Source organism: Aspergillus eucalypticola (genome assembly GCF_003184535.1).
Source record: "Aspergillus eucalypticola CBS 122712 chromosome Unknown BO83scaffold_4, whole genome shotgun sequence".
NCBI classification, from domain to species: domain Eukaryota; kingdom Fungi; phylum Ascomycota; class Eurotiomycetes; order Eurotiales; family Aspergillaceae; genus Aspergillus; species Aspergillus eucalypticola.
Window position 1 is genome coordinate 1,308,132 of NW_020290278.1, and position 238,804 is coordinate 1,546,935.

General features: G+C 50.4%; 82 protein-coding genes and 1 non-coding gene across 83 annotated transcripts; 44 read left to right on the top strand and 39 right to left on the bottom strand.

The window, feature by feature from the left end:
- Positions 1-3,029: 3,029 nt before the first annotated feature.
- Positions 3,030-7,350, top strand: ssdA (mRNA-binding translational repressor SSD1; the record flags this gene model as incomplete). Its single annotated transcript, XM_025533118.1, has 4 exons — positions 3,030-3,126; positions 3,199-6,176; positions 6,236-7,242; positions 7,311-7,350. 4 exons carry the CDS (start codon positions 3,030-3,032, stop codon positions 7,348-7,350), a joined length of 4,122 nt encoding a protein of 1,373 aa, XP_025391843.1.
- A 1,446-nt stretch (positions 7,351-8,796) lies between these two features.
- On the bottom strand, positions 8,797-10,292 carry BO83DRAFT_396188 (putative ubiquitin conjugating enzyme E2; the record flags this gene model as incomplete). Its single annotated transcript, XM_025533119.1, has 3 exons — positions 8,797-9,816; positions 9,877-10,206; positions 10,290-10,292. The coding sequence occupies 3 exons, from the start codon at positions 10,290-10,292 to the stop codon at positions 8,797-8,799; spliced, it is 1,353 nt and encodes a 450-aa protein (XP_025391844.1).
- A 1,982-nt stretch (positions 10,293-12,274) lies between these two features.
- On the bottom strand, positions 12,275-13,170 carry BO83DRAFT_375620 (putative GPI anchored protein). The gene is made up of 2 exons (XM_025530503.1): positions 13,031-13,170; positions 12,275-12,967 (listed from the first exon to the last, which is right to left on the bottom strand). Exons 1-2 carry the CDS (start codon positions 13,094-13,096, stop codon positions 12,638-12,640), a joined length of 396 nt encoding a protein of 131 aa, XP_025391845.1. The 5' UTR covers positions 13,097-13,170; the 3' UTR covers positions 12,275-12,637.
- Positions 13,171-17,907: 4,737 nt separating this feature from the next.
- On the bottom strand, positions 17,908-18,493 carry BO83DRAFT_424035 (membrane magnesium transporter family protein; the record flags this gene model as incomplete). Its single annotated transcript, XM_025535136.1, has 3 exons — positions 17,908-17,970; positions 18,083-18,338; positions 18,438-18,493. 3 exons carry the CDS (start codon positions 18,491-18,493, stop codon positions 17,908-17,910), a joined length of 375 nt encoding a protein of 124 aa, XP_025391846.1.
- A 494-nt stretch (positions 18,494-18,987) lies between these two features.
- Positions 18,988-20,163, bottom strand: BO83DRAFT_434771 (translation elongation factor 1 subunit beta). The gene is made up of 4 exons (XM_025535833.1): positions 20,106-20,163; positions 19,987-20,026; positions 19,362-19,729; positions 18,988-19,306 (listed from the first exon to the last, which is right to left on the bottom strand). The coding sequence occupies exons 1-4, from the start codon at positions 20,143-20,145 to the stop codon at positions 19,077-19,079; spliced, it is 678 nt and encodes a 225-aa protein (XP_025391847.1). The 5' UTR covers positions 20,146-20,163; the 3' UTR covers positions 18,988-19,076.
- A 325-nt stretch (positions 20,164-20,488) lies between these two features.
- Positions 20,489-22,989, top strand: hsp78 (chaperone ATPase HSP78). The gene has a single exon (XM_025530504.1). It carries the CDS (start codon positions 20,546-20,548, stop codon positions 22,940-22,942), a length of 2,397 nt encoding a protein of 798 aa, XP_025391848.1. The 5' UTR covers positions 20,489-20,545; the 3' UTR covers positions 22,943-22,989.
- A 271-nt stretch (positions 22,990-23,260) lies between these two features.
- BO83DRAFT_405907 (MutS family protein MSH5) lies at positions 23,261-26,920 on the top strand (the record flags this gene model as incomplete). Its single annotated transcript, XM_025533850.1, has 16 exons — positions 23,261-23,609; positions 23,662-23,754; positions 23,812-24,187; positions 24,240-24,639; positions 24,690-24,794; positions 24,923-25,277; positions 25,328-25,424; positions 25,473-25,562; positions 25,612-25,801; positions 25,854-25,888; positions 25,941-26,022; positions 26,079-26,190; positions 26,241-26,442; positions 26,503-26,541; positions 26,598-26,736; positions 26,810-26,920. 16 exons carry the CDS (start codon positions 23,261-23,263, stop codon positions 26,918-26,920), a joined length of 2,775 nt encoding a protein of 924 aa, XP_025391849.1.
- A 194-nt stretch (positions 26,921-27,114) lies between these two features.
- On the bottom strand, positions 27,115-29,292 carry BO83DRAFT_375626 (something about silencing 10 family protein). Its single transcript, XM_025530505.1, has 2 exons — positions 29,073-29,292; positions 27,115-29,015 (listed from the first exon to the last, which is right to left on the bottom strand). The coding sequence occupies exons 1-2, from the start codon at positions 29,254-29,256 to the stop codon at positions 27,241-27,243; spliced, it is 1,959 nt and encodes a 652-aa protein (XP_025391850.1). The 5' UTR covers positions 29,257-29,292; the 3' UTR covers positions 27,115-27,240.
- A 188-nt stretch (positions 29,293-29,480) lies between these two features.
- Positions 29,481-30,948, top strand: ksrA (3-dehydrosphinganine reductase). The gene is made up of 3 exons (XM_025529109.1): positions 29,481-29,742; positions 29,805-29,936; positions 29,993-30,948. The coding sequence occupies exons 1-3, from the start codon at positions 29,602-29,604 to the stop codon at positions 30,821-30,823; spliced, it is 1,104 nt and encodes a 367-aa protein (XP_025391851.1). The 5' UTR covers positions 29,481-29,601; the 3' UTR covers positions 30,824-30,948.
- Positions 30,949-31,314: 366 nt separating this feature from the next.
- BO83DRAFT_414657 (sterol desaturase family protein) lies at positions 31,315-32,801 on the top strand. The gene is made up of 2 exons (XM_025534583.1): positions 31,315-31,943; positions 32,030-32,801. The coding sequence occupies exons 1-2, from the start codon at positions 31,464-31,466 to the stop codon at positions 32,594-32,596; spliced, it is 1,047 nt and encodes a 348-aa protein (XP_025391852.1). The 5' UTR covers positions 31,315-31,463; the 3' UTR covers positions 32,597-32,801.
- A 725-nt stretch (positions 32,802-33,526) lies between these two features.
- Positions 33,527-34,526, bottom strand: BO83DRAFT_396195 (60S ribosomal protein eL6; the record flags this gene model as incomplete). The annotated part of the gene is made up of 3 exons (XM_025533120.1): positions 33,527-33,679; positions 33,787-34,122; positions 34,407-34,526. The coding sequence occupies 3 exons, from the start codon at positions 34,524-34,526 to the stop codon at positions 33,527-33,529; spliced, it is 609 nt and encodes a 202-aa protein (XP_025391853.1).
- Positions 34,527-34,863: 337 nt separating this feature from the next.
- BO83DRAFT_354660 (uncharacterized protein) lies at positions 34,864-36,652 on the top strand. The gene is made up of 3 exons (XM_025529110.1): positions 34,864-35,089; positions 35,184-35,749; positions 35,892-36,652. The coding sequence occupies exons 1-3, from the start codon at positions 35,039-35,041 to the stop codon at positions 36,442-36,444; spliced, it is 1,170 nt and encodes a 389-aa protein (XP_025391854.1). The 5' UTR covers positions 34,864-35,038; the 3' UTR covers positions 36,445-36,652.
- A 946-nt stretch (positions 36,653-37,598) lies between these two features.
- cch1 (calcium channel protein CCH1) lies at positions 37,599-44,075 on the top strand (the record flags this gene model as incomplete). The annotated part of the gene is made up of 4 exons (XM_025527270.1): positions 37,599-39,221; positions 39,277-41,619; positions 41,673-42,336; positions 42,391-44,075. The coding sequence occupies 4 exons, from the start codon at positions 37,599-37,601 to the stop codon at positions 44,073-44,075; spliced, it is 6,315 nt and encodes a 2,104-aa protein (XP_025391855.1).
- A 694-nt stretch (positions 44,076-44,769) lies between these two features.
- Positions 44,770-46,462, top strand: BO83DRAFT_385819 (uncharacterized protein; the record flags this gene model as incomplete). Its single annotated transcript, XM_025532640.1, has 2 exons — positions 44,770-44,863; positions 45,645-46,462. The coding sequence occupies 2 exons, from the start codon at positions 44,770-44,772 to the stop codon at positions 46,460-46,462; spliced, it is 912 nt and encodes a 303-aa protein (XP_025391856.1).
- A 939-nt stretch (positions 46,463-47,401) lies between these two features.
- On the bottom strand, positions 47,402-49,516 carry clrD (histone-lysine N-methyltransferase Clr4; the record flags this gene model as incomplete). The annotated part of the gene is made up of 3 exons (XM_025535137.1): positions 47,402-47,856; positions 47,931-49,119; positions 49,469-49,516. The coding sequence occupies 3 exons, from the start codon at positions 49,514-49,516 to the stop codon at positions 47,402-47,404; spliced, it is 1,692 nt and encodes a 563-aa protein (XP_025391857.1).
- Positions 49,517-50,830: 1,314 nt separating this feature from the next.
- On the bottom strand, positions 50,831-55,074 carry kin1 (putative serine/threonine protein kinase Kin1). The gene is made up of 3 exons (XM_025529111.1): positions 53,972-55,074; positions 53,284-53,911; positions 50,831-53,229 (listed from the first exon to the last, which is right to left on the bottom strand). The coding sequence occupies exons 1-3, from the start codon at positions 54,620-54,622 to the stop codon at positions 51,284-51,286; spliced, it is 3,225 nt and encodes a 1,074-aa protein (XP_025391858.1). The 5' UTR covers positions 54,623-55,074; the 3' UTR covers positions 50,831-51,283.
- Positions 55,075-56,829: 1,755 nt separating this feature from the next.
- Positions 56,830-59,298, top strand: BO83DRAFT_177532 (putative G-patch domain protein). The gene is made up of 3 exons (XM_025526445.1): positions 56,830-56,897; positions 56,966-57,202; positions 57,261-59,298. Exons 2-3 carry the CDS (start codon positions 56,997-56,999, stop codon positions 59,269-59,271), a joined length of 2,217 nt encoding a protein of 738 aa, XP_025391859.1. The 5' UTR covers positions 56,830-56,897; positions 56,966-56,996; the 3' UTR covers positions 59,272-59,298.
- A 326-nt stretch (positions 59,299-59,624) lies between these two features.
- Positions 59,625-60,312, bottom strand: BO83DRAFT_375635 (uncharacterized protein; the record flags this gene model as incomplete). Its single annotated transcript, XM_025530506.1, has 1 exon — positions 59,625-60,312. A coding segment is annotated over exon 1 (161 nt), but the record flags the coding sequence as incomplete, so codon positions are not given.
- A 161-nt stretch (positions 60,313-60,473) lies between these two features.
- On the top strand, positions 60,474-61,600 carry BO83DRAFT_424048 (ubiquitin domain protein; the record flags this gene model as incomplete). Its single annotated transcript, XM_025535138.1, has 3 exons — positions 60,474-60,593; positions 60,643-61,386; positions 61,466-61,600. 3 exons carry the CDS (start codon positions 60,474-60,476, stop codon positions 61,598-61,600), a joined length of 999 nt encoding a protein of 332 aa, XP_025391861.1.
- Positions 61,601-62,582: 982 nt separating this feature from the next.
- BO83DRAFT_t75 lies at positions 62,583-62,653 on the bottom strand. Its single transcript has one exon. It is a non-coding gene; the product is annotated as a tRNA-Gly (tRNA).
- Positions 62,654-62,905: 252 nt separating this feature from the next.
- On the bottom strand, positions 62,906-68,454 carry BO83DRAFT_414665 (ATP-binding cassette transporter). Its single transcript, XM_025534584.1, has 11 exons — positions 67,187-68,454; positions 67,071-67,122; positions 67,003-67,019; positions 66,374-66,944; positions 66,238-66,321; positions 66,131-66,190; positions 65,840-66,029; positions 64,350-65,783; positions 63,899-64,302; positions 63,224-63,849; positions 62,906-63,165 (listed from the first exon to the last, which is right to left on the bottom strand). The coding sequence occupies exons 1-11, from the start codon at positions 68,067-68,069 to the stop codon at positions 62,942-62,944; spliced, it is 4,545 nt and encodes a 1,514-aa protein (XP_025391862.1). The 5' UTR covers positions 68,070-68,454; the 3' UTR covers positions 62,906-62,941.
- A 1,013-nt stretch (positions 68,455-69,467) lies between these two features.
- Positions 69,468-70,180, bottom strand: BO83DRAFT_424050 (uncharacterized protein; the record flags this gene model as incomplete). Its single annotated transcript, XM_025535139.1, has 3 exons — positions 69,468-69,549; positions 69,670-69,813; positions 70,176-70,180. The coding sequence occupies 3 exons, from the start codon at positions 70,178-70,180 to the stop codon at positions 69,468-69,470; spliced, it is 231 nt and encodes a 76-aa protein (XP_025391863.1).
- Positions 70,181-70,393: 213 nt separating this feature from the next.
- BO83DRAFT_405918 (ribosomal RNA processing 1 family protein) lies at positions 70,394-71,789 on the top strand. The gene is made up of 3 exons (XM_025533851.1): positions 70,394-70,596; positions 70,673-70,780; positions 70,844-71,789. The coding sequence occupies exons 1-3, from the start codon at positions 70,548-70,550 to the stop codon at positions 71,653-71,655; spliced, it is 969 nt and encodes a 322-aa protein (XP_025391864.1). The 5' UTR covers positions 70,394-70,547; the 3' UTR covers positions 71,656-71,789.
- Positions 71,790-72,032: 243 nt separating this feature from the next.
- Positions 72,033-73,842, bottom strand: BO83DRAFT_375640 (putative sphingosine kinase (SphK)). The gene is made up of 2 exons (XM_025530507.1): positions 73,514-73,842; positions 72,033-73,433 (listed from the first exon to the last, which is right to left on the bottom strand). Exons 1-2 carry the CDS (start codon positions 73,659-73,661, stop codon positions 72,064-72,066), a joined length of 1,518 nt encoding a protein of 505 aa, XP_025391865.1. The 5' UTR covers positions 73,662-73,842; the 3' UTR covers positions 72,033-72,063.
- Positions 73,843-74,252: 410 nt separating this feature from the next.
- On the bottom strand, positions 74,253-78,081 carry BO83DRAFT_375641 (coatomer subunit beta). Its single transcript, XM_025530508.1, has 6 exons — positions 77,979-78,081; positions 77,549-77,912; positions 77,062-77,482; positions 76,621-77,010; positions 74,960-76,568; positions 74,253-74,883 (listed from the first exon to the last, which is right to left on the bottom strand). The coding sequence occupies exons 2-6, from the start codon at positions 77,851-77,853 to the stop codon at positions 74,741-74,743; spliced, it is 2,868 nt and encodes a 955-aa protein (XP_025391866.1). The 5' UTR covers positions 77,854-77,912; positions 77,979-78,081; the 3' UTR covers positions 74,253-74,740.
- Positions 78,082-78,221: 140 nt separating this feature from the next.
- BO83DRAFT_375642 (mago nashi family protein) lies at positions 78,222-79,467 on the top strand. The gene is made up of 7 exons (XM_025530509.1): positions 78,222-78,316; positions 78,371-78,408; positions 78,464-78,559; positions 78,620-78,683; positions 78,746-78,833; positions 78,894-79,019; positions 79,080-79,467. The coding sequence occupies exons 1-7, from the start codon at positions 78,279-78,281 to the stop codon at positions 79,092-79,094; spliced, it is 465 nt and encodes a 154-aa protein (XP_025391867.1). The 5' UTR covers positions 78,222-78,278; the 3' UTR covers positions 79,095-79,467.
- A 505-nt stretch (positions 79,468-79,972) lies between these two features.
- BO83DRAFT_177653 (vesicle-mediated transport protein Vid24) lies at positions 79,973-81,465 on the top strand. The gene is made up of 4 exons (XM_025526446.1): positions 79,973-80,502; positions 80,560-80,710; positions 80,766-81,123; positions 81,183-81,465. Exons 1-4 carry the CDS (start codon positions 80,062-80,064, stop codon positions 81,247-81,249), a joined length of 1,017 nt encoding a protein of 338 aa, XP_025391868.1. The 5' UTR covers positions 79,973-80,061; the 3' UTR covers positions 81,250-81,465.
- A 1,176-nt stretch (positions 81,466-82,641) lies between these two features.
- On the bottom strand, positions 82,642-86,804 carry sskB (putative MAP kinase kinase kinase SskB; the record flags this gene model as incomplete). The annotated part of the gene is made up of 2 exons (XM_025532641.1): positions 82,642-84,940; positions 84,994-86,804. The coding sequence occupies 2 exons, from the start codon at positions 86,802-86,804 to the stop codon at positions 82,642-82,644; spliced, it is 4,110 nt and encodes a 1,369-aa protein (XP_025391869.1).
- Positions 86,805-89,357: 2,553 nt separating this feature from the next.
- Positions 89,358-89,778, top strand: BO83DRAFT_177686 (uncharacterized protein). The gene has a single exon (XM_025526447.1). It carries the CDS (start codon positions 89,399-89,401, stop codon positions 89,648-89,650), a length of 252 nt encoding a protein of 83 aa, XP_025391870.1. The 5' UTR covers positions 89,358-89,398; the 3' UTR covers positions 89,651-89,778.
- A 486-nt stretch (positions 89,779-90,264) lies between these two features.
- Positions 90,265-92,386, top strand: BO83DRAFT_177689 (ammonium permease MEP2). Its single transcript, XM_025526448.1, has 6 exons — positions 90,265-90,599; positions 90,664-90,728; positions 90,784-91,038; positions 91,098-91,772; positions 91,852-92,083; positions 92,143-92,386. The coding sequence occupies exons 1-6, from the start codon at positions 90,513-90,515 to the stop codon at positions 92,266-92,268; spliced, it is 1,440 nt and encodes a 479-aa protein (XP_025391871.1). The 5' UTR covers positions 90,265-90,512; the 3' UTR covers positions 92,269-92,386.
- A 582-nt stretch (positions 92,387-92,968) lies between these two features.
- BO83DRAFT_375647 (tubulin beta chain) lies at positions 92,969-95,566 on the bottom strand. Its single transcript, XM_025530510.1, has 9 exons — positions 95,272-95,566; positions 95,117-95,140; positions 95,004-95,029; positions 94,855-94,896; positions 94,725-94,779; positions 94,203-94,658; positions 93,798-94,132; positions 93,386-93,745; positions 92,969-93,331 (listed from the first exon to the last, which is right to left on the bottom strand). The coding sequence occupies exons 1-9, from the start codon at positions 95,281-95,283 to the stop codon at positions 93,298-93,300; spliced, it is 1,344 nt and encodes a 447-aa protein (XP_025391872.1). The 5' UTR covers positions 95,284-95,566; the 3' UTR covers positions 92,969-93,297.
- A 414-nt stretch (positions 95,567-95,980) lies between these two features.
- Positions 95,981-97,725, bottom strand: BO83DRAFT_385833 (U2 snRNP complex subunit CUS2; the record flags this gene model as incomplete). Its single annotated transcript, XM_025532642.1, has 6 exons — positions 95,981-96,193; positions 96,271-96,426; positions 96,484-96,592; positions 96,658-97,058; positions 97,154-97,249; positions 97,540-97,725. 6 exons carry the CDS (start codon positions 97,723-97,725, stop codon positions 95,981-95,983), a joined length of 1,161 nt encoding a protein of 386 aa, XP_025391873.1.
- A 494-nt stretch (positions 97,726-98,219) lies between these two features.
- BO83DRAFT_434794 (uncharacterized protein) lies at positions 98,220-100,413 on the bottom strand. Its single transcript, XM_025535834.1, has 4 exons — positions 100,317-100,413; positions 99,793-100,243; positions 99,137-99,723; positions 98,220-99,076 (listed from the first exon to the last, which is right to left on the bottom strand). The coding sequence occupies exons 2-4, from the start codon at positions 100,099-100,101 to the stop codon at positions 98,677-98,679; spliced, it is 1,296 nt and encodes a 431-aa protein (XP_025391874.1). The 5' UTR covers positions 100,102-100,243; positions 100,317-100,413; the 3' UTR covers positions 98,220-98,676.
- Positions 100,414-102,179: 1,766 nt separating this feature from the next.
- Positions 102,180-102,865, bottom strand: BO83DRAFT_424061 (uncharacterized protein; the record flags this gene model as incomplete). The annotated part of the gene is made up of 4 exons (XM_025535140.1): positions 102,180-102,248; positions 102,302-102,456; positions 102,510-102,567; positions 102,635-102,865. The coding sequence occupies 4 exons, from the start codon at positions 102,863-102,865 to the stop codon at positions 102,180-102,182; spliced, it is 513 nt and encodes a 170-aa protein (XP_025391875.1).
- A 630-nt stretch (positions 102,866-103,495) lies between these two features.
- On the bottom strand, positions 103,496-105,259 carry BO83DRAFT_457841 (uncharacterized protein; the record flags this gene model as incomplete). Its single annotated transcript, XM_025537116.1, has 4 exons — positions 103,496-103,633; positions 103,703-104,465; positions 104,496-104,749; positions 104,858-105,259. The coding sequence occupies 4 exons, from the start codon at positions 105,257-105,259 to the stop codon at positions 103,496-103,498; spliced, it is 1,557 nt and encodes a 518-aa protein (XP_025391876.1).
- Positions 105,260-109,792: 4,533 nt separating this feature from the next.
- On the top strand, positions 109,793-111,294 carry BO83DRAFT_405929 (uncharacterized protein; the record flags this gene model as incomplete). Its single annotated transcript, XM_025533852.1, has 3 exons — positions 109,793-110,430; positions 110,468-110,856; positions 111,256-111,294. The coding sequence occupies exons 1-3, from the start codon at positions 109,920-109,922 to the stop codon at positions 111,292-111,294; spliced, it is 939 nt and encodes a 312-aa protein (XP_025391877.1). The 5' UTR covers positions 109,793-109,919.
- Positions 111,295-113,518: 2,224 nt separating this feature from the next.
- Positions 113,519-114,505, bottom strand: BO83DRAFT_177885 (uncharacterized protein). The gene is made up of 2 exons (XM_025526450.1): positions 114,080-114,505; positions 113,519-113,955 (listed from the first exon to the last, which is right to left on the bottom strand). Exons 1-2 carry the CDS (start codon positions 114,379-114,381, stop codon positions 113,760-113,762), a joined length of 498 nt encoding a protein of 165 aa, XP_025391878.1. The 5' UTR covers positions 114,382-114,505; the 3' UTR covers positions 113,519-113,759.
- On the top strand, positions 114,506-119,145 carry pmcA (putative P-type calcium ATPase). The gene is made up of 2 exons (XM_025526449.1): positions 114,506-117,650; positions 117,704-119,145. The coding sequence occupies exons 1-2, from the start codon at positions 114,630-114,632 to the stop codon at positions 118,982-118,984; spliced, it is 4,302 nt and encodes a 1,433-aa protein (XP_025391879.1). The 5' UTR covers positions 114,506-114,629; the 3' UTR covers positions 118,985-119,145.
- Positions 119,146-119,750: 605 nt separating this feature from the next.
- On the top strand, positions 119,751-121,256 carry BO83DRAFT_305768 (glycine decarboxylase subunit T; the record flags this gene model as incomplete). Its single annotated transcript, XM_025527274.1, has 2 exons — positions 119,751-120,148; positions 120,206-121,256. The coding sequence occupies 2 exons, from the start codon at positions 119,751-119,753 to the stop codon at positions 121,254-121,256; spliced, it is 1,449 nt and encodes a 482-aa protein (XP_025391880.1).
- Positions 121,257-121,843: 587 nt separating this feature from the next.
- On the bottom strand, positions 121,844-124,613 carry BO83DRAFT_434796 (glycoside hydrolase family 92 protein; the record flags this gene model as incomplete). The annotated part of the gene is made up of 7 exons (XM_025535835.1): positions 121,844-122,486; positions 122,547-122,647; positions 122,710-123,158; positions 123,205-123,344; positions 123,395-123,717; positions 123,770-124,413; positions 124,481-124,613. 7 exons carry the CDS (start codon positions 124,611-124,613, stop codon positions 121,844-121,846), a joined length of 2,433 nt encoding a protein of 810 aa, XP_025391881.1.
- Positions 124,614-125,657: 1,044 nt separating this feature from the next.
- Positions 125,658-126,747, top strand: BO83DRAFT_424067 (PaaI family thioesterase; the record flags this gene model as incomplete). The annotated part of the gene is made up of 3 exons (XM_025535141.1): positions 125,658-125,820; positions 125,936-126,660; positions 126,715-126,747. 3 exons carry the CDS (start codon positions 125,658-125,660, stop codon positions 126,745-126,747), a joined length of 921 nt encoding a protein of 306 aa, XP_025391882.1.
- A 498-nt stretch (positions 126,748-127,245) lies between these two features.
- Positions 127,246-128,862, top strand: BO83DRAFT_434798 (MBL fold metallo-hydrolase). Its single transcript, XM_025535836.1, has 5 exons — positions 127,246-127,425; positions 127,484-127,514; positions 127,593-127,723; positions 127,788-128,061; positions 128,124-128,862. Exons 1-5 carry the CDS (start codon positions 127,250-127,252, stop codon positions 128,544-128,546), a joined length of 1,035 nt encoding a protein of 344 aa, XP_025391883.1. The 5' UTR covers positions 127,246-127,249; the 3' UTR covers positions 128,547-128,862.
- Positions 128,863-129,071: 209 nt separating this feature from the next.
- BO83DRAFT_375656 (uncharacterized protein) lies at positions 129,072-130,182 on the top strand. The gene has a single exon (XM_025530511.1). The coding sequence runs from the start codon at positions 129,367-129,369 to the stop codon at positions 129,721-129,723; it is 357 nt and encodes a 118-aa protein (XP_025391884.1). The 5' UTR covers positions 129,072-129,366; the 3' UTR covers positions 129,724-130,182.
- A 510-nt stretch (positions 130,183-130,692) lies between these two features.
- BO83DRAFT_305380 (H(+)-transporting V1 sector ATPase subunit C) lies at positions 130,693-132,109 on the top strand (the record flags this gene model as incomplete). The annotated part of the gene is made up of 5 exons (XM_025527260.1): positions 130,693-130,993; positions 131,059-131,153; positions 131,205-131,296; positions 131,376-131,868; positions 131,924-132,109. 5 exons carry the CDS (start codon positions 130,693-130,695, stop codon positions 132,107-132,109), a joined length of 1,167 nt encoding a protein of 388 aa, XP_025391885.1.
- A 43-nt stretch (positions 132,110-132,152) lies between these two features.
- On the bottom strand, positions 132,153-133,115 carry BO83DRAFT_354711 (adenylyl-sulfate kinase). The gene is made up of 2 exons (XM_025529112.1): positions 133,016-133,115; positions 132,153-132,952 (listed from the first exon to the last, which is right to left on the bottom strand). Exons 1-2 carry the CDS (start codon positions 133,021-133,023, stop codon positions 132,325-132,327), a joined length of 636 nt encoding a protein of 211 aa, XP_025391886.1. The 5' UTR covers positions 133,024-133,115; the 3' UTR covers positions 132,153-132,324.
- Positions 133,116-133,408: 293 nt separating this feature from the next.
- BO83DRAFT_385843 (putative succinyl-CoA synthetase subunit alpha) lies at positions 133,409-135,938 on the bottom strand (the record flags this gene model as incomplete). The annotated part of the gene is made up of 9 exons (XM_025532643.1): positions 133,409-133,495; positions 133,576-133,957; positions 134,006-134,610; positions 134,658-134,865; positions 134,918-135,300; positions 135,358-135,501; positions 135,550-135,663; positions 135,713-135,720; positions 135,770-135,938. 9 exons carry the CDS (start codon positions 135,936-135,938, stop codon positions 133,409-133,411), a joined length of 2,100 nt encoding a protein of 699 aa, XP_025391887.1.
- A 1,379-nt stretch (positions 135,939-137,317) lies between these two features.
- BO83DRAFT_375660 (uncharacterized protein) lies at positions 137,318-138,627 on the top strand. The gene has a single exon (XM_025530512.1). It carries the CDS (start codon positions 137,628-137,630, stop codon positions 138,276-138,278), a length of 651 nt encoding a protein of 216 aa, XP_025391888.1. The 5' UTR covers positions 137,318-137,627; the 3' UTR covers positions 138,279-138,627.
- Positions 138,628-139,029: 402 nt separating this feature from the next.
- BO83DRAFT_375661 (SUMO family protein SMT3) lies at positions 139,030-139,755 on the bottom strand. The gene is made up of 3 exons (XM_025530513.1): positions 139,634-139,755; positions 139,311-139,558; positions 139,030-139,154 (listed from the first exon to the last, which is right to left on the bottom strand). The coding sequence occupies exons 2-3, from the start codon at positions 139,518-139,520 to the stop codon at positions 139,098-139,100; spliced, it is 267 nt and encodes an 88-aa protein (XP_025391889.1). The 5' UTR covers positions 139,521-139,558; positions 139,634-139,755; the 3' UTR covers positions 139,030-139,097.
- A 352-nt stretch (positions 139,756-140,107) lies between these two features.
- Positions 140,108-140,587, top strand: BO83DRAFT_375663 (uncharacterized protein). The gene has a single exon (XM_025530514.1). It carries the CDS (start codon positions 140,262-140,264, stop codon positions 140,451-140,453), a length of 192 nt encoding a protein of 63 aa, XP_025391890.1. The 5' UTR covers positions 140,108-140,261; the 3' UTR covers positions 140,454-140,587.
- A 411-nt stretch (positions 140,588-140,998) lies between these two features.
- BO83DRAFT_331749 (nucleoporin Nup84/Nup107 family protein) lies at positions 140,999-144,676 on the top strand. Its single transcript, XM_025528275.1, has 6 exons — positions 140,999-141,145; positions 141,212-141,428; positions 141,478-143,535; positions 143,589-143,919; positions 143,973-144,097; positions 144,155-144,676. The coding sequence occupies exons 1-6, from the start codon at positions 141,086-141,088 to the stop codon at positions 144,493-144,495; spliced, it is 3,132 nt and encodes a 1,043-aa protein (XP_025391891.1). The 5' UTR covers positions 140,999-141,085; the 3' UTR covers positions 144,496-144,676.
- A 1,738-nt stretch (positions 144,677-146,414) lies between these two features.
- BO83DRAFT_396224 (cytochrome P450) lies at positions 146,415-148,195 on the bottom strand (the record flags this gene model as incomplete). The annotated part of the gene is made up of 5 exons (XM_025533121.1): positions 146,415-146,836; positions 146,911-147,507; positions 147,573-147,641; positions 147,707-147,914; positions 147,971-148,195. The coding sequence occupies 5 exons, from the start codon at positions 148,193-148,195 to the stop codon at positions 146,415-146,417; spliced, it is 1,521 nt and encodes a 506-aa protein (XP_025391892.1).
- A 772-nt stretch (positions 148,196-148,967) lies between these two features.
- BO83DRAFT_434805 (Zn(II)2Cys6 transcription factor) lies at positions 148,968-151,029 on the top strand (the record flags this gene model as incomplete). The annotated part of the gene is made up of 2 exons (XM_025535837.1): positions 148,968-149,443; positions 149,552-151,029. The coding sequence occupies exons 1-2, from the start codon at positions 149,425-149,427 to the stop codon at positions 151,027-151,029; spliced, it is 1,497 nt and encodes a 498-aa protein (XP_025391893.1). The 5' UTR covers positions 148,968-149,424.
- Positions 151,030-151,751: 722 nt separating this feature from the next.
- On the bottom strand, positions 151,752-153,990 carry BO83DRAFT_178089 (putative neutral amino acid permease). Its single transcript, XM_025526451.1, has 6 exons — positions 153,940-153,990; positions 153,369-153,859; positions 153,139-153,281; positions 152,959-153,085; positions 151,985-152,908; positions 151,752-151,925 (listed from the first exon to the last, which is right to left on the bottom strand). The coding sequence occupies exons 2-6, from the start codon at positions 153,576-153,578 to the stop codon at positions 151,845-151,847; spliced, it is 1,485 nt and encodes a 494-aa protein (XP_025391894.1). The 5' UTR covers positions 153,579-153,859; positions 153,940-153,990; the 3' UTR covers positions 151,752-151,844.
- A 2,383-nt stretch (positions 153,991-156,373) lies between these two features.
- Positions 156,374-160,020, bottom strand: BO83DRAFT_331757 (RNA-binding ribosome biosynthesis protein MAK21). Its single transcript, XM_025528276.1, has 4 exons — positions 159,144-160,020; positions 157,982-159,093; positions 157,389-157,932; positions 156,374-157,336 (listed from the first exon to the last, which is right to left on the bottom strand). Exons 1-4 carry the CDS (start codon positions 159,954-159,956, stop codon positions 156,449-156,451), a joined length of 3,357 nt encoding a protein of 1,118 aa, XP_025391895.1. The 5' UTR covers positions 159,957-160,020; the 3' UTR covers positions 156,374-156,448.
- A 77-nt stretch (positions 160,021-160,097) lies between these two features.
- On the top strand, positions 160,098-162,537 carry BO83DRAFT_434808 (putative proline--tRNA ligase AIM10). Its single transcript, XM_025535838.1, has 7 exons — positions 160,098-160,331; positions 160,384-160,462; positions 160,515-160,558; positions 160,607-160,697; positions 160,757-160,836; positions 160,887-161,016; positions 161,064-162,537. Exons 1-7 carry the CDS (start codon positions 160,230-160,232, stop codon positions 162,440-162,442), a joined length of 1,905 nt encoding a protein of 634 aa, XP_025391896.1. The 5' UTR covers positions 160,098-160,229; the 3' UTR covers positions 162,443-162,537.
- Positions 162,538-162,606: 69 nt separating this feature from the next.
- BO83DRAFT_375671 (nucleotide triphosphate diphosphatase NUDT15) lies at positions 162,607-163,949 on the top strand. The gene is made up of 3 exons (XM_025530515.1): positions 162,607-162,929; positions 163,051-163,256; positions 163,418-163,949. The coding sequence occupies exons 1-3, from the start codon at positions 162,830-162,832 to the stop codon at positions 163,724-163,726; spliced, it is 615 nt and encodes a 204-aa protein (XP_025391897.1). The 5' UTR covers positions 162,607-162,829; the 3' UTR covers positions 163,727-163,949.
- Positions 163,950-164,704: 755 nt separating this feature from the next.
- BO83DRAFT_424082 (uncharacterized protein) lies at positions 164,705-165,120 on the top strand (the record flags this gene model as incomplete). The annotated part of the gene is made up of 2 exons (XM_025535142.1): positions 164,705-164,978; positions 165,062-165,120. 2 exons carry the CDS (start codon positions 164,705-164,707, stop codon positions 165,118-165,120), a joined length of 333 nt encoding a protein of 110 aa, XP_025391898.1.
- Positions 165,121-165,752: 632 nt separating this feature from the next.
- On the top strand, positions 165,753-166,939 carry BO83DRAFT_375672 (prefoldin subunit 5). The gene is made up of 4 exons (XM_025530516.1): positions 165,753-165,900; positions 165,954-166,240; positions 166,371-166,488; positions 166,565-166,939. Exons 1-4 carry the CDS (start codon positions 165,849-165,851, stop codon positions 166,630-166,632), a joined length of 525 nt encoding a protein of 174 aa, XP_025391899.1. The 5' UTR covers positions 165,753-165,848; the 3' UTR covers positions 166,633-166,939.
- Positions 166,940-167,058: 119 nt separating this feature from the next.
- BO83DRAFT_457903 (uncharacterized protein) lies at positions 167,059-169,780 on the bottom strand (the record flags this gene model as incomplete). Its single annotated transcript, XM_025537117.1, has 8 exons — positions 167,059-168,052; positions 168,111-168,694; positions 168,760-168,984; positions 169,029-169,158; positions 169,210-169,252; positions 169,303-169,614; positions 169,688-169,710; positions 169,758-169,780. 8 exons carry the CDS (start codon positions 169,778-169,780, stop codon positions 167,059-167,061), a joined length of 2,334 nt encoding a protein of 777 aa, XP_025391900.1.
- A 907-nt stretch (positions 169,781-170,687) lies between these two features.
- Positions 170,688-173,321, top strand: BO83DRAFT_405941 (origin recognition complex subunit 1). The gene is made up of 3 exons (XM_025533853.1): positions 170,688-171,550; positions 171,603-171,739; positions 171,789-173,321. The coding sequence occupies exons 1-3, from the start codon at positions 170,753-170,755 to the stop codon at positions 173,266-173,268; spliced, it is 2,415 nt and encodes an 804-aa protein (XP_025391901.1). The 5' UTR covers positions 170,688-170,752; the 3' UTR covers positions 173,269-173,321.
- A 177-nt stretch (positions 173,322-173,498) lies between these two features.
- On the bottom strand, positions 173,499-175,256 carry BO83DRAFT_375674 (WD40 repeat domain-containing protein). Its single transcript, XM_025530517.1, has one exon. It carries the CDS (start codon positions 175,057-175,059, stop codon positions 173,698-173,700), a length of 1,362 nt encoding a protein of 453 aa, XP_025391902.1. The 5' UTR covers positions 175,060-175,256; the 3' UTR covers positions 173,499-173,697.
- Positions 175,257-175,424: 168 nt separating this feature from the next.
- BO83DRAFT_178292 (ankyrin repeat domain-containing protein) lies at positions 175,425-176,616 on the top strand. The gene is made up of 5 exons (XM_025526452.1): positions 175,425-175,499; positions 175,553-175,578; positions 175,673-175,992; positions 176,056-176,385; positions 176,457-176,616. The coding sequence occupies exons 3-5, from the start codon at positions 175,894-175,896 to the stop codon at positions 176,505-176,507; spliced, it is 480 nt and encodes a 159-aa protein (XP_025391903.1). The 5' UTR covers positions 175,425-175,499; positions 175,553-175,578; positions 175,673-175,893; the 3' UTR covers positions 176,508-176,616.
- Positions 176,617-176,647: 31 nt separating this feature from the next.
- BO83DRAFT_178297 (M protein repeat protein) lies at positions 176,648-179,570 on the bottom strand. Its single transcript, XM_025526453.1, has 3 exons — positions 179,304-179,570; positions 177,759-179,242; positions 176,648-177,703 (listed from the first exon to the last, which is right to left on the bottom strand). The coding sequence occupies exons 1-3, from the start codon at positions 179,476-179,478 to the stop codon at positions 176,768-176,770; spliced, it is 2,595 nt and encodes an 864-aa protein (XP_025391904.1). The 5' UTR covers positions 179,479-179,570; the 3' UTR covers positions 176,648-176,767.
- Positions 179,571-179,894: 324 nt separating this feature from the next.
- Positions 179,895-181,747, top strand: BO83DRAFT_375676 (H(+)-transporting V1 sector ATPase subunit H). Its single transcript, XM_025530518.1, has 3 exons — positions 179,895-180,319; positions 180,394-180,913; positions 180,971-181,747. Exons 1-3 carry the CDS (start codon positions 180,016-180,018, stop codon positions 181,581-181,583), a joined length of 1,437 nt encoding a protein of 478 aa, XP_025391905.1. The 5' UTR covers positions 179,895-180,015; the 3' UTR covers positions 181,584-181,747.
- A 142-nt stretch (positions 181,748-181,889) lies between these two features.
- Positions 181,890-184,234, top strand: BO83DRAFT_434815 (Zn(II)2Cys6 transcription factor). The gene is made up of 3 exons (XM_025535839.1): positions 181,890-182,499; positions 182,568-183,878; positions 183,935-184,234. The coding sequence occupies exons 1-3, from the start codon at positions 182,304-182,306 to the stop codon at positions 183,964-183,966; spliced, it is 1,539 nt and encodes a 512-aa protein (XP_025391906.1). The 5' UTR covers positions 181,890-182,303; the 3' UTR covers positions 183,967-184,234.
- A 2,651-nt stretch (positions 184,235-186,885) lies between these two features.
- BO83DRAFT_375678 (uncharacterized protein) lies at positions 186,886-190,982 on the top strand. Its single transcript, XM_025530519.1, has 4 exons — positions 186,886-187,944; positions 188,133-189,045; positions 189,101-190,641; positions 190,695-190,982. The coding sequence occupies exons 1-4, from the start codon at positions 187,382-187,384 to the stop codon at positions 190,774-190,776; spliced, it is 3,099 nt and encodes a 1,032-aa protein (XP_025391907.1). The 5' UTR covers positions 186,886-187,381; the 3' UTR covers positions 190,777-190,982.
- Positions 190,983-191,509: 527 nt separating this feature from the next.
- Positions 191,510-192,519, top strand: BO83DRAFT_457927 (Apq12 family protein; the record flags this gene model as incomplete). The annotated part of the gene is made up of 2 exons (XM_025537118.1): positions 191,510-191,525; positions 191,648-192,519. 2 exons carry the CDS (start codon positions 191,510-191,512, stop codon positions 192,160-192,162), a joined length of 531 nt encoding a protein of 176 aa, XP_025391908.1. The 3' UTR covers positions 192,163-192,519.
- A 457-nt stretch (positions 192,520-192,976) lies between these two features.
- BO83DRAFT_178376 (putative signal sequence-binding GTPase GPN3) lies at positions 192,977-194,212 on the bottom strand. The gene has a single exon (XM_025526454.1). The coding sequence runs from the start codon at positions 194,080-194,082 to the stop codon at positions 193,204-193,206; it is 879 nt and encodes a 292-aa protein (XP_025391909.1). The 5' UTR covers positions 194,083-194,212; the 3' UTR covers positions 192,977-193,203.
- A 494-nt stretch (positions 194,213-194,706) lies between these two features.
- On the top strand, positions 194,707-196,701 carry BO83DRAFT_375680 (S-adenosylmethionine synthetase). The gene is made up of 4 exons (XM_025530520.1): positions 194,707-194,870; positions 194,935-194,992; positions 195,127-195,154; positions 195,226-196,701. Exons 1-4 carry the CDS (start codon positions 194,794-194,796, stop codon positions 196,224-196,226), a joined length of 1,164 nt encoding a protein of 387 aa, XP_025391910.1. The 5' UTR covers positions 194,707-194,793; the 3' UTR covers positions 196,227-196,701.
- A 416-nt stretch (positions 196,702-197,117) lies between these two features.
- Positions 197,118-200,424, top strand: BO83DRAFT_405949 (uncharacterized protein). The gene is made up of 3 exons (XM_025533854.1): positions 197,118-197,483; positions 197,550-198,263; positions 198,321-200,424. Exons 1-3 carry the CDS (start codon positions 197,259-197,261, stop codon positions 200,322-200,324), a joined length of 2,943 nt encoding a protein of 980 aa, XP_025391911.1. The 5' UTR covers positions 197,118-197,258; the 3' UTR covers positions 200,325-200,424.
- A 1,316-nt stretch (positions 200,425-201,740) lies between these two features.
- On the bottom strand, positions 201,741-203,042 carry BO83DRAFT_375684 (uncharacterized protein). The gene has a single exon (XM_025530521.1). The coding sequence runs from the start codon at positions 202,659-202,661 to the stop codon at positions 202,062-202,064; it is 600 nt and encodes a 199-aa protein (XP_025391912.1). The 5' UTR covers positions 202,662-203,042; the 3' UTR covers positions 201,741-202,061.
- A 1,619-nt stretch (positions 203,043-204,661) lies between these two features.
- On the top strand, positions 204,662-205,385 carry BO83DRAFT_385867 (uncharacterized protein; the record flags this gene model as incomplete). Its single annotated transcript, XM_025532644.1, has 2 exons — positions 204,662-204,750; positions 204,938-205,385. The coding sequence occupies 2 exons, from the start codon at positions 204,662-204,664 to the stop codon at positions 205,383-205,385; spliced, it is 537 nt and encodes a 178-aa protein (XP_025391913.1).
- Positions 205,386-207,248: 1,863 nt separating this feature from the next.
- Positions 207,249-207,969, top strand: BO83DRAFT_375685 (uncharacterized protein). The gene has a single exon (XM_025530522.1). The coding sequence runs from the start codon at positions 207,548-207,550 to the stop codon at positions 207,812-207,814; it is 267 nt and encodes an 88-aa protein (XP_025391914.1). The 5' UTR covers positions 207,249-207,547; the 3' UTR covers positions 207,815-207,969.
- A 4,749-nt stretch (positions 207,970-212,718) lies between these two features.
- BO83DRAFT_375687 (uncharacterized protein) lies at positions 212,719-213,162 on the bottom strand. The gene has a single exon (XM_025530523.1). The coding sequence runs from the start codon at positions 213,086-213,088 to the stop codon at positions 212,933-212,935; it is 156 nt and encodes a 51-aa protein (XP_025391915.1). The 5' UTR covers positions 213,089-213,162; the 3' UTR covers positions 212,719-212,932.
- A 1,151-nt stretch (positions 213,163-214,313) lies between these two features.
- BO83DRAFT_178564 (putative nuclear localization protein) lies at positions 214,314-217,368 on the top strand. Its single transcript, XM_025526455.1, has 3 exons — positions 214,314-214,621; positions 214,909-215,043; positions 215,259-217,368. Exons 1-3 carry the CDS (start codon positions 214,519-214,521, stop codon positions 217,178-217,180), a joined length of 2,160 nt encoding a protein of 719 aa, XP_025391916.1. The 5' UTR covers positions 214,314-214,518; the 3' UTR covers positions 217,181-217,368.
- Positions 217,369-217,850: 482 nt separating this feature from the next.
- On the bottom strand, positions 217,851-219,441 carry BO83DRAFT_414703 (phosphoglycerate mutase family protein; the record flags this gene model as incomplete). Its single annotated transcript, XM_025534585.1, has 5 exons — positions 219,197-219,441; positions 218,908-219,123; positions 218,174-218,832; positions 218,017-218,044; positions 217,851-217,931 (listed from the first exon to the last, which is right to left on the bottom strand). The coding sequence occupies exons 1-5, from the start codon at positions 219,332-219,334 to the stop codon at positions 217,851-217,853; spliced, it is 1,122 nt and encodes a 373-aa protein (XP_025391917.1). The 5' UTR covers positions 219,335-219,441.
- A 502-nt stretch (positions 219,442-219,943) lies between these two features.
- BO83DRAFT_178683 (homeobox domain-containing protein) lies at positions 219,944-222,561 on the bottom strand. Its single transcript, XM_025526456.1, has 2 exons — positions 221,931-222,561; positions 219,944-221,874 (listed from the first exon to the last, which is right to left on the bottom strand). Exons 1-2 carry the CDS (start codon positions 222,258-222,260, stop codon positions 220,087-220,089), a joined length of 2,118 nt encoding a protein of 705 aa, XP_025391918.1. The 5' UTR covers positions 222,261-222,561; the 3' UTR covers positions 219,944-220,086.
- A 2,893-nt stretch (positions 222,562-225,454) lies between these two features.
- BO83DRAFT_178727 (uncharacterized protein) lies at positions 225,455-226,326 on the bottom strand. The gene is made up of 2 exons (XM_025526457.1): positions 225,653-226,326; positions 225,455-225,586 (listed from the first exon to the last, which is right to left on the bottom strand). Exon 1 carries the CDS (start codon positions 226,090-226,092, stop codon positions 225,673-225,675), a length of 420 nt encoding a protein of 139 aa, XP_025391919.1. The 5' UTR covers positions 226,093-226,326; the 3' UTR covers positions 225,455-225,586; positions 225,653-225,672.
- Positions 226,327-229,427: 3,101 nt separating this feature from the next.
- BO83DRAFT_424100 (uncharacterized protein) lies at positions 229,428-229,863 on the top strand (the record flags this gene model as incomplete). Its single annotated transcript, XM_025535143.1, has 2 exons — positions 229,428-229,704; positions 229,799-229,863. The coding sequence occupies 2 exons, from the start codon at positions 229,428-229,430 to the stop codon at positions 229,861-229,863; spliced, it is 342 nt and encodes a 113-aa protein (XP_025391920.1).
- A 2,182-nt stretch (positions 229,864-232,045) lies between these two features.
- On the bottom strand, positions 232,046-233,593 carry BO83DRAFT_375695 (HAD family hydrolase). Its single transcript, XM_025530524.1, has 4 exons — positions 233,265-233,593; positions 233,177-233,198; positions 233,005-233,114; positions 232,046-232,856 (listed from the first exon to the last, which is right to left on the bottom strand). The coding sequence occupies exons 1-4, from the start codon at positions 233,362-233,364 to the stop codon at positions 232,375-232,377; spliced, it is 714 nt and encodes a 237-aa protein (XP_025391921.1). The 5' UTR covers positions 233,365-233,593; the 3' UTR covers positions 232,046-232,374.
- Positions 233,594-233,752: 159 nt separating this feature from the next.
- On the top strand, positions 233,753-235,612 carry BO83DRAFT_331799 (putative GTP binding protein). The gene is made up of 3 exons (XM_025528277.1): positions 233,753-233,818; positions 233,871-233,965; positions 234,026-235,612. Exons 1-3 carry the CDS (start codon positions 233,806-233,808, stop codon positions 235,535-235,537), a joined length of 1,620 nt encoding a protein of 539 aa, XP_025391922.1. The 5' UTR covers positions 233,753-233,805; the 3' UTR covers positions 235,538-235,612.
- A 479-nt stretch (positions 235,613-236,091) lies between these two features.
- On the top strand, positions 236,092-237,501 carry cbfA (putative CBF/NF-Y family transcription factor). Its single transcript, XM_025535840.1, has 3 exons — positions 236,092-236,489; positions 236,617-236,750; positions 236,833-237,501. Exons 1-3 carry the CDS (start codon positions 236,289-236,291, stop codon positions 237,407-237,409), a joined length of 912 nt encoding a protein of 303 aa, XP_025391923.1. The 5' UTR covers positions 236,092-236,288; the 3' UTR covers positions 237,410-237,501.
- Positions 237,502-237,665: 164 nt separating this feature from the next.
- Positions 237,666-238,804, bottom strand: BO83DRAFT_178785 (uncharacterized protein). Its single transcript, XM_025526458.1, has one exon. It carries the CDS (start codon positions 238,759-238,761, stop codon positions 237,922-237,924), a length of 840 nt encoding a protein of 279 aa, XP_025391924.1. The 5' UTR covers positions 238,762-238,804; the 3' UTR covers positions 237,666-237,921.

Genomic DNA, 238,804 nt, shown 5'->3' on the forward strand with positions numbered 1-238,804 from the left:
CCTGGAGGCCGGTCAGCCCTCTTCTTTTGCATCATCATCATCGTCATCATTTTCATGATCACCCAACACTCATTGCCTACAGGACAGGCTTGGACAAGAGTATCTGAGACATCGCTTGGCTCTTCTTCTCATTTTCCATTCACTGACCGACATGTCAGTTCTCCTTAAACTTGGCTCTCAACACCTCCGTATTAATATGTCTCTCACACTCCAATAGCATTTCACCCACCTCGGCCAACCCTTTGATACACGGTCTCGACAAGAGCCCCGCCAAAAGCCGGCCGTGGATCCAATAGCGGGCCATTATTGGACCGGTCGCATCATCAAGGAGGGTATCGATACCATTTGCATACGTATCATACCCTGCACCAACAGAGCCACTTTGTATCTGTCTACTACTGCTATCTCCAGCACTGTACGGAGTAGGAACCAACTCTCTCAGGATTTATTGCCACCAGTGCCAGCTTCCTGCATATAGTAGATGTTGTGCACTTGCTTTCCCGATCGACTATGGACTTTTTGGAGCCACGACATACTTAGAATAGCATGCAGGTCGCCATCGAACGCCAATAGGCAGGCCAGGTGGGTATCGCATAGCAGAAAGTTTCCATACAGCGATCGTACACTAAGATAGTAAGTTGGTAGTAAGTACTCCAGTTACTTAGTCGAGAAGCTCCACGGCGTCTTACCGCCTTCTACCCTTCTCCGGAGTTGATCTTCCAGCCAGCCGTTGACCACGCAGTTCGTCATTGACAATGCCGAAAGATTGAGGGGTGATCTTCATATGGTAAAGACCTCATGACATATTCAGGTCAGTTGCTTCTTCCGTACGTCTGGAGACCAAGCGTCGGATTGATAAATGCGAAACAAAGCCTATTGAAAAGGTCTTGCAGTCGGACTGCCAGGCTTGGGAGCCAAGCTGCAATGAAATTCCCCCGAGCCAGACCCTGTTGGTCTCCAAGTATGGTAACTTTGGTTTAGTGACAAGTTTAATGCACCATTCCCTCGGATTGCTTTTTGCCTTGAAGCTCCCCTGGGGCGGAAAGTGTGTCATTCATAGGCGATGTTGAATGATCAAGTCAGCTTTGGGTATTACCATGTACTTGTAGTGATGCAATAGCAGGGAGGATAATTTTCCAAGCGGCATTCATTCTAGTCGGTCTGGAAATTATGTGCGGTTTTTTTCCCTGATGTTCTTCTGCTTCTCTCCCCACATCTCTAGTTAGTAGTTTACTACTAGGTAGGTTGCTGCTATATTATTGTTGTACTTGGCTTCGTATTGGCTGAATGTCCATTTTGCTTTGGGCCTATTAATTGTGAGTGTTATATTAGGTATTGTTTTTTATTTTACTTTTCTGGGACTGAGTAAGTATTATTACCCTGCTACAAGCTACTGAGTTACTACTGGATGCTTGCTGCACTGCTGCTGCTGCTGCTCACCACTCTCACTGCTGCTGCTGCTACTAATAGTAGACTAACTCAACTTCTGTCTCTTGTCTCTCTCTCTCTCTCTCTCTCTCCCTCCACTCCCTCTTCCTCTTTACCTTCACCTCATCCTCTTTCTTCTCTCTTCCTTCCCCTCCCCTCTTCCCTTATCTCTTCTTCTTTCTTCACCATCCCTCTCCTTTGGAATTAATCTTTCTCTCCCCCCTCCCTCTTTCCTCTCGTCGCTCCTGATCATTCCTTCAGGTCGACGATCACGCCTCCTTGTCTCAATCACTTGGCTTATCTGTCATTCTCTCTCTGTCAGATATCGCTTTGCCTGGTGTGTCCTTTTTGGAACTACCACGTTCAAGAGAATCGTATCAGTAATTCTCTGGTGGGAGAAACTATTATTGTGTTCTCCTCTCTGTTTTTTTCAGAATTAAGCGCCAACTCAATAAGCCTTTTTTTTTACTATTCAGGACTGAGTTGCCCCCCCTTTTCTGCTACTGAGGAGACTCCGTTCTCTTCCGTACCATCAAAATCCCACTTTGGCCAAAAAAAGCCCACCCCATCGTTGGAAAATTTGCAAATAAAGTCGATCCAAAAAAAATTGTTCTGTCTATACCTGTCGAGAAATTCTACCCAGAAAAAAAATTGCAGAAGGGAATCGAAAAAAAGGTCCCTCCTTTTGACTTGAAGCTTGGGGATTCTCCGCTGGTGGTCGCTTGACGAATGGCAGTTGGGGACGACCGACAGCTCCCATCCGCTTAGTACTCGGTGCTTGCCCCCTCCCTCTTCCCTCCTAAACCTCAGCTTCCCCCCCCCCGATTCGTCGAGCTTCATCCTCTCTTTCGGTCTCTGCTGTCTCACGGAGACTGTCGCCAGTTCCTCCCTCCGGTGTCCATTCATCGCAATTTTGCTTTCTGTTTGAATATATTGCTTTGGCTTCCTTGACTTTGGGGTCCCTCATCCCCATTTTTGTGAGACTACCTTCGGTCACCGCTGTCTTTCGCCATATAAACGGGTATTTTCCCTCTCCCGTGCCAAAGAAATCCGACAAAGATTATCTTCAGATCCCTTCCTGAGCTGGACGATCGTTTATTTTTGAAGAAAAGAGGTAAGAGCAATTGAAGATACACACCTTCCCATTCCCAATCTTCGTGGTTTCCTGATCCTGGTACTCTCCCTAATGCCTCCCCGCCATTTGCCTCGCGTCCTTCCATTTTGTACCTTGGTTGATGTCACTTTGTTGTATGGGGTAAATCGCAGCTTCCCTTGCCCACAACATTCCCCTCCCGCTCTTCTTCCCGTAGCCACCCCCACGATGTCTTGAACCCCCCTCTTATTTTCTCCTCTTGTTCTCGACCCCTCGCTGCTTACTTTTTGTCCGTTTCACCCTTACTGACCTATCGTTCTCCTTCAGTATACTGCAAGTTCACCTCTCGTTGTTTCGGACTGCCTCCGATCGGCCTCCCTAAATCGCAACCCACGACGAGTGTGACTTCCGTCATTTCCAACATTCTCTAATCACCCCCGAAGCGGACCTTTTTGATCCCATACACTTGCCCGTATACCTAATACCCGTCGATCTTACGTCTGAAAAGATGGATCAGCAGGGTCAATCCGGGGTTCCCGGCCCCGCGGGGCGCAAGCTCCATATCGCCCACAGAAGAAGTCCGTCTGAATTGACCCCTCTCATGAGTAAGTGACTGCCAGCCCCGTTCTCGTGTAACATAGTTTTGGTGAATTATGTACTGACGATGGTGGATACAGTGGAGCAACTCGCTATTCAGCAACAGATTGAGCTTCTTCAACAGCAACAGCAGCAAATTGCAGCTACACATCAACAGTACGTCAATATGGGTCTGTTACAACCGCAACAGCTAGGCCAGGTTTCTGCATTCTCGCCTTCTCTTCAGGGTGGCGCTTCCATGGGAGGCGTCTCCCCTCAGTTGAATGCATTCCAATTCCCACAACTCGCTCAACAGCAGCTTGGCGTGCCGATGAACACCTCAACCCAACACTCGCACCGGCGCAATCAGTCTGCCCTGCCCGGTCTCGGCATGGGTCCCCCTCCCGCCCCGTCCTCAGGAGCTTCGGGCTATACCGACTACAGCCAGCAGCAACAGGGTCACCAACCCAAGAATGAGAACGGAGGCCATGGGCGCGGACGAGGTGGTCCTCCCGGTGGTGGCCACCAGCGCCGTCACTCGCTTGCGCTTCCTGAAGCCAAAAAGGCCGCTGAATTGGCCCAGCAGAAGCGGACGGCCTCCGGCTTCCAGTTTCCCGCACCCAGCACCCCTGGCGACTCTGATACCACCCCGGGCGCTGACGATAAATCCACTCCCACCTCGCAGACCCCACAAGGCTTGGGCCTTCACCGAGCCGGTAACATTCGGGCGGGTGGTCATGGTCGCAGTCAATCCATGGCTGTTGGTGGAAACCGTGGTTCTTTGTCTGGTCGCGGTGCTGGCGGCTTCCAATTCCCTCAAGCTAGCGACGGCGAGAATCAACGTCGTGGCAGCCAGCCCGGTCACGCACGGTCTTCGTCCAGGAACTTTGATGGTAACTGGCGGCAGCCCAACAATCAAGCTCAGGGCCAGGACCAGCCCAAGAGCTTCGGCCAACAGAGCGGGGGTTTCCAGCCTGGCCACCGTGCCCGTGCTTCAATGAACCAGTCCATTGGCTCCATTGGATCTTTCCAGTACCCGCAACAGCCCCAGCTCATTCAGTTGCCCCAAGGTCAGGTGGTCATGGCCCCACCACAGATGTTCGGCGGTGGTCAGCAACTTAACCCTCTGCAGCTTGCGCAGCTTCAGGCCCTGCAGCAGAATGGACAGCTGAACGGCCAAGGTCTTGGTCTTCAGGCTAGTCAACATGCCCCGCCACAGCTGTCTGCCCAGCAGCAGCAGCAACAACAGCAGCAGCAGCAGCGCAAGACCCTTTTCACTCCTTACTTGCCCCAGGCAAACCTGCCTGCGCTGCTGAGCAATGGCCAATTGGTCGCCGGTATCCTTCGCGTGAACAAGAAGAACCGTTCCGATGCCTACGTAACCACTCCAGACCTGGACGCAGATATCTTCATTTGTGGTAGCAAAGACCGTAACCGTGCCCTTGAGGGTGACTTTGTTGCCGTTGAACTGCTGGATGTGGACGAAGTTTGGTCGCAGAAGAAAGAAAAGGAGGAGAAGAAGAAGCGCAAAGACATCACCGAGGCTCGTGCCGGCAGCAGTGCTGGGGGTGACAAGCTGTCTCGGTCTGACTCTGGCGCCAACGGGGACCGTCAGGAGGTTGGACCGGATGGTAGCATCCGTCGCCGTGGCAGTCTCCGCCAGCGGCCCACCCAGAAGAAGAACGACGATGTCGAAGTCGAAGGTCAGAGCCTTCTCTTGGTTGAAGAAGACGAAATCAGTGACGAGCAGAAGCCACTGTATGCGGGCCACATCGTGGCTGTTATCGAGCGCATTGCGGGGCAGATGTTCTCGGGAACACTTGGTCTCCTCCGTCCCAGTAGCCAGGCGACGAAGGAGAAGCAGGAGGCCGAGCGGCTGGCCAGAGATGGTGGCCACGGTCGTCAGCAGCAGGAACGCCAGCAGGACAAGCCTAAGATCGTGTGGTTCAAGCCTACTGATAAGCGTGTTCCCTTGATTGCTATCCCAACAGAGCAGGCTCCTCGGGATTTCGTTGAGAAGCACCAAGAGTACGCCAACCGCATCTTCGTTGCATGCATTAAGCGGTGGCCGATCACTTCCCTGCATCCCTTTGGTACTCTAGTCGAGCAGCTTGGAGAGATGGGCGATCTGAAGGTGGAGACTGAAGCTCTTCTTCGGGACAACAACTTCGGTTCTGATGAGTTCTCTGATGCCGTGCTCAAGAGTATTGGATGGGATGACTGGTCTGTTTCCAATGAGAACGACGCTGTCCTAGCCACTCGTCGCGATTTCCGTCAGGAAACTACTTTCACCGTCAACCCTAGCGGTACCAAGGAACTTGACAATGCCTTCCATATCAAGCCTCTCGCCGATGGAAAGGTGGAAGTTGGTGTTCACGTTACAGACATTGCTCACTTTGTCAAAGCCAACTCCCTGGTTGACCGCGAGGCCAAGAAGCGGGGAACTGCTGTCTATCTCATGAACCGCCTCGTGAACATGCTACCCACTCGTGTCTCCAATGAGCTTTGCGCTTTGCTGCCCGGCGAAGACCGCTTCACGGTTAGCGTTGTGTTCAAAGCTAACCCCGAGACCGGTGCTATCGACGATGATGTCTGGATCGGCAAGGCGATCATCAAGAGCTCTGGTCGACTCAGCTATGATGAGGTCGATGCCGCGATCCAGGGCACGTCTGCTCTCGCTGTCCCTGGCATCACTGCCGACACTCTCAGAGCATTGTACGCTGTCACGTCAAAATTCAGGGAGGCAAGGCTCGGTAACCGGGTCTCTCGTATTCCTCCTCTTCGTCTGCTGTATCAGCTGGATGACGAAAATGTGCCCGTTGAGCACAACATCTTCCACTCTTCCCCTGTCCGGGAACTTGTGGAAGAGCTTAGCTACAAGGCCAACTTCCTTGTGGCACGCAAGTTGGTCACTGCTTTGCCCGACAAGGCCTTCCTGCGTCGCCAGATGTCGCCAAATGCTCGCCGTCTCCACCTCTTTGTTGAGCGAATGAACAGGCTCGGCTATGGTCTGGATTCGACCAGCAGTGGAACTTTGCAGAGCAGTCTCTGCCAAGTCCAAGATGATGACTTGCGTAAGGTGAGTTTCGTGGTCATATTAGAAAGAGCTATTGTCCGGTCTACTAACAATGATTGCAGGGTATGGAGACTATTCTGCACAAGGCTATGCAACGTGCGAAGTACTATGTGGCCAGCAGTGTGCAGGATGATCAGCGTCAACATTACACTCTGAACCTGCCCGTGTACACACATTTCACCAATCCTTTCCGCCGCTACGCAGATATCGTCGTTCATCGCCAGCTGGAAGCCGTCCTGTCTGATGGTGCGATTGAATTCTCTGATGACTTGGAGTCATTGACCAAGACTGCCGACCTCTGCAACAACAAGAAGGATTCCGCTCACAATGCTCAAGAACAGAGCGTTCACATCGAAGCATGCAGAAGCATGGACAAGGAGCGACAGGAAGTCGGTGGTGACCTCATCAGCGAGGGTATTGTGATCTGTGTATACGAGTCCGCCTTCGACGTTCTAATCCCAGAGTATGGCTTCGAAAAGAGGGTCCACTGTGATCAACTGCCCTTGAAGAAGGCTGAGTATCGCAAGGACACGCGTGTGCTGGAACTCTACTGGGAGAAGGGCGTGCCGTCCTCGGCTTATGTCCCTGAGGATGAGCGGCCGAAGCCTGCGAACTCCCGTGCGGCTCAAGCTGCAGCTGCAGCACGTGAAGCAGAAGCTGCCAGAGAACGTGCCCGGGAGCGCGAAGAAGCTATGCGGAGACAGACGGATACCGGCACCATGTCCCATGATGATGTCAATGCTCTGTTCGACGACGATGACGACGATGTTTCTGAAGTCACCGAGATGGCTGCGGGCGTGTCATTGAATTCGTCCGCTGACCGTTCAACCCAGAGCATGCCGCCTTCGCCCACTCGCAATGGTCATCTCCAGCAGGCGCCTCACCGCACGCGTTCTGACCCGAAGATCGCAACCCTCGGTGGCGATGCTCCTGAAGCTAAGCTGACAAACAAAGAGAAATACCTGCGGCTGTTCAAGCTCAGGGAAGAAGACGGAGAATACATCCAGGATGTCACCGAGATGACCCGTGTCCCTATCATCCTGAAGACTGACTTGAGCAAGAGTCCCCCGTAAGTGCTGTCTTCGTTTTTGTTGCGATTCATGATGGTTCGTGCTGAAAGCTAACGTGTGCCTGCAGATGCCTCACTATTCGTTCTGTCAACCCCTACGCATTGTAGATGGGCCAGAAATATTCACTTCTCCGGATGTGTTCTATACGTTTGCGAAACAGATTTTGGTCTTTGCTTGGTGGACCATCAGGGTGGTTGTGTGATGGTGTGACCCCGCGGCTCGATTCTATCAGCGTCGCCTGAACTGGTTTACCCTTGCATAGCCGCCAACCTCTCATTCCTCTGCAGTATTATGCTTTAATCGACTTAGCGTGTTGTCATTTTTATCTTATAATTGCTGGAGGCCTTACAAGCCAAACGGTGGATCTCTTGTTCCGAGTTGATTTCAAATTAGTCCCGCGATATGGCCTCATGGAGGAAGAGCTCCAGATAACCAATTGTTGAGTATACCGGTCTTCTAGCAAGGCTTTCGGATTTAGGCACGAGCCATTTGGGGGGCGGAGAAGACGAGGAGACCCGGGAGTGGAATGAGACGAGGTGTGGCTTTATCGATTGCACTGAGGGGAAGTCGGATGCGAGGGCTGCCTCGGAAAATTTGTCTATTCATCCTAGATATTTGCATAGCTCATTATTACTAAGTTGTTCGATGATTTTTGGCACAGGCCAGTAGGTGTTACAATGTAATCCAACTAAACATGTGATCACCATACACATTGCCCTTAGCATCATAGTTGATCCACATAGCTAGTGTCGCTCCTATTGATAGGGTGCCTAACGCGGAGCGTGCCACTAAGTCCTATCGGCCTCTAATAGTGAACAATAGCATACGAAGTAGCAACCGTGTGCCACGGAGATCCATGAGCTGACCGAATCCTTATATACTTACATGAGTAGAGATCAGGATGACCATTGGAGTACCACAGGATTATTGTTCAGCAAGCATACTACCAGGTACTACCCAAAACATAACTCATAAAATTTTAGTCGTGAAGGTTGATAACAAGATCTTCTGTTCTATTCAATTTCCTATTTTTTTTTCTCATGAGCTATCCAGTCATGCCTAGTATCTTAGCAGGTGAAAAATCGAATGAAAGAAAGGAAAGTAGCAACGTTTTTGTATTGTACTGATCCATCCAATGCATGATCGTTGGTCTTTGTGTATGGAGTATGAACACGCTATGTAAGGTTATGCCTATGCCAATGGCTATGGAAGCAGGAAAGAAGCAAGTGTACGGTACACGCCGTGGGGATATGCAAAACGGGGACAGGCTATGCCTGGTAATGGAGTAATCAATGTGATATAGAAGGAGGTATCCATTTCCTTTGTCGGGGTTTATTTTTTTTTTGTTGCACGTGATGACGCTGAAGGCTGTCTTGGAAGAAGTTCATTCACAATGTAATGCATGTAGTATTTGTGTTCATAAGTGGTTGCGGCTATGTTCGATTGGGTATTAAGAGCGATAGTGATGTAAGTGGTATGGTAGCAGAAGGGATAGAATGAGGGTATTGAGAAGATACAGGCGTGGGTATAAGTAGTAGTGGTTATTAGTATGCCTAGAGTCTGCGAATGCCGATGCGCGGTTTGGCTTTTTTGCCGTTCGAGGATGAGACTTTTCGTGACCCCGTGATTGGTTTTGATAGGCGCGAGCCGGAGGAGACGGATCTCGATGCCGAGGGGGCAAGAATCGTGAGGGGATAGTTTGGATTAGACATCCGGATTGCGGGGTCGGTATCTTTTAGACCGGCTAAGGCTCGGGGATTTTCCTTGCCGTCGCCGCTGGCTCGTCGGATGAAGCCTAGCTCGGCAGGGTCGGGATCGTCTTCGAAGATCTGGACATCTTCGCGTATCCGACCTGATGAGTTGATGCCTTTGTCGAGTACGGACAGCTTCGGGGACTTTCTCTGTGGAGAGTGGCCGCGCTCCGGGAGATCGCTAGGATGATTTGCTGCAATGTTCTTCTCGGATGCGGACATACCGCCTGTTGTTGTGTCTTCTGTGTCCATGGAGAAGGGGTCGTCTACGTCCATTGGCACGGTTAGGACGGAAAGGGGACGTTTCCCGAAAGCGTTCTTGCGGATGCTAGGTGGTGCGAGTCGGACTGGAGAAGGAGATAGGGAAGGGTCGTTCTCTTTGCTGGCGTTGGTAGATGTTTCTGATTCACTGTCGGAGACGGTTGTATCAAGGGTGAGGGTGTCGTGAGGTTCTTCTGGTTCTTGTGCTTCTCGTTCAATTGGTGTGCTAGGTTGATGAGATAGCGCCCGTGAGCTCGAGCTCTCTGCGGCACTCCTCCGAGTTGTTCGCTTTTTCATAGTGACTGAGGCGATTCTGGCACCCTTTCGTGGTCGTAGCGAGCGGGACAATTCTTGCTCTTCTGGGATGACTGTGTCGGCGTCTTCACCTCTCGTTCTCGCCTCGGATACAGCTGAAGCCAAGTCTGATGGAACTGGGGCGTGGATGGAGGTCATGAGTTTCGCTTGGCGGGCGAACGCATCGTAATTCTCTTGGAGAAGTGCGCCGGCTGCGGAGTTCAGTGCGGAGTCTGGGTTGGGATATATGAGGAGGCAGGAGATTGTCTAAGAATCATGTCAGATGAGGATCGGGAATTGTCGACGGTATATGATAAGGATACATACGATCAAAACATCCTTCAGAGTCAAATTGGGCTTCCAGTCCCGCTTCAGTGTATCCACACAGACCGCACCCGTCGATTCCTCAACATTTGGATGCCATATCCTTGTCCTGAATGTGGCCTTTGGTGGACTCTTAGGGTAGTCCTCTGGCATCTTCAGATGCAATCGCCATAGACCCTGCGAGTATGGTGTACCCTGTGGCCCGGCCAGGAGGGTGGTGAGCTGTGTCAAGTCGTCCCCGGCGGAGGCATCGTCGGAGGGAAAGAGATAGTTGGGAGGGAGTTCTTCGTGCAACGCTGCATGGTCCGCTGCGAGACGTCGTAGAGATGATACCTGAAGGGAAAGCACGAGGATGTCAGAAGATCGTCGCTCAACGGAGGAAAGGTTGATTGGCATTGGACAGCAAGGTAACTTACCATACTGGCTAGTTGACGTCGACCTCAAATTTGAGGCCGAAGGTATTGCGTTGCTAGCAGAGGCTAGGTTCGTGTGGGATCAATGGTTGAGCCGTGGTCTGTTCGTCCAGCTGCCCCTGTCGATCTAGGCGAGTGACACAGACGAGAATCCCTTTGTGGACCGTGAGAGCCGGGCAAGGCGAGAGTTGATTCGCAGCGAGGTGGATGATGATGGCTCGGTCCCGATCCGTTGCCCCCGACGGCCGCTTGTTGTTCTTTGTTTTGATGAGGTGAAGCGCTGTTCACTAGTCCACATCGGGTAAGGAAACAGCACGCGTGGATCAGTCACGTGTATTCGCGTCTGAACTGCGCGTTTTAGGAAATGTAATGAGCTGCTTACGGCATGACACCCCATAAGTTACTTAGGAGTTAACTATAGTTAACTAACTACTTTACTACCTGGAGCATCGAGAAAGAGCAGCAAATTCGAGCAGCGTGTTTAGCAGATGGAAACTGCCACTGTAGCCTATCTGTTGGGTGAAGGCAACGGACGGATCTGGCCCAACAAGGTAACAGACAAAAGGAAGAGCGCAGGATCGGTTTTCATCCCAAAGCTAGGGGCAAAAAAGCTAGCTACTCTTGTTGGAGCCGTGCCAAACGTACGATCTAGTCCTGTTCACTGTTGATCCTCTTTAGAGCGAACCAAGACTATCATGGCTAGGTAGCTGCACCTGAATGAAACAAAGGAAAAAGGGAGGCGGCCAAGTCGGGATCGAACCCGGCCTACTGGGCAAAAAAGGTAGCTTTCCTTTATTGAGTACCGTGGCCTTGCCAACTAGTCCATCCGGCCTTTGGCAGTGTTATGGTAACTAAGTATTGCCTTGGCGCAACTAAGCTCGTGCTAAAGGTCGAGGGTCTTTAGAACGCGGTGGTCCTTCTTTGACAATATGTCGCATGAGCTTCAATATGCTTTTACGAGACATAGTCCTAATGATAAAGACTTTTAAAGGATCTCTATTTTCAAGTCTGTTTCCGACGTATGGATTGTCCCCACGTGAATCCTCTACTCATGGCATCCTTCGCACCATCCGGGGGCATTTGTATGTATGGACAAGTCTCGAGATAGTTACTCGCAACGTATCTAGAGCTTTACCACTACAGCTTTGCATATATCCAGATCTTATGCCCACCCACTAGTAGAACAATGTTCACTCCTCAGTACATTGCGATAGTAGCTCGGTGTCCTTGGGCATACTAGACAAGCAAGCAGCACCTTGCTATCTTTAGCAGACATCCATAATCTGACTCCGCGTTGAGTGAAAGTAAAATGAAGAGACACCACTTGCAGATTGAGATCATCCTCAGGAACCTTCGCATTCGTTCTGTAATACATGGTCGGGCAATGGACCAGTAACAGAAACAACAATCACACCAGTATCAGACAATCAACGGAACGCACACAGCAGGTGAAAGTAGACTACTGCTATTTTGATGGCATGGATAATAAGGCAGCAAGGAACTGGTGGCATGCGGTAGCCTGAGTGGCGTAAATCTATACCTTGCGATATTGGTAGTCTTTAAGACGTCTGAGAGTTCACCTCGTGAGGTAATGTTGGTCTGTTATAGCAGACTAGAGGTCGCTGGAGTCAAACATCAGTCAGGACAAGAAGTGACTATAGAATGAATGCTTGGCGGGTGCAGAATAGTACGACAAAGCACGTGAGAGTCAACTACAACTTGGAAACGCGGCCGTTTAAGAGCCTCTATAACGGTTGGTTTCGAAACTACAATTTTGATTAGTCTCTTTCAGGGTGGCGCAAGACTTGTATGAGATCTGGGGTTGTGGATAGGCTCAAGCCCATGCCATGAACGGTAGGTCCCACAACTGACTTGGGATGGAATCAAAGTTAAGGTCTCTAGTCAGTTGCTTTTAACCCCTTCGAATTAAGCTCTCACTACTCCAGTCTTACAAATGGTTGGATCTAAAATGAAAGGGGCGGTCTCGGCATTCCAGAAAATCCCTGTGTAATGTGTGTATTTACCATGTCCTCATTAAACGATTAAAAATTACTAGAGAAATGAAATCTTATGTGCGCCGCAGTTATGAATCTCTGGTGAACACGCGGTGAACCTTTGAAAAGAAGATCCAAAGAAATAAAAGCCTTCCCAGCAATGTTACATATGTCAGAAGAAAGAAAACCGCAGAACATCCATCCCCTTTGATTTCATAGCGCCTGTCCCTTGCGGCTTAGAATGGATGGAAGGTTCGATCGCCATGGGTATCTGCTGTACCCCACCAGAGTGGAGTGTGTGTGACGGTCGAGACTCGACTCCCTCTAAAGGCAAAGAAGACCACTTGCGCTCTTCATCTACAGAAAAGCGGCAAGGGCAGCACCAGCCACGACGGAAAGACCGACGGGGCCAGCGGTGGCGAGAGGAACACCAGCGCCGGAAGAGGTGCTGGAGCTGGAGCTGGAGCCGCTCTTGGAGGAAGAGTCGCTGGTGGAGGTGGAAGAGTCGGAGCTGGAGGTCTTGGTGGAGGTCTTGGTGGAAGTAGAAGCAGAGGCGCTGGCCGACTTCAGGAAGGAAGAGGGAACACCGCTAGATCCAATAAGAGCGCTGGAAGCACCAGCGGGCAGAGAGCCCTGAGTCGGAATGACAGGGGAAGAGGTGACAGCAGCGGAGGGCTGACCCTGGGGCTGTGGTTGTATGTTAGCAATCGCTCAAGCATAAGATTAGTATATGACTAGGGAGCTTCTTACCACAGCGACGGAGGACTGAGCAGCGGCGAGAGCCGAGAAAGCGACGAGGAGGATGGAAGAACGCATCTTGCTAGCGAGTGATATCGAGATCTGGGTGCTCGGGTTGTAGATTGAAGTGGATCGTGCGAAGGGTGATCGATAGACTAGCGAGTGTCTTTGAAGTGAAGAGGCGAAGCGAAAGTTGTTGAGGTTCGTGGAACGACCGTGGGGGATACTTTATATCACTTGAGTAAGAAGGGAAAGGGACGCAGTGGTTGACAGGCGCAGGGGCATCCTTTAAATAGAGTAAAGCAGGGGGAGTGGAAAGAGGGAATTCGAGCCCCAAAAAAGAATAATAAATTAGGAATTAAAAAAAAGGAAATGAAATGAGACCAAAAGCAATTGCAGCACACAACAGGTGCCATTCATCCCTCAGCAATCTCCATCAGCCCTGTCTGCACACCTTTCACAACCTCCTCGTCTACACTCTACACTCCTAGTGGCAATGGAGGGAAAAGGGACCCACCGGGCGAAGGGCAGCATCAGCAGCTCGGTCCGCGTCTCGCATTTTCTGGATGAGTCTGAGTCGCTGCCCGTGGCTGAGAGGGCGGGACGAGCCAGCATCGAGCGTGCAGGACGATGCTGGAAAGACCAATGCCAAGGCGTACTGGAGAGTAAACAATCATCAGATGGCGCAACTCAAGTGCCCCAAGACGGGCCACTAGTCCAGTTAGTCAGCATTCTGAATGGCCTCCTCTGCAAGAGGGTTGCGTATACCTCTGCTCTGTTTTGCTATTTTTGGGGAGGCCATCGGAACACAGCGTCAGCTGCCGTGATCCACTCCTGCTGCGGGCGCCCCGCCCAATGATGGTCGTGTCCTATAGATCTACACGCCTGGAGCCACCGCGGTTGGTTCGAATAATGTGAATGCAACCTGGGTTCAAATCTCGCCCTTGACCGAAGTGGGAATGGAAGCAATTAATGATGGGGTGGGAGAATAAGCAAAGAAAATTTGAAAAGCCCAGTCTCTCAATCTGTTTGTTGTTGTTGTTGTTGTTGTTGTTGTCTCTCTTGTTACATCTGTTTTGAGTTTGATTGGATCACTGATCAAATTACTATTAAGGGATATCTCCTGGGCATGATACTCATTTAAACCTTGTTTTTTGAAGGTTTCAAGCCTAGACTTAAGGGAGCAAGTGGTACAAAATATCTAGTCAACTAAAACGTCAATCAGAACTACAGAGAAAAATAGACGTTGGACAGTCAGAGCACCACTGAAGGGGCGGGCCTTCACCCTTCCCACTAAATCTTAAGATTACCGGAGTCACCCATCCTTAGGGCCGCTGTGGTATGCGCACCACCGGCCCGCATGGACCAGCCAAATTGGCAAATTGCAGAAGTAAAAAAGGCAAAAGAGATTATTCAAGTCCTAACGTACGAAGCATGCCTGCCACCGCATGAATGCCTTGTCCTATCTTGTCTTGTCTTTCCCAGCCACGCATTCAAAGCTTGTCATACGAGGCAGTACATCCGACCAGTCTAGCCTTTCATAGCCGTCAGGCACGCCACTCCCAAGAAGAACAACAACTGACGGGTTCGACCGACAGACAAGCTGGTGATATGGAAGATACTGTAGCAACGGCAATGCTTAACAGATAGCAAGCCTCATTTACTGCCACATCCTGCTTGTCCACGTAACAAACCACCTAAAGACGCATCATCCATCCATCCCAGCCCTCACAATCGATACCTGACGTAAGATCATGACGAGCCCTTCGGCACCACCGCACAATAGAACGTGATTCGGCCCCTGCATGGCTCACAAGAACTTCTACGCACCTTTCATTCTCGGTCTTCTTCCGAAGTAGAGCCGATCCGGGAAAATAATTAACATCAACCATAAATAAGAGAAGGACAGAACTAGTTAGTAAATAGTAGAGTTGACCTGCAAGATGCCAAGAGCACACTTGCTGTCTGGTCTTGTTCCTACATGAGCAAAGCGTACGTATGCAACCGATGCGAGGTGTGCATGGACTTGGGAAGTGTCGATCAATCCTTTTCTTTATTAATTTATTTTCTTTCTTCTTTTGCTTTTCTTCTCTCATACTAACTTTTTCCCCGGCCCTCCTCCATTTAAGACATGGCAATAGGCCAGACCAGTCTACCGTAAGGTACAGCGGTATCAGGGGTCTCAAATATCCGGCCTCCAAGAGGGTCGGATACGGACATTTTACTTAATTACCACCCGCGTGATGCAAGGGAAATACAGTAGGGCCTCTCACACGTACTCCATACCTATCAACTAGGCAGTAATGAACACACTGAATTCATACTTGACTGAACTCTACCTCCCTCCCTCTTCCAGGGATGAACATGACGCATGGCAGGGCACAAGGGTTAAAAGATGGAAAACATCCCCGTAGTATCTAGGCGAGGCTAAGAATTCTCTCTAACCCTGCCAATGCTCAACCGCCCCTCTCTCCATCCCGCCCTTGTCTCAATCTCAACCCTCGGACGCCATCTCCATTTTCCCCCGTTAATTCGGTCGAGATTGAGACCCTCCACTCCAATTGGTGGGGGCGCCACCCAATTTGAGCATTGAATAAATACTGCTACTAATTTATAATGAGAAATCAATCAATAAGTAGTAGATGGCGCCAGCCTTTGAACTGAGATGTCCTTTCGGTGAAAACTCACATACACGTTACATAACAGGGTCCATGGTCCGGAGTTTTATTTTCTTTGTGGTCGCTAAAATTGCCTGTTTTTACCCCCGTGAAGACAGGGGGAAGGAAGAAACAAAAGAAAAAAGACCTATCGTTCTCGGGGTTACGGGGTAAGGCTGGTAGCGGTGGTTGGGTTACGTTGCTTTTCCTCATTATTGACTATTATTGCCCACCAATTCCCCCGTCTTCTTTAGACTAACTAGACCTAGATTGAGCACAGTAAAATGCTACGGAAGTACTTAGAAAAGGACTTGTCATCCTCATACTTGCACCTATAGATACCTACCACTAATAGAACTTCGTATTCATACCCACTTGGAGCATCCATCATCTCCATGCCCGTTATTATTTCCATGTCCATTGGATAATGCCTCACTAATCACTATTGGATATTGACCGTACCTAAACAAATTGAATCGCTTCAGAGGACCACTTACGTTTACCCTCCATGTCACCGTGATATGTCTTACATTCAAACCAGTCAGAAGGCCTAACCTGTGTGCCGTTGTGTTGTCCGTGTCTTGCTTTAGACATGCGCTTGTTTCTCTTCCTTCCCAACTAATCAACCCATCAACTTACCCCACCATCTCCTTCCTCGTTTACGAACTGCTAATTCAAGTAAATTCCCCCTATTGGACATGTTCTTGACCTCCCGTCTTGGACGACTCAGTTAGCTGATATAAGCCGAGACGGGCTGAGGGTTTGCGGCACAGCACCTTAAATAGAACCGAATGGAAAGTCCAAAATTGAGAACTGGGATGTGTCAGGCAAGAGGGGTTCGAATTGCCTCAACCACTTTCCGGATTTATCATGATGAGCATACCACTGCGATGGATGATCAACCACACTATAAAATGCATGTGGAATATCATTCGCTCACTAACAATTCAATGATCTACTGAATCTTGCGTGGCCTGTCTCTTGTCACCTGCAGGACTAACCCGGATGGACAAACTAAGAAAGTGAAGGCCGATGACACCTGCCACGAGTTTGAAGACAACTTCCTGCTTTCACTCAATACCTGCTGTGTCCGATTATCCCAGACTGCACAACTAACCACTTACCCTACCAGCAAGCAACGTTAACATAGCATCATCTGTCAACTGTGTCTACACCGAGCACCCTCCCCCATTGTCCGGCCGCGTCATCCCGCGCAAACTCCTATTGAAATGGGAAGGGGGGGAACCTAAAGTCTACAATATCCAACTCCGGACATAATTTCCCGAACCCATCATTGAAAACGCTCAATAGATGACGATGTTGGTGACAATATCAATGAGTGGACGCGTCCTCTCGTACACGACTACTTCACACACACACTTTTACTTACATGCCACTATCCCGTGCCGTGCAGCGCAGCGCAAGCTCATTCAAGAATGAATGCATTCATGATTGGCACTCCATCCATCACACCCACTCACTTCTGTTGGGCTCCGGGGCTAGACCGAAGCATTCGCCGGCCGGTCAAACATTCCAATTAACATGACGGATAATGGCCCGCGGAAACTTGGGGCGCGAAGAACGTTAACAATCTTACGGAAGAATTCTCCATGGCAGGGTTGGATATGTTGGATGTCAGTGATGGATGCGATGGTGGTATACGCGTTGCAGGTGGGTATTGGGCGTTGTGTGGGCGGTTCCGGACTATCCCACTTTCTTGTCCATGGCGTATATCTGCAGGTAGGTAGGACTGTAGAGGTTGAGGCATTTGTAGTCACAGTCAAGTCTGGTGTGTGAGTGGTAGGCATTGTGTAGGCATACACCTACCCCACTAAGTCTCTGTTCAAGTCAGCATCTTATCTGCTCCCACTACTTTCCGACGCTGCTCTACGACAATTCGATTCAATCAAACCATTGATGCTTCAGTGACTATACCACGCTCGCCCTTTTTACCATCCTGATATACCCCATCCATACCAGTAGATCACCAAACCGAACAAGCACACGGCTTGATATCAAGTCCTTCGAACCCACCAACACCCAATGCATTACAAACAAACCAAGACAAACCATCATAAGCAACCATATCAATCAAATATCTTTTCATACGAAATCCCATCAATCAGTCAAGCGTACATATATGATACAAACCAAATGATACCCAACACCACACCACACCGATCCCAGCCCATCCCATCCTAATACCTCACAAAACCAATCAATCCCCTCAACTCATTCCTTATCAGGAACAGGAACCTCCCCCTTCATCCAATCCGCAAACTCCTTTCTCTTCGCCTAGAAACCCCCACACATCAGCATAAGTCCCATATCCCAGACACGCCTCCAATATCCCCAATCCTCTACATCTGCAAGAAGGGAAGGGAAGGGAAGGGAGGAATAAACTCACCCTAACATCCCAAAACCCATACCGTTCCTCCAACCTCCGATACGGATTCCTCCCACCACCCTCGCGCTCAATCTGACCCGCCCATTCACTCCAACTAATCGGCTTGAGCTTTTCTGCGCCGAGGACAAGCCCCGCCGAGACGAGGACTAGTGATGCGAGGGCTTCGATGACGATGTCGAGTGGGAGGGCGGTGCCGCCGCTTGCTGTGCTTGCGGTGTTGCTGTACAGGATGGTGTGTTCGTGGGCGGAGTAGCCTCTATAGTATTTATATATGGGTGTCTTATTAGTTCGGGGTTTCCTTATTGAGTGCGCTGTGAAGTGGAGGGATCAATCTAGGTAGGTGTGTTCAACGTACGCATGGGCGAGCAGGACGAGGCCGAAGAGTGTGATAATGCGGGAGATGAATCCCATCTTTGTTTTCTTTCTTGTTGTAACAATTATTTTGAGATGATTCAGAAAGTAATGGATATTAGGAAAGGTACTGATTTCAGAGTGGTGGACGGGGACTGTGGTCGAGATTGGCTCGCTCGTGAGCTTTGGAGTCCCGGACGGTCTATCAGTAGTAGCAGCTTACCTAGTTGGTGGTTAGTTAGCTAGCTGTATGTAGTAATCTGCGCAACTGATTTCTACGGTAGACCAATGGAACCTCTTCTGCACTTGGCAAAGAATTTCAGGTCCGGATTGACCGGCCACTCCCCCGCCAAAGGCCCGACCAGGTTTTGATTGAATTGGGCAGCATTTCATTTGTTCAGTTCATCCCACTTGGTGTGGTTTCTACTTTTAGGAGGGGTAAAGCTACTAAGCTACGATTTTATCGGCTACATCTGCACCAGTAGTGTATTAATTGGGTATTTTTGATTTTTGGTATTCGTTATGCCGAGGGGTGTCCCCAGTCGGCTTGGGTTATTCAAGTTCATGACAGTATATTTCCGTGGGATAGCATAAGAAAATCCATCATCACGCCATTTATCTTCATCATTAAACAACGTTCCGCTTACAGCTTCTGCATGGCAGCAACATCGGTGGACTGGACGTGGTCCTCGTCCTCCTCGATCTGAGCCTGGAGCTCGTCGAGGGAGACCTTCTCGTCCTCAACGACAAGGTTGATCTGGAGCTTCTTGATACCGAAACCAACGGTAACGAACTTGGAGGCACCCCAGACGAGACCGTCGATCTCGATGGCACGGACGTTGGCCTCCATCTCCTCAAGGTTGGTCTCATCATCTGTGACTGGTTAGAATCATACACAATTAATGCGATATATGGAGATGAAACATACCCCAGGGCTTAACCTCGAGAGTCACGAGGGACTTAGCAACGGGCTTGGGCTTGGCCTCCTTCTTCTTGCGGTACTCAGCAAGGCGAGCCTCACGCTCCTTGACGACCTCAGGGTCCTCCTCCTCCTCATCGGAGCCGAAGAGGTCCATGTCGTCGTCGTCATTGGCAGCCTTGGGGTTGGTGGGCAGCTCAGTGGACTCAGGGCCGTAGGCAGTGTAGGGCTTGGAGGCATCGCCGGGGAGGGTGGCGTGCTCAGCCTCGAAAGAGGCGATGTTCTTGTACCAGCGAGCAGCGTGGGGGTACTTCTCGGCGTCAGGGGCACCGGAGAAGGCCTTGAAGGTCACGACATCGGCCTGGGAGGGAGCATCGCTATATTCCAGTTAGCTTTATGCCACCATCATCGCTAGTGAAGGTATCCATGAATGACGGGAAACAGAAAGCAAAGAAGAATTTTTCCAAGTAATCAGAAGCGCGATTTCTCGCATTGTGTTTAATCTTGCAGCGGGGTCTTAAGCCGCCTCATAAACACGGACCAATTTCTTTTCATCATGCAAACAAGGAAGAATCTTTCAAACGGCACCAATGCAAAAGGGGAGGGGGGAAGGATCCCTAAAGGTGTGCCTTACCCAACAATGTAGCTCCTGGTAGCCAGGTAGTTGTTGGCAACTGAGGGGTACCATTAGTTACTGCTGAGAGCAGATAGGAAAGGGAAATGATGAAAAAGAAAGGGAAAGTGTGAACATACGGGTGAGGCCGGCTTCGGAGGCAAGATCAGTGAAACCCATTGTGAATGTGTGTTTGGGGGATGTGTGTGGTGAGTAGAAGGAAAGGAGAAGAAAAGGAGGAATAAATAGGAGGGGAAAGGTGTTCTGAAGTATTTTTTCAGCGGAGGGTCCGAGTAGTGAAATTTTTCGGCGGCACCAACTGAGCCCCTCATTCCGGCCGGTCATGTGACCCCACGGTGACGGAGCTAGCTGGCCCTTTTGGGGGAGCTTCCGCCACTCATCGTTCGCCGTGCGGTGGAGCCTTCGAGAAGCCTCGCGACGCCTGTGAGGCAATCGGCTGGCCGCCTGTCCCGGCGAGGTATATAGGTCTCCCCAGCTATATCGGGAGCTGGTTTGAAGATCTGCAGTGTTGTACCTTTTGCTTTCACACCCAGCTGTGCACACGGTCGGCTGTTTGATCATGTCGTCAAGGTTACAACTCGCTCGGGGTCGACTTCTCCGACCATTATCCCTACCGTCATCGAACCGCCTTCTTCAACCTTCTCAGGCATTGCGTCTACTTGCGCCCACCCGGATCACGAATGTCGCCCGGCTCCCGTCCGTCTTGCCTGTTCGCACTTATGCCAATGGTCGCCCTCATCCTCCCGGAGGTACCCATCGCATGAACCTTGGTGGTGAACCAGAAAAGTCGGCCTTGGAACAATTCGGTGTCGACCTCACAGCCAGGGCTAAGGCAGGCAAATTGGACCCGGTCATTGGACGTGATGCCGAAATCCATCGCACCATTCAGGTTCTCTCCAGACGAACGAAAAACAACCCCGTTCTGATCGGAGCTGCGGGTACCGGAAAGACTGCCGTCTTGGAGGGTTTGGCACAGAGAATTGTTCAAGGAGACGTTCCCGAGAGCATTAAGGACAAACGTGTTATTGCTCTGGATCTGGGGTCTCTCATTGCTGGTGCTAAATTCAGAGGTGACTTCGAAGAACGGTTGAAATCTGTCCTTAAGGAGGTCGAGGATGCGCAAGGGGGTGTGATCCTCTTCATTGACGAGCTTCATACCTTGCTTGGCTTAGGAAAGGCCGAAGGCAGTATCGACGCCAGCAACCTTCTGAAACCGGCATTGTCTCGCGGTGAGCTACAGTGCTGTGGTGCTACGACTTTGAACGAATACAGATTGATTGAGAAGGACGTGGCTTTGGCTAGACGATTCCAGCCTATACAGGTCGGGGAGCCCTCGGTTGCCGCTACCATATCCATCTTGCGTGGTATCAAGAACAAGTATGAAGTGCACCATGGTGTTCGAATCACGGATGGTGCTTTGGTGGCGGCAGCAACTTACAGCAATCGATACATCACCGACCGATTCCTTCCCGACAAGGCTATCGATCTGGTCGACGAAGCGGCGTCCGCCTTGCGACTACAGCAGGAGTCAAAGCCCGATGTGATCAGAGAGCTTGATCGCGATATCACTACCATCCAAATCGAGCTGGAGTCACTTCGCAAGGAGACCGATGTCAGTAGCCGCGAAAGAAGAGACAAACTACAGGAAGATCTGAAGGTTAAACAAGAAGAAGCGAGAAAATTGACCGAGGTATGGGAGAAGGAGAAATCGGAAATCGAAGAGCTCAAGCGTGCCAAAGAGGAGCTGGAGCGTGCTCGCTTCGAGTTGGAGAAAGCCCAAAGAGAAGGAGACTTTGCTAAGGCGGGTGAACTGAGATATGCCACCATTCCTACTCTCGAAGCCAAACTTCCCAAAGAGGGTGAAGAGCAAGCCACAAAGGCCCAGACTAGTCTCATCCACGACTCCGTCACCGCTGATGATATTGGAAACGTGGTCTCTCGGACTACTGGCATCCCTGTCAACAAGCTAATGGCCGGTGAGGTGGAGAAGCTCATCAAAATGGAAGACACTCTACGTAAATCCGTTCGTGGGCAGGATGAGGCTCTTTCTGCAGTTGCAAACGCTGTGCGCATGCAAAGAGCTGGCCTTAGTGGCGAAAACAGGCCCCTCGCCTCGTTCATGTTCCTCGGTCCTACGGGTGTTGGCAAGACAGAGCTATGCAAGAAGATGGCTGAGTTCTTGTTCTCCACGGAGACGGCTGTTGTTCGGTTCGATATGAGCGAATTCCAAGAAAAACACACTATTAGTCGTTTGATCGGCTCTCCAGCCGGCTACGTTGGCTACGATGACGCCGGTCAACTCACAGAGGCTGTGAGGAGGAAGCCATACGCGGTTCTGCTATTCGATGAGTTCGAGAAGGCGCATCGCGACATCTCTGCCTTGCTCTTGCAAGTCCTTGATGAAGGGTTTCTCACGGATTCTCAGGGCCACAAGGTTGACTTCAGGAATACTCTCATTGTTCTGACATCGAACCTCGGTGCCGACATTCTTGTAGGCGCCGATCCTTTGCACCCCTACAAGGAAGGTGGTGATAACGAGCTTGCGCCTGAAACCAAAAAGTCGGTTATGGATGTTGTACAATCGGCCTATCCGCCGGAGTTTCTCAACCGTATTGACGAATTCATCATTTTCAAGAGGCTGTCCCGCGACGCTCTGAGGGATATTGTTGATATCAGAGTGAAGGAGCTGCAATCACGTCTCGACGACCGCCGAATGATTTTGAAGGTTGATGACGAGATCAAAGACTGGCTTTGCGAAAAGGGATACGATCCTAAATACGGAGCCCGGCCCCTCAACCGCTTAATCGCCAAAGAAATTGGTAACGAGCTGGCTGATAAGATCATTCGCGGCGAAGTCACGTCCGGGCAAACTGCTCGTGTCACGTTCAATGCCGACAAGAGTGGACTTGCAGTAGCAGCAGAAGCTCCGGTGACAACAGAAACTGAAAGTTCTTAAGATTTTATTGCCCTTTTTGCTTCTTTCTATCTTTGGGTATTCGGCGCTATTATCCTGGAAAAGGTGTTAAGATGATGACCTTGTATGACTTGATCTCTACTCTTGCTCATGTATCATAGCATAATCAGTGTATCATAAGTGACGACTAAATTGTACATATTTGCTATAGAATTTCCATTCCGTTATTTTCTTCGGTGTCGTAAATTTTCGGGGCTGTCACTTGATCTGGTAAAGTAATGCCGCTTTGAAGGCGTGTTCTTCATAGAATGAACCTCCTAGCAGACACTTTCTCAATCTGAAAGCAACCACCCATGCATTATGGAGCCACGAACGAAAAGAAAACGTACGACACGTCCCCGACATGTCGACTCTTTGAATCCCTTGTCCAATCATGACGACTTTCCAAGACCGAGGACTTCAGGCAACTTGCCTCCCACTTCACAAGAGACACTAAGAGCAAGAGCACTTCCCTCTAACAATGCTGAGCAGTTTCAATCTGGCAGTGCCATGCTTGATTACTCCATCGATGACGAACTTGAACAAGTTGTAGTGGCAGTGGATATGAGAGATTCAGGGACTGTCGGGTGTTCCTATTATTCTGCGCTGGAAGAGAAAGTATACCTCCTAGGCGATCTACGCCATTCCAGTAAGGATATAATCGATAGCTGTTTGTCTATTCCTTCCCCGTTCTTGTACTTCAGCGGCTAACGAGTTCGAAGTGGTTCTCCAGACGAAGCCTACGGTACTCTTGATATCTCCCCGTGTGGATCCAAACAACCTCCAAGAAAGACCGTGGGATAAACAGATTAGCGGTTAGCGGAGCATAGTTTTGCTGTTTTATTAGAATTAGACATATCTGATATTTGCAGATGTACACTCCTATGTTCCCTACGAACTTGACGTCCGTCCATCGCAAGAATTCAACTATTCCAATGCAAAGAACAAACTGATTGCTTTAGAGATATCTTCAAGACATGAGAATCGCATCAAGTTCTTCGTGCCACACAGTGGGTTAGTTGACGGTGAACAACTAGATACTGAGAATCTGGACCTCACATTGCAGGAAGGCAAGCTTCTGCATGTGTCCGGCTCCATCGATATGGAAAATACAGTGACGATTGGATGTGCTGGTGCCATACTCGCTTATCTACAAAGACGTCGAGCTTCCATGTCGATGTTCAACGAGAGAGCCTCTGGAATCTTTAGAGTATCATCCGTGGAAATGTTCACTTTAAGCGGAACTATGTAAGTCTTCATCCTCTCTGAAACAGCGAGGCATTCGTTTACAGCGAAGTAGGTTTGTCAACGGCAGAACCTTACTTTCGCTCCAGATTATGGAATCTGAGACTCATCCCAGCATGGTGAATCAGGGCCCAGGAAGAAAGTCAACGTCATCAAAGGAAGGGCTTTCAGTTTATGGTCTCTTCCAGCGCTTTGCATCTACACCACAAGGAAGAAATAAATTAAAGCAGATGTTCCTCCGACCGAGCGTGGAACTTGACGTTATCAATGAGCGACATTCCTTTATCAGTGTGTATCAGAGGGCGGACAATTTTAATCCATTGGAGAAGATGGTCAAGAGCTTGAAGCACATTAAGAACCTCCAATATGCGATGATCAACCTTCGAAAGGGCATCAGTACCGGAAGCGGAAAGATTATGGGGTTCAAGGCGACTGTGTGGGCTACTTTACTGGCCGTATGTCATGACATTCTCATTGTGGGGATGCCTGGCTAATCTGGCATAAGTTTGCTTTTTATGGAATTGACATCCACGACGCTTTACGAGAGACTTCAGATGGTGCTAATCTGGCTCTCCATAACAAGGTCCTCATCGGATTCGCTCACTCGAAAGTCGACTAACCATATTGCAGGCGCTACGTGCTTTCGAAGCAGCTCAATTGTACAAAGTCGGAAGAATGATACAAGAAATAGTATGCACAATACTTCTCATCGAAATCAACCACTTCTGACCATATCAGGTCGACATTGATAGCTCTGAGGAACAGGGCAGAACCGTCGTGAAACCTGGAATAGACAGGGAGCTGGATCGCATAAAGGACAGGTATGACGGTATGAACAGCCTCTTGAAGCAGGTTGCGGTAGAGATAGCGACGACCATTCCCGAGAGTTACGACATAGATGTCAATGTCATTTACTTCCCGCAACTCGGTTTCAACATTGCGATTCCACTCAATGAGGCGGGAGACGCCGCTTACAGGGGCGTTGAAGATGATAGGGAACTCATGTTCTTCACAGAGAACAGAGCTTATTTTAAGGACTTCAGGATGAGGGAGATGGATGAGAAATTAGGTGACATCTATGGCATAATCTGTGGTTTGTCTTTCGATGCGCTATTGTGGCCAATGCAGCTGACGACTTGATAGAGAAGGAGATCGAGATAGTTTATGATCTCGCGCAAAGGGTACTTCAATATGAGACGGTGCTTTTGGAAGCATCAGATATATGTGGGCAAATAGACAGGTAAAAGATAGATGCCGACGATTGATGAAAGTATCTTACCGGTGACAGTCTTCTTGCAATGGCTCAAGCGGCTAGCTTTTACAGGTTGGTGCGCCCTAAGATGGTGGAAGGAGATGTTATCAACATCAGAGGCGGCAGGTAAGACAACTGGCGCCTTGGCGTGCCCAGAGGGCTAACACAATAGTAGACACATCCTACAGGAGCTTACGGTCTCGTCTTATGTGCCCAATGATACCTTTTTGTTTGGTAGAAGGACACGGGGAGAGCCGTTGGGGCCTCTTCACTTAACACCCAACCCACACGAAAGTGACTATGGACCAAGCATGCTACTACTTACAGGGCCGAATTATTCTGGGAAGAGCGTATACATGAAGCAGGTGAGCTCCTTCCATAGCATTAATTAATGCTAGCTAATGAGGTACTATGCAGGTAGCTCTCGTTGTCTATCTAGCGCAGGTGGGAAGGTATGTAACGCCTGGTTCGAATAATCCAAGGCTATTATACTCAACGGTATAGCTTTGTGCCAGCTGAAAGTGCAGAGCTTGGGATTGTCGACAAAATCCTGGTCAAATCAAACACTCAAGATAGCGTCTCCCAGGTAAGCTTGTGAGTCGACTATTATACTAGGAAATCTAACCTGTGTCACTTTACCAGATACAAAGTACCTTCATGAACGATCTGCAGCAGCTATCCTTTGACCTGAAGCAGGTGACCGGCCGTAGTCTGCTGTTGATAGATGAATTCGGCAAAGGCACCAATGAGAATGGTTCGTATATCTGCATCCCCGAATAACCAGCTAAAATTTGACACTCTTAGACGGCATCGGACTGGCATGTGGAGTCCTCGAACATTTACTGAACCGCGAAGATGCTCCCAAAGTCATAGCTGCAACACACTTCCATGAGATTCTCGCGAACGGTTATCTCAAACCTAGGCCGCAGTTACAACTCGGCCACATGGAGGTCCGTGTGCATGAAGAACCCGGTGAGGCTGAAGACCAGATCACCTATCTCTATAAGTATAGCGCCAACCCTCGCACGACGATCATAAGCAGGAGACACTAAGACGCATGGCATAGTTTCCGCTTAGGACGAAGCGATCAAAGCTTTGGGACAATGTGCGTTCTGGAAGAATCAAGGATCCAGGTTTATGCTCTAACTGGGCACGATACAGATGCGCCGCGATGAGTGGTATCAGCCAGACAATTGTCGATCGAGCAGACGAAATTGCCTCACTATCCGCTCGTGGTGAAAATCTGATTGCCGCTTGCGCTGTCCTTTCGGCTCAAGAAACACAGGCTCTAGAAGATGCAGTAGGATATACTTGTCTATCTATTCCTGGTCCCCCGGTTGAGAAACGACAGGGCTAACTGGTTTTGCTTCCAGGACAAATTAGCGAGGGAGTTCTTGTCGTTGAATCTGTCTGCGCCTTGTGATGTTGAGTTGATGAGAGATAGGCTGGAGAAATTATTCGAGGGATCTGGTGCGGGTTCTTGACTGCCAACCGATTAGTATATATTTATCTTCACCCGGATGGATAACGGTCCACCCCAGCAACTACTTACTGCCAGTTACAGTACTATCCGATGCCTTTATGGCCTTCTGTAATTCAATATTTTATGCTACGGCCAGTCTACTTTACTAGTGGAAGCTGACTCCAGCAATATCATCCAACAGTCAGACAAAGGTTTGTATCATCGGGAAGAAAATTATCTATATACACACAAAGACCCATTTTCGCACACATTGAACGCCCGTAATGTATGTCTCCAATTGTGCTACCGCAGTACCAAGAAACAGAACCAGAAGAACTAGAATCAGAGCTTAACACTCTTAACAACGTTCTTCTTGATACCCGTAAGTTCACCACCATATCCACCACGACCTTCACCACCCTTGTATACCTGACGAATACTGCCGAGCTTCTTCTTCTTCTCCTCGAATCTCTTTCTCTTCTTGACACGAGGGTTGCGAGAGTCCTTGCTGCGCTTGGGCGCAAGACCCTTGTTCTTCTCAATCTGGTAGGTGATGGCACGCTTGCCATCGGGTCCGACTTCTTCCTGGATCTCAACGTGGCCGCCTTCACGAGCCGCAGCGGCATAGGCCTCGGCGCGCGCCTTCTTGTCGTCCTTGCGCTGCTTGCCACGAGCCGCGACCATGTCGTAGTAGTCGTCATCGTCGGACCCTTCGTCGCCACGGAGCTGTTTGGCGACCCGGTGGTCTTCCTCGTCACTGTCGCCGCCTAGCTGCTCGGAGTCCTTCAGCTTCTGTTTACCACGTCTCTCGGCTTCGGCGTTCAGGCGGGCTTGGCGGTCCCTTAGACGCTCACGGTAAGGTAGATCTGCATCACCACCTGCGTCACGGCCGGCTGCGTTACGCTTGTTGGCTTTCTGGGCGAGTTGGGATGTGTAGAACCGGAGAGAGCGCTTCTGCTTGGCCTTCTCTTCGGCTTCCTTGGCTGTGAGGGCGTCTTCGTCACCGAAGTCGGAGTCGTCGGCTTCCTTGGTCGACTTGGTCTTATGGGCAGCGCGTTTCTTGCTCGATCCGGAAACGAGCTTCGACAGGTCGGCGAGGTTGGCTTCGGTCTGTCGGAGTCGCTCTGCTCGTCGTGCCTCTGCCTCGGCTTGTGCTGCTTCGGCGGCGCGCTGTGCCTTGGATACCTTCTCTGCCTTCTTCTTGTTCTTCTTGGAAGTCTGCTCCTCGCCCTTCTTGCTCTTTTGCTTGGGCGTGGGTGCGTCGGCCATAATTTCATCAACTTCGGAGTCGTCCTCGGCTTCGGATGCCTCCGGCTCGGGTTCACTGAGGTTCTTGACAGTCTCCCAGAGTTTTCTGAACTTGACTAGGGAACCCATTATGGGGTGGGCACGTAGCTGAGCAGGCGATAGTGGAGCAGGCTTGCCGGAGTTGTCGGTGGAAGAGGTCAGGAGCATAAAATACATGCCGATCGTACCAAGGTAAGCGGACAGAGCGCGGAACTTGACGACGGTAACCGGTGCGGATTCCGGAGCATTTTCGGAGTCATCGTTGGCATTGAAGCTTTGGGCGGCCTTGGCGAGGGCCTGATGCGTGGACTGGAGGTCGGCGAAGTCTTTCGCTAGGGGCTCGAACTCGGGATATCTGGACTTGAGTATCTTCAATTTCTCCTCTTCGCTCATATCTTCCGTAATCTCCAGTTGCGGGAGAACCTCTGTCACCTCACCGCCATCCTCTGCATCCTTCTGGTCCTTGCCGGATTCGACCCATTCAGATTCGTCGAAGCCGAAGTCTTCCTCATTGATGGCCTGCAGATGCTTCTGCTGAAGTCGCTTAGCTTCCTCCTCCTCTTCAAGAGCGTCTGCTTCCGTTTCGATCTGATCCGCACTGTAAAGATCTTTCTTGGAAGAGCCCCAAGCGGCGATACCTTCTTCGTCGTCTTCAGATCCCGGACTGCCGCCGCGCTTCGACTTGAATTTAGACTGAACACCATCCATGTCGTCCTCATCGTAGTCATCACCTTCGTCAAAGTCTTCCTCATCATCAATATCTAGATCATCCTCGTCGTCCTCGTCATCGTATCCCATGATTTCTTCGTCCGATGCCTGGAGAAGCTCCTCTAGAAGCGTATCCCGTTAGTTAAACATACCCACAGCATGCGCTTTGTGCAACCAACCTTCCTCAGCCACCCTCCGACGTCTCTTTGCTTCCGGCGCCTCTTCCAGCAGGATCTGGTCGCGACCGGTCTGGAACTCATCCTCCGAATCATCGAATCGCTCCTCAATATGGAATTTGGACGGGCCATGCTTGTCCGCCTTGGGGGCCGCAGGGCGACCGCCAGCCTTTCTCTTTTTACCCATGATAAAATGTGTATGAGGGAGTGAGAAGTAGAATTGCTAGTACGGACCAGATCCTCCGCAGCGAATCGATAAACTTTCGCAATAAAAATTTGGGAGGGACACTCTCACCGCCCGGCAGACACTAGTCTCCAATTGGGTGTTTGCACCGTTTGGTGGGCCCATGTTCCGCGGAGGATCGCGCCTTCCTATCTGGAACTGTTCCTATCATCTTACCCACAAAGCAACAAGAATACCGCTTCCTTCTCTCATCATCGGCCATTGTCCCAGAACAGGAAGCATCGAACAGTCCCAGACATCTGTTTTTTCTCTCCTCTCCCCCAAAGTCTTTTCTCTTTCTCCTTTCCTATGCATCCTCTGATACCCACCATCTTTTACGACTCTTCCCCGACGACGCTGGGAATTTATACCATTCTTTGCGGACTATTCCTATACTCTGCTAGCAAAATGTTCGGATTCGGTCGTAACCAGTTCGTCGTTCAGGGCAGGGTATGTTTTCATTGTTCCTCTAATTTCTTGCCCGTGGCATAGTCGGTTAACCTCTTCTTTAGACCGTTGTTATCACGGGAGGTTCGGAGGGGATGGGCAAGGCCGTGGCTTGCCAGCTTGCAGAGAAGGGTGCCAATGTTGTGCTCGTCGCACGCACGGAGTCGAAGCTCCAGGATGCCGTTGAAACTGTCAAGGTAAGTTGACGTTTGGTCTCAGGGTGAACCTCAGCTAATTTATAATGTTCTTAAAGGGTGCCGCGGCTGAAGCCGAGCGTCAGAGATTCCACTACATCTGTGCAGACCTGACCAATGCTGCCGAGTGTGACCGTGTCATGGCCGAAGTCACCGAATGGAACCACGGACAATCCCCCGATATCGTATGGTGCTGTGCGGGATACTGCAGTCCCGGCTTCTTTGCAGAGACCCCGGTTCAGACATTGAGGGATCAAATGGATACGGTGTACTGGACAGCTGCCAACACTGCTCATGCCATCTTGAGACGGTGGCTTGTACCCATTACTCCCAGCCAGCAGATGCCGCTACCTCCTAGACACCTCATCTTCACATGCTCTACCCTCGCATTTGTGCCCATTGCTGGTTATGCCCCTTACTCGCCTGCCAAAGCTGCGATTCGCTCCTTGTCTGATACTCTCAGCCAAGAAATTGAGATGTACAACGGTTCTCGCGCCGACAAGTGCCGCTCGGAGGCTCCAGCTACGGACGTCAAGATCCATACCGTCTTCCCCATGGGGATTCTCAGCCCTGGATTCGACAACGAACAAAAGCTCAAGCCGGATTTGACCAAGAAGCTGGAGGCTGCTGATAAGCCACAGACACCTAGAGAAGTTGCAAACATTGCTATCAAGGCCCTGGAGAGGGGTGAGTACATGATCACCACGATGTTCGTTGGCGATGTCATGAAGGGATCAGCGCTCGGAGGCAGCCAGCGGAACTCCTTCATTAAGGATACGTTCACTGGCTGGCTCAGCAACTTGTTGTTCTTGCATGTGAGCCCCGATCTCAGGAGGCAGGCCTGGAGCTGGGGTGAGAAGCACGGCGTCCCTGGTCGCCGGAGAGAGTAATCGATGGGGGTCTTGCTATGCTTTGTGTGTCGTGGTTTGGTGTATGCGTTAGATACCCTGAGCGTGCCTCTTTATCCTTATGACCATTATTATGTTCGCCTGGAGTATCATGTACTGAAAAATCCCGATTGATCATTAATTTCAACATCATCATTGTTCCACTGTCTTTAGGTTCTAGTTTGACGGCCAGGCTCCATAGGCTGTACTGTAATCTCGGATCTCGGAGCAGGGATTGGAACGTCTGTAGAACGGAGAGGCGTAGACCAATGGGGATACACTTGCAACGAACGAAGCCTTTGAAGCTAAGTACTGGTAGGTCTGGAACCTCCAACGGATGCTTGGATGGGTCCTTTGTCCGCCGCCGAAAATAGCCGCAGAGTTGACAAAGCGAGGCGCCATTTTAGGGCTAGTGGGTCGTGACGTCGGGCGGCTGCTGCAGGCACTTTGCTCTTCCATTGTTCCTGCGGCTGTCTTTCACTTCGATAACCACAAAACTTTCTTCTACTTTGCGCCTTTGTCCCTAGTCCCACTATATAAGATGCGCCTGCGAAAGCATGCAAGGGGATGCTAGATACTGTGATCCTACCGCCAGATCGTTATTCTTCAGAACCCTCAATAGCTCCCAATCGCCGTCGACACCATGAATCGGGTCTTGGCTCTCCCAGCTCTGTTCTTCTGTCTCTTCACCTACACCCCCTCCTACACCACCTTTAATTTGATCTTCTTTTATATGACATGGACAACTCTCATCCTGTCGCATTCCCCATTCAAGGTTGAACTGTTCGGCTCCATAGGCGTGCGACTGCTGTTCTATATCCTCCCCTCGGCGCTGCTCTTTCTATTCGATGCGCTTGTCCCCTCAGCCGCCGTGCTGCTCAAGGCGCATGGTGAACAGGGCCTCCCGACTGGAAGCAAGAGACGAGGGGTCCGAACTCGAGAGCTCAAAGTCTTAGGATGGTCGTTCCTCAACATTTTCATAAGCATCGCCGTGCAAGCTACCATCGAAACTCTTCGCATTGGGTATTTCAATACGCGCAGTGCTCTCAAAGTATCCTTCTCGATCCCGATCATACCTTGGAACATTGCCTTCCACCTCGCCTGTGTCCTACTACTCCGAGAGGTAAGTTCTGTCTCGAAATGTTTACACTCCCAGTGTTGGCGATCAGCCGCAACGACACTCACTAATCACGCGCGCGCAACTCCCAGATCCTCGCATACACCATCCACCGCTTCATCCTCCATAACGACAAGTACCGCATCACGCGCTACATCTCCTCCCTCCACCAAACCTGGTACCACTCGCTTCACGCGCCCTACCCTTCCACCGCCCATTACGACCACCCTATTCCCTACCTCTTCGGTAATGCTGTCCCCACATTACTCCCCGCCGTCTTCCTCCGCCTCCACATGATCACCTACGCCATATACTTGAGCATCGTCTCGCTGGAAGAGACTTTAGCTTACTCGGGGTACTCCGCCATGCCGATGGACTTCTTCCTCCTGGGCGGCATCGCTCGTCGAGTCGAGAAGCATCTGTTGAATCGCGCGGCCGGGAACTTCGGTCCGTGGGGTATTGCGGATTGGTTTTGTCAGACTACGATTAGCGAAGAGGAGGGTGAGGAACTGATCGCGGAGACCGAGGACGAGGGTGATGAGCCTACGCCTGTTCTTAGGGGGAAGGAAATGTTTGAGGCCAAGGTGCAGGAGGCTTTGGATTCGCATGCTAAGAAGACGCAGAGAAAGCATAAGAAGAAGTTGAGGCAGTTGTTGTGAGGCAGTGTGGGGAGATATATATTTTGTTGTTAAGTATATCTTTGGTGTGTGAGGTTGGTTGGTTCGTTGTTATGTGCTCACGGATCTTGTATTTTATGATGTGATGCTATTTCTGATGTTATGTGCGCAATATGGGTTATATTGTCTGGCAGGGAGTTTGGTTCGACTTGGCTGGGATTGGTCTGGTGTTTCATAGAAGAGTCGCTATCTATCATAGTATTTTTTATGAATGTTATCGTTATCAGTGTGAATGTGAATGTGCATGTGGGGCTGGGGCTGGGGTTGCATTCGGAATCCCGGCAATGTCCAGTTGCCAATAGATAAGTTCACACAAAGTATACTACCTAGTAATATCATACCGTCATGCATCATAGATATGAATGATCTACTACAACTTGATCTACCCCGGAAGAATAGTAGTGGATCGTCGATATAATAAAATGCCCAATTCTTTTGATATTTTTCCGCCCGAACCTGATATTGAAAGAAATTGGAATAGTCGTAGTGAACAGAGTGTAGTAACATAAAATTGAACAGCTGGAAATGGTATTCTTCTTTTTTTCTTTTCATTTCGGCTCAAAGTTATCGACTGCAAGAAGGGGGGGTTGTGCAAACGGCCAGAATTGCTGGAGGAAGACAGTTCAGTTTTTGGGGGGGAGATCAAGTATGAAATAACAACCGGTTTTTCCTTTCCTTTTTTAACCTCGGCATTAAAAAAAACCGCAATCCTAAGCAAACATGAGGCTCGAATCGAGTTACATATACTTCATGAGCTGTTTCCTCCTGCGACCCCCCCTTTTCCTTTTGCAAGTGCCGGTTGTGGAGTTCGACCAGTTGCTTGCAAAAGATTGAAAAGGGGGTTTCTAGCCGCCGCCCCTCGCAGGACTCCTCCACAATAACTACCGAACCCGCGGCCGCCGCGTCACACATCTACCACTTCATCTCGTGGGGCTTGTCGCCGTTGCGGAGGCTGAAGGTGCTGGCCAGGTAGCTTCCGAGGAAAGCCTCCTTCTTGACGGAGGCGAGGATGGACTGGTCAACGGCCTTCTGGTCGCTAGCGCGAGCGCTGGCAACAACCTTCTTCTGTTGATTGAGAAAAATCGCTATATCAGTATTCATCCGGCCACTTCCGTATAGGTTGGACTCCTCTCGGAGGAAGAGCCAAACCACGGGTGTGTATGTGCACATACCTGGGGCTTCTCTCCCTGCTTGAAGAAAGCCTCCTCGGTCTTCTTCTCGGCCTTCTTCTCCTTGGTGAAGTAGTCGGCAGCGGAGACCTTCTCGAGGGTCTGGGCGTCAACACCGCTGATGTCGATACGGGTGCTGGTGGCGATCACGTAACGAGCGTTGACACGGCGGAGGGGGACACCGTTGATCTTGAAGGGACCGGTGACGAGGAGAACACCCTGCTCGAGGTGCTTGAGGAGAACGACACGCTTTCCACGGAAGCGGCCGGCGAGGAGGATCAGAACGGTACCGGGCTGGAGGCTCTCGCGGACCTTAGCGGGACGGATAGCCTTGCGGACCTATATGTATATAAAAAAACCATGTCAGAATGCCTGTTCCAATTCCTTTTTGCCTATTCCGAATTCCGGGGCCCCGATTTCTCCAAGATGCGATTCCCTTATCAACTCATGCGGTATAGAACACTGGCCCTGAATCTTTGACTTTTCCTCCAAACCTTCCGCTTTTATATAAAGGAAGTTCAATCTTTCCCAATGACCAGCGCAAACCCGTCGCATTTGTTCATAACGAAACCGCATCTTCTTCCATCTCATTTTCTGGCTCTTGCACAGGGTGTGGTACTGACTTTCTTGGGCTGCGACTCGTCATCAACGGGGTACCATTTCTGGGCCTTCTGGGCCGGGTGAGGGACGGTCCTCTGGCCCTTTCCAAACTGCTTCGTCTGGCCAACAGTAGAGTCCGACATATTGGCTGCTGGGGACGAAGGTGGTCTGAAAAGAATGTAGGGGGAGGGTGGTGGTTGTCGACGGCGGGTGGTTGTTGGAGTTGATGTGTGACTTGCTACTTGCGCCCCAGGACGGGAAAGTGTGAGTTTGTGTGGACGCGAGCCCTAGCCGAAAGGCGCTAGTGCCGATTCGGCGCCCCTTTGATAGCGATAGCCCGATAACCGCTGCTTTTGTGGCCTCAGGCAGAATACGTGTCTTTTCTGCCGTCCGCCTTTCCGGTCACCCGTAGATACCAATTCCGCAGAAACCCAAGCTTCCTCCAATCTTCATCACGTTACCTGCCGACTTGTTTGCGGATGACGAACTGACGTACATTACTGCTTCAGCAGCTTCTTCCGTCAATCCACAACCTACATTCTCTTTGCCGCATCATTGGTGTGCGCTCATCATCAAAGTTCTAGCTCAGAGAATCTGTGTATATTTTCAACAGTCTTTTTTTGCTACCTTCCTTTAGCCTACACCATATTTCACCATGTCTATAGCTCCGATCATTACCTTCAAAGCGGGTATCTGTGACCTCGAGGTTAGTTTGAATACGAAGCTTCCTCCCTCACGCCACTATTTCATTGCATCTCCATCAACATGTTGCTTACTGAAACTGCTTTATTTTTTTATAGACGTCCGGTGAAACCTCCGTCGTCAAGCCAAAGCCCACCCCCGGTTACATCTATCTCTACTCCGAAGATGAGCTGGTACACTTTTGCTGGCGCCCCAGATCTGCTCCCCACACGGAACCCGAGCTCGACCTGGTAATGGTTCCCTCGGATGGTTGCTTCGTACCTTATAAGCCTGTCGACTCTACAGCACCTACCAATGGTCGTATCTACGTCTTGAAGTTCTCCTCCAGCTCCCAACGGTACCTCTTCTGGCTACAATCCAAGTCTCAGCATGAGGACGGAAACCCGAGCTGGTTCAGCCAAAGAGATCTTAAGCTAGGAGAGATTGTCAACGGGCTGCTCCAGGGCGAAGATGTGGATGTAGAACATGAGATCGCCAACCTTCCCCGAGGCGGTCCCTCGGGCGGCGATGACGACGAGACTATGGAGGATGTCGAAGGCGTGGACCATGACCCGAACCACAACCACGGAGGGAACAGTGGAGGAGCAGGTCCGGATGCGACTGGCGGTGATGTTCGGGCGGAAGGCCAAGGATCGAGGGAGGGTGGTGCCGATGGTGGAAGAGCGTAGGTACATATCTCGACAGTTTTATTTGTCTCTAGTCTTGAACTTTACTAGCCGAGATATTCAATATGCTCGGATATTTTAGTCACGATTATAGGCCTTCCCCTTCATGAATCCAAGCTAACTAGCATTCTTGGCTCACAGGGCCGCCGCTGACTCGGATCCTTCATCTGTCGTGCAGAGCTTCCTGCAGTCGCTGCATGGAGGCTCGCGGCAATCCCAAGACCCGGAGAGACCTTTCACTACTCTGCAAGATCTACTTACAACCTCGACTACATTGCCCTTCTTGGAATCTGCGGACGAACAAATGGTTGACAATCTCCTGAGCTTCCTGCCGCCGTCGCTGCTTCTCCTAGCGCAGGACAATGACCTCGAGGAAGCCGCGGCAGCTGATCAGGACCCGGACATCGCTCAAGCCGCCCTGGGATCCCTCGAACTGACGCAAAAGAAGGAGATTCTGCGCAAAGTTCTACACTCACCTCAATTTGCGCAGAGTCTAGCAAGCTTGACGATGGCGATCAGGGATGGTGGATTACCGAGCATCAGCGAGGCTCTAAAAATTCCGGTTGCAAATGGAGGATTTATGCGTAGAGGAGGGGTTCCATTGGGTGGTGGTGATGCTGTTGAGGCATTCCTCCAAGGCGTTCGGGATCATGTTAAGGATTCGGCTGAAGGAAACCGTATGGACACCGATTGATTGGGTTCGAAATAGCAGTGATTATGTTATGTTGACAGGGTTCTTCTTATTTTCCTTATCTTTTTTTCTTTACTATTATTATCTTCAGCCAGCCATTCTGTAACTATCCACTGATGTTTTAGAAATCCATTAGCGGCCTTGCATGGATGTCTCATCCCCTCCTAAGCAGAGAGAGACTTGTCATGGGTTATTTTTGGCATGAGGTGGGTGGGGTAAGAAGGGCACTGGTCGGTAGGCAGCATGATAATACTGGTAATATCAATACCGTTAATAATAATGTGTTTGGTGTGGCGTATTGGCGGACTCCGCCCGTTAATTTCAAACTGAATCAAGAATAAAAATAAAGTAAAAGAAGAAGTACGTAGGGCAAAAAAAGTTTCCGACTTGATGATCTCTTCCTCCACCGAGGGAAAAGAGGTGGAACAGATATCAATGGAATTGCCGTATCGGGAGTGGACATCAAGCGATCCATCCTTATCCTGTCAGGGACCGAACAAAGCAAGTCAAGTCAATGTCAGTCATCCGTACTTAGATTATTACTTAAATGCATCATGGGGGGGGGGAGGCGCATATTTCCCCTCCCGGGCGCAGCAGGGGGGAAAATTCCCAAGTCAAGCCCCGTTCCAAGCCAGAGCCCATCCATATCCACCCTCAATAATTGGCCGTGTGTCGAACGAACTCGACCCGGACCATTCATAAGGCTCAGACGTTTAGCAATCACTGGGCCAGAGAACCTGGCTAATGGGCCATACAGAGGCCGCCGCTGCCGAATCCGCCCCAGTTTTGGCCGCTTTGGCGCCGTCCAGCCAAAGCTCCGCTGCGCATACCGAGCAATAATAACCATCACTGTGATCTGGAAGTCGACACGTTTGGGTTCCTGTCCCCATCATGCCCGCTGCTTCTTGACGGCTGCCTGGCTTGATTGGATCCTTGCCCACGTTTCCGCACGGGGTGCCACCGCTAACTTAACCAAAGTTCGTCAGCCCTTTCGTACTACTTTAACTTACTTGGGGAGTCTGTCCCATATTTTCCCCGGCGTGCTTTTACTTGGCCTTGGTCGTCAACGCTCCCCAGGGCCCTTCTGACCTTCTTTCTCTTCTTCCTGAACAGCCTGCGATGTCTGCCTTCGGTTAGCACTCTGACGACTGCCCACCATGGCTTCAAGTAGCCATGACCGCGGCCCCGACGACGATAATTTCCACATCGATCACTCAATCCCCTTGCAGGATCTCTCATCGCCAGACCATGAACGTGGAGGTCCAGCTGGTGTTGCGACAAGGCTGGGCCGATCTTTGACCGGTAGGGGCCGGACAGGGAGAAACTATGAGCGCATAGCGGTGGATTCACCCGTTGAAACGGCCAATGCGGCGGGCAATGCGCGCCCGCATCCTCACATTTCCCATGAAGAAGATGAAGACGCAATCGAAGATCCGGGGGCATTTGCTCAAGCGACTTCGTTCGGCCTCAATTTTGACCCCTCGTCCAGTACCTCTCTTGCCCCGACGCATAGTCGAGCGCCTTCCAGTGTTGACTTAGATACCGTGCCGCTCGACGGAGCCGAACACTGTCTCACCCACATCGACACCTACAACGACACCTACAACGACACCGCACGATTGACGGAGACACAAAACGTCCAGCCCATAAGCGGAGCATCCGGCTCAGACAATGGACACCAGAATGATCAGGGCGGTACAAATTCGGTTCAATTCCCTGCTACCAGCCATTCGGGGTCACGATTGGGTGACGAACTACACAATCTGGAGGGTGGTTTCGTGGGGAGATCCCGCGGCGGAAGCAATGCAGCGGACAGGTCGCGATCGCTGTCTCCCTCGGCTTCCGGATCTGCCTTGATGCGGGCCAGTTCCATGATGAAGTCGATGTCCCAGCGTATTGTCAACCTTAGTAACGAACCTGAAGTGGTGGAACAATCGATCCTCAGGGAGGAATCGCATAAGAATGCGCGAATGGAAGAGCCCCCGGCACTGCCCTCTTTGCCAGACTATGCGCATGATGCGCCGTCTACCAGTTCATTGAACAGTTCAGCTCCTGGAGAGAAATTGCCATCAAACAATAAGGCATGGCGCGGCATTAGCAACCCTCTGAGAGGGAAATCGCTGGGTATTCTAGGCCCAGATAATGCCCTGCGGATGTGGTTGTGTGATATACTCGTCCATCCGTTCACGGAACCCTTTATTTTGATTGTGATTGTGGTCCAAACAATTTTGCTGACCATTGAATCTGCACGCTCTGTCTGGAGTTATCCCCGGGCTGTCCGTTGGGGAGCAAATCCCATGGATTATCCTTACTTCGCCATCTTCATTATCTATACGCTCGAGATTATCGCTAAAATCCTCGTGTCAGGATTGATCATCAACCCTGCCGAATACAGCACTCTAGACCGGTCGATGGGGTTCAGGAAAGCAGTTGTCGAGAAAGGGAAGAACTTGATCATACCACAGCGGCAGTTCTCAGTGCGGAAGTCTGCCATGTCAGAACAGCCCCAGGCTTCCATTATACGCACTTTCACGGGCGGATTGAATCAATTGGAGAATCAATTGGCCGATGACCCCCTCCAGAAGAGTCGCGTGCGACTGGCCCACCGTGCCTTCCTGCGGCACTCGTTCAATCGGCTTGATTTCGTCGCCTTAGTATCGTACTGGGTGTCATTCTTCCTCTCGATCTATGGAGTCGAGACTCGCCAGCAGCTCTATGTGTTCAGCATGCTGAGCTGTCTTCGAATTCTTCGTCTCCTGAATCTGACCAATGGTACTTCTGTAAGTTCTCTGTTGAATACACTTAGCCTCGTCGTTTACTGACATTCGAGACAAGGTTATCCTGCGCAGTCTCAAAAAAGCGGCACCATTGCTTGCGCACGTAGCGTTCCTTATCGGCTTCTTCTGGCTTCTGTTTGCTATCGTCGGCATCCAAAGCTTCAAATCAAGCTTTCGGAGAACCTGTGTCTGGCTTGGCGTTGACGGTGAAAGCGATTATGCACAGAATGATCCAAACGGCTCCTTACAGTTTTGTGGAGGCTACGTCAATTCGACCACTGGACTACAAATGCCTTGGCTTCAGAAGGATAATACTTTCGGTTCGTCTTCTCCCAAAGGCTACATCTGTCCTGCAGGCTCTATTTGTCTTGAAGGAGACAACCCCTACAATGGGACAGTGAGTTTTGACAATATCGTGAATTCGCTGGAGCTTGTGTTTGTAATCATGAGCTCGAACACGTTCACCGACCTACTCTACTATACTGCCGACAGCGATTATCTTGCGTCTTCTCTTTTCTTTATATGCGGGCTTCTCATATTGAGTTTGTGGATGGTCAATTTGCTGGTTGCAGTGATCACCCACGCTTTTCAGGTTATCCGAGAAGAAAGCCAGCGCAGTGCCTTTGCCGTTAAAAAGATAGACACGACTGAAAGAGAGGATTTGGCCTCTCGGAAGGTCAGTGCGATCAAGCGTCTCTATGACAAGACCGAGTGGCTCTGGGTTTGCATTATCATTTTTGATCTTGTCGTCCAGGCTATGAGGAGTGCTTCGATGAGCGATAATCGGGCCCAATTCATTGACACCACAGAACTTGTTATAACTTTTGTCTTCCTTTTCGAAATCATCCTAAGATTTGCCTCGGATTGGCGCACGTTCCACAAAAAAACGCGGAATTGGGTCGATCTGGGCCTTGTCGTAATAACGTGCATCATTCAGATTCCAGCAATCAAGCGTGAACGAGCGTACGATGTCCTTACACTCTTCCAAATTCTTCGAGTATATCGTGTTGTGCTCGCCTTCAAGGTGACCAGGGATCTCATTATGGTCGTCTTCCGCAATGCAGTTGGTCTGCTGAACTTGATCTTCTTTGTCTTTTTAATTACGTTCCTTGCTTCCATCTTCGCAACTCAGCTCTTTCGTGGGCAGATTCCAGAGGAAGACGCAGATGGTGATACCATAATCATCACCTTTTCCGACATCTACAACTCTTTTCTCGGGATGTACCAAATCTTGTCGAGCGAGAATTGGACGGATATCTTGTATAACGCTACCACGTACACAGTGTCATACAACACAGCTTGGATCTCTGCGGCTTTCTTGATAATATGGTTCATCCTGGCCAACTTCATTGTCTTGAACATGTTCATTGCAGTCATCCAGGAAAGCTTCGATGTCTCGGAGGATGAGAAACGGCTTCAGCAGGTCAAAGCGTTCTTGCAGCAGAAACAAGTCAACATGGCCTCGCAGGGAAACTTGTCTCTTTCCAAGATTTTCAAGCTCGGTAAGGACTCGAGCCGGTATAATGATCCTCTTGATCACGGCCCAGCGGCACTGGAGATGTTGCTCAAGGATGCTGTCGTCCAAGAGTTCCTTGATGAGGATGAACCACCTGAGAATCGGCCGGGCGACAACGTTCCATTAGAACAGTCGGCCACAGCCGAGACAGCTCAGCCAGGATTTTTCTCGCGCACGTGGACGAAGTTCACCACTTCAATTATGCGTCGAGAGCCAAACCCTTTCTATTCCAAGCTGGATATCCCGCGAACATTCGACGAGCTAGACCCGAGGACGATGGCCAAGGAATTTGTTTCGGCAGCTGAGCAGAGGAAAAGGGCTCAACGAGAGTATCTCATGCGACATCCAAATTACAACAAGTCACTATTTATCTTTGCGCCAAACCATCCCGTCCGGAAGCTATGCCAGCGTATCGTGGGACCGGGGCGTGGAGTTCAACGAGTGGAGGGTGTAGATCCTTACAAGCCTGTCTGGTATGCATTTTCCGCCTTTATTTACGCGGCAATTGTCGCAATGGTGTTGCTGGCCTGCATAACCACACCGATCTACCAGAAGAATCACTTTACGACGAACAGGGATTGGTTCACCTACACTGACATGGGCTTCGCGGTCTTGTTCACCATAGAAGCTATCATCAAGGTTATAGCGGACGGGTTTTTCTGGACGCCTAATGCGTACTTTCGCGGCTCCTGGGGCTTTCTTGATGGAGTAGTTTTGATCACGCTCTGGATCAGCGTCGGTGGATCCCTGTTCGAAGATTGGGGCGTCACCCGAGCGATTGGAGCGTTTAAGGCGCTTAGGGCGTTGAGACTCTTGAATGTTAGTGATAGCGCTAAGAATACTTTCCATTCAGTGATCATTGTTGGAGGATGGAAGGTCATCGCTGTAAGTTCCGCACCTTATGAGGCCCCAGAGGCAAAATCTGATGCGCTTGACAGGCCGCAGCTGTTTCGATGAGCTTTTTGATCCCCTTCGCTATCTATGGAGTGAATCTTTTCGCCGGACGAATGGTGTCATGCAATGATGGCGACATTTCAGGAAGCCTGGATCAGTGCATTGGTGAGTACAAGAACGCGCCTTTCAATTGGGATGTTCTCTCTCCGCGAGTGGCCGACAATTCCTACTACGACTTTGACAACTTTGGCGATTCCCTTTTCATTCTGTTCCAAATTGTCTCTCAAGAAGGCTGGATCGACGTGCAGGACAGTGCTATGAGCATTACTGGTGTGGATACGCAGCCGCAGGACTATGTTGCGCCGGAGAATGGGCTCTTCTTCATCATCTTCAACCTGCTTGGTGCCGTCTTCGTCCTGACGCTGTTCGTATCTGTGTTCATGCGGAACTACACAGAAGAGACTGGTGTAGCGTATCTTACTGCTGAACAGCGATCATGGTTGGAATTGAGGAAGTTGCTCCGGCAAATCTCCCCTTCGAAGCGCTCCTTTGACAATAAGAGCCGACAATGGAAGATGTGGAGTTACCGAGTCGCCGTTAAGAAACATGGCCCATGGGCAAGATGTGTGACTTTCATCCTTACACTCCACCTGTTGTTGCTGGTCTTGGAATACTATCCCGAGCCGGAGGTATGGGATCAAACCCGAGGTGAGTTGCTCTTCCTATGGCTTTCAGACGAGTTATTCCGCTAATATGGTACAGAGATCATATTCTTTGTTTTCAACTTCGTCTACATTGCCAATGTTCTGATCCGGATGCTTGGCTTGGGTTGGCATCGGTTTAGCCGGAGTTCATGGGATGTGTATTCGTTGCTCTCTGTTTCCGGAACGTTCATCACGACGATCTTGAGATTCGTCTCGTCGAGCCAGGTGATCAACGAACTGAACAAGCTCTTCTTGGTCTCGATCACGCTTCTAATTATTCCCCGAAACAACCAGCTTGACCAGCTGTTCAAAACTGCAGCGGCGAGTCTGACGTCGATCGGAAACCTCATCGCCACGTGGTTTGTCCTTTTCCTGGTATTCGCGATCGCCATGAACCAAGCCTTTGGTCTCACGAAGTTTGGTTCACAGGAGACCGACAACCTCAACTTCCGCGATGTTCCCAAGGCGCTGGTGCTGCTCTTCCGGATGAGTTGTGGAGAAGGCTGGAACGAAATCATGGAAGACTATGCCACGATGAGTCCTCCGACGTGCACCTACGATGGTAACTTTTTCTTAGACGACTGTGGCAGTGCGCCGTGGGCTCGGACACTTTTTATTGCTTGGAACATTATTAGCATGTACCTCTTCGTATCCTTGTTCACTTCCTTGATCTTTGAGAGCTTTTCCTACGTGTACCAGAAGAGCAGTGGACTCTATGCGATCAGTCGTGAGGATATCCGCCGATTCAAGCATGCATGGGCTACATATGACCCGGACGGGACCGGGTATATCACCAAAGAACAGTTTCCGCGACTGCTGGGAGAGCTCTCGGGGGTGTTTTCGATGCGAATCTACGATGGCGAATTTACTATCGGCCAAATCATGGAAGAGTGCCGGGTTGACAAGCGCGACTCGTTGCTTGCGCATCGGAGAGTGGTCGACGGGCTGGACTTGGACAAGATGGCCAGAATCCTTCGACAGATCCCAACGGACGTAGTGCGCAACCGCCGACAACGGCTGAACGCGTTCTATGAGGAGGTACTTGTGTCGGCAGACCCAGTGCGCGGCATCTCGTTCCACTCCTGTCTCATGATCCTGGCCCATTACAACGTGATCAGCGACAGCAAGAGTCTGCGACTGGAAGAGTTCCTGCGCAGACGGGCGCGACTGCAGCGTGTCGAGGAAACCATCCGTCGGCAGACAGTGATCGGCTTCTTCGACACACTGTATTGGTCTCGCGAGTTCCGGCGTCGGGTTGAGCATAAGAAGTCGGCCCGGATGAGTGGTGTTCCTCAGTTCTCGGTGCCGGAGATCTTTATTGATGACGGATCTCACGACGAACCGGCGGCGACCGAGGGGCTACGAGAACAAGCACGCGACGCGCTGACCGGAGAGGAATCGTCGCAGCAGCCGATGCTGTCCCCAACGTCCCCGACCGGGCGAGCCACACGGTACCAGCTGCCACCCATCGATACCAGTCCGCTGGGTCGGATCTCTGTCTTGAACTCCCCGGCGACGGAATGGTCCAGCATCAGCCCATCGCTGTCGCCTCTGCGGGAGCGGGCTGGCACGACGTCGTCGTACGGCAGTGGGGGAGATGTGCACGATGAGCAGACCAGCCCGGCGCATTCGCGACAGAACAGCGCGATGAACGTGAACGATGTGATGCAGTCGCTGGGCGAGTCGGTATGGGGCGAGAGTATCCGACGCAGCTTCACACAGCGACGGCGATCGGGGGAGTGAGGGAATAGATGGAGTTGGTTGATATATTAGCGATGTTGCCACGATTTGGTTTTTTTCTAATTAAAGATGTGAACATGGGGATGATTTTCAAATTCTCACCCTTGGTTTTGTTTCTTGGTTGATTCTCTTCACGTATATTTGGTCTACTCCTGTTTTTTTTTTTTTTTTTTGGCGTGTCTTGCTTTCATCCCTTTCCTCATACTTACTTGCCGAGCCGTTCTCGATGTTACGATGCATCCATCATCTGCTGTCAGTTTGTTTTGTTTTTGGGTGATTCATTTGCCGGTTTGTGTGATCCGTCAGTGAGTGAAGAGAGGGGGAAAGAGAGAGAGAGAGAGAGAGAGAGAGAGAGAGAGTTGTTGATCGCTACGAGACTAGATGTTTTGCATAGCGGGGGCGTGTGGGCGAAAACCACTGCGTTGCTTGGTTCCGAGCGCAGGTCAGTTTATCCATGCGTTTCACATAATGTGTATGTGTATGTGTACTTTTTTTTTTTCCTTCTTTCTTTTCCTAGCTAGAAAGTACAAAGAGAGACTGAGGAATAGATAGAAGAAGAAGATGATGATGATGATTGATTGGTTAATATTCAGCAATGAACTTGGCTTTCCAGGATGCTTGGCATTACCGGATTGGGCAACGATGAAGGTTGGGTTTTTGAAATCCGGATGTAGGGAGAGAGCAGGCACGAACACGTATGTATAAGGATGAAAGACAAGGAAGGAGAAAAAACAGAGAACGTCCGCAGGCGGAAAAGAAGGGGAGTTGGGAAAAAAGCCAAAGCAGGAGAGGTCCGTCGGAAGGGATAAGAAAGATAGTTTAGATGGCCGGATGCAGCAACGAGGGGGGCGAGGAAAAAGGAAAGCGTCACTGCGTTCGGCGACTTCCTGAGTCGCCCTCGTTCAATCATCTTTATCCCCAGTCCACAAGTCTACTTTTTACACTTAATTCCATTTCCCTTTTTCTCCTTCCTTACCTGCCGCTTTTGTATGATTTGGATGCAAATGGGGCCCCCCTACTAACTGACCTCTGTCTGGGCTGTAATTATAAGAAGGTTTAACTACTCCTGCTGTTGCTAAGCTCTAGTTACTTCTGGCTGTTTCTTGTTCAGTTCCTGATACTACAATGAGGCGTGACTGACTCCTCCTTCCTCTGACGTTATTGTCGTCATTCAACTGTTCAGTTACTTACTTACTTACCAACCAACTAATATTTGCTTTTGATCATTAATTGTACCTGACCTGATCCTAATTTGTCTCCCCACATCATTTTCTGGGAAGTTTCTCTTTTGCCTGCTTTGCTTTGCTTTAGTTTGGTGAGGCGAAACCCGACAGACCACCTGACTCGATCTAATTTTCCCTCCGAATCGCTCTCTGTTTTTATTGAGTTCAATCAATCAACATCCAATCTCATCCCATACCTTATTGGATTTTATCTGTCAATCTTAATTACTTTATTATTCATATTGTCGGTCAGCCCGCACCCACCTGACATCATCTCATCTTATTTTATTCATCTTACTTTATTATTATTATTATTATCATTCTCTCTTTTCTCTTTTCTCTCCCCCAGAGAACATCCTCATTCTCATTTCCACCTATTTATCTACTTATCCTCATCTATCCTCACAACCAAACCAAAAATGCGCCCTAACCAACCCACCCCCTCCACCTCCACACTTCTTTCCCTTCTTCATCATCATCCTCATCCGACCGCAACAACAAAATGTCCACCTCAACACACGCAACATCAACAATAATCCCACCCCATCCACACCCCCGACTACCTCCAACGCCATTAATGCCAATCCCAGCAGCGGCGGTGGTGGTCCATCCTCCCCATCCCTCTCCGTCACTCTCTCCATCCCATCCACCACCCCAACTCCACTCAGCTCCACAACAGCCAGTCCCACCTCCTCGCCCACTTCCTCTCCCATTCCCCGCCGCCGTCGCTTCAACAATAACCACTACTACAACAACGCTATCGGCAGCCTCAACACCACCTCCCTCTCTGACTACAACTATGGCCAAGATTACTACTTTGGCAGAAGTAGTAATAATCGCAGCCGCAGCCAAAGTCCCTTCCGGTACTACCACCACCACCACCGCCCCTCATCCATGTCGATGATGCTGCTACGGCGACGGCCCTCGAAGGTCGATTTGGCCCTCTCGGAGGAGCGATCCCGTGCGGATGAGGATAAGATTGAGCGGCTGGGATTGGATTTGATGGAGCCGAGACCCGTGGATCCGTTATTGGGGGTGGGGTTCGCGTTGGATAGTATGGATGATAGTGTTTTTGGGGCGGTCGATGGGGGCGTGTGGGAGAGGAGTGCTTCCCAGCCGAGGTTTGTGATGGGTGGGATTTTTGAGGTTATGGAGGGGAGGGGGTGATTATGATCCCTCGGATTATTTTATGGATTGTTTTATTGGGCGATGCGAGATGGTATTGGGGTTTGGGATGGATGGAGTAATTAGGGTTGTTTGTTTTTGCTTGGATTTGAGCGGGTTTACTTGATTTTTTTGGATTGAATTGGAATTGGCGGATACCTTGTGAGTTGTGATTTGTGAATTGTGATATTTATTTGGTTTGGTTGGAGTGGAGTGCAGTGGAGTTTACTTTGGATTATTTTTGTTTAGAGGGTTTGCTGCGTGTTTGATTGCTACTTTACTTTATTTCTCTATCTTCTGATAATGATTCTCAGAATCTGATTATCTGAATATTATCCTGCTATGGACATATCATTCAGCACAATTCAACTGCATATCTTGCAGATTAGCATACATAATGAACATTTCATTATTCCTTCAATTTGCTTGCTTGTTTCAGTCCACCTATCTTCTGCATCTCAGCATGAGATAGAACATAACAGAATGCTGAAAATACAGTATACAGTATCCACTTGTTACTTCTCTGAATGCCACCAGTGTGTACACACACAAAACTCCGTAATTTTCGAATAGAAAGAAAGTGAAGGGGAAAAGAAAGATGTAATTGAGACCACCGGGGTATCTGATATCAAGACGAGGAAATTCACATGTAAAAGTTTGAACAAAAACAATGGAGTATGTTGAACCCTTCCCCAGAGAATAATATGCAATGCGAGGCAAGAACGCAAGATGCCCAACAACAAACACCATGGGATAGGAAATGGATAATGGCATGTTCACCTGATCTCAACAATAAAAGCAGGCACAATGCAATCAATATGGCTGATCATCGACTCAACGCGCACTCCCATGCGATGCATATGATATCATATCATGATACGAAATCGACAAGAGGGCTGAAAGATTGCAGAATGAATAAAAGAAAGTAGAAGAAGGAAAGAATCACCCCCTCTTCGCCTTCCTCTGATTCGGCCAAAGCTGACCACGACAATTACTCTCCCCACAAAGACAAGGCACAGCATTCGGATCAACCTTCCTAACCTTCTCCCAGCCGGGATTATAGTCAAACGTCAATTCCGTCATGGGTGGTACATCTCTAAGCGCAAAGAAAGCCAAATCGTATAGGTAATCGTCGGCGTGGTTGCGGGTCACGGGAATTAGACGACAATTCGGGTTGCACGAGTGATTTATGAAACGTGTTGGGTTGCCGAATCTGTGTCCGTCGATTACGTATTTGCTGTCTTCGCCGGTGGCGAGGAAGTCGAGACTGAATAGATATGAGGGGCCTTTTTGAGATGTCGCGTCTTCGCGGATGTCGGCTACTTCTTTGGTGATTACTTCCCCTAGGTAGCAGTCGATGAATTGGCCTGCGCGGATGGGGTCGGGGGAGCGGAGGCCTTTTTTTTTCCTTCTTCGTTAGTATATATATAGAGGATTTGTGTAAGGACTATAAGCTGGGAATGGACCATACCGAACCCTCGGTTGCCGGTCCAGAAAATCTCCAGTCGGACTGTCCGGCCATTCTGCACTACTCGATTCCAGCAGCGTTCATCACATCCACATCTCGAACTACATTCGTAGATCATGACTTTTCGTTTCAGGAACTCCGGCGTGAGAACCAACAATCGCCCATCATCGTCAGCCCGCTTGTACGGCACCATTGGGTCATTCGTCTCCTCTTCCTTGCTGAGACAGAGACATCTTGCTGGATCGCAGAATCCGTCACAGCTGCATCCCGCAAGGAACTCCTCTGGGACAGGTGTGACCCCTTGTCGTAGCTTATACGTATTCACAAACTCAAAGTTGGCTGCGAACTGCGCTAGCTGGTGCTGGTCCCCGGATGCAAAGGTTACTTTAGGGCCTCGGATCTTCGCGAGTTTCTGCTGCAGGGTTTGGTGCAGCTGGGCGTTGATATCCGGTTTAGATGTGAGCAGTGGGCCAGGGGCGCCGATAGTGAATGGAATGGCTGCTCGATCCACTTTCCGGGCCACGGGGTATGCACCCTTCAAGGCGCGTTTCTCGTACGCGTCAGTTGGGTAAAAGTCCTCGGAGAGGCCGATAGGAGATGGGACCGAGATCACGTCGGCTGAGTCGATTTCCTGTTGCTGGCGCCGAGAAGGCGTAGGGATTACTACGCTGAGAGAGATGGGGCCGGGACTAGGGGTTTGGAAGGAGAGGGTCCGGCGGGTGCTTAAGAGGGAACTCTGCTTTCTGTCTTCATCCCCGTCTTGGCTATGGTGGGGTTCTTGTTTGGTGGCTGCGAGGGTGATGGGCGAAGATGAACGAGTAGATGTTGCATTAGACTTGATCTGCAGGGGTCTGTTTTCCTTGCCAGCAGGGGAAACGGTGTTAGGGTTAAAGGAAGAGGATCGAGCGGCTGGCACTCGGCGGTGACTTTGGACAGGTTTGACGTCCTCATCTTCATCGTCATCCTCGATCTCGATAGAGATGGCGTGCTGATTGGCCCGATTAGTCGGTTGTGGTTGGGAAAAACACCGTGGTTGTGACTGCGGCCCGCGGGGCAGGAAGGATGCCAGTAGTTCATCTACATCTTCAGATTTTCGTTTCGAGGGAACTGAGGATGCAGGGCGGTGGGTGAGAGTAGAAGGGGACTTGGGAATGTTGTTCTGAAGAGGTAGTGCTGACGATGGCACATGATTCTGGATGTATCAAGTCAGCTGATCCTCTCATGAACTATAGCAGGAGTGGTGCAGTGAATGAGTGAAGCGAAATTGTTAAGGTCACAAGAACATGTCTCAACTTTCAAAAATAACAGAAAAGAAATCAATTATTAGACTGTCAGATATTATTATTTTGGAGAGATTGAGAAAGAAAGGAAAATAAAGTAATGCTGTGCCTTGGTATATGTATTCACAACAAGAAACATTCATGCATGCAGTATAGCCGCTAGCTCACAAACTAGATAGACAACTAGCCGCACGAACAACACCAAATAACACGACACCAACCAAACATGAGAGAGCGGAAATGCGTAAAAGAGCAGCTCACCTCATTCCTCTCTTCAGAGTCCGAGTCAAGCGTAAGATCGATAACCATGGTGGAAGAGTTAACAGGCGCTCAGAAAGGCAGTAAATTCATGGGTATAGAACTATCACAAGAAAGACACGCTGATAGGAGACATGGGACTGGTAGCTGCTGAAGATGATCTTTAGACTAAAATCAAGTCTTGGAGTTCGGAGTGAATTAGGTAAAACTAGTCTATTTTAGGAAATACAGGTCAGGTGATTCATAAATTGATTAGTTTAAATGAGCTTATACAAGTATAACACTACAAGCTTAAATCAAATTCAAATGACAAATTTTTCTTAAGAAATCATTATCAAGATAAATAAAAAGGGACATCTAAATCATACATTATCCTAAACTTCTGCTGCTATGCTAATTCGTGAGATCAGAAAACCACTTGCTAAAGAAATTGGGCAATTCTAATCTGGCCAATAAGGGTGAGTATTGAGAGAGTAACCATAAAAGGGCGCGCCAACCGTCTTATCTTTGCATAGTTCCGCCCAGCCAAAACAACAAATGCAGGCAAAAAAGCATCAGGACAGCACATACCACAAAATTCGAAAATAAGTAATAAAAACATATTAACATATAGAATAATATATCCCAAATCATCTCTGATAAATTACTCCTAAATAAACACCCTTTAAATGACAGTAGAGCGATTCAACCTGACTTTATTTGATGCTTTTTGTGCCAGAGGCATTATTTCTTGGCATGTCATCCGCCTTATGACTAATCATGTTGAAACATGGTTCAAGGTTAGTTATAGACAATTGGCACTTATGTCCTCTTCAGACTTGAGAACTGTGTAAACTTACCTGGACTTCAGGTTAAGGTATATTGATCTGGTCTTGAATGTACCCTGCTATGCAATAATGCTTAGATACTGCACAACACCCTATACTTCGCCTCTTGGCGTCCTTTCGGTCCCTAGACTAACCAAGCTAAACCCTACGGCATCACGCTGAAGGGGCCAACTGGCTACTGGCAGGTGCATAATCTGGCTTCCGCTTTCTGATCGATATATTCCCTAGATGAGATGAGCTTTGGGGTATGAACTTAGTGGGTCTGTAAGATTGTATTCAGTCGATCAAGGCTAGTATATACTAGTGGTGTATTGTTTAAAATCGACAGTTAAACAAACTATGTACAGATGAGTATGAAACAAGGCTTGTCAAGACAGTAGATGTTGTTTGCAGTGCTTAGAAGGTTCTTACTCTTGGCTAGCATCTGCTACTATAGCGTGTCACGGAATTGGTACGAGAACTCTAGAACACTATTACAAGCAGCCTAATCTACATCAGGCAAGGTCTCAGTTCTCAGGTCTCTACTCTGTAGGAGTTGCTTTGTAGTTGTAGGTAAACGCTGACACAGGTAAATGGTCAACGAACCAGAGTATTATGACTGCCATCAAATCTACCTATATCATAACCTTCAATGTGACTGAAACAGGGCCGACATTCCTACGCATGGTAACGCTCCATAGTCCTGCAGAGAGACAGAACTCTAACATAGGAAAACAGCCCAGAAATTATACAACAGGTCAAGGGTTCAAAGACTCGGGGGGGAGAAAACTGACGGAAATCCATGATGCATCCTGCTCGGTTCTAATGTACACCACGACAAACCGCTACCGGGGACGATGAGCCAGCTCAAGGATTATGCAGACCGAAAGTTAACATAAGGAAAAGGAACAAAAGAAACACGTGATGCTCATGCAAATGCTCATGGTTCAGGCCATTTGGCCCGAGTAAAATAATATGCAATCTGCGTGCAGGCGCCCCATTCACAATACTCTCAGAGTCTTAAAGCGTCCAGGATTTTCTTGGCCATTTCCCGGTATTGCCACATACCGCCTGCAACCTTCTTAAACTGGATACCATGCAGCGAGAACAGCGGCACCTTGACAATCAGAATTTCGAACCGGAGGACCAGGTTCTCGCCTGTATCACTCTGCACCCGGGTTGTAGTCTCTCCCATGACACGTTCGCCCACCACCACGCTGTCACGATGGTCCCGAGAGCCATCATCTTCGTCGGGGCCTTCAGAGTCGGTCACGAAACTTTGATCCGGTGGAGCACGAGTCCGACGCTGGCCCCGAGGCGTGTAGTGTCGCGATTCGTCTCGCTCATCATGGTTCAAAAAGCCCCCGAAGCTGATGCGGCGGCGATGGCCCGAAACATGTCCCTGACGGTCTGGGCTGGGGGGTCCGACATCTACTACTTTGTCCAGGTCGATGCTCGGTGCGTGGCGGCAGCTGAAGCCGCCTTTGATCTCAACGAATTCCACGGAGAGCTGTTTCAAGACCCGGATGATATCAGCCCGAATGACTGGCAGAGGTTTGCTGCTGGTTGTTGAAACACTGAAAAGTCCCTTCAGATACACCGGCTTGGAGAGGTCCTCTCCTTCGTTGGCACTTTCTAATGCCGTACCGGCGCCCGAAATGTCCGCGTCGGTCTCCTCAGGAACGTTGGCCTCGCGCGTTGCTTCCCGTCTTGCCCTCCGAGCCTGGATACTCTCACGTCGGGCATGACCCAGTGACATTGTCCGGGCTGTGTGTGTACGGGTCAACTTGGCCTCCTTTCCGGGCGTGGTTTCTTTCTGCACGTTCGCGTAGTCGGAGCCGCTAGTGGGAGGTGGCTGGGCTGCCGCATCCGCTTCGTGTCTGCGAGAACGGCGAGCTCGGTAGTCTGCCGAGTTCACACTTGCAGATCTCTCCAAAAACTTGTTAGACCGCGAGGCCGGCTCGGCGGGTCCTGGAGCCTTAAGGAGATCCTGGTGCTGTGGTTGACTACCAGCCGTGTGAACGGCTGTCGGAGACGGGTCCGCGCGTCGGGTTCTCTTAACGCTAAACCCTCTGGAAAGAGGCGAAGCCGAGTCGGCAGGGGGCTGGACATTAAAGGACGGCGTATGTGGGCTTCCAAGTCTGCCGCGTTCCGGGTCGCGACTGCGCTCCTTGGTCCTTCGCGTACTGAATCGCCTTAGAATACCTGCTGCCGTGCTCTCCTTCTTCACCGGAGTCTCCGGCTGCGACGCAGGAGGCGCAGGAGAGTGCCCTGCTTGCGGGGCCAGATGGAGGTTCTTGATACCATCATTGAGATCATCGTCACCATGGGTCCTTGCCCTAGGACGAGACCTTCTCCCGGTATCTTTCTCTCCAGGAACGTGGTATTGGTTGGTGTGAGCGGCCTCTGGCGCAGGAAGGTCTGGCATCTGGAGCATCGAGTCCCCGCTAGCGTGCGGAACACCCAGCGCACCAGGGTTAACTTCGACCCGCTCTCTGTCAAGCTTCTCCTTTACGAGGTAGTAGACCGACAAAAGGGGACTATAGGCATTAACCGGGTCGTTGCCTAATTGAACAGCTTCGGCGGAGGGAGCGGACAGTGTGTCTCTGCTGGCCGAGTTTCGTCGCTTGTAGAAGTCGAACACACCGCGCTTCTTCTCGGTATGGCTGGGAGGAGGTTGGTCACGAGCCATGGCCCTTACAGCATGCTGATACTCCTCCGACTCGATAATTTTGGTGAGTTGTGTTGTAATGTATTCCGCGGATCCAAAATCAAATCCGGTCATTTTCTCGACCACCTCCGGATCCAAGGGGAGCTGTATCGGCTCACGGTATGGGAGGTAGTTGTCGGGTGCCCCATTGAAGCCTTTGTTCATCCATGGGTGATTCATTATCTCTGACAAACTGGCACGCTGCTTGGGATCGGTTACCAACATGCGCGATATTATATGGCGACATTCTACAATGAAGTATTAGCATTTCGTAGGCGAAGATGGCAAAGAGGTCAGCTAACCTGTTGTGAGCCCGGGCGGGTACTCGAACACACCCTGCTTGATCTTGGCATGAAGTTTGGGCATGCTCTGATCGTCAAAAGGCACTTTGCCACAGACCAGAACATAGAGTACAATTCCGAAACTCCATACATCCACCTCCGGTCCGGTATATTGTCTAGCCTGTAGTAATTCCGGGGCTGCGAAGTAGAGACTGCCACAGAATGTCTTGAGAAGGCTCCTCGGGGAGAAAAGATTGCTCAGGCCAAAGTCGATGATTTTGATGTCGCCAGTCTTGCTGATCAGGATGTTCTCGATCTTCAGGTCTCGATGCACGATACTATTGCGGTGGCAATAATCCAATGCGCTGGCGATTTGACGGGCGAACTTCCGAGCCTGCTTCTCTTTCAACTTGCCGTGGGAGATGATGTAGTCCAACATCTGGCCCCCATTGACGAGCTCGAACAACATATACCAATGGTAATTGGTTCGCACCACATCTCGCATACCACAAATGTACGGGTGATTGACGAGGCTGACAATGGCTGCTTCGCGGGCGGTGCGGATCTCTTTGGAGCGATCAGCTCTTTCGGCCTCGCGCGAGCTGCGGTGTTCCTCCGTAGATTGCCGGGGGACGATCTTAACAGCCACCTGTATGGAATCAGTGAATGAACGGAAAGAATCCGAAGGACGACTGGATGAATCACTTACCTGCTCGCCAGTATCCATGTTCTTTCCGACTTTGACCTTGCCCATACTGCCTGCTCCCAGTGTTTTACCCAAAGCCCATTGACCCGACGGGGTTGTGATCATCGTGCGACGCTTTGTTTGTACGGAGTTGGTCGGGTGCAGGTGGGCGCCGGCAGCAGCCTGCGAATGTCCCGCAACACCCTCCGCCATGACGGGCCCCGCGGTAGCCATGTCGATGCTATCCCGTTGATGACCGTGTGCCGACAAATTCCGGTGCTGTTTGTGTGAAGGTTGTTCCGAGCGGTAGGAGGTGGAGGGGCGCTCCTGTGAACGCTCCCTGGAGGAGTCCCGACGGAACGGAACGGGTTGGGCACCCCTGGAGGCTTCAAAATCGCGACGGGCTATGTTGTCGAAGACGGCTTGATTCGAGGGAGGGCGACGATCATAGGACTGAGATTTGGAGTAGGAATGGGAATAGCGATTCTGCGAGTGATGATGATGATGATGGTGATGCTGCGGAGATGGCTGGGAGGCAGTCGCGGGACGGACCGCGACACTTCGGGTTCGGTGAGGGAGATCAGACGAGGGAGGACGATGGGAAGAGGAGCGAGAAGAGATGGACTGGCTTCGGACGACGGAGGGTGACGCAGTGGGAGGAGCAGCAGTGGACATCACGATGGGCACGAAATTGACGAGGAGTTCCGAGCCAACCACGATTCAGCGCGCTTCATCCACCCTAAGATCGCTTGGTGATCGAGGGGAGGGTTTCGCGTGAGGGCGGGATGCAGCCCAAAGGGAGGCCAGAAGACCGGTCGGGGAGCAAGTGGGAGCGAGTGGGGGAGATGGCGTTGGCTGACGGAGCAACTTTGAGGGAAGCGACAGCCTGCGTGGGTACGTCCAATCTCCAGCGAAACGGCTTGACACACTCCTCCCCCATGTATTTTCGGAAGGTCTAGAAATTAGGGGGGGGTGAGATGTGGGTTGCTGTGAGGAGAGGAGGAGTAGTAGTAGTAGTAGTAGTAGTAGTAGTAGTAGTAGTAGTAGTAGTAGTAGAAGGGACGGGGCACCACTACTAGCGGAGCTGATGGGGGGAGGGAAATAGGAGAAAGGAGTGAATAGATACCACCCACAATAGAGTGAGTAAGTAATAAGAAAAAAAAAAAAAAAAAAAAGAGTGAAAGGGGCGGGGGGAAGGAAAATAAGGAAATGGATAAATGGACAAGGGGAGTTTGCGAAATGCAAGAAAGAGACAAGACAAGAGAAATGTGGGAACGGACTGGGTGTAGTACTACTAGTACTACTACTACTTAGTACTGAGTACTGAGTGTTTGTTGGATTGACGCTGGGATTGCGGCTGGCAGCTGCGGAGAAAGCCAGAAACCAGACCAGACCAGGACCGGACAAGCCCAGCCAGGAATCAGCCAGGAATAGCAGTTCCCGGAAGACACACTAGAAAAGAGGGGATATCCCGAATAATGTCTCTGATCTCCGCTGCACTCTGCTAGGCCAAGAATGTGTGAAGGGAAATGAAGGGTCTTGCTTGGCTTGCTTATTTATTTAAAAATAAAAATGCAGGACGTACTTCTTCTTCAGGTTGAAGAGTGAATGGAGGATTGGAGAGTAGAGTAGATGATTAAAGAGAGAGAATGGGAAAGAGGAGTAGAAGGAGGAGGAGGAGGAGGAGGAGGGTGAGAGTCCGTCCGTGAGAGTCAAGAGCGGGAGGGTGAGGAAATGATGCCCATGCGACCTTCTCTCGTATTTTGCTTGCTGCTGCATGGATTCTGGCGGAATCACCAGGGCGATTGCATCGAGTTACGCAGGGGAAATGGAAACTGCAATTTCCATCCACTCATCTTCAGCTGAAAAACAAAAATATTTATCGTTACCTTACTTCTTGTCCTGTTCCTCTTACTTACTCTTTCTTTCCCTTCATTTTCTCTATCGACGGGGATTCCATTCCTGTCTGCTTCTTTCCCCCTTCTCCTCCCGGTAGAAATTAGAGAGCTGCATGCACGTTCTCAATCCGAGATTACTATATTACTATATTGAATCACATAGGTGGTTGCCTCCCAGGCAATAGTCTGGTTCCATAGTCCTTTCCCCTCTCCATCAATCTCACCTCACCCCTACAGGTCGGATCATGAACCCTGACAACTGCTTCTCCTCCGACCGCCGGTGGAACGAGACCATTTGATACGTCGGACTTTCGGTGTTTTGGGCACGGATGGGCATGATCACCTGGCCGAGGGACTCATCATCATCACCATCATTTCTGGGTCCTGACAATTTCAACCTGCTGGACGGTCCAAATTAAGTTGGTCGGATGAGTCCAGATTAATCTGCCAAGCACGTTCGGTCGCAGAAGTGGACATCATATGCCCTCGTTCTGTTTTCGGATGCTGATGTTGGATCTGTCATCCGCCCCCGTGGCCCATCACTCTCAGTCTCGCGGTTAATCCGAGAACAGCCAGACTTAGTAGTAACTTACTTAGACGGTACGTAGTAGTACCCCCCCCCCGTAGCACTAACAATATATATTGTTGGGGTCTCTTCAAATACTACTATCAATTAATTGTCCAACTGAACAAGACCAACACACGTAGCCTGAAATAATATCATCTCCCCCAGATCTGTTGACACATCTCATGATCCACAACAATGAAGGAAGAGAGTGTGATACACATAAACATTTAATCCGGCCAGGTGCTTAAAGGTACTTAGTACTTTTGAGGTACTGCTGCAGTTACTGTTTCCAGCCACATAGAAATGTGGCGGTGCACGCGCCTTTTCCATGTCCGCCTTGTCACATGTCTTCCGCCCGCGGCCTCTTGTCATGCACCGTTCATCATCATCAGTGTCTGCTTGTTTCCGCTTCCTTCCAGGTCACCGTTCTAGTGCTCTTCCATTCGTTCACTCACCAGGTGGATAACCAAATATACAAGTAGTGGTAAGACCACTTCATCCACGTAGGGATCTACAATACAGACACTGATGATATGTCGACGTCAGAAACAGCCATGCTGCACCCTTGAGCTGCACCTTCATCATGGCCAGTAAAAGGAGCCGCGCCGCCTTCGAGGCAGACTTGCAGGCGCGCCAGTCTCCTTACGCGTTATACGGAACCCCATTGCCCCCATTGGACGATAGCGTGCGAGACGACGGATCATATGCGCCCATCTGGAAGCAGGAGGTAACCGATGACCGGGGAAGGAAACGCCTACATGGTGCCTTCACCGGTGGATTCAGTGCCGGGTGAGCTCACGATCCATGTATATCGTTGGACAGCACACTAAAGGTGGCCCATCTTCAGGTACTTCAACACCGTCGGGTCGAAGGAAGGATGGACTCCAGCAACCTTTGTGTCTTCGCGCCAGAACCGCGCCAAGGATGTTCGACAGCAGCGACCAGAAGATTTTATGGATGAGGAGGATGTTCGGGAAGCGGAAGAGTCCAAGAGACTGCAAACCGCCGATGAGTACTCCGGATTTGGTTCTACAGATGCCGAATTGGCGCGCCGGGGAGGGTTGATGGACCTCCTGAAAACGAGCGGAGAAACAATGGGGGTGAAACTCTTGAAGAGGATGGGATGGCGAGAAGGCCAGGGAATTGGGCCCAAGGTGCGGCGTAGAGCTGACCTCGGGGACGGTATGTTGCAACGTGATGGAGGAGCCGAACAAACATACCTCTTCGCGCCCGAAAACCCGCCAATGGTTGCTTTCATCCATAAGACCGATCATAAGGGCCTTGGATTCGAAGGAGAGGCCCGCCTAGACGCTCGGCAAACCAAAGCGAACGAGTCTGACGACGAGGATAATGATTCGTTCTTCGGAAAGCGGCTAATGGCTCCGGGGAAGCCGAAGCAGCCCAAGGCGAAAGAACCACGACGCGGGGCGTTTGGCGTCGGTGTGCTGAATGATACTGGCTCGGATGATGAGGATCCTTATTCCTTAGGCCCACAGATATCTTACAACCGAGTGATCGGAGGGGACAAGAAGAAGAAAAAGAAAGCAAAACCTGCCGAGGATGCGAGACTACTCTCCAGTTCGTCAAACCCGCTTGTTGGCAGCAAACCTGTATATATACCGAAAAGGGTCATTGCCGCCAAGGGCGCCGCCGGTTTCCGAAAGTGTTCTGATGGCCGTTTGCCTCTGGAAGGATTCTTGCTCGCAAATGGCATTTCAAGCCTCTCAATATCCTCGCAAGAGAAGAAGTATGCGCCACCGGAGATCCCCAAGGATTGGAAATCCAGCAAAGCACCGACACAGGAAAGGGATGTCTCAAACTACGTTTCTACGGCGGAGGCAGCTAAAGCTTCGTCAATGGATCCTACTGCAAGAGCCGCGCTCTTGGGAGAAGCACAACTTCCCGGAAAGTCCATATTCGATTGGATGACTCCTGAGGCTCGGGAAAGGATCGTGAAGCTTACGGGAAAGACCGATCTGCCGCCGGCTCTTGGTGAAAAGGCCCCTAAAGGCTACGAGCTCTCAGAGGCGGAGAAGCGCAAGGATCTGTGGGATCTCGTACCCAAATTGGATAAGCAGGTAGCCGTTCAGGCACTCACACGAGCAGCCAGTGGTTGGATGCCGTATGCAGAAGATCTAAGCAAACGGGACCGCTATCGAACATTTCTCCAAGTACGAGCTGGACTCCGTGACAGCCTTCCGGACCGGGTCCCCGGATCAACTACAGATGAATGGGCAGCGGAACTACACGAATTTGCGCGAGCGGCGGAGGTCTTTAAGCCCATGTCTGGACTCATGGCATCGCGATTCACCTCTGCCAGTTCTGGACCCAAAGAGTCATCCGACAAGTCTGACGGGTCTCCTTCGGCGGAGCCTCTGCTTAGCAAGCCCGCAGCCAAACCAGAGGACCCTGCAGTGGAGGCAGCGAAAATTGGCATGTTTGGCCCAATGACTCGAAGTAGCATCTCTTTCTACCCGACGCGTCTCTTGTGCAAGCGATTCAATGTTCGGCCCCCCGAGCATGTCCAAATGGATCCTGGTGCGCCATCGGGACGCGCTGAAGCCCCCGTCTCCGGGAGCCGGTTCCAATCGGCAGGTTACCAGACCGCTTCCGGGCCGAAAGAGTTAGTTTCGCGGGATGTTATGAACCAACTCATGCTTGAGGCTGGCGGTGGATCTCTGGCAGCTGCAGACGCGGCCTCGCCGACGTCATTAGGGCCAGCGGGAAGTCGGGCACCGGTGGTGGTCGAGCCAGAGCGAAACGAAGCATTAGAAGCGGAGCGGCCGGGCGAGGCGGTATTCAAGGCGATCTTTGGCAGCGATGATGAAGACGAAGATGAGGATGAGGAAATGAGCTGATTGATATATTTGGGGGGGGGGGGGGGGATCCTGGACCTGTACAGCTAGATAGACACCCAGTGTTCGTATTTCCTGCAGGCAAAGCCAATATTGACTTTGAAACGTAATGATCGTCTGGGGATATTTGCAAAGTCCCACTCCTTCCACGTACCCGACCGCTTAAAGTTTTCTTTGGTTGATTAAAAAAAAAAAAAGAAAAAGAAAAAGAAAAAGGAGATCCACCTGACTGACAATGGATGCATAAAAAAAGAAAAAATAAATATGCAGTAGATTCTCAATCAGAGTAGAAAAATTGTTTATTTCTTTTTTCTTTTGCTTCTATTTTCTATCCAATTTCTTTCCCTGTGGAGGACTGGAACTGTGACATCCGATACAAGTGAAGCCGGAAGAGAAAGCCGCCTTTGCAACTTCCCTCCCCCCCAAACTTCTTCCTCTCCAACTCTCCAACTCGCAAAAGAACGGTCTGGACAAGACCTGCACAGGGTGACACCGCAGGAAACGTTGCGGAGCGAGTGATCGGTTGGCAATATCAACTAGGCTCCGCGCTTAAAGTTCTCTACCGTTTGCTTAACACGAAGAAGAGCACGACGAACCCTCCAGTCAACCTTGGGTTGATCCCCTCACGTCGGTGCGCCGTCATCGTCATATCCTCCTCTTCTTCCCCCGCTGGTTGGTTCCTTTTATTTACCTCAGCACTGGTCGATCAGCAGTACTTTACTATTGCTTTTCTCTCCTCAATCATTGTCACCGTATTTCTCTCTCTCTCTGTCTCTTTTACACACTCTCTTTCTCTTTCTTCCACTCTGTGCCTCTGCATCGTGGCTGGTCAGGCCATTGCGCTGCAGCTCTCCGCTTCGCCGCCACCACTCAGCAACTGGGTTTCCACCGCTTCGGGTCATACGACCGATTGCGATAACTGGATGCGAGGATCCTCCATTTATGATAGGAACGGCTCATTAGAACTAGGCTGGTCTAATAAGCTCTTCCCCCGCCGGCATCGTGAACCACATCTTCTAACCCCCCCCCCCCCCTCCACACCCCTCCTCATCTGGTCATCTCCAACTGCGTTCCTGCAGTGACTTTCCCTGACCACTGACCCCCGTCGGTTCTGGCGACTGGTTGTCTTTGGCTGATGGAGCTTGAGCTTGTTTCTTCAACATGGTGAGTCTTGGAAGTACCCTCCTGTTCTCCTTGATTTCTCCATGTCGGCACCCTATACATTTTCCCGATGCGGAGTCGTATGCCAACCCGTCCTGTTATCCGTCATCACAAAAGTCCTCTCTATACAGCCAACCCTCTCCGCTCTCTTCCACCTAGTCCTTGTACATGACATTCCGGGTTTCAAATTCTCACTATCTTTGAAAATCATAGGGTTGTTGCTTTTCTATATCGCGCGACAATAGCCGTCCTTCCTATGCAGCGCAGGTAGTTACCGAAGAGCGCCGTCCCGAAGACTCTCATCCCCAAGCTGCCGCAACAAGCAATGCGCTCACTTCCGGCAACTCATCTACAAGGGCGCGCGGATCCCGAATCAGGGCAGAACACTTCCCGCTGAACCAGCATTACAATGCGCCTATCCGTCGTCACGTCTGGTATAGCAAACGGCGCCTATGGACCCGCACACAACTGGACCAGGAGCGCACCGAGTTCTTCGAAACCAGGGTCACGGGTCGTTCAGAGATCTGGGCGGCTTTGTCTGCGGCCATATCTTTAATGCGCGCCGGTGATCTCGCAACAGCGCAGAGTTTCATTGATGCAGCCGGCATCACCGTCCCCACCGGTGATCTCTGCCAAGGCTGTTACGACGAGCAAGGTGTACTCTACCGGCTACCACAGTGCATTGTGAGCGACCCAGAGAATATCGTGCGATCCGACGAGGAGCCCGATGACTTCGATACGGATGACGGCAAGCTATCTTCAGACGAAGCCTCCGGGGATGAATTAATAGCCGATGACATCGAACGTCGTCGGGACGAAAAGGGCAAGACTAGCGAGCGTGATCTTATCCGCATTCGTGCGCGATTGAGCGATAGAGGCGGTCCCGACATCGTCCTGTCAGTGGTGAAGACCATGAACGTCGGCTTGATAGCCCGTAAAGTGCAACAAGAGGCAGGGGTACGTCAGCTGCAATTCAATCCCAGATCCCTCACAAATCGGAATTGAACATGAAGTACTAACACCAGCGATTGTATAGATTCCGCGCACTCACCGTGTGAGACTCGTCTACCTAGGCAGAATGCTCAAGGAACATGTGCCTCTAGTCGACCAGGGATGGAATTCCGCCCACGTTATCAGCGCCCTCGTTGTCCCACGACAATCGGTGTCCTGACAGTTTCGTGGCTGCGATAGCTCACATGCAACCTCACAGCCTGCCTGCATGAACAACCTGCAGAGACCGATCCACCTAATGCACAGTTTGATTTACGGTCTGATATTGCACAAAGTAACAACACAACACGGCGCCATACAACACACCTCACCTCACCTCACCTCGTCCGTCCGTCCGTCCGGCCGACTAACTTTTCACTTAATGATAATAATACACCGATACCCCAACCTAACCACCGACTTATCGCACGACAGCATTGCCATCGAATTGGCATACCTAACTTTTTCTCCCCACCCAAACCTAACCTTCCCACTCCTCATTCCCAGATGCAAAGGCATCATCACTTCAATCATGTCTGTTTTCACGTCCATATCCTATTTGTTTGGTTCCGCACAATACCCCAATTAGTGTTCGTTTGATTGATCGATTACATGGCTTTTTCCTCCTTTATGATGGAATGTTCCTTCTTGTCTAGTACTTACTTATTACCTTAATTAAGAATTACATAGTTCCTCACACTTAACAATACCTCCTAAAAAAAACCACTAGTTACCCAGTAATGATAGTAAATTTGTCCTCCCATCTGTACATGGTTCCTACCCTGCAGTAAGTAGTACTGTTATTCTAATATTTCTTTATCTCGGATAATGAGCCCTCCTAATACCATCCATCAATCGGTGTATCAACTACAAATCACGATCCGTTTAGTACTTAGCACTTCATTAGCTTGTTTAGTTGGGAACCATTGCCAATGCTTTAGCGGGTTGTATATATAACCGTGCTGAGCCATCTCCCCACTAAAGGATGGATTCGATGCCCCACGCAAACTAGCAGCAAGCTCAACGAGATGAGGATGCTATATATGTGTATTGTCAATGGAAAGAAAGAGGCCCAAAAGAAAGAAAGAAATAAGAAAAAGAAAAATGAATCTAAGCAACGAAGCAGAGGAAAGCGAATAAAAGCAAAAAGAAATAAATGTCTGTGCATCATCCGTGAATCGAACACGGGCCTCATCGATGGCAACGATGAATTCTACCACTAGACCAATGATGCTTGAGCTGCGGACCATTGCGTTATCTGATTCGCTACTTGTTTTATTTCCCTTTATTAGCCTCTATCAAGGACAGACTTGATGATATGCAGAATTGTTCATTCATGATGAGTTAGCACATACGTACAAGCAATGTAACTCGGTATGACTGCCAATTATTGAACAATTGTGTTTTATATTTCATGAAAAGCATAAAATATGCTGAGACAAATAGTCAGCAAAAATGCTGACAATAAAACCTAACTGTAATATCCCGCGACATGAAGATCGTGCTTATCCCTTCTAGAACCCTAGAACAATTTTCCGTTTTCGGCTTCTCTCCCCTTGGGCGTCTGTCCGGATCGTCTCTTGAACACGCGGCAGACCACCCTTGCGCCCTGTACTACGCCTCTAACTAGACTAGTGGGGTTGTAGTGCTTGACCCGGAACATGTAGTACAAGGCGACTGTACCCATGATGTTGAACCCCACGTATGCCCATCCTATTCCAAAGTTCCGCCAGCGCTGGCTGTAGTCTTTAGATTCGTTAGCAGACGTGAAAGGTAAAGGGCAAATGGGAATACATGAACGTACAGATTTCACTTGTTGCAAGGTATTGATCGGCATTCCGCAGCTGACAGTATTGACATCCTTGAGTCGCTGCTGGGTTAGATAGTGTCCCCGCAGCAGTTTGCAAGTACTGAGCCATGTACTGGCCACAGGTCTGACCAGAGGGAGGATTGAATACGCTCATCTCCTCGCTGGAACATTGAATCGACCGTCCGTGTAACCCAGTTGCCGTGATACCCGCAATCAGGTAGGTCAGTGGAGAGACCCGGTACATGAAGATCCAAAATCCTGGCAGTGCTTGGGGTGACTGCATAACACCATTGAACGTCAGAGCCATGATAAACATGAGCGTGGCGATGGAACCTCCTGTTTCGGCATCAGGCAGCGCGGAAATTACCAAAGCGGCAAACGTCGAGGTGAACATGTAGAATTGTACGACGAAGAGTAACATGAGCCCTTGTCTGTGAGATGCCTGATTGGCTCCGTAGATTGGATAGTAGTAGCACGCATAGGCAATGACTCCGGCGAGAACTTGGTAGGGTATCTCGACCAGAACGTTGGCGACAAGGAATGCTGCCCATGAATACGCTTTGGAGGGTCTTTCTCGCACCTCGTAGAGTGACCGCTGAACCACAAATTTTGGCATTATCCTGAAACCTCATTAGCCTGTTATCGAAAGAAGTAGTACGAAGTACTTACTGCTGCACCAGAGTTGAGAAAATCGAAGTGAGCATAAAGGCGCTGAATAGGACATCCTGGAACCCTTGCATGTTGTTATCGGGTTTGAAGAATGTGAAACCGATGAACAAGGAGGCAGCAGTAGCCAGAATAAGCTTGGACCATACGTAGGAAGGTTCACGCCAATACTGCTGGAAGACACGATGGGTTACGTGCCACAGCTGATTGGGGAACGGCATGGCGTATTCTCCTTTCTGCGCATCGTCATTGCCAGTTTCAGGGGCAGAGGCTCTCTCTTGGTGAATCCGATCAATTTCTTTCTGAATATCATTGGCCTGTTGGCTATCGTTCCAAACAGCTGGCCAGTCCTTGGTAGCTCTGCCAGAGGCACCGGCACCTATAATCTCCAACATATACTCGGCGGGCTTTTCATCATCAGCATAAGGCATCACACGGTCATTAGAGCACTTACATTTTCTGACGGTCCACATGGCCTTGCACCATTTGACTCAAAATATGTCAGTAAGGTTTGTGACTGCTCTCCTATATCTCCAAAGTAAACCGTCCGCCCTCCTTTTGCCAAGAAGAGGAGGCGATCGAACTGCTGAAACAATAGCGCACTGGGCTGGTGAATAGTGGAGAGCACTGCTTGGCCATGATTTGCGAGCTTCCTGAGGAAAGCACAAATAGCCCAAGAGCTTTGTGAGTCCAGCCCACTAGTTGGCTCATCAAGAAAGATCAGAAGCGCGGGCTTAGCGGCAAGCTCCACACCAATTGTCAGTAGTTTCCTCTGCTCCACGTTTAGACCTTCACCAGGTGTTCCGACAATAGCACTAGCAAAGTCCTGCATATTAAGCATTTCAATAACCTCTTCAACGTGTTTATACTTCTCTTTCTTGGAAACTGACTTAGGTTGGCGCAGAAGTGCGCTGAAGCGCAGAGCTTCTCTGACAGTTGTTGTAGAAAGATGCAGATCCTGCTGTTGTACATATCCCGTCTTCCTTTGGAAGCTACTGTCAAGTGGCTTTCCGTCCACGAGCATGTCGCCTGTAACAACGCCTATCGAAACACGTTTTGCCAGGACATCAAGCAAGGTAGTCTTCCCGGCGCCTGACACCCCCATCAAAGCTGTGAGCGTTCCAGGCCTGACCCATCCAGAGACATTGTCCAGAAGACGTCGCTGGCCTCCCTTGACGGGAATATCATAGCAAACATTTCTCCACGTAAATATACTATGCTGTTCGGGAAGAGCAGATGCATCCTTCTCTGATTCGGCGGATCTGTGGGCCACGGCAACACTACCAGCCCCGGCATCTCCCTGGGGCTTTTTGTCGAGGCCGCGCATGTGGGGAGGGACATGGCCTCGCCGGAATACAAGAAACTCAGCTTTAGACGAGGTTGCCGAGTTGAGCTCTGTTGCGATCAAGTATACCACAGTGAAAAAGATCCAGAACCCTATGAGGATCCCGAGATTTCTCCACTCATGTGCATACGTATAGTTGTACTGAGTTTCGATGTAAGCATCTCCAGAGACGGTCCTTTCACCCGCAACACTGCCACGAATGGAGCAGATAAAAGAGTCACCAGTCAGCGTCGGATATGATGGTATGAACTGTGAGCATGTGAAGCGTCGGCCGTGGAACTCGTTGGCAATTAGAGCCTCGAAGGTATAGAAAACTGGGTTGATCCATCGAATCCAACTGAACCATGGAATAGAGGACATTTGAGGTGTAGGTATTACAAACCCGGTGTAGATGACGATGGCCAATACGATGACGCCAGCCATAGCCATTGCTTGTGCAAGTGTCTTCGTTGAGGCTGCAAGGGTCCGGAAGATGCCAGACATCGCAAGTGTACTTAGGAAAGTAAACAGGAAGAATATAAAGAACTGGGATGGTTCGTAACGCTATCGTCATAGTCAATATTGTGCCCACGTCCACCCGAGTCATTGTATGTACTTACCAAGCCAGCTAGGAAGTAAAAGATGATGTTGAACACCACAGCAGAGACGAATTTGACGGGTATATCGGACACAATGCCACCAAATGCTTCAGCAAAAGGATGGACAAAAGCGTATGATGCTTGTTTTTCAATGATAGGCCGTTGGTCGTAAAGCGAGTTTATCTCTGTTATGCTGATGAGAGCGTTCATCCTAAGATGCAGTCAGCTAGCATATTCTCCAATTCATCCTCTGGTTGTACGGTAGCCGCTGTCTGGGAGAAGAACTTATTCATGTCATTCTGGGTAACATACAGCACAGCGAAGAAAAGAGCAGCTCCTTTGCTTTGAAAGCCCACAGTGGCATTCGGTGTTCTGGATGTTTTAGCTTAAGTTCGAGCCGCAGAGAATGAAAGCCTTACCCAAAATACATTGAGCCGATGATAAGAGACATTGCAATTCTTCCAATGACGTTTGTCAGTGTGGAAGGCTTATCATTCCAGATCCTATAAGGGTCAGCAGTTCCTTCACAGACAAACGAAATGTAGCAGCAATTACCTTTGATACGCCCTAATAGTACAAAGCTTTACCTGCATGGGAATCGAAATAATATAGGGACTCTTTGACCAAACATGTCGCGCTTGTTTCAGGCGCTTCATTTCACCAAACTCTTGCTCATGCTTTCCACCTAACGGAAACTCCTTCATGTGCTGTTCGATTTCCTGCTGAAGCCTGGCATACTGAGGGCTGTTCTTCCAGTACTTTTCGAAATCATCTTGTGTCCGAGGAACCTTGTTCTCCATTCCTTCACGTGCTTGACGCTCCTGGGGGTTGGTGACTGATGTTAAAAAATCACCCGTTGTCTGACGCGGCGGGCAAAGCCACCCCATGTTTTCGAAATATTCCTTTGCCTCGTCGCATGGCCCGAAGTATATCTCGCGACCCTCATACAGAACGATTGCCTTGTCAAACACATCGTATATTGCTTGGGATGCTTGATATATCGCGACTGCATGGCAGGTACCGGCTAAGTTTGCTGAAACCCGTAGAGCCTTGACGAATTCCAGAGCACTTGCAGAGTCGAGGCCTCTAGTACTATTATCCCATGCCCCGACAGGTGCCCCGGAGACTATGAAGCATGTCAACTGAACCGCTAGCTATACTCTTGAAGTGGCATGGTGACTCACGCGCCATCTCAGCAATACTGCAGACAGGTTAGGTCAATTCGAGAAGACAGATCCAGGATAAAGCATACCTAACTCGCTTTCGTTCGCCTCCTGATACACCCCTGATATAGTCATCGCCAACTGGAGGTAGCATTAGGTATATAATGAACATTCAGCGGCTTGGCATTCGACAATAGAGACGCACCCTTTGTGTTATACGTATGTGACAGGCCAAAGATAGTCAGCGCGACCTGGGTAACGTATTTAGCATACTGCTGTCGAGTAACGCCTTGCACTCGGTTCTCGGGCGCTCTCGCAGCGGCGGCAAATTCCAACGTTTGACCGACAGTGAGATGCGGGAAATGCTTATCCACCTCCTGATTGTAAAGCACCTCGCCCTTAAATTCTTTGTGCATCTTCTCCATGGAGATACCATTGAACTGGACTTCAGAGCTTTTGCGGAGCTTTAGGCCATGAAGTTCCCCACATAAAGACTTCAAGAAAGTTGAACAGCCACTCCCAGGGCGTCCCAGAACAATCAAAAGCTCACCACTTCTAAGTAGACCATCGAAGTCACGCAGGATATGCTTTTCCGGAGTGCGCTGCACACAAGGCAGGTACTCCTGCGGTCTGAAAGGGGCGAGAAGAATTGAAGACACGTTGTTCTGGTATTGTAGGGCGGAACCTGAGCCTGAGACATTAAGATGTTGGAAGACTACACCAGTCGAAGGAGGTCGAGGGATTCCCTCCCTGTCCAATATCTTCAGCACCATGCGAACCCATTTGTAGTGATCGAATTGGTCATTTGTGGGATCAAGGACTGGGTCGCCCATTTCCAGCCCTTCGAGGGTGTCCTTTCGTTCAACCGGTCCATCGACAGTCGAATCGAGAGTGCTCTGGCGCCTTGGAAAATTGGAAGCCAAGCGGGTCAATTCAGCCTTTTGCTCAGGGTCCATATTCTCCACGAAGGAGCTTTCATTGCGCGTCAATCGCGGTGGTCTTTGAGAGTTGCTCGGCCCAGAAGCCAATTCCTCATATTTAGAGGAGCTGAGCTGCGAGCTCTCGTCGGGCTCCTCAAGCTGCGCCATCTTTGAAGACGAGGCTGTTGGCAGGCTAGAGCAGGACACAAGGGTAGAGCCCTCCGTAAAAGACAAAGGAGAGCAGAATCTTTTGATGAAAAATTGGCCTTAAGAGCACCAAACGGGGGTGTGATAAAATTTCAGGAAGTTCAGGTGAGCAAATAGCCTGTCAGGATTTGGGTAGCGCGTACCTTCCTCCCATGGCCAGTTTCCCTCAATTGAAGACGGATCTTCGCTTTGCCGACATCATTCACTGACAAAAGAGTTTGGGGGATGCAAATAAGATTCAGGACGCTCGATGTTTCCATTTGTGCACGTTGAAGTGATGATGTCACCCGTAACCTTCCGTGTAACGACGGGAGACCGGGGAAGCCATTGATTCCCAATGATGCTGTTATTCGACGCCCTCAAGTCAAGCAGTGGAGAAAACAAGAGCAAGGGAAGAGCTGGGAGAGCTGCTAATTGGAAATTGAGCTGTGGTTCCGTCCCTGGAGGGCCTGGGATGTGACTATCCGGATGCGGAAGATGCGGAAGATGCGTGGTTTTCGTTTTTCCCTCCACACATTGAGTTTGCATCGGGCATACTATTTGTATTGAAAAATTATGCGCAGGAACTTTAGCTTAGAATAATATAGTCCGAGAAGCTCAAGTTCCAACTGTCGGACATCAAATCGTAAGATGCAGGGTTTTAGACCACTGCAGGTCTGGGGTTGATAATCTACCAATAATCTCCATTGGACGGCTAGATGTTACCGGAATAGGCGGGTAGGAATGATCAGATTTTTATACAATGCGAATGACTTAAGATACTAAGAATAACGCCAGGTAATCAAACAACGGACCATTATTCTGCCTGCAGCCCATCACCGAATGGATAAAACTACGCTAAGTGGCCGGGTCTTGGTTTCAGCAGGTTCTTTCGAACCGGCCTACTTATCCAGAACACCACGTAAAGGTGCCCGGCCATTGTTCTGGTGCCTCCACTATGCTGAGATAGCTTCATCGGCCTATCTAAGCTATCGACCTATCTAAAGATACAACTAGCTAAAGATAGACTATCTAAGGATACAACTATCTAAAGATACAAACTAGCTAAGGATACAAATTAGCTAAAGATACAGGCTGTCTAAAGATACAGACTATCTAAGGTTACAGACTATCTAAAGATACAAGCTACCTAAAGATACAAGCTAGCTAAGGAGAAAAGCTATCTAAAGCTATCAATATCTACAGAGGCACTTGACCACAGAATTGGCCCAAGCCTGAGCCTGGGCCAGTAGTCAGCGCCTCTGGCAATGTCGGCGTTATCAGGGACCGCCTGGGGGGCAGGGCGACGAGCGTGAGCCCAGCCCAGCCCAGTGCACCACTCTGGCACAGCAATGGCCTCGTTGCTGAGTGGCTTTGCAATCACAGTGGGATGCACTTCGCAGCAACAAGGCGTTCCGATGCTGCGGGTCCGGATAGATACTGGTGATCACCCTGGTCGTAACTATCGTGTCGTCAGTGACTTTCTCGCTAGCCAGTAGCTATGAATGGATGACCTGTAAAGCATCAGTGTCTGACAGAAACGAGGAGTAGTAGATACTCAACAAGCTTGTGCCTCTGTTACCGTAGTTGTTGTTGTCGTCGTTGGCGACTGACGGTGGTGACGGTGACGGTGATGGTGGTAGTGATGAGGTTGTTGTTGTTATTGTCGTCGTCGTCGTCGTCGTCGTCGTCGTCGTCGTCGTTGTTGTTGATGATGGTGGTGGTTCTATAGCAAGTTAGAACTATGACTTGATAACAAGACCAAGACCTCAGCTCAGTGATAATCAGGCTGTACATACCAACAGGTCAATGAAGTGTCGAGTTGAAGAGTCGAATTGAAGCGTTTAGTTGAAGAGGAAGAGGAGATGAGAAGGGAAAGGAAGGGGGGGAAGAAGACAAGAGAGAATATGGGCCTTCCTCTTAGGACCGGCAAATGGAAAGAGCGAATATTGATATGATACTAAGATAGGCAGGAACGCTCTTCAAGCGAGCAAGAGCCATATACTCTACAAACTAAATCCTACCATCTAGAGTCTCTTTATAGACACTGTATCCATCCCTTCCTCCCTCCTTTAGACGCATATATACCTCATCCCAAAATCGCCATGATATCTACATAGATAGTAGATGATTTGCTAACCCGATCAACAATAGTCCATCGCCTTCCCCACACCAGCCCCACCACAACCGGCATCCAAAAACAACCAACCAATCAAACCACACTACAAGTCAAACAGTGCAAACAGAAAATATCTCCAAAAAAGAAAAAAAAAGTTACGAATAGCTTCATCAATCTCAAGGACTCTCTCGAACCACCATTGTCCAGAGACCACCAAGGAAGTCCACACTCTGAAAAGCGCAGGCACATCAATCGCCTCGCTACCGCGAACACCACATACCTAGAAACCAAGTACCCGACATACTATACTCGAATCAATTTCGACTCGAGAAACCACCACCATGTCCGACGTGACCAAGACTCCCTTCGTACGGGATCTCGCCTCGAGCGGTACATACCCCTCCCTCCCATTCATCAATCATATCCTCCAAGAAAAACCAAATCTAACGAAGTAAAAAACTCACAGACAAGAAAATCCGCGACAAAGCCACCGACTCCCTCACACTCTTTCTCCGCAGCAAAACCGACCTCTCCCTCATCGACCTCCTCAAACTGTGGAAGGGTCTATTCTTCTGTACGCCACGCCCCCAAATCCACCCTCTTCCCCTATTCCCAATTAACCACCACCAAACCACAGGCTTCTACCACTCCGACCGTCCCCTAACGCAACAAGCCCTCGCCCGCACTCTCAGCTACAGCCTCGTCCCAACCCTCCCCCGGAGCACCTTGCACCGCTTCCTCCGCGCCTTCTGGATAACCATCGGCCGGGACTTCCACTCGCTCGACCGTCTCCGTCTAGACAAGTACCTATTCCTGATCCGTTGCTACGTGGGCGTTGCATTCGAGGTGCTCCTCAAGCCCCAATCCACCACCACATCCTCCGCCACATCCACAAACGGCGGCAAGCGCAAAAGAGAAGAAGAACTTACATCCTCGAAGCGGAACAAGAAGAACAACAAGAACAAGAACAAGAAACAACAAGAAACCCAACAACAATCCGAAGAGTCAACGACATCAACCGAACCCCAAGACTGGACAGCCCTGGAATCCTACATCAACATCATCGAAGAAGGACCCCTGTGCCCCTTGAACTTCGACCCGGATCAACCGCCCATGAACGAGAAGGAGGATTACGTGCCGATGCCGCATGGGCCGGACGGATTGCGGTACCATGTGATGGATGTGTGGATTGATGAGTTGGAGAAGGTGTTGGAGTTTGAGGAGATTGAAGGGGCGGAGGAAGGGCAACAGACGAAGAAGATCAAGGGCGGAGTGCCGATGGAGCTTTTGTTGAGGCCGATTGAGAAGTTGAAGAAGGAGAGTGGGTATAAGCCTGTGCGGACTCGGGCTGCGGAGACGTTGGATGATGAGCGGTTGGTTGAGTGGGGGGTTAAGGAGAGGAAGGTGGTGGAGGAGAGTAGTGATGAGGAGTGGGATGGGTTTGATTGAGGTGTTTCATATCTATGTGTATAAATTCTAATGGCTCTTCTCTTTTTTTCTGTTTGATCAAAAGTGTATAGAATTGTGAATTGGACGGCAGCGTGCGCATGCTTGTATTGATTAGCCTCCCGGGCTGATCTAAGTCGGGTTAGGACTAACTATTACATATTCATGTGAATGAAACAATGTATATATTTATATGACTCTATGGGCTATGCAACCGTCTTGGTTGCACTGCTGTCTAGTATACAGAAAGCATGACCCCAATTGAAACGAGAGTAAAGCAAGCCAAAACAAAAAGTCTTGCGCCAGGGTATCATTAGAGTGCGAAGACCAGAATGAAGAGAAAAGAAACGATGACATCCAAAGTACCACCCGCTACGTTTTTTTTTTTTTCGCTTGTATCATCCCCAACGTCTAAGGTTTGGGTCCTTCGGCTTCGTATAGGTGTCCCGACCTCGACAGCACAGTGCCCAAACCCTTGTGGATTTCTACTTGGAAAGCTTCAAAAGGAATGCTTTCTCCATCAATGCTGATGTAGCCTTTCTTTTCGTGGGGCACAAGCCGATACGCAAGAGCCTTGCGGATTTTGACGTCGGGCATATCGAAGAATTCGCCTTCAGGGATGGCAGTCATCATTTTGAGCGTGGTCAGACGACTGAGAGTACCGTCGATGGTGACGATATCCATCAGACCATCGTTGGGCAAAGAGGCAGGAAAGAAGTTCGTATCCTTGGACACGATGGCCATTTTGCCCGCATAAAAGTTACCGAGATTCTCAGCTGGAATACCTTCCCAGTCCTTGGGTAGCTCGTCTTGCACGGTGCCGTACGCGAGCTCGGGAAGCCCGGTTGGCTGTTCTGCAGTATCCTCATCCAGACGACTAGGAGGCTGGCTCTGCGCGTAAGCACTGTAGTGATCTTTGATCGCTTGTTTATCATCCATCACGGTTTTGATTGCCAGATCGCACGGATACACTGCGCGGCGCATGATGCGCTTGAGAAATCCGTAGGTGAAACGGTGAGCGCCCATCCATCGGATATCATCCGTGCCGAGATCGGATTCCGCGATGATACCGAAGGATTGTGACAGGAAGGACAGCGTGCGAGTCTTCCCCTGCGTGATTGAGACCAGATCCATAGGCGTCCGGATACCCTTTACGATGGCTAAAGCCGCCACTGAGACACTGCCCGTTCCGCAAAGATTCCAGGCCATTGCGTTTCCGGACCCACAAGGCACCATTGCAACGGCAACTTTAGCTAAAGCTTCACCGGCATTAGGTTTCTTCGCGAGACCGTTGAAAACCTCGTACGGCAAACCATCTCCGGAGCAGCAAATGATGGCGTCATATGCATTGATATCCAGTTGCTCCACAATCTCGACGGCGTGGCCTCCATGCGTTGTTTCCTGCACGTCCACTTGGCAGCGGGCTGCAGCAAAGACGGGAGCTGCATACGAGGTGTACAATTTAACCGCGTGGCCTTGACCACCGAACGGGTTGACTAGAACCTTGAGTCTCTTGTATCGTTTGGCGGTGCCATACGCAACGGACAGGAGTTTGTTCATCCAGGATTCTACCGCAGCCTTTTCTTCGGGTGCGAACGGGTATCGCAGGGCGGACACGGAGACATCCTCTTTGGAGGCCGGCTCCGCATAAGTGATAGTAAGGCCCTCGGGCGACAGGTCGGCGTCCAAGACATTGTAAAGTGCAATGGAGTGAGTGGGCTTGGCTGTTTTGCTGGCGATGCCGCAACACCCACGCTCGGCTTTGCGCATGGAACGTTCATCTGCGCGAATGCCGGTAATTCGTTAAGACGAGGAAACTTGGTGAGGAACTCGAGAAGAGCAATTGCGCACTGAGACTTACCGACAATCAAAAGAGAGTCGCCTCCAATGGTCAGAGAGACCGAGTTGGAGACTATCAGAGTCGCATCATGTTCAAGCAGCTGATCCCGAGTTTCCGGGTGATCCGCGTTGTTAAACGACGGGCGAGGAGGCCCGTTGGAGGTGGTCATAGTGCCCGGCGGAGGGCACAGCGTGGATGAGAAGAGCCGACCGTATTTAAGGATGAGGAAAGATAGATGCGTAGAAGTGAGCGTGGTCAGTAAGACTAACCATAAGAATAATAATAAGAGAAAGACGAAGGAAACGAAAGAGTTTGAGACGAGGAGAAGGAAGGTGTTGGGGGAATGAAACGGGCAAGTCTCAGGATGGAGCGGAGAAAGACCGGAGACTCGGAGAACCACTGAACCATCCATCCATTCACATTATTCGATAATCAATATCGGCAGTCCAACTTTTATGGCGGGCTCCACTTCTTTTCCACTCCACTTGTCTGCCCGGTAAAATTGATAGGCTCTCAGGACAATGACTTGCACCTCATCATGCCATGACAGGAACACCTTTTCTTTTTGAGTCCAACCCATACATGATGCATGCCTGGATCTGATGGGTTTCCGGTCATTCTTAGAGAACCTGCCACTGTATGCCCTGCGGAGATCGCCGCAAGCATCCATCCTTATCTAAGGCACGTGCCCAGTTACTTCCGCGCCCATATTCACACTATTTTGGGGTCTGATTTGATCCTCGAAGGACTCTCGCCACTCTCATACATTCGTCTAAATAAAGCCGATGTTGCTCGGAATAATGGCCTCCGTGACATCCGGAGTCGGATAGTTGCAGCAACAGTTCCGAGGCATCACCTGCGGGGTGTGCGGGGATGGTATGCATCGTGCTTAATCCATCAACGTGGTACAGGTGAGCTTGGGCAAGTCCATGACGGCTTCCAAGAAACCTCCTTCCTCCTACTGTGAACATAGCTGGCCATGGTGGTACATACATACACACATACATACAATAAAAATAAAATAAGAGTCATTCAAATGGGGCATTCCATTGAGAGATAAAAAAGTCTTTTCTCATCCAGAATAAACAGAGTAAAAGGTGCATATAGTCAACAAATTCGTCCATTAAGAAGAACACAGAAAAGTTAAAATAGAAAAAAAAAGCGCAGTCGAAAATCGAACAGAAGAGTCATGTAGTAGGTAACAAGGGTAGTGGCTATTCAAATACGGCTCAAAGGGGGTTTCTCTATTCATGCTGTAGACGCCTTAAGGCCCTTCAAAGACCCCAGGCTCAAGGCCAGACCCTGAGAACGGCTTCTTATCCGTACAAAGCCGGTAATCGGCCCGTCCTCTCCTTCCTTCTCGATGCTCAAGTTCGCAAGGGCATCCTCACCTGTGACAATCAAGTTAGCAGCTATCCAAAAGACGGAGGTGGGCTGAAAGTCGCAGCATATAGATCTAGTACTTACCAAATACGCTCCGGGCATATAGATTGGCACTCAGGAACCGACAGTCGCCCTTGAGAGACGCCTCAGGTGTCAAGCATGCCATGTTGGTGCTCTCCATCAGCTGCTTGAGGAACTCGCGGAGGTTCTTCGCCTTGGAGTTGATGTTAACCTTGTTCTCCCACTCAAACTCGGTCCACATCGTCCGGAACTGCGTCTCAGTGCAGTGTGCCGGCTGGATGTAGTCCATGATGTCGGCATGGATGTCATTGAGGATAACAACATGCGACTCCGTCGAGCTCGCCCCGTCGTACACAATGTTACCGAAAATCACACCCGTGTCCGTCGACGACACCTTGACTGTAGCCTGCACATTCAAGAAATCGCGAGGTCCAAGGTTGTGTGTCGTGGGCCGCTCCACCACCTTGAGGTCCCCGAGAGTCGCAAACTCAACGCTCAGGTTCTGCAGGGTCTCAAGGGTCTGGTTGACCAGAAGCACATCCAGAACGATATCGAACTGGTGAACAGTGACATAAGCCTCGGCATATACCGGGTCCGAGAAACCAGTGAGTTGCACAACACGGCTCAGCTTCGAGGACACCGTCTCCACAGTTGAGTCACCGCCAGTGGCCTTGGCCAGATCCAGCTCAATCTCCTCAGCACCTTCAAGAGCTGCCTTCTTGGTGAACTGCCGGATGGGGATGGCATCGTCAACCTGGACGGCAGTCTTAGCCTTCTCAACGGCCTCCTTAGCGGCCCTCTTCTTGTCTTCGACCTGAACCATGGCGCGGAAGGCTTTCCGGGTGTCTTCCAGGAAGGTAGTCTCCAATTCCTTCTTCTGAGAGAATTCTGCAAGCGAGCGCACACAGCACATGACGCGATCCACGGAGTCTTCATCAATGGGCGCCTTGACGAAGTGCGACTGGCCAACACGGATGATGGAGATCATGATGAGCATCGCCTCTGCACGCAGGGCGTTGGTCCGAGCAACATCTTCGGAGACCTCCGAATGGCGCATCACCAACTTAGTAAGGGTGGACGAAAGCACAGTAGCAAGGTAGTAGTCGCCATCCAAGATCAGTTGACGAAGAGGGGGCTTCTGAGCGGCCTTGACAGCCTCAAGCCGAGCAGCCGCTGCAGACTGGCTGGTCAGAGCACTCTCGGTGGCATAGGTGCCATCGGCCAGCACCTTCCGTGATCCGGTTGGGGCTGACGGCTTGGAGTGGCCGTTGACCTGCTCCTTGAGCGCCGCATCCTCAGGTACTTCATCAAGAAGTCGCTGTTCCGAGGCAAGGATGGGGATTTCGCCGAGACTGGCTCTGATCCGCTTCCAAGCTTCGCGGATATCTCTCTCCTCCAGAGAGTATTCTCCAACAACCCACAGAACACCCCGGTAGACTTTGCCGGCACGGACTTCACTCAATGTAGAAACCAGGCGATCAACGATAGAAGTTCTGAGCGCGGGGAACTTCTCCACGACCTCCTTGACAAACGAGATCACATCAACGGCGGAGTTGTTGTTAAAATCAGCGATGAAGTCCATCAGAAGATCGACAACGCTAGCCGCGATCTCCGAGAACTTGATGGCGCAGTTATGTATCGACTGGATCAGCAATTGACGGTATTCGCTGTTCTACAAGGTTGTTAGCATTTCTGTATATCACGAGCCGACCGTGCGAGCCTACCTTTTCATATTGTTCATCAACAGTCTTGGCCAGTTCCTTCTTGAGCAGCATGACGATCTCTTCGACATTCTTGCTCGAGACCATCTCCAAGGCAATGCTAAGGGCTTTCCGACGAACATCGATATCCGGGGAAGAGAGGACGCGGAGAATCTCCATGGTAAGGTCATCAAGAACACCCTCGTTGCGGATGCGTAGCTGGTCGACTCGGTCAAGGACGATAAGCTTGACATTATTGTCAGCTTCTTTGATGCAAAGTTCGATCAACTTGCTTGCCGCGGCCTTCACGGCGACGGGGTTGCTGGTGAGTGCCGTAAGAGAAGTGGCAGCTTCGTAGATGACAGTACTCGTTGACGCATCGAGAAGGTCGAAAATCAGCCGCAGATACCGTGCCTACTGGTAATTAGCAACCGACTGCAACGGGGTTGATCTCCGGAAGCCCACCTTGTTCTGAGTGTTTTGCACAGCATCCTTTCTGATGAACTCAAGCTCAGCCAATTGGAGTAGTTCGTCCGTGTTCGGGATGCTGTCGAAGGTAGAGGCCAGGTACTCCAGGGCCTTTTGGTGGCTGATGGACATGAGGGCTGCGAATGCATTGCGCTTGCAGGTGCCGTCGGTCTCCGTATCGAGGAACGCCTGGATAAGCTCCGGAGCATCTGGGATCAGCGACTCCGAGTGCTGGAAGATAGAAGCGACAGCCCACACGGCGTTCTTGCGGACATAGGCGTGGCGGTGATCCAAGCAGGAGCGTGCGGACGAGAGGAGGGGTTCAATGAGTTCCGGTTCTCGGAGCTTGCACAAGAATCGCAGGGTGTTTCCTCGGACGTATTCGTTGGGGTGCTGAAGATCGTTACGGATACCGTTACTGCGCAAAAAAGATCGTTTGTTAGAAAGCATGGCCTACAATGTCGGGATGCGCCATGTTCCTTACCAGACCAGGATCATCTCTTGCTTCAGCTTGCCATTCGCGTCGAGTTTCGGACAGATCTCATAGTAGAAGTATAGGAGTTTCTTGAGGGGCTTGCTTTTGGACGGCATGACAAAGCGAATGATGTGCATGAGCAGTTGGGGCATAGGGTCGCCATTGAGCATGATTGTGATGATCCGCCTCATTGTCTCCATCTTGGTCTCATCGGTACCCTTTTCCAACTGCAGCTTCAGCTCCTGCAGAGAGGGCTGATCAGCAGTGTTGTCCAGGTGGACCAAGCTGTATGCATTTTCGAGGAAGGACGCCATGGTGATCGAGCGGTGCGAACGAATGGCCGGTACAGGGAAGGGTTCAGGAGGGAGGAGAGCTGGAAGCGGTCATCAGTACAGGTGGTTGTTTGGGCCGGTCAGGGGGGAAGGATGGGAAGACGGACTGGAATAACTCTCCCCAAAAGAATTCGATAATGGTAGAGGAAATTAGTTTAGTGTGTATTGTCTCCCCTCACCTGCCTAGCATTCATCAGAGCGAATGTTGACAATCCGGGGACATTGAGTATCAACCTGGCCATTTGCGCGGCGGAGCAAGCTGTCCGGAGTGTGTGGATGACTAAGCCCCGCCTGGACCAACCCTGCAAACCAGGCAATTCCATCCAGGCACGCGCTACGAAGCGTTCATATCCAGCTTCCCTTTTTCGTGTCAAATTCCAGACGTTGTCGGTTGAGGTTTACGAAAGATGTCAACCCAAAACGAACCATTCTACCTCCGTTACTAGTAAGGATGATCTGTGTGTGGCCCAGGTTTCCTCAGCTGCTGACAGTTCCGCAGCTCAGGTCACTCTGGGCGGTTCGGACATGAGTTTCTAGGTAGGTTCCCCGCGATGGTCTCCATTTCGAGCTTCCCTATTAACAGCCCTTAAAGAGTTCGACTTCCGTACCCTTGGCGATGGCCGCAGTGCTGCCGTGCGATATGCGAACAACTCCAACTACCGCAATGATTCTCTGATTCGGAAAGAAAGTGAGTGCTAGGAAAGGGTCGTCCGGTTCTACATCGGTCGCTAATGGGCTATCACTACAGTGTGCGTGAGCGCATCGTTGATTCAGGAGGTGAAGCGCATTGTCAAGGAGAGTGAGATCATGAAGTGAGTCAAGCAGTGGAGTCCAATGGCGATTGGAGGGGTACAAAGATGCTGATGCGACGCAGGGAGGATGACTCCAAATGGCCCCAGAAGAACAAGGATGGACGTCAGGAACTTGAGATTCGGCTTGGGAATGAGCATATCTCCTTTGAGGTATGTCTACTGCGTTATTGACATAGCGGATAACAGATGGGAACCTGACATCTGATGTAGACTGCGAAAATCGGCTCATTGGTGGATGTGACTGAATCTGCGGACCCGGAAGGCCTGCGAGTGTTCTACTATCTCGTTCAGGACCTGAAGGCCCTCATCTTCTCGCTTATTTCGCTCCATTTCAAGGTAAATACGGCTTCGTTATTTCTTTTTACTTTGAGAGCATCGAGTCTAATTCGGTAATAGATCAAACCTATCTAAATGGTGATGGTTGTGGGAACATGAAATGGAATGGTTCACTTTTTGGGATGAATAATAGGCGTTTTCAATTTGATTGCAGCCGTGGCGGGTATACTACTAGTGCTACTTTTTCTTTTTTTTTTACCTTTCCTTTTCCATATTTCCCCAAAAATTTGTCTGGCAGTTTTGGGTTGCTTGAAATGAGGCCCGATGGCAAAGCGACGCACCGAAGGCGATGACGCAATGGGAGCTTGCCACTGAGGCCAACGTAGCGGAAGAATTGGAAATACCCAACGACGTGTGTGGATGTGGATGTGGATGAGTGTATGTGTGTATGAAGTGTTTGATGTGTAAAAGAAAGCGCCGAAAACGGAAATCAAAACAGCGAGGCAGAGAGCCATTGCATAATGGGGAATCTTATTGTAGCGGGCCACGTCCGTCGGGACAAGCGTCAGAAAAGAAAAAGCTGCAAGGGAGGCCGTGCCAGACGTGCAAAGGCTGCAAAATGCCAGAAATGCTCGAATAACCGCCCGAGGCGCCGTTTGCCCCATTTGCCTCCCCCGCGCTCGCATGATCAGTCGGTCGATTCCTCTTTGGGCAGTGCCTCGCCCCAGACTGACCACCAAACTAATCGATCCTCTCTTCGTCCATCCTCTATTCTTTTCTTTGCCTGCTCCTTCATCCCCGAATTCTCCTCTTTCTCCTCTGCTTTCCTTACTTCTCTCCCTAAACTTTGCTTCTTTCCGCTGTCTGCGCCCTAACTCTCTATTTGCCACCCCGATCCCGCTGTCGTCCTCCCCCATTCCCATCTTAGTTCGCCCACCCCCCTCCCTCCGGTCCAATAAATCACCCCTATCCTTGAGCTGCCCTTACTGTGCTTGTATCAGGCTTGTTCTGACCCGCCTAATCTTGTTTCACTCCTCGCCCTATCGGTGGGAATTTGCAATTTTATCGATTCCGATGTCATTCCTTCCTTAATTAGCCTCCAATGCCGACTCCGAGTGATAACACCCCGCCCTTGAATGCTTCAATCGCAGAAGAAATCCCCGCTCGCTCTACCTGTCCACCGGAGGTTGATAGAGAGAGTCTACATACCAGAGAAGAAAGGCCGTATCCCTGGGTGTCGGCGTGGGAGAGGAGAAACACCAGCGATGATGCTCCCGACAACACCTTCTCGCCAACCGGTCCATCAAATCATACCGCCTTAACACCATCAGATGGAACTTCCTTTAGTTCTACCGATGCGGATCCCGTGACGGGTGAGCCAGTAGCCAGAGCGCCCACGAAGGGCGTGGGGAGATCGGAAGACGAACCTGCTGCGGGGAGACTGAGCCCTGCTGCGGAGTCATCCTGCTCCTCCGGCCCGGTATCTCCAGTCACCCCTTCATCAGCTACTTCTCTGCTAAGCTATGAATTTTCTAACATTCGGGTATGGTGGCCTACTTTATCCCTTCGTTCTCTAGGTCTCCCTTGCTGACTGTAACAGCTTTTACCCAATTATTCGTCGTCCTTTCTGCGACCGGGTAGTAGATTTACTGGTACACAGCAGTCAGACAGCCATGTCTACAGCGTTGATGTGGAGATTAAGCACGTTGATATGCTCGAATCTTATCTTTGTGGATACCTCCGCATTCAAGGTCCGTGAGCGCTTACACCAGCCCACCGTATCCAATTCTAACCATTTTGCATCAGGTCTCACCGAGGATCACCCTACTTTAACAACGTTCTTTGAAGGCGAGATCATTGGAACCAAGCACACATTCAAGACTAGAAATGAAGCATGGGGCGCGACCGAAAAGACTGACATGCAACATTGGGGAAGGTTTCCCGCTTGGCGATCGCAGGCGAAACAGGCGAAGAAACCGGATTTCACATTTCGAAATTTTGCCCAGCGTGAGCACCTTTTCATGCGTTGGAAGGAGTACTTCCTCGTTCCCGATCATCGCGTGAGGTCGATCTCCGGAGCTAGCTTCGAAGGCTTCTATTACATTTGCTTTAATCAGGTGGAGGGAACGGTTGCTGGAATCTACTTTCACGCCAAGAGCGAAAAGTATGTTCTGCCTTACCCCAGTGGTATTTGTGACAACCAAGACTGACTCTTACTGCTAGGTATCAACAACTCGAGCTCAGACATGTCAAAGACTATGGTTGTGCGCCAGCCATGGAGTTTCGTTGATCTCCTTGCGGGCTTGTCCAGTGGTCGAACCGACCACTGCAAAATGAATTCATTTATCATCACCTACGGTTTCGCATGCTTCTACAATTAATGGCTATTACATGGTTACGTTCTCTTCTGAGCCTCCCAGCCGCGATGGCTGATCTGTTACGGTTATACTGTCGGAGTTACTATTACCCCGCTCTGTTTTGACTGATGTCTGTTGACGAATTTTCTTCCGACTTGTCTTCTTCTCTCTTCTATCGGCGCAGGCTTGGTTGATACGATATGGTATGGAACGGAACACTATTGGCCAATTATATCCTCGCACTTTTTCATCTCTTTCAATATGACGCAGCGCAGCACACAACACAATGTAACGTCTTCTCCCTTGACAGGGAAGACTACTAGTTGATAAACTAGGCAGCGGTATCGGGACGACTTCACTCCTTGATGTCTGCTTTTTGTTCCCTTGTGAATCAGTTGTTGCTTCTTCTCTCAATTATGACCGGTTCTATTTTATATCTGATAGCGGTAGCGTTGGTCCCCTTATTCTCAAAGGGTCGATTTTTTCCTTTTCTTGCCTGTCTGAGTGAGAAATATATATTACTATCTATCCATCTATTCAATGATTTACTAGTACTTCACCACTACGTTCAAAGATCGCGCTAAGTTCTTGGCCACTACGCCTGTGTTTCCAGTTACAGGTAGTATCACGAACGGTAACCGAAAACAAACACCCTGCTATCTAATACGACTACGTAGTAGAAGAAATTCAACCAGTAGGTACTTAATAGGAAATAGATAAGACATACTAGTGCCAAGCATACTGTGTATCCGCGAAGAAAATTTCCTTCGATGTATCATGGTCATGTTAACATAACTAAGAGCACTGGATAGGTTATAAACTAGATACCTCATGAATACTAGATAAAATACTCTTTCCGTTTTCCCGAGCACTAACTACTATCATAATTGGTAAGTGAAGAAAAGTGAAACCAAGCCCATCCCGAAAAACAGCAGCACACAGCACGTATCGTATATCACATGGCTATATTGATGAGAACCTCCCAGAACAGAGGAGTACAAAATCGGAAAAAGAACACGAATTTCAAACATGAAAGAACACTAATTATGACATGACATGTAGACCACGGCGACGGTGGATGGGAAGAATGAATGAATGTAAAGTTTGGCGGCGGGGTATCAAATGCAAATTTTTATGCGTGTATGAATGTAAAAGGGCTGAGATAGATGAATTGCGAACAAAGATTCGAAGGTTTGGTGTTAACAAGTGGGATAAGAAGACAACATGCGGACATCAAGTTGGGTTGGTTGGTTGTTTGGAAGGTAAGACGAAGAATGTAGATATAGATCAGGTAGATCAATACGTTGGAAGGGAGATCAAAATGATCACAGATACGCCGAGTTCTGGCGACTGCCGGAGTGCGAGCTACCGCCGCTGTTGTCGCTGCCAGGCGTGGCTGGCTCGAGGACGACTTGCTGACGGATGGAGACGATCCATTCGTGCTGGAGGAGTTCCGCTGCAGTGGACCGTTTGTTGGGGTCACATTCGAAGCATCGTCGGAGGAAGTCAATACCCAGGTCGCTGAGCTGGTCACGGGATGGCAACTGCGGCTGGTTGCCCTGGGCAATGTTGTACATGATGGCCCATTCGTTATCCAGAGTGGACCAAGGGCGACGACCCGTGGCCATTTCCAAGATCACACATCCTAATGACCAGATGTCGACGGCTCCTTGGCGGTGGATAAGTTTAGTGGTATCGCCGCGGATTACCTCGGGCGACATGTACATCGGAGTGCCGGTCATTGTTTTCTGGTTCTTGCCCCAATTGTTGTGAGCCAGCTGGGCGTCCTTGGGCACTATAGCGTCCTTGTGACCGGCGCCGGCGAAGGCATCCATAGGGACAACGGTTCTGCCCTGACGAGCGATGATCTTCGCAGCACCGAAATCAACGTATTTGATAATACCATTATGGTCAAGCAGGATATTTTCAGGCTTGATATCGCGATGGATAATGCCAGCCTGGTGCAGGTACGCCAATCCCTCCAGCAACTGAAGAGCATAGACCATAATGACGGTTTCATCCTCGACACGTCCGTGCTCAAGCAAGCTGGCAAGGGACCCACCGGAACAGTATTCCATGAAGATGTAGACCTTATCGCGGTGCACTTCGATACCGTGGTAAGAGACAATGTTAGGATGATCCAAGACTTCCAATACACCCATCTCATCGCGGATTTGCTGGGCGATTTTAGGGATAAGTTGGGGGTCTTGCAAACGAATCTCCTTGACAGCCATGAGGTAGTTACTGTCAAGGTTAATTCCAGCGTAGACGGACCCAAATGTTCCTCCACCAATGAATTGGCCCTGTTGCCATCGCAAAGTAACGTTTGTAGCCGAGGATGAAAGCACCGTAAGAGACCTGTCTGCTTCGTTTGAGCCCTCTAGAACCCTTCCCAGTGCTTGGCGTTTAGCATCTTCGTCAACGCGTCTTTCCTCGATTTCGGTAAGATGAGCCACGCGCTGCTCCCGAACAAGCTTGGCTGCCTCTTCATCTGTAAGGACCCGCCCTGCACCCATTCGTCTCGAACCGCCGCGCTCTTCCAAGCGTTGCTTCTCTGCCTGTGCTGCACGAGAGGATCGAGCACCCATGATATCAAAATGAGATATAAGAAGGGACATGCATCCGGCAACCTTCTGCCTCAGACGACTATACTGAGCATCATCCATAGACAGCAGGTGTCTGCTGGAGGTGATAGCCATTGCGAATTCCAAAGCAGCGACGGCCCACTTGAAGGTCTTTCTGTCAGCAGCATCGCAATCATCACAGATGAACGAAACCCAATCGAGGGACAACTCGACGAGTCTATTGCTGTTCATTGCGCGTCTATTGGGATCAACGTTTGAAGAACGCTTGCCGAACTCGGTAGCAAACGCATAGCATGCTTGGACTAGATCGTGATTTTCCACGTCTTTCTCCTTTAGTTGCTCCCGTATACGGGCGACACTATCCATGATGGCCATTGACAGCTTGAATGAGATCTTCTTGATCTTGTTAAGCTCCACATTGACCCGGCCAAGATTAGCACGCTGCTCGATGGCCATATCGAGCTGAATACCAGTGAGATGTGTCAGCTCATGTCTGGCATTGGACAGTCGCTGCTGCGTCCCTTCGACCACAAGTCGCAATTTGCCCAATCGCAAGTCCGTGGGCTGTTCCATGATGCCCAGCTGCATTTCCTTGCCAGCCCAAGCAAGAGGTTTTTCCGGACGAACCACGAGGATATACGGTGCATGCGGTGTATCCTTGCTGGTGTCATCCTCACGAAACGACGTGCCTAGGATAGCTTGGATATCTGCAGGGCGATCCCACAATGCCGGGTGCGCAAAGAGATAGACACCTTTTTGACCCACAGAGACGTTTGATTTGATCATGAAATGATCCGACACAAGCAGCGACTCCAAAAAGTCGTACGCAATGTCAGCCGGCAAATTGTATTCGGTTGCATTTTCGAACAGCTGGCGCAAGAATCGGGAAAATCTGTAAAGTTTCCGTTGCCGGATCCGGGTTGAGTCCAAGACGCTTTTATAACGCTTGTCCATGTCGGCCGGATCCTCGTCATGGCGAGGCTGCAACTCCCGCTCAAAGTGGTGCATCAAGCGTTGGATTGACTTGGCAGTCAGTGCACTAGCTCGGGTTAGCCATATTCATTTATTGTATAGTATGGAAATTGTTCGTACCTGAACTGCTCCGCGACCTCGATATCTCCGCCCTCAAGTTGTCGGCCGACCTCATTGGAAAACTCCCAATCCTGCTCTAGAATTTCCGCCTCTTTAAACGTGTTCTTATTCGCAGTCAGCTTCCAGTTCAGAAGCCGAAAGTAATACTTCATCGCATCCAAGACGACTGCGTCAAAACCTTCATCAATGCAAGGAGGCAGGTCCCAGCCAGGCTCGGGTCTGGCGATATCCAGGTAATGCCGTTTGATATCAACCGCCACCTTCATCAGAATCTGGAACTGCGATATCATTTGATCGACTAAGATGGCAGACTGCGAAGCTGGGTCTTTCATATTCTTAGCGTAAGATAGTCGAACCCGTATAATCTCCTGTATGAGACGAGAGGGGAAATTGATCAAAGTGAGGAGTTCTTCGATATAGGGAGGTAAGTGGCGTTTAGCGAAGGAACCCGCATTCTCAATCAATGTATTCTTTGCTTTTTGGATGACTTCTCCGATGCCGTGGAGCATGTTATGTTTTCCTTGGAGGGTTTTGAGGCCATCCTCCTTCATGATGCGATCAAGGAAGGATGTTTCGTCGGCAAGGTCGCTATTGATTGATTTCGTTCTCGATTTGTTGAAATCCAACTCATCGTTTCCAACCCATTTCTGCAGGATAGCCAGCTCGGTGTTGATCAAGATAGTCGTGTTGTGCCACGCTAAAACAGCGTCGCGACTGGAGTGAAACTCCTCCGAAGCCACTCTAGGGTGGGCAGTTTCCAACTCCTTGTGAGTAGAGTAAAGGCTTTCGCATCGTTCTATTTGTGCGACAATATCCTCAACCTGCTTGATGGGTGACTTTCCGATCTCTGTTTCACCTTTGATCTCGAACTTGATGATTTCTTCGATGACGGGGCCAAGGCCAGCCCTCGCTTCTTCAATGAGCTTCCTCTGCAATGCAACACTCCTCCCACAGGTCCTGGCTCTGACACCCAACCATATTGCGTTGTTCTGAGCCGACGATCGTTTCGATTCCGTAGACCCGAGCAACCGCTGCTTCTCTTGCTTCACCACGTCTCCCTTTAACACCGATGAAAGCATTGAATGCCATTCCAGCCTCTCTTGGTTCCGTGGGTTCTTGAGTTCCTCGATCGTTGGCTGATTGTCGTCGGTCAGGAAGAGCTGAATGTCCGGATCGTAGGCATCGTCTTCGAAAGGCACCTCGGAGGATGGTGAGGGTTCTTCGAGATCGGAGTCCCCCACCGTCATGCTCATGTTTTGAGCCTCATCGAAATGACTGTACCAGGCCTGAGGATCGGCACGAATGCGCTGGACATACGCCTTCTCCTGAGCTCGATACTGTGCATTGGGGTCGCGTCTAGAAGTTCGTTTCGTTGAGGAACTCCGTTGGCGGTCATTCTGGAAGCTGATATACTGAGGCGGGCGTCGTTGGGGCGCGTAGGTATTGGAGGGCGTTCGAGCGGGGCCGGACGGACGTTGCGGCCGTAAATCACGATCGGTCACCGGATGACCATCCATAGGCGGGGCTTTCTCGAGAGCAGCAGAAGCACCTATACTGGCCCCGCGCGGGCGTGTGGGCGTGCCAGTTGCCCATGATGGCAGGGCAGATGGAATGGATGGCGGAGGGGACGAGGAAATAGTCGTCGCCGGGGTTTGGGCCTGGCTGTCGAAATTCTCCGGGAAACTGGAGCTGGTTCTTACAGCATATGGCTGCTGCAGAAGCTCATCGGAGGACCCGGAGCCATCCGAATCATGGTTATTCAAATCAGGATGCTCCATGATCGGAAACCCGCGGTCCTGCTGAGACTCCATGTTGCATGTCCGACGTTTAGGAAGCGGGTTGGAAGGGAAGCCTCAAGCGGATAGATAGGGGGGGTGTGGCGGTGCACGTCTGTGCTACTTATCGGTTCCGGACCGGGGCTGATATCGCGCAGGCTTACCAGTTGCATTCAAGGACTTTGAAGTGCGAAGGTAAATATAATGAAAAGATATTACAAGCGAGATGACTCCTTTGCCATTCAAAAGTGCAAACCGCGAAGCATCTGAGGCTGAATCCGAGTGGTATGCTCCAGATTGACAGGGCGGAGCTTCAGCCGGAGGTGGATTATTCCTGCCACACCTATACCAAAGCGGGAGGCGGTAGGGCCCATTATGCCACAATCACGAGATGAACGATGTCAGCCGGAAGGCACCTGCTTTCTACAAAGTACCAGACAGTGTTCCAGATACATGAATCATGTGGACTCTCTCATGCCGGCTTTTGTTAACAAAATATGGTAGCCCTGAATTGGTTTCTACTGTGGCGACTGGCCCCTTGCTTCTCACAAGTACTCATAGGCGAATGAAAATGACAGATCACACGGCTGGTGCTTGAAGAGGTTTTTGAGAGGACTGAGGCATATACACGCCTATCAAAGTTCAAAAGAAGTAATTTTACGGCCTTGATTGTTACCATCCTACTCGTCTCTCAATCTCCCTCTCTCAGTATGAACTGTCCAGAATTTTCAGAACTGGCAAATGCCTCAGTGGGTGGTTGCCTAGGAGTATTCGTAAAGCTGTAGGCCGCGTTCAGCGCTCCAAATGATATAACCCTCAAAAAGGGACATAAAAGAAGCAAAATGCAACCATCGGCATGCCTCTTAAACTGACCAAGTCGGGAAATCGAGAAGGTGATCTGAAACTCTACTCCTTATAGTTCAGACGGAGACTTGTCGGGTTGGTATGCGTTCTCCTTTTCGGGCGTCTGTAAATGTCCGCTCAGTGCGACCTCATGCATCTTCTCGAAACTCCCCGCTTGATTTCTTGGATAAAAAGTTGGACGACGATCAATTGACATCTTGAAGATCGCCCTGAGGCGTGAATAGTGGCATGCGTCTGATGGCTGATCAGTGGAACCCATTGTCCTGAATTGGGGCTGCGGGTCTCTTGGAGATCCATTTTGGAAATTCCGGGGAAGCTTAAGCAGGTACTGGTGGACAGTAAACTATGGGAACAGTTGATCTGACCGCCTAGTAGAATGTTACTTTGATTATGACATCATGCTAGCAGTATGGAAATATCCAGGTCAGGATGTGGTGTTGTGGTCCAACTCCTTGAGAGGTATTGCATTCTATATGGCGATGAGCCGTATCGGTTTTCCACAAGATAATACAACTGGGGTATTCTAGTGGGATAGAAATTAATCACACATAGCACCGATTATCTACTCCTTTGTGCTTGTTCGACATTCTGTTCTGAATTCGGCAAGAACAGCGGAGATAGATTGAACGATATGATTATCAAATTCATGTTGATCAAATCCTCAGATGATCTCGCATCGATGATTGTTAAAGACTGAAAGAAACCCCCCAAAAGATGCCAAGCCCGCTAGTCCGAGCCAGTCGGGATGCCGAATTGCCCTAGCCAATGGGGACTGGTGAGCTTATCTCTACCTACGGGAGACGCAGCTGGAAGGACTGAGTGGGTTTTTGGTCAATATCGTAAACTTCCATGAAGGTACAGAGGAAATAGCTCCAAGCTGCTGACAGATATAGCGGGCTACTAATTAACTATTCTAGTGTTACTTGGTGCTACCGTTGATCCAGGGATATCGATTGCTGATGTGGCTCCGTGGAGTTGTTGGTTCATCCCAGTCAAGCAGCCCTATGATCCGTGCTTGAAACACGATCGCTTGATCTGGACTTGGCCATCCCATACAAGTTTATTATTTCACATTTATTCCGAGATATATTGTGAAAATATTGAGGAGATATTCAGATTTCTGTCAACCAACCGTCCATCTTACAGTATTGCCGTAGGAAGTTACTCAGAAGTCAGCTGGTAACTTAGTAGGTATCTTCAAGGAGTACGGAGTAACCTTCCTGCTATGAAGGAACAACGCAGACACCGCCCGACAAGGATGATGAGACGGAGGTCTTGGCTTCATCAAAGCTCTACTCATGGGATATCAACATTGCAACCGACAGTAATGGCCAGGAGTAACAGGAACCCACGGGGTTTGTTTTGAAGAGGAAATCAGGAGGTCTGATAAGCCATCCCGGCCGACTGCTGATTGGACGGCCGAAGTCTGAAGATAAGCACAGCGAGACCGGCTGGGCTGAAGGAATTCACGACGCGACCATAAATTTTACCATGAATTGATTCATACGAACTAGTAACTAAGGGAGTCTCACTGACTACCTCGTGGTCCTTGTCAACTGGGGTACAGAATACTAGCCGGAGTACCAGTGACTCCTCAAACCATGGAAGTTCGAGAACGATGGGTGAAGCCACGAACTCAATCCGCAGCCTTGTCTCTGATAGATAGGGGAGTAAGTTCGTTAATAGTAATTGATAGATAACCATTTCAGCTGCGAGTCCGGAGTAGTAAGCTCAGGTAATACCATTGTTTTTGATTGGCCGATTGCATGCTATCTCCCACCAGTCGCGAGAAGCTGTCCAAGAAATTAACGAAAACTAAAGAGTCCTTCGGAAGTTTCCTGTTCCTTTTGACTCTTATCCGCCTTGCATCGAGTCCAATGACGCTGTTACTATCCATTATTTCCCCCGATCTGTCATTGAAATCTTTCTTCAATCTCAGGGTCTCCATCGGTAGTTGCATAGTAGTAACTAGCAGGTTAGTAGTCGGTCACATTATCATCTTCGACCCCTATCCATAGTAAGTAGTAGTAGTAGTAGTAGTAATTAGTAGAGTACGACATAGAAGGAATTCTCAGCTTCTTGCCTGTTACCGATGCAGCATGGCGCGGTTAGGCTGCCATGCACTCAGCCAGTGTCACCCACACACACACACTTAACTTGGCTTTTCCGTCCACGTTCTCGTCTGATTTCCCTCCCAGCTAGCGGGAAAACGAACGTACTACAAGCCCACATTATTACAGGATGATGGCTGGATCCCGCTGCAGGTCAAGTGGAATATCCCAACGGGAAAGCCGCGCATTGGCCCGCCCATCCCATCCACTCATCCTCCCTCCGGAGTCTCCACGCTCTTATCCGCCGCCATGGCTTTCTTCGCTGCTTGCTGATATCTATCTATCTATCGGTCGTATTGATTGCGACTAACCATGGCCCAGGGTTGCGCCTAGTGCCCGAATGAGTGGATCCGGCCATGAATCGATGCAAGTGAGACCATGGCGTTTCATTCTGACTGGTATCATCGCCCTGCTCCGACTATTTCCAGTACTATTTATCACTCCTGCATCCCCTTTCCTTCCCCCTGCAGTGGCTTGTTTTGCTTTTTGAATTAAACTCCTCCGTCGTCTTCTATTTCCCTTCGTCCCATAATTCCTTTTTATTTTTTCCCTCTCGATCGCTAGTGTCTAGAGCCCCCCCCGACTTGCTTGCCCATCTCTCGCTGCCTTAACCCATTAAAGGCCTTTGGGTCTACACGTCGACCCCATCTCGCGCCCTCTGCATTCTACAGGGCTCCTAGTCTTAGTGTCCAAGGCTTAGGAGTCACATAGACACTTTCATACACAGTTTTGGGCCTTTCTTTAATCAGAAAGCCCTGTGTGGTTCATTATGTCGGAATACCCTGTCGCCTACAATGGCACGGACAATGGAACCGGTGGTAACTCCCTGACAGAAGATCTTAACATCTACTACAGCGTATGTCTTTCTTAGATATGTGATGGAGGCTATGGTTGGGCTCATCCCCGCTAACTGACTTTAGTCTGGAGATATCGCTTGGGTTATCACCTCTACGGCTTTGGTGTTGTTGATGATTCCTGGTGTTGGGTATGATTACCACCTGTCCATCTAGCCATTGGGCCCCTCCAACTGACGACAACAGCTTTTTCTACTCAGGTCTCGCCCGACGCAAATCAGCATTGTCGCTAATATGGCTTTCAATAATGTCTGTCGGGGTGGTATCATTCCAATGGTTCTTCTGGGGATACTCATTGGCCTTTTCTCACACCGCTGGAAAGTACATTGGTGACCTGAACAATTTTGGAATGAAGGATGTTTTGGCAGCTCCTTCAGTCGGTAGTAGTAAGGTTCCGGATCTTCTCTTCGCTGTCTTCCAGGGCATGTTCGCTGCTATTACGTGAGTCGTCCCCAAACAACGGAGCAACTTTCAAGACTGATGGCTGATAACGGAGATAGGGTTGCCCTTGCTGTTGGTGCAGTCGCGGAACGTGGTCGCATGCTGCCTTGCATGGTCTTTAGCTTCGTTTGGTCCACCATTATCTACGATCCGATCGCCTGTTGGACATGGAACTCGTCCGGCTGGGTATACAAACTGGGAGGACTTGACTTCGCAGGTGGTACCCCCGTCCACATTGCTTCCGGCACGGCTGCACTGGCATACTCCCTGATGCTCGGCAAGCGCCGCGGACATGGCACCCACGAGCTCAACTACCGTCCCCACAACGTCACGCACGTCGTCATTGGTACTGTCTTCCTCTGGGTTGGATGGTTCGGATTCAACGCCGGCTCTGCCTTGAGCGCCAACTTGCGTGCTGTTATGGCAGCCGTGGTCACGAACTTGGCTGCCTCCGTGGGTGGTGTCACCTGGTGCATCATGGACTACAGACTGGAGAGGAAGTGGTCCACTGTCGGTTTCTGCTCCGGTGTCATTGCAGGTCTCGTGGCCATTACCCCGGGCTCTGGCTTCGTGACACCTTGGGCTGCCTTTATCTTTGGCGTCGTCGGTGCTGCTGCTTGCAACTACGCCACCAAGCTCAAGTACGTGCTTCGTGTGGATGACGCGCTGGATATCTTTGCTGTGCACGCCATTGGAGGTCTCGTTGGCAACCTCTTGACTGGTCTATTTGCTGCGTAAGGCCCCTCTGATACTTAACAAAAGAAAAACCTTATACCGATGGGCACTCAACTAACGCTTGCTCTCTGGTAATAGTGACTACATCGCCCACCTCGATGGTTCCACGGTCATTGACGGAGGCTGGATCAACCACAACTACATCCAGCTCGGCTACCAATTGGCGGACTCCATCTCCGGTATGGCCTACTCGTTCTTCGGAAGCTGCATCATCCTCTTCATTATCAACCTGATCCCCGGTCTGCACCTGCGCATCCCTGAAGAGGAAGAAATCCTTGGTGTGGACGATGCCGAGATTGGTGAATTTGCCGTAAGTGCTTCCCCATTGCATGGAAACAATCGACCCTCCTATTCTAACAATAGCTTTAGTACGACTACGTCGAAATCACCCGCGATGTCATTGGCGGCACTAGCCCCGAGAACGGCGACATGTCTTCCAAACGCACCATGACCCCTCCCAACGGCAACGAGGAGACTGTGGAGATTAAGGTCTGAAGTACAGGAGGAGTTATATCGAGGATGATTTGGCCATTCATCTTCAATCCCTCCTAACTTCGAGTCATGAACGAACACAATAACTTATACACTTTTATTTGGATTTAATTTTTTTTACCCTTGATACCTATTTCGTTTCTGGTCATTATGTCATTCTTTGAATACCCTTCAGATGTACATATTCTTCACCTTTTCATTTGTCCTTCCGTCCTTTCTATCAACATATGTTTCATCTTCACATATAACCCCAAAATTCATCATATACTTTCTTACTACCTACGATGTACAATGACCTTTGAAAAAAAAAAAAGCAAAGACATCGCAATACTAGTACTAGCATAATATAATATCCTAATTTGCTACTTATATTTCCCCCTTCTCCCTCTCGGCGCGATTCTTCGTTTACGATCGTCCGTCCCCAAGCTACTGCATACACACACACACACAATAGAACCAACCAAAAACATACCACACAATACATTAGATCCCCCAGAACCACTCAGCTTGCTTTGTCCACTGATGTACACACTACTCATCCATAGCACATGAAAACCAACGAGGGCTTTACTGGTTCTACCACATTCTCAACTATAATCTCAGAGGGCGTGAAGTATAGAGTCAGCAGTGGAAGAAGGAATGCGGGGTTACCACGTTTCTTATCGATGAACAATGGACAGCGTACATTATCACATGAATGGAATGAGGATCATGTACAAAGTATGCATACCGATATGGTATGGTACAGTATTTATCAATGGCCTATTTTATGGCCAGTTTAACAAATGCCTAACATCTAAATTCATCAAGACTAGGAAGATTGTACCAAACTGCTTTTAAAACTATGTGCGATTGGGTTTAATAAGTCCAGGCTTTGAGCCTAAGTAATTAAAAACAGGAAGGGAAATTAAGAGCGCTCAAACAGAAGAATTCACTGACCAAGACCCTGGAAGGCCTTGGTCGAAGAGAATGTAGGCTTATCGGGGTATTACAGAGCAGATCTCAATTCGCGTAACTGTCGACTTGAGACATTTACTCCTCAGCCTCAAGGGGCTCCTCCTCGACGCTGTAGCATTGGTCAGAACCGAAACAGAGTAAATGGATTCCTGGGTAAACTTACTATTCCTCCTCACCCTCGGAGATCGAGGCGTCCTGGTACTGCTGGTACTCGGAGACCAGGTCGTTCATGTTGCTCTCAGCCTCAGTGAACTCCATCTCGTCCATACCCTCACCAGTGTACCAGTGCAAGAAAGCCTTGCGACGGAACATAGCAGTGAACTGATCACCGACACGCTTGAAGAGCTCCTGGATGGAGGTGGAGTTACCGATGAAGGTAGAGGACATCTTGAGACCACGGGGAGGGATGGAGCACAGGGCGGTCTGGATGTTGTTGGGGATCCACTCGACGAAGTAGGTCTGGTTCTTGCTCTGGATGTTGCGCATCTGGTCCTCAACCTCCTTCATGGAGACACGTCCACGGCTAGATACTTGTTAGCTGGCATAATGCAAACAATGCAGTAAAAAAGACTCACAAGATGGCGGAGCAGGTGAGGTAGCGGCCGTTGCGGAAGTCAGAGGCAGCCATCATGTTCTTGGGGTCGAACATCTGCTGGGTCAACTCGGGAACGGTGACGGCACGGAAGGAGTAGGCGCCGCGGCTGGTCAGAGGAGCGAAGCCGACCATGAAGAAGTGGAGACGAGGGAAGGGAACCATGTTGACAGCCAGCTTGCGGAGGTCGGAGTTGAGCTGACCAGGGAAACGGAGGCAAGTGGTCACACCGGACATGACGGCAGAGACCAGGTGGTTCAGGTCACCGTAGGAGGGGTTGGAGAGCTTGAGGGTGCGCATGCAGATGTCGTACAGAGCCTGGATTGGTCAATTCGTTAGTCCTCGAGCACCAATCTTGTTTCGATATGTGCTAGGCACAAAAACGTACCTCGTTGTCGATACAGAATGTCTCGTCGGAGTGCTCAACGAGCTGGTGGACGGAGAGAGTGGCGTTGTAAGGCTCAACAACGGTGTCGGAGACCTTGGGGGAGGGGACAACGGAGAAGGTGGCCATCATACGGTCGGGGAATTCCTCACGGATCTTGGAGATCAGGAGGGTACCCATACCGGCACCGGTACCACCACCGAGGGAGTGGGTGATCTGGAAACCCTGGAGGCAGTCGCAAGCCTCGGCCTCACGGCGGACAACGTCGACAACCTGGTCGACCAACTCGGCACCCTCAGTGTAGTGACCCTTGGCCCAGTTGTTACCAGCACCGGACTGGCCGAAGACGAAGTTGTCGGGACGGAAGAGCTGGCCGAAGGGACCGGCACGGACGGCGTCCATGGTACCGGGCTCGAGATCGACGAGGACGGCACGGGGGACATACTTGTTACCGCTAGCCTGCTGAAGTGGTCAGGACATTGATGATATTGTCGTGAAAAAAACTCAGGTACGGTGTGATCTAACCTCGTTGAAGTAGACGTTCATGCGCTCCAGCTGGAGGTCGGAGGTGCCATTGTAACTATCCTGCGTGTCAGAATACCCAATCCTTTCCACATTGTTGACCAATTGAGAGGTGTGAAAAAGTTGCACTTACACACCGGAGCCGTCAAGGCCGTGCTCGCCAGAGATGGTCTGCCTGTTGAGTTGTTAGACATATATACCCGATGGATGACATCTGAACTCAAGCTGAGATAGCTTGAGAGATGATGTTCCATCCCCAATCCAGTGGCAGTGAATACGTACCAGAAAGCAGCACCAATTTGGTTACCCTAACCACCATCATTTGTTGTTTAGTCCACCGAACACCAATCAAGAACCCGGAAGGGCAATCATTCGAAGAACATATTGGCACTTACACACTGGCCGGTTTGGAGGTGAACCTATGAAGCGACGAAGACATGCAGTTAGCACAAGATTGAGTTGGTTGAAGAACCGGTGGGGTCCCGATCAGAAGAGATGCCAACCAACGACGCGTCTCCTGACGGAAGAGGGACGGGGAGGGAAAACATACGATCTCACGCATTGTGCCGGGGATATTGAAGGGGTTAAAGGTATTGAAAAGGGTCGAAGGGGAGTGAGAGACGGCGAGGCCGGAGGAAGTGGATGAACGGGAAGTTGTTGGGAGGAGACTGGGGAAAGACAGTCGACTAAAGGAGGAGAAGGGGGAGGGAGGAGGGAGGAGAAAACGAGGAATGGGAGGGAAGTTAGTTTGGCCTTAGTGGAGAGTTGGGTAGAAGGAGAGCGGTGAAGGGGGAACGTTGTGCGGGCAATAATAGTAATACCAGTACGGAGTAGGTAAGCAATTCCCAAGCCTAATAAATTCGGGGATCAACAACAAAGCCCAAAAAAGGCCAACAAAACACTCGATCTTTTGGGCAGGTAAATAGGGGCTCTCCCCCAATTCGGTTTGGCGTCGTCACGGGACGACCTTGCGGGCCAGTGACAGTTGACCCCCGTGACTTGGCTTGTCCACACGCGAACCAGACTTGATCATGGCCTGACCGGCTTTACCATGGATTCATGGTCCTTTTCGTGTAAACAAATGGAAAGCATAGTGATAATAACAACAAACCGAACGCTATTATGAGTACATACAAGTCTACAATCCCGCAGGTCGTCTAAAGTGACCAGCCAGCCTGAAAAGCGATTACGCCCATCCCATCCAGTTCCAGATCCCCCTGAGAATGATTACATCCGAGAAAGCATCATCACCATCACCATCACTTGGCCGTGTTCTCGACCGTATGAGAGCTTTCCAACCACGTGCCAAACTCATCCAATCGCTGCTCCTCCTCTTCATCGGACGCATCCAGTCCTTTCTCCGCCAGATCCTCCAGTGCCGCACGCTTCTCATTGGTCTTCTTAAATTTCTCACTGCCATCTGCAATATAGGCATCGACCCGGGTGCCAGCGAAGAACCGCCCATCCATCATCTAAAAGTAACAGTATAATTAACAAATGTTCTTGTCTTGGGGGTATTTGACCATCGTCATCCCGTAATCAAGCTTACCTTGACACAACTCCTGGCTGCCTCGGGATCGGAAAAGCGAACGCTCACCACTCCCTCGGGTTCCTTATCGTAGAGTACAACGTTGGTCACATCCCCCAGCTTCGAGCACTCCTCCCGAATATCTTCCTTGATATCAAGGATAGCTGCAGGATCCTCCTACGCCAGACGTTAGTATCTTACAGTCACCATTATCTCAGGACGTATCCTCCGTACCTCCAATTCTTTCAACGTGAACATATGTTTCAAGATCACGAGCTTATCAAAGCGGGAAGTCGTGTCCGGCAAGGCAGACGGATCGTCATCGTCCCAATCAGCAAGTTTGCTAGACACCTGTATCAGCAAAGCCCAAGCCCTATCATTGCAGGTAAACTGTAGTTGTCCCCATACCTATTCAGCTTCTGTGTCCGGCGCATAATCTTCTTCTTATCCCTCATACTAGTCTTCGTAGGCGCCTCTTGCTGACTCTTGAACGAGAAATCCGCATGCTGCACTCGCATAGGCCCCTGCGGACCGGGTACCCCGATCCTAAAGTTCGAATCATCCAGCATCTGTATCGCGAGGTTGACAGACTCCGGTCGGAAGTACACAACGAGAGCTTCACCCTTAAACTTGCCACTCTCATCAGTGTACATCTTAATGCGCGGTCGGCCGCTATCGATCTCCTCAGCGATAACACCACACTTGGAGAAGACATCACGGATTTCATCGAACTCAGCATCCAGAGGAATCGAAGTCACATAGACGGCGGTATTGACGCGCTGTTTCTTAGGCTTCTGTTGCCCATTGCCCTACGCGATTACACATATCCTCTTTAGTATAAGGCTCAACCCAATGCCATTGGGGCCAACTCAAGGAAGCATCATCGTAGAACCGTTGGACTAACCTCTTCCGTAGAAGCCTGTTGCTTGCGCTTCTTCCTCAACTGCGCCGCAGTAATTTGTTCCTCCTCATTGACACCCTGGACCTTATATGCTTCTTGCTGTTGTTGTAGCAAGTCTTCATCGACCTGGAGGCAACCCCGGACGGGCGCAAAGCGGCGCCAACCAAGCAATCAGTTTCACGAACCAATCAAACAATCCCTGCAATAATAGACATCGTGTATATCGGTCTATTTGCAACAAGAGAGGAAGGTTCCATAACCAGTTGAAACAAAAAGGGGGGGAGGCGGGGAGGGATAAGAAAAGTAGAAACAAAAAAAAAGGAAGTAGCAGCAGGTTCAACAGCTACATAACATCACACCACCCAGCTGGAGAAAGAGCGCGCACACACCGTCGGAATCCATCTCTTTAGCACCGTATCATATTCAAATTCCTGTCCGTCCTCTGTTTCCAAGATGAACTTGTTGTCGAGCTTCGAGAACGAGATGCGCGGGTCGCTGTCGAATTCCGAAGGATCCTGGGGGAAGTTGCTTAGCGGAGGAGAACGGCCGTCTTCGTTCGGGGTAGGCGACGCCATTATTGTTGTACACGATAGACGATATGAATGCGACGGCGAACAAATATCAAAGTAGTAACAAAAGAGTTTATTATCTGGGTTAAGGAAAGGTTGATTTGATGATGATGATAGGTTTCGGATTTGCGGGGAGAGAGAGATCGCTTTATGTAAGCTGCGACGGCTATTCACGTCATGGAGGGCGCGCTTAGCTTAGGCTGACGATGTTGGCAGCTTTACTTTGCTTAGACTATTATATCCTAGTAAATACAATGTAGTGAATATTCTGTCTTTCATAGGTGCGTTTGACGCGCTTACGGCCTTAGCGTAATTGTGCGGGGAAAGGAATGGGGTCCTTGTTCATTTTATCTGCATTTGTAGCTTAAATCCACTGGTGAATACGAGGTGAATCTTTCATTGAAACGAAGGTGAACGCTCAAGCGCAGTATTCCTTACAGTGATAAAGAAAAAAAAAAAAAAAAAAAAAAAAAAAAAAACCCACCCAGATAGAGGTGCTAAAACAAAATGAATGCGACAGATAACTTCGCTCAAATAGAGCGCGTTGCGAAAGTTTCAGCTATTAGAATGATGCATAAAATGGATTTCAAGGAAAATCTCCGAGCTTCAGTGTGGATGGACCACGATTGGTTACGACGGTAATCCAGCACACCATGGAATATCAGAACGACACAATCACTACAATGCGAGGGTACTAGCAAACATAGGCGAATGAAGCAAATATTGGCCCAAGACTTCCCAGGATAGTGCAAGAACAAAGTTGTTTACATTTGTGGGAGGCTCAGGAGGATTCCAAGTGCATAAACTATCTTCGATAGTTGCTCGTAGATCATCGCTGCGGCAAATTACGCTTCGCTAAGTAGATCAGCATTTAGCAGCGCAGTATGTGCCTTATAAAATCGACACAACTTCGTCCAACGCGCATTCCAATTGAGTGAGGCCAGCTCCGCGCAAAGCTCAGTGAAAAGGGCACTGACCCCGTCGTGTGGTTTCCAACTCCTTCATGATGTCCTCCATAGCCTGACGGCCCTTACCTTCGAAATATTTGGGGCCTACGTCGAGATTATCATACCCCTTTGGATAATACTTGTCCCCTTCGTCTCCCGGCAAAGGCCGACCAAGTGCCCAAGTTAGCCAGGCAATCGGGCCCCAGCGGTTCCGGAGACTCGGCTCCACATAGTAAGGGGCAGCATCCCAGTTGGTCATGTAGATGCGTCCGCTCTCGTTGTAGTCATCGGTGTAACTAACATACCGCAGAACATAAGGGCGGGGCAGCGCAAGATACCGCAATGCAAACCGACGAGCGGAGAACAGTAACGAGAACAGCTTAGCATCAAAAGCCGGAGGAGGGTCAATCCTGGAAAGAGAATCAATAAGCGGTTTGTTCGAGTCCCTGGAAACATTACACAAGACTTACAGCATGGCTTTCCGCAAGCGATCGTCCATCATGAACGAGACAAATCTCATCCCAATGAACTGCAGTGACTGGGGAAGCATGTACAGCAGCACTGCGATGGTCTGTTCGGCCACTTCACGGTTCTTGACATGAGGTACCATGCAACGAACCTCATAGTCGTCGCTCCAGGCCATCATTTCCTCCAGCCAATGAAGACCATCGCGAAATCCGGTTTTACCTGACGGGAGGGCATCATAGCTAATATTCAAGCTGTCGCCCAGACTTTTCCAAAAGGTACCGATGGCACATCTCTCAAGGTCGCTCAGGTCCCGCCATTCATACATTTTCACAAATCTGACTGGCTGGATGGCAAAGAGGCCGAGTGTGTACAGCATATCATCTTCCAGGATCTTGCCGGAAGCGCGATAGCTGCTGTGGATCCAGCGGGTGCGTGCAATAGAAGTGCAAGCACGACGAGAGGTTGGCGCATGGCCTACGAACTCCTGAACCAGTGCTGCTGTATCAGCGTAGCGTTTCAGAGAAGTTTCGGGCTTGGAGAATTGGGCTGTATTTGCGAGCACTGTCGAGATGGTCGGGATACCATATGTCTGGTGCAGTAGTTAGTCGGCAGGATAGGAAAATAAAAGAATAAGCAAAAAGTAGCCGGGGTTTCACACCCTGAAGAGAGCAAACTGGAGTGATTTGAGGTAGAGAAACGGGAACTCCAGCTGAACCAAGCCTTTTTGTATCTCGCAGGCTTCATCGTCGGTCATGCGAGAGAAAGACTCTCGCGTCGTATAGGGGTATTTTTGATGTAGTCGCTGGAGATATCGAAATCGTAGCTGCGAAACCAGAAACGCGTAGGCTGGAAGCAGCAAGCAAACACAAGTGACCAATTGCTGGAATCCCAAACCCGCCACCCGAGGGTCCGTGTTGGGGACAAACCCCAGGAATTTGCCCGGAGTGAGCTGTGTGCTGTTATCCATTGGTCGCCTAATATTACTGATTTTGCTCAGTGGTCCATGTGTCGATGCACAGCTAGTATATAGATAAACTCGATGACGGGCGAAGGGGACTGTAGAAGCATCTTTGAGTCTCTTAAGTCGGTCTCGACTGAAATGAAATGATCTGCATCGGGGACATTAGTCATAAGTTGTGAGGGGTACAGATGACCGCTGTGAACAAATAAATTCCAGCATACCAAGATTGAAGATCGACAATGTACAAGGGAGTTAGGCACTTGATCAGTGAGGGATAATATGAATAATATGCTCGAAGAGTTAACTACTTGACTTACAGGGTGGGTGGGTCTGATGATGGTGATAATGATGATCCCCCGGGGGTTCATAACTAAGATCTGACTTAACAGTGAGTTTTAAGGTGTGGTTACCCCACCGCTCTCCCTTCCCCTACCGTGGTTCACTGTCCATATCGATTTCCAGGCACTGATTATCTACACAGTACGTATATAGTACGCTACCAAGTTTCGTCTCATCTCTTTCTGCAATTATTCAGGTCTTTTCTAAAAACCATGAACCTCAGGTAGATTGAGTCTGCCTGCCACGAGTTCATGTGTCCGAGCATAAACCCGTCCATACCCATTACCAATATTGAACAAGTGATTTGCTTCAACGTCATTGGATTCGAAACATAATAATGCTGTACTACTAGTAGAACCGGCCTTGCTTTGTGAACTGAAAAGCACACATATTTTCTGGTGTAAGTACATGGGACATCGGCCTGATTCGCCGAGTCTTACCCAAAGCTAGTACTCGTTCTGGTTGTGGGTGCAGAAATCGGCGACATATAGTGGTACATACTGATGCTTGAAACCCAGAATGTTAGTTCCCACTGAACTACTAGTCGTACACGTGGACTGCCGGTGTCAGCGCCGCGACCATGTTGGAGTACTCGTATGGTTGATGGATCTTATTCTTGTAATATTCAGGCTTCAATGAATCAAAAACCTTCTGTATCAATTCCCAAGTCTCGTCACGCAAGTATCCATTGATCAAGTAAATCCCCGAGTCTTCCTTTCCATGAATGAGTGATATATCACGAGGTATATGTTTGTTAGTCAGTGAAGACCCTGCATATGATACACAGGCTCCGGGTGGCCCTGATGAACCATCACTGGGATGAGCCGCAGGGCCGAAGTGCGCAGCCTCTCGAAATCCGGCCTTGGCCCAATTCGTGCAGGCAATGACGGTGGTGGGCGCGGACTCGGAACTCTAGCAGAGAACGCACTCTTTGGAAGATTCGAGTCACCATGATGTAGATACCAGATATGAGGATTATTTGTGTGCTGCCAAAGGAGAAAAGTAATGATCTTCCTAAGGGGATGGCCTTATCTCGGACGCATAATGCCCGAATTGGCAGTTCGGGAATATTCTCAATGGGGAAATTTCCATAAACTCTCACCTGCAGGACATCAAGTGCTTAGCACCAGTTTAGGCAGGTCGTGTGTTGGACTACTTGACTGCACTCATTTTCCAAGTCTCAACCGATGTAAAAGACAGCTCATTAGGCGAAATGCGCACAATTGAACCTAGAGGACAGGGCACCGCTCTAGTGTCAGTAAGCCGTATACATTGGAGCAGCTGAGGATTATGCACTTACCATACTGTGTGTGTAAGTCCTTGGTTGCTGTGTGAATCTTGCCACTTGAGGTGTGGATGAAGCGCCGCCACTAATGGAGCCATCAATGCCAGTGTACAGCTTTGGGAAAGAAGAAGAGTCCATCAATTACCAGCTATGCGCGCCCGAGCAAAGGGCCAGAAAGATGGGGCAAATGGATACATGTAGAGGCTATAGATTCAAGCCGAAAGACAATAGTACACTGTCTGGACGGGAAAAGTTTTGGTCGAGATCCGTGAGTACGAGGAGTGGACCTTAAACCAATTGAACGATGTATCTCTTGACCCGCTCAGCTGACCCAATTGCATGTTACTTTTCGTCTTTTTTCGCTTGCATGGCTAGTAGTTAGCACTTTATTCAGTCTTTGTAATATTACTTTGCTTCATGTATGGAATGTTGCAGGTCTACAGTCCTCAGTATCAGCTCCCTAAGTAGGATGGTTGAAGGAATCAATGATAGCGAAAATTCGCCTGTTGTGGATCTCTAGTCCACGGGACTAATGGTAGCTGTCAGCCCCACAAATAAATAGAGGGCTTTCCTTGCCCCTACCTTACTCAATCGGTACCAACAAGTTTGATATATATGCTGAATTGGGTTATCTTCCATGCTAATGAGGGGCGCACCATCCTTCATGAGAGCCATAGTCTGTTTAATCTCCTCCTCTGCGACTGCCAGGTCGGTGCTCAGACGGCCTTCGTCGAATTCTGAATGCAGGAGCAAGTATTCATGTCAGCTTATTGACTTCTTCATTGCTCACTGTTGAAAATATCAGAGCATGTGATTTCCTCGCACCCACGGTCATCGAAAATAAAAACCTGACCAGTAAATTGTATTGATTAGCCGGCCAGATTGCTGGTTGCAAGATGGGCGGCGTCATCATACTATCCCAATTAAACCAATCCAAGCATCGGCCTCAGCTTTCACCTCTTGGTAATGTGGGTTCAAGCTGGGCTTCGCAGCCATTATGGAAGAAAACATAGTATCCGGCAATCGGATAAAGTGCTGTGATGCATGGTCTAGACAGGCTGATGACCCAACATGAGCCGAATCGGAATCAGCAGCCACCTCCAACTCATTGGCGGGGTTGGATGTAGACGCCGCGACAGCATTCATGGTCTGATGATGGTGCAATTGAACTGGTAGTGACGTTCTTGTCTGAGAGTTGATATCGCCAAAATCAGTGGGAGAGTTGTTCTATGCATTTACATAAAGGAGCATTAGTCCCTTTTTTATACTGAATGGAGTAATAAGTGCTTCCTATCTAGGAAGTATTCGACTCGCCATCTGCAAACCGGCTGACTTCCTTATATGAAGTCTCGGCTAACTGCCTGTCAGGGAAATACTTCCGATGCCCGGTACAGGAATTCATATATGCCCCATTGGGCAATTCATCTCACCTGACCATAAAAAACTACAGAACCATACCATCACTCATGCAAACCATCTTTCTGTGCCATAACAACTCCGCCAGGACAACATTGCATCTGCTCGGAAGGTAAACACGGAATTGAAAATTGTATCAGTATCTAAACAGGCATATGCGCGTACGTACAAAAAGTATTTGAGAATTCTTCCGCCAGGGGTTTTCTATTCACAGCAATAGCAGATGGCACGTTGGTCTAATTAACAGCATATTGGTCCGGTTACACCCGTCGCTCCTCGTGAGACCACACAGAAAGGGCCTGGTGAAGTGTCTTGGATACGGTCCAGAATGACACCGATGTCTAATCAGCACTCGTATACTCAACGGCCAATAATCTTCAACTCCAGCATTCTGAATGGCGGAAACGCAAGAGCCGTGAAGCCCAACCCCAGCCAGAGGCCCAAATCACATCCACCTGGAATCGCTCTGGAAACTGGGCCTGTATAATAGGCTTGATTCTATTAGGAGAAGAGTATCTTGGTCAGCAGTGATTCGTGCAACAAGCACATGCTAGTGGGACTGCATACCATGCCAACAATGGCTCCTACCCACCCGATCAAGAAGGCAGTGCTTGCTGCCACTCCAACTGGGAGCTTAAGCCAATTGTTCCAGTCCGTCCAGTCGTAACTTTTCCCTCGGCTGAAAAGTACGTCTTGTTCTACCACAATGGTGAACCAGATAATGACCCAATAGCCAATGAGTGGCATTAGATTCCCGAAGATCTCATACAAAGAGTTTCGGCCTCCGATAGCACATGATGCGTAGACCAGAGTGCTGGCAGTCGTGAAAACAGGCCGTGGAACCCTGAGCCACATCTCTCCCAGCATTTGGAAATTCAGTCCCGTTGAGTACGAGCTGGGGGCATTGTTGGACACAATCGTTAAGACGTTGATGAAGGCGCATAGCTTCCCAAGAGGCCCCAACCGATCATAGCCGGCCATCAGCAGACTCCCCGGTGTGCCGTCATAAAGAGACGCCCATTTGGAGTTGATTGCAACACCGCTTCCAAGCCCGGCGCCAAGAAGAAGGGTTATGGCTATTGAGAGGCTTACACCGATCGTGGTTACTGTCCACACTTTCCATCTTCGTATTTCCGGAGAATAGTAAACCTGGTAGTCTGCGGACACAGGTATCCATGACAAGGGAATAGAAAGGCAAAGTGAGAAATATGTTAGACGTTTTGCGTTTATCTGCTCAATAGAACCGATCGACGGGCTATGGAAGTCGAATTGCGGACCGGCCGAGCCGGTAAGAACGCAAAAGATCAACAATTGCGGAAACCAAGCAAATCTATGCCAGAATCAATGGTCAGGGTAACACTTTGAAAATTTGAAGGTGGACGAATCATACCGCTCATAGAACTGGAATATCTTCATCCCAAAGGTAGCCATTGCCCAACTCACCAAGGCGACTAGTACTATACCGACTATGACGGACACGACACCTCCCGATAGCTTGGAAAGCAACTGGCCTCCTACAGTGGCACTCATCATGCCAGTTCCCAAGTTGGTAAGCACATTCAGTATACAACAGACCTTACTGGGGTAATATCCCATGAAATACCGAGACACAATCTATTAGGAGAATATAAGTTGTGAGCCGTTATCCTCAAGTCACGTGAATGGTGATGTGCAGATGGGAAAGGCAAGAGAAGAGAATCAAGGTGCAAGTGTAGGTCTTACAAGTGTGCGGTTGCCGCTTCTGGGACCCCATGTGCTCATGTATCCAACCCCTAGGCCTCCCAGGAACGTTCCAAAGATTACACACAGCGCGGCGTCGGTGAAGCTCAGCTTCATTACCAGTGTTCCCAAAGACCCGGTCACTATATTATTGATTGCCATACCCATGCTGAACCATGTGAGCATCATTCGGAAAGGGGTTGAGCTGGTGTTCTTCAGTCGTTCTTCAAGAGACACGGGCTCGATCCCGCGAGCCTCTAAGCCTTTGATGTTCCTCGCCCATCGTTCGTATCTCGATCCACATGTTGGCGGGGGAGTTCCCAGAGTATGCGAAGCCTCTATCTGCTCTCGTGTCACACTCCGCAAGGAAGGAGATCTTTGTCTTTTTTCTAGGTCAGAGTCCATGCTGGTTAGGGCGTGCCTCTCGAGGGAGCTGTCTGTGCACACTTTCGCGTTCTGCAACAAATTGAGCTATAACCTGCCGGGACTCATCAAACTATAAATGGACAAAATAAGGAAAGACGGTCGCCTCACTGGGCATACAGACATTCGAAAAACCGGAGGAAGAAGATTCCAGTGGAACAACCACTGGTTACTCCGTCGTACTGCATTGACATCACTTTGTTTTCCTCAGCGTGACGCCCGCGCTCCAAGACCAGAACAGCATTCCACAACATCAGAACACTAAATCGGGATACCGACCCCAAACCTGGTCGAAAGTACGATGCTTGTACTGGATCGGGCTTAGTAGCACACGACTACCTCCCCGGAGAACAAAGGGGTTGGTATCCGGATAACAGCTGGGAGGCACCCGATCCATTAGGGCGCTTGCTCCAACATCGTCATTAAGAGATATTCTTAGTGCATGCTGCCCTATTGTGTTGGCAAGGCCATACACCCTTCCGCACAGACAGTCATGTGAGAGTGTGTTCCACATACCACGCCGATGATGCCTTAATAAGCTCTGCGATACATTCCTCTGGTATGTACCAGCCACGCAAGGAGACGAAATGCTATTCAGGGAGAGAAAATCCTGATGCCTGTATCAAGAGCCAACAGATCAAGACCATGTGCTGTTTGTGGAGTACAGAGCATAGAAACAAGAGTGTCAGGTATGGGACAAGCTCATGAACTGCTGACCGGGACCTCGTAGCCCAGGATTTCTAACTTGCTTCGACCCTTGTCGGGAAAGTGGTGAGCAGGGTGAAAAGAACAAGGGATCATCTCTCCCATGCCTTGTGATATATTTCCCTGACGACTGCGGCAGACGAATACCATTTTGATCAGTTTCCCTGAGAGACGGTTACGTACTCGAAACCTCTTTCCAACGCCTTGATAGGGCTCTGAACACTGCTGCGTGCTCATGTATGACTGACAAGCAAGACCAACTGCCACATCGGGTGGTGACGAGTCTTATAATAGGTGATTCAACCCCGACTGACTGCCACAGGCATGACTCTAATACCGAGGCGGACATGATTGAATAAGCAATTATGAGCCATAATGAAATGAAGAAATGCAATGAAGAATGCAACGCGACATGTATTCACCATGTTCAATAGTATCTTACTGAAAGTGACTACACTTTGCCTGTTAGTGACTAGCTCTGACCCCTCTCATCATCATAAATTCTACGCATATGGGGTTACTTTCCTCCACAAACATTCTTTCTTTCTCATCTGAACATGGTGCTATTCATATCACTGTATAGTTCTGGGCGCTCATTGCTTGAACAAGCGAGATTTAAATATTAATCCAATAAAAAGCAAGAACTTAAGACATTACCAGAGGTTAGCATCTACTCTATATCATCATCATTGATAAGTACCTAGAGCTTTTAAGGTTTCATATCCAAGACTGCATGCACACTAGAGAAAGCCCCTAACATTCTATGCCAAACTTACAGAGCCATCGAAGTCAAGAAACCAATCAGCATCAGAATATTCACGAGCATCACTCACATGCAATACTCTATCATTACAACTAGCACACACATTTTCCACAGCGACCGAGGTATACGATACAAGGGAGGGCCATGCTGGCGCTGACCTTGTTGACTTTTCACACTGGCCCCTTCCCCCAGCCTGTGGTGTTCAACTGATACTCTTGAAGAAAATCCGGAACATGGACGCAGATATAGCAGATCGGGAACTACTTGCTTTTCGTTATCTATAATGGCGATCGTTAAGAAAATGTCTACTCGCTCTAATGAGCAATAGCCTACCCACAAACGCGTCCTCTGGGAAGCGTTCACGACTGATGACATGCTTCATCTTCGGAGTCTCTTGAGAATATATCAACAGCGAAAAGATACTCCTCTGATATTTATACTTCAATTTCCTAAGTGACGAAGTACACCCTGACTTGGACACATAGGGACTACTGTGTAGTCGCCGATACGTCCAAAATATTGTATTTGTCAAAACGGTCGATGCGAACATAGCCTCGTTCTGTCCAAGCCAGGTCTTTGATAACCCATATAAGTATATAATGCTGTCGAAAAGACAGTCTATGATGGTGTTTTTCTCTGGCTCTTACGGTAATATGAATCAAACTCGAGCAAGAAGAGTCAGATAATTATTACAGGGTCCTAAATCTATTCAACCCGAGCAGGTCAGAATATACTCATGAGAATCAAACCCAGCGCTCTACGTTGCAAGACGCATATAGCTGAACCGCAAAGCTGCATTCTCTGCCCTCCCAGTTGCGCGAAATCGTCTAATTAAGACAATGGAAAAACAGGATATTCCTTCCAAGTTATATCTAACACACTCTTGAGCTGCATATAATTCCGAAATCTACTATGCTTTATGTCAGGTCATCTTCTGCATGTAAACCAACCCCCCCCCCCCTTTTTTTTTTTTTTTCTTGTATAGAACCTGAGACAGCTACGCTGAAAATTATAAACGCAGAAAACCATCTACAAGCAGGTTATCCTCGAGTACTGAGTAGGCATCACGACTCGGTGAACCGGAACAAGGACTCTGTGACCTGAACGCCCAACTCCATGACGAACAGACATGGTTCTTGAATTCGGAGAGCGAAGCCCTAAATTGCAAGGAAGTCTCTAGAAACGCGAAAGAACCTGAAAGTCCACAATGATGGCCATATGATCAATGGTATACAGATGCAGTGCCATTACGTGTAGGATGAGGTTGTTGACCGGTTCATTATGACTACTAGAAGACACCGAGAGATCTAGTGAGCCCAGTTTCATCAAGGAGACAGTGTTAAATTTAAACGTCGCGATAATATATTGTCTCTAGAAGAGGCCCATGATGGAGATGGCTATCTCTTAACTGCGCGTCCTGCGAACGAGCATAGCATGCGAGATATATTGACTGCTATCCAGTCAACCCAGCAATGTCTAGGTGCTTCTTATGGTGCTGGTTGACAGGAGGGACATGACCGCTCGATAAGGGATGACTTTTCTTTCCAGTGATGATAGTATGATAAACTGCAAAGCGAAAGCAAACTGGCGCTGCTGCTACCTAACCTACTAGGGTAAACGTACAAGTCCGAAAAGGTTTGATTAGGAAGTCCTCTAAAACAGGGCTGTATCAGACAAGACAAACCCCATTCCTAGGTACACTTTTTCTTTTTTTAGATTAACAGGTAGCCCCGAGGACCTGGTTGCCTTCGACAGCATTCTGATCCGGTCTCTGTTGTCCCGAAATCCTGATTCTCGTCTGTTGCTCCAGGCCCTGATGGCAAGACGAGAGCAAGCACTACAAGAGTACGGCCAAGCCTTATGCCTCCTCTACGGTACTGCAATATGTTACTCAAATAATATCTAGAATGTATTTTCCTTATGAATGCCATATAATCAGATCGCTTTGTTCTTCTGTGCACCACAGCTTCCTTAAGGTAGTGGCCTCCAAAAAGTCAAAAGCTGGTAGGTTTGATACTAGCCGAAAAATCCGAGTATATGAAAATAGTAGCTGAGCGATGAAAAGAAATGCATAAACCTTTTCCAGTAGCATAAATCAGCCGTTAGTACATTCTATATCTCTACGTTCCAACACAGTTACTATATTCCACCTCAATTTGAGCAACTCAACGGTATACGGTTACTCAATGAAGCCCCAATATCTAGAAGAGCTCTGCTCGAGACTCTAAGCAGAATGTACATGGCAGTTTTGCCCTTTCTCTGGCGTGCTTTCCCCCTCTTGGATCGTATCCTTACAGGTAGACCGGGCTTAAAAGAGAAGAACCAAATATCCAAGTTGCTGAATTCGAGGATAGTACAAGATGTAGGGGTGAATATAATTGTTTGATTGTTAGGTCAGATACCAGGTATTCGGAGATGGCAGGGATTCAGGTCATGCCTGGCTAAGTGAATGTCTGAGTCTAAACATGATATTTCAGTCAGAAGCCGCATTCTCTGGGATACGGACGTTGTTGAAGTACTTTGGTATTTGCTGAGAGAAGAAAACTATGTAATCCATCTGAAATATATGTATAAGGACTCAGAAACTGATTAATTGTAATCAAACTGTCGTAGGGAGTGCTCTGAAAGAGTCGTGGACACGACTTACTGCGACATCTCTGAGACAACTCCTCCCCGAGAAGATTTGACACAGGGGACTAAGCGATGGACAATATGCTAAGCTTACATGTCTGAATTCAATTGCTTCTGACCTTAAGTAGTTGTTGTATCTAACCTACTTAGTTAAAGTGTTGAGGAGCGCTTAGGGTAATGCATCGGCTTCGGCTAGCTACTTATATATACTGGCCAGTTCTGTTGGGCAGTCACCGGAAAATCAGGATGTTGCCAACAATAGTAGGATATACTAATTGCGGGAATTTCCATCTTCACTTACTTATCCTAGTTTGCTGCTTGTCATATTCACGATTAATGAACGTGATGTAAGTGGGATCAAAGTTGGTGAAACATCTAGAGTCCTCTTCTGCTGATGGCCATTGGTATATTGCTTTGGTCTTCTTGGTGCTATCTTGTTCTAATAAGAACCCAACTCAGCCGCAACCTAGCAAAACCACGTTATTCTTTGCCCGTCTATTGGGATTCTTTCAGTTAGAAACGCTGAGAGTCAGCCTGCCAACCATGATAGTTGGTACTTACGACAACGAGCCGTCTCCATATCGCATCAGTGCAGTACTGGTCATTCAGTCACACGCTCCTCCTCCACTCCACAGAAATGAAATATTTATGCAAGACAAGCTGGATCGTTCGCTTTCCCCCCTAGAGCTATGTCTCCAGAACCCCCCTCTGCCAGGCTCTGATGGTCTCAGCTTTGTTAATATCCAGTTGACTGAGGAACTGCAAACTGGCTTCCATACAAGGTCCCAGGCATTTTTTGTAAGATGTGTGGATAAATTTCATCCTTCAGGTCTACTGACAGATCACGACATGATCGCCAAGTTCTATGACCCTCTCTACCACGACCGTGACGATGGCAGCCCTTTTCGGGCAGCTGACTATGATTACTCGCACGAGTGTGCCTCTTATAAGCGTTTGTCCGAGCTACAGGGCACTGTTCTTCCCCGATTCTTCGGCTCTTACACATTCGCAACAAAGATCGATGGTCATTCTCGCCAAATTCGCTTTGATCTTAGTTGAGCGAGTCAATGGTCTGCCCATGAGTCACCTAGAGCCCAAAATATTCTCAACAGAGGAGCGCCAGAATATCATGAAACAGATCTTTCATGGAGAGTCTGCACTCTATGCCAAGGACGCTCGCCATGAAAACTTATGTCCTTGCAATATCTTGATTAAACAGAGTAAACTGGGAAGAGTAAGGGCCGTCATTATTGATTTGGGAAAGTCTGTTATTGGGCGATCACGCAATCCTTCAAACAGCGCAGAAGTGAGCGAATGGTTTCTTGGCGTCCCGATTAGTCCACTACTTCGATGGAACATTTATTATGGAAATCCTAACAGCTTTGAAGATTGGATCGACTGGCCGTGGCGGAAATGGCTTGAGGTTCAATACAAGGAGACTGAATCTACGATCACAGATGAGCAACGGCAGAGGTGGCCAGTGTATGACTGGATGCTGGAGATTGATTCATTTTCATGATATGGTGGGAGATGTTTGGAGCCCATGTTGTGCCAGAGAGTCTAACAACTTAGCAAAAGATACAAGCTGTTCTGAATCATCTGTAACCTTCCACCATTATGTTAAGACCAACATCCATGTGAAAGCAGACCATCATCCCCTCAGATTAGATTGCCGTGAGCCTAGGCATCTTGTTTTTCCAGATCAGGTAGTTCCTCCCGACAAAGCAACCAAGCATGATAATCACGAAAGCTCTTCGTCCGCGCCATTCCTCTACGTACCTACTAGCATCTACGTAGCACTTGGACCGAGACATGCGGACCCAATCCGTGAACCTACTGTATGTTGACAAGCAAACAGACGAAAACGAAAGGGAGATAGCAGCCCAAACCTACTACCTACCCAATCCAACCTTATTAGAGTGTAGAAACAAAATGAAAGGGAGAAAAGCCCTCTTCCAAGCAAGCTGACGACATCCGTGTCACCCGGAGCTTGTGCTTGTGGTGGCTATGCTATTTCGCATGTAACCACTCGGCTAACGCAGAGCTTAGCATAGGCGGATTGACAAGTCAGGTTGATGGTATTATTTGCTTATCCGTACGGGAGTAGATACTTACCCCATAAGGGTTGGGTTTTGGAATAGGGGCCCAAACGAGATATGATGAGACTGTACACCATTGTGGTAGGTGTCAGGTTCTATGAAGCTTCCCTTACGGGATCATCGTGATGATGGTGATGGTGGTGGTGCAACGGGCAAACTGATGATATGGAATTGGATAGGACGGAGAGCTCCGCCCGGAGAATTAACATAACATGACAATAACAATACGCGGGAAAGTGTACTGCATTGCACTGCACTACTTTACAGTGATAAACATATTGATAGAGGCATGATCTGATGTCACCAGGGTTATTTGCTGTGGATGTAAGTGGAAATAGGATGCGCCGGATATGAAGTCAAAATCAGTCAAGTTTCCAAGTATTTACTAGACTAACTAAGAAGGAATATTCTTCCAAACGAGGATAATAAACATATTATTATTACCCTTCCGGCTAAGCTAAAGCTAACCTTACTTCCCTGTCGACTTGCTTTGTAGTATGCAAACTAGACTAGTCAGGTTCCCATACGTGGATTAGATGGATGGGGCCCTTTTTTTTTGCACCGCCCCCTTCCTGCCAAGTCTTGTTTTTCTTCTTTTCTCCTCTTGTTCCTCTCCTGGTAAAGTAGACTATTTACTAACGGAGAAAGTTAGGTTGGGGTTCGAGCTGTTGTTCCACAAGTCTAGACTTGTTGGCGGGTTTTCTTCGTCATCTTGCGTGTTGTTGACAGGATATTGGTGATCTGTTTTACCATTAACCGTTTGATAACTTTTCTTTATCCGTCCTTTGACATTCATCACAGTCTCTCGGGTGACATGTGGTACATGGAATATTCTTTCCCTGGCGAACCCGGCGGTTAGACCTGATGCGTAGCGTGCATTAGCTCGACTAGTCCAAACATTAATGCATCGTCATTAATTTGATGGCTTCTTAGTAAGTTACTTAGTTAGCGAGTAACGTCAGAGCGATGAGTAGATGAATAGACAGATAGTAGTCTAGATAGATAACTAGTCGAGTTTATCGTTCTGCGCCGCCTATCTACTTGGTTGATAGTACGTGGTCCGAGTGGAGCCCCTTTCTTGGGGGTCAAGTTAGAACACTTGAAGAGGCAGGTCCAACATCATCACGATGGGATACCCCCATGTGAGTATTATGAACCGAGAACAAGAATTACACTGCGGCATTTGGTCCGTCTAAATACCGCTAGTGTTCTGGGGACCATCTCGTAAACGGCATTGGTAGCATTGGAGGTAGAAAGTATCCGCCTCACTGCTGGTAAACCGGGAGAAAATTGGCTGGTGATGAGTTTAAGGTACGTGGATGGAGCACGTCCTGCTTCGGGTTCCATTCCCCTTAATTCTAGCTCGACCGTTAGTCTGGAGAGCGAGGGATGCACTACCGAGGTGTGGATTTTTGTCTCTTCCGTCACCACTTTCCCGTTCCCTCGTCCCTTTCCAGTAAGCGACTTACTTAGTAGTATTCTACTCCATACACTCATAGTCTAGATGTCACATCGGATTATTTCTTGCACTGAAAATGACCTTCTTCCCCAAACAGGTATGGGAACACAGAAACAGAAAAAGAAAGGGAGCAGGATAATCATATCAATAATGGCGGGTAATGATAAAGGCCTGAAAATTAATGAAATGGGAATAAAATAAAATAGATTTTTCTGAAAGGGGGAAAGGTGGGAAAAAATCAAATCAAAAGACTTTCGATGACGGGGTCGAGAATTGAGGCAGTGCAAAGTGAACCGACGAGTTACGTTACAGCTTTGGGCGAGTCGGAGCTTTGCAGAGATCATTAGGCCCGTTAAACAATCCCCCCAAAGAAACCAAACACCTCCAGCGCCCTGTTTTGGTGGCAAGGAGGTCGCCTCAATCCCTGGATGTTCCCGTTAGAGGTCAGAAAAAGGAAGAGAATGATTGAAAGGCGCTCTCCCTTATATAAATGGAGTTTCCCTGAAGATCGATAAACCAAGTGCCCTGACGAAGCAGAAACCATCAAACATGGGGTAGATTGTCAGCCATCGGGCAATTGGCAGCTTTTCTTCTGCAAACAAACAGCTTTCGTTTCCCAAACTTACCACATCACTCGATCTGGACCAACTGGTGGGTCCACAGTGGGGCAGCTAGTCGTAGTGATTGGTCCTTTGCAGGATAGGTGCAGGGTCTATCACCGAATCATGCTGTAGTCGGTAAGTAGGTACCTTACCTGACAGTACAGCTGCGCCTGCCATTCCTCTTTCTTTACTTTCCATGATCTCAGTCACTCTATCAATCGTTCTATCCACCCAACTTCATGATGTGTCGTTGTTCTGCTTGATTCCCCAATTTCTCCCTCCCCCATTCATTCTCCCTTTCTCCTCCACTTGACTTTCTCTTGCCCTTAAACCCTCTTTGTCTTCGCTTCATTCCGTAATTTACCTCCATTGGTTCTGTGCTCCTTACGCCGACACAAGTGAGGTTCGGTCGCTGGATTGTCGGTTTCCCCCCCCAATTCCCCTCAACGCAAAATCAAAACGTCTGTCCATTCGCTGGCTTTCAAACAATAACTCGTCGCTGATAAGCCCTTCTAGCACTGACAGTGCTTTTAATCCGTTTATACTTTGCTGGGATTGGTCCCACCATCGGGTCGCGTTTCGATAATTGTCACCTCCGGATGTGCTCCTGATACGACGTTACTACGTGGTGTGGCTCTCTGGTGCTGGCAAAGCTTGTCAACCTTCATATTCCACCGTTGTCCTTCCCTCCTTTTCGCCTCACTAGTCGCCTGTTTCCCGTCTTCTCTCGTGCTTCTCTCAAATCGCTGTTCAATCGATGTTGGACGTTCCTTACTCCCACGGCCAGTCCCGCGCATTCGTCTGTTTAATCCGCAGCGCCAGTTCTTAGTGTAGCTAAAACACATGGGATATAATACTCGCGCATTCCTCTTCGGTGTCCGCTATTGAGCTTAATCGGTTGCTACTTGCCTCTGGAATGATACCCACTTCTCTTGCGTCTGGCTCCGACATTTTATGATACGGCGCTGTTCAATTGTTCAGCTCCTTTTGGAGCCGCATTCCTATTGACGTCTAGTATCCTAGTTCTTACCAACCGGTTGCCATCGCTCCCAAGACCCACTCATCTCCGGTTGTTTCACCCCTTGGAAATATCATGCCGGATTTCAAATCGGATGGCCATGATGCTAGGCAGTCAGGGTCGACTCCCCTGCGACGGGAGCGGGCCCCGACTATCACCATCGATACGTCGGCTGTAACGTCCTCAACCGACCAGCAAGAACCCCCGCAACAGATACTTCCTACCCCATCCCACCCCTCCTTACAAGTGTCTACCGAAAATGTTGATGCGCATGATATGAGCGCGCTCTTGAGCAGTGGGGGTGTCTCGCCATCGTCAGTCCGCTCTTTTGCGTCATCTGAGAACCGGGACTACGAGAGTCGTCCTACATCCCCGCACAATATCTCCTCTCCCGCCTCGAAAATGACGGAGAACATGTCGAATTCGAATTATCTGGCTGTCCCCGGCACCAGGTCCCGCGGTAACTCGTTGGAATCTGAGGACTCGAATAATTCGTATACCAGCTCGTACGGGGGAGATACCTATGTTCCCACAGCATCTCACGGCTCGCGCACCGATTTGACCCAGAACACGATAATCTCCGATGAGGATGCCCTCAAGCCGGATCCGGGGCGAGAGGCCGAGTTTGAGGTGGAAGACAACAAATTTGCATTCGCGCCTGGCCATCTGAACAAGCTATTGAACCCTAAGAGCCTGGGGGCATTTCATGCGTTGGGAGGGTTGCGTGGAATCGAAAAAGGACTTCGAACCGACGCGCGGAGTGGCCTGAGTTTGGATGAGGGAGACCTGGATGGTACAGTAAGCTTCGAAGATGCCACCAGCACGCAAACGTCCGAATCGCTGCCAAAGACCGCTTCCTCGACGCCAACGAGCCCTCCCAGAACCGACACGGGCTCGTCGAAGCATGTCGAAAATGCCTTTGGGGATCGAAGCCGCGTCTATGGGAGGAACAAGCTTCCTGAAAGGAAGGCTAAGAGTTTTCTGGAGCTGGCTTGGATTGCATACAACGACAAGGTCCTGATTCTGCTTACGATAGCTGCAATCATATCTCTCGCCCTTGGAATCTATCAGTCTGTGACGGCAACGGGGAAGGAAGCACGTGTGCAATGGGTAGAGGGCGTGGCTATCATTGTTGCCATCCTAATCGTGGTCGTTGTGGGTGCTGCTAACGACTGGCAAAAGGAACGCCAGTTTGTCAAGTTGAACAAGAAGAAAGATGATCGACTGGTGAAAGTGGTCCGTTCCGGGAAAACTGCAGAGATCTCCATTCACGACATTCTCGTGGGTGACGTTATGCATCTTGAACCCGGTGATCTTATTCCAGTTGACGGTATATTTATTACTGGCCACAATGTCAAATGCGATGAATCCTCTGCGACCGGTGAGTCGGATGTGTTACGCAAGACTCCTGCTCACGATGTCTATCGGGCGATCGAGCAACACGAAAACGTCTCGAAGCAGGACCCGTTCATCGTATCTGGTGCCAAAGTCTCTGAAGGTGTAGGGACGTTCTTGGTTACAGCAGTCGGTGTTCATTCGACATACGGAAAGACCATGATGTCTCTTCAGGATGAAGGGCAGACCACCCCGCTGCAATCGAAGCTAAATGTGCTCGCAGAGTACATTGCAAAGCTCGGTCTTGCTTCTGGATTACTCCTGTTCGTCGTGCTTTTCATCAAGTTCCTTGCTCAGTTGAAAGATATGGGCGGCGCATCCGAGAAAGGACAAGCTTTCCTGCAGATCTTCATTGTTGCCGTGACCGTCATTGTTGTTGCTGTCCCAGAAGGTCTTCCTCTGGCTGTCACCCTGGCGCTCGCCTTTGCAACGACCCGGATGCTCAAGGACAATAACCTCGTACGCCTGCTAAGAGCCTGTGAAACCATGGGAAATGCCACGACTATCTGCTCCGACAAAACAGGTACCCTGACGGAAAACAAGATGACCGCCGTCGCGGCTACTCTGGGAAAGAATTTAAGATTTGGAGACAAGTCTACCGAAACTTCTAGTCGTCCAGACGGCGACCGGGGTCGCGACCCTGCGACCACTCTTTCTCCCTCCGAGTTTGCATCCAGCCTTTCTGCTCCTGCCAAAGACCTTTTGATCCAGTCGATTGTATATAACTCCACGGCATTCGAAGGGGAGCAAGATGGTGTAATGACTTTCATCGGTTCGAAGACGGAAACTGCCCTTCTGGGATTTGCGCGTACGTATCTCGGCCTAGGGTCACTCAGCGAGGCTCGGGACAACGCAAATCTTGCTCAGATGGTGCCATTTGACTCCGGACGCAAGTGTATGGCGGTGGTCGTCAAGATGGAAACTGGTAAATACAGAATGCTGGTCAAAGGTGCATCCGAAATTCTGGTTGCGAGATCCACTCGTATTGTTCACAACGCTACCCAGGACTTGTCAGAAGGGCCTATGTCGGATCAAGACCGGTCTAACCTGGACAATTTGATCAACCGTTATGCATCCCATTCGTTACGAACTATTGGTCTGGTGTACCGGGACTTCGATCAATGGCCACCCCGTGGGGCTCCTACTCAGGAGGAGGATCGATCGCTCGCTGTTTTCGATGCAGTCTTCAAGGATATGATTTTGTTGGGCGTCTTTGGTATCCAGGATCCCTTGCGACCGGGTGTGACCGAGTCCGTTCACCAGTGTCAACGTGCAGGTGTCTTTGTGCGTATGGTGACTGGTGACAACATCATGACTGCCAAAGCTATCGCCCAAGAATGCGGTATCTTCACTCCTGGGGGCATTGCTATTGAGGGCCCCAAGTTCCGTCAGTTAAGCAGCCGTCAGATGACGCAAATCATCCCGCGGCTACAGGTCCTGGCCAGGTCAAGCCCCGACGACAAGAAAATTCTGGTTACTCAACTTAAAAAGCTGGGTGAAACGGTGGCTGTGACAGGCGACGGTACGAACGATGCACAGGCTCTCAAGACGGCTGATGTTGGCTTTTCTATGGGAATTTCTGGCACTGAAGTTGCTAAAGAAGCGTCCGATATCATTCTCATGGACGACAACTTCACCTCGATTATCAAGGCTATGGCTTGGGGTAGGACAGTCAATGATGCTGTCAAGAAATTCCTTCAGGTATGTCTTTTGTATGATTCTGTGTTCCGCAAGCAAAGCTAACAGAGCTGTAGTTCCAACTTACTGTCAACGTTACTGCCGTGGTCCTCACTTTTGTTTCCGCAGTAGCGAGTGGAGATGAGGAATCTGTCCTGACGGCAGTTCAGCTTCTCTGGGTTAACCTTATCATGGATACTTTTGCGGCCCTTGCCTTGGCTACGGATCCCCCCTCACCTCATGTTCTCGACCGTCGACCTGATCCTAAATCGGCGCCGTTGATCAATTTGACTATGTGGAAGATGATTATCGGACAGAGTATCTATCAGTTGGTCGTCACGCTGGTTCTGAACTTCGCGGGACAATCGATCTTTCACTACAAAACGGCAGACGACCTCGACCGGCTTGAGACGATGGTGTTCAATACGTTTGTCTGGATGCAGATCTTCAACCAGTGGAATTGTCGCCGACTCGACAACAACTTCAATATCTTCGAGGGCATGTGGCGAAACTTCTGGTTCCTGGGGATTCAGTTCATCATTATTGGTGGACAAATACTCATCATCTTCGTTGGTGGACAGGCGTTCTCTGTCAAGCGACTCAACGGAGCTCAGTGGGGTGTTTCGCTGGTTCTAGGCGTAATCTCGCTGCCGGTAGCCGTGATCATCCGATTGATACCTGATGAGTTTATTAGCAGGCTCATCCCTCGGTTTTGGCAGCGCAAGAAGGGCCCCGAGCTACTGGTATCCGACGAGGACCGGCGGTTTGAGTGGAACCCTGCGCTCGAGGAGATCCGGGATCAGTTGAAGTTCCTCAAGACGGTCCGCGGAGGTCGGTTGAGGCATCTCAAGCACAAGTTGCAACATCCAGAAGAACTCCTCCCAAGATCACGAAGCGGGTCACGGTCCAGAGAAAACTCGATTCCGGGTACTCCTGTTGGCGAACACAGCGACAGCACCCCGACACAGCCCCCTACTCCCGATTCCCGCTCTAGACGACACACTCGGTCTCGCTCGAATTCAGCCTTCGGGCCTGCTGCTGCTATGGCCGGTGTGGTTGCGGGAAGTATTGCGGGCTGGTCTCCAATCGAGCGGGCACCAGGTGATGGAGAGGCTTTCAAGGTCCAGACGGACAGTCCTCATGGAGGCCTGGATAAGCAGAAAGGCATTGAAATCCACCCCGATACTGCGGCTGATGACCGTGTTCTGGGAGATTACCAAACTACCTCGAAGACCCCTCCGAGCCAGAACCCAGAACTTCTCCCGCACTTTGAATACGCACCTCCGGAGCGTGCTCCGTCCCATCGGAGCCAGAGGTCTACATCTCGGCTGTCGCGATCCAGCCAAAGTCAGGCGTGATCGCAGACCATCCTCTTCTTCCCGACTCCATCCAGCCTTGTATACTTACCATCTGCTCTCTCTTTGTTCTCTCAAGTCCTTCTTGCTTGTGGTTTAAGTCCTTTGATGCTAGATGCTACTGCGCTTTGTGATTTTACTTGTCGATTCGTTGCTTTTCTGGGACTCGATTAGCCTTGTGCGGAATACTGTGTTTTTAATATCCTGGGGTGGGGTTGGCGTATGTGATTCAAAAGGTGTATTCGTTCGCGGTGGCTTGCTTTCTAGACACTTCTCGCATAGGGATACGGACCTGGTCAAAAGGGGTCGGTTGCTTGCTTTACTCTATTTATTAGACTCTCTCTGTACATAGCACTTCTTGCCTCGCCTGATGGTAGACTCGGGTTGAGAAAATACAGTCAATCTGGATGAAATTCCTATTCTCCCCCTCCCTAAGCAGATTTTTTATGAACTTATTATGTAGCCACGATACGCTACCATACTGACGTAGCCCCAGAATCTACTAATAAAGCTCACATTCACAATCACTAGTAGTTCACCTCTTCTATAACTGATTGATAAACTATTATATTATGAACTAACCGAATTAGGCAAGTTACAGCTTCCCGCGGAGATGGCCTATCACCATGTGACTTTTCCGCTTATCGCGGGATTCTCCGCAGCGGCGATGGAGAAGTACTTCTACTGGTACTACTGCCCTTGCTTTTTCTTTTGCTCTTCCTCATCTCAATCTCTCAATTTCCTTCTTCTCTCGCAGCAATTGCTCATCATGTCTGCTGTACGTCCCATGAGAAAAGGTCTTCACCTTCTGGGCTCGAGCTCGCTCGCTCGCCCCGCCTCTGTCGCTGTCAATGGCGCATCTCTACTCCCGCGGCAGCTGGCAGCTTCTCCGCGCGCTCTCCGCCCCGCGGCCAGCTCCATTGCTGCTGCTCGTCCCCTTCCCCGAGTGACTTCGCTGTCTGCTCAAGGAGGTGTTCGATATGCCTCGTCAGCTGCTCCTTCTGGTCCAGTGAAGAAAACTCAGCTGTATGACCTTCACTTGGCCCGGGGTGCCAAAATGGTCCCCTTTGCGGGGTACTCCATGCCCTTGCAGTATTCCGACCTTAGCCATGTCGAGAGCCACAAGTGGACTCGGGAAAAGGCCAGTCTTTTTGATGTGAGCCATATGTGCGTATACCTCTTGCCTTTAATGCCTAGAAGTCTTTTTAATTGACCCAAGTACAGGGTTCAACATCAGCTCAGCGGCCCCGGCGCTCTTGACCTCCTCATGAAGGTCACCCCCTCCTCCCTCGACAAGCTCAACCACAACCAATCCACTCTCTCTTGTCTCTTGGAGGATGGGACTGGTGGCATCGTCGACGACACTGTCATCACTCGTCGTACCGATGACTCCTTCTACTTCGTGACCAACGCCGGTCGTCGCACAGAGGACTTGGCCTTCCTGCAAGCCGAGATCGACACCTACAAGCAAGCCCATGGCCCCGACAGCCTGAAGTGGGAGATCCTCGAGGACCGCGCCCTAGTTGCCCTCCAGGGCCCCAAGTCAGCCTCTGTCCTTCAATCCCTCGTCACCCCCGACGGCGCCAACTCCGACCTCTCCACCCTCTACTTCGGTAACTGCCGAGAGCTGCACCTCACCTTCCCCGACGGCACCACCACCCCGCAGCCCCTCCTCGTCTCCCGCACCGGCTACACCGGCGAAGACGGCTTCGAGATCTCCATCCCCACTGCCAGTGACGCCACCCTACCTGCTCGCGTCACCGAGCTCTTCCTCTCCAACCCCGACGAAGTCCGTCTCGCCGGTCTCGCCGCGCGCGACTCCCTCCGTCTCGAAGCCGGAATGTGTCTCTATGGAAGCGACATCTCCACCTCTCAAACCCCTCCCGGCGCCTCCCTCACCTGGCTCGTCGGCAAGGAGCGTCGTGACCCTGCCACCGCCAACTTCAACGGCGCCTCCACCATCCTCCCCCAGGTCGCCTCCCCCAAGACCCTCTCCCAGCGCCGTGTCGGCTTCACTGTCGAGAAGGGCTCTCCTGCCCGTGAGGGCGCCATCATCGTCGATCTGAACGACGAGTCCCGCACCCAGATTGGCGTCATCACCTCTGGCCTTCCCAGCCCTACTCTGGGCGGCACTAACATTGCCATGGGCTACATCAAGAACGGACTGCACAAGAAGGGCACTGAGGTTGGCGTCCTGGTAAGGAACAAGCTCCGCAAGGCTACGGTTACGGGTATGCCTTGGGTTGAGAGCAAGTTCTATCGCCCTAAGGCTTAGATTCTTTTTTTCTTCCCTTCAGGTCGGTTTTGTTGGCTTGGATGATGTGGATGGAACGGGGTGATATAGGAGTGGGTGTTTGGCTTGGTTTTCAACAATAGATTCCCCCCCTCTGATGATGATTCTTGATGCTTGATGTTTGACGTCATTGTTTGTACATAGATTCTGATGATTCATCCTTTTTCTTTTATTTCCTCTTTTCTTTTTCATTATCCCTTTGGGGACTAGCAATGGGTTCAACCCTGTCGTGATGGCTGCTCCGTTTGTCGGTGAATGCCAGATTTGTGAAATGTGATACAATTCTAATAAAAGTCCCAATATTCCCAATCAGGTGTAATGCAGCACGTACTTCTGTCTTGTTCTTGAAAGTGTGATATGTAGGACAAATCACAAAGTATCCAATTTTACCTAGTGCTAGGTATTGTAAATTACGAAGTTATGTCTTCTGCTCCTGGCCCCGCAAAAAAAAAAAAAAAAAAAAAAAAAAAAAAAAAAAAAAAAAGACAAGAGGACAAACCCCAGGTAGAATTGATAGGTAAGAAGAAGAAAGGTACACCCGCCTCTCTGACTAACCCACGACGCAGTTCCTAGATTGTAAGAATGTTATCTCTGTGGAACACAAGTGTTTCCCCCTCAAACATCCACCCCAAACACCTGCTTCGTCGACAACGAAGGGGGCAAATCCCCGCCCCCGTCCCCCAATCACTCTCATTCCTCCCCAACACCAGCACAAGCTCCTGACCCTCGGTGAAGAACTCATGACCCACATAGCTCTTCGCATACGGCTGACCATTTAGCGTCGCCGACTGGATAAAGATATTCTTGTAGGTGGGGTCAAAGTTGACCGTCTTCACGGTAGCCGTCTTCCCCGTCAACGGGGAGGTGATCTGGACGGTTTCAAAGAATGGCGCCGTGATAAGGTAGACGTTCTGACCGGGGTTCGGAAACAGACCCATCATGGTCATGGCGACGAAGGAGCCCATGGCTCCGGAGTCGTCGTTGCCGGGGAGGCCCGTGGGCGTGGGGTTGAAGTACCGTGGGATGTAGTAGTGGGCGCGCGCGGTGGATTTGCCCGGGCGGTTGGCGTAGTGGTATTGGAAGACGGTGAGAAAGGCGGGCTCGTTGCCGATGTAGGTGATGCCTTGGTCGTGGAGGTAGTCGAGGCGGCGGATGAATTGGGTTGGGCCGCCGAGGAGGGTGACGAGGGTGGACATGTCGTGGGGGACGAAGCTGTAGGGATGGGTTGGATTGGTTAGTTTGGGGGGAGGAGGGGTGGGAATGGGGGCATACAATTGGTATTCCCAGATGCTGGACTCGAAGGTCTCGGCTCCGTTGTTTTGCAAGGAGCAAGATCGTCCGCTTGTGTCGATGTTGGAGCATGTTAATGGGTCCTGAATGGTATACAGGTTAGTTTAGTTGGAGGGTGTGGAGGTGGATTGGAGGAGCTACTGACTTGAGATCCCCAGGTTCCGTTGAGGTACTTGGGCTGGAAGAAGCCCTGGAAGCCTGTGTCGGTGCCGTTGAGATACGAGGTTTGGTCTGCCCGGAAGAGGTTCTGCCAGTATTGCGACGTTCCCTCGTACTTTTCGGCATCGCCGGTTTTGTTCATGGCCCGAGCCATTTGGGCAATGGTGAAGTCATTGTAAGAGTATTCCAATGTGCGGGAAATGCTGCGAGTTAGGGTACCAAAGCCGATGTAATCGAAATCCTCCACAGGGATGTAGTTCAACGTCTTCCAGCTCATTAGTCCACCACGTCCCTCGTTTGACCAATCAAATGGTTCTTCCTCAGCGTCCTTCACTACAGCCGCATAGCCTGCATCCCAGTCGATGCCGTCTGAAATGCCTTTGGCGTATGCGTCAGCCAGAATGACGTCGGCGTTCGAGCCACCCTGCGTGTAACCTGGGAGGGTTAGATTCAGATATTGCTGGACAGGGGTGATACATACCTTTGCAAAGCGACATACGGCAATCTGGAAGCCATCCTAGATGCCGCTGTGTATCTATCAATGAGCGAATCATGCGAGTGAGTGAAGCTGGATCGAAGATTGTGAGAAACGGCATCTGGGACCGGAACGAGTCCCACAGGCTGCAGAGATCAGCATTGAACAGATTATTCCGAAGGTTCACACTACATACCAGTAGAATGAGTCAAAGTAGGGCTCAGAGCTGTCCCACAACGGGTTCTCTCCTGTATAGTCCTGTGGATTGACCATAGTCCGGTAGATCCCGCTGTAGAAATTGGTAAGCATACTAGAGTTGATGCCATTCCGCGACACACGGATCGGTGCCATCTTCTCCGTCCACATGTTCACAGCTGCAGCTTGAGTCTTGTTGAAGTCAAAGTCGGGGATTTCAGCTTCTGCATTCTGACATGCCTGGTCGCTGCTGATGAAGCTCAATCCCACCCGCGCATGGATCACATTGTCCGCGGACGAATTGAATCGAATAAAGCCACCACCCTGAGAATGGTCAATATGACATCACATGTTGATCGAGGGATACGTTACGAACCGGCAGCGGGTATCCATTGATGCTCCGTGATATGGTAAGGTTTTTGACATCTACGCTAGCTCGTGCATCAACGAAGATGCCATTATCGCGGATATCACCCGCACCATGGTAGTCGGCGCAGAAGTACGGCACATAGGAGCCGCTTCCAAAGCTGGGAAGAAAGCGTGCATGACCGGTCATGCGTCCTGTTGTAGGATCTACGGAAATAGTTCCATTGTCCTGGCGAGTATCCGACAGGTCGGATAGATCTAAGAGGATCAAAGGGCTCGACGGCTTGTCGACCGGAAATTGAAAGCGAAAAAGAGCCGTATGATGAGCGGTTGTCATGTCCACGTGGATACCAGAGCTCATGTTTAGCCCAAAGTACCCGGGACTGGACCTGACCGATGCAGAGTCGTAGGAGGTCGTCCGCTCCTTCTTGGGATAAGCGCAGCCATTGACATCGTCGTCTTTGCAGGTCACGTAAGGGAAGAGAGGGAAAACACCCAAAGAGGGCTGCCCACCAGTCCCCGAATCATGCATGCTAGAAAATCCGGTAATACTACTGCCATCGTAGGCGAAGCCTCCCTGATTATTGACCGAGTCCGTATCGGCGACAGCCTTGGCCATGCCGTATGGGATCGTTGCGCCCGCGAAGACATTACCTGAACACCACGGGTGGTCAGAATTGCGCCCTAAACATAGCTATTACGGGGTAGACCTCGTGCATACCTCCATTAGCACTTCCAATCAGAGGATTGATGTATTGTAGAACATCATAGTCGTCGACCGACGCGGAAGAGTTGGCGCAACCTGCAATGCAGGGGAGGGCTACGGACACAACCAAATGCCTCCAATTAATCATGTCGGCGATAAATGATTGAGCAAGGGAATGACAGAAGCGAGTGACGGGCGTGGTATATGTTTACACGATTAGACTGGTATGCTGACATGGCCATCAAGGGAGACAGGAATGAGACCATGTCCCCGCGAGAAGGAGGGAGGGGGGAGGGGGAGTATCATCGACATCCTTCTCAAGCATGAAGAGCAATCTCATGCCCCTGATATGAATTATTGACAAGGGTTATCGCTGCAATGTAACCTTTGTGGCTCCGTATGACCAGTCTGAAGCACGATGATCGTGCAGGCAAGCGTTTTTAGCGTCTCTCCCTGGCATGAAGCGAAAGGGTCATCTGTACAACAGACAGGTCTGAGTCCCGCGGGAAGCTGGGCCAGTTGCTTCTTCTATCTACATGAAGCGCTACCAAGCATGATTCTGAACCAGCATGGTGGAGCAAGCTGATCGACGAGACGAAGGAAGAGGTTGAAGAAGAGCAAAAGAGAAGCAGATAAGATGCGGAGGCGGAGTTATTGATCGGGAAGGATTGTCAGATTTACCGAATTGAAGGACAGACCATTTAAACCCAACTTACCCCTATATTTATAAGGGGAATCTGGAAAGTGATTTCAGTTTCTCTCGCCATCAGGACTACTGGGTACTATCCCTCCCCGACTCTTGCAAATGGACAATGGAGGAAGATGCCAAAGTCAATTGCAGGGCCCCTTGCAAGAGCAGCCGAGGTTCCAACGCAGTGCCGCCGCCCCGCCCGACGCCAATCAACGGAGCCTCGACCGATTTTCACGATGCGGAAAACCATGGGACTTTCTCCTGGGAAAAGAACAGGGCGAGCCCAATTTGAATATTTTCGCTGGAACTGGTCTTAAATGGCGCCGCAAAAGCAAAGCAACATCGAGGCTCTGCTGATCTGATCGAGGGGCTCCTTTGCGCTTTATTCCCCCCCCAAAGTCCATTCATTCCATTGCGTCTCTCCTTTTTCTGTTCTCCTATAAAAAACCTAAGAAACCCTCTCGTTCCATCTCCAGTGTCAGAGAGTCCACAATCGTCGCCATGCCGCCGGTCCCAACAATGCTAGGCTCCACTACCATGGCCAGAGCTGTTGCTCATGCTCTTCCTCTGTCGCGTTTGCCTCCCACCCAATTTTCTGCCCTGTGCCGAGGCATCTCCCTATCCCAACTTCTTGCACACAGAGTTTATTCCACTGCTTCTGCAGGTATGTATGCCCCCCTTCCTTGCACAACAACTTTATGCTTTGAATAGCATTCAGACTGAATAAAAGCACTTATTCAAAATCCAAGTGCCCTAACTAATCACAATCAAACTTACAGAGGCCGCATCCCTCCCCTCACAAGCACCTCCGACTCGCTCCCGCTTTCGCCGCTTCGTCGGATTCACCACTCTAGCAGTCGTCGCTTTCACTGCTGGCTTGACCTACCAAACCTCCAAATCTGTGTCGCGCATGATGACGCTCAGTCTAGCTACCGATGAGGAGACTCTCTCCGCCTTCGTCCCTCACGATGAGTTCTCCAAGCAGGTCAACGACTATATCCGCAACCACCCTCTGGCCGTGTCGCTGCGCAACGATCCTGCTTTCACCGAGTCCCGCCCGCACATGAAGATACCGGAGAAGCTGCGCGCGCGCACTCTCACAGGCGGCACACTCGCTGGACCGGACAAGATCGTGGCTCCCCCGCTAGTATTCTGTGAAGAGGGCGGAAAGAGCTTAGTCTCAATTTTCTACCTCGGACCCAACCTTTGCGGTCACCCGGGAATTGTGCACGGTGGATTGCTGGCCACGTTGCTGGATGAGGCCATGGGCCGCTGCTGTTTTCCTGCTCTGCCGAATAATGTGGGTGTGACCGCCAACTTGAACTTGGATTATCGCAAACCCGCCATGGCCGGCAACTATGCCGTTTTGCGGGCGGAGACTGTCAAGGTCGAGGGTCGGAAGGCCTGGGTGGAAGGTCGCATTGAGACGCTTCCCGAGGACGGAAAGGAACCGGTTGTGCTCGTGGAGGCCAAGGCCTTGTTTATTGAGCCCAAGCAGGCCGCGGTAGGTTTCAGATGATCGAATCATGATGCAAGACGAGGCTAATCAGACATGCAGGCTATGTCGACTCTTTACAACATGACCAAATAATTGGCACCCATCTGATTTCGATTTTAACTATAAATATTGGATATTTCTTGAGAGTCATTGCGACTCGAACATTTAACAGGCGTATAGATGGTTGGAGAGCTACATTTGGATTGTACATATAGATAACTTTTGTTCAATATACTATACCTATTCTAGATTGTGAATTTTGATAGACAAACCCAGAGCACGAGAGAAGAAAAGGGCCACAGTAGCTGCCGTTGTGGCCTTATCATGTAGGCGTTGGGCTACGGCCCAGGTTATGAAGACACCGTGGAATTGCTATGATCATTGTCGCACAGGTGTCAACTTGTTACCGAATGGATATTCAGGTCCAGAGGATTGCAGATCCATGTTTCCTTTCAATAGAGTTTCACGATCTGGAGGTTGCATTTGACGTCACACTCACGCCAGCTTGTGAACATCCCCCAAAAAAACACAAGCTGCTAACTACGAAGTATCAACACCCAGCATCATATTACTTCGACTGGCGCAATCATTCACGATGGTTCAAAGCATCACTATTGATCCCAATGACCTCCAGCCCCCGACAAGACATCCTCCGTCCTCTGACAACCCTCCATCGAAGCTCCCCCCGGCCAAAGAAAGCAGGGTCCATCCCTCCAAACCAGGCGGGGAGAATGCGTCGATATACTTCGTTGGCACTGCCACGACGATCATGCGCGTGAATCCTTGCTAAATTAACAATATCAAATCACAGACTAACAAAATTATGCAGACAATGGCATGGAATCCGCATCATGACTGATGTATGTACCACATGCGCCAATCCGGAAGTCTAGACAGATGCGGGAGATATCATTAGGAATGCTAACTAACTAGCTCAGCCCAACTTTCTTCACGCAGGGGACCACGTCCATCTCGGCCCTGGGGTATCCTCGACTCGAAAGACGAATCCGGCTGTAGATCTGGAAGAGCTACCGCGGATCGACTTGGTGCTTCTATCTCATTATCACGGGTAGACAGCCATCTTCACATAAGAATGGCTTGGACAAGAAACAGGCTGATGAACGAAATTGTAGCGATCACTTCGATCAGAAAGTCGAAGCCTCTCTTCGTCGCGACCTTCCCATCGTTACGACCCCCCATGCCAAATCCATTTTGACGTCTAAAGGAGAAGACTCGTTCACGAGAGTATCCAGCGTGGAGGTATACGAGCAGCTTACAGTCGATATCAAACACAACCAGAATGACGCACAGCGACAGCAACGGCCCAAGCTCCGGATAACCGGTATGCCAGGGAAACATATCCCAGTTGGAAAGCCGTTAGAGAAGTTGAATGAGCTGATTGGGGCGGTATGTTTCTTCCTCCCACGTACATCTTAGCTTGACAGACATTGATTATTACGATGGAATAGATCCCGCCTACAAACGGATGGATGCTCGAGCTAGGCTACGGTGGCAATGACAACGCAGACAGTTTCACCTCCGGTTATAGGATCTATATCTCAGGGGACACGCTCATGTTCGATGATCTCAAGGAGATTCCCCGTCGGTATGCAGGACAACCAATCGATCTGATGCTGGTTCATCTAGGTGGCACGACAGTACCCTCGCCGTCCATGTTGCCATTAGCGATGATGGTAACCATGGACGCGAAACAGGGAGTGGAATTGATCAAGTTGATTCGACCACAGGTGACTATCCCTATTCATTATGATGACTATGACGTGTTTGCAAGCTCGTTGGATGATTTCCGGGCGCAAGTGCAGGCCGCTGGGTTGGATGGGGAGGTTGTGTATCTGGACCGGGGAGACGAGTATCAGTTTCGTGTCTTGTAGGATAAGAACAATGAATGGATGGAGAGAGATGGCAAGAGGCAAAAAGAACTTAGTTCACATCTCAACCATGGCTGACCACGGCATCGCGCCCCGCCAATCAGCACCGCTTGATCTTGATCGGACTCGTACATCCCGCCCAACCAGCGATATTTCCTTTTTTGCCATGGTGAGATACCGTAGCCGATATTGATTGTTACTTTTTACTTCCGATCAATAAGATCTTCAATGTGTTCATCGACCTGTCAACATAATCACCCCAGGTACAAATGTCTCAAAAATTAGGACCTTTGTCACGCTACATCTGCAGACGGAAGTCAAATCCATAAAGAAAAAAAAAAAAAAATAAAGGGTACCCTTATGATGTCAGAGTGAACCGGTAGGTACCACCTAGTTACCCATTACTACTTATCCATCATCTGCCACATGATCTTAGTTACTGAGTGAATAGAACAACCAACCATTGAATACAAAAGAAAGACGTACTTTACTTTCTTGCTCATAAGAACCCTCCCCCCCTTCTCCAATCTTAACTCAGCCCATATAAAGTACCTTATCACCTCTGCAGATCATTCTCAACGTCTTAGACGTCATAGTGACTCCAATCAATCGTCTACTTACCCCAATACGGGCTTCGATATCTCATCTCCCCATCCAATCCACTGGCACTGTCACTACTGGCTTCGTATAAAAAAGAAAAATAAAGGGTGGAATACACCGCCGATCTTCATTTCCTGCACATCAATCTTAATCCAACATAATCTATCCTTCAAACCAAGAAGACCAGATCGATAGAAGAAACGAAGAGAGAGAAAAAAAGAATATGTCTTACAACAACAACACCTACCACCCCATCGCCTCAGCAGACAAAGTCCCAACTATCCACACAATCCATCCTATGAAACGCTCGACGTCCTACTCTCCCACCGCCCAGGAGAGCGGCGACGATGAGTACAAGCACCACCACATCAAGAAAGACAGCGCGAGCAGCACAGTAGCCTGTGGTAACGACCATAAAGTGAAAGCGGCGCTGACGGAGCTCCTCAACGACGACGGTGTGAGATCTAATGCGCGCGGAAGCAGATCGGTACAGAACTTGCTTATGGATACCGAGAAGGCGTTGAGGAAGCAGCGCAGGGAGTCGCTGTCGGGACGGGCTTCGATTTCGGTGGCGAAGTGAGGTGATATCGGTGTCGATATGGGGATTTATCTTAATCATTTGGTGATGACATGATGAGTGAAATTGAGGGGGTTTTGCTTTGATTGTCGAACTGGTGTGGCTGGCTGCTTTGCGCTGGTGTATGTGACATGGTCGAGTCGAATTCTCCTCGTGCTGGTCTGGTCGGTACAAGAGGTGCGCGCTGTGTCGATGAGATGAGAGTCTAAGCTGCTTCTGATGATGTTGATGCTATGTGAGCCGGCTACATATGGAGCTGCTTGGTTCAATATGGTTTAATGCAGGGGTAGTAGTAGGGCTGGAGGTTAGAGGCACAATTGATGCGCCGTTGCAAGAGCTGAAACGACATGTCTATTGGTGGCAGCACAGTACACTTTTACAGCCTTAAGGAGCAGTCGCAAAAGGTTTCTATGCCAGATATGTCAATTAATTAATTTATCCTTTTGTTTAGGCACAATTTGAACTCACTGGTATGGTGTTCTACAACTGTAGAGAGTAGTATAAGATGCGGCGCGGCCTATATACTACCTACTTACTAGCTTATAGTTAGTAGTAGGTGGCCTCTTCGATGCATAACACATCAACAACAGTAGTATAACCCTAAGCCATCAAGTCAGACAATAAACACCGTAATAGACGAAATACAATAGCATTCCCTCCCTCATAGAGATAGTCCAATGACTCCAAAATCAACATGTACCAATCAAACCCACTCAACGAAGCCAACCACCGCCGCCGACCGCCTCCGAGTGACGACCGACCGACCGACCGCAATCGATCCTCCTCCGCACCAACAGCTCCAGCTCCAGTCCAACTCCAACCCACCTCCCCCCCCCTTGACCTCTCTCTCTCTCTCCACAGCCCATCTTCCTTAACTACTTTCCCCGTCTGCACCGCCAGACCACATGCGTGGCACCCCCCTTACACCCAACTAGTTACTAATATCATATACCCCCCTCCCTCCCGGCCACCATGTCCAAATCCACCAAGTACCTCCTCGTCTCCTTCCCCACGTCCATCACCCCCTCCCACCACCGCGACGACGCCCTCGACGCCATCTCCGCCACCGTCTCATCCGAAAATGGCTCTGTTGCGCCTTTTCCCATCCCCGAATTCAAGATCGGTACGCTCGATGCTCTGGTGCAGCAGGCCGACGAGCTGGCTAAGCTCGAGGCCGGCTGCCAGGGGGTGGTGGCCAAGGTTGGCGATGCGCTGAAGAATATTCTGGAGGGGGATGAGGCGCAGATTGATAAGATGAAGACGGTTAATGATAGTATGTTTTTATCACAGCATATGTTAGTGGGAAGTGACGTGTTTTGTGTTGACGGGGTCATCTAGAACCGGTGGATCAGTACCTTCGCACGTTCTCGTGGAATAAGGTCAAGTATAGGGCCGATAAGCCGTTGGGGGAACTGATTGATTTGCTGCAGAAGGTGGGTTATGCCAATTATTCTGTCTAAAGGATATGCTGACGGGTGAAACAGGAAGCAGCGAGTATCGATAACGACATCCGCTCGAAATATACCCAGTATAATCAGGTGAAAAATACGTTGGCGACGTTGCAGCGGAAGCAGACGTGAGTTTGTTACTTTACTTTACTTTACTTTACGCTCCATGTCAGAAGGAGGACGTTTGTCTGATCTGCTCTGCTATAGGGGCAACCTGTCCACCAAATCCCTCTCCTCGGTCGTCGACCCCCGCACCCTCGTCCGCGACTCCGAATACATCGAGACGCACCTTATCGCTGTGCCCGCCCAGCAAGTCAAGGAGTTCCTGAAGATTTACGAGACCGTGGCGCCGATGGTGGTGCCGCGGTCGGCGACGCTGATTGCCTCGGACGACGATTTCACACTGTACGCCGTCACGACGTTCAAGAAGCACAGCCTGGAGTTTGTGCACAAGTGCCGTGAGAACAAGTGGATTCCGCGCGACTTCAAGTACATTGAGGGAGGCAAGGAGGAGGAGCGGAAGGAGTTCGAGCGGGTGGGCGGTGACGAGCGCAAGCTCTGGGGAGAGACGCTCCGACTGGGACGGACGGCGTGGAGTGAGGCCGTGATGGTCTGGATCCATGTGTATGTGCTGCGGGTGTTTGTGGAGACGGTACTGCGGTATGGACTGCCGCTGGACTTTGTGTGCACGTTGATCCGGGTGAGTTATATCTTTACTCTTGTTGATTTGAATGTGTTGTTGCTAACTAGAGCAGACTCCCGGAACGAAGCAGGCGGACAAAGCGAAGCGCAATCTGGACGACAAGTACTCGTACCTGGCGGGCAATGCGTTCGGGCGCGACAAGAAGGGCCGAGTGAAGCGCGACGACCCGGGCGAGATGCACGGCGAGGGCGGGCCGGAGTATACGGCATATGTGTATTATGAGTTTGAGTTCAACTAGCCAGCGGCCGTTGCTAGTTTGCACCATTCTTGTTTGTTTGGATCTATTTCTCTTCCTGTTTATATGTCTAGCGTACGTACATAGAAGTACTCACAGCCCGCCTAAGAATCTATTCAAATGTAGTAAGCAGTTTAAACAGTCAAACCCGAATCATATATACACAACCAACAAAATCTCTATAATCTATCTTAATCCCCTCCAGGGGAATATACTCTCTACTCCTTCTTAGCAGGCAAATACCCCTGCTCATCCAAATACCGAATAATCTGCGCAACAGCCTCCTGCACGGGCACCTCATGATTCTTAATGTGGACCTCCGGCTTCACCGGCGCCTCATACGGGGCACTAATGCCCGTAAACTCCTTAATCACACCCTCCCTGGCCTTCTTATACAATCCCTTAGGATCACGCTGCTCCGCCACCTCCACCGGCACATCAACATACACCTCGACGAACGGCAGACCCGTCTCCTCTCCGGGCGTGGGCACCTCATGCAACTGTCTCGCGGTGTCGCGGTCCTTCCGGTACGGCGAGATGAAAGAAGTAATGGCGATAGCGGAGGAATCAGCAAACAGCTTGGCCACTTCGGCGATCCGCCGGATGTTCTCGTTCCGGTCGGCTTCGCTGAATCCGAGGTCCTTGTTGAGTCCGAAGCGGATGTTGTCGCCGTCCAGACGGTAGGCGTGCACGCCACGGTCGCGGACCAGTTGATGCTCGAGTTCAACGGCTAGTGTGGATTTGCCCGAGGCGGAGAGACCGGTTAGCCAGATTGTGAGGCCCTTTTGGGAGCGGAGGGTGTTGCGCTCCGTGCGGGTGAGGCCGCTGGCGTGGTAGGTGATGTTGCTGCCGGTCGGTTAGTTTTGGTTTTGGGGGTGGGGGATGGGGGATGGGGGATGGGGTACGTACGTGGCCATTTTGGAGGGTATGTGTGTATGTGTGTGTGGTATGGGTAATTGGGAGGAAGGAGGAGAGGGTTTGGTGAGAGAGAGGAGGGAAGAGGAGGAGGAGGAGGAGGAGGAGGAGGAGGAGGGATTGAAGTACGTTAGAAAAAAGGATGGGAATAGAAAAGGGTGAAACAGCGGGGCGGCGCCGATCGCGGGGTCGATTTCATTTGACGACTTGTAACTTACGTACGTACTCCCCTGTGTCGTTTCCTTGGATGGGGTTTCTGCCCGGGAGAGGAGTCATTGGCTCGGAGCGATGGGCGACGTTACGTGTACCTTGCTCTAATGCCATGTGTCTAGAACGTTAATTCATCTAGGGTGATGGATTGATTGATATTGATTATCTATCAAGGCTCTACTGCTTGTCGGCCAAGTCAATCACTCGCTTTGCTGCCGCTTCGAAACTGTCAAATGCCTCCAGTGGCAACCCACTCTCCGCGATCTATCCGGAACATTAAGAAATTAGCTTTTCATGATTAAAGTGTGTCGGAAAAAAAAAAGGTTTAAGGAATCAACACTGACCATCTGCTGCCCACGCTCCTCATTTGTCCCGCGCAGTCGCACCACCACGGGCACCGTCATCTCCATCTCCTGAAATGCTAGGATGATCCCTTCCGCGATCATGTCGCACCGTGTCAATCCCCCGAAGATGTTCACGAAGATCGCTTTCACGCGTCGGTCCGACGTGATGATCCGAAATGAGGACTTGACTGTCTCGGTCGTGGCTTTGCCGCCCGTGTCCAGGAAGTTCGCGCAGTGTCCGCCATGGATCGTCAGCGCGTCCACCGTGTTCATTGCCAGGCCCGCGCCGTTCACTACGAGGTCAGTGGGAGGGTAACCTCTAGATGTGGGGTTTGAGGGGATGTACTTACCTAGGGTTCCGATGCTTCCTTTCCCTTCCAGTCTGTGCTCGGTCAGCGTAGGTTACACCGGGATGACTGGGGTGGCTTACTTGACGTAGACAATGCCATCCTTCTCGGCTTCGACTTCCTCGGGCACCTCTTCTGCTGGATTTCTCAGTTGCTGTACGTCTTTCTGGCGTCCCGAGCTTCGAAAGGCAGCGTCATCGAACCCAAAGCGGGCATCGCGGACTTCAAAAGCACTTGTGGCGTTGGCGCGTACTTCCAGGAGGTACGCCTCCTTTTCCTTGAAAACCCGCCATAATCCCTGCAGCAGCTGCGCCAGGTTGTCGTGTGCCGTTGCGGGAAGCTCCAGGTGGGAGGCAACCGTTTCGACCAGGGGGTTTGTGCTGCTAAAGTCCGTGCCCTCGTATGCAAATGGGAACCGGCCCGTCTGTGCTGGTTCGAAGCCAGCAGAGGTGGAGGCAAGAATACACGGCGACAATGCTGTCCTATCAACGGTGAGGGACAAGAAGAAGTCCGATTCGGAGGGTGCAGCCTCGTTGACAGGGATTAATTCTTTTCTGAGCATATCGAGAGCCTGGAACGGCTTAACGAATAGACTTCTGGTTTGCTGGGGCTGAGAGACGCCGTAACGGTTTGGTCTGATGCGCCTCATTGTATGTAAGCCTCGCCGCTGATTCCCGCCATTGATAGACTACTCCATGTAAGTAAGCTGTCGTTTTTCGCATGTAACAGACCTACAGTAGTGCCCGCGCGCCCGCGAGTTTTCAGAAGTGACTTCATTCCCTCTCCGAACTTCTCGGGGTGGTTGACCATCATCACGCCGGCTCGTTCGAGCGCTTCATACTTGGCCTTCGCGCCAGGCTCCCCAATTGCTGTCCAGGCACCTGCGTGACCCATGATCCGTCCAGGAGGAGCATGCAAGCCTCCAACGAGGGCCATTATCGGTCTGTACTTGTCAGCATAGCTTCCCATGGGAACGAACTGGCTCTTCCACATACTTGGGGTTAGCAGTTCTCTGATTGTAGTCCTTGATCCACTCCGCTGCATCAATCTCTGCCGTACCACCAATCTCGCCAACCAGGATGATCCCCTCGGTGTCAGGGTCTTCTTCAAAGATCTTCAGTGCATCGACGAAATTAGTTCCTGCTAGAACATCCCCTCCCATACTGATACAGAGACTTTGCCCCAGACCTGCCCGCGTTGTGGACGCAACAGTCTCATAGCTCAGAGTCCCTGACTTGGCGACAATGCCAATATTGCCAGGTGCGAAGCAGGGCAGAGGCTGGAATCCGATCCGGCATTTGCCAATTGCAGAGATGATTCCCGGACAGTTGGCACCGACCAATCTCGTCTTCGACTGTGTCTTCAGCATGGAATGGATCTAAGCACCATTAGTTCATAGCTCTCACAGACAACGCTCTCAAACCGAATCACTTACTCGAAGAATATCATGGATAGGAACGTGTTCTGCCACTGCTACAACAAGAGGGATTTCCGCTTCTATAGCCTCTTCTATCGCCTTTGCAGTCTGGTTACCAGGCACATAGATTGCAGATGCGTCCGGTTTCGCTCTCTCTTGGGCCTGTCTGCATAAGTATGACGCCTTAAAAATGTGGACAATCAGCCATACCGCTTTTACAGATGGGAACACCGGAAGACCGAGATGCTCTCCCTCGACGCCCGGCTTAACACCCCCGACAATTTTCGTGCCCCATTCTAAGGACTCCTTGACGTTGGCAGTGGCCTGGAATGTTGATTAAGACTTATTGCATTTACACTAGAAGCCCGCTTACCTGTCTACCTAAACTTATTGTCAATGTATGATCGTAGATATTGAGAGACAGACTCACCTGTAAATCCTTGAAACAAGACCCGCGTGTGAGCTCCTATCTTCAAATTCTGTAGCGTGTCCGCATAACTGCAGGTCCTGGACGAGGTCGAAAACCCCTGTGATTGTCTCACTGAAGCACGGACAAGAGGCCTTCTCGCCGGCGCAGACAATGAAGCCAGGCGGGACATAGTGGGTTCCGTGCCGTGGTTACTTGATGGAGATCAATAGCCGGCTATTTCAGTGTGGGGTATTATAAGAACACCAATTGCGAGAATGATAGGTTTAAATGATGGAAGTGACAACAAATCAGTGACTACCACTCACGGCCACTTCGCAAAGTAGGGCAATATCAACAGCCAGTTGCTAGACTGGTCTACAGGCCTGGAGAGAGTTGAAGGGGCGGAAGAACTAACCTCGGGAATTGATGTCTTATAAGACGGATCCTCCGCCGGTCTCGGACAACCTGCCGACTGTTTCCGAGGTACTAAACAAGAGGATGTGGGCTCTCGGGACACTCATGCATCGCTGTGATTGGTGGTCTCGGAAACGTGTTGCCGTGTAGTATTTGAGACTCGGAAAGGCAAATGCCACATGCTCCGCCGGCGGTGTTAAGAGCCACAGCTTTGGTGTAGAGGCTGATGAAATTGCAGACCGGCACTGGAGATATTAGTGCGTATATAGCGTGCAGATTGCCCTATTCGTATTTTCCAGTTCGTGTATGTTTTCATCTAGCTGGTGTGAATTTGTAGGTAGTGGCGTGCAGCAATGCGCGGTGCAATATACCCCTACAAGATGATATTGCACCAGTTCCCAATACCCCGTGAGGTACATAGACCTTTCAGATACTCTTTGAAAGCCCCTACTCGATGGTCTCATGTCTCGGTCTGCGTTCGAAGTCATGGTGCACTAGAAATCCTGCTCCCTTCGCCCACAGAAAAGGCAATCTTATCGAATTGCATCGACTAGAGAGATATTGGTAGATGATGTCAAGTGGTCTATTTTTATGAATTCTAGGCTCTGGGAACAAGGATTGGAGATCACCCCACACTCCCAATTGCTTAGTCAGTACTTATCTACAAACAGAATGCAAACAATGCAGCCCATGTGAGAACATACTTTGGACTACAAAGTAAGTTGTCCCAGATATTGAGAGATGCACATCCTGAGATCAGATCACACGACTCCAGTAATCCTTGCTAGTAGCGTTACAGCCTTGAACTGGAGTATGTAGATCAATGACCCAACTCTCCCATCACAATGTACACACAGCAAGAAACCGCCCAGTCAAAGAACCAATCTGTGCCATGATAAGTCACTTCCCAACGCAGATCAGTCACCACACAATGGTGGAAACGTGAACCGTTCCCCAAACTGCAAATTCTCGCCAGAAAGACGAAAGCGATGGACCAACTCGAACTCTGGCCAGCCCAATGCAAGACCAATCACGGGGCCCGCCTTCCCCGAAAGGCGGGGTCGCACTGCCGGGACTGACGCCATTCATGATTTCACCTTTTCGCTTTGCTTGAAAGCGGTCGGACCACTCTGCATTGTGTTGCTACGAACCACTCACAAGATCTTCAATAATAGAATTTCATCAATTAGTAGTCGATATGGCGGCCGCACATGCCAGTTCCAATTCCAAGGGTTCGTTTCCTTCATCCTCCTTTTATTAACCTTCCCTTCTCCCTCCCCAATTGTACTGCCGCCGCAATAACTTGAGCCCCTCCTCCATCATCTTCTTCCTTTCCTTCGCTATTCTTTCCTCCTTCCCCAGATCCCTCCCCCCCAATTGTTACTACTTCCTCACCCCACAGTACCCCATGGTACTCCCATAACATAATCAGCTGCAACAAACACCAAAACTAACACCACCCCCAATGTCCGTTCCAGCCACACCACCAGCAACAACACCGCCAACAGCATCAGCATCAGCAACCTCCGAACTACAATCCTCTCTCCGCGAACTCTCCCTCGCCAATAAAAGCCCCATTAATGATATTCCCCGACCGACTCCCCCCACCTCTGTCCCCAAACAACACCATCACACGGTGAAGAAGAAGAAAGAGCCTGCTCCCGTCGCCGACTCCTGGGAAGATGAAGTAGAATCAGCCTCCGCCTCTGACCCCGAAGGAGGAGCAGCCGACATCTCATCCACCTCCCCCGCTACCTCCTCCCGCTTCGCCAGCCCCGCATTGTCACCTTCTATCCGTTACACTGAAGGCCCCTTGGACCCCCCACCCACGCCCATCTCACCGCAGACGTCTGCATCGCAGCCGCCGTGGCCTACTTATGGTGGACGATCAGAGGCGAGATCGCCGGCGAGGAGGCCGGAGAAGCAGACGGCTGTAGCGGGGAGGATGATTGCGGGGGCGCTGGGAATTCGGGCTCCCAAGCGCACGGAGGAGCAGCGGGCGTATGACCGCGCGGTGAAGGAGCAAGAGATTAAGCGGCGGAATAAGGAAAAGGAGGAGGCGGCGAAGGCGAAGGAGGAGGAAGAGAAGGCTAAGGCGGCAGTGTGGGACATGTGATTGACACTGTTATAGCAACGGAGTAACTACTCCGTATTGCTGGATGTGGGGTTGGTGGAGATACATATTCTTTGCTTCTACTTTCTGCTTGGAAGGTGACGAGGTGTGCCGGGTGCTGCGTTTCTTATCTTCTTTTCGTCTCCTCAATTGTCTGCTTGCGGGGGTGGGTCGGTTGTCTGGTATCTTTTGTCACTTTCCTGTCCTACTACATACACTCAGACTCACTGGGTCTAAACTATACAGGACTGTAATATAGTCTTTTCGGTGAATCTATACTAGTCCAGACAGATGGGCTTCAGAGAAAAGGACAACCCTATCTAGTTTTGCAAAAGTTGCAACCCAGCGTAACTTGAATATAGTGCTCGAGAATCTATCCAAACGGTAGACATCTGCACACAACAGATGCTAAACACTCATTCTTTTCCTTTCTCAGCTCCCCAAATTCTTGCAAAACAGCGAAGATAGCAAAAAAGAAATGTAGAGTAACCATTCATCATATTTTCGTCGACGTCAATAACCCTCTTATTTATCACTCTGAAAAATTTCCTGATCCCTACCCAGATACACATCTCATTATAGGACGCTCTCCAAATCCGGGCGCGGCTCCGACCCATCAACCAAGTAGAACACCATGTTGCGCCTTTGTATCTGTTCGGCAGAACGGAAGAAACAGATCGGAGGATGGTCGGGAGAAGATAAAGTTGGGTAAATAAAGTAAGAAACACAACGGGGCTGGTAATGTATTTCGGAGAAAAAAAAAAAAAAAAGGCAAAAAAAAGACATAATAATCATGATTCATCGAAAGACAGATTATGCTATCTAGCCACCGATTTGTTCCTGGTGCACTTCGAGAGTGTCCCCATCGGCCATCTCGAGCTACATAAATTTCAGGATAAGTTAGCCGTGTGCTTTGCGGTTCTCTAGGGTGTGTCTGCCAGAGAAGATGGAAGGGAGTTCGTGCGGGGAAGGGTGCCGCAGTGCGTGCACATAAACACATCACAGAAAGAGAAGGGTTGTCATGCTAGAACATACAGTATCGGGTGTATCTTCAGGGCGCACACGGGTGCCATCGAAAAGGAAGCGGACCGTAGATGGCTGCTTTCCTTGCCTTTCGCAGAACGCGTCCATCAACTTCTTCAACTGGGTTGTGCGCTTGATCTTGAAGAACACTTCATTGTTGTTGTCGGTCACCTTGATGTTGAGGTGCTCGACAGCCGCGGGGGCCTCTCCGGAGTCGGCCATTGTTGTAGAAGGGAATAAAGACGATGGAGGGCTTGAAACTGGAGGAGGGCGAGTTGTCAGCTTTGGGAGGACTTCCCGTCGCAAGTGAAGTTCGTCAGACTGCGGTGGCTTACCCTGTTTGCCGCTTTGAAGGGATCGAGGATATGCGCTAGAGCACTGGCGGAGAGACGGACGAGGAGAAGAAGCTGGTGGACGTGATAAATGACTGAGAGAAGAAGAAAAAGGATGGGGTGTTGAACTGAGCTGGAGGCGATGAACGCAACCCCCACCAGTTATAAATATCGGAGAATCTATTTTTGCGGCGCAGGTCCAAGTTCCCGTTGCTTCGCTGCAGTGAATGAGATCAAAGGTGTTACTACTACTGTTGATACTTGATTTTCTCTTGATACATCTTTCAGTGTTGAGTCACATTCTTTTCAATTTTCTTATTAAGTTTTATTCTTTTCCTTCCAGCTCTAGCCACCGGGTTTATTCAGTTGTGACTTTACTTCTGTCTTGTTGCCAGTTCTTTGGCTGAGTATAGTATATTGCGTCATGGTATGAGTGTAACCATTGACTCCCGTTTGAGTAGAGAGTAACAGATAGCAGGGCGGACTTAAGGAAGACATAGCATTTGACCCGCCTTGCCATCCACGAGCTGTAGGTCACTGATACTAGTTGGAACATTTGTTTGGTGCATGACTAACAATTGCCAGTGTGCCATACAAGGTGACTACCACCATACAACATCCACGTGCAGAAATGGCACTAATTCTTGCAGCATGCCTCACGAAGAACTCGTACCAGGAAGAGAAATGTCAATCCCAGATCAATGCCCTTTATGAATGTTGCAATGCCTTTTACCAGGCGCGAGGAGAGGACGCAAAGACTCCAAGCTGTCCTAAGCCCAACTTGCTGCGTCTGAAGATGAAGCAACGGGGCATGGAGCCTTAGCTTGTCTTGGAGAGAAATTCGTGTCTCATCAGAGTTCTACGGATCGTGTACATACTACCAATTATACTGTCGATAATAGAGTAGAGACCAAATCATCAAGGCTCTTGACAATGTGTCGAGTCGTTGCCGGAAAATAGTGACAGTGATAGTCTTAGTAGTCCCTCCATCTCAGATAAAACTGAGGCTGGAATGTGACAATTCCCTTGCAGTCTGAGCTCCCATTCGAGGAAAGAGCTAGGCTAGTTGTGAAAATTGCCAAATTTCTCTAAGACAATCTTGAGCACGCAGAGAGGCCGTTTTGACCTGAACGAAGATTGAAGCGCTCGTTCCGAGACTCTAATGATTGCCTATAGACATTTGATGAAGAAAGAAAAAAAGAAGAAGAGGGAAAAGCCGAAGTGCGCGAGTTTTTATGGTGTGTGTTGGCGCTAGTCCCCATATGGGCTAGTGGCCCGTCGGCCCAAAACACGGCCAAAAAGAGTAAGACGAAGAAGATTGGAAGTTGCAGTTCTTCCCCGAATCCTCCTGGGAAGCTAAAGGTCCCTTCGCAAACACCCTCCATCTCTATCATCGCCCTTCCCCCGACACACCCCTTCTCTCCCGGTCAACCTCCCCGGCCTTTCCTCGCGCTCATGGCACCCTTAACCAGGGCCACGGGCTCGGGCGCCCCTGCCGGGTTCACGTCCATAAATGTGAGTTGCTTTGTTTTGGCTTTCTTGTAAGGCGGTGCGCTGACCGACCGATGTTTTATTATCCAGCCCTCTCAACAACCAACGAACGAGTCGGATGTTATTGAAATCGAGGATGATGACGATGAGCCCATGGATGAAGAGGGAGACGACATGGAGCCCAATGAGGATGAAGACATGGAAGATGATTACGTTGACGAAGACGAGGAATCAGAGGAAGAGGCCGCTGACGCGCTGAATGGAAGCGAATCACCACTGGATCTGGGGTTCGCTCCGAATGGACATAGTATGCTCCTTACGACTTCTGGTAGTGCTAGGAAGGCTGACGTTGCTAGATGGTATCGATGCCGCAACACCGGACTTGTTTACGTCGGCAGGCGCGCAGGAGGCCTTGCATCCCCTTCGCCGCACCGCAGATCGAGTCACGCGCCAGATTGAGGCCTTCGCCGAAAAACTGGATCGTTTCAAACAAAAAGGAAACCGCTCGGAGGACTTGTCGAACTACCAGGCTGCCTATAACCTGGTGAAGAGCTACCAGACCCTCGCGCAAGATGCAATCAGCGACATCACGAAACAAAACACCTTGAAACGGGCCAAGCTTGGATTGGGTGCTGCTCGAAGCAACGGATCCGCATCGTTCGATCCCAAGACTGCAGAGGAGCTCCGGCGTCTACAATTGGAAGCCGACACTTGGCGACTTCTTCTCAACCTTATTAGCAGGGACGATCCGCCCCGCAGAGCCGACTCCAAGAAGTCGCAAGAATCTGTCTTCCAGAATCTACACCGGTACTCCCCCGATCGCGACGTCTGGGACCAATTCTTGGCTGCGGACCATTATGCGACGGAATGCGTTATCATCCTAAAGTGGCTCGAACGCTCGGCCAAATACAGCACGCAAGATGTGGACTATCTAATCTCTGAGTTAGAGTCACAGGCCGAAAGAGGGCAGGGATCATGGTCCCATGGATGGCTTTACACGAAGGAAACAATCAAGGGACAGAAGCGACTGCGAGCCTGGCCCCAACCCCTCGAACCCAATGACCCGGGCATCACCGCTACGCTTCTGAGCTCAGATAAGTCGGAGCCACTAGTCACCCAATTAGATCCGGACGCCGTCACCCGCCAAAGGCAGAGCCTACAGAAGCAGGATCAGTTCTACGAGCGCGCTACATGGATGACGTGCTGGAAGATGCTCAGACATGGGGAGAGTTGGTTCAAGATCCGTGACTGGTGTGCAGAGCGGTTGGAAACTTGGCGGGCCGTCAGCATCTGTGGTACTAGCGTGGATGTTGAAACACACACTGGAAGGACCCCTGTTGATGATGGGCACACACGCCTGATGAACTGGCGTTCCCAGGAATCCTGGAGGGCCGCCTGCAGTGCTTTGGCACGGAGTCCACACGCCGAGGATTTTGAGCGGGCGGTTTATGCGTTGCTCTGCGGCGAAACAGAGGCAGCCTTCAAGGTCTGTCATACCTGGGATGATTATCTCTTCGTGCACTTCAACAGCGTCCTCCTGTCTCGCTACCAGGGATTTTGCAAGCAGTTCCAGCGGAAGCTAAGCCATTCGCCTACAACCCCTGTTGCCTTCGTGCCTGAGCCGGCAGGATATGCCGAATTCAACAAATTCGTGCAGTACACTAGAGGAAACGAGCGCGTTGGAAGCGAGGCACGGAACCCGTACCGCACTATCCAGGCGACAATCTTGGGCAAAGGATACGACGCATTCTTCTATTCCTTAGCCCAGGCAGTGTCCCAGGTTGCGAACAACAAATCTGATGCGTCATCCTTCGTTCCTGATGTGTCACCTACCTCCGTCGATGACAGTCTTGTCATTGCTGCAGAGGACGGCGATGCGCTCCGGATTGCCACCCATCTTTACATCGTCGCTCATTCCATTGGATACGTTCGCGCCGACACTCAATTCTACAACACTGCCTGCGTGAACGTCATCGGGTATATCGCTAACCTGGAATCCCTCGGTGTTGTGGATATCATTCCGCTTTACGCTTCCCTTCTCCCGGAGGATTTGACGAGGTCTGTTCTGGCTCAGGTATTGATCGAGATTGTTGATCCACGGGAGAGAAAGAACCTGGTTCGGTTGATGGAGAAGCACGGTATCGACGTCGAGGCTGTCCTGCAGACCCAGTGGGAGTGGCTGAGCGTGAATGTCTCTGCCATCGACCACTCCAGGACGGTCAAGCGGCACCCGAAGGTTGTCAACCGCAAGGATGGCAACCTTGAATTGGTCCCGGTCAAGACGGATTTCATTGGCACCGAGATATCGGAAAGTGATGAGAATGTCATACGCAGTCTCGAATGGCTTCGCTACGTGGATGGACAGTGGGGGCGAATCTGCCAGCTCGGATCTTTGTTGTACCGCAAGTTCTATAGTATGGACATACCCTTGTTCCGTGTAGGAGATGCAGAGCTAACAATACCACAGTTTCGGGTCGACTCTCTGCAGCTCGGGAGCTGTGTCGGCGGATGAAGCTATCCGACATCTCGCGGGAAATGTTCGGCTTTGACATTTCGGAGTTTAGCCTCGATGTGGCGGCGATGCAAGAGGTCAACACGCCAGAACCTTCCAGTCCGACGAAGTCGAGGTTGCTCAGCTCCCCTCACAAGCGTTCTCGGTCGCGAACCAACGGAGTTGCGTCGGGAAGCCAGGCGAGCATCTTACTCCAGCAATCGCAGACCATGCGTGACCTGGAGGTCCTTATCCTGGCATTAGACGCTCTGGAAAGATATGCCATTATTTATGAAAAACTAGAAAAGTATGTCATGACAATCTATGAATGGGTTTGCGTTGTACTTACCACTGGCGCAGCAACAAACGGCGGCGTGATTCGGGTATGCTTAAGGACCTCAGAGAAGGGCTACAGGAAGCCCTGGATGACACTAGCGTCCAAATCGATGTCATGTTGGACGAGTGGCTGGTCAACTACGAGAACGGTAAGCAGCCTTGTCTGCTTGAGGTTGAGTGTATCAATACTAATATGGTCAATATAGAAGCCGAGAAGGAGGAATTGGAGGAGATCCGTAACACCTACATTCCGGAAGTGTTCCTCGACTACCACAATACGATGTATTTCTCGGCTCATGTGCTCAGCAGCGAGCTCTTGGTGCAGTGCATGAACTTGGCAACCCAGGTGGCCGAAGTGGAGCATCTGACAAGCAGCTTCGTCGCGGCCCGCCGCGTTGGAGAGCTGATGAACGCGTTGGCAGTTTCCAGCAAATCCATGGTGAACACGCATGCGAAGCCCGGCGTCAGGCTACTGGGCGGCGAGTCGTTGGGGATCTGGGCCCCGCAGGTGTCTGACGAGGAGAACGACACAACCCAGGAGCAATGAAGCGTGTATTTGAACTAACGATGGTGGACCGGCGTGTATATTACCCTCATGTTTCTCGTTTTCTATGACTTCACCCAATCTCTTCTGGCCGGAAGGATTATGGGCATCTTGCATGTACAAGGGTCGGAGGGATGATCATATCCGGCGCATTTCCAGGATTTACATCGATCTGAAAATAAAGAAATCTAACTGTATGGATTGATCAGATTGTGTTTCATGTCAAACTTAGCGAACTGCGTTTTTCAAGTGGAGAACTAGCAGATTCGAATAAAGCGAGTACTACGCCAAGTAGAGGCTGACCTGAAAAAAAGGTGCAATCCAATAGAAAGGACACAGCACGTGCTGTACCAAATAGGTGAATTTGCTGCTTTCTATGACATTGCGCTAAATACTATGATAAGCATTGAGCTATTGAGCTAACGTGTATATAATTTATGGCTTCGTCGAAGTCAACTAAATTGTCATATCCTCAAATAGACCCTCTCTAGGTGAATCCAATCTGTAGTCAATCAAAAATCGTCATTCCTATCGCGAGACTTTCCCAATTAAAAGACACCATGAAACTATAATTGTGAAGTCGTGGATTCAGATCCAGTGACATTAGACTCAAAAATGGATGCTTCCTTCATATTTCATCCTCGTTCGTTGTCTCGATCAATTGCCAGTGTGTTATTAATAGTGAACCTCACCATGGAGGAGCGGAAAGAGTATATTGAAAAAGGAAGTAGAGGAACGACGGAACCTCGTTCAAGGCAATAAAAAACATCTATGAGAAAAGGGAATAGATACCAGAGTGGTCGAGTCCACGACAGAAGCCGGCCGGCAGGCAGACTAGTCGCCGTTGATATCAAGTACTTCTAGTTACATACATTTCCCGGCAAACCGAAGCTTGCAATGATGCATGCAGTATGCCCATGAGAATGGCATTCTCTCGCACCTCGAGTACGTGCTGGGATGGCTGGGATGTGGGAGACATAGATAATAAGATCTGGCACAATTTGGACGACTCGCAAAAGAAGAACATTGAAGTTCAGCTGAGAGAGAGCAGGTAAGCTATGCTAAGCTAAGCTAAGCTGATTTTTCAATGTCTCTGGTCCAGTGTCTTGTCTTATTCTAACTTCGGGCGGTTTAAATATAAGATACTGAAGATGCGGGAACTCACCCAACCGTATATTGGTCACAGTGGCAATGAACGGGCGAGCGAATGTCTTCGACTGTTATTGGCGTCAGAGGAGCATGGGACCTATTCGCCTCAGAGAAGTTGTTCGATGAATGGGCTTTGAAGAAAATACAAGTGTTCTATTCGAGGCGAGGGTGTTTTGGGAATGCTGCGTACCCTATATGAGGGATGATAATAAGGAGAAGGAGGAGCCTTCATGGTTTGTCTTGACACATGGCCATCTGGTCGCTGATAATATCATGGTAAAGCATGGCCGCATTACTGGTATCGTGGGGTGGAGATGCAGTGCGTTCCTCTCTGAATATATGGTATATGCTATGGCCACGGTCATTCATCGGAAATATACCCAGGACTGGTGGCTTCTCGTGTTGAAAAGGGTTTTGGAGCCGCCGGATTACCTTCGGTGTAGGTTTGTCGCTGCGGCTCGCTTTAAAGGGTTAATCTTAAATAGTCAGTGACTACTTAGTTGTTCTTCTTGCTTATCTGGGGTACTTTAGTATTTGTAGTATCTCTCCATGTCATCTTTAGAGGACCGCTTTCGTACTGCTAGTCTGCGTAGATATCATTCAGCTTAGCTGTTAGGAGCTGAGTAACTAGAACTTCTTTTATTATCTCGCCAGTTATAAGTCTAATGTCTTCCTCGAATATAGTACTACTAATCAGTCATCGAACCAGCAGTATATAGTATACACCACTATCCTACCTTGTCAACACTTCTACTCAACCCTAACAGCCCAACTTATAATACAATCTCCTCCTTCCTCCTCCGAACAGACACCTTGGCCACCGGATCTGCCTGCCATATGAACCCATACTTCCTCACCGTCGGGCTCCACCCATCAGCCACCTTGAAATCATACCTTAAAAGAACATGACACAGAATGATCTTATTCAAAGCAATCGCAAAGAAACGTCCAGGACAAGCATGCTTCCCCAACCCGAACCCTAGATGCTGAGGCGAAGTCGAAACTGCCTGTGCTGCAGTCTCAAGTCCGGGCGTCTCGCGCATCTTCAGAAACCGGTATGCGTCGAATGTCTCCGGCTCTGGATAGATGGTAGGGTCCCACATGGACTCACTGGCGAGAACTGAGATTGTGCCTTTGGGGAGGACGGTTCCGTCGGAGAGGGTCACGTCTTCTTGTGCGAAGCGTCTCATTCCCGCTGTTGTGGTTGTGTTAGATGGTAATTCTGGGCTATTTGTAAGGGTTGGCGCTGGGGAGAAAGCTTGCCTATACTGTGCGGCTTCAGCCGTTGACTCTCTTTTAATACGCTATCCATAAGCTTTAAGTCGCTGAACGTTGATTTTGTCCATCCGTCGTTTTGCAGAACTCCGATTACTTCGTTTCGTAGCGCCTTAATGACATCCTCCCGTTCAGCAAGGTAGAAGAGTGTCTGTGTAAGCAGGTCCGATGTAGTATGTATAGCGGCAAGTGAGAGTGCTATCTGAGCAAGAGTCGGGTCGTAAGGTCGGCCTTTTGCGCATTCTTCCATCCATTGCATCGCGTCCTCGTAGTGTTCGGGCTCCTTTCCTTGACGGATGGCTTCTTGCTTGGCGGACCGTCTTTCTTCGACGACGGGAGTGATAATTTCTACAGCTTCCTTAATCTCGTTGCGTATCTTACGGCAGAATGGTAGGACATATGCCACATAGGGTCTGGTGCAGCGTGGGAAGATTCGGAGAAATAAAGCGGACATGAACGTGTGAACGGCATAGTCGGCCGTGACTCGATGCCAGTTAGGGTTGCGATATAGCTTCTCCCCGAGAAATACCCTTGATGTCAGTCTGGAGATTAGACTAGCCACATTCGGCTTCAATTGTAAATCATGCCAATCTGGTGTGACATGTTATTAACATCATTGTAGGGCAAGTGAAAATATCGCGAATCACTGAGCTTACTGGGATCATCTGTGAGCATCTCTCCTAGCGCACGACGAGTCTCTTCAGACAAAGGCCGAGCCAACTTATCTACCAGACATGACGGTTAGAATGTGTTTGGGTAGGTCGATTGTGTGTAGACATGATATACTCACCCAAACTCGGTGTCAGTTTCGTGCGTAGAACATCTATCACAAGAGCCGGATCCTGATTGAAAGGGTCAAACCCTCGGATATGAGCATGAAATTCTTCCGCAACAGCATCCAATAAGCTTAATGCGGGATGAGTACGAAAGTCATCTGCATGCTTGGGGGCTAGCACGATCTTTGGCCCGAATTCCGAGTAGAGATAAAAAGCGCTGCCCTGGTAGACAACTCATCAGTACATATGGTTCGGAAGTAGAGTTTAGAGGGGCATACCTGACTGAATCCAGTTCTGATTAAGCCATGTGCATCCTTGAAAAACCGTTTTAGGGAGCCGAGGCTTCCGATTTCGAATCGTTGCCTCTGATTAATTACAGGAAGGGGTGTCTTAAGGGACGGAGTGCTTAGAAGCCAGAAGATAATCGCTGCTAGGACGGGAGCCCAGATCCATGTTGTTGACTCCAGCTTGATTAGGAATGATATAGTATTGATAATGAACATGGTGTGTGCTAGAGTACCAAGGGATTTGATATTGTAGAACCAGTACGGGTGATCATGAAAATCATCTGAAGGAGCGCAGGCCGACTTGAGGTGTTATGCGTGATTAGAATGTCATACTGGAGGCTGTATAATTTCGCTCGACTTCGAAGTAAACAGGCGGAGGTGCGGAGACTGAGACCGGGAATTGCTACGTTTTAAGTACCCAATATCATCTCCGATGCGTGCCATCGGACTTGCCAGACTAACAAAGCGGAAACTGACTAGTTGCAGCTGCTAATGCAAGGACTACTGCACTAGAGTACAGATGCTGGAGAATGTGGTTGGCCGACTGGCTGGCTGGCTAGTCGTACACTAGGAATGAAGGGAGAGCGGTACAGCCACGCTTTGCTGCTTTGGGGCCTGCATGAGGGAAGTCTCAGCATTAAGCATGGCCAGCATTGATAAGCCTGCGGAAGGAATATGAGGAAGAACGAATGAACAAATATGAATGAATCAGATCTGGATGTTTCAAAACTCACCTTTTAATGTGCTCAGCCTCTCTACTCGTGGGTGCTGAAAGGCCCATACAGCATCAGGATATTGCATCGCAGACACCCCACCAAGTGCGGCTGAAGGGGCCCACAGTAGCCCAATCTGCAAAATCGGAATAGTGATGCTAGGATCATTATCCCATCAGCTGATGGAAGAAGTCATCTCATGATGAGTTAAGCTCGTCATAAGTATCAAGCGGCCGCCTAAGCTTGGGATGGATCAATCCAAAGCCAGCACGGCACGCTTTGCCAGAGTTAACATGGGAAGAGGAATCTAGAACAGTCAGTATCGACTGTTAAGTAAACGTGGATAAATCAGGTGACCTGTCCGACTCACCGCTCCACTCTAATCTGGGCCAATCAGAAACATTGAAATGACAAGCCGTGGCTGTGTCTGCCTGGGGCACCCAGTATCCATGCTAGCACTAGTCAGACTATTAGTAGTCGAACGAGCTAACACACACTTATTAGGATGGAAGAGGCCTTTTCCCCATAATGATCTCCCTCCTCAGGGTGTTGTCCAGTGATCCCACGGAAAGGCTCTCATCCTTTGCTTGTTACATGCAAATTCAGTAAAGGTGCATGGAAAGGTGTCACTGCCAGTATGCACTGTAGAGATGAACAACCCTCCGTCAGCGTGTCTCCGCACATAGCCAGCCAACATGAGAAGACAACGAGCATTCACCCATAGATCCAAAAATGGATGCCGTACCTGTCGGTCAGTCTTCATCACCCAAATCGCCTACTACTCCACTTCCGCATCTGATTACAAGCGTCAACATCAAGACTAGGCTCCTGATCCTAGGGTAAGCAGCTAACCCCCCAGTCCGTGCACGCAGGTCCCGCCATATCAAATGTGATGAAACCCCAAATGCATGCCACAACTGCACTTCCACAGGGCGCAAATGCGACGGGTACACTCAATATCGACTACCTTCTCGTAAGGTGACACTACCAGTCTCCAAACCATCAAAGAGCCTCATCCTCTGTCTCCCTGGACTGGATTCCGACGAGCGTCGATGTCTCCAGTTCTTCGAGAACAACACCATCCCCATGCTAGTGGGGTATGCCGACTCGGAAGTATGGCAACGTCTCGTACTACAATTGTGTCACAAAGAACCCGCCGTCTGCCACGCAGTAGTCGCGCTCAGTGCCTTTCATGAAGACTACGAACGGAGCATCAAAACACTGAAATCAAAACCTGATCACCGCCATCATCACTTCGCATTGGAACAATACAACCGCTCCATGGCAATGCTGCGCCGGCGCATCCAATCCAATGACCCCCAAGTCCGTGGCATCACACTCATGTGCTGTATCACCTTCATCATCCTCGAACTCCTCGAAGGCGACTACACCAACGCCTTCGCCCATCTCCAACAAGGCCTCAATATCCTGAAAAGCCAATCAGCGAAGCACGCACTAACCACCGAGCGCATCCTCGCCAAAGCTTTCCTGCAACTCAACACCCCGCGAGCCTACTGGAACGGCCCTGACGTCGTCGTAACCGGCCACCCGCCCAAAGGCAGCGTCTCGGAAGTAGCATACGAAATCACGCCAATCTACAGCATCACCGAAGCAAAAGAACGTCTGCGCGTACTAATGAACAACATCTTCCACCTCCAATCTCTCTGCAACCTCTTCTTCCGCGGCGAACAAGACCCGCACCTCAACACTCTAACCCTCTCTGCAAAACAAACCGCCCTCCACCACGACCTAACAGACTTCACCCTCGACCTAAAATCATTCATCTCCTCCCACAAATCCAACACCGCCTGGACGTTACGAGAAACCCGCAGCGTGGACGTCATCCTCACACACTTAGCAACGCTAACTAGCATGCTCGGCTGTTCCCTCGACACAACCGAACTAAGTTACGACAACTTCCTACCTGAGTTCAAACGCATCAACCACCTCTGTGAACGAATCATAGCCACCTTCGTGACTGAATACGGGAGCTACAAGAACCTCCCCACCATGGTCACTGATATCGGTGTCCTGCCATCGTTGTTCTGGTGCTGTGTGCGGTGTCGGGATGCTGAGACCAGAGAGCGAGCGCTTCAATTGCTGAAAGTGTGGCCCCATCGCGAGGGATTTTATGACTCGTATCTGATTGTGAATATTTGTCGAGGACTGATTGACATTGAGGATGAGGGGAGGGATACTGCGGGGTTTATTCCGAGGGAGTTTCGTGTGCATACGCATACAATTGAGGTTGCGGAGGATCGAAGGAGTATGGTTATCAGGTATGTGTTGGCTGGTGGTGAAGGTGGGGAGCAGGAACGGTTGGTGGGGCTTGGATAAATACTTAAGGATGATTGATGTCTCTAAATCATTCGTCTGGGAATTGTCCACTTCACTGATGGTAGTAATATGTACAAATGGTAATATAGGTTATGGTAACCGATGATATACTATATTAGTGGCGGGGAAAAGAATAGATGAGGACAGGCACGTCTGGAATGATGTCCATTGGTGCCTTCTACTACATACTACCTGGACACTTATTCTTAGTAGCTAGGTAGTATCTTAGCCTAGTAAGTAAACAGTAACAGCAACTAATACTATACTTACCTAGTATCACACTATGCGTGTCACACTGCTACTTATGTAGTATCACCCTCGCTTCATTTGTTGTCCTACCATCCATCTCCATGTGCCTAGTAAGTAGGATACACTTACATTGCCCCAGTCGGACAGAATTAAAAACTAAAAACTATCTAATACTAGTATGGCTAGAACTACTAGTAGTATCTAATGTGTGAGCCTTCACTAATTCGGACACACACACACTTATAAATATATTCCTCCCATTCCAGAACCTCTCTCATGAAATCCACCACCATAATCCAGTCAACATAAATCCGGCACCCAGCCAGTTGGAAATCACATTCTTTTTCTTCGTACACGAACAACAATAGTGGTAGTAGCATAACAATGAGTATGTCTCAAACAATAATAAAACTAATAAGCAGGAATAAAGAGTCGTCGTTCAGATGGTGGAAGGAACTCGTTAAGAAATCATCATTTCCCTATTTTTGTCGGTGGTGCCAGCCCTGGAGCTATTTCGTCTCCGGTTCGTTTGCTCTTTGGTTTTCATCTCAGATGGTTGGTTGTATCTACAGTCCCGTGTTGGCGCAGGAGAAAGGAGTGCCGACGGTTCCTTCTCGGTAGCTGATAATGACGCTTTCAATGGATGCCTAGGAGGGTTCTGTTAGTGTCGGCTTCTTTGGTATCAGGAGAGAGAATGAAGACTTACATAAGTTCCTGGTCCTAAGAAAAAGAAACCAGCGATGATAAGAGTAACATTGAGAATCGCGCCCAGCCAGCCGCGGATACCACGGTTCTTGTAGAAATTGGGTCCATAGTCCTCCCGGCGCATGCGCAGGTAGGCTGTACCCCAGAAGATGAAGCCGAAGAATGAATCGAAGAGGGAGCTCATGATTGACTCCAGGTCGGAAAAGAAGGGAATCACCTCGGCGATGACGAAGGCGAGGATCCAAAGGATGGTGAGGATACCGGTCCAGGCGGCCCATCCAAGTACGGTGTGGTTACCCTTGTGACGGGTGCCATCGAACAAGCGGAAGAAGATGAAACGCGCTGACACGGAGGCATACAGCACGCCGAGGAAAATCAACGTCGGAATCATGAACGAGAAGGACACCTTCTTGTATACCTCGTTACCCAGAGAGCCGAATGCCGGCGACGTGATGTACTGGTTACCGGTGTAGGCGTACACGATAGAGCCGACCAAACTGAACACGATGACCTCGGCAATGGTGACGGCGGTGACAGACTTCCAGAAGTCCTTGGGCTCCTTCATCTCTGCGATAAAACTTGGCAGCGTGATCTGACCGATGAAGGTATAGCTGATATTGAGAAAGGCGCTCATTCCTGAGACAAAGGTCGTTCCGGGCACAGGGATCGCTTTCACAATGGGGTCTCCCATCTCCGGGGTATAGCCCGCGGGATGGTCCTCGATGGCGGAGAAGATGAGGGCTAACATGACGGAGATGAATGTGGTAAATGCCGACAGGGTTGCCACCTTGGATAGGGCGCTAAAGGTGCGTGGAAGTGAGCAGATCAGCGAGATAATCGCCGTGACCAGTGAGAACACGATGGTGCAGGCTCCATGACCACTGATGGTATTGAGGTACTCGGCGCCGACCAAGCAATGCAAGCCCTAATCCAGGTCAGCGCTATGAATAACTTTCGCAAGCAAAATTAAAATACCTGAATGAATATGTTGTTCAACAAGAACATCACCGCAGTCAGGTACCACACAACTTTGGAGTCCCAGAAGATCATTTGGCCGATGTCGCACACGTCACGGACATGTGGGTGTCGCAGACAAAACTTCCTACACGATATCAGCGGTTATCTTCCCAAGCGATGCGACAACGGAAAACATACCAAATGACCAGCGAAGTATAAAGCACAATCATGGCGATGACGACGGTGAGGATCAACCCCGGGACCAATCCGAGAACGGAATAGGACCATGGAAACGACATGATAGCCAGACAGATATACTCGGAGAACAGGAGAGCGGCCGTCTAATGAAACACAAGTCTGTGGTCAGCCATTGCAACTCTGCGCGCATCGCACGCGTATACTGCTTTGAGGCGGTTTGTAGTACATACCTTCTGCCAGCTACAGGTACGGTATTTAATTGAATTCTCCGACTCCATTTCAATCTGACGACCGATTTCCCCCTCCGTGTCTGAGCCGGAGCCCACCTGCTGTTTCTGGTTTTCTAGATCCATCTGATTCAACTTATCTGCTGCACTGGCATTGTCGGAGACAGACGACCGACGGGAAACGACGGGCTTGAAAGTGTTGGACTCCGCCATTTTATCGAGCGGACAAGCCGCAGGTGGTAGGAAGCGATGAAGCTAAAGGAAGAAGAGACACTAAATGCCTTTGGATGCATGTACTGCGCCTTAAGATGCGACAAAATAGGACGACTCCAAATCACTGAAGTAGATCGTTTAAGGATAGCTCTGGAATGATCAGAGGTGACAGATGGTAATCAGGAATTGCCTGAGCGAAGACCGGCAACGAGTGAAAGAGAATTAACGAGGCGAGTGACGGAAGGTGAGAGAAGAGCGAAAAGGAAGAACGGAGGAAGGATCTAACATCTTTTTAGCTGTCAGGTTCAGGCTAGAGAAGAATATCACTGGCAAAGGCACGTGCGGGCAACCTAGTACTTACTGGAGATAACCGTGAGGCAGATCGACACTACAAGACCAGGGGGGTTTGCGATATGCGCGACAAAGAATCACAAATCACCCAAGGTAATAATATAGATGAAAAAGTGAAAAATGACGTGCTAAGCTTGTGAACACGAGCAGATTGAAAGAAATGAGCGAAAAAGTACCGCTGAGGCAAAAGGGAAAAAGAAATTCAAGCAAAGAGATTTAATCTGGATGCGCTTATTTCCTTAACCTGGACTGCCCTGGAAAGCTGGGTTCTCCCAAAGCGCGCGCCGGATGGGTTTTAGTTGCCTAGCACCGGTGGTTTCTGCGCACCCCAAGACTGTCTAGGCAAAATGCAAACCCACAGGGAGAGGCGATTTAATTTACGATTTTATTTTTTTAGACTGGGGAACAAATAACAACCAGAGCAGCGGTCGCTGATTGCGAATCGAGGGCTCGGAGATCCAATGACCGGCGTGCAATGCAGCCGGTCAGCCCGACTGTCCGGAATGGCCGATGACAACATCTACTTTGTATGACGTCCTCCAGCGGGATTGAACACCGGTGACTTTATTACCACTAGTAGAGTCTGGTAGGTTACTGGGACGAACCTAAGCAGAGGCTGTATTAGATTTTGGTCCAGGGACTACCATTAGATACTAGGGGTGTCTTGTGTCCCCTTCCAAGTTACTATAGTGATTTTTCTTGTCCTCCATCTATCCTGACCACCATTACCTTCACTACAAAGTAGCTAATAGATATAACTCACTCCACCTCCGTAAAGCTCGACTCGGCTAAGAACAGCAATGCCGCTTTCAGACCCCACCCCCATCAGACCCCACCGCCCATTGGTCCGTTCTCGGTACAACCTTTGCCTGTTTCCCCAGCCAATCAGCATTCTGACCAATGTCCGCGGCGGAACCGCCCGACCCAGAACTGCCCCGCATCCGTCCTGAGCTTTTTTCCTCTTTTCTCTTTTTGACGGAAAACCCCTCTTGCAGAGAATTTCCGCTCCAAGAAGTAGGAAGGAAGTGAAGGAACAAAATGGAACCATTTGTTGCTACCTTATCCCAATCCTTACATTCCCCCCCATCAGCTTATAAAATTAAGTTGCACTAAGCAAACGATGTTGTGAAGTTGTGTGGCATGACCAGAGCTACGCCTCTCCCTCATGCATGAATGATAAGTACCAAGCAAAATCCCCCCCGGTCATACGACGACAACGCATGGTTTCGATGGCTTTTCCATGACCCTTGTTCGAATATCGTATGGAGATCTTCTTACTGGTTTTCCCTTGTGCATGGATCCATGCATTCGCATTCCTTCGATGGCAAAAAATGGTAAAAGAAACTAAGCTAACTGAAAAGGTTCGGTTGGGGAGGAAAATTCAAACAGATGAATGAAAGAAAAAGCCGCCACTGCCAGTAACTAAATATCTGACAATGCTTATATAATTCTTTTCTGCTTCTTTTAAGCCTTGTCGAGCACGCTATGCGCTAGTAGATGGCGTGATAAGCCACTTCCCCACGTGCCTGGGGATTGACTGGTGGGATTACTTACTTTGTTGGGTAAGGAGTGTACTCTTAAGACTCTTAGTAGCAGCCATGTGCCTTATGCGTATATGCACGCTCAGCACTAGTACTGCAGGGAGATCTCACCAACACATACCCTTTTTTCTGTAGGCTGGGTTTTTTTTTTTTTGCTTGGTATCTTAGGTTGTGTAGCTACTATGTAGCTTCCGCGTGCAAATTTCATTAATATTATATACGCTATAAATCTCGCTGTACTAAATAGTGAGCCTGCTTCTCTATCATCATCGCAACCAAGGTAGAAGAACATGGCTATAGAATAACCCGGTACAACTCCCCATAACACATCACGGCAACTCTGCCGACAAAATCTCTCTTCTCAAGCTATGCACGCCTTAACGCCAGGCGCTAAGGCTGACACTAGTCTTACGCCTCCAGCGGTCTTGTGTCTGTCCACAATTCAGACTAGGATAACGGCTGGCTTGATCTCTAGTGGCGCCGCTTTTACGCCACTTCTCACCGCGGGAGCGATTGATGGAACCTTATCGGCAGCTAGTAGCTATCAGTTATAGCGAGCTGTATGAAAGTGTAGTTCTCTATGGGATGGTGGGTTTTTATTGTGGTGTAATTTGATGGCACTATTAGTAGATATGTATTCTTCTTGACATTATTGCATGGCGCAAAGTCTCGGAGAATGAATCCGAGTTTTAGACTGTCTCTATCGCTGGGTCAGGGGGTGCTGGCGCAAGGGGGATCTGGAGGGAGAATGGAATGGAATGGAAGCCATCACGGCGGGCCGTACCATATTTGCATACTACTTGATTTGAGTAGTGTATTGGTGGTATGTTTGAAGTAAGGGGTATTTATTGATTTTACTGCAGCTATAGTGCTGTACATACCTGGTTTACGATGGAAGATAGACTCCGAACCAAGTGCATGCTTTTGTGGTATACTGCAATAGATAGCATATCAGGGTAGTAACTACAAGCTCCGAATTCACATTCCCTCGTCCTCCCCGGCCAGCAGGGCCGCATAGTCGTCCGCAGAAGCGAATGTGGGCAGGTGCTTGAGCTTGCGCCGCTTCTTCCGGTCAGACTGCTTGTCATCCTTCGGAGGCTCCTCAACCGCTGCGAGTTCCACGTCAAACGGCAGTTCCTCATCACTGTCAAGGAACGCCTCGTCGTCTGAAACGTCCATGTCAAATGCATCCTCGTCGTCGGATGGCTCTTCCTCCTTGGCGGCCTTGCCCTTCTTAGCCTTCGGCTTGGTGGCAGGCTGCTCCTCCTCGATGTCCTCCATCTCGTCGTCCGAGTCGAGGTTGAGTTCGACTTCGCTGTCGCCGCCTTCTTCGTCTTCATCGTCAGACTTGTCGTAGGCGGACTCAAGATCGTCCATGTCGAGATCGTCGTCGTCGCTGCCTGCTTCCAGATCGGGACGGGAATCAACCAACGCCTTCCAGATCTCGGACTCGGCGCCGCTGAGTTCGGCATCCTCCTCGTCTTCGTCGACCGCATCCCTGGCCTTCTTGGTCTTGTCCTTGTCTTGACCCTTTCCAATGCGGTTGAAGTATTCGTGGAAGAAGACATCTTCCGCTGCAACTTCCTCGGACTTCTTCTTCCAGAAGGCCTCCGAGTTGAGAGGCAGCTGCTGGATCGACTTGCCGCCCGCGACCAACCGATCCTTGGCCTCGCTGCCTGCCAGAGGTTGCATGATGGATGAACCACGGGTGAGCGCAGACGCCTTGGGGGTCCGGTAGACGAAGCGGTCGAGGAAGTGGGACAAGGTGTGCAATGTGAGATCGGGCTGTCCGGACATTGGCTTGTGGTCGAGCAGATGAGCCGCGTTCACTGACACGGACGGGTGGAAGTGAGACTGGTAAGGCAGCTATGATACCCTATTAGCGCGTGACAACATTTCATTAGCAGGATAAACTTACCAGTTCCCACAGACATGTCCGGTCGGCATTGCTGTGGCCGGGATCTCTCTTGCGGGGGTCGTATTGGGTCGACGGCTTCTCCGGCTTCTGTGTGACCTCTGGCTGATCCTGAGGCTCGTCATCCTCATCAGGAACATCGCGGAACACCTCCTCGTCATCACTATCGTTCTCCTCCGGCTGATCGAACAAGGAAGCGAGATCGGGGAATGTCTTCTCCAATTCGCGGATCAGGTAGAAGACACCGCAGATGAAAGCGGGCTGATGCAGCCCAAGAACCTGAACGATACGCTTCACAAACGCCTTCACACGGCGGGTGTTCAGATCGTTCTTCAAGGCCTTAAACAGAAGGTTGAGGTAAAGCGACTGCTTGGAGGAGGTAGCAACCCGAGGGTCGAGAAGAGACTCGTATAACGTGCGGTAGAAGCGATCAGCACCAACCTGGTGAGTCGAGGTAATCTGCTGGATCAGCATGAGCGCCTGGATACTGGTGTTGAAGTTGGCGGAGTGTGTGATGCGGAAGAGAGTATCGATGTGCTTGGAGAGTCTGATTACGGATTAGTGATATATAGAGATGAAGGATATGCAAAACGTACCGTTCACTATCCGAGCTGGTAAACGGGTAGGCTCGGTTGACACCAGTCAGAACTGCAGAGGTCAATTTATCCCGCACCTCTTCAGTCTGAGCCAGACCCTTATCAGCGTCCTCCTTCCCCTTGTTCTTGTTGTGCTTGTTGCCATACTTTCCATTCTTCTTTCCCTTTGGCTCCTTGTTAGGCCTCAAGAGAGCAACAAAGATGGAGAAATAGATGTCGAGCAACTTCAGGGCAACGGTCTCCTCCTTGACACTCAAGACCGTTTGGTTCAGCGTGATAACTGCATAGTATTTGGCGTGCTGACTCTGACCAGGACGGAAAAGAACTTCCTCGACGGCGGCGATGATGGTGGGCTTCATCAGAGGGTGCGCCTGTTCAAGTTGCAACAAGAGGTAAGATGCCCGCGAAGCAATCTTCTTCGAAGTATCTCCCAATTTGTTGACCAACAGTCGCAAAAGGTTCGTTTCCTGCTCCGGCTTCTCCTTGAGCAATTCATAAACGTAACTGACAGCTCTGGAGCGAGAGAACTCAATCTCGTCGTTACACCAGACTTCAAGGATCTTAAGGACTTCAAAGAATTGGTCCTTCAAGAAGTGCTCATACGCCCAAACAATCAAGTGGCTCTTCTGAAGCCCTCCAGGTAGAGGGTCTCCTTCGGACCACTTGCTGCCTGCGCCTTGCAACGCAGCAATAAGAGACGGCTGGTTGGCAAAAGCCCGGAGTCTCCTGTCGCTAGGAAGTAGGGTTCCTTGAGCGAACATATCCTTGAGCGACCTCAAGACTTCCACGGCCTGAGCACGGCTGCGCTTCTTTCCAAGGGCAATGAGGTTTTCCATTGCTTTCGTATTGTGAAGAGGCGATTCTTGAACAGCAAGAGTCAAGGCAGAGGTCTTATCGCTAAGAGTACCGGTAGACATAATCGTGCTGTAGAACTTGTGGGATGAAGAGGCAGATGCTTGCTGCGCTTCCGCGTACATCTTGTTTTCCTTCTCGAGGAGGGAGACGGCGTAATCGTAGAACCGGTCCACCAAATGGCGAGGCAGAGACTTCGCTTGTGCTTTCGGTATAGAGGGCAGTTCCGTCATGTACCAGTCGGACCTGGGTCGAACAGACTAGTGGTTACATTAGAAGGATATATGTGAAATGGGCTGGTTATACTCACGAGTTTGGCAAACTCCTTGGGGAAGACGACTTCGGCGGTAGGTTCCTTGTTGGCTTTCTCTTTCTTGGCGGGTTCTTTGCTCTCCTTCGGGGCGGGAGCAGGAGCTGGCTCCTCATCCTCTGACGGTTCCTCTTCCTCGTCATCCTCAACTTCTTCCTCATCATCCTCTTCAACATCATCTTCCTCACTTGCTTCTTCCTCCTCAGCTTCCTCTTCCTCCACCTCGTCGTCCTCTAGGTCGTCAGGGACGACCTGACCGGCCGCTGCCAGAATACTCGAAAGTTCCTTCCGGAGCGAAGCATCGTCGGACTTGCCCTTGGATTTCTTCTCTGTAGCATCTTCAACTTCAGAGTCCGAGCCGACCCCGGCGATGAGATCCAAATCTTCCTCTGTGCCCCCGAGAGCCAAAATCTCCTGCCGCAAAACATCGTCCTGGTTCTCCTTCGATGTTGGCTTCTTATCCTTCGAAACAACCTTGTCCTCCCTCGCGATCACCTCACCATTGCGGTCCCGCTTCTTGCCCTTGTTGTTCTTGTCGTTGTTGGACGCTTGCTTCTGCTGGGGCTTGGGGGCAGGTTCTTTCTTCTGTGGCGTATCACTGGGACCCGACTTTCCCTTGTTGTTCTTGGGCTTCTGCTTCGAGGCGCTCTGGTCCTTCAGTCGCTGTTCGATCTTCTGTCGCAAGCCGGCAAATGCACTTTCCTCAAGCTGTGGAAGGGCATCAGCAGCGGGGGCGGAGTCGTTAACAGCGACACCACCGTCGGGGATGACGTCGTTTGCTCCGGAGGAGCGCTTCCCCTTACTTTTGGCCATGACGGATAGTTGTACGGCCAAATGTAGACTTGATGATGGGGATTTGCATCTACTTTTTTTCTGCCGCCAAAAAATTGAGGAGAGCCGCCAGGCCGCCGGAGAAACGGCGGGCCGAGACCCATGGGTCGGTGCACGGACCATCCGAAGTTATCGAGTTTCGCATGTTTGCGATCTATTTACTTGCGATTGATCTGGCTTGATTATGGTGTCATCCATTGGTTTGGATGAACATTACTGCCAAGTACTGAGGGGCTGTCCTGATCTTCCAGCCTCATGATTTCCGGGTTTCGCCCGGTTCCGGGCCGTTATTCCGCAACATGTCGAGCATACTTTGGCATTGCTCGATTCCATAGAACATCAAAATGCGCCTTTCATGTAGATGACCTAATTCACTCTCAACCCAGCAGCCCCGCTGACTATCCTCTAGGTAGATGGGCGCAGTCGGGTGTCCAATTTCTGGATTCCGACGGGTGGTATTACCAAAAAGCCCGTCCAGGGTGAGAAAGGTATTGATTATGGTGACCCATCTCAATGTTGACCGCTTCTAATGCTTTTCAGAGGATGCCAATGACCTCTTGATCCGAGGTGGCTTTTTGCGACAGGTTAGTGCCATTCCCAGTATGATGAATATAGTCCTAATACTGGTCTAGGCTTATTCGGGGATATTCCACATGCTACCTCTGGGACTGCGTGTGCAAGATAAGCTGGAGCGTCTCATTGATAAGCATATGCGAACAGTTGGTATGTATACCATAGTTCTCCATTTATGGGGCTCTTTCTTATCGTGTGGATCACTACAGGCGCATCTAAGGTGTCGTTGTCATCTCTATCCGCCCAGGAACTTTGGGAGCAGTCTGGGCGTCTCAAAGAGGGCTCGGAGGTATGGAATCCGCTGTGTAGTCATTGATGCTTTGCTAATATTTGTCTCAGATCTTTCGCTTTCAGGATCGGAAAGAGTCCCGCTTTCTTCTTGCCCCAACTCATGAAGAGGAAATCACCACTCTGGTAGGACATCTTACCAAATCTTATAGAGATCTGCCTGTGCGGGTGTACCAAATATGTGAGTATATCATCCACAGCTGAGAACAACAGCTCACATCAACCTAGCAAGGAAATACCGAGATGAACAACGACCCAGACAGGGCTTACTTCGTGGGCGTGAATTCATCATGAAGGATCTCTACACTTTTGACTACAACGCTGAGAATGCCCTGCAGACGTACACGGCTGTTAAGAAGGCTTACACAGAGCTCTTTGATGAGCTCAAAATCCCCTATCTGGTTGCTGCTGCGGATTCTGGGAACATGGGCGGCAGCCTAAGTCACGAGTTCCACTTTGCTAGCAACAAGGGCGAGGACACGGTTATCAGCTGTTCCAGCTGCGATAGTGTCTACAATGAGGAGCTTGCCGACGGCAAGGCCCATAATATTGACAACCAGCAGGTCCAAGTCGGTCACGCATCCGGCTTTGACACCGGCGAAACGTCCGGCGAATCAGCGAAAGCTGTTTCCGTTGGCCTGTGGATGGCGATATCACACGACAAAAACACACTGCTGCGCTGCTGGTATCCGCAGTATACCTTGAAGGACCCTAGTGAACCGCCAGCTGAAAGGGAAGTCAACTCCCATGCCGTCAAATCTATAGCCAAGGCAGCCGGTATAGACCTCGATATCAGTATTGAGAACCCCCTGGAACAATGGGCGACTCACATTCAGTCAGAGGAGGCTTCCAGCCAGCGGCCCCGTGTGTTGGATGTGTATGACTCATACGTACGGGCATACAAGCGCCCTCCCTTGACGGACACACTGGACGGGATCAACCGCGCCGTTGAGGATATTGACTTTTCAAAACTCGATCGCTTCCCAGGAACGAACAACTATCTCAACCTCGTACGGGTGCACGAAGGCGACCAGTGCTCGAAATGCGGCCAAGGTCTGACAAAGACCCACAAAGCCACCGAACTTGGTCACACGTTCCACCTTGGCACGCGATACAGCGATGTCCTCCAGGCTTCTGTGGTGGTTGACCGCGCTCACCTCGACGCAGGCGACCGTTCATCGTCTCAAAAGGACCAGTTGGTCCCAATGCAAATGGGCTGTCACGGTATCGGAGTATCGCGCATGATCAGCGCGGTAGCAGACAACCTGGCAGATTCCAAGGGACTCAACTGGCCCCGGGCGATCGCTCCCTACGAAGTCATCGTCGTCCCTGGTAAGGGATTGGAAGAGGAAGCAGAGAAAATATACGACGCGCTCACCTCAGAGCCCACCACTGCCTTGGACGTCATCCTGGACGACCGCGATAAGCAGATGGGCTGGAAGCTGGGAGACGCAGATCTTATTGGGTACCCTGTGATTGTGGTCGTAGGCAAAGGCTGGAAAAAGCAGCGCACCCTGGAAGTGCAGTGTCGGCGACTTGAAGTACGTGAGGATGTTGCCTTGGAGGCTCTGCCGGAGTTTGTGGGTTCTTTACTCAAGAAGCTGTAGGGAACTTCACCCACTCGGGCTGTGTTACGGGCAGGCAATGCAAGCTGCGCCACACTATCACATTGGTAGAATCACTGTACACTATCACTCTTAATTACTAGGTAACTTCCGTTAATATATACCCCTCCATTCCGTTAATTAAGCACCCGCCACTTTGCATCAGCCTAGTCTGTTAATCCCGCCTTGCAGTAGTCACTTTCAATACTGGTGAATCTATTCACACAGTATAAAAAATAGACAAGTAGACTCGATCTCGCTGCAGTATTGCAGCCTGCGCTCATCTCTCATCACCTGAACATTATCACTACTAAAACAAACTCATTCCAGTCCCATTCATTCCACATGCTCAGACACTTGCCATTCCGACCCGAACCAAACCATCAGAAAATGACCATCCACACAAATGCCCGCGTCGGCGTCGCCGTCTTCATCTTCAACGGTCACAACGAATTCATTATCGGCCAGAGAAAAGGCAGTCACGGTGCTGGTATGTACTTACCACCATAATCACTATACCTATTGCCACAGGAACATTATGACTTAAATTATATTCAATCATCGCTACTACTGCTACTCAAATTATCATACTAATATACTCCCAAATTCAGGAACCTGGGCCCTTCCAGGCGGACATCTCGAACTCAACGAGTCATTCGAGACATGCACAGAGCGCGAAATCCTCGAAGAGACAGATCTCAAGGTCCAAGACATCCGTTTCTTAACTGTGACTAACGATATCATGAAAGATGAGGGAAAGCACTACATTACTGTGGTGATGGGGTGTAAGCTTTGTGATGTTGATGCGCAGCCTAAGGTTAGCATCTTCCCCTACCCTTTTTTCTCTCTTTTTCAAATTATTTCAAATCATATACACGTGGTTGGTGTTATAATAAATATATTGTGGTCATGTGGAAATTATTTCTCCCATATTCACTACATAATTTCCATACAGAGGGACATACTAACAGCCAACAGCTCATGGAACCCGAAAAATGCAGCGGCTGGGAATGGACAACCTGGGAACAGCTACGAATGGATTACTATGCTGGAAAGGGTCGTCCTTGGGTTGAGAGAAACTCTCGGAAGTTAACCCCAGCAGCTGCCTACGATGAGGCTGTCTTTTCTGAAAAGGGAGAGATTATTCCTGAGAGTGATTCGATGGAGGTGGATGAAAGTACCGAGAATACTAATCCTCCCACTCGGCAGCTGTTTCTTCCTCTGGTGAATCTTTTTGAGCAGAGGGGTGGCTTCGATCCTGTCGCGGATTTTTGGATTGCAGATTAGGGGAATTGGGTGTAATTGGTCTTTCTTCTTGGACGTTGAGGGGCGCTGATGTCTAGTGATGTGCTGGTGCACGGTTTATTGCGACAGGAATAAAAGAGATTGTGCTTTGTTCGAGTGTAATTTGGCCGGCTTGATGAGTAGCTAATCCAAAGGGATGTCCCGATATTCTGGATAATAATGCTCATAAATGACAACGGTGGTGACAGTGCCTCAGACATCATTTCTATGAATGACCCGTCCTTAATGAGTGGGAGGCTGTCAACCTCAATTTCTCCACAATGATAGACGTTCTTTCTTCGGTAGAGACAATACAGTCCAATATTTCTTTCCAGCTTGTCTTCTCACATTTACTAGAATAGCTGGACATGCCAGGGAAATTTTCACTATACTGGAAGATTCCTGTACAAGTTGAGAAGGGGAAAGAAAAGTCCAAGCCTTTAATGTAGAACTATGCAGCATCGATAAGTACCGCCTTAGCTTGCATATCTCGAGATATGAGGTCCGTGTATGGGCGCAATATCGGATATCAACATCAAATCCCCTGTTCGATGGCACTTGCCCTATCAAGCAGGGTCCATCACATGCCACTGTTCTATAAAGACCAGAAAGTGCCCTTCCCTCTTTTTGTCTCTAGAATAAAGTTATTTGTTCAATCTCACACAACTCGAACGCCATCGACCCAATGGCTCTCGCCATTTTGTTGAAGATAAATCCCATAAACCTGGGCAGATTCCGTATCATCTACATGACCTATCTGGATCTACGAAAATAGACTCATTAGCAAATCCGAACACAAATCAAGAGCTGAAACAGTCTGGGATATACCTGTAAGTACTATACAGGGTATCTTTATCCACCTCTTTATGACTATCACAATACACACCTGCTAGAGTTATAAAACACCCACACCCAACTTCTCAACCATATGTACAGAACATACCAACTTTCGTATCCAACAGCAACACACAATCCTTCAACATGGGAATCGAACTAACCTCACCCGAAGGCAGCCGTCCTGCATCACCCGTCCTCGAATGTACACTCACTGCAAAGGCAGAAGCGAGCCTCGCCGAGAATTGTCTCACATATAAGATCTCGGAACATTTCCGTGATGCCCTTGGAGCCATGTACAGCTTAGTGGTTTACGATAAGTTCGGTGTGAACAAGTTGTCTCTTGCAAAAGTCCGACGATTTGGAGTTGTTGAGCGTCAGCTGAATTACTATCTGGAGAGGTATCCAATCGAAGATGATGGTGAGTACATTCAATTTCACGAGTCTTTTAACGCCTCGTGCATACATATCCCAAGCTTTTAACTGACTCTTGTAATTTTATAGACGACCTCGCAATAATGCGAAATGACTTGCAAACCATAGCCTATTCTTATGAGCCGTGATGATTTGACTTTGCACTGAAATTGCAGATTCAAGCTGTCGTTCGTGATGTACTATCTATACTTATCTTCACGAAGCTTTTGTCTGACTGTGGGATGACCGTCGGCAATGTTACTGGTTATTAGATATGCTGTGCTGCCTATGGCCCTGATTATCTATACAAAAATTTTGGATATAGAGAAGAGATACACAGGCAGAATATGAATACACGCGTTGCTTGGTGCAGAACAATTTGCGACTGCCATTTGTAGAGCTACCTTGTGAACACTCTATACCTTCAGTATCACATAGGATACGGTCCCCACGCCCGACCAAACAACACACAAACTCAACAATGTAAATCTCATACACTTTAATATCTCTATAGCACTTCCATCATTAACTAAATATTATATACCCCGATAAAGCATCCACATAACCCTCATTCACACTCCAACAGTTAACCAACAAATATAGGGCTGCACCCAACCACCCGCTGACTAACCCACCCAGCACAACCCACCACTTATGCACTCTATGCATCCCCCATCCCCACCATTACACTCGACTTGACCGCGGGCCACCCTCAAAGCTCAAAAGCCAGCATCACCACCACCACCACTACCATACGACCCAGTACGTAAGTACAGCACGAACCCACCCACAACCTTCTTCCCTCACAACCTCATATCCAAATCCCCCAATCCAACCATCTAACCACCATCTCACACAGACCAAACCAAAACCAAAAATGCCACCCCCCAACACCCCCGCATCATCCGACTCCCCCCCTCCGGGCTCAGGTACGCATCTCTCCCCAAAGCCGCCCACACCCCCCTAACAAACCACACTCCAGTGAACATAAACTCCCTCTCCGTCCCCCAACTCCGCGCGCTCCAAACCCGCCTATCCTCCGAACTCGAACACCTGACGACCTCGCACGCGAAGCTTCGCGCCGCGCAACTCAAATTCAAAGATTGCGTGCGCTCCATCAACGAAGGTGTAATTGGGTCTCAGAAGAAGGGCACCGACGGAAAGGAGGATATCCTGGTGCCGTTGACGAGTTCGTTGTATGTGAAGGGGAAGTTGGCGGATCGGGAGAAGGTGCTTGTTGATGTCGGGACGGGGTTTTATGTTGAGAAGGTGAGATACAGATACCCTTTGTTTTAAAGTGACTAGGTTGTTGGTTGTTGGTTGTTGGGGGAGGAGGTGTGTGTGTGTGTGTGTGTGTGTGTGTGTGTGTGTGTGAGGCTAATGCGTTTGGATTGTTTAGACTGCCGCCAAAGCTATCGAGTTCTATGAAAATAAGGTCAAGGAGCTGGAGACGAATCTTACGGAGTTGGAGAAGATTGTGCAGACGAAGAGTCAGCAGCAGAGGTTGTTTGAGGATGGTAAGCCATGTTTTTCTTTCCCTTTCAGTTGAGTGCATTTGGGTTTGGTTCGTATTAAACTAATGATTGCTTCTAGCTTTGAGACAGAAGTTGCTGGCTGAGGGTGCTGGGTCTGCTGCTACTGCCTCTGCGGGTGCCGGTTGAGTAGATCTGGACTTGTAACAAAGGAGATTGTGTGGCCTCGGGATGAATGTATAGTCGGAATGAACTACGACTGGGACTGTTACACCCTAGTAAGGACGCATTGGAACAGACCTGTCTGATGTCACCCAAGCCGCGGGTTGCAAGAGACAGGTCCGCTACGAGCACGCCAGCTCCATTGAAGGAACTCCACGGTCACCTGCAATTCAGAAGGACATAAGACTTGGCTGACATTCTGGAGGTGGTAATATTAAAAACTGGCAATCTGGAGCTGGATCTAGAGCAATGCACAACACAATACCATATTAACGAACCCCTCCGCCTCCATCTGCCCTTATCTCCCCCCACGCCGCCGTAGTCCTGCGTGTTGTCGACACGCCAAGGAAGTCTCGGTCTGACACCACCCCGGACCTTGTCGCCTCATCGAGACTAGAACAAGGTGCCGAGGTCTGCATTGAGCAGTCCAGCCAGATCGGTCATGCCCATGACCGGCGACGAGTCGCTCGATCGGTCCTGAACCGTCGTGGGCTTGACGCTCATGGCAGAATTGGCCCCAAGCCGAGACTTCTCTCCAGAAGAGGTTGCGGTGGTCCGTACAGGACCCATTAGTCCCGCAACCTGCTTCACCGTGTCGACAAACGCCCAGAACCCTTGGCTTTTCTCCGAATTGCCCCCTGCCCCTCTTGCCGGGAAAAAGCTCTCCAGACTTGAGTCATACTGAGCAGCATGCCCGATAGCCAAATTGGCATGCTCACCCAAGAGATTGTCCCAGTGAGGGTCGAACAATGATGCGCCCCAAGAAGTATTAGGCTCCGTGGTGAATGGGCCCGCATAACTAGCAGGCAGCTTATTGGACAACGCTGACGCATTTGCACGGCTATACTCATCGTAGCGAGCAATCTCTAGGGTATAGTTGGTCCCTTTGATTTTGTAACGAATGGCGGACTTCTCGATAAATCTAGCCACCGGCGCGGATTGAGAGAATTCGACCTTTCTCTCAGGCTTGGCCGAAATATCGTGCATCGTAGCGGTGCTTCTGAACTTAATAGTGCCTGCAAAATCTCTCAATGCAGCATCAATCGAACTGGCCTGGTAAAATTCGAGAGACTTCAACTCGAGCTGCCAGTCAGACTTTTCGAAGTCAACGACGGCTACCTGCAGGGGTGGGCGTTTGTCGCGAGATTGGCCGTCCTGACGGGGTTTAAGCCACCTTCGCTGGGTGGTCTCGTATTCTGATGCACCGGGGCTCCTGGTGAACTCTGCCTCCAGTCGAAGCATGGAGTTGCTCTGGCCTAAGAACTCAAAATTCACTGAAAATGCAGGCTCGGCGCTGCTCAGCGATTGTGCCGTGCTGAGGTATGGCTGAAGCAGATGGGTAGCCTGGTAACATCTGGCAAGAAGTTCGTCTTTATGGACCTTGAGGCTGTAGGGATGACGAATGATCAGTGACATCGCCACAAACACAACGAAGCGGAGCTTACCCTGGTATCAAGCGTCCCTTAGTCTGCTCGTGCAGTATCATCTCTCTGAACTCTTCCAGAACATAGTATGGTTTGTCGTCCGCCGGAATACGGTACTGGTCGAGTACAAACGAGCCGAGATTGACCCGCATACGCAAGTGCCCACGAACAACGACCACGCCCTTCAGACATCTCTCAACCATGCTCAGGAGCCGGGCATTATTCTTTGACTGAATCAGACTCGCTCGATCGGGCCACCGTTGCGCCTCAGAGCCCTGGAGTGGGGTCCCACGAAGCAATGGCCTCGCTAGGCGGGCGTCTTTCTTCACGACAATCCTATTTTTCATGACAGTTGGGGGCTCGACGAGGTAGAGTTTGCCTTTCACAACATAGTTGGCAACAACCTCAGTCCACTTTGTTCTGAGGCGTCGGACGATCTGTCTCATGGCCTCATCGTTGTGCCCCATAGCACAGATATGATTAGGGAGATCTTTTGGAACAAAGACGTGACAATTGAACTTGACCCGTATGTTATCGAGGGCCTCGAGCTGCGGACCTAGGGAGTCAACAATGGAAGGACCCTCTTTGGGCCACAAGAAGAGCATCTACAAGGAAGTGTCAGTCAGGCGGTCGAAGAAGTATGTAAACGGGTAAGCTGGGTTTTACTCACAAGGTCCGAAAACTCGGAAGAAGAATCCGGTTGCTTTTGCAGTACCTGGAGTCTGGCATTGTATTTCTCCTTCAACTCCACGCGAGCTTCTTTACTGACTGAATGCGCCATAATCTTCTCCCAAACTACCTTCTTCTTGCTCGCATTGTTGCACTTTGCAACGATAGTGAGAATGATGTCTTTTGCAGCTGCAACCTGAAACGGCTCGCCCCATAGGCAGATGGTCTATCTCCGTCAGTGTGCGCCTTGGTGGAGGCAAAGGAGCTTACATTGTCGTTATAGAAGGGCGGCTTTATGAAGGCACCTGTACGTCGGCTAATCTCTTCAAAGACCTCATAGCGGCCATGCGCCCCCGGTGGCTTCCTGATCGAGCCGCTCAATCTTGCAACGCCGAAGAATCTGTTGCAGCTTTAGCACATTTGAATAATGACATAGAAGGCATATGCATACTCATTTTTGAAGGTCCCAAAAGGCGCGGGTAGTTTGACGAGGCCTGTAATTTTATTAGCGACTTTTGAATCACATCGCAGGATCGGATCTTACCCGTAGGCTCCAGCTTGCCTCTCCACTTAGATTTCGCAGGTGAGTCTCCAAAAAGATTTGGTTTAGGAGATACCCCGCTTGAGCATCCAATCCGTCCGCGATAGCCTCCACGGCCTCGTGCTGGTCGTGGGACAACTGCGGGGCGCACCGGCGTGCTGGAAGTGCCTTTATTGGCAGGTGCAGCTGGGGGCTGTTTGGGAAACTCATCCGAAGTGGCTTTGGGAGATTCTGGTATAGCTTGATCAGTTCCGGTCTTTGCTGTTGCTTGGGATGGATAGTAACCTTGCTTTCCGTAGCCCGGAAGCGTCCATTCTAGAACACACAGAGATCAGTTATACGCAACTAAGGAATAAGTAATCAAAACGAGAACGAAGACAATAGCTACCCTGGGCTCCGGAGCACTCGAAGCTATTTGCGGTTAGCCAGTGTCTGTCACACTAGATTCTGGGACTTACTCGACGCGATTTTGTGAAGCCATTGTGAACCGCGTAAACTTATTTATCAACACTAGACTCGAAGATCACGGAAGGATCTAAACTGCAGCTAACACAGCGCTGGTGAGGATTTGGAGAAGTTGATCGAGAGAAAGGGGAAATGGCAGGATTAATGAAAGGGAGTGGTAGTGACGGTAGAGTTGATGGTGAAGAGACAGTGCGAGGACGGTGAAAGCGAAAGAGAGACCGGAGTGAAAACGGTGGGATGGTTAAGTTTACCGAGAAACACTCACTTGCTGGCAGGAAGAACCCGGTGAATTCTTTCAAGAATCCGTTTTGCATTAGAGACAAATCTACAAGCAAACCACGAGGATCCAATTCCTGGAGCAGCTTCTTACTGGGAAGGAGCAGGTCAAGTGAAGGCAGTTGAGGTAATATCGCTTCATTCTCTACAACGAGAGTCACGTAAGAAACCTGTGAAGCTGTCTGAAATGATTAACAGCAGCAGGAGTCAAGTGTATCAGAGTGGAATTGGAAAGAGAAGCTGGGGATTTTTAAATATGGTTCAGTTTGTAATGAAGAAGTAGCAAACAAAATGAAGCAAAAAGTACTAGATTTCTGAAATTAGTCATGGACTGCAGCCATACTTTATTACAAGACTTAAAGCTTCTGTTGTAAAACCAGACATTACTGTAAAACCAGACATTACTTAGGCGTACTTAATTCAGTAATAGATAAAGTAGTACTGGAGTGGTGGTTTGTATGGCGTTTGCTATACGGGCACATTTGAAGTATACTACGGGAGGCAATACCCGCTGCCATTGGCCAGAAACGGCTGCGCGTTGTCCACTTTGGGCAACGCGCAGCGGGCGCGCCTTTCCTTTTTCTGTCTTTTCCGTCGCCGGTTCAACAAACTAATCAATCAATTATCATCCATCATCCCATCAATCACTCCTATCACTTTAATACGGCCATCGCTGCCCCTTCCATCCTTCTTCGCTGGTCTCTGCAGGACAATGGCTTCTGACTCTGCCGATGAGGCAGACAAGTCGCGGTCCCGCAAGTCTAGTGTCCGCAAGCGTGCTCAGCTATGGATGACCAAGGGAGGTCTTGTCCGTGACGACTCCGACGACGAACTCGGCGAAGAAGACCACCCCTGGGAATGGATCTATGACCACAACGATGAGAACAACAATCATAGCGAACAGGCGACTGCAGAGGATACCCCCAAATCGAGCCGAAGACGCACCCCTCGCCCCAATGCCAAACGCCGCCGGACTATTGTCGGAGCTCGGATGGGCTCGTTCGAATGCGCCTTGGGCCAGGTGGTGCTTCTGAAATCCCCAGAACCAGGCAAAGATTGGATTGGCATTATAACAGAATTTCTGGAACAGGAGGACCCAGATGCTGAGGAGGAGGTCATCAAATCGGCAAACATCATGTGGTTTACTTCCCCGGATGAGTTCATGTCAACCCGGAACAAGCGACGAGCCGACGCTTTGCCCAACGAGCAATACCTGACTACCGATTTCAACGTCAATCCTCTTAGTTCGATCAGTGGCAAGGCTACGGTGATGTCCAAGGATGCATTCTACGCCAAGTACCCAGACGGTGTTCCTCCGAAGGGAAAAGAAGAACTCGCGGAGTTCAACAAGTGCATTGTTGTTCGGAGAGGAGTGAACCAGCTGCAAGGACGTTACACAGAAGAGTTTGTCTGGGAGGATGTGTACCGTGAGGATAGGGTCTTTGATCTCATTACCTTGATCAAGGATGGGTTGAAAGCAGCCAAAAAGCGCAAGCAAGTCGACGAAGATGTGAGTGATGTTCCTGATCGTGGTGGATTCACGGTGCTGACGTATATTGAAGTATGACGAGAAGAAGGATAACACCAAGGAAGAGGACGAATTTGTTCCCACCACACCTAGGAAAAGACAGAAAGTGGCTACAAATGCTACTCCCCAGTCGCGGCGTCAAAAGACCTTTACCACACCAGCTCATAAGAGGTAGGCACACAAGCCTCTCCACGCAAACATTGACTGACATATCCCGCAGAATCGTCGTCAAAAAGCCACTCGAGTTCACACCTCTTGGTACTCGTATTCTTTCACCCACTCATTTCGCCTCCCCGTACCGCCAGGCGCGCACGTTGCTGCACGTTTCCACCGTGCCTACATCGCTCCCATGCCGAAAGACAGAATTCGAAACTGTCTATAGTCATCTCAGTGCCGCGATCATGGAAGGGACAGGGGCCTGTATCTACATTTCAGGGACGCCGGGTACTGGAAAGACAGCAACGGTCCGCGAAGTCGTTGCGCAGTTGAATTCGGCCGTGTTGGCAGAAGAGATGGACGATTTCATCTTCGTTGAGATCAACGGCATGAAGGTCACCGATCCCCACCAAGCTTACTCAATGCTCTGGGGAGCGCTCAAGGGTGACAGGGTATCGCCTTCACATGCCCTCGACCTTCTTGAGCGGGAGTTCTCACATCCATCCCCACGACGAGTGTCTTGCGTCGTCCTTATGGACGAGCTCGATCAGCTTGTCACAAAGAATCAGTCCGTGATGTACAACTTCTTCAACTGGCCTGCACTTCGTCACTCTCGCCTTATTGTCTTGGCTGTCGCAAACACTATGGATCTTCCGGAACGTACACTCAGCAACAAGATTTCCAGTCGTCTGGGTCTCACCCGTATTACCTTTCCAGGATACAAGCACACAGATCTGATGGAAATCATCAGCACCCGCTTAGCCAACGTACCAGGAAACATCGTTGACGCAGATGCCATTCAATTCGCCAGTCGCAAGGTCGCCGCCGTTAGTGGTGACGCCCGACGTGCCTTGGACATCTGTCGACGCGCCGTCGAAATTGCCGAACAGGCTAGCGAAGCAGCAGCCCAAGACCCAGACACAGACAGACCCGACGCAGACGACACCGAATCCCTACCCCCAACACCCAGCAAGACCCCAGCCCGCAGAGAAAGATCTCTCAAACAATCCGCCCAGTCCTCCCCTCAAAAGAAACCCCCTACCAAACCACAAACAGTCGGCCGTGTCACCATCGCCACAATCAAACAGGCCATCCACGAAGCCACATCAACCCCTCTCCAACAGTCCCTCCGCTGTCTCCCCCTCGCCGCTAAGCTCTTCCTCGCCGCCATGCTAGCCCGCGTCCGACGCACCGGTATCTCCGAATCAGCATTCGGCGACGTTATCGACGAAGCCAAACGAATCGCCGACGCGGCCGTGGCCGTGGCCGGAGCAGCAGGCGCCGGCATCAAAGAGTTCCTATTAGCCGGAGGGACCGGCGCTCGCGTACGAGCTTTGGGCTACGCCGCGATGGAACTGACAAACTCGGGCGTTCTCGCCCTGGAGTACGGAGCCGGTGCTAAGGGACCGCTAGGTAGCGCTGCTATACCGCATCGCGGCGATCGCAGCGGAAAAGTACGACTACGTATCGCTGCAGAGGATGTCAAAGTTGCTTTCCGCGAGGATGACGAAGCCAAGGGGCTTGGGTTGGGCTTGGATCAGTGATTTACCACTCACTATATTCGGGACAATCTAGAAGATACATACTGTATAAGAACAATGATACCCATATGTTTTATTAATGCAAACAATACAAATACGAAGTACAACTATACTTAAAACCTTGACATCATTACACGCCATCTAAATTCTACAACTTACATCTCTCAGGCTATAAGAACAGACACCTCCAATCTCTAAGAAATTATATGATACATTCCTTTTATGAGCCCTTCCCAGGGAACCAAGCTGACATCCCAAATAACTAACGCTAAACTCCTAAGTGCATACACAGCATGACATAACATCAGAGCTAGAAAACTAAACCCCCTCAAAGTAGCTCCCCACACACACTCAAGATAAACAAACTGAAAACAAGACATCGGGGGTATTGATGATAATGAGCAGAAGCACACCACAAGCCACACTAACAAACTAATACCTCTGTCTGCCCAAGGTCGGGGCCCAAGTAACAGGGTGAGATTCCTCCGTGGCCTCATCATCCGGCTTCCAGATCTTAATGGTCTTATCAGCCTCACCAGTAATAAGACGCAGACCAGTACGATCAAAGGTCGAAGCCATAATACCCGCCTCGGCTTCCAGAGAACCCGGCTGAGCGACAGCATCCATGCTCTGGAACTGGTACCCGGTCTTCCAATCCCAGAAGCACATGGAGCCGTTATCACCGCCGGAGAACATGACGTTGTCTTCGTTGACGGAGAGTGTGTTGATGATGGCGTTCTGACCGTCGAAATTCTGCATGAAGTCGCCCTCCGGGCACTTCCATTGCTTGATGGAGCCGGTGCTGGCGGAGGCGAAGGTGAATTCGCGGGGGTGGGTGGCCAGAGCGCGCACGCCCTTCTTGTGGTGCGTGAGCACGCCCATGGATTTACCGGCTGCCAGGTCCCATAGGCGGACGGTGGCGTCAAGGGAGCCCGAGATGATTTGCGGGTCGGCTTCCTGGCACTTGACGTCGGCGACGGTGCCCTTGTGGCCGGCGAGGACGTGGACGTTGGCGCGGGTGCGCATGTCCCAGACGCGGGCTACGCCGTCGCGACCGCCTGTGACGAGGAGGTCCAGACGGGGGTGCAGGTCGAGGGTGTAGACGCCGCTGAGATGGCCGTGGTAGTGACGGATGACTTTGTTGGTTTCGAGATCCCAGCACTTGACCATTTTGTCTTCACCGCAGGAGAAGAGGTAGGGATGTCGGGGGGACACGGCCAGGCCGCGGACGGTGGAAATGTGACCCGTGAGAGTGAGACGGAGGGCACCTGTAGCCAGGTTCCAGATCTTGATGGTTCGGTCGCCCGCACCACTAGCAAACCACTCGTTGTTCGGCTCAACGGCCAAACTGCGCACCCAACCCAAGTGGCCGGAGATGACCCGCATGAGCTTCCATGGCGGGTGCCAGTCGGGTCGTTGCTGTTTCGTCGCCGAGGGACGTTGGATGAGACTCTTGGGAGCGTTTTCACCGCCGACGCCGCCGGCTGCTGGGCCGGGGGCCTTCTTGACGAGGGCCATGGACGCGCCGCTGCCGTCCACGGCGGCTTGGGGCTGTGGTTGGATCTTGGGGCGTTTGGCGCGTCCAGCGGCCACGGCTTTGGCTTGCTTCTCGGCGAGTGCTGGTGGGAGTTCCTTCACATCTTCGTATTCTGCTTTGCGCCGGTAGGACGTGGCGATGGAGCCATTGGCGACGGAAGGGGTGACCATTAGGTAGTCGGAGCCGAAGAGCTCGGCTGTCCGCTTAGCGGAGAGGCGCACTGCCTCGTCTGGGGTGGTAGAGGGAACGACGTCCATGGTGGTGGATTAAAGGGTAGTCCGACGCTCGGTATGGAGGTTTGAGCTGCTTGCTGCGGAGACGTGTCGTTGGCGCGTCCTGAGCCCCGGGGCGGGGGTGTATTGGGCTTTTAGACGAGATCAGAGGTGCGCCTCATGCGGAGTGTACTAAGCACCGGGATGACAGGAAAAAGCGCGGCGCAGGCGTGGAATTGGCGATGATTGAAAGTGAAGGCGAAGTTGGAATCAGCGGCAGCGAAGCTCGACTTGATTTTCGGCGGGCGGCGAGCTATTGTCTGCCTGAGGCATCAGAGTTACCTTCAGGTGTCGAGGTCCAGATGCCGACCCCGCCGATTGATTAGTTGATGCTATTCGACCCCCAAGTTATTCTGCCACATCCATCATGAATACCAGTCAGGAAGCTAAGTTTCCTCTTCACGAGGCTGCCCGGGAGGGCAAAAGTATGAAGCATCTAATCCGATCATTGTGATAAGCTCTGACAGATCTACTCCAGCTCAAATCGCCGAATCTCTCCTCAGTGTACGTTGCTACTCCGAAGCTGCCCCGCACCGCCATGAGGGAGCTCTATACAACCTCACCGATAACTCGAAAACCTCCCGCTGATGGAATCTAGGCCAATCCCAAGCTAGCGAACGTCAAAGATGACGATGATCGTCTCCCCATCCACTGGGCAGTAGCATACAACCGTCTCCCGATCGTGGAGCTACTGATATCCAGCAAGCACTTTGATCCCGATGTCGAGGTTCGTTCGTCATTACCTCAACGATTCGAAATTATACCACGTCAGAGTCCTCACTAACATATCCACAGGATGGCTCCGGCTGGACGCCTCTCATGATTGCATCCAGCTTGAAGAACGCTGAAGGCGATCCCATCATCGACCTACTGCTTAAGAAAGGCGCAGACGTAAGCACGAAGAGCGTCTCGGGCCAGGTACATACCCTCCCTTTGTCCTAGGCCACCTTTTCCCTGACACGATATCTGTAACTACAACAGAACGCCCTCCACTTCGCAACCTCCAAAGCCAACCTCTCCACCGTCCGCACCCTCATCGCCAACAAGTGCAGCGCGAGAGTAAAGGATAGGCGCGGACAACTCCCTCTGCACCGGGCAGCGGCGATTGGATCGTCGCCCATCATCAAGATTCTCCTGGAGGATGGGAAAAGTCCTGTGAACGCGACGGATGTCGACGGATTGACAGCTTTACATCACGCAGTGTCAGAGGGCCACGGCGATGCGGCGATTACGTTGCTCAAGGCTGGTGCCGAGGCGGATAAGAGAGATTCGAATGGCGTTTTGGCCATTGATATGGCTCCGGATAGTAAGGTTAGTCTATTTACGTTTGCTTTGTGGTCCCCTTGAGGTGGGAGTGTGTGCTGATAGTGGTGTGTCTATAGGTACGGAGCTATATCCTGCAAACGGCGGAGAGGGAGGGAATCGAGTTATAGTTTATCCATATGTTGGATAGGGAAGGACAGATGGATGGAAAATATAAGAAGGATTAAATACCCGGAGTCTATCTTTGATACTCTCAGGCTCATCGAACAACTGTTTCCATATTATTTTTTTGTCTTAGTAATTAACGGATTCATGACATCTTCTCTTTCAAGGCATGTCTCACATCACATCGTCTAAATCGGGGTCTAGCCCGAACGAACAAATCTATGTACAGGACAGCAATAACAAGTCTACTACGCACAAACACCTCTTATTTCATGGTGCTGTCAACCAACTCCCGATAGATCTTCTTGAGATCTGCAATATCGGCCTGAAGCTCTTCCACCTGTTCGCTCTTCTCGCCGAGCATCTCGAGCGTCGTCTGGTATCTCTGGTCAAGATCCTCGAGCCGCTTCTCAAGATCTTGCACGCGAGCGTCGGAGGATCGCTTCTCCTCCGCCTCGCGCATCAAGTCGACGATTTGCTGGCGCGCTTCATCACGTTGTGTGGTGATTCGAGCGAGTTCGTCTTTCGATGCTGCACGTTCGCTCTCGAGGCGACGGACCGTGGCGCTCATGCGCTCAACAAGCTGTACGGACGGTCCCGCTCCTACAGTGGACTCGGAGATAATGTCGTTGATGCCACGCGAATGCTGTGTCGCTGCTCCGCCATAGGCCGAGGGCGTCCCGGAGCGGCTGAAGTACTCGTCGGGCTCGAAAGTGATCGACGGGGTTTCTGGGACAGCATGGTGAGAGGAGCCGTTGGTTTGAGGTGGGGAGAGCATCAAGGTCGAGTTGGGGAAAGAGTTCTGGCGAGTGGGAGTGCCAACTTCTGGCGAAGTTGGTAACGTCGAGGAACGACGGCTCGTGGGCCGGAAGTCTAGTGAGACAGGCTCCAAAGCACTTGGTCTCCGGCTGTAGGCAACGGGGGACTGCGTCCGCGGCTGCTGGAGCAAGGCGGGCGGCGAAATGGTCTGCTCGCGCCATTTGGTTCGCTCCTCCTCTAGTTTCTGCGACCAAGTAGCATCGAGCACCTTCTTTTGTTCAACGAGATCCTTTCGAGCCAGGGCCAAGTCATCCGCCGAATTCTTCAGCTTCTGCTCTGCCTTCTGTAGTTCTTGCATGCGCTCTTCGAGCTTTCCTTCGAGGTCATGCTCGGCCTCCTTGGCATTCTCCAGGTCTTCTTCAAGTCTTTTCGCTTTGAGGTTCTGTGCACAGTTAGTCTATCTGGTGCCATTGCATCAGGAATTTAGGGCGTCTTACCACTTCGCGGATCTTCCGCCGCATCTCGCCCTCCCGTCGTGCAACCTCATCCCGCTCCTTCTCGACGTTCGCCAACCGTGCCAGTAGTGAGCCTTCCAAGGTCTGCCAATTCTCACTGGCGACAGCATACTGTGTTTGGAGGGTTTCGATCTGACGCAGGAGTTTGGCTTGCGCATCGCCAGTAACACCGGAAGACGCCTCTTCTGCCCGAGACCGCAGGGACTCCATCTTACTTTCCAGCGCCAACTGCTCCCCCTTCAACTCGATCTCCAACATACGCGCTCGCTCCTTTTCCTGCTCAATGGTTCCCTTCAAATCGCTGATCTCTCTACTCAGCTTCTCTTCACTGATTTCACGTTCGATCTTGGCGCTTGCTAGATCCTCCTCCAACTGGGTGGCGCGACGCTTCTCCTGCTCGAGTGCCTCGGATTGAGCCTTGGCCTCTGCAGCTTCCGCTCTGGACACAGCTCGAGCGAGCTGTCCTTTCAATTCCTGTACAGTCTGGCTGAGTGCGTTACGCTCTGCCGTCGCGGCTTCCAGGTCCCGAGACACCTTCGTTTGCGCTGAGAGCGAGTCATTTGCTCTCTTCTCGGCCGCCTCGGCCCGTTTGGCTCTGATTTCTGCATTGGCAAGATCCCGTTCCAGTTTCTCAGTCTTCTTCTTTGACTCAGTCTGCGCCTTTGCATTCTCTGCCAATTGCTGCCTCAGTTTCTTGATCGCGGTTCTGTGGTCCATTTCCGACTTGGATAGCTTTTGTCCTTCCTCGAGCAACAGTGCGATCTTTTCGTCCTTTTCTCGAAGCTGCTTTTCGACGCTCCCTGGCTCTGCTGTAGCCGCTGCCTTCTTGGCAGATTCCGCGGCTTCCTTGGCCAAATACTTTAACTTGGACTGCAGCGCATCGATCCGTTCGATATATCCGTACATTTCCTCCTGCCACTGAGACTCTGCGGCTTTGTGGTCCGCCTGTAACTGCGCAATCGACTTGTCTTGGTCACTGGAAGTTCTGGGGCTGTCCGTAGGAGTATCCGTCATTGGCAGGGAAATCGTAGGCGCGGGAGGTTGATCAGGCTCGGGAGATGATGCGCTGTCTTTTTGTGTGGTATCATGTGTCGCATTAGAGGTGTCTGCTGAAGCAGCCTCCTCAACATTAGAAGTTCCGGTCTGCGAAACGAGGTCCTCAGAGCGGCGTGACGAGACGGCTGAGTCCTGGCTCATCCGAGGAGCCTCTGTGGCTGCAATTACTTCCTGCCGACTGGAATTTCGAGAATGTCTCCCTGTACTTCCATTCTGGGAATCAAGACTAGCGTCAATATCCATGCTTGAGCGTCCACCGTTGCTGGGAACCGGACTGCTGACGGGGGAGGGGGCATGGCTGGAAGGCTGCGAGGAAGTATTGCCCGCGGTATTCGACTTGACCACGGCACGAGCCAGGCGTTCCTGAAGGCGATCATTCTTTCGCGCATTCGACGAACTGCGTGATATACCTGGTAGCCATTAGCAATCTGGCATAGTACAACCGCCCGAATCGATCAAGTGTCTCCGTACTGCTTGTCTGCTCATTTGGTTTGGGCTTTGTAGTCGCATGCTTGGCCTGTGATTGTTTCTGGTCCTCCTCTTCGGCCAGGATCAAGTCCAGCCTGGACTCCACGCCGGCAACGGCTTGCTGCAGGAAAGAGCCCACTTTCCATTTTGGCTTGGAGCCTTGGGAACCCTGCGACATTGTGACGGCTGTGAATATTGTTGCTCCTGCAAACTAGGATACCTAGCAGCAAGAATGCGCCAATTCAATCATGGAAAGCGAGGAGTTTAGACGATGATGCGATCGGATGCCGGCTTGTCGTCACTTGGAGGAAGACGAGGCCGTAGTACTAAATCGGACGCGGGAAGCAACCACAAACGAGAGACTAGCTTAGAGAAGCACAAATTCCGAGGAAGTGGAAGAGCAATGAGATCCCAGGAGAGTGAGTTGTCCGACCGGAGTCGGAGAGGAGGAGGGGCCGTTCGGTCGATACGTTGCAGCTTGCGTGGACTCCGAAGAAGCGATGAAGCGCAACCGGCTTGGCGGCCGGGGATGGAGAGACACTAGACAGAGTGACGGCGAACGTGATTCGTATCATCATCGGCTCCTCCCTGGCCGTTCCCCAACCTCCTCCTCTTTCACCACCTCCGCAACCCCCCGTCTCTCTCTCCCCTCAATCCAGTTTTCTCCGTTCCGGTTGGCTCCTGAATTTCCTTCCCCCCCTCCTCCGGAATCACCATGTCGTCGCTACCCCTGGAGCCACCCACCTACCTCAGTTCGCTACAGAACAACATCCGAGCTCGTCCCATCCCATGGGAGGGAGCTGTCCGAGCGGGAAACATCACCGATGACCACCTGAAGAAGATCAAGGCGGTGGATAAGGTTCGCAAGGAGCAGCGGCGTCAGACTGTCGAGGGGGATCTGGCTGGTTATGTTGGTCTACTCTCTGGTGGCTCTGAAGGGAAGAGCGTGCTGGACTCCGCCTCCAGGAGAACCGATATTGTGCAATACATTCTCGTGCTGGCCGCGGATTTGATCAACGGTACGGGCACCTTCTCCCTGGTCGGATTGCGATAGTGATGATGGAAACGAATACTGATCATACTGTTTCTCTAGATGTCCCCTCCCTCTCGACCGCCCTGGTCGCGCATCCCGACCCTTACAAGCCATTCCTTCCCCTCTTGCGTCATTCCACCAACCCCGAAGACCCGATCCCTCTGCTCACCTCCACCTTCTTGACCAACCTTGTCTCCGTCAGCCTGGGCACGTCATCTAAGCCAGCTGCGCGGGATGACGAAGCGCTTCCGCAGTTGTACACCTATCTCTCTACCCTGACCCAGAACCAAGACAGCGGGCTGCAAGATATCGGGGTTCAGGAGCTGTCCGCATTGCTACGAACCTCGAGGTCTCGCGAGATCTTCTGGAAGCAGAGGCAGCAGACCGTTGAGCCGTTGATTGAGATCCTGCGTGCAGCTACGGGGGCTAAAGATAGCAGCTCCAGCACCTTGGCTGGCAGCTCGCGCGCGATCGAGCCTGGTCTTGCCGGTGGTGTTGGTCTCCAGCTGTTGTACCGGGTCTTACTTGTCCTCTGGCAGCTCAGTTTCGAAGGGGAGTTGATTGGTGATGATCTGCAAGCGTATGTGACCTGACTCCCAACGGGGGTAAGGTAGAATGAGGCTGACCATGGATATAGGGACTACGAGTTTGTGCAGCTGTACACACACCTCCTACGCCTTTCCCCGAAGGAGAAGACCACGCGACTCCTCCTTGCGACCCTCAACAACCTCCTGTCTAGTAACCGCACCACCCTGCTCCCGGTCGCAGTCTTTGTCCGCCTCCCTGCCCTCCTGACGAACCTCGCCGGCCGCCATCTGACCGACCCCGATCTCTTGGAGGACCTCACATTCCTGTCCGAAATGCTGGATGAGTACACCAAGACACAGACGACGTTCGATCAGTACGCAGCTGAGCTGCAGTCCGGCCACCTCCGGTGGTCCCCGCCCCACCGCAACCCTACCTTCTGGAAGGACAATGCCCGTCGCATCCTCGACGAGAACAGCGGTGCACTGCCGAAGAAGCTGTCCGAAATCATCTCCAAGAGCTGGGATAACGACAAGCAGGTGCTGGCGATTGCCTGTAACGACGTGGGTCACTTGGTGAAGGAACTGCCCGAACGGCGGGCACAGCTGGAAAAGCTGGGTCTGAAGACCCGTGTCATGGAGCTGATGACGGACAAAGACGAATCAGTGCGGTGGGAGAGTTTGCGGGCGGTTGGCGAGTGGCTGCGCTACACGTTCGATGACTAGAGCTCAATGGAGCAGTGTGACGTGATGTGACATATTACCCCGTGCTTGTTTGATCTGCTTCTATCTGGCCGAGCGCAGACCTGCTCTGGCTGTATTGTATGGATTCTTCAGCGTAAATCATTTTGAAATGCCATTGTCGTGTGCACATAGCCAGCAAGTCGGCCCCGATAAGGTTTCCGCTCGGAAGCACGCAAGCCATGCATAGCCCGCTCCCTCGTGGCGACGATCAATGTCAAAATAGATAGATAGATCTGGAGACAATGTCTGGGGAAGAATTAGGGTACTGTGTCATGCACACTCTGATCTGAGACATCAGAATCCGATCCACGCAGAGCGCCCAACGGCTGTTCTGAGCACGACGATTGGCAGCAGCGGTGGATCGATGATCGGCCGCTATACAGAAAGCCGCGGGTCCCGCTTGGGTTCGCCTTATCTCATCGGTCTCAACTTTTAGTTTCTCGCACTGACCGGTAAGACTTTCAACGGGCTCGTGGCACACCTGTGGCTTGAGATTCATCTCCTCTCCATCTTCTCCGCACAGAACTTGACAGCGTTCATCGACCGGGTGACACCTATCCCCCACCTTGTCACTCTTATCAGCTGCGGAGAAGTTAACCAGCGGACGAACCCCCCTGAACCGGGGAAGAGCCGAAGACTCCGCAGAGGGTAAAAAAAGCAATCAGTAACATTTTCTGCGATCCCCTCATCCCCGCCAACTCCATGTCTCGATCTTTCAATGGGTGCAAACGATGTAAAGCCCGACGGCAGAAATGCGATGAGCAGCGTCCCAGTTGTGGTCGCTGCATGACGGCTGGCACGCAATGTCGATATGCGATGCAGCTGCAGTGGGGGGGCCGAGCCTTTTCGCGCTCAAGATTTGGGGCCTGCGTGGGAACGGGAGGCATGCAAAAACTTGGTGGGTGAATACCATCTAGCCTGTGGTATATCTGGATATACTGGTCTAACTTGGCTACTTGCAATCAGAGTACTCCCCTGGCGAATTCATCTACACCACAAAAGCTGCGGCTGCTCTTTCTCCGGGCACAATAGCAACATCTCCGTCTACCCAACCCACGAATACCACCATAGTCCGCCATATTGATCCGTTCGCCTCCCTCTCTACCGACCAGAAATCCCTCCTCCATCACTTCCTCAACGATGCCTCTCAGATCACGGCTTGCCACTCCGGCATGCAGCGTGATATCTGCAAGATGCTCGTCCCCATGGCCCTTCAGACTCCGTCCCTCCTCTACGCAACCATGGCCCTCTCTGCTATCCACCTCCAAGCCCTCCACAATCAATCCGAGAACGTCAAGTCCGCACCCGAAATCGCACGCTTCATGGCCCTCAGCTTAGAGCATTTTAGAACGGAACTACAAAATCCTGCGAGCAGGGGATCGGATGCGCTGCTCGCAACCGCCCGAACGCTCTGTCTCGCAGAGATACACTCCGGTGCAATCCACCCCAATTCCTGGCGCGCACATATCGAAGGTGCCCGGGCTCTGATGGAGGCGTCAGATCAGAGCGGGGCGCTGTCGCCCAAGTCGCCAGAAGGGTTCAGGCGGTATCTGGATAGATGGTATCGGTCAATCGTGTCGCTGACTGCGTTGACGGGGAATGGGCCGCCTATCGGTGAAGCCACAGATCAGCTGGTCTCCATTGGGCCAAATCAGTCGGCGTCGCCGGATTACTTAGATGATTACTGGGGCTTTACGGTAAACTTGGCCACGATCTTCCGAAGGATTGGGGCCGTCGCTTGGCGGGAGCATCAGAGTCGGGGGCAGGAAGGCGATGAGAGTTCTGTCCAAGGGAACGAGGTCAGCGTACACAATGAAGCTGCAGCGCTGGAGTCGTCGCTCCGTCATCTCATGGAACAAGAAGTGGCTTCGCAGCCCGCATTCTACCCGGGCGTCGTGGAAGGTCTTTCTGCGGAATGTATCCAACAACTCATGCTCTGTAACGAGGCCTTCCAACTCAGTGCTCTCATTCAGATCCATCGTCGACTACGAAAAACACCAGCGTCTGCACCTGTGGTGCAGGAGTCCGTCAAGAGGATCCTCGAATGCACGGCTCAGATCGGGCCGTCTCCGGGGCTGAGTCCGTGGGTAATGCTGACTACCCCGCTATTCATCGCTGGGTGTGAGGCGCGCGGAGAAGATCGCGAGCAAGTGCGGCGGCTACTGTCTTCGCTGCACGATACGATTCGAGTACCAAATGTGTTGCAGTCATTGAAATTCCTGGAACAGTATTGGGCGAACCAAATAGATGAGAATGAAGGATGGAGTCAATATCTCGGTATGTACTGTTCCTTCCTTTATTTGCGATGATGTTAATTCTGACAAGATGTGTAGATCGGATGAGATTCGATTTCATCCCATATTAGACTTGGGATGCAATCTGAACGAAGATATGTTTATGTGTGTTACGCGAGCGTCAGTCTGGTTGGATACTATGTGGCATGCAATGTTTCGATTCTGCGAAAAGTTGAAAAGCATTACGAGCCAGGAGCAATGAGCTTTTACGTGTACATGGCGTTGGTTGAATGATTGATTGATTTGAGTCAGTTGAGTTTAGCGATGAGTTAAGGCGTCGATACTTGAATTCGAATTACTAGATATACGCAGAAACACCCAGTTAGATAAAATCTCAACAATACTTACTTACTAACAAGTATATGCGAATTCCCAGTGGATAAGTCCTACATACCAAATGTATCAAATAAACGAAGCTACTTCTACTACTGGAAGTAGCTGACCACGGATATGAAACCGAACCGAGCCCCATAATCAAACTACTGACCACCCAACCACTCGAACCTACTGCTACGTATCTACTACTGACATCCTGAATCACCGACCACTTAACAAACAGTACTACTTAGTACTATACATATACTGCAATTATACCTCCCAAAAATAGAACCGGAATACTGCAGCACTACTGCACGTTTGACACCACCTGAACCAAGGAAAAGAAAAAAAGGAAAGAGCGCCAAAATAAGGGTCTACATCAACTTGCTGTACGGGAGTAGCAAGGGGGCCCGGGGGGGGAACTACCCCTGCAACCCTGTATTGATGCTACTACTACTACTATCTATCCTTCCTTGGCTTTTTTCAGGTAGTAGATGAGTGCAGGCTAAGACATAAATTTGCATGGGATGGCGCCACTTGAGTTATGAGGTGTAGGAGGGAGAGGATAAATATAGAAGCATTTACAGTATGTTCAGTAGTTTATTTTTTTTTCCCCATTGTTTCATTTTTGAAAGTTTGATGATAATGACGGGGTGTGGTGTCAATCACAATGAAAAGTTGTTGTTGTGTTGGCTTAGAGTTTAGGAGGAAGGTTTTCGCCCCCTTGCTGATTGGTGTAGTTGGGGGGGGAGGAATTAGTATACTTTTTTTTTTTATGTGTTCTTAAAATTGGGGAGGAGAATGAACAGAGTTTGGCAGAGTGGTAACTATAACTACATAATAGAGATGGAATAAGAATATTCAATATATGAGTGTCTCATTAGCAAATTTATTTGGGTAGTAAGTACTATGTATATATTTCTCTCGGAGGAGAATACCCAGAAGAGATGGGATAAACAAGGAAACACGTACACTGTACTTATTACATGCTACCCTAGTTACTACTGAGTACGTAGTAGGATAGTAATGAACCACACTTAATTTATATACAGTAATAGTAGTAGACACGGCAGAACTCATCAATCTAGTTAGTTAGTTAGCTAAGTAGTTGCCCGTTAGCACTACTAGTCAGGCATGATCCATAATAATAACCCTCCCCCCTCCCCCCCCAGGGTTAACCGTGGTCAGACCATCTCCTATCACGTTTAATGTCATAGTAAAATAAAATGAAAGTAAAAAAAATAGTAGCCAGATAATAATAATAATACTACTACTACTACTACCACTACTGTATAGTAAACCTACACTATTGCAGCCAACCGTCGACGATCAAAGGTCTAGAATAAACCTCAATAGTTATCTATCGGTTGGCAGTCGTTTCACGTCGCAAAAGATAGTAACTATATTTAGTAATTAGGATTCTGGACTGGTCGTGTGTCAGTTTCTAACTGATGCAGGAGGGAGATAGCACATACTATCAATCCAAGCGAGTTAAAGCCGGGCGCTTACAACTTATGACTACTAAGTTACTAACAGCCCCATTGCCATGGCCCCCTCCCCCCCTAAGGCTATACAGTTGCAGACGGGAGTCTCACTTGTCTACCACGGTTCAGGTCTCAAACCCAATCACATCGCCAGTCATCACATTCAGGAGATCCGCAAAAAGTGGAGATCTGTGCACTGAAAGAGAGTGTTGTTAGTGTGTGTGTGTGTGACGATGTCTGCGTCTGCAAGCTGCACTCTGCATTGACAGTCTCCTGAATCTTAGTACTGTACAGCAGAGGGTGACGACTACTTCTGTACTGTGCAGTAAATAGATGGTTTGGTAGTGGAACTAGTTCGGGTCATAACTGCTCGGGTGCAGGACGCACCGGCCACTAGGGTAGTTAGTACGTAGTAGACTGTAGAAGAGATTTTTTGTTCTCTGTCGGGAGATGGAGAGGTTGGGGCCAGCCGATATGCTGACTATAGAGCCGGCCACATTAGTTATATGCTTTGCAATTTTGTTGTGCTATTTTCAGTATCCAAGCCTCCTTGTTGGTGAAACAAACAGATGTCAGCATATCTTTTGGGGGAGGAGGGGTCTGAAAATGGATCTTGGTTTTTCTTTGACCTTGTTTGTGGTTGTGGATGATGCTGCAACCATGGTTTGGGTGGACTATGGGAAAGTCAGTAAACTGCTCTCTCTAATCTACCCCTGACTAGACCTGCGGTCTTCCGACTACCGTGATATCGAGTGGGGCTGGACTCCGATCGGCCGTCTGGACTGGAGGCGAGCTGGTCTCGGGATGGCAGAGAATACTAGAGATAGCTTGAAGATGGAGAGAAAAATGTGTAAAGAATTATGGGAGGAGCTGTAGGAATGTTGACTTCAGCCTGGTGAGAATTAAATCAGCAATGCCCTCTGAATAGTGAGAACTTGGGTGTCCACAACCAACCACTTTGTATCTACCAACTAACTAAAGATTCAGCGGATTATTATCATGGATTATTCCTGTAACTGAGTAGTTAGTACTAGAGCAAATCCCCACCAATTCGGGAATTAGTTTTGTCGGCACCAATCAGCAATCGGCTTGAAGCTATGGTCAATCTCACGATCCTCTCTCTCCGAAGCCTTTCTTTCTCTCTTTTCTCTCTCTCTTCCTACTCTCCGCCCCTTTCAATCCGCCCTCCTTTTTCTTATTTTTATTTTTATTTTATTTTTTTCTCCCTCCCCTTCGCCCTTATCGCCCCGATCTTCCCTCTAAACCAACTGAAACTAACCCATTCAGAAACAGACTGCGTGTAATCCATGTGTGCATGTCTGCTTTTGTGATGGACTGATTGATCCAGCTAGATTGGGATTGTCTGAACTTTACTTACTTGACTATCTACTTACTTCCCTCTCCCGTCCAATGGGTCCGTTCCATCCACTATTATTCCCCTGAACGTCTTGTCAAACCTGCCTCTCCTCCCCATTGAATGATTATTGCCCCGTGCCAAAACTAAACGCCTCCTGCCCTCGTCACCATGAGGGTGCGTCGATCCTGAACCCATTGACCACCGATTGTTTCTGATCTTCCCTCTTCTCTGTGTCTTTCACCCCCCTTCCCTTCCCGTCTTTACCTGTTCTTGTCAATTGTCCCGGGTTTGGCGCTCAACCTTGCCAATTAGAGTGTCTCCTCCCTCATGGCCCCAGGCTGGACTTCTCCGCCTGCCTCGGGCGCTTTATCCTCAAGCCCAAACCATAATCATCTCCATTCCTTGTCCCAGACTCATCATCAGTTGTCTCCATCTCCTGTGTCTGATGACCCCGGCGCTTGGCCAAGTCCTCCTCCTCCTCCTCATCCTCGTCCTCCTTCCTCTGCTTCCTCCTCCACCTCCGCTGCCGCCGCCGCCGCCGCTGCTGGTCCTGTCACCTCTCCTTCTTCCCATTTGCCGCCCTCTACTACCTCTCTGGCCTCTCCCCCTCCTTCGGCCACCCTTGTGCGCAGGAAACCGCTTCCCCAGGATGCTGTGATCCTGTCGCCCCAATCCAGGCCTCCTTCCTTGCCCCTGCTACCCTCCTCCCCCCCGGGCGACTCGCCTGCAGATCCGCTGTCACTCCCTGTCTCTTCCTCTCCTCTCGCTGCCAGCCATCATCACTTGGCCTACTCCCCTGCTTCAACCTATTCCTTCTCCGGTTCCGTGTATGAAGTTGACGGCCAGGAGGACGACGACTCCCTTCATTCGGTTCCAAGGAACCTGGACAGGTATGACAGCCGTTGCCCCCTGCCCGTGCTCTCTTCCCCTCACCTTCTCCCCCTGCCCCCCCTCACTCTGGTGCTTGCGGTCCTTGCAATCTCACGCTACTTCTGCAGCCGGGAGAAGGCCTTTCCATGTCCACTTTTCCCTTCAGACGTGGCAAGACTAATCTCGGACTTTTTCTACTCTTCTCCAGATCTCCCCGTGGTGGTCCGTCCGCGTCCCATCTACGTATAGATACCTCCGCAGCCTACGTGGACGACGACGAGGAGAGCAGCAACGCCAATACCCACAACCCCAGATACTCCTCTCAATTCTCGAATGGGACGTCCCTACACAGCCGTCTTGTGAGCGAGCCATTCGTTCCCATCCTCAAATCGCCGGCATTCCTCCCCAAGCGCCCCACGACCATGGCCTTGCACCTCCCCTCACGCCGTCCTCCACCGCTACATATCGATTCCCCCAGCCGGTCCTCGTCCGGTGACTCCAAACAGCCGAAAACCCCGGCGAACAAGATCAGTTCCTTTTTTGGGTGGCGCGCTACGACATCTTCACCCGGCGCGGAATCCTCCAGTACCGAGATCTCCGAGACCGGTCGTTCCCCGGTGCCTTCCCCGATGCCTGCCTCCCTCCACAGTGCGTCCTTCTCCATAACGCCGTCCACCACGGTGCCCTTCGATCCCTCCAAGCCGCAAGTGCCTCTCCCGCAGCGAAATCCATCTCTGAGCAGTGGAAGTATCCTGGACTCCAGGGCGACGACGCTGGTGACCGAGCTTGAGAATGAACTGCGGGAGATTAGCTCAGAGCTGGCCGGGTCCATCCGGCGGGAGATGGAGTTGGAGGATCTGGTGGAGAGATTGCAGTCGGATATGCCCTTAGATACCCCCAATCGCCGTACCAGCGATTATTTCTCCGATTCAGGCAGCAGCTCCATCCGCTACGCGTTCGAGTCGGGTGGTCGGGTCGAAGACATTGAAAAGTACAAACGCACTGCAGAGCAGGAGCGGGCTCAGATCAAGGTGGATCTGGGCCAAAAGTTGCAAGAAGAGCGCAGTCGCCGGGCAGCCTCGGAAGCACACGTCCAGATACTAGAGTCCCAAGTCCAGCAGGTATGACTTCCATCAGCACAGAGAACTGTTGAACTCCAAGACTAACACACATTAGCTGCGACGGGAGAGAGTAGATCTCTCGGACCTGTCCTCCCGGACAAGGGAGCTCGAAGCCGCATTAGATGATACCCGTAGGAAGCTGGCCGAAGAGCGCCAAATCAAGGATAATTTTGAAGACTTGTTGACCGCCATGCGAGTAGAACTCGAACAGTTGCGAAACGAACGGGATCATATGCGTGACACTGTTATCCCTCAACTGCAACAAGGCAGTCAATCTGCCGCGCCTCCATCCGATCCGTCGGAAGTCCAGCGGTTGATGGAGGAAATCGAAGCGCTGAAGATCGAAAACGCCTCCCTCGCCCAGCTGCAAGGCAGTCGATTCGCTTCAATTGCCGAAGAAGATGGCATGCCCACTGCCAGAAACGTCGGATTGGGACTGTCGCGGTCGAATTCGTTGGCGCGCGTGCGCACCAAGCCGTCGCCCGGTCTCTCCCGCTCCAGTTCTTTGTCGCGCTCCAACTCCGTATCCGCCAAGGAGCGCAATGAGTCTCCCCGCGAGAACCTAGCAGATAGAATCGAGGATGTTGAGGCGCAGCGCGATGCGCTTCACCAGTCTCTTCGGCGTCTGCTTGATCGCCAGGCTCACGATGCCCGTGAGTACGAGAAGCGGCTCCAGCTCATGGAGATGGAGATTGCGCGCGCACAGCAGGTGGGCTCTCCGCGCAAGCTGGGCTATGAGCGCGAAGTGCGCAACTTGCGCGAAGAAGTAAACGACCTTCGGCAGCGTGCCGAGGAAGCCCTGGAACAGAAGTGGCAGTGCGAAAAAGGCTTGGCAGGTCTGAAGATGGACCTGGACCGGGCTGAACAGGAGACCACCTCCTTGCGCGTAATACTCCAGGAGCATGACATTACCGTCCCCGAAGACCTCGAATGTGATCGGGATGGATTCGCCGAGGTCCTCGCAACCTCTTCGTCCCTGGAGTCCGCTTACAGGCAACTTCAGGCGGATCGAGAAATCGCCGAAGCAAGCGCGGCCCAGTCGCCCCTCGCCGAGCAAAACTCACTCGTGGAGTCGGTCAGCCGGACCGACATGCTTGCGCAGCATGTGCAACAGCAGCTGGCCAGCAACAATGCCCTGCGGAGCCGTCTGGCCGAGGCCATTGGCAAGGGTGAAAAGGAGCAGCAGCTGTCAGCCGCTCGTATCAATGAGATGCAGGCCCGTCTCAAGGAGATGGAGGACATCCTGCTGATGGCGCAGCAGTACTCCGAGGACGAAATGGCGCGCCACGAAGAAGAAGTGCGCGCACTTGAGGAGAACCATAATGCGCAACTGAAGCGCATGAAGAACGGCGCTCGCAGCCCTGCGGCCTTGTCGCCCATGCCTCCGACCACGCCCTTTGGCTCACGGTCTCCTCGTCTGGACTTGACAACCAGTGGTAGGGGTATTGCTTTGGATCAGGCTATCCAATCGGAAACGCTGGAACGGCGGGTGAAGGAGCTGGAGAAGCTCCTTCGCGACGCCGATTTGGAGATGGAAGAAGTTGTGAGCCGGATGAACCGGGCGCAAATTGAAGTCGCGGAACTTCAGTCTGATCGGTAAGCCATGAGAGACGTGTTATCTTGAAATAATTGCTAACAAACTGCAACAGGGACGATGCACTCCGCCAGACCCGCAAACTCCAGGCCGAAATCATGGCCCAACGCGAGACGTTCAGGACTCTGATGGCTTGAACGACGGCATATTAGACTTTTCTTGTTTCTTCGCTGTATAAAATAATCACATGGGAGGTGTTTTTTGGCGTCGACACTCTAGCGTGTGACATGTTTTGGAAGCACCCTATTTGTTTTGGTCGGGTGCAGCGCATACTCCGATGCTTGTATATGGTCACTTGGGGGTCCATGGCCAGATGGGCATGTATATATCTCACGATCACGACGTGATCATGTATAATTGCATAGATGTACAGTTTTCAGCTGAGTATGTTGAGATGAAAGAAATTCTAGCAGAGTAAAATAAGAATGTGCAAGGAAAAAAACAGAGAGTTGACTTGTCGCATGCCTGCGAGTTCCGTGATATCACGGGATCCACCCCCGGACTGGCTGCGGTGTTTGCCTGGTTTGGCTTTGCGCTCGGCCGCTAATTGGTCCGCGCATGGCCGCATTGTCTCTGGCGCATCTGGCCGAAGGAAAGTCCCGATCTCTCCTTCATCCATCATCTTCTCTTTCAATCTCCTTTGTTTGGCTTCTTCATTTCAACCATGATACTTTCCACCTTATAAGAACTCTCCGTATATAGCACAAGGTTCTTTCCTGCAACCTTACCCACCCGTGATCGCCCCACGACAAACCTTCATCGTCCAATCTTGAAGGCATAAAAAGAGAGTGGCCACCTCGCCTGCCTCTATACTCTCTTCCTACCAGATTACTACATCTGGTGACAGTGAGCTCCATTAAATCAAACACAATGGACTTTCTCCCAGGTAATATCTCAAACGCAACCAATACCTCCTACCCCATCAACACCACCACCACCACCCCCTCCCAATCTCCCCAACCAACATCAACATCAACAATATTAACCACCCACTCACCAACCTAACAGACTCCCTCCTCTCTCTAATCCAACAACATCCGACCTTTCAAACCCTCACCTCCACCCCCATCGCCTCCCACCTCGCCTCCCTCCATACCACCTACCTAACCCCCTACATCTCCCACTGCCGCTCCGCCTACCTCGACCCCTACCTCATCCACCCGCTCGCCTCGCTCCTCACCTCCTCCATGCCCATGCCCGACCTCGTCTCCATCTTCATCCTCGCCCTCGTCCTCATCATCTCCCTCAAGATCCTCGACTATGCTCGCCGTCTCGTCATGTTCTGGGTGAATCTTGCCCTGAGGTTGCTGTGGTGGGCGCTCGTGCTGGGTGCTTTGTGGTATGTTTATTCGGTTGGGATTGAGAAGACCGGGAGGGATTTGGGATGGCTTGTTGGTGTTGCGGGGGGTTTGTGGATGGGTTTAGGGATGGGGTGGAGGGCGGGAGGGCTGTTACGGGGTCTGGGGGTGTTGGGGGGTATGCGACGGGGGTGGGTGGGGGGAGGTATTAGTTTTGGGTTGTGAGGGGAGAGTGTTAAAAAAGAATGAGTTGGGGTTGAGTTGGAGTTGGGAACTTGGTAATAATCATGGATGGGGTTGATGGTCATGCTAGATGGGATTGCATTGGAAGATGAAGAAGGGTGGAATAAGGAAATAGAATGACACCGCAGTCGAGCCGCGGTCCGAGACCGGCCTGGACTGAGCTGGGCTACTTATTACGAATAAACGATTGCATGCTGCATGGAATGGATTACATGGCTGGTTTTGGTTCGATTGAATGTGAATTGAGTTCAGTTCAGTTGCCTTGAATTGAGCGGTGTAGAGGTATAGATATGTGGTGGTGCTATGGTATGCTAAGCCATGTATACTGCAAGGATTGAGGAATTCTCTTTTTTTTTGTTTTGGTGATAAGATAAGACAAGACAGAAGAAACAACTCATATGCTACTTACTTATCTATCTATCAATTACTACTTCTGCAGTTAAGAAGCTGTTTACGGAGCTACCGAGTGACACGAAAAAGGTGCAGGTGCAGGTTGCATATGCTATGACATTATCATTGGTTCGGTTTTAAGAGACATCTTGATTATAGATAATAGTTGTAAGGGGTAGTAGTATGTGGTTGGCACAATGCCATAACATAATCCATCTCGTTCCTTCAGCTCACATTCCTGTTTCAGGTGGATCGGTCGGTCGGACAATTAGATAATTCCCCTCGGTCTTTAAGTCGTATCCGGATACGAGCACTGCATGCTGTCTGCCTTCAATTTGGCCCCCATATCAAGTGGGTAGTAGATGCTTATGGCAGAACAGCGACGAGTGTTTGTTGGGTGGGTTGGGTATTGTTGTTGCTGTCGGTGACTCAGCAAGGTAGCGGTTCCACAGCATCCAGGCACGCACAAGCTACCTAGGTAACAACAACTAGAGCTCTATATAACTCGACGGAGTGAAAAGTAGGATGCGCTAGCGCATGCGCCCCCAAATCCTGACGCGATGGCGTAATCACGGCGCGCCGGCGGCAGCGGCAGCGGCAGCGCCAACAACGGCTTACGGCATCTCACTCAGCTCAGTCTTCGTAATCGACCTCTTGGGCATCGGAAGGTTCGCGGGGCTCCTGAGCCTCATGGTACTGAATGGCATCGTCGATGTGACTCAGCACCGCGGCAACACTATCTTCATCCTGCACGTCGAGCTTGAGGAACGAGACCATGCTGAAGTCGTCGATGAGCTGCCCGACCGCGCGGTTCAGTTGCTGGAACGATCCTCCGCTCAGCATTGCGTCCTTGGACGATGGGTCTCCAGTAACCACTGATGACTCCTCATCGTCACCCGCCGTGCCCAGCAAGTTATTCACATCCACGTTAGTGAACTGCTTCAATTCCTTGCGCGAAACCATGTCCTTGACTTGGTCCATCTTGCTCAGGATATTCACGTGCGGCATTTCCAGCATCAACATGGCCGACATAGCGCTTAGCGTGCCGGCGAAGAACTTGGCTTTGTCCACGACGAACGTGCTCTCGAGGAGATATGCCGCGCAGAGACTGATGTTCAGCGGGCCCTGGCGGGATAGGAACTGCACCAGGGAAGGGAGCAGCGGAATGTGTGTGTAGAGCTCGATTTGACCCGGCATGTCGAAGATGATGAGGTATTCTTCGCTGAGAGGGTCGAGGGCCTCGGAGAGGAATTCAAGGTTCTGGAGGAGGAACTCGAAGCAGTAGATGAGCCCGCCATTGGGACCTAGTCCCAGCTCTTCCATCACATCTTCGAGAGTGATGAGTTCGCGGATATCGAGGTCCGGCTCGTAGTTGAAGGTCTCTGCCGCGGGATCTAGGTTCACGTAGAAACAGCTGCGACGCGTGTTTTGGAGGTGCTGGATGATGGAGCTGCAGAAGGTGGTTTTGCCCGCGCCAGCGGGGCCCATTACTAGGACGCCGTATTTGGACATGCTGACGGCGGCACTTTGAGTTGGTGGGTGCTGATGCTGATGTTGAAGCTAATAGTAATGGAAAAGGTAGGTATGGCGCGGGGTCGACTGCTGACAAGGAGGGGAGCTAGTTGCTACTAGGTTCGGAGTTGCAGGAAAACCCAAGGAAATTCACGCAATTCTCCCGTAAGCGAGCCGGAATCCGAAGGGTGATCTGAATCAGGTTGGAGATGGAGTAAAGGTGGGAGAAGGAGGGAGCTTTCGGTAGTTCGCAGAGTAATTCAACCCCGAGTTTGCAGGTTTAAATGAAATTGAAGAAAGTCCGAAGGTCCGTCGTCCGTTGAGAGAGATGCCGATTGGCTGATAGCACAATAGAGGGGGGTTCTCTTCGGTTGGCAAATCAAAATCCGCCCCCGATGCATGTTTTTCCTTTGGGTCTTTTTTTTTCCTTTCTCAATTCTTTTTTACTTTTTTCTGCCTAGTCCGACCGCCGGAAGAGATGGCGCCATCGGAGACACATTAATACGAGATTCCCCTCTCTGCCTCCTTCTTTTCACTTCTTTCCCCTCCTCCCTTTTCCCTCTTCCCTCCCATTTTCTTACATTTCTCGCTTCTTTAATATCTACTCTATTCCCCCCTCTCTAATCTTTCTCCTCTTCTTCTCTCCTTGTCTCCTCTCTCCTTTCTTCACTTTCCCCCTATCTATACATATCCCCACCCCCACTCTTCACAATGGGTAGCGTCGCCAACGGATCTACTTTCCTCTTCACCTCCGAGTCTGTCGGAGAGGGTCACCCCGATAAGATTGCGTATGTCGAACCTCAATTCCACCTGGCGCACTCGGTTCAAGTCTTGCTAACAATAATTTTACAGTGACCAGGTCTCCGATGCCATCCTCGATGCCTGCCTTGCTGAGGACCCTCTCTCTAAGGTACGGACCTTCACCGGTTCTATCTGAGTCGGATTTTTCTTGCGCACCCCTTGGCCCCTTGATTGGCCGGCGCTTTTCCAGTCCGGCTTCTCCACCTTGCATGTGAATGTCTTGTATTAACATGTTGCCGTTAGGTCGCTTGTGAGACCGCTACCAAGACTGGTAAGTTTTTTTTCTCCTTCCCGCCCCACCCATCTAATCTTATCGGGACGGTGCGCTGACCCACGTTACAGGTATGGTGATGGTCTTCGGTGAAATCACCACCCAGGCCAAGCTTGACTACCAGAAGGTCATCCGTGGTGCCATCCAGGACATCGGCTACGATGCCTCCGAGAAGGGTTTCGACTACAAGACTTGCAACGTCTTGGTTGCCATTGAGCAGCAGTCGCCCGATATCGCCCAGGGTCTGCACTACGAGGAGGCCCTTGAGAAGCTCGGTGCTGGTGACCAGGGTATCATGTTCGGTTATGCCACCGATGAGACCCCTGAGCTCCTCCCCCTCACCGTCGTCCTCTCCCACAAGCTCAACAAGGCCATGACTGATGCCCGTAAGAACGGCACCATCCCTTGGCTCCGCCCCGACACCAAGACCCAGGTCACCATCGAGTACGCCCACGACAACGGTGCTGTCAAGCCCCTTCGTGTGGACACCATTGTCATCTCCGCCCAGCACAGCGACGAGGTCTCCACTGAGGAGCTCCGCAAGGTCCTGAAGGAGCAGATCATTAAGTCGGTCATCCCTGCCAACCTCCTGGACGACCGCACCGTCTACCACCTCCAGCCCTCCGGCCGCTTCGTCATCGGTGGTCCCCAGGGTGACGCCGGTCTCACCGGCCGTAAGATCATCGTCGACACCTACGGTGGTTGGGGTGCTCACGGTGGTGGTGCCTTCTCCGGTAAGGACTACTCCAAGGTCGACCGCTCGGCTGCCTACGTTGCTCGTTGGATCGCCAAGTCCCTCATCAACGCTGGCCTTGCCCGCCGTGCCCTCGTCCAGCTCTCCTACGCCATTGGTGTTGCTGAGCCCCTGTCCATCTTCGTCGAGACCTACGGCACCTCCTCCAAGACCTCCGATGAGCTCGTCCAGATCATCCGTGACAACTTTGACCTCCGTCCGGGTGTCATTGTCAAGGAGCTGGATCTGGCCAAGCCCATCTACTTCAAGACCGCCAAGAACGGTCACTTCACCAACCAGGAATTCTCCTGGGAGAAGCCCAAGGCCCTCAAGTTCTAAGCGAGTCGCTCGCAATGACTGTGGACCTGCTTCTCTTCTGAGTCTGTTTCCTTTACGAATGTGATGATTTTGCTTTGTTTTCAACAACTCAAAGCACGAGCATAGACATGTCAAAAAAGCAACTTTTATGTTTGGATGTTTGTTCAAATTTTTGCATGGTCTCTCGGCAAGAGACGGGTTCGGCGAGGATAAATTCAACATGATACCACTTTTTCATATACCTTGGGAGGGTTGTTTCGGCGTTTTCGGGAGCGAAAGTCTTCAACACTGCCTCCTCCGGGCTTAGGACCGATAGGAACTTCGAGTCTTATCTGCGGGGGATGCGTGCCATCCGGCGTGATGGTGCGTGTCCCACACGCACTGGGGTTCGAATGATGCTCCGACAGGAGTGATATAGATGGCTTGAGAGTGATATCTCGCCATTTGCTAATCTAAACATTAGCACATAGATTAATGAATGCATATGCATGGAGTAGTATTGTGCCGTGTAACATCTTGTAGATTGTAGATGGACAAGTGGAGCAATTGAAGTCAGTCATTGATGGCTGTTCCGTGGTCACATCCGACTTAGGGTTAGAAGCATACAAGTCTTATCGCGGTCGCATGATCGGGAATACTCCGTATACGTGCCTCCGACGACCCTGACCAATAGATAATATTCCGTTCAACTTGTCTATACAATTTAAATCTTCCAAGATTTCAAGTCTCATAGATCTGCTGGTCTGCGAATCCCCGTGGGCGGGCACTTAACAAAATCTGCTATACTCGGCAACCCCTCCGCCGCGTCGCGTGCCGCCCAGTTCTCCGCCGACGTGACTCGCGTCACCCACCGCCCCAGGGAGAGAAGGTCTCGACTTACCACCACAAACACTACTTTTGTTCTAGGTTACCCCATTAACAAGGCCCATTAAACATACAAGACCATCACGCAGCACATTCTCCATACCGACTTGTCGATTCACGAGATGCTGCACTCATAATACATACCCAGACTAGCCAATATACGCGTCCACTTACACACATCCACCATCCATGGCAACTACCACCACCACCGCAGCAACATCTCCTCCCAGCAGCAACATCCTCGCTCCAATTCCTCTGAATCTCGTCCCGAGCCATACCACAAGTTCCTCGCTATCAAATACATCTATCGAAAACCATCCACTCAAGAAGCGCAAGGTCTCGCATTCCGAGACTGTCAATGTCCATAATGACGTGTTTGCGGTTTCTGAGTCGCCGCAGACGATAAGTATTCGTGTATGTATACCACCTCCCCTTCTACGGTTTACGTCGATGAAGTTGCTAACTCGGCACTAATGATAGTCCCATTCCGCATCCCTCGCCGAAGACCAAGACCCCTACCACCACCTCACACCTATCACTACCCTCTCCCGCAATGCTATTCCCTATTCGTGGATAGATTTCGAGCCACGCGAACACAAGAGCCAAAGTCAAAATCGTCCGGGGTGGTGTAATATATTCGTCGGAGATATTCCTGTCCTTGAGAACGAAAATGCCAAGGATACTGTCCTTGCGGTACGGGTTGTCGGAGAGGCAGGGGTATGGGTGGTTGAGCGCGTCAAGAAGGGGATATATACGTTGATGAGACTACGGGGTGTTGGCGAGGGGGAGGTGGTTGTTGCGGCGAAGGCGAGTGCTGGTTCAGCTTTTCCATTTTCGTTCTCGTCTGGTACGGATCGGCGAAGACGCAGGAAAGAGGTCGGGGAGTGGTGGGAGGTTGCGAAGATTGAGGATCCGGAGCCGGTTGTGCTTGGGAAAAGAGGACGGGGTGCTGTGGATGTGGAGGTTGTTTTTGCACATGTGTTTGAGAGTGATGCCAGGGAGACACAGGATGAGATGTTGCGCAGTGATGAGGGCTCGGAGGGGCCGGTGTTGCTGGGTGTTGGGGAGCAGAGTGGTGATGCTGCTGCTGCTACTGCTGCTGCTGAAGAGCAGGATGTGGAGGTAACGCAGTCGCCGCAGGAGCTGCTGGATGGGCTGCGGGAACAGTATCTACAGGCGTTGTATGTGTCGAAGGTGAGTGACTGCGCTTGCGTTCTGGGACGGTGAGGCAATGCTAATAGTTGATGACAGACTTCCGTGGCTTACTTTGCCAAAGGCCCTCTGGCGCGTTGTCGCGCGGCATTTCAGTCATCAGACAATGAGTCTGGAAAACCAGCCCAATTGGTCGAGTTCTACAGAGAGGCTATTCTTACTGCAAAGAGAATGGATCACAAGTATCGTGAGACTTTGCCGACTACGGTTCAAGATCTGCTGCTGAGTGTTTCCGATGATGAGGCTGCGCCGCCGAAGCGGAAGCGCAGGAGCACCAAGAAGAAACTTGGCAAGAATGGGCTGTATCCGGAGGAGAGTGACTTGATTCGCAAGTGGTGGCGCGATCGTGCACTTAATGATCAAGGGCTTCCGTCCGAGATGTCCAGGGATGCAGAATCGAAGAAGCATATTGCGGACTTGCGGTTGCGCGAAACGCAACTGCAGATTCTCTTGATTCTTGAGACTATGGCTTTGGAGGCGATTATTGCGGATGAGAAGAAGCGTGAGAGTAATGGCGAGGGCGCAGACAAGCTTACGAAAACCGCCAAAAGCAAAAAACCCCAGGACCTGAATGTCATGCTTGAGCTACACCTCGACCGACTGTGCATCTGGCATGCCGTTAGCTTCGAGGAGACAGTGGTCCCGGACTCGGCCAAGACCAACCATCTATCTGGGAAGAAGGTTGAAAGTGATGCTGTCCGCGATTTCTGCACGGAGATCATTGTCCCGTTCTACGCATCTCGTCTGCCGGACAAGTGCAAGCTGATTACTCGCAAACTTGGCGTCTCAACTGCAATCTCGCCTTTCACGAAGCAGCCTCAGACGAAGAAGACGCCCCGAGAACCAGGAACGCCTGTTGAGCGACAGCACGCTCAGAAGTCCCGTCGCCGCGCATTCCAGCGAGTGTTGACAGACCAGGCACCGTCCCAAACCCGACAACCTCCATCACTCAGTCGGTCCAATACAACCCCGGCTCCGACTGAAAGCCGACGAGAGTCTCTGGATCCTTTACTCCCCACTGTCAGTGCCAACGTGCGTGGCGGGATCCAGAAAGCCAAGCGTGTGGAGAATCGCGAAGTGGATCTCAACGCCGTTGCGCGCCAGCATGAGACTAAACTCAAGAAGATGCAGATGCTCGTGGACCAGAAGAAAGAGCTCGACGCGGCCATTCATGCTTTGCGCAAACCAAACCGCGAGCTTGTAGCCAAAGATATCGCCGAAGATGCCAGCAAACGACTGTCGACCGGCGGCGGCAGCTCACGCAAGCCCAAGAACCCAGTGCGCAACCCTAACGGCCAAGGCGTGCAGGTGGCTGCCACGCCCAAAGGCAGTCGCAAGAAAGACGCCATGGCAAACATGCCTCCTCTTCCAAAGAGTCTCTCCCAACCAGTTCTCATACCCCAGGGATCTTCATCTTCCTCCCCATTCACAAGCGAGCCGCAAATTGTTCCCGGCTCTAATATCCGACCCTCAAATTCAGGGCTCTTCCGATCTGCCGACGACGGGGCGATCCAGGAAACGCCCACGCGTCGACCAACCCAGCCTCTATCATCAGCTGATATCAGCGCATCGCCGAAGAGAAAAATCTCAGGACCCCTTTTCCGCGTCCCCAGCAAGCCAGCCCCGGCCCCAACTTCAGTCCCTGCCCCTGTTCCTCCTGCCTTTCGGGCCACTGGAAAGGGTCCAACCACGCCGATCGCAGCCCGACACGTGGACGCCTATATGCCCCGAGTCAAGTCCATCGGCTCAAGCAAGCCGTCCACGATCATGGAAACGCCTCCGAAACCGGCCATGGCCCCTGCTTTTTCGATTCCTTCTGCTCCTACAGCCATTGAGCCGGCGGCAGTGGCAGGGACACCTGTGAAGGCCACGACCACAATTACTACCACCCCGGCTAAGGCCAATGTCTTTGCTACGCCTGTGAAGGGTGCAAGTGCCGCCCGATTAGCCATGCCGACAACTTCTGCTCCGACTGTGCCTGTGACGCCGGAAAAGTCGATCTATGCACAATTGGGGTGGGATGATGATGATGACTTTGCATAGTGGCGTTATACAATTTTTATCTTCTTCTTGATTGTTAAGTATGGGTTAGCGGGCGCTTGCATATTCGATGACTGTGTAGTACTTAGAACATAAATACCCTGTGTTGGAATTGAATGATAATAGTTAGAACATGTGCATGCACATTGATTTACGTTCATAATTAATTAGTATACTAGTTAGTATTATGGGAACCCGCAATTAAATCATCCATTATGCAATACCTCTCCAGGGATTAGACTGAAGTACATGGAACCATTGATCTATTACCCCAAAGAGTAATCAGTACTTTCCACGATCAAAAACCGATGATGGATGATGTTGATGGTGAGGCTAATGATGTCGCCGCACGCCAATCGCTACCCTAAGCAGACCGACCCATACATTATCCGCTCGCGTTTGGTGGCAACAACCCCAACCCCAACACCCACACTCACACAACTCAATTAGTTATTACACAGTTGGACCTATGACTCATTAATCGTCATCAAGGAGAAAAAAGGTCAGAAACAGTGGTTGTATGATTATGATGGCAATACTGTTTTTTCGCCTCCATGATGATTATGATGATGATGATGATGGGGATAGTTCCAGGTTGGGGTATCGCGTTACCTTCCTATTCTGGTCATGGGTGATGATATCGTGAGTCGTGGTTGTGCATTGCAGGGTAGAGCAGAGTACAGCAGATCACGCCATGCTAGGTATGTATGTATGTATGTATGTATGTATGTACTGTGTATGTTTGCTGGGCCGCGTGGCGGGTTGCCACATCTCTTTCCCTTCTCTTTTTATTTCCTGTGTGTATGTTATGGTTGGGTATCAGATCAAGGATTACTGTATGATAGATGATGAATGCCTAATGGTAAGATAGATAGATAGTAAGTAATCACATGAGTGTGATAGTTTCTGGGATCGTGACTGGTTAATTACTTGTTTATAGATAGTCAGATCGGTTAAATTAGGTGAGACGGTAAGGTAGACAAACAGGGAAGTAAGGTAGGGTATTAATGCTGCTGCTGCTACTGCTACTGCTACTGCTGATGCAAATGCAGGTGCAGGGATACACCCCTGCAGGGTTAGTATACTCTGCTATCTACTATGTATTTACTTGCAGTATTGGCTGGGTTGGTTGCTAGGTTGGTTGCTTCGGATTAATTATTGTTAGTCGGTTTGGTCTGCAGAGTGAAGATTGTAATTAGTTGGTTGCATTGGGTGATTGGGGTATGTACGTGGCTATGTATTTTTCTTCTTACCTGCTAGGGAGGTAAATATGTATACTATAGGTATGAATATTAAGAATAGTATGTGTTGGTAGATTTCGAATTTATTGTGCTTTTGAACTAAATACATGTGTTGGTTATCCGTTCCAAGGTTCCTTTCCTTTTTGCTTTCCCTTCCCGTATTCCTTCTAACATGGTTGAACTCCGATGATGATGTTATGATGATGATAGTAATACTGATTAACCTTCGCACCAACTCCAAGCTAGCAAAGTAAAACCAATCAGTGAGTCGCTTATTGACTCCGCCAAGTATGTATGAGCGAATGAGATTAGGTCGGTAGGAAATTCGTAAATTCGTTGACATCGTGAGGGAGGATTATTAGAATTATGTGTTTCGGTGTGGTGGTGTTGGTGTTGGTGGTAGGTGGTGAAGAAATGAGTTGTAAGAATGAGATGGGATGGGGCGAGGAGATGAGAATGTCGATAGGTAGAATGAAATGTGTCGCATCATTGGCGACGTCTAGCCGGCAATGCGCACAGGCAGGCACTGGCCAGGAGAAGGCCAGAAGTTTTTCCTCTGGACGGTCTTCTCGAGACAATTGCGACCCTTCTCGAGGAGGCTTTCCTCCTTCTCTTCTTTGTCGGTAGATGTTTGAGGGGCTGATGCAGGAGCAGACACATGGAAGGTAACCTGGACGGTGGTCTTCTCAGGCTCCGAGGTCTTCTCAGCCGACTCGTTGTTCTTGGAAGAGGACTGGCGGTCCTGGTCCTCATCCTTGTGGTCCTCGGGATCCTTCTTGTCTTCATCGTCGCGGTCCTCCTCCTCACTCTCGGATTCGTCGTCCTCCAGGTCGAACGAGTTGATGCGCGTCGACATATCCTTCTGGGTCCATTCCATGGACATGCAGTGCAGACGGAAGTGACCAAGGCAGCGACGAATGTCCGGGTCGGGAGCGGTGGCCTCCCGGGCGAGTTTCTGACGGGACAGGGTGGTGAGTTTGTAGGAGAGGGAGGTCCTGTCGGCCAGAGGGGGCAAGCGCTTATTCATGGAGGGGTTGTTGGAGGAGAGAGGAGATGAGGAAGGCTTTTTGGGCATGATATCGATGGCGGTGACTGCCATTGTGATGACAGTCTAGTAGTCTAATTGCTACTGATGTGGTATGAATGGGTGTAGTGTGGTGATAAGTCAAGTCAATTGGATTGGAGCAATTGCTTATATGATGACTGGATGGATGGGAGTAGTGATAGTTATACGGCGCAGGAATAATAATAGGCAGTCAGCTGGAGAAGAAGTGGGAGCGACTGCCCAGTGGTGGAGGGAGGGGGTGAAGGTTTGGGGAAATAAGAAATCTGGAGGGGAAGAGAAAGAGGAGAAGAGGAGAATAAGAAGAAACGAGTGGAGGGGAGAAAAAAGGCTTAAGGGGGAAAGAGAGTGAAGAGTTGGAAAGGTTGGGTTTGGCTGGATCGTGACCGACGGGACACCCAAAAGAGAAAGCCGTCCTGGTGACCATCTGATCTGGCAGATTCTGCAAGCGGTTGATCCCCGGGTCTAGACTCGTACCACGATTTAGTTTACTACTGTATAGTGTATACTGTATGGGTGTACTGCCTGTATCGGTCAGTTAGTCAGTCCACCGTGGCCGCCCACGCTGTCCCTCTCTTTTTCTTTTTCTTTTTCTCTTTCGTAGTCTACCATCTCGTGATGATTCTATGATGGGATGACTTTTCATTTTTATTATGTATCGCTTAACTTTGTTTCCAATTTACATCAATCATATTTTTAACCTTTCTGGGGAGGAGGGGGAAAACTGCGTATGATAGGTAAAAGAAGATTCTGGTATGTGACCGAAAGGGAATGAGAGGAAAGACTCCGGTCCTGCCAGTCCAGTCAGTCAGTCAGTCAGTCAGTCAGTCAGCCAGAGTGTACAGTAAGCCCCTCCCCAGACGTTACCAGGGAGAAAGAGCAGCGAGCAGGACAGAAATTTAAAAAAGAAAAGGGCCTCGACTCGACTCCACTGGCAAAACTGGTCGGGCAGCTGACCTTTCCAGTGGGTCCGGGTCTGACGGCAATCCGTGGAATGTTCGACGCCGGGGGTCGCCCGCCCAGTCTGGCTGCCCTCTCGATTCCTGGGAAATGCCCTCCGTTTTCTTGCCATTCGCGGCCAGTAACTCCCCTTTGTCGCAAACAGAGTTCAGTCCTCGTCTTTCTACAACTCTCTACCACCACACTTCTTTACTCCCCGAACGAACCCCAATCAACCCCAAGATCTCTCTTCATATCATAGTTTCTGTCGGATGGATGCAATACGGTTATTGCAAACGCGACCAAGCCATGTGCAGCTCCAGAAATCTGGAGACGAACACCCTACCAGTAGGAACGGTAAGGGATGGACAGGGCCTGTTACTCTGATTGGCCATGACTTGCGGGGTCGTGGACTATCTAGGACTAGTCTGCATTCTATACACAGTAACACTTGACCAATTTGGGGATTAGTGTGGGCTTGGGCAGTTAGGGTTGCAGGGGAAACACTAGGCCGGATTAAGTGGATTTGAGGGCTGTGGACCGTGGAGTCGGGAAACGCACTTGATCACCTCCTTTAGTATGGGGGATTGGAGCCCGGAGTAATTAATCCATTCCTTCGTAAGCAATAAACCGTCAATCTATTAAGGCGTGATCAGCTGGACACGCGTTGGTTTCAGATTCATCTGGCGACCTTCTAGTCTAATGTTGTTCCCCCCCCCTCTCTCCCACCCTTCCCCGTCTCTCACCGACGGATCTACTGTTCTCCCCTTCTTTCTCCTGAGCAACCGAGGAGACGGCAAAATTATTTCCGTTAGTCACCCGAGGGACGGGGAAACAGGAAAAGTTCACCTTGAAACGAAACTAACAAAATCAGACTAATCAAACTAATCAAACTTGGCTCGGTCTGGTGTAGCGGCTGAACTATCAAAACGCGCCCTGACTAAGCTGTTTCCCTTCCAAGGCCGAGAACCCGCCAGACCACCGCCGGCCATGATGTCAAGACTCGCGCCTCCAGTTGGTTGCCCTGGCACAATCACCTTCATGACTTCATCCATTGTTCATTGTGGAGGTCCTCTCCATTGACTTGACATGACACAATGACCCTCTGGTACAGCTTGAGCTTATCTCTGCTCTATTTCCCCTTCTACCACTGCCTCGCTCGCTGCTCTCGTACTTTTGCCCCGCCGTGGGTCGTTTAGCGGACGTGATAGCCTGCGACTGTGCGCGCTGCCCTTCCATAGTGGGAGTTGATCTATCAATAGTCGGGTATCCAGGAGGGTCTACTGATTAGCCGCCGCCGACCTCGGTAGATACGGAGAAGATTCGGAACCGCAACGAACATCCTCCAGCTCGTCTCCATCTGGGGTAAATAGCTTCGGGACTGACTTCCCCGACTACACAAGGCCAGTGACTCATAGTCCCGAAACCGGGGGAACCCTCTTCGCAAGAGACAAGTCAGGGTATCATGATAGCCGAGGGTTGGCCAATGCAACTCCCATCAATGCCATTCTATCGAGTGACGGCCGGATGGTTACGTCCCGTTTGTTCCCGCCACTCGACCCCGGGAAATTCTCGTGGGTGATGACGGATGTCGTTCAGTTAAGCTCTCCTGATAACGGGGCTGCTACGGGGTACTTCGTGGTGATTCTATTGGTCCTGCATCACAATAGCGTCGATCGTGAGATGATTGTGTCATTAATCGGTGGTGCTCTGTCGATTCGCCTCTCTGAAACCGGTGGTCTTCGTCATAATCTTTGTGTCGAACCACGACATGTGCTGAAGTCATGGTGGGCTTATCTGCGAGTTTCATTGCCCAGTTAAAGATCTTTGCGATGATGATTGCTAGCCGAATACCATGTTCTGCTAACAAAGCACAACGGATTATTTCGTATACATTGTTGGTGTGGATATCCTGACGTGGGATACAACCTGACGTACCGTTCAGTGGTTCCATATTGACTCATGACTTCAATTGCTGCAGACCAGTCGATGAATGCAGAGCTAAAGTGCTGGTTGATGCGATGTTCAGGCATATCAGCAATGCTTGTGCTATGCTGTCATGATTTCAGACCCAATACTGCTTGTCTGATATGCAACATCCAGCACCTAAATCTTGCCTAGTTGAGTTGGTGAGCATTGGTGGAAAATGTAGCTAACAGGGCAGGCATCGCGAGTCCATGCTTAGTGCAGGGCATAATATCAGTCAATCTACGCTCATGTCGTCAAGGTGCCATAAGGTGGTACCCTCAGCAAATTGGTTCAATTAAGCACCAGATGGTCTTTTCCCGACGCTGATAAGACTACCCTTCGAATGACACGATAAGAAGTGTTCTTATTGGAACGTCAGTCTTGGTTCAAAAGGCGTACATGTCAGCATGCGCGGAGAAATTCACCCTTGTCGGTGTGCGCGGTCTGCGAACAACAGCAACATTACGTGGCGTCCTCGCCTTCAACAGCCTGGCTAACATGATTAGATGCATTTCCTAGTTCTACGTACAGATAGGACAGGCGGCCTGTCTGTATGTGACCGTTTAGGTCAGAGGTACGGAGATACGAGCTACCTTCGCTTTGGACGCCGGGTAAATTGCAGTGCAATACTGTCATCCATCCTGACATCATGCCATATGGCATGATTGATCTACGAGCTTGGCCGATCAGTCAGATTCTCTCGCTCAGCCACACCCGAGAACTTACCGTGACTTGCGATGGATTGCTGTCCTTACAGGTCACTTTCTTTCGATAGCTGTTTCAGTTTCATAGAGTCTGGTATGCCGAGTAGGTTGAGAATGCACATACCTCAGGGTCATCGGACACTCCCGCGGACAAAGATGGCATTTCATCCCTGCATTCCTTCGTGCCCTATCATCAAGATGTGACAACTGTCCCGAGTTCCTGAAAATTGCCCAGCAGAGGGGGAAAAAAACAAAGTTATGTCAATAGCCCGGTGTAGGTGTACTGAAGCAGCTATCACACGACAACCACACATTGTGGACTAACTTGTAGGCAACTGCATCCTGCGCATATATGCATATGATGAGTTTCTGCCACAGCGTGGAGAGTTATAGCCACCAGTACGTGTTGATTTCACTTAAACCTATTTATCTTAGCCCCCCTAATTGCACACTATATAAGTTACTGGAAATCATTTGTACGACCATGGTCATTGATATTCACCTCATTAATTCCACATCATAAATTCTAAAATACAACGGTACTTACTTTGCTACAACGACCGACTATAGACTAACCTCAGTAGAAGGTCAATCAGCATGATATTTCTGATGGCCTTGTACTTACTGTGCATTGGTAAAGAGCAAAGAAATCAGGCCCTTCACAGTTAACTAGACAATTGCCTCTATAACCCCGCCATTGCCTGAATCACTTCGTATAGCTCGAGCTATAGCAGCTTTCTGGCACTTGAGAACGTCTCATCAATTAGCACCACACGATATGCCTTCCTAGATAACATGTTCAGCAAACGTAGTTGAGAGTGTCAGTCTTATTGAGGACTTTCAACCTAGAACCACTGACTTGGGGGCAGTTCCTTCAGTCATGACCTAGCTACCAATATTATAGGATACCACTATGCACAGGACAATACATACTACCTCGATAGATCAATAACTATATAAGTAAATAGCAAAATAATCAAATAGACGCTTGATACATATCTACTACATATCACAAGTTCGCACACTAGCTAATCATGTTGCTTTGAACAATTATGACTAGTAGAGTGGCAAACAGTCCCTTCCTACCCTTGGTTCTCCCTATCAAAATACTTCTTAAACCTGACCTCAATCTCAGTCAACGTAAGTTGAACATTGCCTACTACTTGCCACAGAGTGCTCCATCATTATACATATCTCAAGCATCCCTTTACACTCATTATCATATACTCTCATTAGTATCATACAATATGCCATACACGGTGGCACCTACAGAAACCACTTATATTGACTATAGCCCAATCGACGTATAAAATGTCCCCATCACCGACATCTCCTTCCTCATCACCACAAATCCGACAAGAACCTACCACCCACTTCTATCCCTCTTCATCCCCATCTCCACCTCCACCTGACTCGATGACCCAACATCATAAGGGTAACATTGAAAATCACCTCGACCGCTATGAGAGATCCACCTCTCTAACCGGGAGCATCCGCATTACCGTTGAATCTTCCTCCCCTTCCTCTCACAGCGAGGTGAAATCGAAATCATCTTGGCTGAGACGTTATCACGACTAAATATACGGATTTGATGTCTGTTTGAATGAGTGATCAATGGTTGTATTGTGCTCCAGTTAAGACTACAATAGTATTGTTAGGTGGCTACTACCTAGTTACTAGTTATGTCGAGCTTAACGACCAATATACAGGTAATAGTTATTTTATCATACAAATTACCACATAAAAGTCACATTTCAGTTTGTAGCGTCACTGCGCTTATAGATAGATAGACTCTATATGAAAGAAGAATCCCCCCAAAGCTCGCAGAAATCTTTTATCACGTCAACTACAGAGTCGTGATGGGGATGAATGTGAATAAGAACTATATTCTGTTATTTCTCTGGTTTTTGTCTAATGTTGAGTATAGATCCAGTTCACTCCTTCTTTGAGATATTCTAGAATATAGTTTGCCTTCGGATTTAATCCTCTATAATCTTATTTATCATAGATATAACTGGGGCTTCCTACTCTTAGAATTCATCTTCGGTGTCAGATAGGATGAGTAGCAATACATCACTTCAATTAGTATTCAGTAGAATCTACTAGCATTCAAAGCTATTACCCTTTATAACGAGGACTGGTTTTTCCTTTCTATGTTTTCCCCGGCTATGTATACCATACTGGGTGAATTGGTGTGGGATATTGAAACTGCTAGAATATAGTAATATGAGCTAAATGAAAGCTCTAGGGGGTAACCTTTTTGAATCTGCTAATAAGTTAAATATACAGGACGCTATCTACGATCTTCTTTCTAAGACTTGGTTATCTTGGCTACTACTACTAGTAGGTGAGGTATAAAGAACGGGGGCTATGCTGTGCTATGCTGTGCTGCATTGTGGAGGACATTGTGTAATGATATGCACTGTGTGGTACTAGTAATAGATAGATTGTATATTCTGTGTTAGGATAGGATGAGCATGTGTGTAACCGGATTAATGTCAGCCGGTTTGTTGATTGGTATACACTGCCATGCCTCTTCGTTAGTGATAACCATACATTTGAGTAGGTTATTAGGCTAGATAACTATGGTCCCGCTAGTATCGCTATCTACTGTCGCAGCTAATACACACAGAATATACCATTAGGTTTAGTTACCACTATCTTTTACTCAGCCTAGCATCTGCAAGTGGGAGCTATGGCAAAGTGTCCTGCTGATGACATGCAGCAGGCCGATTCCTTGTCTGGAGGGACTTGGCTGGGCTTGGCGTGATGCAGCCTAATCTGCCCGTTCTTGATTTGATTCAAACGTTACTACTCAACTGCTAGTGTACGTTGATTCCCCTACATGTCTCCGGTCCTTGTTAGTGCGAAGCGATGAAGGTGACGCTGCATGCAAACGGGAAAGCTTGAATTGAGCCGACCCGTGTGTGTCGGCCGACTTTCTATGGCAGATAGCGGGGCGGGTTATAGCAGCAGCAGCTTGATGATAACAGATGCTGGCTGCAGATAATACTTATAAGATGGTCGTTCATGAGGATTGAGGTTTGGACTGGACGGCTATGCATGGTTCCCGATGTGTTGGTCATGGGTAGGAGATCTGGGGTTTGTGGTGGTTGGGTTGCTCTGAGTCGAGTCAGTCAGTGTTCTTTCTAGATTATCTACGTGCTGTTTACAGGGGAAAGAGTATGTACTTTTTGCCACTTTGAAGGAATTGATTTGTGAGCGAGTGAGAGAGGGCCTCGGTAGGAGTGGGGATGGAGATGGAGATGCTTGGGTTAGTCTCAAACTTTGTTAATATGTGCTTTTGTATGTTGCATGCATTGAATCAGTCTATCTCTACTGATAGTAAGTGAGTATGTTGCCATTCTATGAATTATGATGCATCTGGCCCTAGAGTAAGTATGGATGAAGGTTGGCCCCGGAAGGCAAGAGAAGATACCAAAGTGACTGAACGGTAAAGTTACGGTCGGCATGACGCACGGTCCCTGATCGACCCTAGCGCCCGCGCTCGTGACCTTCCAGTCCGACTGGGTCATCTGCCCTCTGCTTTCCCCCTCCACCACTCTCCGTGCCTCGTGCCCCCTTTGGCGCTGAAGTCCCAAGGATCAAACACTCGAAGCCACAGGAATGATGACAGTTCCTGAGCAATGACCGTTCAGTCTCAGCAGTCTCAGCACGGGAAGAACTGAATTCCTGGAGTCGATCCATGGTCGGCTACAAACCCTCGTTAAATGGGCATTATCAAATGTAACCGTTGTGGTCGGAGATGACTGGACTCCGGCCTGGGATTGTTCCGATTGCATTCTGCATGACTGGCGTAACCCTACCGAATGAGTCAAAAAAGATAAACAGAAAGTATACCAGTTTCTTGCCTCGTTCTGCTGATGATCACGCAGGAGTTCCTGGACACAAACAGCAACAGGGCTACTACTATCTCCACTGCTTGCTTACTAGCGCTGGATGTGCTTGAGCTCTCTGGCCAGTCGTTTCCCAGACAGACGAACTCAACCTGGAGCTTTCTAGTGAAAAAGCTTTCGTCCGGTTGCACAAATCCTAAATATAACAGTGATTGCAGACAGGGACTCCCCTACCTCTGAGGCTGTTTTCTGTTTTGCGGTTGGGAGTTCAATGGCTGCCTCGTTGGGTGTTTCATCCGGGGAGGCTTTGCGCTTACTTCGTGCAGACGGGAGTATGCATCAACACTCACTGGTATCTGGGAGGGAAAAACACTATCATCGTTTTCTGTAGGAATGAGATATTCCACGGTTTGATCGCCACAGGAATATGACCAAGTTCCCATTCATCTGGGGGAGTCATTCGAAGGTACCTCAACAGCCATGAGCATGAGATGATTCGTCACCGGGCCAGATACCAGGCAGTGACAATACCTGACGGGACCGGACAGACTTTGGCTCGAGGCAATCAAAAGCGAGGAGAAGCGCCTGTCTGGTGATTGGTCCTTAACGGGAATGGCGCCAGATGCCATCAGAGACCCTGCCCCAATCAGGAAACTCTGCCTGTTTCTCTCCCTTCGAGTCAGTATCGTAGAGCTGCCGGTATAGTCTTAGGAAGAGATCTCATCAGCTTGGGGAGAAGGTCTAGATACTAGATAGATACCACAGTGTATGCTGCAGGAAATTCATCCGTCCATCGGCACTCCGGCTCCAACGTTGTCTGTATGTAATTCAGGGCAGATCTGGGAGAGAGAGAGAGACTGAGTGAATGACTGTCTGACCCGGTGGATCTTCCTCATCCCTCATCCAGAAAGCCTAGTAAGTACCAACCCCAAGTAGGTATATACATATACACAACAGATTCCTTTTGCTGCTCTTCTCTCTTTTCTTCTGCCCCTCTCCTGCCCGTTTCTTCACCTCGCGCGCTCAAGCACGCTCGCACCCCTCCCCCTCCATCTGACGAGTCATTCCCTCCGAATTTCGGCCCCCTCCATCATCCTCATCCACCAAGCCACTCAAAGGATTAGATAGGTGTCCCCCGCAGGGTTCTGCCTTCTTCGACCGGGGAGAGGATCTTCCGGGCGATCCAGTTGTCTTTCTAGTAAGTCCAAAGGAGTTGCGTGGTAGTCGACGGGTTTGGTCTTCTTGCAGACAGCCAGACAAAGGCTTGAACTCCCGTCTAACCTCGGAATAAAACGTGCAGCAGTCGAGAAAGCTAGTACTAGTTGGCCTGGAACTGACCAAAGAGCAGGACTGAAATCCTTCACCCTCCGGCGCTGTCGCTGACGATTGGCAGCCCTGACGATAGCAGTTGGCCCGGTGTGCTGGATGATTCGTCCACGCCGCGCAGCCTTCTTCAGTTCTGTCTGTCTGTCTGTCTCTCCGTCTGCCGCTCTCGTTGCCAGGTTTGGCACCGCGTATCCGCTGCGCATCTACTCCCGACAACCCACTAGGAAGACCAGCCTATTCGGGTAATTTGCATGTGCTTTTATTCCAGTCTCTTTAAAGTCCGGCCAATCAATCCAGGGCCAACCACTTCCCGCGATCCCCGGAAAACAGCTTGATAGTTAATTTCGATTCAGCGCTGCCCTTGCTATCGCGCCTCGTGTGTGGTCTGCTGCTGTGCAGTGTGCACACGCCGGTCCGGTCCAGTCCAGTCCAGAAGAATTTAGATCGAACCAGGCGGACATACAGATTACGGAGAGGTTCAGTTCGGGTTGCGGAACCCTATCACCGAGGCTGACCACCTTTTTCCGTATTTACTTTACTATCGCTTTTTGCTCTCGGCCCCAGCGGCGGCTGTCTCCGGCTCTCGATCCAAGGATTGCCTCGCCCTGGTTCTCAGCTGCAGCCAGCGAGACAATCATTTGTTGATTGTTGATTGATTGAGATTTTTGTGGTTGAGATATATTGCTTTTTTGGGTGGGATTTTAGGCTGCCTGAGCCGGACTAATATCAGGAATTCCTCACTCTACGCAGGGCGCTCCGTAACATTCCCCTGCCGTTTCACTTTTGCCGGTGATTGTTTCCACAGACAAACATTGTCTCATCGGAGGAACATATTACCTGAAGCTGTGATAGGACATTCCCCGGTCGGGATTCCATCATCCCAGGCTTAACCGCGCAATCGATCGCGATCTGTTTTACTGTGTACACAGACCCCGTTATCAGCAGCAGTAGCAGCAGTAGCAGCACCCTGCCTTCTCTTTTGCTGCAGTTGCGTACGCGGGCCGCTTCTCAGTCCACTCCGATTCGTCTTCGTCGAGAGTATTTTCCGCGAGTCTGAAGGCTCTCTTTCTTGGACTTTCTTGTTTTTGTTGCCTTTTCTTATTTTTAAATTTCAGCAACACTGCAGCTGCCGAGCTGCCACCAAATCGGAGGATCGGGGCGCCAGACGTGCAGGGGTCCAGTCCAGTGTCGCCTGGACTATCTTCCGACTTAGTTGCTTGGTCCTCCGGACGTGCGTCCGCGCTACCCGGCCATCCACTATCCACATGCCGGCCGCATCGCAAAGCAGCAGCAGAAGTAGTAGTATCTGGGATCAGCTAACGAAATCGAGCCTGGACTCGGGAGGTCAGTGAGTGAGTCGGTCTGAGGACGACGGCGTATTGATCGTCGTTGCTGCTGTGTCGAAGGTTTCCTGAAGAATCCTGTAAGTGTTTAGATCTCTGGGGTTTTGCGCTTCTTTATCTACTATTTTTCCCCCCCCGTTGATCTGTTTCTTATTTGTTGTTGCTGCGATTTATTGTGGTCTTTTCGTCATCCACCGCGAATCTGCAACTATCTGTTGTGTTTCGGTGGTGTTGCGGCGACGATCCCCGATTTGGACAGGGAACATATCGTGACCCGAGCAGCAGCAGCCAATCAGGGATGTTGTGGCGCCGCCTCCCGCCTTCATTTCCCCTCCCCAGTTTTGGATTTCCTATCGACCGGTGTTTCCACTCCGGGATTATTGCCTGGCGCTGTTCCCCCCCCCCCCCCCCCTCTCCCTTTCCTTCGCTTTTCTTGTTCTTGTGTTTCTTCTCTTCGAATCCAAGTCTTCCGTTCCTTTCACCAAATCCTCCCTCCTCCACCCACCTTTCCCTTTCCTACACCCACTCCTACACTCTCCACCCCCTCCCCTTCTCGAACTAAATCCTTCTTTCACTTTTCCTTTCATCATCATCAATCATCAATCATCATCATTCCATCCTATCCATTCTCTCCATCTCTTGTCACTGCTTCTAATTTTCCTGGTGCGCCTCTCCCCCTCCCTCCCTCCCCCTCCATTTCCCCCTTCCCAGTCGAGTCTCCAACTTTCTTCCCCACCCCACTGCTCTGCCCTGTCCTGCCCGTCGTGGTTCTAACCCAATCGCCAACTGCGACCCGGTCTGGCACACGCACGCACACCCCCTCTCACTTACACTCACATACACACACACCTCATTACCCACGCACACACCACAGACTCACAGGCGGCCGGTCACACATAGCTTAACTCCCCCCGTCAACGGTCCCCACTGATCGGTTCCATCAGCGGCACGCTGTGAATCATCCACTGCCCATCTCCCTGTCTCCGGCATAGTAACCGCCCGCTGCTAGTTCTTCTTAGTGGGTGACGCTGCTTTTCTGCAGACAGGGAAACCTTGGGATACCCGATCGATCGTGGAGGGGACCTGAGAAGAGGAAGGAGTTCACAGCCTCATGTGGCGGTGGTCCTGGCCATACTAGCTTTCCCTTTCCTCAACAGCCACATTCACACTTCTCATACACCATACAAACACCCATCAACACTGTGCTTGCTCTGCAGCTTATTGTCTTGTTGTACCTTGGTCTATTTTGTGACGGTGTTTGTTGTTCCCTTCTATCACTTCTATCACTTCCCAGCTCTCGATCTATCTAGATTTGTTCTTTTTTCCGACCGTGCGCTGCCTGCCTGCCTTGCCTGCCTGCTTGTCGTTCATTCATTTTACTATCCTTCTTCACCGCCTTCATGATCTGAACTTCGCTTCCCCCCAAACCATCACCACCCCAGTCTGCAAAGCACCGATTTGCTCAAACCTTTCCGCTGATCCGCTTCCTGCCACCTACCAGTCAAATTCCCACTGCATGCGAGCCGTGGTCCGTCCGCTTTTTATCTGTCCGAGGATCACTTGCATCGTCGCAGTTTCGCCCTCCTTCATCGCAGTAGCCAACCAGGTCGCCATCTTCCACCCCCATCCCGGTTTGGCATCCTGATCTTCTTCGCGTGTCTCTAACGCGCCCGCAACCTTGCGACGGTGCCCTCCACCACCACCACCCACCACACCACACCACACCACCCTCTTTCCCGTCCTTCCTTGGCCCGCCATGTACAGCACTCCTCAGTCCTCTGTTCCCGCTCCGATGAATGGCATCGGAGGGGAGCTCGTTGATGGGTCGGGGACGATCAATCCCGCTGCCCTGAATAATGGTATGTGACTGATGCTTTCTCCTTCCTTCAGCTTTTCGTCTGTTTGCCTGCTTGTGTCCCCGCTCGCTTGTCTTTGTGTTTACTTTCTTTCCACTACACTTCCCCCTCCCCCTTGTTTCGTTCCTGTCATTATTTTCTACTTTCCCTTTCCCACATCATTTTTCCTATTCGCTGCCGCGCTTTTGACGGTGGACTTGTCTGTCGCCGCTCATGGAGGCTCAAAAATACTTCTTTATCACTCTTGCTTGTCCATCGTGACAGCCTCCAAACTGACGGCTTTCTACTAGTCGCCGTAGTGCTTCCAACCCCAACAACATATGGTGGCATTGCGACCCCAACGAGTATAGCTCCTCGTGGTGTGAAGCGAAGTCGAACCCCAGACCAGCGCGGGAATGCACGCGCGGATGGAGACCATGACGACGGTATGTGTGCGTCGGAGTCCTCTCACGATTCGCTTCGTGGAATTCCGGAAGCATGGGAGTTTCTTGGCATTCGCGTTCCCCTCGCGCGTTGTTGTTGTTGTTGCTATCTGAATGTCGCGCTTTTGCTTTTTCCTACCCTTCTGTCCACGTGCATGTATAACGTCGCCTGGCGATCAAGATGACTGACGCGTGGACCACTTCGGTCAAAACAATAGATGAACAAGGCCGTCGGAAACGAGGCCGTCCTCCCAAGACTCCGCGTCCGTCTGCGACAACCCCCAGCGATCAGACTCCCTCCAATGTTCACCTTCAGACGCCCCGGTTGCAGACTCAGCCTCTGCCGGCGCAAGCTGCCGTCAATGTATCGCCGCCACAAGCGTCTCCGCCGGACAAGACTACGCCTACCAAGTCTACGCTCGTCAAGGCCCTACCTACCGTCCGGGATCATACGACCGACCAGCTGAACGAAGAAGGCGACGAATACATCCCCAAAGAATTCGACGAGGCAGGTGAAAAGAAGGTGGATGCTATGGGCTACCCTCAAGGAGGCCGAGAGTACAAGTGTCGCACGTTCCGCGTTCCTCTGCGTGGGAATAAGCTTTTCATGCTTGCGACTGAATGCGCAAGGGTGCTGGGTTATCGCGACTCGTATCTTTTGTTCAACAAGAACCGTTCGCTGCACAAGATCATCGCCAGTCAGATCGAGAAGGATGATCTCATCCAGCAAGATATCCTACCCTACTCGTATCGTTCGCGCCAGATTGCTATCGTGACGGCCAAGTCGATGTTCCGTCAGTTCGGCAGCCGCGTGATTGTCAATGGGCGGCGCGTCCGCGACGACTACTGGGAGAGCAAAGCACGGAAGCAAGGATTCACGGAGGATGATCTGGCTGGTGAGAAGCGACCCGGCGGCGCGAAAGCCCGGGATGCGGCGGCAGCAGAAGCTGCGGGCGCAGCCAGCTTTCTACCCACCCTCACTCATGGCGATGTCATCTACAGCAATGCGCTGGAATCTGTGCCAGGTAGCCTGCCTCTTGGTCCGCCGTCCTCGGTTTCTCTTGCGCCGCCACTCCCTATGATCCACATGGCCACCACCACCGATGATCCCCGGCTGCGGGAGTATAACAGTATGCCTCGCCCGCGTCAGGAATTGACGGGCCAGCCTTTCCAGGATCGCATTCAACCCAGCTCGGCCGCTGAAATCCTCAACCAGGCTTCACACACGGCCGAATTCAACAAAATCCTAACGTCACAACGGAGTTATCGCCAGAAGGGCTTGGACGACTTTTACGCCAAGCAACGGGAGGTGCCTGTTTCTGCGGCGCAGTCACAGCCTGGTCAACTGGATTCGACACCGTCCGTGTCACAGCCCTTGCAGTCGCCACAGATGGCTTCCACGGGAATGATGAATGCAGCTCAGTCGCAGCAGCCCATGCTTTCCCATCAGGCACCGATCATGCCTGGCCAGTCAGGTTTCCAGCAACCTGCGGCTCATCAGCAGCCACCTGTTGCACAGTCCCCTGTTCGGGGCGTTCCCCCCGTTCGGCCCGAGTTGATGCACCAAAGGTCTAATCCTGCCATGGCTGCCGGGACGCCTCAGCCTCCTGGACCTTACGGATATCCCTCTCAAGCGCAACAGATGTGGGGACAACCACCACCCCAGCCGCAACCATCTCCACTCTCTGCCGCTGGTCCTCAGGGCGTCGGCATGCCCCAGTTCCCGTCGCAAATGCATACGCAGCAGTCACCGTCGCCGCTCGCACACTCCATGCCGCAGCAGCAGCAGCAGCATTCGCAGTCTCCTCGGAATCAGCCCCGACCTTCGGCGCCACCGATGCCTCAGAACTTTCCCATGCATCCTCAGCAGGCGCCTCAACAACAGCCCATGGCATCGATGGGTTTCCCTGGTGTCACGGCTGCTCCGTATCCAGCGGTGACTGCCGCCAGAGGCATGTATCCTTCGACGCAGGGTCCTGGAGGTCAGCAGTTCATGGCAGGAACTCCCCAGCAGCCTGGTTTGGCCATGGGAATGAGCGCTGGCGGTGCTATGCCGGGATGGCCTCCGGCTGGCCCCATGCAGCCCGGTCACCCGCAGCCCGGTCAGTCCGGGACTCCTCTGGGATGGTCCGGTTATTAGAGGCAAAAATGAGATGGCGATGGCCGGCATATGCGATTCGGCGTTGCGGTGATCTGGTGATGTTGATCTATGAAAAGAGATGCCCGTTTGACTTGTTATCTTCATTTCATCTTTTTTATACTGTGGGTCTTGTCCACTTGCTTTGAGATCGGTTACTCGCATCTTCCCGTCATACCCTTTTCATTGATGCTGTATATTATCCTTGTCTCAAGGATGATGGCTAATGATAATCTGCACGCGTTTTCTTCTTATACCCTCTGTTATACCCGGTCAGTTATGTGTCTTGTTGATTTATTCGCCCTTGACTTGTTGTTTTGTCGGGAGGCCTGAAGAATGTTGTTCGATGTGCAGTTATGAGTGTTGTGCATTTTTCATATGTCCATGATAGAGGGACGGTCAGATGGTATGGCGGTGAATGTTTCGTTCTGTTGGTCGGCGTATTACCACAGTCCATGTTACAGTTATCATTCTTCCGTGTCTTTTACTTTCTTAGCATCGGGAATCTTTCTATCTGCACTTCCCCACTTTCTGCGACACCCCACTGCTGTTACATTTTGGGTACCCATCACTATTACTCCTGGCTTTACATTTTCTTCAGTACTTACACATGGAACCACACCCCTCCTGTCCAGTTGCTGCTATCGTGATACTCTCGATGCTGTCTTTATGCTTATGCAGATCCAACACGGTTGCACACTAGGGGGCTATAATTTGACAAACCCTCGACAACCACCTTGTCCCTTGTAGATGGCTGTAGGAGCTGTAGGTTGCACTACTACTTTATCATTATCAGCTATGGCTATGCTATATGCACCTGAGGTCCGTAAGATACGGACCATTCCAATCCTAGCAATGAGTGACTGGCTATATACAGTATCCAATATACCAACTACCACCCCCTCCCTATACCACCCTCACTCTTACCAGTAATACTAACCAGCAAGAGTAACCAACGGCGTCGTCACCGGCACCGCCGAAGAAGCACACACACACCCCGAACTAACAGACGTAACCGGCGGCGCCGTACAATGCGCACTCGTCTCCCACTTCGTCCCCGTAACCGTCGGCTCCAACGCATCCCCCACAATCTCCCCCCTCACCAAAACCGGCAAAACAGCCCCCGTCCTAAGCCCAAACTCCCTATGCCCCATCACCCTCAACAAACTCGCAATCTCCCCCGAATGACTCGTCACACTCACAAACATTCCCACCTCATCCCCTGCAAACACCTCATCAAGCGCAACCTTACTCCTCACGTCCTGCGCCCCATTGCTCTCCGCCCTCACTCCATCCCACATCCCATCCTCCTCACTGAAACCCTTCTCGAACGTCCACTCGGGAAAGAGTGAATGGATGTATGTGGCGTTGTGTCGATGATCGCACGTATGCAGGGTTACACTCTCGCGGAAGAATTCCTTTATCGTGGGGATGAATGGTGATTGTAGGGCCAGGTCAGAGAAGGTGATATTTGCTGTGTGTAGGGCGCGGAGGAGCGGGCTGACGAAGTAGGTATCGGGTGTGTGGATCCTCTGTGACGCTATCTGGTGTGACCAGAAGGAGTGGGCGATTTGCGCTTGTTGGATTCCGGTTGGGGTGAGGTCTGCGTCGGACCAGGTTGTTGTGGAGTTGCCGGTTAGGAGGGAGTAGTAGCACTGTAGTTGGGTTTAGTGGGTGGGTGCGGGGAAGGATGATGAAGGGATGAGGGGATGAGGGTATGGTATACATACATTCCAAGCGGGCGTGCCGTAGTAGGATTCTGCGGCGTTATGGTATCCTTCGCCGTGGCGGCCGAGGAAGAGGACTTTGTAGGAGATGGTTGATGGGGAGAGGTGGTTTAGGGTGGTGATGTGGTGGTGGAAGCGTTCCCATTGGGTTAGTAAGTTGTCATTGTGAGGGTTGTCGGAGGAGTAGGTGCGGTTGATGAGGCCGAAGTTGGTGGTTGTCTGGACATATTATTAGAATAACGGTGGGTTTTAAAAAAGAGTGAGGATTAATGGAAGGGGAATGGGGCGGTACATAGTCGAATGTGGATGCGTCGGTGGAGGCCTCATCTTGGAGGAAGTAGCCGGTCACGGTGGTGTAGTTGATGTAGGAGGCTTGCGCCGTGGCTGTGAGAGCTATGGCGAGTGGTGCTATGCTGGAGACTAGTTTCATTGTGAGAAGAGTAATTAGTCACTGTGGAGGACTACAATGTGATTTCAGGTGTGGGTAGCAAAATATCTGGCTGAAGGCTGTTATATAGCACAAGGTGGAGTGCCGACATGTCTGCATGATTGTTGCCGATGGACATGGCATGGTTGGCAGACGGCTAAACACCTACCAGTGCCGCACGTGCTGGGTGGTCGGACAGCTAACCGGCTTGGAAGCAAGCCAAGACATCTATGAATTAATTGAGTCAAGAAAGGTAGAAAGGTAGAAAGGTAAAAAAATTCCAATGAAGCCAGACGGCAATGCTTTGCAGTCATCGCCCGTCCTTATTAGTTGTATTACAGTATGTAGTAGTGGTGGTATGGCAGTAGATACGTGACCCAAACAGGCCTCCAGTAAGTCCAAGAATGAAAGAAAAAGCAGCCGCTTCCCAAAGCCCACATGCTATATATCCAGAATAATATTCAAACATGTTCAATCCCCAACCCTGAAGAACCAGATCGCAGACCGGGGTAGACGCCAAAAGAGAGACACCAACACGAATGCATAAGAACAACACAAGCCCTGGGATATATATGGGAGTCCCAACAAGAAGCAACACTGAATGCCAAGAAGAGCAGAGATCCACTCTGGTTAGACCACGGTCGAGAAGCCGGGCATCGAGAAAGGTATTATATTACAGGCCACCGAGAAATTTTGACTGGCGAAAGGAATGGTACGTGCACAAAGTAGATGGGTTGGATGGTGCCGTGTGGCGCTCAAAAGTCGTTCGGCGTTTGATTGTTGAACGTATAGGCCTTGGGCTTCTGCGACGGAAGCTGCTGTGCAACAAATCGGTGAGCTTCCTGCTGCTCCGGGAACTCGTAGATGTGGAACTCCGTTTGCTTCGAATCTCCACAGAATGCAGCCGACGTCGGCATATCGACGTCACTCGTGTGATACACGAGGGAGGGAGACCCTGTCACAGGTACATGGTCGGGCCCCTGTTCCATCGCCTGCTCATACGACATCGTTGTCAGATCCGCCTGCGGAAGTTGGCAGGGGCTCTGAAAGGATGCTTCAGGCGACGGCATTGACGTGGCATCAGTCCAGCTTCTGCCCGTCAGGGGAGCCTCGCAGGAGGCGTAATCGGCGAATGACGTGTAATGGGCAGGGGCTGACATCGGAGGGGCAACACCTTGGTACGGGTAGGAAGAGAGCACATCCACGGCCAACGGTGTCGCGGGAGGTGATGCAATGTTGATCTGCATCGGCTGTGTGGTAGGGAACAATTGGCTAGTCGGTTGCGCCGACAGGCAGTAGCCACCGTCGCTGGGAGTGGTTGGGAGCAGATGGTGCAGATCTTCCGGTGTCAAGGGTGTTGGTGGCGCCAAACCCCCTGTCGTAACCGCAGGTTGTAGCATGGACGACATGTCAGCCTTGGAGCCCAGAGCCCCAGCCTCGGCGAAAGTAGACAGGTTAAGAGGGGAACGCTGAGCTGCAGATGCCTTCCGGACACCCGCATATCGGGAGTTTAGACCCTGTGCAGACTTGGATTGCCTCACGCCATGGCTGTTGCCGTAGCTCGGGAGCCTCGTCGAGGGTGACATGGTGGACGATCCCGTCAACATCGAGGACGACCTCGAGGTGCCAATGGCAGCAGGCCTCGGGCGCTTTCTCCGGGCTGCAAGGTCAAGTTCCTTGCTGGGTTCCTTCCAGGATGACCGGTCGCCTTCATTCAGAAGCTGCGAGCTGGGATGCGTGTTGATGCCAATCCCTTCCAATGTGTCGGCCAGCTCGTCAGAAGAGCCTCGCCTGGGCACCGACAGATCATGTTGCATAGGGTATTGCACACCGTTGTAGGAAACCTCAGCATCGCTAGCCGAACGGTAGCCAGAAAGGGACTTTGATGTCTGAAGCTGGTGAGACCAGTCTTCATTCTGGGAGGGGTGGAACTGTACGTTTTGCATCGAGTCATGGCCGGCGTCATGTTGAGTGCCGTCCATGCCGGGCATCGTCAGCGACTCTCCCGACGTCACATACCCAAGAGCACCCTGAGAACTTTGCGACGTCCACGAGATGGCGTTCTGTGAGAAAGAAGAGCTGAGGTCACCCTGCCCATGTCTGCTGCTATCGTGGCTGCCGCAGCGGTTGTTGGAGAAGGTTGTGGTCGGCGACACTGACCCATCCATGCTGGGGGATTGGCTGTTCTCGCCGTCCTGGCCATACCGGTCACGGGCAGCAACAGCAGCATTCAATGCCCGTTGCAGGGAAGCAAAGGTAGCCTCCCGTGCCGACTCGCTTCGGGTCTTCTGGTGCTTAGGCCGCGAGGACGAAGCAGCCGGCGTTTTCGTGCGCTCGGCAGTGTTCTCCACTGATTGTTTGGGGGTATCTTTATCGGTTTCATCCTTCGAGTCTTTGGTGTCCTCCTTCGAGTCTGAGCTCTCCGTGGACTCCGACTTGCCGCGAGCGGCTTCTTCGGCCTCGGCCTTGGCCTTTTGCATCTTCTCGAACTCTTCTTGTCTCTTTTGTTGCTTAGCCTTTGCTCGGCGATTCTGGAACCAGTTCTGCATATACGGTTAGTGAATGTACCGAGTATTCTGAGAGCCAATGGATAACTTACAGCAACTCGTGGCAGGCTCAGATTGGTTTGAGCCGCCAATTGACGCTTGACGTTGCTGCTGGGTTTGGGGTGCGCCTGAAATTGGGCCTCCAAGGTCTCAACTTGTTCCTTCGTCAACCTTGGGCGAGAGAGGTTCTCTGCATATTCTTCGTAGTCCATGATTGGTTGGTGGTAGAAGTCGACCATGTCAAAGGGCGGGTGAGGGTAGAGGTAGCCATCCATTGGATGCATCATGGAGGGGTGGGCCATCGTTGGGTCGAAGGCAACCGGCTGCTCCATGGGGACGGCGGCATGGCCGGTAAATGCGTAGGGGTGGTGGAGATAATTCATGTTGTGCGAATCGGAGAATCAGAGTATATATAGAGATAGGAGGAAGAGGGTAGGAATTGTCGGAGGTGTTGAGGTGAGGCGAGTATGAAGGTATTCAAGGTACAGGACCAGTTGCTGCCAACAAGCCGCAGCTGTGACGAGGCAACTCTATACCATTGAACGATTGAATCACAGAGAAAATATAGCTGGACTCAAACAAGCCAGGAGGAGGGGAAGGCGGGAAGATAAGGACTTTGAAGCAGGAGGGAGAGGAAAGGGAGGGCGGCGGCGGGTAGTAGGGAATGACGGGACTGAAGTAGGCGGGCAAGCTGTCTGGGGTGTATATGCTTGCAGCCAAGTGGAGTTATAAAGGAAATCCGATGTAGTAATGAGAGAGTATGAGAGGTTGAATCCAGAGAGAGAGAGATATAGAGAGTAATTAAAAAGAGAGAGAGGAGGGGAACGAAGAGCAGGATCAAGGAAGGTATAAGTTCGATGAAGACAAGGCCGAATAGGACAGCACAGAAAGGGAAAAAGAAGGAATGAGTTGGACTAAGCTGACAGGGAAAAAGCAAGAAAATAAAAATAAAATAAGAATTAGGAAATTCAGAATAATAAAAATATTAATTCAAAAGGGAAATAGTAGAGGGAGTGACCAAAATGGAAAAGGAGAGTAGGAGGTGAAGGAGAGAATTGAGTGAGAGAAAGACTGTAAAGAGAGTAGGCAGAGAGTGTGTCGGGAGTGTGAGTGAGTGAATGAGAAAGAAAAGGAAAAAGGACAAAAGGGAAAAAAAAAAAAAAAAACAAAAAAACGAGAGGACCCAGAAAGGATTGACAGTCAGTCCGTCAGAAAAGTGTAAACTAACACTAACTGGAGAAAAGAAAGAGCAGCAGCAGCAACAGCAACAGCAGCAGCAGGAGAGGGTTTGGAGGGACTGGATTTCGGGGGGAGGGAGTGGGTGGTGCTGGCAGCTCGCCTATTGGCTGACGCTGGATGGGGAGAGATTGGCGGCGGCAGCCTGCCCGGCAAGAAGGTGTGGAGGGGGCCGCGCTGATTGGTGATCGCCGCCCGGAACTGGCTGGAGGAGGATTTGGCCTGGACAGCTTTGGTATCAGGGCTGTATTTGCTCCGTACCGTCAGTTTGGGCGAACTCCCCGTGTCCCGCAGCGCTTCGGGCTTTCGTGTGAACACTCACACACTCTCTCCCTTCTGGCTTGTCGGCTACAGCACATCTCGGATTGGCTATTTCGGGTTATTCCTCTAGACTGTCACTTTCTGCTTGTCACTCTTTTTATTTTATTTTCTTTTTCATTGTTTTATCTCTTCCGCTTTCTCCTCTTTCCCCTGCAAAAACCCCTCTCTGCAAATTCACACTTTATTTCCCTTCGTCACTTGAGAAAAGCTCGCAGCAGAAAACATACTACCCAAACTAGTAGCTACCTACCCATTCAGTACTAGACCCGTCTCGGGGAACCAAACCGTTACCAGGTACGGTATTAAACACCCAAGGCATCGACCACCCAAAAATATTGGCCGACGGAGTGGGTTTCCTGGTGCTTCCGCCCGAGCGGTTCTAGGGGGTGGCGGCCTGGGCTCTCACACTCTCGGCGGACTCTAGAGTACGTACTACTATCTTGGGAAGCTAACTAACTATCGTCCTCACCTAAAAAAAACCACAAACTGAAATACTGTGTGGCTAGTGGTCTTGGAACTGGATAGGAAGGGGACAGTAGATAGATGTCATTGATGTTTCAAAGGATTATACGAAGTTTTAGCTACTTGTTATATGCCACACCTTATCTTAATCGTACCAACTGGAAACAGATCCAGGATCTTCTCAGTCCCGCCGCCTTCCACAAGCAATGAGGGGAGGGTGTAACTAAGAGGCGCGCGCGCTTACTTCAAAAAAAGTAGTGCGGTGGCGGCGGTGACTGTTTCTTCTCCTCTGGCGTCACTGTGAAAAGAACATGCCTATGCCTGTATGTACTCCATAGGATCATATGTAGGTCCGACGGGTCCGCAACGCATGCTGTACCTCAGAGTGAGCTCAGTTGCTTTTTTCCCTTATTATCGTCAGACCCGTCACGGTGGTACTGCTGTACAGTAAAATCCAAAAGTTCGCTTTTTTCGTTCGTCTGCTGCTAAATGGTGGAAACAATTTCGTCACCTCGATTTACCCCATTTTTCTTTTCGATTTAATTTATTTAGGTTTTCCATTTTTGTTCTTCTGCTTTTCTCTTCACAGTTCTAATGTGATGGTCATCTTTTCTTTTACTCTCTTCTTGCAGCTTTGACCTGCAAACTCATAATTTTATCTACTCTCACTCAGGAGGGATGTATACTCCTTAATCATGCTCGGCAATCATTATCAAAGTTTTGGTCCACCGTATGTACCAAGGGTGCCCTGAGGGACCACAATTCTTAGTAAGTGAGAGTCAGACTGAGGAGTACTTAGTAGCAGAGTAAAGACTAGAGATGCGTGGCCTCCCATTGGTTGAAGTGGATAAGCCACCCCCCCCTCTCATCCGCACAAAGCCCTCGTCGTTCATCCCAAATGCCAGCGCTTGCTATTTCCCACACAAATCAAACCTGAACCCCGGCAATGGCTTAAACGGCAGCAATTAAGCTCCAGTGACAACTTGGTTGACAGTCTCACATACTTTCCTCCCCATGAACTACGATTCCGAACAAAGCTGGGAAATAGCTGCGAGTTGAGTTGAACCCGGTCCCTGCTCCTACGGACTTTCGTCAGTTCCTGCATTAGCGCCACCAAAGCATCCAAAGCCGATTTTAGCTCTTCCCAGGGGGAAGGTTCCTTCTGGGCAGATCCGGGCAACTCAATGGTCCCGAGCGTGGCCACCAAGGCACGCCGTCGGCAATAGTAGATTGTTGTTCACATCTCTTTCATTTTAATTTATTTATTTTTCCTTGGGGGTAGAGGAGGCCCCAAGAGAGCGGGTTCTCCCACGCGGACGGAGTATCTAAGCTCTGCAACATCACGTCTTTCCCGACTGAGGAAAGCTTGCGCTAGAATCTCTCCTTCTTCACCCATGACCTTCTGATTCCCCGATCACGGCGGTCGGGGACCACGCCATCAGTGGGGCAAGTTCGTTTGAAAGGCGGCGTGAGAAAGTGAGCCATGAGATGGATCGCTGAGCCCACCGCCCACTGGGCCTATCCCATGTCTCACGCCTTCTGGTGGCAGGCCGGGGGATCGCATGGCCACATCCTACTGGGCCAGTCTGCGATCACGGGGTGCTGGATGGGGAGAGAGTGAGAGGGAGCATCCAATGACCATTCGGAGTTGTGGACGCCGACCAACGGATTAAGATTCACCGTACATATTCTGGATCCGGTTAGCGCCAGCGGTCCGAAGATCCCCAGCTTCCGATTGATAGTCCGTTCTTCTTACCCGACGGTTCCAACGACTCTTCACCACTCCCACGGGACGGCTTCGTGATGCTCCAGTGGCCCGCCCAGTGAGATAAGGGGATAGGATAAACCACGCAGTTCATCAATATACGGAGTAGCATGGCACATCAGACAGAACTGGGGTTCATGAGGCCATGACGTGATCAAAGTACTCCCTCCTGAGTCCTGAGACTGTGAGACCCTCTTATCCACCCCCCACAGACTGCCATCGCAATCGACGCATCCGACCATCACAATTGGTACTTTGCTCTCCTTAGGGTGTGCCAGAACAAAGAGAGGTGAAGCGGGGAAGGAGCTCCGGCCAGCCGAAAGAAAGTCAGTAAAGTCAGGCAACTCAGTCAGTCGATTTATGCCTTGACATCGCCTTTCCCACACCTTCTTCCCCCATAATAGCCCCCATACCAGACGTACCAGATGCATTGGCCTTTAATTCCCGTATGAATGGACACCGTCCCAGTAACTCAATTGGCACGGATCTCTGCAAAAAATGCCTGTCATGCTTTTCCCGCAAGGTCCTTGGAACTCACGGACTTGTTATTCGCCAATAGGTAAATATTTTCTTTCTCTGATAATTCCTTTCCTTCAGTGAATAAAAAGTAAATTAACAAATTAAAAAGCGAAGGAAACACAAAAAAAAAAAAAAAAAAGAGCCATCGGGAAGGACGTGAAAAGAGAGAGAGAGGGAGAATGAGAGAACAGACCGCGCCGGCTGCAAAAGCGTGGCAGCAGCTCAGCCAAAGACCCACCAAAACCAATAGTCGACAGATCCTCGTCGATCCGCCTCAGGGATCTGTCGATTGTCGAACATCTTTCACCTTTCCTTTTTCTTCCAATGCTCTCGGGATCCGATAATAGGACTCCCTTCCTTCCCCCCTCTCTTTCTCCCCACTCTGAGCGCCCTACACGCGTGAGAATTTTCTGCGAAATCCGCCATTCGTCCGTTTGAATTTCTGGCTTCTGTCAAACCAGGCCATAATCGACGCTAATCATGATTGTGGTCACAGACACAGGCTCACTCGCTCACTCGCTCGCCCCCCCAAGTCACGAGATGACGCAGTAGTGATCTGCAATCTGCTCTCATGCAGCAGCAGAAGGACCGGGGGTCATTAATGTCCATGTTAGGGGGAATCTGGTTTGACGCTATCGTATGCGCTTCCCACAGGTCTCGATGAGCAACGAGAACTGTTGAGCCGAAATACATATGCATGCACGCATGCATGGGAATAATCTTTTGGTTCGTCTGTGAGCCTATTTCCTTCGTTCTCGCGACCGCCATACACCTGGCCCCAGTCCGTCGACAGTCGGACGATGATGCTGGGCAGGGATGCTTCCAAGAAGAGGGCTCCAGTCTGGCGGGGCCCATAGCCTGACTACGACACACACTGCGTTCCAGAGTAGTATCATCTGACTACAACCCGTGGGGAATGATACGAAGTAGTTGATAGTGGGAGGAGTAAGTACTTAGTAGTTATCTGAGGCCCAAGTGGAACCAGATAGATAGGGGGGCGCGGGAGAGGGGCCAAAACAATGGGGTATTTCCCATACCGAGTTTCGAGCGGTGCTAAAGTACATACTACTAACTACTAACTACGTCGACACACTCCGCACACGGAGTAATTATATTGGGCCGTCAATGCTGAACTACGAAATATGGAGTTCTCCATGATTGAAGGGCAAGTACTCCATCCAGGTGCCAGGGTAACCGGGGATCCCTCTCCAACCAACCACGAAAACGCACCGGGTCTCTCGGGTTCACGTGTATGTATGCAGCACCTTAAAAACAGCTTAAGCACATCGTACTGGGAACACCTTGCCACAAGCTGTCCACCCAACAGCAATGGCCCTGCAACAGGAGGGCTCATGTCGCGTAACCTGACAACCCCTCAAACAAGCTCAGACCAATCAGCACAGGCGTATCCCGGCGTGGACTCACGTCTCAGAGCTTGAGAACAGTCCTGGGCGTGCAACATGGATCTCTTCTCAGAACAAGAATGAGGATCTGACTATCTGCCTAGCCTGAGCTGGCTCCCTGTGAGGATCCACCACTACTCCCACCACCACCCGCACGGATCGCTTCCACCGCGATCCTCATAGGCTGATGGGATCTCACAGAGGGCCGTTGTCGCCCAAATGATAGAGGTCTCAAATATTGGACCCTGGAAGGGAAAAACAAGCAAATACATGGGAAGGAAGCGAGCGAAAGGAAAAGAAGAGGGAGGGAAAGCAAGAAAAATCCCCGATGATCCTCGGTGCATGGGAGTGATGGTCTGTGATACCTGAGTGGAGGATGGGTGGATGGGTGGGTGGATGAGATGGTACACTCTGAAAGTGGAAGTCAGTGATGACCCCCCCGACCCCCAATCCTCCCCTGAAACTGGAAGCCTCACTGAATATCCTAACCTGAAGTATACTTAGATGCTGATCACGCTGGTCAGTGGGAGCCGAGTTGCTGGACCGGGGCCCCGATCCTCAACAGCATGGGATCCCCTGTCTGGGTATAAGGTTGACTTGGCACTGGGGGATCCTCCCCTATTGACGGCCGGTCGCCTGTCCGTAAGGAAAAACTTCCCTGCTTACATACCATCCGAACTCCGTCTGCCCATCCCCCTGGGTCTGATCATTCCGTGGCAGCTACCCTCCGCTTGTCACATCTGGCCGGGATACTGTCTAGTGTGACAATCACCACCCGCCAAGATCGTATCATTACTAACAGGGGAGGGATGGGGGATGGAATTGTATTGCCCACTCCAACTTTCCATGCACTGGCTCGAATTTAGTGCGATTGGAGCCCAGCATGGCCATGCATATGTGGATATGTGGGCCTATCTGGGCGTCGATTGCCATGGCTTTCCTTTTCCCCCTCCGTAGTAGTGCCTTCTGCCTCATCACTAACTAGCTTACTCCGGCCACGCCGTGTTGAACGCGACGTTCAGCTACGACACTCAACGCCACAGAGCTGAATCTGTGGCGGTGCGTTTTCGAGCGTCAGCCACATGTAGATCACCGGACTAGTGAGGGCCTCAGGCCCTAGACGATCTTTCTGCTAGTTAGTATCACCGGCCTGTCTTTAGGCGTTCTCCGAATAGCGTGACTGTCAGCACCAGGACTTGCAGACTTGAGTCAAGATGACTGCCTCTGGGTGGACGGAACCCAAAATGCTTCACCGCGATTTGTCATGGCATAACAATAGCCTCTTCGATCGATAGGCTCTCAGCGAAGCCGCCACACGGCACTTCGATCTGCCTGCCTATTCTCTATCCTAATCTTGTTTAACTCCATGGTTGTGCCACCGTGCTCAACGCTCAGGGCGGCTAAATTCCCTGACGACCCCGTCATCGTGTTCCAGGTTCCCAGGTTCGAACCAGGGCTGACGGAGTGTGACAAGTTGGGTTGCTGTACAAGAGATCACATCGTTGTTGCCTGCGCTGCAGCAACGGTGAATGATTCTCGTCACGAGTGGGCTTCAGTTGACTGGCCGATCCACTTCCCTTCTCTCGCCGTCTGATAATCACTCTGCCTCTCATTGACTAGTGATACAGTGTAATACCCATAAGCACCGCAAACCAAAGACTCCTCTTCCCAACCAAAATGGCAAGAAGGGGGGAAAGCGTAAAAAAGGAAGAAGAAAAGAAGAAAAGATGTGACTCCACCTCCTCCATCACAGCACACTTCCGAACGGCCTACATCATCCCTTGCATAGGGCGTCAGACGCAGCTTGAAGGAGGGGGGATGGGCCAGATGCACCTCGCTGGGCCATGGACGAGCTCAACTCGATCTCCGGCGCCGAAGCAGCAGGGATCGCGCCGATCGAAGTTCGCCGTCGACAAGTCGACCCATCTCTTTTCCAGAATCTGATCGCCCCCTTCTCTCAACGAGGCGATCCTCTTCGGGTCTGCGATGTGCAACCGATTCCCGCCACTATTGCGAGTTTTCTTTTTCGTTCCCTTCCCCCTGGAATCTGCAATTGTGCTGCTGGCTCGTGTCCTCCGAACGGGCAGCCGCCGCTGGGTGGCCCCTACTACTGTACAGGATGTATGCACATAGGGGATTCCGTCCTTTTGGCACAATCGGTTTGTTTCGTGTTGTTTCGCCACGTCTCATCTTCTCACACACATTTCTCTCTCAGATCATCTTTTGGACCGTGTGTTTCGGCCACCTACGTACTCCCAGAAGACTTGGGTGCAGTCGTAATGTTCGGGAGGTTCCTAAGTATAACCATTGCAGCAGCCACTATGCAATAAGTCCCAGCTCTGCTATGGCCACTTCGCGTTACCTACTCAGGGTACTACTGGCTTGTCTGCCTACTTACCTATTCCTCCGTCCCGCGCGACGGGACCCAGAATCCCGGAAGTAAAAAAGAAAAAATAAAATAAAATAAGAAAAAAGAATGCGAGAAGAGACAGACCTACTTCCAGCAACCCCAATCGGTTCGGGAGGAAAGAAAACACTCGAAACTTGTCGGTGAGAGCAATCCAGGTCGGTGACCAGCAACCCACCGCGCGCAGCCGTTTAACTTAATCTTCCGATATATTGCGCTCGGCTTTCCGAAAATGCCTCAGCGGATGAGATCTGTCACGGCAGGGCGAGCGAGTACCGGAGAAGCGGTCTTGAGCTAAGTTGACTTTCGCCGGTGTGGAAATGCACTGACGGTCTTGTCTATTCCTAGGGCTGTTGTCACCGACATGCATACATACAGTATACTTGGTATACTTGCGTACTTACAGTAGTCAACCAGTCTATTATTCGCCCATCGACAAAGGGCTGGCTGGGGTGCTCCATACGGAGTCCTCCCCGGATTGTTTCTCCATCGGAGCTGATCTGAGCTGAGCTGAAGCAAGCTCTCTTGCCACTTCCTACTTTCGGGTCCTAGATTAGTCTACCTAGTCTTGCTTAGTACCTACCTACCAAAAAGCAAAGCGGACTCAATGATCTGCTGCTGCTTCACCGCTAGCTAACTCTCTAGCATGGAGCTTCCCTCTTTTACTTTTCGGAGGGTCTGTCTGCTTGCCTGCACTGTGCTTACTGTAGGTACGGCTTTGTCTTCCCCCCGGCACTTACTACTTACCAACCTGTCTACTGTACGAAACTACTTACGACCCGACACTAGTCTGTCATGTCGACTTGGGATTTAGACAGACGCACGGAGAGTATCCTGCTTACTTACGGAGTACATGATCTACTTAGGTTCCCTCTCTTTGGGGAATGGGGGACATTGGCGCTACGCTATGTGCTATGTACTAACCTGCAGACAAGCAGCAGCACTAAGCTCCATGTTCCACAAGACAGACGACAAGCTCTACTGTGTACTCTATCTCGAGCCAAGCTAAGGTAAGGGTCTGGTGAGTAAGAAGATAGTCCATCACATCACAGATAGGCAAGCAAGCAGTCAACACGGCACGGAATACTCTTTAAGATTTCCGGTGTGAGACATACAGCTTTCGCTGTCATCATACAACTCACTTACATATCCTGACCCGTAGAGGAAACACATATACCTATTCACATCTAGTTACTTTGTAGTCTGAGCTACATGATTGCTACTAAATAGAATCATCTTTACTACTACTGACTACTTACATCATGCTGAAAAGCAGATGCACACTACTCAGTCAAGAAACAAAGACCAAGTTCATTACCATCACAAACTGCCCTTCCTCGCAACTTAAGACATCAAACCCCCCCCCCCCCAAAATAGCTATCTAGTCACTCAATCACTCGCTTACTACCTTCATGAAGAAGGGGAAAATAGCTAACTAAACAGAAATCTACTGCCCTCTTCAATTTCCTAGTAGCCATGGAGAGCATAACAAAGCAAAGTAAACCACATCATTACCTTCTCTCCCAACCTGCTCTATAAAACAATCATCTATTCACTCATCCATCCATCCATCCATCCACCTTCAAGCAAAATCCAAAACCCCACCACCCATTTCCAGTACTACCAGACATACTATGAGCGACCAACCAATTTATCATAGACCGATAGAGAAATCCTACAACTAAAAATCAGTTCGATCACACCCAACCCCACCGTTATGATTTTCAAACTTTGGGGGTTTATCTGCAATTTCTGCGTTGGGTTATATGCGGAGAGAGGGAAGGGAGGATAGTCAAGGGACATTAGTTAGTGGCATGCAAGGTAAAACAAAAAAAAAAAGAGTATTTAGAAACGAATGGAACGGTGGTGAAAGGTGGAAGAAACGTTGGGGGGGGAGGGGTTTTTTTGGGTCGCTCTGGTGATGGTGGATGAGATGAGATGTGTCATATTTGGGGTACGTACAGTAGTTAGTAGTTTACTATGTGATCGACTAGTTGCGTTGTTTGTTGTTGGTAGGTAGAGCCTAGGGTATGTATGTATGTATGTATGTAGGAAGGAAAACGGTTCTTCGCTGGTCTATCTAATGGTAATTTGACTTACTCAAGGTAGGTCAAGTAGGTAGGTATCTGTCTATGTACAATCGAGGGTCCTGTCTAAGAATCTTCGTAGTAGACTGGACCCCGATACTGTGACCCGCACACATTAAAGGGATCAAAAAATCAGGCTAAATGTCAATCGAAATCAAGGAAGTGGATAAGAAGAGCATGGATAAATCCAAAAGGTAAAAAGGATAAGATGCCCGCAATCCATTGGATCCAAACTTTCGTCTTCGGGTTTCCAGAAACCTCCTCCACCTGGAGTTCAAAGTTCAGAGTGGATCCCCTTTATTGGAAGGCGTTCCGGATTTCCAACTGCATCTGGCCATCGACCACGCCCTTGATGCTGATGCTTCTCAGATCCTCGACGATCCAGTCGGCACCGGCTTCTTGGAGCTGCGCAAGCGTGTGGGTCGTCGTGAGCGCAATGACTTTGAACCCGGCCGCCTTGCCAGCCCTGATGCCCGACGGCGCATCCTCCAGAACTACCAGAGACGAGGAATGCTCCAGACCCAGGCGCGTCCGACCAAGCAGATAGCACCGGGGGTCAGGCTTGCCCAGCTCGACGTCTTCCGCCACCACCAAGACCTTGGGGTGAGCGAGGTTCAGCACGCCCAGCCAGCCGTCCACCAGCGCACGCGTTCCAGAGGTTACCACGCCCCAGCGAGCGCCGGCGTCGTCCAACGCTGACATGAAATACCGCGCCCCGGGAATCTCGACGGCGTCCGACCCGTATTCCTTCGGGATGCGACCTTCGATGTAGCTGACATCTGGCGGTTGAGAAAGCAACTGGTCAGTCTGCTGTATGCTCTGTGTGGTATATGGACGATAAGGAAGAGTGGTGGTGGTGGTGATGGTGGTGGTTTCAGGTTGGAGTTTCTCAATCGAACTGCAGAGTGTCCAAAGGAATACACTTACACTCCCAATTGGCCTTCTTCGGGTCGTACAACTGGATCGTGTCGATGCTTCGGCGGCCGTGGGAAGTGGCCAAAATGGTCTTGGGGTCAACGCCCAACTCCGCACCGATTCTGCAAGTGATGATTAGGACGAATGGCGTTTGGTTACACGAAGGGAAGTGGTGGGGACGAACTTGTGCCAGTGTTTCACAATCGCTAAAGATCAGATGTCAGTACATGGTTACAGAGGAGGGGTATGTGGGAATGAGGAGGGGGACTGACCATCGGTTGAGTCGACGATAGTGCCGTCAAAGTCGGAGAGTAGTCCGTCAAAAGTGTGGACTTGCGGAGGGGCAGAGAAGGAGCCGGATGGTCTAGACATGATAATGGTGGGGGAAGTAGGACAGAAAAATCCAGGGCCAACACAAGGTGGGGGTGGAAGGAATGGAGGGCAACTCAAAGGATGTGAGTAAATAGATGTAAGGAGTGGACACAGTCTGCACCGCCAGTCAGCAAAAGGAGGGACAAAAGGGAAGAGAAAAGGTGGGTTTCAGGCTTCAGGCAGAAGGAGTGAATGAGTTGGTAAGTCGTGAGAGAGAGTCAGTCCAAAGGAACGAACGAATGGCAGCGCCGGATATCCATAGTCTGTAGTGAGAAAGTATGCCGGTATTACCGGAGATCGGTGTTTCATTGTGCCGGTTATCTTAGCGCCTTGCCGCCGAAATCTTCTTGGCGGCACAAAATTGTTCGGGCGGATCAGAGTGAGTCTCTGTGCTTTGGATCGCCTTTTTGCTCAGAGACGGTTTAGGGGTTATTAGGCAAGATGGTCAAGCTAGGTATGTTCGCTTCATTAGTATCGCCCTTGTCCTCTGCTAACATTTCCTCCAGGCAAAAACTCCAAGCGGGTTCCCGTCCGCCTACGACACAAGATTGAAAAGGCCTCCGCGGCCAAGCAACGCAAGCAGAGAAAGCTTGCAAAGAAGGTACACCATTCCTCTTGCATGTTTCTGCATCATCGTTGCTCATACTAATGCTGCTTGTAGAACCCCGAGTGGCGCTCCAAGATCAAGAAGGACCCCGGTATCCCCAACCTGTTCCCGCACAAGGACAAGATCCTCCACGAGATCGAAGAGAAGAGACGCTTGAAGGCGGAGGAACAACAGCGCATTCGCGATGAGGCCCGCGCTCGTCGCCAGGCTCAGAAGGAGGGTGGCGCTGAGGAGGATCCTGTTGATGCCAATGTCATGATTGATGAGGACGATCTGATCGACGACGATATGGACGAGGATGTCGGTGACTCCTCGAACCCCATGGCGGCGCTGCTTGCTTCCGCCCGTGCCAGAGCTGCCGAGTACGAGGAGGAGCACTCCGATGATGAGGACGATGAGATGGACGAGGACGACTCCGACGACGAGGATATGGACGAGATGGACCAGGACGAAGAAGGCGGTGCCAGCCTGGACGTCTCCGCCCCGATCACCCAGAGCACTTCGAAGGAGAGCTCGCGACGGGCCTTCGACAAGGTTTTCAAGCAGGTTATTGACAACGCCGATGTGGTGTTGTACGTTCTGGATGCCCGTGATCCCGAGGGCACTCGGTCCAAGGAGGTGGAGCGCGAGATCATGTCCGCGGACGGAGGCAACAAGCGATTGATCCTGATCCTCAACAAGATCGATCTGGTTCCTCCTCCGGTGCTCAAGAACTGGCTGATCCATCTGCGCCGCTACTTCCCCACGCTGCCTCTGAAGGCCTCCAACGGCTCGGGCAACGCTCACAGCTTCGACCACAAGCAGCTGACCGTCAAGGGCACCTCCGAGACGCTCTTCCGCGCGCTCAAGTCGTACGCACACAACAAGCAGATGAAGCGGTCCATCTCCGTCGGTGTGATCGGTTACCCCAATGTCGGCAAGTCGTCCGTCATCAACGCCCTGACGGCCCGTCTGAACAAGGGTTCCAGCAACGCTTGCCCCACGGGCGCCGAGGCCGGTGTGACCACCAGCCTGCGGTCCGTGAAGCTGGACAGCAAGCTCAAGCTGATCGACTCCCCCGGTATTGTCTTCCCCAACTCGAGCGACAAGGCCAGCAAGAAGAAGAAGAAGCAGGAGGAGCACGCGCGTCTGATCCTCCTGAACGCGGTTCCCCCCAAGCAGATTGAGGACCCCGTTCCCGCCGTGTCGTTGCTGCTCAAGCGCTTGTCGACATCGGACGACCTCATCTCCAAGCTGCTGCAACTCTACAACATCCCCCCGCTCATCCCGACCGGTGGCGACCAGACGCATGACTTCCTGGTCCATGTGGCCCGCAAGCGTGGTCGTCTCGGCAAGGGTGGTGTGCCCAACATCGAGGCCGCCGCCATGACGGTGATTAACGACTGGCGTGATGGACGCATCCAGGGCTGGGTTAACGCCCCTGTGCTGCCGGTAGTGACTACGGCAGAGGGCGCGGCGGCGCCGGCCGAGGGTGTGGATACGAAGCAGATTGTGACGGAATGGGCGGCAGAGTTCAAGATTGAGGGATTGTGGGGCAATGGGGAGGATGATGAGATGGCCGAATAGATGTTTTTCTCATGGATACCAGGCGTTATGGTTCTTAAAAGGTAGATAGTGTCAATTGCGATGAACATATACCGGACCAAGTTTCGTATGTCAATTATAGCAGTAATGCCAAAGCAATTAGCATTGAATTTTTAGCAATTGTGTATATGTAGTAATTCTCAATAGTACAGTAGTCACCACTACAGCAGAGTAGTAGAGTAGTAGTGGTTTACCAGGCTCATTTCCAACATTGAGCAACGTAGAGTATCTACGTAGACTAAAATATATACTTGAAATGGTAGTACCTCACTCTAGTACACCCACCCACCACTTCAACCACTCTATCTCAACTAAAGTAATAATTCATTAACAATCACAGAAACACATCCAAATCACTAATAATAAAAAACAATCACCAAACCCCAACTAACCCATTACACTACCTACCCAACATACAAAGTTAGTAGTACATACATACGTAGTTGAAGAAAAGAAACCTTATCTCCACCCACCCGAAGCGATACGATACGATAATCACCCTCCACACGCGCCCGCTCCTCCGCGTTTCTGTCGCGTCACAATCCATTTCTGCACAGGAAATTTTTTAACGAACCAACATCAATCAATCAATCAATCACTCACCACGATACCCCTTTACATTTTATATTTTTATCTCACCCACACGATTGACGACCCCGAAAATAAGAAACCAGAAATACAGAAAGAACAAAAGGGAAGGAAAGAAAGAAAGAAAGAAAGAAAGAAAGGCACCATGCCCCGAAAATCCACCAGCAGCAGCACGCCCGGCGACGACGGAGCAGGAGCAGGAGCAGGAGCAGAACAATCCCAAATATCCCAAATACAATCTCAATCACCCTCAGATATCGTCCACCTTCCCGAATCAACAGGACAGATGGTCGAAGCGACAGAACAGCAACTTAAGGCGCGGGCGGAGGGGGGTGTGAGTATTGAGGTGTGTATATATCCATCCCTCCCTTCCTTCCTTCCTTATATCCAAACATATCTTCAATATATACATATACATAAGGAGAAATATCATAACTACCAGGTATCTAACGATGTCAAACCGTGGATAATAGGACTACCTCCTCCCCCGCTCTCTCACCCTCCGACTAGCAAAATCCGTTCTTCCTCCGAATACATCCATACAGAAGGATGCGGTATTGGCGATTCAGAAGGCCGCGACGGTGTTTGTGTCGTATTTGTCGTCGCAGTATGTTTCCCATTCATTTTTCTTTAAATCTCTCTGCATCCAGGAGGATAATTAATGTATTGACTTTTGGGGCTGTGTATAGTGCCAACGAAGCAACCCTCAAACGAACCGTCGCGCCATCGGACGTTTTCAGCGCCATTTCGGAACTAGAGTTCGATGGGTTCCGCACACGATTGGAGCAGGAGTTGGAGGCGTTTACGGAGTTGAAGGCGGGGAAAAGGAGGGCGAAGAAGGGGGATAGTAGTAGTACTACTACTGCTGCGGCGGCGGAGGGAGTGGGGAAGGGTGGGGATGCTGAGGAGGAAGAAGAGGATGGGGATAGAGGGGTGAAGAGGGTGAAGCGGGCGGAGGAGAAGAAGAATGGTATTGGTGGTGGGGAGGAAGAGGAAGGGGATGAGACGCAGGAGGAGCATGAGCAGGAACAGGAGCAGGATGATGAAGAGGAAGAGGAGGAGGAAGAGGAAGAGGAGGACGAGGAGGAAGAAGAGCAGAAGGATGATGATGAGGAAGAGGAAGAGAATGAGAATGATATTGATCGAGTGGAGGATTTGGATCGGGCGAAACGGCCGATGAATCCGGATGTTGAGGGGGATGAGTCGGACAGTGAGGATGAGGATGGGCCGGGGAGTCAGCTGCGAGGGGATTTGGGACTGGGTTAGATTGTGTTTCACGATGATTATGTGTGTATGGTATGGTATATGTCGTTTGTCTCTGTTTACGGCTGATGGTTATGCGGCAACGAAATGGATTGTTGCATGATATCACTTCTACTCCATATCCAATGTACAATGTGTTGATACCCAATTCAACTTCATCACAACCAGCTGCTCATTATATTCACCACGTGGGGACTCCTTGAACTCCGCACTCACAACGCCCACAAGGGCTTGCCTATGTTGTACAATCATTGGTGCAGTTGACGCCACAAATCAGAAGAGTACCCAAGGGACTCCAACCAGCTATATAGCTGCTGCTTGAAGCAGTGAGGTGAGCCCAAATGACATCTTCATTATCCCACCCAAACGCCATGTCCCATAGTCTATCATTGGTATCGCCATTAACTGAAATTGAAAAGACTCCCCAGGAAGGCCTTAAATGTAAAATAATAGTAAAGGAGAAGAAAAAGAAGAAAAGAAGACGGGAAGACGCGCTGACGCAGACCCGAGCTGAGTCATGCGGTCGGCTCGTTCAGTAACAGATTCATTCCTCGGGGAATAGAGTCAGGAGAAATGGTCTCGTTCTGTCGCCACCGACCGCTTGGTGGAGGAGTAGAGGCATCCTTGCCCACCATTTTGGGGAACGTCTGATTCGGTCCGTTGTTGCGAGCAGCGCCCGGAGCCAACGGGTGCATCGCCTTGGTGTCGTCCTTGTCCAGCTTGGTCGACTTGTCACTTGTGACAGCTTTCTGAGCCTTGGTGACCCTTCCGAAATTGTTGATCTTGGAGTTCTTCGCTGGCTCGGCCTTCTTTGGTCGTCCTTTAGGCGCAGCCTTCTTCGGAGCCGCTTTCTTCGGAGCAGCCTTCTTTGGCCCGTCTGTTTTGGCCGCCTGCAGCACATCTGTAATGCTCCGTCCGTTGCTGGCGGGGTTCGGGCGACCTTTCTTCGCCAAAGGTTTGGATTCATCCTCATAACTCGACGATGGAGTAAGGAAGCCTGTCGGAGTGGGTCGTTTCTTGCTGGGAGTGACAACCACCGACACCTCGCCTTGTTCCTTCTTCACTCGTTCCACTTCCGAAGATGTGCTCTCATCAAACACATCGTCCTGTGCATCCCACCGTTTCAGATTGGCCAGTCGCGCAACTTCCTCACAGTCGCCCTTGACCATTAGATCCCAGCAGTCCTCAAACTCCTTGCCGGTGGGGTACTCATTGTTGATCCACATGGTCACTCCGTTACGGCGACTCCGGATGACGGAGCAAAGACTCTTTACCAGGCGACGCACTCCGGGAATCTTCAGACTCGTACCGACCACAATCAGGGCGTCCGGGCGGGAACGGATGTCAGCATTCATGACGGACGTGATGGCCTCCTCGTCCGGGTTGTGCTCGTTGTAC

Coding starts and splice junctions, on each gene's coding strand:
- BO83DRAFT_375620 (XM_025530503.1), bottom strand. CDS start 13,096: ATGCGTTCTTCCATCCTCCTCGTCGCTTTCTCGGCTCTCGCCGCTGCT. Junction 12,968..13,030: donor CTCAGTCCTCCGTCGCTGTG/GTAAGAAGCTCC, acceptor ATACAACCACAG/CCCCAGGGTCAGCCCTCCGC.
- BO83DRAFT_434771 (XM_025535833.1), bottom strand. CDS start 20,145: ATGGGTTTCACTGATCTTGCCTCCGAAGCCGGCCTCACCC. Junction 20,027..20,105: donor CTCCGAAGCCGGCCTCACCC/GTATGTTCACAC, acceptor GGTACCCCTCAG/TTGCCAACAACTACCTGGCT. Junction 19,730..19,986: donor ACCAGGAGCTACATTGTTGG/GTAAGGCACACC, acceptor ACTGGAATATAG/CGATGCTCCCTCCCAGGCCG.
- hsp78 (XM_025530504.1), top strand. CDS start 20,546: ATGTCGTCAAGGTTACAACTCGCTCGGGGTCGACTTCTCCGACCATTA.
- BO83DRAFT_375626 (XM_025530505.1), bottom strand. CDS start 29,256: ATGGGTAAAAAGAGAAAGGCTGGCGGTCGCCCTGCGGCCCCCAAGGCG. Junction 29,016..29,072: donor TCGGAGGGTGGCTGAGGAAG/GTTGGTTGCACA, acceptor ATACGCTTCTAG/AGGAGCTTCTCCAGGCATCG.
- ksrA (XM_025529109.1), top strand. CDS start 29,602: ATGCATCCTCTGATACCCACCATCTTTTACGACTCTTCCCCGACGACG. Junction 29,743..29,804: donor AGTTCGTCGTTCAGGGCAGG/GTATGTTTTCAT, acceptor CCTCTTCTTTAG/ACCGTTGTTATCACGGGAGG. Junction 29,937..29,992: donor ATGCCGTTGAAACTGTCAAG/GTAAGTTGACGT, acceptor ATGTTCTTAAAG/GGTGCCGCGGCTGAAGCCGA.
- BO83DRAFT_414657 (XM_025534583.1), top strand. CDS start 31,464: ATGAATCGGGTCTTGGCTCTCCCAGCTCTGTTCTTCTGTCTCTTCACC. Junction 31,944..32,029: donor GTGTCCTACTACTCCGAGAG/GTAAGTTCTGTC, acceptor CGCAACTCCCAG/ATCCTCGCATACACCATCCA.
- BO83DRAFT_354660 (XM_025529110.1), top strand. CDS start 35,039: ATGTCTATAGCTCCGATCATTACCTTCAAAGCGGGTATCTGTGACCTC. Junction 35,090..35,183: donor CGGGTATCTGTGACCTCGAG/GTTAGTTTGAAT, acceptor ATTTTTTTATAG/ACGTCCGGTGAAACCTCCGT. Junction 35,750..35,891: donor GGTGCCGATGGTGGAAGAGC/GTAGGTACATAT, acceptor CTTGGCTCACAG/GGCCGCCGCTGACTCGGATC.
- kin1 (XM_025529111.1), bottom strand. CDS start 54,622: ATGTCCACTGCTGCTCCTCCCACTGCGTCACCCTCCGTCGTCCGAAGC. Junction 53,912..53,971: donor ACATGGATACTGGCGAGCAG/GTAAGTGATTCA, acceptor GATTCCATACAG/GTGGCTGTTAAGATCGTCCC. Junction 53,230..53,283: donor CCCGCCCGGGCTCACAACAG/GTTAGCTGACCT, acceptor ACTTCATTGTAG/AATGTCGCCATATAATATCG.
- BO83DRAFT_177532 (XM_025526445.1), top strand. CDS start 56,997: ATGGCCAGTAAAAGGAGCCGCGCCGCCTTCGAGGCAGACTTGCAGGCG. Junction 57,203..57,260: donor ACCGGTGGATTCAGTGCCGG/GTGAGCTCACGA, acceptor GCCCATCTTCAG/GTACTTCAACACCGTCGGGT.
- BO83DRAFT_414665 (XM_025534584.1), bottom strand. CDS start 68,069: ATGGCGCAGCTTGAGGAGCCCGACGAGAGCTCGCAGCTCAGCTCCTCT. Junction 65,784..65,839: donor TTTACTTCCTAGCTGGCTTG/GTAAGTACATAC, acceptor CTATGACGATAG/CGTTACGAACCATCCCAGTT. Junction 63,850..63,898: donor TTCTCAACTCTGGTGCAGCA/GTAAGTACTTCG, acceptor ATGAGGTTTCAG/GATAATGCCAAAATTTGTGG.
- BO83DRAFT_405918 (XM_025533851.1), top strand. CDS start 70,548: ATGTCCGACGTGACCAAGACTCCCTTCGTACGGGATCTCGCCTCGAGC. Junction 70,597..70,672: donor ACGGGATCTCGCCTCGAGCG/GTACATACCCCT, acceptor AAAAACTCACAG/ACAAGAAAATCCGCGACAAA. Junction 70,781..70,843: donor GTGGAAGGGTCTATTCTTCT/GTACGCCACGCC, acceptor ACCAAACCACAG/GCTTCTACCACTCCGACCGT.
- BO83DRAFT_375640 (XM_025530507.1), bottom strand. CDS start 73,661: ATGACCACCTCCAACGGGCCTCCTCGCCCGTCGTTTAACAACGCGGAT. Junction 73,434..73,513: donor CGACTCTCTTTTGATTGTCG/GTAAGTCTCAGT, acceptor GCATTCGCGCAG/ATGAACGTTCCATGCGCAAA.
- BO83DRAFT_375641 (XM_025530508.1), bottom strand. CDS start 77,853: ATGGCGTCCTTCCTCGAAAATGCATACAGCTTGGTCCACCTGGACAAC. Junction 76,569..76,620: donor TTGATGAACAATATGAAAAG/GTAGGCTCGCAC, acceptor ACAACCTTGTAG/AACAGCGAATACCGTCAATT. Junction 74,884..74,959: donor ATATGCCCGGAGCGTATTTG/GTAAGTACTAGA, acceptor TGATTGTCACAG/GTGAGGATGCCCTTGCGAAC.
- BO83DRAFT_375642 (XM_025530509.1), top strand. CDS start 78,279: ATGTCAACCCAAAACGAACCATTCTACCTCCGTTACTA. Junction 78,317..78,370: donor CCATTCTACCTCCGTTACTA/GTAAGGATGATC, acceptor ACAGTTCCGCAG/CTCAGGTCACTCTGGGCGGT. Junction 78,684..78,745: donor AAGGAGAGTGAGATCATGAA/GTGAGTCAAGCA, acceptor GATGCGACGCAG/GGAGGATGACTCCAAATGGC.
- BO83DRAFT_177653 (XM_025526446.1), top strand. CDS start 80,062: ATGCCGACTCCGAGTGATAACACCCCGCCCTTGAATGCTTCAATCGCA. Junction 80,711..80,765: donor TGGATACCTCCGCATTCAAG/GTCCGTGAGCGC, acceptor ATTTTGCATCAG/GTCTCACCGAGGATCACCCT. Junction 81,124..81,182: donor TTTCACGCCAAGAGCGAAAA/GTATGTTCTGCC, acceptor TCTTACTGCTAG/GTATCAACAACTCGAGCTCA.
- BO83DRAFT_177686 (XM_025526447.1), top strand. CDS start 89,399: ATGCTATCTCCCACCAGTCGCGAGAAGCTGTCCAAGAAATTAACGAAA.
- BO83DRAFT_177689 (XM_025526448.1), top strand. CDS start 90,513: ATGTCGGAATACCCTGTCGCCTACAATGGCACGGACAATGGAACCGGT. Junction 91,773..91,851: donor TTGACTGGTCTATTTGCTGC/GTAAGGCCCCTC, acceptor CTCTGGTAATAG/TGACTACATCGCCCACCTCG. Junction 92,084..92,142: donor CCGAGATTGGTGAATTTGCC/GTAAGTGCTTCC, acceptor CAATAGCTTTAG/TACGACTACGTCGAAATCAC.
- BO83DRAFT_375647 (XM_025530510.1), bottom strand. Junction 95,030..95,116: donor ACCTCCAAACCGGCCAGTGT/GTAAGTGCCAAT, acceptor GATGGTGGTTAG/GGTAACCAAATTGGTGCTGC. Junction 94,897..95,003: donor CAAATTGGTGCTGCTTTCTG/GTACGTATTCAC, acceptor ACAACTCAACAG/GCAGACCATCTCTGGCGAGC.
- BO83DRAFT_434794 (XM_025535834.1), bottom strand. CDS start 100,101: ATGGATAACAGCACACAGCTCACTCCGGGCAAATTCCTGGGGTTTGTC. Junction 99,724..99,792: donor TCCAGTTTGCTCTCTTCAGG/GTGTGAAACCCC, acceptor CTACTGCACCAG/ACATATGGTATCCCGACCAT. Junction 99,077..99,136: donor CGCTTGCGGAAAGCCATGCT/GTAAGTCTTGTG, acceptor TTCTCTTTCCAG/GATTGACCCTCCTCCGGCTT.
- BO83DRAFT_177885 (XM_025526450.1), bottom strand. CDS start 114,381: ATGTGTTTTAGCTACACTAAGAACTGGCGCTGCGGATTAAACAGACGA. Junction 113,956..114,079: donor GGGACCAATCCCAGCAAAGT/ATAAACGGATTA, acceptor GGGGAAACCGAC/AATCCAGCGACCGAACCTCA.
- pmcA (XM_025526449.1), top strand. CDS start 114,630: ATGCCGGATTTCAAATCGGATGGCCATGATGCTAGGCAGTCAGGGTCG. Junction 117,651..117,703: donor CTGTCAAGAAATTCCTTCAG/GTATGTCTTTTG, acceptor ACAGAGCTGTAG/TTCCAACTTACTGTCAACGT.
- BO83DRAFT_434798 (XM_025535836.1), top strand. CDS start 127,250: ATGGTTCAAAGCATCACTATTGATCCCAATGACCTCCAGCCCCCGACA. Junction 127,515..127,592: donor GAATCCGCATCATGACTGAT/GTATGTACCACA, acceptor TAACTAGCTCAG/CCCAACTTTCTTCACGCAGG. Junction 127,724..127,787: donor CTTCTATCTCATTATCACGG/GTAGACAGCCAT, acceptor ACGAAATTGTAG/CGATCACTTCGATCAGAAAG.
- BO83DRAFT_375656 (XM_025530511.1), top strand. CDS start 129,367: ATGTCTTACAACAACAACACCTACCACCCCATCGCCTCAGCAGACAAA.
- BO83DRAFT_375660 (XM_025530512.1), top strand. CDS start 137,628: ATGTCCGTTCCAGCCACACCACCAGCAACAACACCGCCAACAGCATCA.
- BO83DRAFT_375661 (XM_025530513.1), bottom strand. CDS start 139,520: ATGGCCGACTCCGGAGAGGCCCCCGCGGCTGTCGAGCACCTCAACATC. Junction 139,155..139,310: donor CTGAAGATACACCCGATACT/GTATGTTCTAGC, acceptor AAATTTATGTAG/CTCGAGATGGCCGATGGGGA.
- BO83DRAFT_375663 (XM_025530514.1), top strand. CDS start 140,262: ATGGCACTAATTCTTGCAGCATGCCTCACGAAGAACTCGTACCAGGAA.
- BO83DRAFT_331749 (XM_025528275.1), top strand. CDS start 141,086: ATGGCACCCTTAACCAGGGCCACGGGCTCGGGCGCCCCTGCCGGGTTC. Junction 141,429..141,477: donor GTTCGCTCCGAATGGACATA/GTATGCTCCTTA, acceptor TGACGTTGCTAG/ATGGTATCGATGCCGCAACA. Junction 143,536..143,588: donor GTTGTACCGCAAGTTCTATA/GTATGGACATAC, acceptor ACAATACCACAG/TTTCGGGTCGACTCTCTGCA.
- BO83DRAFT_178089 (XM_025526451.1), bottom strand. CDS start 153,578: ATGGCGGAGTCCAACACTTTCAAGCCCGTCGTTTCCCGTCGGTCGTCT. Junction 153,282..153,368: donor GTACCTGTAGCTGGCAGAAG/GTATGTACTACA, acceptor GTGTTTCATTAG/ACGGCCGCTCTCCTGTTCTC. Junction 152,909..152,958: donor TGAACAACATATTCATTCAG/GTATTTTAATTT, acceptor GACCTGGATTAG/GGCTTGCATTGCTTGGTCGG.
- BO83DRAFT_331757 (XM_025528276.1), bottom strand. CDS start 159,956: ATGGCCAAAAGTAAGGGGAAGCGCTCCTCCGGAGCAAACGACGTCATC. Junction 159,094..159,143: donor CCAAGGAGTTTGCCAAACTC/GTGAGTATAACC, acceptor TGTAACCACTAG/TCTGTTCGACCCAGGTCCGA. Junction 157,933..157,981: donor ACCAGCTCGGATAGTGAACG/GTACGTTTTGCA, acceptor ATCCGTAATCAG/ACTCTCCAAGCACATCGATA.
- BO83DRAFT_434808 (XM_025535838.1), top strand. CDS start 160,230: ATGATTTCCGGGTTTCGCCCGGTTCCGGGCCGTTATTCCGCAACATGT. Junction 160,559..160,606: donor GAGGTGGCTTTTTGCGACAG/GTTAGTGCCATT, acceptor ATACTGGTCTAG/GCTTATTCGGGGATATTCCA. Junction 160,837..160,886: donor GTCTCAAAGAGGGCTCGGAG/GTATGGAATCCG, acceptor TATTTGTCTCAG/ATCTTTCGCTTTCAGGATCG.
- BO83DRAFT_375671 (XM_025530515.1), top strand. CDS start 162,830: ATGACCATCCACACAAATGCCCGCGTCGGCGTCGCCGTCTTCATCTTC. Junction 162,930..163,050: donor AAAAGGCAGTCACGGTGCTG/GTATGTACTTAC, acceptor TCCCAAATTCAG/GAACCTGGGCCCTTCCAGGC. Junction 163,257..163,417: donor ATGTTGATGCGCAGCCTAAG/GTTAGCATCTTC, acceptor AACAGCCAACAG/CTCATGGAACCCGAAAAATG.
- BO83DRAFT_375672 (XM_025530516.1), top strand. CDS start 165,849: ATGCCACCCCCCAACACCCCCGCATCATCCGACTCCCCCCCTCCGGGC. Junction 165,901..165,953: donor CTCCCCCCCTCCGGGCTCAG/GTACGCATCTCT, acceptor ACCACACTCCAG/TGAACATAAACTCCCTCTCC. Junction 166,241..166,370: donor CGGGGTTTTATGTTGAGAAG/GTGAGATACAGA, acceptor TGGATTGTTTAG/ACTGCCGCCAAAGCTATCGA.
- BO83DRAFT_405941 (XM_025533853.1), top strand. CDS start 170,753: ATGGCTTCTGACTCTGCCGATGAGGCAGACAAGTCGCGGTCCCGCAAG. Junction 171,551..171,602: donor GCAAGCAAGTCGACGAAGAT/GTGAGTGATGTT, acceptor CGTATATTGAAG/TATGACGAGAAGAAGGATAA. Junction 171,740..171,788: donor ACCACACCAGCTCATAAGAG/GTAGGCACACAA, acceptor CATATCCCGCAG/AATCGTCGTCAAAAAGCCAC.
- BO83DRAFT_375674 (XM_025530517.1), bottom strand. CDS start 175,059: ATGGACGTCGTTCCCTCTACCACCCCAGACGAGGCAGTGCGCCTCTCC.
- BO83DRAFT_178292 (XM_025526452.1), top strand. CDS start 175,894: ATGATTGCATCCAGCTTGAAGAACGCTGAAGGCGATCCCATCATCGAC. Junction 175,993..176,055: donor CGAAGAGCGTCTCGGGCCAG/GTACATACCCTC, acceptor TAACTACAACAG/AACGCCCTCCACTTCGCAAC. Junction 176,386..176,456: donor ATATGGCTCCGGATAGTAAG/GTTAGTCTATTT, acceptor GTGTGTCTATAG/GTACGGAGCTATATCCTGCA.
- BO83DRAFT_178297 (XM_025526453.1), bottom strand. CDS start 179,478: ATGTCGCAGGGTTCCCAAGGCTCCAAGCCAAAATGGAAAGTGGGCTCT. Junction 179,243..179,303: donor ACCAAATGAGCAGACAAGCA/GTACGGAGACAC, acceptor AATGGCTACCAG/GTATATCACGCAGTTCGTCG. Junction 177,704..177,758: donor GGCGGAAGATCCGCGAAGTG/GTAAGACGCCCT, acceptor AACTGTGCACAG/AACCTCAAAGCGAAAAGACT.
- BO83DRAFT_375676 (XM_025530518.1), top strand. CDS start 180,016: ATGTCGTCGCTACCCCTGGAGCCACCCACCTACCTCAGTTCGCTACAG. Junction 180,320..180,393: donor GGCCGCGGATTTGATCAACG/GTACGGGCACCT, acceptor CTGTTTCTCTAG/ATGTCCCCTCCCTCTCGACC. Junction 180,914..180,970: donor ATTGGTGATGATCTGCAAGC/GTATGTGACCTG, acceptor CCATGGATATAG/GGACTACGAGTTTGTGCAGC.
- BO83DRAFT_434815 (XM_025535839.1), top strand. CDS start 182,304: ATGTCTCGATCTTTCAATGGGTGCAAACGATGTAAAGCCCGACGGCAG. Junction 182,500..182,567: donor GGGAGGCATGCAAAAACTTG/GTGGGTGAATAC, acceptor ACTTGCAATCAG/AGTACTCCCCTGGCGAATTC. Junction 183,879..183,934: donor AGGATGGAGTCAATATCTCG/GTATGTACTGTT, acceptor CAAGATGTGTAG/ATCGGATGAGATTCGATTTC.
- BO83DRAFT_375678 (XM_025530519.1), top strand. CDS start 187,382: ATGGCCCCAGGCTGGACTTCTCCGCCTGCCTCGGGCGCTTTATCCTCA. Junction 187,945..188,132: donor GTTCCAAGGAACCTGGACAG/GTATGACAGCCG, acceptor ACTCTTCTCCAG/ATCTCCCCGTGGTGGTCCGT. Junction 190,642..190,694: donor GCGGAACTTCAGTCTGATCG/GTAAGCCATGAG, acceptor AAACTGCAACAG/GGACGATGCACTCCGCCAGA.
- BO83DRAFT_178376 (XM_025526454.1), bottom strand. CDS start 194,082: ATGTCCAAATACGGCGTCCTAGTAATGGGCCCCGCTGGCGCGGGCAAA.
- BO83DRAFT_375680 (XM_025530520.1), top strand. CDS start 194,794: ATGGGTAGCGTCGCCAACGGATCTACTTTCCTCTTCACCTCCGAGTCT. Junction 194,871..194,934: donor GGTCACCCCGATAAGATTGC/GTATGTCGAACC, acceptor ATAATTTTACAG/TGACCAGGTCTCCGATGCCA. Junction 195,155..195,225: donor TGAGACCGCTACCAAGACTG/GTAAGTTTTTTT, acceptor CCCACGTTACAG/GTATGGTGATGGTCTTCGGT.
- BO83DRAFT_405949 (XM_025533854.1), top strand. CDS start 197,259: ATGGCAACTACCACCACCACCGCAGCAACATCTCCTCCCAGCAGCAAC. Junction 197,484..197,549: donor CGCAGACGATAAGTATTCGT/GTATGTATACCA, acceptor CACTAATGATAG/TCCCATTCCGCATCCCTCGC. Junction 198,264..198,320: donor AGGCGTTGTATGTGTCGAAG/GTGAGTGACTGC, acceptor AGTTGATGACAG/ACTTCCGTGGCTTACTTTGC.
- BO83DRAFT_375684 (XM_025530521.1), bottom strand. CDS start 202,661: ATGGCAGTCACCGCCATCGATATCATGCCCAAAAAGCCTTCCTCATCT.
- BO83DRAFT_375685 (XM_025530522.1), top strand. CDS start 207,548: ATGTCCCCATCACCGACATCTCCTTCCTCATCACCACAAATCCGACAA.
- BO83DRAFT_375687 (XM_025530523.1), bottom strand. CDS start 213,088: ATGAAGGCGGGAGGCGGCGCCACAACATCCCTGATTGGCTGCTGCTGC.
- BO83DRAFT_178564 (XM_025526455.1), top strand. CDS start 214,519: ATGTACAGCACTCCTCAGTCCTCTGTTCCCGCTCCGATGAATGGCATC. Junction 214,622..214,908: donor TCCCGCTGCCCTGAATAATG/GTATGTGACTGA, acceptor GCTTTCTACTAG/TCGCCGTAGTGCTTCCAACC. Junction 215,044..215,258: donor GGATGGAGACCATGACGACG/GTATGTGTGCGT, acceptor TCAAAACAATAG/ATGAACAAGGCCGTCGGAAA.
- BO83DRAFT_178683 (XM_025526456.1), bottom strand. CDS start 222,260: ATGAATTATCTCCACCACCCCTACGCATTTACCGGCCATGCCGCCGTC. Junction 221,875..221,930: donor TGAGCCTGCCACGAGTTGCT/GTAAGTTATCCA, acceptor CCGTATATGCAG/AACTGGTTCCAGAATCGCCG.
- BO83DRAFT_178727 (XM_025526457.1), bottom strand. CDS start 226,092: ATGCATCTGGTACGTCTGGTATGGGGGCTATTATGGGGGAAGAAGGTG.
- BO83DRAFT_375695 (XM_025530524.1), bottom strand. CDS start 233,364: ATGTCTAGACCATCCGGCTCCTTCTCTGCCCCTCCGCAAGTCCACACT. Junction 233,115..233,176: donor ATTGTGAAACACTGGCACAA/GTTCGTCCCCAC, acceptor CATCACTTGCAG/AATCGGTGCGGAGTTGGGCG. Junction 232,857..233,004: donor GAAGAAGGCCAATTGGGAGT/GTAAGTGTATTC, acceptor CTCAACCGCCAG/ATGTCAGCTACATCGAAGGT.
- BO83DRAFT_331799 (XM_025528277.1), top strand. Junction 233,966..234,025: donor AGAGAAAGCTTGCAAAGAAG/GTACACCATTCC, acceptor TGCTGCTTGTAG/AACCCCGAGTGGCGCTCCAA.
- cbfA (XM_025535840.1), top strand. CDS start 236,289: ATGCCCCGAAAATCCACCAGCAGCAGCACGCCCGGCGACGACGGAGCA. Junction 236,490..236,616: donor AGGGGGGTGTGAGTATTGAG/GTGTGTATATAT, acceptor CGTGGATAATAG/GACTACCTCCTCCCCCGCTC. Junction 236,751..236,832: donor GTGTCGTATTTGTCGTCGCA/GTATGTTTCCCA, acceptor GGCTGTGTATAG/TGCCAACGAAGCAACCCTCA.
- BO83DRAFT_178785 (XM_025526458.1), bottom strand. CDS start 238,761: ATGAATGCTGACATCCGTTCCCGCCCGGACGCCCTGATTGTGGTCGGT.